This window comes from Watersipora subatra, chromosome 9 (assembly GCF_963576615.1).
Source record: "Watersipora subatra chromosome 9, tzWatSuba1.1, whole genome shotgun sequence".
Classification (NCBI taxonomy): Eukaryota; Metazoa; Bryozoa; class Gymnolaemata; order Cheilostomatida; family Watersiporidae; genus Watersipora; species Watersipora subatra.
Window position 1 is genome coordinate 42,675,671 of NC_088716.1, and position 288,358 is coordinate 42,964,028.

Consider the following 288,358-nt stretch of genomic DNA (forward strand, 5'->3'; position numbering starts at 1 on the left):
AAGTTGCTAAAATAGGAAACCACTGCGTAACGTTTTTTGTTTAAACTTTAGGTTATTTTATGCACAAGAACTTTATGTCAGGCTGAATTTGGATAGTTAGAATTTTTGGTTTCTGCTCTGGGAGAGTGTCCTGGTTAGATGAAGAATGAAAATTCGGTTTTAGGACCAGAGATAAAAAAAGCACCTAATAACTTGTATTAAAAGAAAACCTCCATATCATGAAAACTTACAATTAAAAAAAATAAGAGAGAAGTTCACAAAACCTGAGGAAGAAAGAGTTAAAATATACTGAGTAAACAAAAATGGTGATTAGAATGAGTGTTGCACAATCAATCGGTTAATATGGAGTTTGCTGTTCTATTATATACTGTATTAGTTGTGTAAAACTATTCAACTATGAGAGGATTAGAGCTAGCCCTTAATCATATGATTCATACAGACAATAACAGTATTATACTGGTATTAATTGAAATTGGCCATCCTGCATGCAAACTGCAAAACTGCATATTTGATTTAGTTAAACTATTTGGTCCCTTCAGGCTATAGTATGCGTGGGTGAACCACAGAGTTGTTGTGCATGGAAAAGTAAAAAAATAAAATTTTTAGGATTGACCTCATCGTGTTGTTTTGGTAATCTCTACCTGTCTACTTTCCATTAGCATGTCTGCGAATAATACCCGTGATGATTTATTATAGTAGTTCTTTGCCACCGTGGCTAGTTACTGAATAATGCATTTTATTTTTGTATCAACAGCTCATAATAAAAACTCTGCTGCATATTGAATTGAATGTGCAAAAGATTATGAATATTGCATATAAGCTAATTAGATAGATGTTTACCAGATTTAACAAGTAGGTAAACCCCTACTACAAATGCAAATTGAGCTTCTTGACTGAGTCATCAGGCTGAGTTGTGGACTTTTTCAAGCTCTCAAATAAAAACTTTGCCAAGATGGAATGTCGATTAACTGTAAAGTAACATGAAGGTTGTATCATCTTTCAATGCTTCTAATCTGTTTAGGATTGTACTGTAATCAAAACTTAGGCAAACCTTTTATATTTTTGTAATACAGCTGACTGTGACTAAATTTTTTGTCATAGGCATTGAATTAAGTAGAAGAATGTTTAAAAATCACAATTTTTCAACAAAAAAGCATATTAACAAAAACTTTGTATTTTGCTCTTTTTATGATAAAAGACAGCAAACATCTTTTGATAACGATCACTCATAAGACATGCACTAAGTGAGCTATTCATTTTTGATTAACAAAATAAAAGCATTGGAAAATTCTATAATGTCAAAAATTGAGCTCAACACAATTTACTACCCATCTAGACAGAAGGGCAAAAGTATTGAAAAGCTAGCATTTCCAAACAAGTTAATAAATTTCTTACGCAAGACATTTTGAAACACGTTCGTTATTTTGTGAATAATTCTTCATAGAACTCACTCCTAAAACAAAATATAGTCAGAGCAAAAGGCTAAGTTTTTAAAAATATTAGGAGGGCTACAGTAAAAGGGAGAGAGATGGAAAAAGAATGAAGGTGAAAAAAGGGAGAAAGAGAAGAAGAAAGAAAGAATGAGAATGAGAGAGAGGGGGAAGCAAGAGAGGGAGAAAGAGGGAACCCGTACGCTTTCAACAATATTTCAAGCTCATCAAATATACACTTCTAACACATTTTGGACAGTTTTACAGATAAATAAGGTCAATAAAAGGAGTAATTATCAGCAGTATAAACATAGTTAATGTAAAATACATTATTTATTAAGCAATCCTAAAATCAGAAAGATATCTCAGAACCAAATTTTGGTTCTATGAAAAAATTACCACAGCTACAGTGTTTAAGAATAGTATGGAATAAAAAAGGGTTACAGTGCCTTTCATCTTTTTAAGCAAGCAAACAAATGTAGTGAATATTCCTTGGATCAGTAGCAAAAGTTTTCAAACTAGACAGAAATATTGTGTACTGTAACAAATTATTTAAGTTCATAGATATATTATATATTGTATAGATATAATGAAAATAACAAGGAAGCATATCTTTTGCTTAGGTTATTATTTATCTAGTTTTATTGCGATGTAAGGGATGCCTCTACCAAATCCTACTTCGCTAGAATTATTTATTACACCAAAACTTGTCTATCAGTTATTGGTAGGAGCAAAGGCAAGAAATGTTTTTACCTTCAATCATTGAGTCATTAGGTATTGTAAATTGCTGTCTTAGCCTCCAACAGAAATGCCATTACTCTTTCATAGGCGAAACGAAGAAAGATTTACACTAATTTGATTTAGTCCCAACATGTATATGTGATATTCAAAATCAAAAAGCGCAAATGTCACCGTATAGAGCCGTGTATGTTCTTGTAAGGAACGGATGAATATTGTATACCTTTGATGGTTTATCAGCTGGGAAAGTTTGGTGGCTTGAAACTTGAAGTTTGGTTACCTGAGACAGTCTTGAAGCTATCAAATGCTATGCTGCATTTACAGACGTTATGGTATGCTATAATTTATTAGAAATTTCAAATATACATGTATATGTTATATATGCGTGTGCCTGTTGCGTGTTTGATTGCATTGCAGCAATTTGGGTTAAGATTGCCAGATCAAAATTGGGAGGTCATGCTTCAAAGTACGTAACATATAGGAGCTCGATGTCTGCATGAATTTAGACACCCTAATCATTTATGCTCACAGCAATGTACTGAGAAGCCTCCTATCTAACGGTGATTGTGGTGAATGCTTATATAACATGGCACAGTTGGCAAGATCACCACTGTGTGCTTGTTAACATGCTGTCTGCGACATTGTAATTTGTGTAATGAAATTATTATTCTTGCAGTGCTAATGTGATTAGTGAAATGTTATTGTGTAGTGTTATCATACATAGTGGAGTGCTACTTGTAAAGTTTCAGTAAATCTTTTGGATGTCGATACCTCGTAACAGGTGTTTTTCTTGTGTGTTGTGATTATATTTTCGTGGTGATGTTAATGCTTGCATGGGAACTCGTATGTGATTGTTTTGTGCCAAACATGGCATTTAATTTCAACAGGTTTTCTTTGTTATGGTTAGATAGCATATGCTACGAACCAGCTGCTAGCAAGTTATTAACCAGCTACTAGCAAGCTATTAACCTGCTGCAAGCAAGATACTAACCATCTACTACTAGCAAGCTACTACAAACTAGCCGCTAGCAAGCTTCTACTAACCAGTTGCTAGCAAGCTACTACTAACCAGCTGCTAGCAAGCACTACCCAGCTACTATAGCAAGCTTCTAACCAGCTACTACTAGTAAGCTGCTAATCAGCTTCTTCTAGCAAGATACTAACCAGCTGCTAGCAAGCTACTATTAACCAACTGCTAGCAAACTGCTGCTAACCAGCTGCTAGCAAGCTACTACTAATAAACTGCTAAAAAGCTACTACTAATCAGCTGCTAACAAGCTTCTAATCAGCTACTAGCAAGCTTCTAACTACTAGGAAGCTTCTAACCAGCAACTATCAAGCTTCTAACCAGCTACTAGCAAGCTTCTTTGAAACAGCAACTGCTGTACTAGTGCTACTAATGCAAGAATAAAACGCTACACTCACTTGTGAAATGATAAATCTTTAACCTTCTGTGTTTCAGGGTTGTCGTAGTGGTTGCAATAAATGGCAAAACACTGATTTCCAGCAGATAAGTGAGTTTTTTTCTTGGGATAACTATGGTCTGCCGTTTCTCTAATCACAGCCGGAAGCCCATGTAGCATTGTTCAAGATGGTACTCAAATTTTCACATGGAAGTTCATTGGTTTAGATAGGCCAATGCCATTCTAGGGTTAGTATAATTTAGTGGATCTACAGCTCTGATTAGCTGGTTCGACTGATTGCACACAATGTGAGAAAAATATCGTTTTTGTATTAGGGGTAACGGAGGCACTTTCGGCCGTTCTTGACATGCGTTGCTGCCGAGTCAGCCGTAAATCTCAGATAGCTTCCATATTTTACACTGTGGTAAATTAATGTGTTTGCTACATTCTATCAATGTTTGGTTAGTTTAGTTGCTCAATTCTTTTGTAAAAATGTATATCAAAACACTGTATGTGAGCGATCCAAAGTGCCCTGGGCTGGGGCAGTTTGGGCCAGGGCTCAGGGCACTTTGGCCACATTGTTATTTTTGATACTTTTCACATTTTTTTATTTAAACTGAAATGAAAACCAAAGCTTAAAGTTCAACAGCAATAGATTTCATATTATCTAAGATACAGTGCATATTAATTTGTGTTATTAGATGCTGTTGACCGATATCTAGTATACAAAAATAATGTTTAAAAATACTCCAATAGATCAATCGGAAAACTCAGTTTTTCCGCTGTTATTTTTGTTCCGCCAGTGACGGCAGGAGAAGGCAATAGTAATACAATGTCTTTGATGTCTACAATAGATTGATCTTTAGTATCAGGCTTTATAAACTGACTGCCCCACACATGAACAAAAACATCTACTGCAACATCATTTGCCGATTTAGCTGTGACCATTGAAACATAGTTTTTCTTTGATCTGGCTCCGTGCACAGCCACAAAAACATAATCAAAGTTATTTATGGCGCTACTGGTGATGGCACTAGAATCTGGCATTACTTCATCAAAATTATCCAACTCTTCAGTGTCACTGTCTAATTGCTTAGCCAGTTCAGCTTCTGTATTGTCATCTTCACTTGAGCTGTTTTTTTCAGGGATTGCCCTCTTCGCAATCTGAAGCAAAACATTGTGCAGCTATATAATGGTAGAAAATAGTAACGGTGGAGCTATTATGTATGTTGTTTTATTTTTCAACCGCTCATTTGAATTAAAATTCTCACCTTTCTGCTTTTCGTTTTATTTTTAGCTCGTTCTTCAGCTTCGAGAGTTAGGCGCTGCTCACTGGAGTATTGGTTAGAATAGATATTGACTTTCTTTTGCAACATCCAGAATTTTTTTGTGGCCCAGCTTTAGGATGGGGTCGGATATCCTCTGGAGTGATGATTTCCGGCACCACTTTTTTCAAATTATTAGGTATAAATGAAATTGTAGATGAACCTTTTGAATCAAAAGTTGAGGTAATAGGTTGATAATTTGGGGACTCAGATGGACCTGTTGATCCAGAAGTTGAGGGAACAGGTTGATCAGTTGGCGGCGGTATGAGAGCAGGAGCAGGTTGGTCCGTCACGTAAGAGCCAAGGAATTCATCATCAGAAAAGGCATATCTGTCAAAGGGAGAGACTTCTGGACTTCTGAATCCAGGCGTAATATTCTCTGTTGTAAATGCTTTAGGAAATGTCACACCCAACAGCTGAGCCATATGGTGAATATTCAAAGTATTTCCAGGATGTTCTAGATGCCAACCATTGCAAGCATCCTTACAGTATCGCTTCAGCGGCCCATAAATGGAAATAACTAAAGGTTGTAGCTTATGCGAGCAGTGAGGTGAAAAAGTGAATAATACCACACCGTTTTCTTTTGCCAGATCCAAAGCGAGTATAGACATATGACTCTCATGGTGGTCCATGAGTAGGACAGGTTTTTCGATCATGGCACACAAATTTTCAATAAAGTGCTTCAGCCACAGAACAAATAGTTCAGCACGTGTCCATCCCGAAGGATTTGTTGCACCGAGTCTACCAGGAGGTGTGCCAGCTATCATATATAATTTGTATTTAACCATAGGGAAAATCATCATTGGTGGAATAAAGCCGCCTTCTGCATTGACTGCTGCAATCATCGTTGCCAACATGCCACGCTCTGCAGACGTAATTTGCCCTACTTGTCTGGATTTTTTTCAGCGATTACTTTAGGTGGTTTGTGAACTGTTGTCAGCGCCATCTCGTCCATGTTCCAGATTTATTTTGCCTGGAATCCATATCTTCTCTGAACTTCTTTCAAAATGTCAAAGAAATCGTGACATTCTTTTTGTTGAAACATGTGCTACGACTTAGGCTAGTCGCTTTCGGCTTACGAATCGTAAGTTCAGTATGTTGTTTCATAAAACCGATTATTCAGTCTTCTCCTGCACATTGGTTTTTATTCCAAACAGCCGGATATTTGCTACTACTCACCAATTAATGGCCAATTACTCCTAGCTTATCAACTAAAATAGCGGTAGGAGACCGGATTAACAATGGCTACGTTAAAAAACACACCAAAAGTAATAAGCTACCCCAGACTACTTCTACTGTATGTATGTTCCACCAGTATTTACACTTCGTACTGTCGCCGTGCCCACTGACCCATCCAGTTAGCACGCGGTTCCCAACTAATTAGTAGTGATTTGATGCATAACGTGAAATATCGTCTGCAGGAACGAAATTGTTTTGTCATGTCTTGCAAGTCATTTAATCTAGATATAATAAAATAAAATGAGAATGCGTTTACTTCAAAGTCAATGAAATAAGAAACTTGTAATTGTTACATGACTGCCATATACATGTACATGTACGTCACCATTATTTTGTTTTTAGTGTTTTGATTGTAACAATAATTGCTGTTGTGAGTGGTTTCGGAAAATTATGTTATGAATAACTAATCCGAATTCACACACAACACCAGTGTTAAAATTGCTTTGTCATATTATTTTATTTTGACTATGTTCAGTTTGTGTACTTTTGCTTAGCTTGTGGGAACTAATTTGATTATTACTGGTTCAGGTACAAGTGAAGGTGTTAAGCTATTGTAAGCAATACTGATATTTACCAGTAAAAGTTACTCATTTATTCTATGTCAACCAATAAAATACACAACTAACAAATTTTTTAAACATTAATACTAATGAAAAAAGTTAGAAGAGGTAATAAAAGTTACACCCTTGCTCAAACGGTTGTCCATGCTTGTTTTCTCAGTCTCGTACGGCTGGGAGTCTCGACAGTCAAACAAGAGTGGTGACAGTCCATAGGTAGATATTTTTAGCAGTTGAGATAGTGGTGTAGGTGAGGCTCAAACTGATGAAGGAGATTAGGCTCTATAGGCAAAGAGAGAGAGGAGGAGGAGGAGGAGGAGGAGGAGGAGGAGGAGGAGGAGAGAGAGAGAGAGAGAGAGAGAGAGAGAGAGAGAGAGAGAGAGAGAGAGAGAGAGAGAGAGAGAGAGAGGAGGTTCCTCAGTGGCAGAGGGAAGAGCATCTGAGGAGGCCCTCAGGAAGAGAGAGAAGATCGATAGATGGTGATAGAGATGCTGAGTCATTGGAGCTGTTCTCTTTCATAGATGTCTGGCATGTGAGATGGTTAGCCTGTGGGAGTAGGTTGATTGTTAAGGTTCAGTGCTTTATGCCAGGAGTGTGAATATATCTTGCTTGCGTAAGTCTCCAGTTGGTGCATGTCGACATGTAAAATAGAGCTCATGACTTGCTTTTGGTATCTAGGTAATGTTTGACAGGAGTGGTGGATCTGTATATGACTCATTTGACTCGTCTCTAATGTTTCTCTCGTGGTTTTTGGTAATGGTGGCTGTTAGGTTTAGTTGATTTGACTTCCCACTGGCATGTTCTCCATCTGGTGTTGACGCAATTTTTATGAGTGATTCCTCCAATTTTGAAGCTTCTCATTTTCTGTTGATATTTTCTAATTATTGGATATTTTGATGCCTCTGGGCATCTTGCTGCTTGTACGTATTATATGATTATCTTATGGTCTGACTGCACTTTCTATTTGTATGTTGTTTTTGCAGTATTTCCATACAACGCTGCGATGCCAGGGGTTGTCATTTTTAGGTTTTTTTCTGTTCTTTGCCAAGCTTTTTTGTAATTGTTACCTTTCTTTAGTTTAGGTGACACTTTTTAAAGGTCTATTGAAAAGTAAAAGCTAGTTACCAACAGGAAAGTTGTGCGATATTATACAGTAGAAATATTTTTCTTTTTTGTAAGGAAAGTCTCTTTTCCGCTTTAACTCGCTGCAACCCGCGAACATACTTTTCTGATCTCTACCCTACAAGTACTCGATTGAGAAAACAATAAATAGCGGTCATTTATTTAGAATACATAGAACATCATCTTCATTAATGGGTTAATTTTCTATCTGAGATAAGGCCACATGTGCTGGAATATCTTAAAACCAAGTTCAAGGATGCCCTTCTTGACAGATCTAATAGAAGATGGCATATGCTCATTGCATTAGTACCGTATTATATCAGGTAGCCTCCTGAAGTGGATTTACAGTAAGTTAGTAGGCTAAAAGGAGTTGTCTGATCTCTGACCTTCTGTTTTAAAGAAATCACAACTTCCAACTTGTTGCGACTTCTGGTAAGAAAAAAATACCACTTCCTTTGGGTCCTGACAAGTGGAAATGATCAGAAAGCTGCAACTGTCCTGTTGATGCACTGTGATGCTGGTACAATCTGAGATGCCGATGCAATCTGAGACATTGTCGGCCTTGTTGCTGATTAGAGATGATGCTTGTTGGTGCACTGTGTCATTGGTTCAATCTGAGAGATTACCAGCCAAGCTGTTAATTGAAGATGTTTTGTGGTGCAATGTGCATGCTGGTGCAATGTGTGTGCTGGTGCAATGCAGGTGAAATCGAGGTGGTTGTAGAAAGATCCAATGAAGGTTGCAATATGTCTTGCATTGTGCGCACAAACGAATATATCCATACAATCAAGGTATTTATATCTTAGAGGACCAGCCTTAGCAAGTTCAACCAGGTTAAAGAGAATAGCTAGGTACATGAGAGTTTGTAATGAAAAACTGGGCCCCCCTCAACACATAATTAGGTAATAGCTACACATATAATGACTGCTCATACCAAAACAAGGAATAATTATGGACGGGTATAATTGGTTATTTGTATGAGTCCACATCATAATATAACTAATGCAGTACTATATTTCTAAGCTGATCTAAGTTAAAAAATTATTTTTTAGTTGATGCATAGAAATTATAGCACCAATTAATTTTAGGAAGATGAATTTAACACTTACCTGGGGAAAGCCAATGGCGCCTACGTTTTTTGTACTCCCCTTCAGGCGGAGGAACCTTAACCTGTTTGGATGCAAGAAATCTGCCAACTTAGCTTTAAATTGGCGTAGATTTGTAAATAAATATGATTTCGGAAGCTAATAAATAGCTTTATTAGTTGATATCTATTCTTTGCAATCAACTGCAATGATATTACATCCAGTGCCTGCTTTGCAATTCCTAGGAGCTTGGAATTTTTTATTTCATTCCACGTTTTAAAGTATATATTTATTTTACCTTTGTTGAAAAATTCTGCATAAAAGCTCATTGCACTCATTGATATGTTTGCTACAGTTTTCATTAAAACCTGGCTGTTTATGTGCAATACAAAAGGAGTTATGAGCGCCAGTCCTTTGCATTATGATAGGGAAATGTTTATATTTGCCTTCATTCTACCCAGTCGAGTACTTCCAGCATCATCTCTCAAGAAACATTTGGATACTACGCTGTTTTTAATAGTCCTACTGATGGCTTTTATTTGTAACCACCCACTAGCATGAAGAAAGATTACTGAGATGAGTCAAGGTTTTATCCATGATTTTCAGCGTTTGAGATGACAATATCACTAATGTTCTTATCCTAGAAAATAATACGAATCCCACTCTTGCATCGTGAATGTTTTTTCCACTGGAAGAGCAATTGTTTTTAAAGTGGAAATGAAATTATTAGCCTCTCCATGGCTTTTGTTTTAAATCTATTTTTGGCACAGCTCTGTTTTGTATTTTTGTGAGAACTTGTTGACAGCTTTTCTAGTTGACTTCACATTTTCTTTCATGCCGGTAAAGACTGCGTACTTTATAGAAAATACTCGCCAACCAGATTGTGCTTTTGTTGATAATGATCTTAACTAAGTAAGGTAGCGTTTGATAAGCCTGAACGTAGACCAATGTGATTCAAAGGCAACGCAGGTCATGGCACCCACAAATTAGGCAAGAACAAATCAAAAGGTAAATTTATGAATTTATGTCTGAAAACAAAATATTGGATAAACATTGAGTTGCTTCGTAAATAATATCACCGCTCACTGAGCATTGCAAAAAGCTGAAGGTCATTTATGCTTTGCTAAATTAGAAATATCCCTCTTACATTTACCTTAATGCATCGAAAAGCCGAAAACAGTGCAAACCTGATGCTGATATAATAGTACATTGGTTCACTAATAATTTAGATCATGGCTGTAACTTATATGCAACCACTGTTCTTGCCTTTGTCATGTAAACATACAACCCTTAGGAGCATGCGAGAATGCTGGAGTATGTTGCATCTGTTGAAGTTCAACGATAAAATATTTGCCTAGTGGTTTGTGTTACTTTGTTATGTACAGTGAGTGTAATACGAAGCTCATCGGGTATTGGACTTTAAGTAATGTGCCCTTTGGCCAGCATTTATTGCTAGCACATGTTTATGTTAAAAGCTTTAACAACTCCACCATTGAAGTGGTATTTTTTCCAGCTTATTCATGTAATTGACTCGTCAATCATACTTCATAGTAACAGTACAGGTGCTACACTTAGATGGTATTTAAATATTATTTTAACCAGTCTGGTTTTATAATTATAATTCTGAATGAGTATTTTGATTTGCAGATTTAGTAAGAGTCCAAATAAATTAATACTAATACATCAATTCATTTAGTGTCTTTATTAGGGTTTATCTGCGACCAGATCAATTTTCTATAACATTTCTTGAGCCAATACAAATGGTTTGAAAAATATGTAAAAGGCTCATTATTGAAATATTTTTAAAATAGTTTTTCTATTTCTTACTAGCAACTAATCTTTTTAGTCTAATGTTAAAAAGCACCAGGTTGTTCAATTTCATCAAAAACTAAGGCTGTATACATATCAATCTGTTGGCAATAATGTAATTTTAAACATAAATAGTTTTAAAAATATGCCAAAGAAGAATCATAAAACAAAAGAGACAAGGGTTAGTCAATAAAATCAAATAAGTAGTTTGACATACTCGTATAGCATTTACAACACCTCTCTCTGCTAAAAAATGAATTATATGTTAAACATTTTTAAAGAAGCTAGGAACAATATCTTTTTAAATGATTGTTAGAGGTTATATGCAATTTGTTCATATCATGTATGTTGAAACCAGTTCAAAATTTGTAATTGTCACGCAAAAAAGGATGAGAAAAACCATAAAAGACCTTGAAACCTACAATTGACATAAAATAAATATTTTTTATGGTCGGAGTAAGAAGATGCAAAGATTTGGAAAGATCATTCATTGTAGTAAGATATGCCGGAAAATGATGTCGAAGTGTAATAAGTGCTGTTTTTGCAACAAAAATAAACCATTGGTGACACATCTTGGAACAAAATTATAATAAGTCTGTATCCCATAAATAATATGGCAAAAGGTAAACTGATAATAAAACACAATGAAAGATTTTGAGTTAATGTATTGCCTGCAAAACTGGAGCAGAATCAATGAAAAGTTATGGTTTCAATGAAAACCAGAGTTTAATTAAAACCAGTGTTCTGAATTTTCTACTCGCTAAAGCAAAGTTGTTTTAGTATACAGGTAGACCTTAACATATAAGCCTAACGTCATGTGGCAAGCTCATATGCCAACTCTCTTGTATCTCAAAGCATAATGTATAAAGTAACTAAATTCAAAGTAATTCGTTTCTCACCCTCTGACAAAACCACCTAAAACAAAAGGTTACAATGGTAAAACATTGCTTTTCATTGTACTAATTCCCCACCAATGCTCACAAAGTAACAAATATGCATCTAGTGGTTATGATCTGGATCGAAAGTTATCATTATTATCTACAGAAATGGATGGAATTCTTACCTTCCAGACAGATGTAGCATAACATAAACATTGAATTTCACTTGCATGAATTTAGCTTACTAAGCACTCACTTGAAAATAAGTTTTAATCTCACACTAAACCTGATTTTACTTTTGTTTTCATTTTAATTAGTATTATTATCTTCTTCCAGTTTAGCATTTTTTGCCACAATTTTTGACTCGCTTTCACATTCACCTTTAGCTGGCCTTGTTAAAACTTTTTTCAAACTCATCCGATGGTAAAGATTGACCGAAACTATTCTCGTAAACGACCTCCTGCATACACGGCCTCCTAGCAGCCACATTGTATCTTGTATCTCACATTTCTCTTGCATTTCAAGACAAAAGTTTGGTCAGAGTTTTCCTCAAGTTTGAAAATTTTTCTATGTTGGGACACTTGTATGTAGAAGTATGGCTGTACACAGCAAAATTGTTTCCTAGTTCACCAAACTCTAGTACTTTTGTCATTTTATAACAAATGCATATCATCTACTTTAAGTTACTTGTCAGTGCATCAAATACAAGTCACAAAAGTCAAAAGCCTAACTGCAATATTTATTTGGTCTAAATGAGTTAACTACCTGGTCTTCTACTCACTTTCAGTCATTATATATTTAATCCTTGATATACATGACAAAGCTCATTGAAGTCTGTCAACAAGCTGCTATAAAAGAATTTCAGGTTTAATTTTCTTTTTGAGTCTGCCTTCTACTTGTGGCTCATTACTTCTAACCTGTTCCCCCGGCAAATTATTTCTACCCAATGGCTTACTATTTTATTACTTGTTTCACTCTTCCTTTTTATTTATTTACTGTTTATTATTATGGCACGTTTCTCTGTTAAGAAAACAGATCTTAAATGTAACATTGTTAAAGAAGCTAGGAATAATAGCTTTTAAATAATTGTTAGAGATTGTATGCAGTTAGCCCATACCATGAAATTGAAATTGCAAAGTAAGCCCAGCGATGCTTGAGAGTTCTTTCATGTTCAACCAGATAGCCTGTTGTTGAATATTTAAAAAGGCTGATTCTCTGGCACTAGATGGAGTTTTGAAACTGAATATTTTTGACCATCTGCATGACAAGAAGCGGGGAGCATATGCACATGAGCTTTGGATAAAATCAGCCAAAAAGTTAGGAAACACAGCATTTACGCTGACCAACCGATACAGATGCATACAATGACAAAATGGGATTTATTAATAAAGATGCAAAAACCATAAAAATGAGGCAACGCTATGACTCTCATCATCCACAAAGTTTGGTTATCCTCTCAATAGTCGATGTAAAACTAAAAGAACTTTGATGTCATGAACAGTCGAGCTGGACTAACAATAAGAGATATACCGAAGTTCAGTATTGATGAGTGCAAACAGATCTCTTTGTTAAAACAGCAGTTTCTCTTTGCGATATAATGTATTTTCAAAGTATTTCTTTTAAAATCAAACTGAAAAAGTAAAAAAACTTATAAAAGTGTCTGTAAATAAGGTCGTGATTATGAAAAATGTAGCTTGCTTAGTTGGTAGGAATCGACTTAAGCAAGGTCATAGAAGTTTGGAGTTGATCACCATAGTTAGATCAAGGAGTTTTGATACATTTTTTCAAGTCGCAGAAGTTGCTAATTTGTGTGCGGTATGCTTTAGTACAGGTTTCGAACATGACCAAACCTTTTGCTCAATTTTTTATCGATATAAACACTAACATCGGTCTATAACTTATTAGAGGTTATGAAACCAAATCATAACTTACATTTCTAAAACAATGCTAAAGCAGACAGATACTGTTAGACCATAGATGTAAACAGATTGTTTTACAATCTCTATAGTTTTATAGGCATACAACCAGACATTTATTGAATAGCATAAGGAATTAACTGCTTCATTAGTGTCAAGCGTTTGTGGATAGTCATAAATTGCCTATGCAGAAGTCTCTCAATAGCCATGTGTTAACAGGTCGTTGATTAATTTATTCAAACACATTTTAACTTTCCAATAGTTTATTGTGGCTGCCTATTAAACAAACCAAGTAAACATATGGATAGTTTTTATATGTAAGGGTTGCATACTCTTGATGCCCATTTGCTCCCCAAGAGCCGTGATCAGCATCATATTTCAAGAAACATTTGGATACTGTTTTTGATAGTCTTACTGATGGCTTTTATTTGTAACTAACTACTAGCATGAAAAAAGATTACTGAGATGAGTCAAGGTTTCATCCATGATTTTCAGCATTTGAGATGACAATATCACTAATGTTTCTATCCTAGAAAATAATAAGAATCCCACTCTTGCATAATGAATTTTTTTCTGCTTGAAGAGCAGTCGTTTCCAATATAGAAATAAAATTATTCGCCTCTCTATGACTTTTGTTGTAAATCTATTTTTGGGGTAGCTCTGTTTTGAATTTTTGTGAGAACTTGTTAACAGCTTTTCTAGCTGACTTCACATTTTCTTCCATGCCAGTAAAGACTGTGTACTTTATAGAAAATACTCACTAACCGGATTATGCTTTTGTTGATAATGATCTTAGCTAAGTAATGTAGCTTTTGTTAAGCCTGGACGTAGGCCAATGGGATTCAAAGGCAATGCAGGTCATGGCACCCACAAATTAAGCAAGAACAAATCAAAAGGTAAATTTATGAATCTATGTCTGAAAACAAAATATTGGATAAATATTGAGTTGCTTCGTAAATAATATCACTGCTCACTGAGCATTGAAAAAAGCTGAAGGTCATGTATGCTTTGCTAAAATAGAAATATCCTTCTTACATTTACCTTAATGCATCGAAAAGCCGAAAACAGTGCAAACCTGATGCTGATATAATAGTACATTGGTTCACTAATAATTTAGATCATGGCTGTAACTTATATGCAGCATCAGTTCTTGCGTTTGTCATATAAACATACAACCCTTAGGAGCATGCAAGAATGCTGGAGTATGTTACATCTGTTGAAGTCTAACAATAAAATATTTGCCGAGAGGTTTGTGTTACTTTGTTATGTACAGTGAGTGTAGTACAAAGCTCATCGCGTACTGGACTTTAAGTAATGTGCACTGTGGCCAACATTTATTGCTAGCACATGTTTATGTTAGAAACTTTAACAACTCTACCATTGAAGTGGTATTTTTTTCAGCTTATTCATGTAACTGACTTGTCAATCATACTTCATAGTAACAGCGCGGGTGCTACACTTAGATGGTATTTTAATTATTTTAACCAATCTGGCTTTATAATTATAATTCTAAATGAATATTTTGTTTAGTAGATTTAGTAAAAGTTCAAATAAATTAATACTAATAAATCAATTCATTAACATTTAGTGTGTTTATTAAGGTTTAGCTGTGACCAGATCAATTTTCTATAACACTTCTTCAGCCCATAGCATGGTTTGAAAAATATGTAAAATGCTCATTATAGAAGTATTTTTAAAATAGTTTTTCTATTTCTTATACTAGTAGCAACTAATCTTTTTAGTCTAATGTTAAAAAACACTAGCTTGTTTAATTGCAGCAAAAACTAAGGCTGTATACATATCAATCTGTTGGCAACAATGTAATTTTAAACATAAATGGTTTTAAAATTATGCCAAAGAAGAATCATAAAACAAAAGAGACAATAGTTTGTCAATAAAATCAAATAAATGGTTTGACGCATAGCATTTACAAACATTTCTTTGCTAAGAGAATAAATATTATGCAGTTCATTTTTAAAGAAGTTAGGAATAATATTTTTAAAGCAATTGTTAGAGGTTATATGGAGTTTGCTCATATCATGTATGTTGGAACAAGTTCACAATCTGTAATTGTCATGCAAAGAAAAACAAGACACACAATGAAAGGTCTTGAAACCTATAATTGACATAGAATAAACAAATTGCATAGGTAGAGTAAGAAGATGCAAATATTTAGAAAGATCATTCATTGTAGTAAGATCTGGCGGCAAATGATGTAGGTATGCAATAACTACTCTTTTTGAAACAAAAATAAATCATTAGTAACACATCTTGGAACTAAATTATGATAAATCTGTATGCCATAAGTAATCTGATCAAAGATAAACTGATAATAAAATGCAATAGCAGATTTTGAGTTAAGGTTGGGATATGGCAAGTTCATTTGCCAATTCTCTTGTGTCTGAAAGCTTAATATAACAAATAATTAATTACAAAGTAATCCATTTCCCACCTTCTGACAAAACCACCTAAAACGGGATTTTACAATGGTGAACCAAGCTTTTAATTGTACTAATTCACCATCTAATTTGCGACAAATGAGCATCTAGTGGTTATGATCTGCCTCAAAATGTAAAATTATTATCTACAAAACAACACAGAATTCTTACCTTCCAGACAGATGGTAGCTGCTAACGCGGTATGAGAAAGACTTGATGTCCGCTACATGACATCACTGACATGCTCTGTCCGCTACATGACAGCACTGACATGCTCTGTCCGCTAAATTGTTGGGATGCTAGCATAACGTAAACTTTAAATGTGACTTAAATGAATTTAACTTACCAAGCATGTACTTGAAACTAAGTTTAAGTATTACTCTAAACCTAACTTTGATTGTTTTTTTTTTAATTTTTTATTATTTTCTGGTTTGACACTTTTTACCACGCTCTTTGACTTGCTTTTACATAAACTTTTAGCTGGCCTTGTTAAAACAATTTCCAAACTCATCCGATGGTGAAAACTGACTGATGCTGTTCTCCTAACTGACTCTCGCATACATGGACCCCTAGCGGTCGCATCGTATGCTTGTATCTCAAATTTGTCTTGCATTTCAAGGCAAAAGTTTGCTCAGTTTACCTCGTGTCTCAAATTTTTTCTATGTTGGGCACACGTATGTCAAGGTATGACTATACTCAGCATGATTTTCTGATTTACCAAGTTCTAGTACTCTTGCCATTTTATAACAAACACATATCACCTACTTTAAGTTACTTGTAAGTTCATCAAATAAAGGTCACAAAATCAAAATCTTTGTTGTAGGCCTCATGTTTATTTGGCCTAGGTGAGTTAGCTATATCTGGTCTGTTACCCACCTTTAACCAATAACTATTTAATCCTTATAATATGTGGTAAAGCTCATTAATGCCTGTCAACAAGCTGCTATAGAAGGACTTCAGATGTAAATTTTCTTTAGTATAACTTGCTCCTCAAGAGCCGTGATCAGCACCATCTATCAATAAACATTTGGATACTATACTGTTTTGATAGTGCTACAGCTGATGGCTTTTATTCGTAACCAACCACTAGCATGAAGAAAGATTACTGAGATGAGTCAAGGTTTTATCCATGATTTTCAGCATTTGAGATGACAATACCACTCATGTTCTTATCCTAGAAAATAATACGAATCTCACTCTTGCATCGTGAATGTTTTTTTTCCACTGGAAGAGCAATTGTTTCCAAAGTGGAAATGAAATTATTAGCCTCTCCATGGCTTTTGTTTTAAATCTATTTTTGGCACAGCTCTGTTTTGTATTTCTGTGAGAACTCGTTGACAGCTTTTCTAGTTGACTTCACATTTTCTTTCATGCCGGTAAAGACTGCGTACTTTATAGAAAATACTCGCCAACCAGATTGTGCTTTTGTTGATAATGATCTTAACTAAGTAATGTAGCGTTTGATAAGCCTGAACGTAGACCAATGTGATTCAAAGGCAACGCAGGTCATGGCACCCACAAATTAGGCAAGAACAAATCAAAAGGTAAATTTATGAATTTATGTCTGAAAACAAAATATTGGATAAACATTGAGTTGCTTCGTAAATAATATCACCGCTCACTGAGCATTGCAAAAAGCTGAAGGTCATTTATGCTTTGCTAAATTAGAAATATCCCTCTTACATTTACCTTAATGCATCGAAAAGCCGAAAACAGTGCAAACCTGATGCTGATATAATAGTACATTGGTTCACTAATAATTTAGATCATGGCTGTAACTTATATGCAACCACTGTTCTTGCCTTTGTCATGTAAACATACAACCCTTAGGAGCATGCGAGAATGCTGGAGTATGTTGCATCTGTTGAAGTTCAACGATAAAATATTTGCCTAGTGGTTTGTGTTACTTCGTTATGTCCAGTGAGTGTAATACGAGGCTCATCGGGTGTTGGACTCTGAATAATGTAGACTGTGGCCAGAATTTATTGCTAGCACATGTTTATGTTAGAGACTTTAACAACTACATCATTGAAGGGGTTTTCTTTCCAGCTTATTCATGTAACTGACTTGTCAATCTTACTTCATATATTCTCTAGTTTTGTAGTTTGATAGTAGAAGTGCAAGGTGCCACACTGGGATGATTTAATTATTTTAATCAATTTGGTTTTATAAATATAATTTTGGATGAATAGTTTGTTTTATCGATTTAGTAAGAGTCCAAGTAAATTAATATTAATTCACGAACATTTAGTGTGTTTATTAGAGCTTAACTGTGAGCAGATCCATTTGTATAACAATTCTTGAGCCAATACAAATAATTTGAAAAATATGTAAAGTGTTCATTATAGAAGTAGGCCTATATTTAAATAGTTTTCTATTTTTCACAAATAGCAAGTAATCTTTTTATTATGATGTTAAAGAGCACCAGTTTGTTCAATTTCAGCAAAAACTAAAGCTATATACATGTACATATCAATCTGTAGGCAATAACTTAATTTTTATCAGATTTTAAAATTAAAATTATTTTAAAATTATGCCATAGAAGAATCATAAAACAAAAGAGACAACAGTTACTCAATCAAATTAAATAAATAGTTTGATATATAGCATTTACAGCACCTTTCTCTGCTAAGAAACTGAATATTATGTAGAACATTGTTAAATAAGCTAGGAATAATATCTTTAAAATAGTTGTTACAGGTTTTATGCAGTTTGCTCATACCATGTATGTTGAAACAAGTTCACAATCTGAATTTGTCACAAAAAAGGATGAGACAAACCATGAAAGGTCTTGAAACATGTAATGGACATAGAATAAACAAATTGCATAGGTAGAGTAAGAAGATGCAAATATTTTAAAAGATCATATGTCCGCCGTACGATCAGACCTTATGTCCGCTACTTGACAGTACTGACATGCTCGGTCCGCTAAACCTTTGTGATGCTAACATAAAACAAACTTTAAGGTTGACTTAATGAATTTAACTTACTAAGCACATACTTGGAAAAAAGTTTTAATCTTACTCTAAACTTAATTTTAAATGTTTTTGTTTTAATTTTTGACAATATCTACCGGTTTGGCACTTTTTGCCATGCCTTCAGACTCGCTTTCACATTCACTTTTAGCTCACCTGGTTAAAACTTTTTTCAAACTCATCCAATGGTAAAAACTGTTCTCGTAAAGATGCTGTTCTCGTAAATGACCTCCTGCATACATAACCCCCTAGCAGCAGCATCGCATGCTTGTATCTCAAATTTGTCTCGCATTTCAAGGCAAAATATTGGTTAGAGTTTTCCTCGTGTCTCAAATTTTTTCTATGTTCTATGACTATACTCAGCATGATTTCCTAATTTACCAAATTCTAGTACTATTGTGATTTTATAACAAATACATATCACCTACTTTAAGTTACTTGTAAGTGCATCAAATAAAAGTCTCAAAGGTCAAAAGCTTTGCTGTAATAGAGCGTATTTATTTGACCTAAATGAATTAACTACCTGGTATTCTACCTACCTTTTAGCCAGTAACTATTTAATCCTTATGATACGTGGCAAAGCTCCTTGAAGCATGTCAACAATTTACTATAGAAGGACTTCAGATGTAAATTTTCTTTAGCATACCTTTTACCTGTGACACATTACTTCTAACCTGTTGCACGGCAAACTATCTCTACAAAATGGCTTATTAATTTATTGCTTATTTTACTCTTCACTTTAGTTTCATTTATTTACTGTTTATTATTATGAAACCTTTCTTTGTTAAAAAAAAGAAATTAGATGTAACATTGTTACAAGAGGTGAGAATAATATTTTTAAAATCATCGTTAGAGATTGTATGCAAGTTGCTCATACCACGGAAATTAACATGAGTTGAAAATCTGTAACTGCTGTAACTGGAATTGTAAAGTAAGCCCAGAGGTGCTCGATGTATTTTATGTTCAGCAGAGAACCTGGAGTTGAATACCTAAGAAACTCATTTTCAGGCACCAGATGGAGTTTTGAAACTGAATATATTTAGCCACTTGGCAAAAGGGAGGAGCATATGCATGTGATCTTTGGATAATATTGGCCAAAAAATAAGGAAACCCAGCGTTTACGATGACTAACTGAGACACGTGCATACAATGACATAATGGGATTTATTTATTGAGATGTAACAGCCATAAAAAAGACAACGCTGTGACTCCCATCATCCACAATGTTTGGTTATGCTCTCAACAGTCAATGCATACATAAAATAACTTTGAACTCACGAACAGTTGAGCTGAATTAACAGCAGGAGACATACCGAAGTTTAGTAATGATGAATGCCATCAGATTCGCTTGTTAAAACAGAGCAGTTTCTTTTTGCAACATAATATATTTTCAAAGTACTTCTGGTAAAATCAAACAGCAAAAATGTGGGGACTTGTGAAAGTGTCTGTAAATAAGGTCCTGACCATGAAAACATAGCTTGCTTAGTTAGTAGGAATTGACTAAAACAAGGTCATAGAAGTTTGGAGTTGATCAACATAGTTATATCAAGGTGATTTTATTACATTTTTTCAAGTCGCAGAAATTGCCAACTGGTGTGCAGTATTTTTTACTACTATAAGAGGGTTCGAACATGGCCACAACGTTTTGCTCAATTTTTTATTGATATAAATATAGTCACGTCGGTCTATATTTCAATGGCGGTTATGAAACCAAATCATAACTTACATTTCTAAAAGCAATGCTGCACCAGACAGATACTGTTAAACTATAGATGTAAACAGATTGTTTTACAATCCCTATAGTTCTATAGGCCTACAACCAGACATTTATTGCATAGCATAAAGAATTAGCTGCTTCATTGGTGCCAAGCGTTTGTTGATAGTCATAAATTGCCTATGCATAAATCTCTCAATAGCCATGTGTTAGCAGGTCGTTGATTCATTTGTTTAGACACATTTTAACAATTCAATAGTTTATTGTGGCTGCTTGTTAAACAAACGAGTACCTCATATGGATAGTTTCTATATGTAAGGGTTGCATACGCTTGGTGCTCACTTGCTCACCAAGAGCCCCGATCGGCCAGAACAGCTATTTGAAAAGTGGATGCTTACGGTTTGCTTTATAATAGTTTTCATGTACTCTGTTCAGCATTTGGGTCTTTCTTAAATCATGAAGGCCTTGAAGTTGGCAGCACTCAGCGCTGCCTTGTATTTGCTGCTCATCACTGCACATGGTAAGAAATTTTTGTTTTTCATTCATATGTTTTATAAGTCTTATAAGTATATCTTTTGTGCAGTTGAGATTTGTTCAAATCACTCTATTCTTTTAAATTCACATCAAAATTCAGCAAAATTAATTTATCAATGTGTTAATCAATGTGTTATTCTATTTAATAATTCTCAGAAGGTGGGTTACCCATTTTCATTATAGTATTAAGAGTATTGCTCAAAATATGATTTTTTATTGTGGCTTTTTAAGAATTATTAATACATATATCATCAATCCAATTGATGCACAGCTTACTGAACATGACTTACTTAAATATGGGTGCATAGGTCATATGACTCGCTATTCGAAAAGCTATAAAACCGATTTTTCTTATCAGTAATATGTAGATGTTTGCTGCATATAAGGCTTAAGCACTTACTTGCTCATATTCTAGGAGGTAAAGGAATTTCTACATTGTTTACAAGTGCATTTCTATTTTTTATGTTTTTTTCATTTCCTTTTATCATGTTCTACTTTTGAAGCAATATCTTTGAACAGCTTGTCTTTGCTTCAACAAAAATCAGGGCAATGTACTTTGTCTAGCCATAAACATGTATGAAGTTTGGTTAGAAGTGAAAAAGGTGTGACAAAAGCTTTTTGCAAATATTGTTCACAAGCTGAATGATAAGCGTTGCCTGAGTAATAAAATGCTTTTGCACAGAAAATTTATTTTCAACATATACATCTGTCATTCTGATTTTTAGCTGACTGGTTTTGGTGCAGCTAAAATAAATTTACAGAAACAATAAAACAATTTCAAAAGTGTTTAAATGTGAAATAAATAAAAAGTAGTGGCTAAATAGTCTGCTTCGCTACAAATATTACAATGAAAAGTGATTTGATATTGATAGAATTAATTCGAACTGAGAAAACAAAACAAAAATCCCGAGTATTTTGAATTAATAGTAACAATAAGTACACACTAATTGTTATTATTAATAACAATTAGTGTGTAGTTATACCTTTTTATACACATAACTTTTATACAAGTGTGTGTACAAAAAAAATTTTCAATCACAGCAGAAGCCTGTTGTATTCCAAGTTTCGATGGATGATAGTGGTACTTCTCGATACCAAACGTACAAAAGTTTGTATTTTGTGCAAAAATTTTAGTATTTATTCTGTCTACTTAGAGAACTCTTGCTGAATTAGTTAGTAAAAAATTTAATGCAATAATTGAGCGCATTTTAGACTTTTTACCTTGGCAGCGCTTGAACCTATCCATTTGTTAAGAGTGATATCAAAGTAGCTATCACAGAACTTAATGATAGTTACAATTTGGTTTCAAAACTTAGATGACAGCAGATCATTATTTTAATTTTTTATATATTTTTTAAAAGAATAACTTTGGTATTTATCAACATCTAACAATACTTTAGACACCTCAAGATTCGAACTGTTACAATTAGTCTCCAAAGCTGTTTAAAATGCCACAATGTTATGGTAGTAAACAGATGAATAGGTAGCTCACTTTAGACATGTGAGTGTAAATAAGTCTGTGTTGATTATGGTTGAGTTTGCTTTTATTAGTTTCAGTTTCAATGTCAATGTGATCATATTGGGAATGACAGTTGAGATTGAGCAAAAAACAAAATATGCTTTTAGTGCAGTCCATTTATCGACACATTTTATGGTTTAGGCTAAACTGCGTGTGATGCTTTATAGCCTTTTCCCTCAATTTTTGTATAGGAACTCAATATAACTTGGTATAATACCTAGAATTCTATAACTTTAATATGATAAGATGACATGAAAGCCCATCTGGTTGGTTCACCATTCAAATTAGCATGTTATCATGTACACGGTTCACATTTCTTAGTTGCAATTTCAAAGCTCACACTAATAGTAACTGAAGCAGGTGCTCTTATAAAAAAACAATACAACGTTCAGTTTGCCTGGTTATTTATAATTTCCTTAACTTCTTTTAAAAATGTGCTTTTATGCCTTTGCATGTATTGATATTCCATTAGTTCTACTATACTCCTAGTGCAAGCTTATGATGTGTGGGTAAACAGTATTTCCCCTACATATGGAGGCAAGAATGGAGGAATGCGATTGACCATCTATGGAAACGGTTGGTGAATTACTAGACCTAAAGATATACACAAAACATCTCATGCAAGATGGCTAATTTTATTTGTTGAAGTTAGCCTGTTTAAGTTACAGCTTACTGTCTTTTAAATTTTTTTTAGCCATACATGAAATCATTGTACCGTGTAGAAGATTCAAAAAGTTAATAGCATATCTGAAGACATGTTTAGCGTATTATTATTAATATGATTTTTTTAAGCAAAAACTTTATCGAGCCTACCAGGTGGAAAAAAGTTTTTTTGAGTGAGCCGCTAGTTTGCGGCTGCTTTTTGTGGCAAAAAGTAGCTGCCGTTTTCATTTCGCAAAACGAATAGTGAAGCGTGCCTCCGCTTTTTAGTTTATGAAAAGTTTGTTGACAGTCACATGCTGTAATCGTTTGTAGTCGCCGATAAAAGACTGACTGAACTTCTGATTTAAAAAAAGCTATAAATAATGACAACAGCTGCTGCTACAATAGAAAGCAAGCTAAGACATCGATTTGCAATGTCTCACACTGGAAACGAGAATAGCACAAAAATTGTTTTAAATTAATTAATGATACACACCTCGTTGAAGTTTTCTAATTAGTGATTTGCTCAAGAATTCGCTAGTTGCCGTGCCACGTGTTATAAAACACTTATTTTAATTGCGTTATAATAAGGTGTTTAAGGGTGTACCCTTCTTGAGGCATGAAACAAAGACAATCACAGATTAGTAAAGATTTTATAACTTTCTTGCTAGCATGTGATAGTTCGTTTACATAAAATGCAATACATGAACTCTCACTTCAGTAATTTAACTTGTGGCTACAGTAGATGTTTTATGCCTTTTGTGACATCAAAAAGTTCATGCACCTTTTAGGGTTATTTTTAGCTTTATTTTCATGATGTAACTTAAATCTGCTACCATGAACTTTTAGGATTTGCTAAGAATCAGTTTAACTATGGAGCGGGGTCAGAGCATCTCGGCAACAGCGTGCTTATGGTATCTGACACAAGGTCGTATGAATGTGAGATACACAAAGAGGGCTGCAATGAAAAACAGATCGTCTGCTACACAAAGTAAAATTTATATGCAAATTGCCTAGCATTGAATACCTTTGGTCATAATTATCAGCAGCCGCATAGGTCAAATGGCTGTTCAGTTTCCAGTGATGGCTATCATTTGTTATTTAGCTATGGAATGTGTATATCAACAGAATTAAAAGAAAGTTTGTCCAAACTTGTCAGAAATTATTATTATCGGTCAAAAATAATAGTCATATAAAAGTTTTGTTTTTCAATCAGTAAATAGCAGTTCCACAATTTATTTAATGTATAGCAATGGGTTAGCAATGGTTGTTAAATTTTAGCAAGTTGTCCATTTTTCTACAACCCTCCCATTCCTAATGGTGTAATTTATTTTTAAAATTTATAGCAAGTATTGACCAACCATAAAAGCAAGTTACACTGTTTTATTGGCCTAAAATGTTTCTATCAATTATTTCAACAAATATTCAAAACCTGTTATCTACTATGTGTTGTGTCATGGTAACTACTCCTGGCCTGGCTCAAACTATATTAGGATAAATTAAGGGATCTTTTGAATATGAAATGATTTTTTTTGGCTCAAAAGTTCTGAGCTCGTCTAACTGACAATTGTTATGACAGTATAATGAAATCATTTGAACTCAGCATTATAAATAATCAATGTATAATTTTTAGAGCAATGGTCATTGATAGCTACAGAGTACAAGTGAAAGTAGATGGAGTTATGACTCCTGATAACTTGCACTGTGCCTCATCTTCTTACTGGTGCACTTTCAGGGTAAGCTTTATTGTTTTTGGTCAATAAATATAAAAAAGTGAAGTGTTAATTTTGACTTACATAAGTGAGTTTTGATTCACAATTTTCATTCACACTTGGCTCTACTTGAGTGTTTTGAAAAACTACCATATAAAGTCATATCGCTCAATCAGACCCACAGTACATGTTTGGATAGTCAGCCATTGTTCAAATGCAATTTTCAACATAGTGCGAGATATGCAGAAGCAATGCGCTAAGTTCCCTCATTATTGATAATTCTTGTAAATGCAGTGCTTGTAAAATGTAGAGGCCTCGCTTGCTATTATAGGAAGTCTAGCGAGCTCAGACTTGACACGGATGTGTCATCTATGACACATCTGTGATGACACGGATGTGTCATCACAGATGTTCTAGAATCTTTATAAACAGTTCACAAAGGCTTGCTAGCAAATTTGCTTACTTTTGGTGGAAACACATCCTTTTCAGTCTCAAAGCTGACTTCAACAAGAGCAGATTTTTGTAAATTTTTGTGTTTCTATAGCAAGTCACATCAAACTAGGCTTCTGTACCGACCTACATCTAGCTATAATGATCACAATCATCAGAAATAAAACAAAAGCCTTGATTATCAATTGCAAACTTTTTGGTATCTCTAATGGTGGTACCCAATGTTCCATAGTCATAATCGAGGTATTAGGTCTTGCTGCCATCTGTGATGATAATAGTGTGTTTTCATAGGATCATGTATTGTCTATTGCCTGCACGCACTAACATATCTCACTTATAATCAAATTTTCAGAGCCAGAAAAAGCCATTTCTTATCTTAACACTAAAAATATATTCCGTTTTTCGTTTTTTTATGTTTCAAGGTAATGTGTAAACATTGTATAAACACTGTTTATGCAACTTGATGCAGCTAATAATGTGCTTTTGAATACAGTCAACAAATGCGTATTCTAGAGCTTACAAAACTACATGTAGGCTTCCGTCTGCACTCACCACATGATGATACCTATAGTTCATTCATTGCCTTCTACATTTTCATAGGTATAACACTGCTAGTGAGAGTGGTTATTTGCGTGCATATACAATGTGTCAGAGATTGTAAGAAGTTGTTGAGTTGAGTGAATGCTTTCACAGCAACAGTCTATGAATGCTTTCATTGAGGACAAGCGTCCTGAAGGCCTATTAAGATGCATTTTTGCATTCCCAATCAGATGGGTGCTTAAGAGGCTGGTTCTAAGCAACCAGGTAAAGTTTTGAAGCAGAATATTGTTGGTGAAATATTTTTGGAATTACCTGGTAGAAAACATGGAGCATACTTTGTGTGAAGGTTAGATAAAAATTGGGAAAATTTAATAATAAAAATTTAACATAACAGATTATTTGTGTTCTAGTACACTGTTCTAGTATATTTTATAGTTTTGTGCTCAAGTTTTGCTTATGCAGGTGTATTTTGTAATACTATTGCATTTTGATCAAACATCTAGACAGCTAGATTTTTCATTTAAAGTTTTAAATGAAAGTTTTTAAGTTTTTACATTTTCACTTTTAAATGCAACAAAAATGTTTCGTAAGAGTTTGATATTTGAGACCTGCTTGTGGAGTTTTTTCAAATATATTTTTAAGGAATCATTTATTCCAATCATGCTAGTAAATCATATGTTGCATTGCATGTGAAATAAGTTAAATAGGTCAAACTTATTTTTTAATTTATTTTCTTTTAATGTATTTGCAAGTAACTCTTTTGGATGTTGCCAAAACAAAATGACATACATGGCAAGTTATTGAATCAAATGGACTAATGAATGCCTATAGCATATTGAAAGTTTAAGAGATTGGCAGGCTCAACCATAGGTTGCACTCTCACTGGTTGCTTTGATCCAATAATTTGCCATGTATACCAATGTGGTATGACAAAGCATAAAAGTTGCAATTGTAAATTGATGAACAAAAAAAACATAAGGCTATATCTATTTAGTTTTGTATGGTTTGATGCGGAGTTACTCAACTATTTTTGAGATAAAAACTGCTACAATCAGGTTGCAAGCATGAAACAAATTGTTTTGGTTGCAAGAAACAGTCTATACAAAAAATAACTTTGCCAAAAATTCTGACAAAATGCGCTGGAATTTGAGTATATGCATACAAAAATATAACTTGAATACAAAAGCCATATAACAATGCTTTGATTTGCCTTATTACCATTTCCTATCAGCTATTTGATTTGTGTCATGCTCTGCAGTAATTAGATAGGATTAAATTGAGGTGCTGCAAATACCCAGACTCTAGATAGTTTTTAGGCAAATTTTATGAACGTCTTGTAAACAATGATCCTGCATTGTTATGCTGCTCAGAAACGCTTAAAGCTTTCTTAGCAAATTCTTAGAAATTTTAGCAAATAAGCAAACACGGTTTTGTGAGTATATATCCTTGATGGCTCACCTTCAAAGTTAATGAACAAAAAAGGCAGCACAAAGAAGTGGCAAGAAAATGACCAAGAAAGCAATGAGAACAGCTTAGAGCAGATAAAAGACAAGCCCAATGTAATGGAAACATCAAACGAATGCAAAGAATGGGGAGTTAAATCAGCAATGAGGATAGAGCTATTAGGTAGTAGAAAACTAAGGCAGGCAAGAATAAATCAAATGAATGACAAAAAATGGAATTTCATAACACTCGAGCAATAGAACAGATGCGAGCAAGGAGATATGCAAAGGTTGAAGAAATAGAATTTCATAACATTCAAGAAAAAGAACGGATGCAAAAAAGGAGAGACGCAATTGATATAGAAAATCGCAACAAAGCACCAAAAAACAACAGATGAGGACCAAACGGAAGGACATAACTGAAAAAAAATGACTGATGAAATTTGAATACAGTCATACCTCTACACTTGGATGCACCAACATGCAGGAACTTGAGATATCAGCAGACTTTCGAGCAAGTTTATTTTTTGAGATACGAATAACCTTTGAGATACCAGCTATTTTTCGATAGCCATTATATGACCAAGTATGCTAGAGACCGCGTTTGAGAACAGCATAACTCAGAATTTTTTCTTGAATTAGGTTGAAAAAACTTTTAAAAGGTTGGCTAAAAGTTATAGAGTATGCAAGGCTAAAAGGGTCAAACCGGAAACTGATAATAAAATTAGGGCAAACAAATTAAATTAGGTTTAGTAAAAGACTAGCCGAATGCCCGACATTGCATGGGTATTAAAAACAGCCCATAAACAATGGCAGGTAATGTAGTTGCCATTAGCTAAGATGAGTAACCTAGTATACGTGTTGCTAAACTTACTAATAAGAGCCGTGAGAGCAAGCTTTAGTGACGTTAGATAACGACTATCAGCCAAATGAATCTTTTGCATTCCATGTAGCTTGATGGGTTAGCTTGTCGCCTTGTAAATGGGATGTTCCAAGAAAAATCCTTTGCCATATAGATTTTTCATTTGCTAGATTTTAATTACTATAACTGGACATAGGGTGCAAAAAAGTCAAAACGTGAAAAACACAAACTTTGAGACTCATATACACATATATATATATATATAGATTAAAATTTAGTTTCACATGTGTGTTTATTAAGCTGAATTCATTTAAATTAAATTCAAAGTTTCCGTTACGTAGGGTTACAAAAGTGTAGTGTACCAAACCCTTGCTGTCAAGTCTCTTTCTGACTGCCATTATTCACAACATTTATCTCAAAGGTAAAACCTCTATACAGTTTTGTAAATAGTAATTTTACACTTCATTGCAAATCATAACAACTAAATAAGTACATATTTGTTGAATTGTCGGCTTAGGTACTGAATTACAATAATTAAAAACACTTTTTTTACCGTAATATCCCGTTTTAAGTGGTTTTTTTCATGGCATGGTAGCGGATTAATTTGGACCTAATTATTTCATATAAGAAATTCTAATTGAGACACGAGTAAATTGACATAATCACTCAGTAACAGAGTGCATTAAGCTCGTTTATTGAGGCATGACCGTGTAGGATAGATTTAAATAACATTCGGAGAAATTATGCAGATTCTGTTCAACCTATTAATTTTGATTGAATTCATATTGGGCCAATGAATATTAATTGTGAACTCTGCCAGGCTCTCTAATTTCAGGAATTGCTTATGAATAGCTGCTTGAACAGGAAAGTTTTAATGGAGCCTCTCCAAGAATATCGGTTAATTCTAAGGGAATTGCTTTATCTCGATTGTTAACTGGGTCTTGATATCACATGTAAAAACATGAGGGAACTTCAACATTAGGGGAAGTAAAAGTGTAGAAAAGCAAGCATGTAGATAAGGTAAACATGGCTGCAAGATAAACATAGATAAGAGAAAGTACATGTAAAACTGAGAAAAATTAAAGGCAGCAGTGAAGTAAAAATCGCAGTGAAGTAAACATGATGGAAAATTAAGAATGGGGGAAAAGTCATCATGGGTGTCTTGCAGCATCATTAATGGTCAACCGAAAACTAACATGAGCTATTGACTGCCTGTGTTGAAGAAGAAGGACAAAAGCAACAAAGCATCAATGTACAGCAGGTGGAAGTTAGAAGAAATGACACGACTGAAGAAGAGTGAATAGATCATTAGACCTTATCACTCTCTATTCAAACATGCATAAGTTAGATACAAAATAGTTTGTGTTGAAATTATTATGTAGTAGAATTTGCAAGTGTAAATACATGAGGAAGTATAAACATGAAGGAAAATTAACATGGGAAAAGAAAGCATGGTGGAAAGATAAGCCTAAAGAAAAGTTAAACCGGGTAACTATATGGAAAAGCAAACATGGCGGTGACGTAAACATGGTGGAAAATTAAAAACGGGAGAAAAGTCAACACGGTTTTTTTCTGTTTTGTTAGTGATCAACCAAAGACTAAAGTGCGCTGTCAACTGCCTATGTTGAAAAGTTATAACTACACAAAGAATACACAGCCGTAAAATTTTCACTGGCTCATCTAGTAGTTAAAATAATACTTTTTAATCAATTTTAATAACATTACTAGCTGTCATTTATTTAAGTCTGCAGAACTTCATAAGGCAAATGAGTTTGCTTACTCTGTAAGATTACTTGTATGGATTGATCCTATTTTTAGCATTTTTATTGATTTTCGAATGACTTGATTTATTTAAACTAGTTGAGATATATTATATTACAAGTTAACTTTAGAAAACAGCCATGTAGTAAAACTTTTTCATGACATTTGAGCAAACAACTAATCTTTTCTTGGCTATATTCACCTATTGAGAAATTTGAAACCTGTCCATTATGACCAGAATACAGAAAGTATGATTGGGAGACGAAAATAGAACAATGTTAAGTTGTGTTTATATCTTATGGAAATTTTGCAGCCATCCGATTGGTACACTCCACACCTCACTTCCATTATCCCAAGACCTGCTACTGTAGCTACTGGCACTGTAAACCAGAGAACTACTCAACCAGGCGCCATTGTTACCATATCTGGCAAAATCATTACAGACTTGTTCAGCAGCAATGTAGCGGCGAGCAGCAACGGACGATCAGAGCAAATGCTGAGGTATAGGAAGGATGTGATTGGTTGATAAGAAGCACACAGTTACACAGTCACATAGTGAAGTAGTCAGTTTAGCATGAGACAAGTGGAAAATGGTTACCCCCTAGGACACTTATGTATTCGCGGCATCTAACTTTCGCGTTTTCGCGGTGTCATCCTCTCGCAAAAATTTAATGAGCGAAACTAAACTATCATAACGAACGAGCGAAAACGCGAAGTTAAATAGCTTTGTTCATTGATATCCACTATAAAATCGTCATATTAGAAATGCAGGCAATTTTCGTCTGTGGTTGAGATCAATGGGAAATTTCTGGTAAACTCATTATAGCTAATACACCGACTGAGCAGCATGGCAAAGCAAATTAAGATTATATCAGTTTAGTCACCGAATTTGTAACTGATGAGGATGAAAGTCTAGTAAATGAAGTCATAAAATTGCAGAATAATTATTGTAGTGATGAATTTTATTACCAACCAAAAACAATATCAACCCTCATCAGGTCTAACCACATTATCTCTTCCACTGCCAACCATGTACAAATTAGCTACCGGCCTAGTGCCAGCCATTTTACCGAAATTGCCGATATTGCTTCATGATATGTATACACTATTTTTTCAAGTTCTACTTTAATTATCTGTATAATCACGAAAATCTAAATTGGCTATTATGTCATCAACAACTAATTACCTGTTTTATGACTCGCGCGGGGTAGTTAATGAACTCACAGAAAAATGTTCGTTTTTAGATTAGCAATTCTCAAACAAAAGTTTAAAATTGCTTCGTTGTTTTAGGCTGATTTTATAGAGAACTCTTCGGACAACACAGTCAATTTCATAAAACACTTAAAGACCGTGGGTTATGTGGTCAACAAATAATAAAATCAGGTTACCAGACAATTGCTGAGAAAGTCCACAAATGCGTTTATGGCAGTGGCCCTAGAAAACGCATAAATGCGTTTATGGCAGCGTAAGGGTTATACAGTTTTGGTTGTGAAGTTGGTTGCTACCTATCTATTTTCTTTTTCTTGGGATTCGAGTGTGAAAGTCACAGCGGGAGGAACCTAGACGTCATTGATAGTCTAAAAACAAATGGCAGCAAGTGATCAAATTGAATTGCCTATCTCACCCACACATTTCAACCTGTGGTTTACAAAAACGAACTAGTCCCAAATTGAATTTTTTTCTTATTAGCAAACTGGACCTGAGGAATGTAATCTGTTTTTTCCACTGCATTTATTTTCACATCACTATATTTTCGCACTCATCAGAGCCACGAAATTAAGTTGCAGCGAAATTTTATTCTGTGTGCTACTCACGAAACTAAATACTAGCGAAATATAAGTCTCCTAGGGTAGATGGGGACTGGGTACAATTTGATTGGTTGGCACTAACTTAGGCTCTCTATGATTGGCTACTCACATATAAATATAAAACAATTTTGGTTACTATAGGTCATGAAGCCACACTTCACAACACTTTTTTACAGGTTACATTTATAACACAGGTTATTATTAAATACTTTCGTTTGTTAATTATAAATAGCAATGCTTACTGCTAGATAGGCTGTGCCTGTGACATACAAGTACATCTATCTTGTCCTACTTTCTAATTGCATTTACCATATATTTTAAAATTTTCAGCCCTTTTCAGGGTCTATGTTGGTGGACAAAAATGTGAATTATTTGAAGACTTTGACCTTTCTCTACCTTATGGCGCTGGTTTCAACTATGAAACATCTCTTAATGGCTGGATAAATTGTAAGATGGAAGGCAGCTATGTGAGCAATCTCAACGCATCATTTCTAGTAGATGTACCTTATGGCAGAAGTTTACCACAACTCCAAGTGCTGAAATTATTTGCTGACAACTCCATTGCCATGCTGCAGACCTATGCAAGTGAGTCTATATTACAAAGTTAGCTTCTAATGCATCTAAACACCAGCTTGTAGTATATTAATATACATGTGCTTTATAGAATGAAGAGCTAGTATAAACCCCTTAAGATCACTAGATGCCAAGTAAATAGCTCAATGCTATTGGCAGCTTTATGCATTTGTAAATACCTCTCAAGACAATAAAAATGATAATTTTGACTCTATTTCTGATTCAAGAAGCATGATAAATCTATAGTAGTTTTTAGCGATATTTAAAGGTTCCTACTCTGTATTCTCCAGCATTACGCAGTAATTATAGGTTTATTGCTTAAAAAATCTTCTACTCGACATTTTGGGTTTTTATCACGCCATTGCTTTATGACTTATCCTAAAATGTCACTACTGTATTCACAATCTAATTTGCTTGTTTTCTTATTTTTATAGATTTAATCTTCTTTGCAGTTCATAGCTGCCACACAGCATTGCTTGTTGACCTCGAGTATTTTTTCCTTCTCTTCTAACTGGGAACAGTTTTTTATCACATTATTTTGGGGTTCATTTTATCTATTACCAATAGAAGTCGAAAAGTAAACAACAAATGCTTCAAAATTTTAGACAAATTTTACGTTTTGTTCTTATTTTGTTGAATAATCTAACTTGTTTACTACAAGCTATCATATTCCGTGATCTTATGAACTTCTATCTCATAGGCTGCTGACAATCAACATGCCCATAGTTCTTATGTAACAGTCAACTGACAATTGAGAAGTTACTATAGTCTTCGATCAGTCTACAGGCGCCAATTTTGCTAATTTTGCAAATATTTTACTCGCTGGCGTAAAATATCTCACATGTTTATTGTTTCTTTAGATCATCAAACACATTGACAAACCTACAAGTTTTGATTAATATGTCATATTAGGCTATATAATCATGTGTAGGCATCATGTGCAGCTGACTGAATGGCCCAAAGGGAGCGTGGCTTATTGCTCTCATGGTAATCATGCTTCCTCTATTACTCGTACGTGAAGACTTCTTGTGAGCTTGTTAACTGAAATAATTCTTTCACTCCTTTTGAAAGTAGTTCTATTTTAATGCCTTTTTGTAGGCGCAAAAGGGCTGTGGTCATGTTATGTGTGTCAGTACGTCTAGCCATAGATCTATACCATTTCTATAGACTTATACCATTGGTAGCAAATTTGCATTTTAAATAGCATTATAAGCATCAACTGTTCACTATGAATAGAATTTATGAACTTCCAAATCATAAAAATCTTTTCTTAGAAGCAGAGAATAGTTTGCATATTCCTAGTTTTTTATTATACCAACTTATTTTCTTAAAGTATTATTACTTGCTTAGGAATAGATAGTGTGAGCCCTGCTTCAGGCTCAACTATGGGTGGAACTTTGCTCACAATTGATGGCAATAACTTTGATAACACAACCCAACCAGTTGAAGTAAAGATTGCAGGTAAGATTTAAATATTAGTCTAGCAAAGAAGGATGTGTGTGCTGAGGCCACCATGTTGTGTGTTTTATGTTAAATTTTCCCCTTTGTACTAAAATGCTTTATATATTATACTTTTAGCATGAATCATCAAAACATTAAGGTGTAATAATAGCTGCAATTTAACGTGTTCATTCACATTTATGGTGCCCTGTCCTGTGGTAAAATTGTGTGTTGCCATGCAAACAAAACACGGATCGCTGAGGTTTATTCTTGACACATCTTGTTACCTTAAACTTTTAAACTGTTAAAGCTCTGATCGAAACCTTTGAATTACATTTAATTAAATTAAATGTAATCAAATTAAATTATTTAATTAAATATGTATAGGTAAAATAAGAGTAAGGTAAGTTGATCTTGTGTAAGTTCTTGACCAGCAGCTGTGTATTGAAACTATAGCCTGCTTACCTCAATATTGTGCAAGAACAATTGACGGTCAGTTGGCTGTTATTATGACAGAAACTCATACTGCGTTTTCTTACCGACTACCTGATGAATGCTAAATGCTCACAATAAAAGGCTCAAGTCGGCGTCTGACTTACCATTTGCTCACAAAAAGAACTTTTTTATACTCCAACAACTAACATACAATTTTTCTGCATCAAATACAAAGCCCAACTCAGCATTCAATATTTTAGTTGATCATTATATGTGCCACAGTGGACTGAGACGACTAACATGCCACCGTCCATTATCAAATAAAAAGCAAAACTTAGTATCTAACTTATCATTCATTCACACCATGTATCAGATTAAGGCAACAAATATACCACTGTGTCATGCCAAATGTTACCATAACGAATGTATTGCGACAATTGATTGGACAGCTTAGCTACTAGCCAGCTCATTGGTTTAGTGGTAAAGTACTAGATTTCTGGAAACAACTAGTTCTAGCAATCAGCGTCTTTGGTTCTGACTGAAGATTTTTATAGCACTTTTTAAAAATAAATTTCATGCTAATGATAAATTCTCATATTTAAATGAAAGTAATTTAGTGTTTGTTACACCCTTAATGACTGCATTGAGTAATTGTCTCACTTATACCAACTAAACTCTTGAGTTATTTGTTGTATTTTATTTAAACTTTTATCTAATACACAGTGGCAACACCATTTTACAGTTAAATTGTCTTGTGGAGGCGTTTAGATGATTATATTTTAGTAAGAAACATTCTGAACAACTGCTGATTTGTGTTTTCTATAACACCAGTACCTTGGCAGTCTCACACGCTGTGAGAGATTGTCAGGTATGCCAATGAAGCATAGAGAATAATTACATGTACGTGTACATTTTTGTGAAATGACAGAAGGTGATTAAAGGATGCAAGGGTTAGAGTGCTGATCTGCTAAATTGAATGGTGTGACTTTAAATCCTATTTATAGACATTTTTTATCTCAACCTCTCTAACCTTAGCTTTAGAAAGATGAGAAGAAAGACAGACAGGACTTTTATTATAGTAAATATTTGACGATTCATATATGAGCCTGATGTGTGCATCATTGTGCAAGCAGATGCCATATGATAACCCTGAAGAACAGGAGTAAAAAGCTATGTAAATCATGTTTTTTAGATTCTAAGTGTGAGGTCCAGCTGCTGAGTAAGACCGAAATAGTCTGCAAAACATCTGGCAATCCTGGAGTTGTCCCACCATACAGAGGTAATTTTGTTCCTCTTTTCTGTGCACCTACATATATCTGAGCTTCTCTAAACTCCAGGGAGTAACTAGGCTTTAGTAACTTAAAGTGTGACTTAAAAGGTGACTATGAGAAAGCCATCTAACATGGAATTTCTCTCTGTGCCATAGTATTTTGACACGTTTTTGACATTTCCACACTATAGCAGGCAACTGCCTAACTAGCGTTTGATGAGAAAACCACTCCTCACCTAGTTGTTTGCAAGGGCAATGATAAACAGAAAGTGAAAGAAATTTAATTAGCTCATACATAAAAAACTTTCTTATGTCTGTTGTACAGTTGGATATGGCAGCGCACCGCACAGGAAATGCTCTTGAATGACTGAACATGAGTTCATTCTATATAGTCATAATTATAGGTTGCTATCTTTTGCCTGAGTGGCTCTCCGCTCCAATTCTAAAAATGCAATGAGTCACCTAGATTTTTTTTACTTCATGATAATGCTAGGAAAGACACAAGCTCTTGCGTAATAGCTTCAACAGATCTTTCATAGGTCTACATGATGCAACACAAATTAGACATGCAAATTGCCAAACACTCTACACATGTTTTCATCACATAAATAAATTGAATTGTGAAATAAATCACCCAAGTTTATAATTCACTAGATGAAGGCTCGCTGTTGCACCAATAATGAAAAAGTTTTGGCATAGAAAATTTATTTTTAATCAACGTAATTTATGCAGCATTTATCAATTTGAGTCAATGCAGAGTCATTCTAACTTTTAAATAAAAGTATTTGTTTATTTTTGTGTGTGTGTGTGTGTAGCCAATGCATAATTCAAATATTCAAAAGCTCAAGGTATAACGAAAACAAATTGTTGAAAAACATTTCTTATTTCTTACGCTAAAAATTCATCAAGATTTACAATAGCTTATAAACAGTGGGAGGAAACATAGTGGACATAGGCAATGTTTCTTTACCTAGGTAGTAACTTTAGCTAATATTTTAATTTTTGCTCTAATGAAAGCCGTGTCTGTCCAAAGGTAGTTAAGAAAGTTAAGAGAAACAATTACACCACACAGGAATTGAACCCTACCTTCGGATGCATGAATGGAAAACCAAGTGCACAGCCACTAAACCATGCATATAATCATTAGACACCATAATCGTTCACGCAGCCCTGAACTTCCAGCATGCATATTTTAACCCATTGGTATTAGCGGGACATATAAATGACTACAAACAAACACTTCATTTTTTATATATTATATATAATATTACATAATATTATTATATATATAGATTAAAATGCATTCTTTCTACCAAAACATGCTGGTTTTTGCCTCTAACGCTATTAACAATTTCCTTTGTTTTAGGAGGGAGAGGATTGACACACTCTGTAGTTTACATAGAAACGCGAGATCTAGACAACATTCCTGCTCTGGTCAGCCAGCCCGATGACACATCTGTCATAGACTCTCTCTACATCAGCTACAACAAGTCAGCCTCCTCTCAGACTGTTGGTTTCCTTGTTGTGCCTCAGACTGGAAACTACAGCTTTGAGGTGCTGGCAGCCAACTCTATTTTTCGTCTCTATTTCAGCACCACCAAACACCCACTGAATAAGGCAAGTACTTTAAGCCCGACTTGGTGTGTGATATGTAGCTTTTGCTGTGCTAATCAATGTGCATTAGCAAGTGACTAAATTGTGATAATGACTCACAGGTTGGCTAATCATTTCAAAGTTTTTAATTTGACAAAAAATGTGTCAACTAGACTAGTCAAAACATACATTTGTTTCTTAACAGTAGGCTGGCATACAGTACAGTCCATAGTGGTACAAGAAAAGATATAATGTACTATAACATAAAGATTTTACAATGCTTCATTCAAGAAGCTCCTAGTGCTTGATTGCACCCAATTTGTATTATGGTTTTTATGTTTAAATTGCATAAAATTTGAATATAGAAAATCTTTGAGGGTTCAATGATTTTCTATGCTCAAATTTTATACAACTACATCTCATTTTAGAAAGTAACTGGGTTTTTTGAGTAAAAATTTATTACTTTCCTTTTGAACAATGTTTCATTCACAACTTATACTTTTTGTTAAGTTTTTATGTTTCTGAAGTAAGAAAAACCAATGAAAACAGTTATACAATAAGTTCATTTCAATTGTGTCTCATTATCAGGGACTCAACGGCTTATTTCCATGCTTTTAGCTCTTGAAAATATAGTCGATGCAACAGTCGCTTGAAGAAACCAGAACTGAAAACGTTAAAAAAACATAGCATTTATTTGTGGGAATGGAGGCATGCTACCTATCAATAATAATACTGTAAAAGTAACTTTCAAAATCTTAGCAGTGGAGCCACTAAAAGTGCTTGAATGTGTTTTCTTTAATAAATTTGGTGATGTCATCATACTATGCCATAATAGACACAGATTGAGACGAGGACATCATCAGGGCTGAGTTCGATGCATTATGACCTCCGACATCATCTGGTTGCTGGTTTGGAGTATTACGTAGAGCTGGAGCATACCTCCTACTCAAATGCTGACAATTGGGTTTCTGTTGCACTTCGGATGTATCAAACAGAGTGAGTTATGCTAAACTCATAGCCTTATGATTACTAGTCTGCAGTCAAGTGGCGACTATACCAGTAGCCTAGTGATTCTTGCTGGAAGTAGTAGAACTGTTCATGCGTGGTTTCTCAGTCAAGGAATCTTTGGTTTCAGTTCTAGCTACAAATACTAAACCATTTTCAGTAAGATTTTTTTTCTCTCAATTACTGTGCCATTTTGGGTTGATACATGAAGCGCAAGAGGCTCAGCATACAAATCTTGCATGTAAAAGAGCAGCAGTTAACTAGTGGTAGAGAGTGGCTGTTCTGGGCACAGAAGGTTACGCCGTGATTACCAAACCTGCCACTAGTGGTTGCAAAAAAGGCATTGAAATGTTCTATCTGTTCAGCCAAGGAAAGCTAGATGGAGGAAACATCAAGTTCATTGTTGTCTAAAAAGAAACTGAATATTTTACAGAAACCTAAGAAGTGTTTGTTTCTGCTGTGGTTGGTGGCAAAGAAGTGTAAAAGTCCTACTTCAATGAGTTCTCAACTCTATTATGTATGAGTTGCAGGCCTCGTGCTACCAAAATATAATTTCAATTGTATTTCAACTTTATTTAGCTGTAATTTCTCATAAGCTAATGATCCTTAGCTAATGCTTGCAGCTGTTTGCTGCCATGATACGCATAGTGACATTAACTAGAATAGCAATATTAGTAGTAGCTCTGCATCATTAACGAAAGTCTGCAATGTATATATGCCATAATGTTAGGACAGCAAGATGTTTTGTTATCTGCAACATAAACTAAGAGATCACATTACTGAATTTTTTCATTTATTGAAAATTTCAGATCAACTCTTTTACTACAGAATTTTTTGCTCAAATCTAACAAAATTAGGTCATGCCAAAATTTTTTTGCTACTGTCTACTCAGTATTTTTGCTGTCAAAGCTAGAGTTTTTACAGCGTAAATTACATGTTTCCAAATCAATTCAGCTTAAGTGGTGTGATATGAACATAGTGCATACAAACTCTAATAATTATTTTGAAAACATAGCTAGCCTTTTTAACAATGTTCTACATAGTATTCAATTTTTTTAACAAAAAAAGGTATTTTAAACGCTATTTGTCATCCCCTTTTATTGACTTGATTGATTGTTGCCCTTTTTTGCCTCAGGATTCTTGTTTGGCACACTTTGAAAAAAAAATTTTTGTTTGAAATGAAATTACTGTTATTAATGTAATAAAAATCAACAGTAATTAAAACACTAGCAAGTGATAAATGGCATTTGAGGCAAGAAAAAACTTTTTAGCTGTTTGCTACATAAAGCTTAAACAAAAGCACTTTGTAAAAACAGACTCTAGTCATAGCGATAGTAATTTATGTACTCATTTTAGTTTGATAAAAAGTTTTGGGCTAAAAAATGAGCGGCGGGTTTGAAAACAGGATAAAAGATGTATTTTCTACTATCCTTGATGCTTTATTGTATGTATTTGTTAGGTTCTGTGTAGTGCCAATGTTTGTTATATGAAGCAGAAAACGTCTTATTTAAATATTTGACACCACTCACTTGGTTTACTTGTAGCAAAACATCTAGCCAAACAGGATCAGCCGTCAATGAAAGACAGAAGTTGACAATGACCTCTTCGGTTGTGCCTGAAACTCAACTCATTTCATTTGCTAGTTGGAATCCAAATTCGAACGCAGTTCATGCGGTGCAGACAATTGACGTTGTGCCTGTGACTAATGGCTATGTCTCAGAATATAGACTGAGCATGGACGGAGCTTTTTCAGGTAAAAATTCATGGAAGGTTTTTCATTTCAAATGATTATTTTCTTAATTTGATATAATTTTTGTAATTCAACCCAGTAACAAACTAAAATCATCAAAACTTTTATAATCTTTTTGGAGATGCAAAAGTTGTTTGGAACTGAAAAAAGAGAGCACTTGATCTTCACGTACTTTGTTGATTCAGCTAAGATTTATGTATTCTTGCTATCCTACTGCCCTTTATGCTGGATCTGTCATTTTCATAAAATTATCTTTTGGAATAGTTCATCTATTAATCCAGTATAATATAATGTTATTCAAAGCTTAACCACAAATTCAAATCTCGCTAAATGTATGTGGTAAAATATGTTTTCAAGAAAAAAAACTAATCAGCGTCATTTATTTACCGTTAAAATGAACAATTAAAAGTAACTTTAAACAAATCTTGTCTCTGCGCACTTCAATTCATGCTCTTCTATGGCTGTTAGGGAAGGTTACAACTGAAGCAACAGACATCACTGTAGCTGCTGCTATAAATAGCATGACAACAGTATCTCCAGACGTAGTTACTGTACAGAGATCAAGCATCTCCAGTGGAGGCTACAGATATACAGTGACATTTATGTCAGGTAGGACGATATCAATTCAAATACTCATTTGATTGCTTACCGTAAAATCTTTATTTGAGCACCATGACGCTCTGTTTTTAACTCTTTCCTTAGAGTGGCAGTTTATTAGAGGTGACGTTCAGATAAAGAGTGGCGTTGTATTTTTCAAACACCTCGTCAGAATGCTGGGAAGATAAATTCAACCCTTTCACTGGCAAATCGAATGTCGTCCATGTTTTGTACTCTCTTTCGGGAGTTTTGACCTTAACTCGTTTGGTTGCAAGACATCTGCTAACTTACCTCCAACTTTTAGAACATTAAATAATGTCCTCGAGGAAGCTGATACATGTCTCTATCAGTCGATATCCATTGCTTGCAATTAACCTACGATGATCTTATAGCCTGCATTGCAGCTTAATTTACCTGCATTGCAACTTAAATTGTTTTAGCTTTAAGGTTTTTTAATTCATCTTGAATTTGAAAGCATATTTTCATTTTAAAACTATATTTAACAAGGTTTCAAAAAAGAACATTGCACTCATTGACATTTTTTCTTCAGTTTGCATCCAAGAATAGCTTGTTATGTGTATACAACAGAAATTTCTAGCGTCGATCCATTGTAAGCTGTGTTCAGATTGCCGCAGTCATGCTATCCAATAACAGGCTATAAATCTGCAAATTTTATAATAATAATCTGACAAATATTACAAAAATATTTTCAAAAACAAGTTACATAAACAAACCATAATAATAATACATGCAGAAGAAAAAATTTACATTTTTGAAAGGAAAAGTATTTGCATCGTTTGCTTGAGAAGGTTGCGTGCTGATTGTGATTTCGTATGCAACCATTTCATCATTTTAGAGCTGTTCAAAACCTCCCACACTCTGCTGACCTGAACTCTTCTGCACTGCTGAACTATTCGAAATTGGTGCCAAGCAATTTTTTTAGCTGAGCAAAACTTTTACGGGTTGCTAGTTGAAAAACCGTTTGCGAAAATAATGATGAACTTTTAGACAGATGCATGCTTAGCAAAAGTCGTCAAAAGCATCATAGTTGCTAAAAAAAATTTCATATACATCGAAATATCAAAACTGGGTTAAACAAAGAACTACTACTAGCCTGATACATTTACTAATTTTTTCTATCGTGTTGCAATCAAAGTTTTGAACGATAAAGCCTAAAGACTTGAAGTTGGAAAACAGACTTCGATAGAAACAGAAACAACAAACGATTTAATTGTTGTTGATGTAATTGAATACTTATTAGCACGTTTTTGTGGACACTTTTTTACCAATTACTGATCACTTGCTGCTTTGGCTTTGTAAAAAGTAAGAATGTCAAATAATGGCCGGACAAATAGAAGCAACCTTAAAATAGAAGTGGTGTTTAAATAGAAGTGGCATTCAATTAAAGGGTGACACTCTATTTTTTGGCCCTTCCCCATAGTGACGTTTAATTAGAAATGGTGTTCGTTTGAAGGTGGTGTTTAAATACAGGTTTCATGGTGAATTGGCTGTTGCTAGAGGTATCTACACTAACATTTGAACTGAACAAGTAAGGGCTATGTGCAAAGTTAGTTTTAATGTGGAATAATATGGATTAAAATTTATGTAGGGCTTTAACTTTTTACTCTACAAAGAATTTTTATTTCTTTGCAGAATTAGACCCAAAGGGGTCTTCTTTACCGACACTAAAAGGGACATGAGAAAGTTTTTATGACAGGTGTTTTTATATGTAAACTCGTACAATCTTAGCTAATTTAGTAAAAACAAACTTTTTGTCAAATAAATTTGACTTAATAGCCAACTATCCTTGTAGGTTGACAATAGAATGAAGTAAATTCTTGTTGCTTGATCAGCTTGTTTTTAAAGTTTACTACAAAAATGATGGACACTCATAAAAGTTGTTTTGATTGTGCGGTCATTCGTAGAGTTTTCCTTAAAGCTAGAAATATAAGCAAGCGAGTGAATTTAAGTAAGATTTTTTTGCACATGAAGCAATGTAATGATCAAATTACATTAACATGGGCTGTGTTATTAAACAACCTGTCTCACAACCTAGAAACCACAGCTGACCTAAATCTGCTTCTTCAATATTTTTTGCTTGACAAATTTCCTGTACTGATTAATTTGTTTAGAGCCAATGCTTAGAACTAATACTGTATAATATACCTAGTGCTTCCAGTTTGTTAGGCATTATGTTTTTTAGGTAATAAATCTTTTGGTTTAGCATATCGGTATAGCCGAAATTTCTCATTTCTAATTAGTCCTTGTAGATTTGCAGTCTTTGAGTGTATCTCACTGATAAGATTCTTTCTTATGGAGTAGAGCAGTGCTGATCTTATGAAGTTTTGGTTTCCAATTAAAAAACATCGAACCTTCTATAGTTACTGAGTTAGGGACACAACTAGATATATATTAGTTCGATTAAACAGTGTTTGCTTCAGATTACATTAATTTTTGTTTTAAAATACTCTTAGATTTGACCATATTTTTAAAGTACCTTATTTATCAATCGTAAAAGATGAAGCTTCAACATTTAAACACAAGCTACATAGCCACATAGCTTCAGAGATTATTTAAGAAAAAAAAGAATAAAAAAGTGCAGGACAAAGTAGTGCAGACGATATCATTCAAGCAAATGAACTGGTAGACGACTTATAGCAAAGAAGAATAAGAAGAAGCTGCATGCATCTCCTCGGAATACCTTGACAGACTATAACCTTGATCCACAGCCTGACAATGAATCAGTAGCTTCTGCAAGACATCCACACTGCGTCTAGAGAAAGAATTCCTAGATAAAATGACAAGTATAAAGATTATATGTCATTCACACCCTTCTGCCAGCTTCAAGCTATGATCAGAATTTAGTTTTAAAACATATGATTTTAGCCATCGAAGGTTTTACACAAACTCGGCTACTAGATCATAAGGAGTTAGATAATTGAACAAACACCTTCAGAAATCGCCTATCAGTTAACATGCATGCCTTTATCAATGCCCATCATGCAGTTCTGGACAACTATAATATAGTATTGGAAATCACTTGATGTCGAATGAGCAAAGAGAATATAGCTAGAAAAGTAGTACAAGGCCTTTTTTGAGTAACCCGGACACCAAGAAACAAGAAACACTTGAGAGAATTTGAAGCTGGAATGCCATTGTCATAGCCTCCAAATAAACATAATGGCTGCTAACATTGCTGAACGTCTCATTGAAAGGCGACCCAAAATCATATAAGTGAAATAAATCAATAATGATTTTGTGCAAAAAAGTACAATCAGCATGTGAGCCAGTCATGAAACTGAGAAATGGCGATAGTTTTTAAGTAAACACAATGCATGAAATTCTATTAGCTGTACCACACTTGAATTTGCTCTAATGGACAAAGGTTCTTTGGTCCATTCTTTTGCTCAATGAAAATCAAGAAATATTAAGGATTTGGCTCTTGTTCACACAAATGAAGGGTAATCCAAGAAAGACAGAATGTGTTTAGTCTGCTCAAGTGGAGATTTATTCAATAAAATGTGTAAAAAGCCACTTTGGTTTGCAAAAATGTGAAAAATTTCTTCACTTAACTTTATAATCCTGAGATGGTAAGGTAATAAACAAAAGTCAAACATTTAGTAACTTTCAGTAGAAACTGTAACATCAAATAATACAACTGCTAGAAAAAGCACAGCCTGGATCAGGCATAGTTGAATCAACCAGCTCCTTGATCACAGGTGCTATTAGCTGGGTTGCTATGTTGCTCATAGTGCAAATTCGTTATATATTTTAGGTGAAGGAACACTTATATAGATAGTTTTTGTATGATCACAAGAGTATTATTTGCTCGGTTGATCATTTGTTGAATAATTGCTGCTTTTCTTTATTTGGTTTTTTTGTTCTTGCCTATGCTTAAGGTCCTTTTGCATTCACAAACTTAAGATAAAGAGTTGTGAACCTCTTCCTCATCGATATCTCATCATTCACATCAATGAAGCTAATGATTTGGTTTTTTTCTAACAGTTTAAGAAAAAAAATTGCTAGAAGCCACATATAAGATACATCTATAAGACGCATCTAAGCCATGGTTTATATTATTGGTTGTTTACCCTCATGATATCCAAACGGCAGGTTAGTCGTTTGAGCCCACGATGGTATGTCACTCAGAGTATCTGGTCTTGAATTGTTTCTACTCTAAAGAGACAACCCTGACAAAAAGCCTGAGGGAGGCAGCAGTAAACCACCTCAGTAGTCTCCCAAGACACTCTTGAAATATCTAATCCAAGCAATAAGAGAAGATCATAGTATCATGGACCTACCTACTGAAGAATATTCTTAAAGGTTGACTTGCAACAAAATTCACTTTACAGTTATTTGGTATCAAAAGATTCATCATGTCTTACTCTGTTGTGTTGTAGGTGCAAAATATGTGAAAATGTGATTACAAGCTCTTAAAAGCTAAAAACGAACAGTTAATCGCAGCCACACGAAACCGCCGTAGTTTGGATTCTCTTTCCAAAACGACTCAAATGTGACGTAGTTGTAGGAAATGGCTTCTGTTTACACTTATGAAGCAACCTCATTCGTCGAAATATTTTTACAAATATACTTCACGCATTCAATAAAACCATGTCTATTGTTCTTACGCGTCTGTTTTATCGTCATTGTAATGCTGTCACTTTTAGCACTGATATCCTATAACTTACCGTAAAAAATCGTTTAATATTTCAGCCTTTGCTCGAAGGAGTACATATCATTGTCTGATAAACATGACAAGCCTGTTAGTCACCTGTGATAATCGAAAAGTGCTCCAGAAATTAATTGCCAAGTATTTGGTCACATGATCAGATTATGACTCGACGATTAGATCAAGCCGAAACAAAACTGTAAAGTAGCGAGCATCTATATTTGATATGGGGTCTTAGGTAAAATCTGAAGTGTTTGTCATAAACTAGTGCTACGATAAGTTTTATATTGAGCCTTTTATTGGCCTTTCAATTCACATGAAAACATCCCGTGACAAGACAATAACCAAATGTAATGACTACGTCAGAGAAATAAACAGATTCCAGTCTACGGCGGGTTTTCGTTTTTGAGCTTTTAATAGCTTGTAATCACATTTCCACATATTTGGCACCTACAACACAACAGAGTAAGGGTGAATCTTTTGATACCAAATAACTGTAATGAGAATTTTTTTGCAAGTCAACCTTTAAATAACTAATAGTTTTATACTTTGGGCAGCTTTTTTTAATAACTATTAACAACTACATTATATCACATGTATTTGAAGCCCTCAGTCTCTTTGTCCATATCAATGTACGTTTTTTTTCTGTATTTACATAACTTTATAAAAAAGATTGTGGACCCATCTGTCTACTTTTTAAAGGTCGGTAACAACTTTTTGTGATGCTGGTTAAATGCATGTATGTGACCTTTTTGATAACTGTATATTTTTTTTGAAAATTCATGCATTCAGGTACTTTGAATGATATTGCAGAAAGAGGAAATTGGTCTGACCTCTCATATATAGCACTAGAGCCACTTGCTGTCAATATCACCGTCAATACAGTGACTGTTGGTGTGCCGAGCTATGAGCAGGCTGTACTTTCAATGGATGGCAGATACACTAAGGCAATCTCTACAACAGCAAGCATCACAAAGGTAGGCTGAATTATGCATTCACTTAACCTTCTACATATATGTGCAAAAAGTTTTTGCATTGAAAATTTTTGTTCCATCACACATTTTAAGGTATTTTGGAGTAGTCTTCAAATTATTTTTACTGTAACAACTGTTTTATTATATAATACTATTGTATAGTTTTTATAATAGAGTTTGCTATCATACCATTTTCATTATGAAGTTTTTATCATTTAGTTTTTAATTAAATATCTTTTATTATATAGCTTTTATTATTCAGTGTTTATTACATATTTTTTATTACATTTATATAGTTTATATTATATAGATTTTCATTGTGTAAGTTATATTCTACAGTGTTTATTAAATCTTTTTAGTTTTATATGTATTATAGTGTGTATTTTAAATATTTCATTATTTTATTTTATAGTTTTTATTATTAGTTTTTCTAAATAATATTAAATTATGGATTCTCATGACCTAGTAGTTTAAAGTGCCTAACTTGTAATCAACTGGCTCTAGCTTTACTCAAGAGAAAGTAAGTATGGCGATGATCATGAATAATGCCTGACCTTAATTTGTTTCTCTTCCACACAATCAATGCAGATCAGTCTCATTTGGTGGTTTTAAAAATGGATCTGTCGAAAAATAAGGAAATTTTGTGATAGTGGATACAATTTGCATATAGTTAGGCACTTGCTACATAGTTTAAAGTTACCAGTTTTAGGGGCATCCCTGATTTTTCTAAAGATTAATCATAAAATTTTATACTGCTGGTACCAGTGGTTGCAATCAATACTTCACATAGAGGTGTAGCTGGTTTTCATTTTCAGTGATCTGGAAAGATGAAAAAATGACCTGGAAGAATGCCAGCTTTTAACCTTTCTTAGATTACAAGTTCTGATCAAGGAAAATCACAAAATTGTTTGCCAATGAACTAATAAATATCATTTGCTAAATAATATTTTATTGCAAGCAGTAGGCAAACAGGAACCTTAATTTTTATACATTATCTACCAAAAAGATTTTCACAGACTATTCCATTGCTTTTTATTGTATTTTGGCATTGGATTAATTCTTACAGCAAACATGTTTTGCTTAAATTATTATGTGATTATTGTAGATGACAGAGGCAATAGAAGAATTATTTAGTGTTGGTTGTCCTGGCAGCGTTGTATCCCAAGGAGGTGCTGCCTTCCAAGAAGACTTTGAGTCACAGCGAGTTGGCTGGTTATATCCATATTGGGGCTATGTCACTATTAATCAGTATCCTCTCTGTGGACAAAAGTCTATGCAAAACCCATCCTATATCATGTACAAAGCTATCGTTGACGCCATATTCATATCACAAAACCATTACGTGAGTTATTTTATGTAAACGTATCTATGTTGTTGGATCCTAATATTAGCTCTAGCGGGCTCTACAAACTCTATTTAGCAGAGAGTTTGCACACAGGGGTAGGGCAGGTGTAGTGTAGTGGTCAGCGCTCTTGGTCAGTGGTGTAGGCAGTGATGTCAGGAAAGGCGTGCAGTCCTGACCTGCCCCTCTGTTAAAGGAGGCAACACTGACAAAATACCTGAGCCAGGTAGCGATAACCTATCTCAATACCCTCCCAAGATACCTGATGAAATGTATAATTTAAACAATTGGAAAAGATCATGACATAAAGGACCAACCTACAAATCATTTCAAAGAGCAACTTTTTGCATATTAAGCCATACAAAAATCATATGATAATAAAGCAAGAACAAACAATACATTGAATTGTTTGAACTCCTACTTTAATATCTGCATCAAAATTTTAGTCTTAAAAACCTGTAAAACCAATACTAGAATGGAATTCCAACCTTTTCACCATGTCAAATACTATTGTGTAAATTTAACTCATAATAATAGAAGTGCACAACTAGATCTGTTTATGTCTTTAAAGGTGTGCTTTGGATACCACGGTTTCCTCACAAACCGCATGAGTTTCAGCTTCGCTTTTGTACAAGACGGAGTACAGCAGACAAGATATCGAACATTTTACGTGGCATTTGAACCTTTTGATGGAAAGTAAGGGCTGTTAGTTGCTTTTACAAATGTAGTGTGTTCGAATCTGAGATTATAGGTATATCGTATAACTAATGCAAATACTGTGACACTATATTTCTAGCTAGAACAGTTAGATTTTTACTGCTGTGCACTCATAAACTAACATTCCAGCTCTACTGAGTGCTCATCAACTATTTGTGACACTTTCATAAACAAATGGTAATCTATAAATTACTCAGTGGATGCTTGGAACATGCACGTTTAGTAAATTTAGATAGTTACTAAGTAAAAATGTTGCTAATATATCTTAAACAAATACGTTTTATTATTTTTGTAATTAAAAAATGTTGCCCTTTTATTTTGACTAACCTCCATAATAGAAGAGCCATGTTGTAATGCTGTTTACCACATTTTTTCTTAGAATATTTGCTGAGTATGTTGCATGTTCTCCAATGTTTTCTGGCTTAGTACATGTAGAGCATTAATTATACCATGGCAATTAAATTGAGGCCAGCTCTCACTTATGGTGCTGTTATTTTGTGTTCGAGACATTACACTTTACTTGAAACACATTTGCAGATGGCACTACCAGTGTGTGGACGTATACACCATCCTGACAACTGCATATCCAACAGGAAACTATTTCCAAGTTTACAGGGTGCGAGTCGAACTTGATCACTCCCGGAAAACTCTGATTGATAACATATACTTTGGCAGCAAAACTATAGATGAACCAGGTATGGTGGACCTTAGTAGACATCATTGTACAAACTTTTAACTCAACCTAGCTTGCCCTATTCCTAAGCTTTTTTGTGAGTCATATAAAAACAGAAGAATAGTTGCTTGTTTAGCTTTGAGAGTCAAATACCCATAAAGGAAAACAAGACTGGGATGGAAAGTTAATATTAATACAAACTGAATGATACCACCATCATTCAACATTTTTCTGGTCAAAATTAAAATGAAAAGGGTTGTCCGTAATACTTTTTTAATTGTTATTGGTTATTTTAAATAACTACTGCGCTTTTCAGTCATAAGCCTTTGTAATTGACAAATGAAAACTAATTTGTGTCAATTCAATTTATTAAAAAGAGGGGTTTGCATTGGACAGTACAGTTTTTGTTGTAATTCCTTTTAGTCTGAAATCAAAATAAATTTTATCTGATATTTATTTAGAAGTCTCACCAGTTTCCAGTCAAAAAATTGAGACTTTTGGGTTGATTGAAAGTTTAATTAGTCATCTAGAACTACCAGATTCATGAGAAATTTTAATATAAAATTTATATTTACTAGCAGAGTGCAGTCAAAGTTGTACAATTTTCCAGATATACTTCAAAACATAAACCACTGCCTAAACAAGGCACAATAGGCTTTTAGTTGTTGATTACACATAGCATTAAAACGCATTCATTATGACTAGGTGAACAACACAAGATCAAAAGATTAAATTGTTGTTAAAACAAACTACCAAAACTATAATTGGTATAAAGAGATTATATCATTACTTTATCATAGAGACATGTGAACAGAAATGCACGGTCAGAAATCTGTAGGTTTAAAGATGGTAATAGAGATTTGCCAGGTTGTTCACTTTAACTTGCACCATAGAAAGGCTCTAACTAACTTAACTTTTACATGTCTTATTATTGTTGTATTCTATTTGCATTGCCATAGGTAGGGATATATGTAGCACCACGGGCAGGTACCAATGCAGTGGCATAGGTAAAAATATATGCTGTGACATAGGTATATCTGTAGTGACATAAGCAGGCATATATACAGTGACATAGGCAGGCATATATACAGTGTCAGAGGCAGGCATATATACTGTGGCATAGGCAGGTATATATTCCGCGACATAGGTAGCTATATATTTAGTGAATTAAAAATGTATATCTACAGTGACATAGGCTTATATGTAGTAGCATAAGTAGGTATATATACAGTAGCATAGGTATATGTACGGTAACATGAACAGATATATTTTCCGTGTCATAGGTAGGCATATATATGCAATGGCATAGGCAGACATATTTGTAGAAACATAGGTAGGTATATATGCACTAATACAGGCAGACATCAATGCAGTGGCGTAGGTAGGCATGTACGCGGATATTTCTATACCTTCAAAAATACGACCTACTGTACTTTAGTGTCAGTTAATGACTCACCTTTTTATTTGAAAGCTGCTTTCATTTTTTTAGCCATGTCTAATAAGCAATTGATATAATCATGTATTTCAGATATCCATGATTTGAGATTGATGCCACCGCGAGAGTACCTGATGAATGATGTCATTGTCACGTCTCCAGCAACAGGAGAATATCAGGTCAAATTGTTCCCTGTAAACTGTAGTTCTCCATTTTCCCTCATGACTGCTGTTAATGGACCAAACAACATTAGCAGAGTTGCGCCTGCCTCTCCTCCAATCACTGGATCTTTCAATATCAACTATAACAACCATTGGATTCGAGGTGTGTTGCTCTAGTTCCTTTTGTTTTTTATCCTTGAAGAATAGTCATGGTCCTTTGGAACAAATTAATAACAAGCTTATTTCTGCTGATTCAAGGTTAATTATGTAATAATCACCGATGTTTAGATACCTAAGTTAAACTCAACTCTGTAGAACTGTCAAGCTACTATTACCCTGGCAGTCTAGTGTACTGTGAGAGATCGTCAGGTGTGCTGGTTAAGCACTGAGCATGACTATCTGCACAATTATTTGAAACACCGGAAGTAGTCAAGTTCCCACTATTCATTTTTGTGTTATTTTTTTACAATGCAGGCAGGAAAATAAGGTTCAACGGGTCTTGTGTTTAACAGGTAGACCAGAGCATCTCTTGCCTCTTTACGCGCATCTACCAGTGATATAATTGTTGAGTGGCAAGTAGGCGTAGTAGAAATACAACAAAATTTCTTACGCCATGTATAATTATGCAACTCAACCAATTTGCTCTTTAGACCAAAATCTAGATATTTTTATTCTATCATATGTTTATTATATCAAATGTTTGGTTGCATCGATAGCGATTAGGTGCTTAGTCTGTTTCTGGTATCATTTGGTTAGCAACTGTCATTAATGTCAGTAGTAGCAGTGAAAATTTAATATCTCTGAAATTGATTCCCACAGCTAGGTATCATGGGTTGCATAATTTATTACAAACGAATGTCACATCTTAATAAGCGCTATAAGCTTCACTAGTGAATGAAGCTGATAATCGAAAGTTTTGGTGAGCTATTTAGCACTATCTACAAAAAAACCTGAGATGTTTATTGGAAAGCAAGTAAAGTCATCCTAACTGCACTGCTTGTCTCACGTAAATATGGAACTTATTGCTGGATGAGCTCAAGCTGCAAGGAATCTGAAATCCGCTGAAGAAGCTAAGGTGAGAAATTAGCAAACTCATTTACTTCATCCTTCAATAAGTAGTCAACTTGGTAATCAATCAAGAAGTAAATCTCTGATTCACTGAAAATTCTGCAATCTCTTCGCCTAACCACTCATCTGCTAAAACGATGCATTTTATTGTTAGAGTGTTGTTTGTAAGGATGTACTCGAATCAGCCAGATCGATGGTGTAGGTTGTTGTTCTATGTAAATCCTTGTCTTACATCTAGGGAATAAAATATACATCAAGCTATAGCATCTTCTGTTGGTTAAGTGTTGTTGCTGTACTCATATGATCTGCTTTTCTGCAACCACAGATACCAGCTAAACCTTCTTGTTGTCTCAACACCCGCCACGTTCCTTCAATCTGCTGGTCAGATCTCACAGCACACAGCTGTTAACCCTAAAACCTGCTTTGGGAAAACTCCTCCGAATCAAAAGTCTCAGAATGTTGTCTGAAATGCATCATCAATTGAAGTGTTCGAGAAGTTTTGAGCAGACTACGATACAATACACCCCGTAGTGTGATTGTTGTATAAATAAGCTGCACCATTCAAACATTCACGAACTATATGCTGAGAGTGTAGTAAGAGAGAACCACAACAAGAAAAGCAATTTGTCAATAAGTAAATCTCTGTGATTAAAAGACACAAGAGCACATCAACATATGTTAGATAGTGAATGGGAGTTTAAGGGTACACACAAATTAAGCTAGATGTATGATATTCTGATGAGTCTATGTAGATGCAGGCATGCCGACTCACTACATTTGCAACTTCCCATTGACTAATGGTTATAGTTGTCTGTGTAAGATAGAGCTTGTATGCTTATAATAACCGTGTATATTTTATCTTACTTCACTTGGCCAATTGTTTAAAACAATGAATCTTCCTGACAATCCGCTATTTGACAATATTTTGTATCTGAAACAAACTTTTGGCTCCTGTAATGTTGAACAAGGTGTGCCATACGAGATGAGCCGAAATGGCAAGCTATCCGTTCAACACGAAGGATGTATCCGGCTATGGCAGGGAGGGGAACAATCGCAAATGGAGGAAACTCCAGCTCAATCAGATACAAATGAAGACACCCAAGAAAGCCATGACATAAGCCGCCAGGTCGCAAGTGTCATTCAGAGACAGCAGGTGTGGAAGTCACCCCGAGGAAAGAGGAAGCCTCATCGACCCAGATACCTAGATGAGTTCCACTTGGACCTGTGTAAGGCTCAGGAGATGTTTCCGGTTGACAAAGAAGTAGCTATTCTGGGACAGAATTCAGTTCTTGTCGGGGGTGGTGAAGTAAACGCTCGTAGCCAGATGAACACTACTCTTGTACAAGGTGGTGGCCCTGAAAAGGGCTCTTTGGGAGAAAATCAACTCCGAACTATAGGCTATAGTCCGAGTCGAAGATCTCAAGAGGAGCTAGTTGCTGAACAGCCACAGAGGGTACTGCTGGCTTTGACTCAGGCTTCGAACGCTTTGCAGGTCGCCATTGGGGTTGCCTGTAAGGAGGCGAGTGCGTTCGAGGGCGTCTTGCGGAGCGTGGAAGAGACTGTCTTCGAGGGTGCCGAGTTTCAGGTCTCTGGTAAGGAGGGCGACGTCGCAGAGGAGATCGGCCCCGGCTGCAAGGTTGCTCAGTCTGACAGGCTACAGTTCTCGAGTGCTCCTGTAGCTTGTGATTCTTCAGTTGGTCTGACGATGTAAACTCGGCACTGCATGTTGGGCAGCTCACACGTCGATGATGTAAGCGCTCGTGTTTCTTCAGATCACGAAGACTACTCGCTTTGAAGGAACATTCTATGCAGTAGAGCACCATGATTGCAACTGATGTGTGTTAGAACTAGCTTACGGTATTTATGGGTAATAAGCGGGCGCATCGGGGAGAGGACTTGTAAAGCGGTGGTAATAGACACTTGTTTTGTTTGTTTTGCGCTGACTTTTGTGGTAAGATTTGACTGGATGCTTATTGAATCTTATCGTTTTGCTGTCTTATCCATGTGTGTAACCAATTACAGTCAGTGAAATTGACCTATATTATCTTAACCAATTATCTTAGTTTTGCCATTTTGTGTGTATATAAGAACATGCAATCGTGTTGTTAGAGCAGTCTGCTCGTGTTGTGCTTTGTGCTGATATTTGTGAATAAACTTTGACGCTTTCTCAAAGTGTTGTTAATTGATTCATAGCAGACTATCTAGTAGGGAGCACTAGCTTTATTTGTTTTGTCTTCTCCTCGTAAGCCGTGGCTTAAGACTGCATTTCATAGCTGCAGCCACACAAGGCTTCGAGGGACGACAGACAGATTTGGCAAGTCTGTAACTCTGAGCGTAGGCACGTGGTATTAGACAGTGAACCACAGCTGCATCCACGCTAGTGCACCACCTCAGCCAGACAAGTGTTCTGCCAACTAATAGGAACTAGACATTTAATGATAGTTGGATAATTTCATGCCTGAAGCCGGGTAACTCTAACTTCCAAGAGTTTTGTTCAGTGAGTTACAGTGTTGGAGTTTACCGGCGGCCAGGTTACGAGGCCAGTATTCGGTCTGATCCTACGAGGCCCGTATTCGGTCTGATCCTACGAGGCCAGCGTTTGGTCTGATCCTACGAGGCCAGTATTCGGTCTGGTCCTACGAGGCCAGTATTCGGTCTGATCCTAAGAGGCCAGTATTCGGTCTGATCCTACAAGGCCAGTCTTCGGTCTAATCCTACGAGGCCAGTATTCGGTCTGATTCTACGGGCCTGGGTTCAGTCCAAATTCGTCAGGGCTAGTCTTTGGTCCAGCTTAGTCAGACTTAGGGTAGCTCCCGTATAATCTTGACGGTCGGGTGTGGCATCATTAGCGAGGACTACTTTACATCGACTGCTCAAATTACTTTCGTAATGCTAGTAAATACAAGCATTACACAGCACTCTTGTTTCTCATCATTTTTCTGTTGTTCGTGATTGGCTGCAATAAATCATATCGCTGTAATTGAAAAATACCGCACTTTGTGATTACATCCTAACTAAAACCAAAAGATTCCTCAGCTGTGTGGATGTTTATTAGGTTATAGACATGAAATAGATTGTGTGACAGGCCTGGAATTCATTTGGTAAAAGTAAGGAACTTGCAGCTGATGATTTTTTTGTTAGTGTAGCAGGCTAAAATACGGTTTTCTGCTAAATAGTTGATCTGTAAAAAGTATCTGAAGTTTCCGATTTTTTAAGAAAAGATCATCCGATACTGATTCAGATACTTAACCCCCATATCGGCGCCGATACCGATTTCGATATTGAAATCGGGACAACTCTAATATTTTGCAAAGGGTACTATTCATATCCATTTGGTGTCCTTGTGTCTTGTAACCTAACCAAAAATAATTGCTAAGACTATTAACCTTATTTTAGGCCCTAGACAGTAACCTATTATTGTTGCATAACATTTTTGGGACTCTGTTTACTATATAGAATAGATTGAAAAACTGATTTTCTAAGCAAATTGTCTTCATGAAAAAGGTTATGGTTGAGAAAATTCCTCGTGTTCCTGCTTAAAATATATGGTTCATGAGACTCACTTGACTTTTCCTTGAAATGCCTACAAACATTGTGTAAATACATTCACACTTGCAAGTATATACAATCCATCAAAAATTTAATGGTTTACTTATAAAACTTATCTATCGCATCTGAATAAACATAATATAACATAATATATTTTTCTTCAATCAAGGACCAGACATTAGACTGCACTTATCATACTGAAAATGGTTCTTACAAAATTCAATTTTGTTCTATACAGCTCATACAATATCTCGAGTTCAACTAACTAATTTTCAACTGTGGCAGAAAGTTATTTCCACAGGAGCGGTAGTAGTGGATTTCTTTTGCTATACAGACCACTGGCACTAGCGTTATCATGGCTGAATCGTTTCTCAACTGAGCTGCTTCAATCAACTGAAATTTAGTGATTATATTCAAATATGACAGTTGACCACACTACACACCAAAAAACAAAACTCAAACAACCAGCTGTATTGTTTTAGCGGATGACTCAGTTGGTTAAGAGAAAGCAGAATTCTTAATGAAGCAATGCTTTCACTTCTACATTGACTAAGCATTTAATTTTTTATTGAAGGATAGACGAAACGAGTTTGCTATTTTTTACCTTAATTTGTTTGGGTGGTATTGAGAATCTTTGCAGCTTAAGAGGCTCTGGGATATTTTAGCTCACTGGCAAATTTCATTCAGCATTCAATGTCAAATTTATATGAGTCAAAAATGTGAGTTGTTATGATGACTGGAATTGGTTTGAAATGATCCTCTCAGGCACTTTGTAAATAATGCCCTACAGCTCACACAAATGTTTGAGATCGGCTTTTTTTCATTAGTAAAGCTTATTAGCTTGCTAAATGTGATGCTCGACTGCAATGAGTTAAGCAGTCCATGATACCTAGTTGGAAAAATTATTTTAAGTAGAGATATTAAATATTCACTGCTACTACCAGCGTTTGCGAAAGCGCTTAGCTGAGCGATACTGGCAACAAACTAATAGCCTAACTTCTATCGATGCTACGGGTACCCTCATACTAGAAATGCTCTATGTGTGTCTAAATATGTAATTGCCTGATTCGATAGATTGCTCATAGTGTAAGATAAACTTTATTGTTGTATTTCTACTTACATTTCATTGGCCAATTACTCACAACTTAGCACCTTGAAAGCCGGTATGCTACCATAGATTGCATTTTCTGCTACCTGTTGACACAATAATGGTGTGGCAACTATACTAAAAGGGGTTAATCGACGTTAATGGTTTATAGGGTGTTGGAGCATCGATTTATTAAGCCAATTGTTGTGAGTTTGAATCTCAACTTTGAACAATGGCCGCGGACAACTCAGCGTAATTTAAGTCCATGCTACCGACTAATGAGAAATAATAGCTCCTCTTACAGTTTCAATTTTAAAGTCAGTTTTACATACTGATGTTTGTTGAAACAAACAACGCTTTATTTTAATAGGTATACCTGCAGATGTTACACCTGATAACCTACAAGCTTTACTAGAGACCTTTCCCGGAACTGGAGGCCTTAGTGTAACCAGATCAGGCCTGTGTCACTCTTATGAGTGGACAGTCGAGTGGTTGCAGGTTGGGGGTGATAGGCCATCTCTGATTCTTGACACTTCTAACATTCAGGTAGAGAAGCTAAGCTTTTTGATATTTTGTTCAATCTGTTTTAATTTTTATGGCCTTTTATAAAGTTTGTGAGCCTGTAAAATCTATTCTAAACGTGTAGGTGATAAAAGAGAAGCAGTGCACAATTAAAAACCTTCAATGGTTTTCGACTTTTATGGCACTTTGTACTGGCAACAGCCCAGCCAAATATCTTTGTAATATAAATATCACATATAAGATTAATTTAATACAGAAATATATAGCTTTTAAAGGGCGTGTAGATTACCAATGTTATCTAAGTATTATATGTTTCACAGTAAAAAAGTAAAAAACTTTATTACCATAGATAACTTTATCAGTACCATTCTAAGCTAATGCACCCAATGTGAAAAAACTTATTTTCATGGATCTGTTGAATTTAACCATGATGAACAAAAACTTGTATCTTCATTTTACTTCCTGTTTGCATTTACTTTTCATTGACATTGATGTATTCTCTACGTTATCTTTTGCAGTTACGAAGTTAGAATCCCCTTTACTATTGATGTTGCCTCTGTCCCAAATTTGCATGATAGGTAGTGGTATATCTTGTAATGTAATAAAAGCACCTATGAATAGATAAGGAATTGTCTGATTTCCCACTCTGAAGTTTGACAAATGTTAGCAGTAGAATTTTCATTATCAGGGAGTGAACGCTAACATAATACAGAGCACTGAACAAGATGGCTATGCAGAATTTGATCCTATTATTGGTGACATGCTGTTCCAATCCCATGACATACCCCAAGTCACTGTGAATGTTAATGGCATTCCTAGCCTTTGCGCTGGCAGTTGTGAATTTGAATGGAGTGAAAGTGATACCCCTTCTATCACCTCTGTGACACCTTCATCTGGTGAGTAACACATCTTATCATCGTCATGATACTTGCATCAAATGAGTAACACCTACATCTAAGTACTTCAAATACCTCGAATGATATAAATGCCAACTAAATAACATTAACCCTAGCTTTTCCGGAGTCTGTTATGATCACACCCAACAAGTAAACCCATTCCAATATTTGCGCGCATGTTACAAACATTGTGTGTTGAAACAAACATTCTTATAAGGGTGCATAGTACTGTGTTTGAGCTGTCTAACCCAAAAACACAGCGATAAACATTTGGAGTAATGATGTATAGCATGAAAAATGATGTTATGTGAAACTATTTAAACAACTATATGTAAAAGCATGAATCTTACATAAAAAACTAAACTAATTACATAAAAACTATGTATTGTTGCACTATAGTAAAGACACACAAAGTGAACTGTAGACTCAGCAATGCACAGGTTTGTTGGTGTAGGGAGGGATACAAATATGCAATGCAACTTACTGTAACTAACGATGGAAATAGTTCAAATGAACCTAATTTACATATTTGCTTGCCATTTTTGCTTTCTACTTTTAATTTTTACCATTTTTATCAGTTTGAATTAGAACATTGTAGTGCTTTCAGAAATTTTTAGTGCCATGTGTTAGAAACTACTTCACATGTTAAGACAAATACTGCCACATATTTTAGGTGGTAAATTGAAAATCTCCAAGGTACAAGTGATGATAGCTTAAGGATTTACTGGAATTAATTACCATCTATAATTTTGGCAGTCACTCTCTATAGTATTACATTCATATCATATGCATGTACATCATCGTACATCAATATCTTTTTAGATTTTTTCATTCAGGTAAGTCAAAACTAGGCTCTATAACTTTTTGCCCGTACAAAAAGCACCCTCAGTGAAGGGTAACTGATTAATGGGACTGATGATTAACTAGAAGATGTCTGTATGCACACTTATCAAATGGTGGTATCACAGCAGATGAAGGAAGCTCTTCTCTAAGGATATTTTTGGCATTCTTATCAGATGGCTGTTGTTTTGGTAATGTTGAAAATAAGCGGACAAAACTCGCTGATGAATTCTCTTCTAATCTAGCTACTTTCAAAAAACTTCTTAGCCTGCCAGCTTCTATTTTATATGCAGGTGGTGCTGATGTAACACTGACTCTAACAGGGACAGGGTTGGCTGCCAGCGCAGAAATATTGGTTGGTAAAGATAGCTGCATTAATATAAACCTAGTAGGAAATGATCTAACATGTGACCTGACATCAATGAGGAGAGGCATTCATGAAATAAAAGTGTTAATTGTGGGCAAAGGAAGAGCTGACTGCAGTTTAACCTATGAGTTTGCCTCAGAAGTATCTCTTGTCAGTCCCACCTCTGGTCACTTGTCTGGTAAGTAGAAAAATCAAGAACAACACATGGAGTTGTTTGTTCATGTGTTTTCAGCACAGGTGTCCTTTAGCGGGGATATTGCCGAAGCCAAGACCGGGCCGTAATCTACACACAAAAAAAACAACAAAGGTCCACGAAGTTCTGAGCAAAAACAAAAGTATCCATCCAAATATCTCACCAATCCGATGAGCAGCACACACAAAAACTAAACCAATCGACAGTACCACCCGTCATGTCAAAATATTCAAAGTTTCAAGTCATGTCTTGCACAACTCACCTTATGGTTTGTCAAAACTTGTCTCAAAGTCCCTATTAATTTGAGACTGTCCAATATCCGTTTTAGAAATGGTCGCTGCTAGCCTAGCGTCCTGATTCAACATCTTAGTAACTATCAGGGCATTGCTGAGTGCTCCCGATCTTTTCGCATCCCTCTTAAGTTTTGTTTACATTAGTGTTAACCCGATTTTGATTGGTTCTTGCATGAAAGATTCAAAAAGATCAAGAGCGCTCAGCAATGCCCCGATAGTTACTAAGATGTTGAATCAGGACCGTTAGGCTAGACTAGCGGCGACCATTTCTAAAACGGATATTGGACAGTCTCAAATTAATAGGGACTTTGGGACAAGTTTTGACAAACCATAAGGCGAGTTGTGCAATACATGACTTGAAACTTGGAATATTTTGACATGATGGGTGGCGCTGTCGAATTGGTTTAGTTTTTGTGTGTGCCGCTCATCGGACTGGTGAGATATTTGGATGGATACTTTTGTTTTTGCTCAGAACTACGTGGACCTTTGTCGTTTTTTTGTGTGTGTAGACTATGGCCCGGTCTCGGCTTCGGCAATATCCCGCCAAAGGACACCTGTGGTTTTCAGTGTAAAGTTGATTGTTAGCGAGGAGGTAGTCCAGACATACTCAGTTTTCTTCTCCTGTCTTTGCAACATACTCCACGTTTTTTCTCTTGTCCTAACAGGATTGTTTTTCAAACAGACACTACTGGCATCCCAAATGAATTGAATTATACTGGCTCCCAAATCCCCTTTTGCTATTCCAACTTGGCAAGCTTGAGTGAGATATTACAGATAGCAAATGGTACTGATGTAGATAGGTAAATGGTACTGATGGTCTCTCTCTCTCTTGATCATGACGATATGATGTATAGTTTGTATCGCATAAAATAACCTCAGTAGCTTATCGGTGTTTAGCCTGTCCTCCATAGTCTATGGCAAGCGAGTTCTTCTTCAGTACGACTGGCTACATCGATAGTGATAGAAGATAAAGGCATCTCACTGAGATAATTGAATCACTAACGGTAATTAAAAGACGCATTTATTTGCTCTAGACTTGTACAGGCGCAGCAGTTCATTCAGCAGTAGAAGAGAGATTTCATTATCACAGAGCAAGCTGTACCACCAACAGTAATTACCATTATTAATGACATATTTCAAGAAACATGGACTGTTTTGTTATTAGTTGCACGGTATGTCAGTATGTGAATATATATACATGTATATCTTTTTTCATAAATACAAACAAATAAATACATGAATATTTATATTTTTTGCATTATATTTATATTTGCATAATACAATTACCAATAATCTATGCAACACAAAAGAATCTGAATCGGATTATTTTTCAATAAGAATCGGTATATCGAATCGGTATCTGAATCGGCTGGTGAAATTAGAATCGGGGCATATCTAGAAATATTCTTTTTACTATTCTTTGAACTAAATACACAAAAGCAAAGAGGTTGATTTAAAACTTGTTTTTGTGTTTTTGTCACAAAATACACAATAGTACTAATCAGTGCCTATATTCCTATAAATCTGTATATGAGACGTTTTTGTTTGATGATGATAATAATCAACATAGACAAGCCTGTCTATAGGTGGCTATCTGGTTACCCTTACTGGCTCGGGTCTTGCGGAGGAGGTTACGATAGAACATGCTGGAGGGACCTGTCATGTATTGATCGATCAGAGTAACAGTGACATAGTTGTGTGTCAGGTCCAGCCTTCTGTGAGTATTCTTGTATATTGTATTACTAGATGAATGTTCTGTGTTGTACGGGTAATAAAACGATTACCTAATGAATTAGGGTACTTCAAGCTACTAACTTTAGTCTAACTAGTCTAAATCTTTACTATAAGAAGTGCCATGTCTGGAGCCAGCCTAATAATCGTTACACTATGCTCAATGATCTCTATGCGCTCGTGATTTGAAAGCTTTCTAGTAAAATCCAACAGTATTTTTTCAAGTGTTTTAAGCAAGAGTATTTTAACCAATGTAATGATTAAGATTACAATTACTCTTTTGTAAAGCAATGTACCCGCTTAGTCTAAAAAGTTAGCTTGTCTGTCTGCACACCTGGATGCTCTCAGTTTAAATCTTGTGCTAAACAGATTTTTCATTCCTAAAACTTTATCACGATAACATGAATGACAAACAAACGCTGCTATTTATAGATAGATATTTTCTTTTAGTTAATTAGAAAGGTTTTTCTTATGTTGCTCTTTTATGCAAATAATAACACATATACAAAGATTGAAAATGTTAATACTAGCATCATTTTTTATAGCCACTGCCGAAGTAAAAATACCTGAGCCCTATCTTTTGTCCTTGAAATTCATGCGGGTCGATGTTAATTATAACGCTGCCAATATACATATGCTGTAGCCTGTATGGTTTTCAGTACATGTAAAAAGTACTTCATCTAAACTGGTTTTATTCTGAGTTGTGATGCATCATTTTGGGTAAACATAAGTTTTATTATGAAAAAGCCTTTGCTCTTACGGTCTGCTGTATAATTAACGCCAGTAAACCCGTGAACGAGTTTGCTAAGCTGTTTTAGGGTGCGTCAGCTCTTGCCATGTCACTAATACCATCAATACAAATACAGTGTGGAACCAAAAGTTTCAGGGCCTCAGGTCTCAAAGATCTTCAGCTCTATTATAAATATTTTAGCGTATAGATCACGTACTAACTTACCTTATTGTTATCCTAATGACTTTAATGCTAGACTTGAATGAAGAACATCGAAATATAAATTATTTTGCATAACCAATTACAGCAATAAAGGGATAATTCCAATCGTCTAACCTTAGTGTATTTTGTTTAAGAACTCTCACAACTCACTTGGTAAACGTAAGCAGAAAACTACAGTGCATCCCTGAGTTACGGAGTTAATGTAAGAGAGTTTTTTTCTCCTACGATGCAAAACACAATGTTTCCTTTTTATTTAGTATATGTATATAACCATATAACTACATGTATAACAGATTTGTTAGCCATGCATCTGACACTAAACGAGGTTAAAAGAAGACGTAAGAACATGATTACATTGCAACGAAGCTAGAGTTACTAGGTTACCTGTAAGTTAAATATAGCTAGAATGGTTGATATACTATTTTGTAACTAATTTTTAATAATTACAGTACGTACATTAATCTAAATTTTTATTTTTTCACCAAGGGTTGTTTGCATTAGATAATTGCTATAGGTTTTTTACCCCTCTATACAACATTTTTGCCTGACAATGCCAACACTAGAAAGGGGCATGGCGATGCACTCGCAAATCTTGCCTGACAATATGCTACAAATCTCTTTTATGCATCGCACAAAACGTATTTGTAACGTTTTTACTGAAGTTTTACTGTACTCCTAATATTATTTATATTATTCTATACTTCACTAATTATCTTTTAGGTTATTGGTGTAGAGTTCTGTTTCTATAATATGCTTTTTTACCTGCTTTTAGTTACTAAATACATGTATATATATATATATAATAAAATATTAGGAAGAAAGTAAATTTTCAGTATTTTAAATTTAAGTACTTTTTTTAATACTTCCCTTTTAATAGTTTTCCTATTATTTCAAACTCCACTAATTATTTTTTAAGTTTTTAGTGTAAAGTTCTCTTTTTATATGCTTTTGCCCTTTTAGTTACTGTATACATATATTATATACATATATATATTTTTACAGTAAACACTTTTATAACGTAAATTATAGATAACGTAAAATATTTATGGGAACCTTTTGCTTTCTACTACGCAAAAATTTCCATATAACGTACAACGGCAAATCGGGCAAGTTTTCAAAATTGATTTGATTGTTAGTTTACTTCGCCGCACTTGCGGAAGAAAAAATGGTATGGGTTTAGCGTTATCTCTATTATATATAACTTTCGCGACATTGTAGTTTGTTGTAATAGATTGTTAAATGTGTCGACAAAAAGTCGAATAGGATAGCTGCGCAATTGTTCAGAAATACAAAGGCAATCAGTGGGTGCAGGTGTTACAGCGTCGGTCTAACAGTCTCAATGTCACAAGTTGGAGTATCATCGAAAATCTTTTTTATCCTAACCTTGGCCCCTAGATAGTGATAGACAATGAAAAGGTAGAACTGCTTTTTACAGTGAAAATATTCTGTTGTTTTGCCTTATTGTAGTCGTACAAAATATTTGTTATTAGTTTTACTTTGCAGAATAGACTTTGCTCTTTAGAAAAATAGGTAAATCGTTGTAAATGAACGTCGAAAAATGTGCAGTCCCTATCAACTTGTTGTAAACTTACCGCAATCGTGGTCTATAAAACCAGTAAGATTGACCATAAAAAGGAGAAAGGTTGTGGATGCAAACCAATAATACTGCGGTTACGGTACAGCCCATAAATTAAAAGAGTTCAGTAAAGCTTTTTCTTTTTGCATGGCCAAAGGGGTGAGTTTGGATAGATCTTGGAATATATTAGGCAATTCAAGGTATTTTAGTGTTCTTATAACAAAAACTCCCTAAAACTCAAACGTTCCTGGACCGGATTATTTACGTTATAGGAACGTCTACTGTATATATTGTACACGAATAACACAAGTGAACCATGTGTCACAAGCTTGGCTAGCCTGACTCTATAGTGAAATAGTCCTCCTTTTGTACATGTAGGTGTCATTTTCTGATAGGCTTCCTCCTCGTTTTATTCGAAATGCTCCACTCTGTTAATTTGCTAGCTGTGAATGGCTTATCCGGCTAGTTTATTCTGCTCTCTTATCTGGTTGGCTTACCCGGCTGGCTTATCCAGCTGGCTGATCTAGCTGGCCTATCTGGCTGGCTTACCCATCTGGCCCGTTTGGCTGGGTTGTCCAGCTTGCTTCCTTCAAACTACCATTGATCACAAATAAACCACTGTGACGTATCACTGATCAGTAAGAAACAGACATGACCAATCACTGTAAGACATGTCTGTAACCTATCACTGATCAGTAAATAACTTTGACCTATCACTGATCAGCAAGAAATGTCTGCTACCTACCAAATATCAGCAAGAAATCGCTATGACTTATCACTGATCAGTGAGAAATCTCTATGAACTATTACTCATCAGTAAGAAATGTCTGTGACCTACCACTGATCGCCAATTTATTTTTATTAGTTTATCAAGCAAAGATATTTTTATGAGTTGTCCAGTTATGCAGAGTCAGCCTCCTTGCATGTAAAAGAAAAAGGCTGAGTCTGTTATGTTTTCGATTTAATCAGTTTTATTTTCATTTCTATTTGAATGGTTTCATAATTATATACATTACAACCAAATTTGTTCCTTATGTTTACAGGCTACCAGTGGTCCTGTGGACTTTTTTCTAGTCTTTAATGATGGAACCAACCTGACTGTGCCTGATGCTTTCACGTTTCTGGATACAACTAACAGCAGCGTTGTAAATTCTGTCAGCACTTCAGTTTCCTCAGTTTTAGGTGAGCACAGAGCAAATTCATTACTTATAAACTACTATTAAATGAACTAAATTATTGCTACACAGTTTCTCACTGATCGATGTTTAAATAGGATGAAAAGAACATTACTTTAGCCTGAAAATTGGCATTGGAGATGTGGGCCTGTTATGCATTCGAATGATAAGTTTTGAATTAGACAATCCTTCCTGTATTGTTTGACTGACGCGGACATTCACACTGTTAAACAGCTTCTGTGTGGGCAGATTTACATTAAACTTGGTATTTTAAAAGTAAATTTAAGCATTTTTAAATATTTGGATAAACTTTTAATCATATTAATCCTGTTATATGGTGTAACTCTTACTATGCTTGTGTCCTACTGCACACTATGTCAAGATAATCTTACATGTGGATGCTGCTGACAGGTGGAACTGAACTGATAATTTCGGGAACTGGATTTGGCAGTAGCATTTCAGATGTATCCATTGGCTATGGAAATGCTGCTGATGTCACTGAGTGGAGGGACACTGAAATTGTTGTTGTTTTGCCTTCTCTTGACCTGGGAAGTTATACCCTTCTCGTCAGCACCGATTCAGGATACGCTGACCTAAGGTAAACCAAATAGCTGTTTTCATGTCAATAAAACAGGCTATAAAAATTGACTAAGATTATGTGCTAGCATAGATTCTACGCTTGGATTTTAATTGGTCGAATATCCTGATGAAGAAGGCCTGAAATCGGGAGAAGATATTGAAGACCTGGCTTCCTTTTGGAAATTGAACCATAAAATGCCTTTATCACCAACTTGTCTAGCAAAACAGGTTAAATGCAAAAACATTGCTTCAAGTCAAATTTTTAGTGTATTTATCACGCTTCCTTTAGAGTTATCTTCTTCTACTAATCCAAACTGACTTTCATGTTACGATTTTTCAAGGCCCTTTTGGAAGTTTTTAGAAGGCGAATATGAGAGATTTTGGTTGCAGATTTTGCTTACTTTGCATACAGTAAATCAGTGCCCTTGAGATTAGGTGGACTACAAAACTGATTAGAATATGTACTGGGTTATTTTATATCTGTTAAATAGTCAATTGGTCTAACAAATGCGTTTATTTGTCAGTACAAACTCGATACCAAAGATTGTCTACCGGTTAGAAATTACAGACATTTCTCCAAGACTGACATCTAAATATGGAGGAAGCAAGCACACAATCACAGGTTTGTTTGGTTCCTTTACTTTGTTTGGAGCAATTCATAGGAAAACATATTTATGCGTGTACAAGTGTGGACGACTCTCTTTTGAAATATTCAGTTTCACAGCTGAAACATAATAATTTATTTGTGACAACTAACAATCACAAATCATAGTTAGCACATTACATTTTACAGCTTCCAGTAGGCAATTATATAAATTTTATATTTTGTTTATTATTTTTTTGCATTTGGCAAAATCAAAAAATTAAGTTATGCTACAAAAATAGGAGATGTATTAAGTTTGCTAATAATTCTGGTATTGCTTGTGTACACTGTTTGTGAGATAGAGCCAAAATAAATCCTTCAAAATGTAACACTTCACATGCTCAACTGGTGTTCTTTGACAAAACAGTCAGGAAAGCGCAACTAATACAACAATAGACCTACAGGATGATGGATACCCAGTCTCTCTTATGGCATCGTTATATAGGTTTATGACAATCACTGCTGCTATCAACTACTTTTCTTTGAAACTTGGAAATGCCTACAATTCTTTTGTCTTTTACCACACATGCAGGCTTTGGGTTTGGAGAGAATTGTACAGCTATCGATGTTAAGATAGGAGCTGTAGCTTGTGAAGTTGAAACCGTTACTAACATGATGATAGAATGTGTGACTGAGCCATCTGTCCAACACCATTCAGTTGATAATCTTGGAACACATACCCAATACGGCCAATACTACGCTTGGAATCCTTCTTCACTAGATATTCAGGTAGGAGCCTGAATGCCTTACTGATTCATCCAATTGTTTTTGCTTGTAGCAAGTTGATAGTTTTGTTTCTTAGGCTAAATATGATTTGCATTGCTTGACTATATATGTAGGTAGGAGATATTGTGGACTGGAGCTGGACCTCACCTACTGGAGTGTCAAATGTTAAGTACACAGTTCAGCAGACAGATGATATCAGTTCATTAGATCCAACCAGGTTTGGCTTTGGTTATTTTCAAGAATCAAGTGCAGCCGGTACTTACAGCTATGAGTTCACCCAGAAAGGCATTTTCTACTATTGGTCAGCTCCAGTTGACCCTACAGGTACTGATACTTAATTTAATTTGTTGCCATTAAACTTCATGCTTTTTGTATAGTAGTTCATCATTGGTCAGCGGCTAGGACACCAACATGTCATCAGCAGGTTGACGAGTCGAGACACAACAATCATTGGTGGTAGTTTAAAAGGCTTTTAATTACATCTAGTTTTGTGCTGCATCAGTCCAAATCTGGAGATTCACTTCAAAAAGCACCAGTTGAATTGCTCATAAGAGTATCAGGCTAAAACCAATCTGTAAACTGCTTCCTTTTTATAATTGCTTGTCATCTTTTATTAGTAACCCTTCTGTCATAATTTTCATGTAACAGTAATTGTTGGCAATAAATTGGACTAAAAATATTGTTGCACCAAAATCAGCATTGTAAACACAAACATAACTTTAGCTAGAATCTAGATCTTGTCTATCAAGTATTCTAGCCATTTTTACTCTGATTTAGATCTCTAAAAAAAGTATGATTTGCAGGCACCCACATAATGAGAGGCAAGGTGGAAGTGCTGCCCAAAGATCCCTGGTCTGGTGATGTGCATGTGATGTTGGGTGGTCATTTAGCAGAAATGAACATTGTTGCTCGAAAGAAGCGAAACACCAGAGTTAAACGTAAGTTTGATTGTATAGCTTCACCATTAATTACTTAAATTCAAATTATAGTAAATGACATCATACTAAAACTGAACACCGCTTTTTTAATCATAACTTTGCGAATCAAAACCTTTTTTCCACCCCGCGCTTTTCCATTAAATCATCAAAGTTTGCTTGATTTACATTGTATGTTATTTTGAAAGCTGAAGGTGAGCTAGTTGCTGCTGTCATGCAGTAAAAATATTTCTGTCATTAGTTACTGTGAGCCTGACAAGGCTAGCTTAATATAGATGTCATGATAACACTGCATTATCAAGTATTTTAAACACAACATGAGTAAATTAAAACTAAGAAATATGTATTAGGATAAAAAAAATGAAAATATAAAAGTGTATTCCTATAAAATATATAACTCAGCTACGATTACATTGCTTGCATCGGTAATAGTCCCAAGCTTATAGTATAACATTCTAATAATCTGGTCAATCCTTGTGATGTTTTTAGAAACTTGATGTTTTTCTGCTAGAGACATACTGTGTTATAACTATTTTAGTCGACCATCTATATACTGTTGCGTTTGTAATTGATAGAACTGGATTACCTTATCAATTACTCAGCAACATAGTGAAGAGGGCTCAGGCTTATTATCGAATGCAGGGAGATCTCTTTTTAAGTTGCTAATGCTAATGATAAGGTCTAATCTTGATTAATAACTGTTATAATCAATATATCTTGGTGATTGATATAACTTAGATTCTGCATTTGACCTTTCTGTGAGCAAGTAATGTTTACCACCGTTCCACAAAAGAATTTCAAAAAGTAAAGAATGTTATGGGGCTTCTTCATTCCTAATGTTTACTTTTCAAACAAGAAAATATAAACAATAGTTATATCTTTAAACTTTAATTAAACTATAAGAAAAGAACAGTACATGTCTGAGACTTAAAATATAATCACCCTCTTGTTCTCTTAAGAACCGACTTTTCGACTTATTCGGCTGAAACGTATGTCTACCATGATGAAGCTGTGTTTAAAGAATGAAAAGTATGAGTAAATATTTTTCCTTTTATACTGACTAAGTGTCAGCTTTAGTGTCAAAGCGTAAAAGTATGTCTCCCAAGATTTTAATAGTGAACCTTTTAGTTTTAGAGATTTTTTGGCTACTTCCTGGTGTTTTTCGCCAGTGGAGTTGTCATCCTGTATAATCTATAGTAATAGGTCACTGTCTGTTGTATGGCAGTACCAGATGCAGATCTTGCTAGGCCGCATAATGCGAGTTTTCATTGTCTGGCTGCTGTTGAGTGTTGCTGATCTTAAATCACCCTTTTTTGGAGTTAATCCATTATTTGGATTTGGGATTTACTTACAAGGTTTTGTGTGATTATTTAAATTTTTTTTTCTCAGGCTAAATATGTGACTGTTATAGTGATAGACTGGGTGGGTTAAGTTGTGTGAGTTGACTTGTAATGGTTATTATCCAATCTCCAGAGCTTGCGGATGTTGTACGCATGGTATTGTTTTTCTATTAAGTCCCCTGTGGGAGTTACAATGAATGCATGAATTCTATTATCTTGCTCTTTCCTTTATGTCTAACTGAGTATATACTGGTTCCAGATATAACAGTACAAAGTTAATTAGCTCTGATATCTTCTTGACATGTTAAAGTTGCTGTTTTTCAAACCAAATATTTCTATAGGATCAAATTTTAATTTGTATAATTTTTTCACAGCCCAAAAGTCTAGAGCACTTTAAAAAACAATTATGGAGTAAAATACATAAAAGCAAAATGTATCAAACTAGATTTTGTAAAAGGTCTTTATGTAAAAACTTAGGTTATATGTAAGCAACAAAATTAACAGGGTAATGATAAATGAAAATCAGCTTATTTTGTGCTTAATAAAAACCACATGAATGGAAGCGTAAGCTTGTTGACGAATAGGTTTGAGGGCAGATGTGATGATAGTAATATTTGATATACCTTACTCATAGACTAGCTATTGTTTAAACTGGCTTGACTTACATGTTTCCATAATTTTTATGTTTTATCTGTGATATTTATTTTTAGCCTCTTCACAAACGCTTATAAAACCTTAAACGCCAAGTGTTGAAAATCATTTTGGGTGTAAACCAAACACATGCTCAGTCTTTCCTATGTTATAAAAATTTTGTGTAGAAACAAGAATATAAGTAAGCCTTTAATGATCAACAGTAAGGGCTTACTTATATTCTTGTTTTCAGCTGCTTAGATTGAACAACACATTTTCACAAGTTTTCAATTTTTGCCTGGTGTGTTAGTGGTTTCTGTAGCATGATTAAAAATGGTGTACTTGTTAGTTAAAATAAATCTAACTTCAACGCTTCTAAATATTTATAATCAAAAATCTTTTTTAAATAATGAAATGCTTTGCTGTTATTTGTTTTTGAAGCTTTTAGTAATATGTTGCAATTTTTAAAAGCTGCTTGATTCAGTAAAAACAAACAAAAAAGATCAACTTGAAATGCTCTAATATTAGTATTTTTGCTTTAGGTGAAACATGCATTTCAGAGCAATCATCTTGCCCTGTATTTGGGCCAGGGATAGTTTCTACCTGCATCGAGGATGAAGTCATCATAAATAGCATTAGTCCCAACAATGGAACAAGTGAGGAAATCATCACACTAACTGGACGCGGCTTCAGCCTCTCCAACTGCAGCAACATTATCAAGTTTGGAGGTTCAGGCAATTATTATATTCTATATTTGTCATTTCAAGCTTTTAATCTACATTAGAAAGTAACAGTGTTGCATAATTATTTGGCTAAAATATGTAAAATGATGCAAAAAATAAAAACCAATTTTATTACTCCTTTGGTTATTAATCAAATTAATTAAAGTACACTGTGGCAGAGAATCATGTAGAGTTTTAAAGTTAAAACATTCATTCAAAGGAGTTATGTAAGAAATCTCGAAGCTGTACAAACATTCAACACCAGACCTGATACACTTTTATATTAAAAAATCTACCAGAATTTAGTGGTACAGCAAATCACTTCTCATAAATACTGTATTTTTAAAATACTTGTTGGCAGGAGTGTTAAAACTCCTGTAATACCAGACCTGCTACATGTTCATATTTAAAAGTCTCTCAGCCTGTTAGTACTACTGCTAATAATTTCTGATAAACACAGTATTCTCTTAAAAGAATTATTGACAGGACTGTTTGAGTTTTTGTAAACCGGATTAATACATGCGCATGTGAGCCTCATCATGCCTTAGTGTGTAGGAACTAAGCTTTCATTTATTATGCTTAACTTAATTAATATTATGACTATATCTTTGTTTTGCTTAACGTTATATTTCTATTAATCATTGAAATAAACACGCACACGCGCCCGTGCGCACACACATACTGGTTGACCCTAAGTCACTTTTTGCAGATGCCATCTGTACAATCCTGTCAAGCTCTGAAACCGATGTGCAGTGTAAGCTCTCATTGAATTCACTGGTTGAGCCCGGAGTCATTTTACCAGCGTCGATGATTGTGGACAACTTAGGCAGCGCCTTGCTCAATATCACTGGTGAATGGAACAAAGGCTACACGCTTCTCCCAAAAGTAACGGAGGTTTCCCATGACAGCGGCTCCCTTAAAGGAGGGCAGCTCATAACAATTAAAGGTCTGTTGTTGCTTGTTGTTAGAGTTGTTTTTTTCTGATCTCAATCAAATTGAAATCTTTTTGCTCAGTTTTGTTGACTTGCATAGTTGAGAAAAAAGTCCTGGCTCAATGCTATAAAAACATCCTGATAGCTGGACTGAAAGTGATGCATTCCGATATTTCATGCCAGTGTTTATAATGCTCAGTTATAGATTTGTCAAATAATTTTGCAAGCCAATATTGGTATGAGCTGTTTCTGTTAACCAACAGCAAAAACATTAATCTCTTTTTCTTTCATATCATACTAAACAGTAATACTTGTTAAGGTATATGTTCTATTTTTTATTAAGGTGACTATACTGAGGATATTATATTAAGGTGAAAATATTTTGGATACTTTTATGTTATATTAATATGGGGATACCTGAGAGACTTCTATGTTATATTGAGATGGGGATACCTGAGAGACTTCTATGTTATATTGAGATGGGGATACCTGAGAGACTTCTATGTTATATTGAGATGGGGATACCTGAGAGACTTCTATGTTATATTGAGATGGGGTACCTGAGAGACTTCTATGTTATATTGAGATGGGTATACCTGAGAGACTTCTATGTTATATTGAGATGGGGATACCTGAAATACTTCTATGTTATATTGAGATGGGGATACCTGAAATACTTCTATGTTATATTGAGATGGGGATACCTGAGAGACTTCTATGCTATATTGAGATGGGGATGCCTGAGAGACTTCTATGTTATATTGAGATGGGTATACCTGAGAGACTTCTATGTTATATTGAGATGGGGATACCTGAAATACTTCTATATTTCGTTAAGATGGGGATACCTGAGATACCTCTGTGTTATATTAAGATGAGAACACCTGAGATATTTCTATGTTATATTAATATGGAGAGACCTGAAATATTTCTATGTTATATTAAAATGGGGATACATAGATAATCAGATGTTTAATTAAGGTAGGAATCCTGCGATACCTTTTCGTAATATTAAGAATATAACTACCTTTTATCATGATTTAGGAGACGGATTTTTGATGGATGGCAGAACAAAGGTCTCAATTGCCAATGTGCCCTGTGAAATCCAGTCACTTGATTACACGGAGATCAGATGCACAACTGGGGAAGCAGGTGTTTGGTCAGGTGAAATCCGTGTCAGCGTACTATCTGCTAAGAATGAGGTCCTTGAAGCAGTGTGCGTTAGTTCCTGTGTTTTCAGTTACTCTTCGACAAAAACTCCTTCACTCCTCAGTGTTATTCCAACTGAGGTATGTACTGTATTCCTAATTATACTTATTGGTTTAGCTCATTGAACTACTTGCGCTATATTGATAAACAGTTTCTTGTGTGCATGTGAGTTTGAAAAAGGTAAGTGAGGTATTATCATGAGAGAAGGTCAAGGTCTATGGGGGTATAAATATAAGAAAAGATATGGTGAGGTAAGCTTGTAGGAAATAAGCAGTTGAGGTATGCTTGTAGGAAAGAACCGATTAAGGTGTGTTAGTAAGAAAGAACCCGTTTGTAGGAAAGAACCAGTTAAGGTATATTTGTATGAAATGTCTAATAGATGAGAGAATAACTATTCACTTTAAAAACTCAAATGAAAGTTTAGCAAAATTTGCGTCATTTATTTTGAGCAATTTGCTGCTGTTTGATTATCATTTGTTTCAGCTATACTTAAAGTGAATAATATAGATGTAGTAGAAAGTTAACGTTCAACATCGTGAATCAGTGTGGTTATGATGAGTTGATTGTTAAACAAATGCCTATGCTGTACCTGTGAAGAATGTAGGTGAGCCAGGCGAACCAGTCTTTGATGATCTCACTTTAATTGTTAAATGCAAATCATTTTTATGACAACTATATATATCGCTTGCAGGTAACAGGAGCTGCTGATATAATCCTAGCTGGTTCTCGTCTTGGAAATGATTCATTCAACTTAGTTGTCTATGCAGGCAGCATAGAATGTGTGATCACTTTGGTAACGGATTCAGAGATTCAATGCTCGCTTCCGCCTGCTTCGGCTGGCAACCACACCATTTCTGTTCTCAATAAAAATCTTGGTACGTATACAGTTTTAATATCTATCAACAAAGGGGTACCCCTATTGTCTCATTTAATAAACAGTTGTATCTGCATTTAAGGCTGGACTAGTTTGTTAAATACTGTTTTTTTTCAGGCTATGCAGCTTACAGTCAATCCTCTGCAGGTAATCATGCTGACAGCCAAGAATGGCAGTCACACTGTTTTCATTTAACTAGCTCTGTTTTGCTGCTCTTCTACTAATTGTTCATTCATTTAGTTCAAATTAATTCCCTTATCATACTATTTAAAACAATACATGCCATTCCTGCTCCCTGTTATCTGCTGGGTTAAAACAATACATGCCATTCCTGTTCCCTGTTATTTGCTGGGTTAAAACAGTACATGCCATTCCTGCTCCCTGTTATCTGCTGGGTTAAAACAATACATGCCATTCCTGCTCCCTGTTATCTGCTGGGTTAAAACAATACATGCCATTCCTGTTCCCTGTTATTTGCTGGGTTAAAACAATACATGCCATTCCTGTTCCCTGTTATCTTCTGGGTTAAAACAATACATGCCACTCCTGCTCCCTGTTATCTGCTGCTTCAAAACAATACATGCCATTCCTGCTCCCTGTTATCTGCTGCTTTAAAACAATACATGCCATTCCTGCTCCCTGTTATCTGCTGCTTTAAAACAATACATGCCATTCCTGTTCCCTGTTATCTGCTGGGTTAAAACAATACATGCCATTCGTGCTCCCTGTTATCTGCTGGGTTAAAACAGTACATGCCATTCCTGTTCCCTGTTATTTGCTTGGTTAAAAAAGTTGGTATAGGAATCAGATTCTTGCTTTGCTGCCTCATGCATTACTTGAACATAGTTGTTTCAATTTATGTTATAAAAAACAATGTAGTTGTTTTTGCTTACCATACAAAAACAAGGAAGTTGTATTACCTTACATATAAGAGCAATGTGTTTATTTTAACATATGATATAAAAATGTAATTGTTTTAACTTACGTTATAAAGCAACGAGGTTGCTTTACTTTACCTTTTAAAAACCATGTAGATAATTTAACATACCTTATAAAAAATTTAGCTATTTTAACTTGTAAAACAAAGTAGTTGTTTTAAGTTACTAAACACTGCTGCTCAGTGCACTATACATGTGACCCTTTTGAGTTTCCTTAGACCTAGTGCTGCGTATGTCCAAATTGATGTCAATATAGTCGTAAAACTGTATCTGTAGACGAGGCCACTCAGCGTAGTCTAAAGGCTTTAGTAATAACATAAACATTGATGATAATTCTTACCTTACATTCCGTAATTACTATATTTGAGCTCTATATGTGTTATGCTTGTAGTCATAATCATTTACAGATAAAAAATCATGTAAGATGTTGGCATGAAATAAATATAGTTAACTTTATTTATTCTGGAGATAAATTTACTAAAACAGGGGTATGCCTCCTCCCTCAATGTATTTGAATTAATTTTATTGTCTCTCATGCTTCATCATCTTTTCTTTTACGTTGAGTTAAATCAATGTTAAGCCTTACTTGCTGCTTCAGCTATCTAATAACTTGTTAATAGGACTTTCCTCGCTCTATGTGACTAGCCTGGGCACAGTTACCACAGTGACACCCTCTTCAGGATCAATACACGGAGGCACTCTTATCACAATCAATGGAACTGGTTTTTCCGATGAGACCCTTGTAGAATGTGATGGAGCTGTCTGTGAGGTTTGAACATGCTATTTTCAATATCACCACTTTCCTAATAAGCTGTCAGCAGTGTTACAAGTTTTTTTGGTCTCATTGGTAAGAATTTCTGTATGCATTTCCTGACATTTGAGCCATTGCTTCTGTAGCTTGTCTCCAATGTTGCAGCGGAGCTCACTCTAGCTAACTTTAATTCTTAGTACTCTTCTACCTTTACAATGTTTCTTCTATTGTTTTAAAATACTGTTTCCCTTCAGAACCTTTTTACAAATTGCTCTAGTTTTTATTTCCCATAATTTTGTCATCATTGGTTATGGACGAGAAGACAGTACTTTCACATTCATTTATTGGTCTATGAACTGCTTCATCCTTATAAAAACTCTTAGTTTTACAGTTCATTTGAATCAAACAATGGCCACTTAGGATATTTAGGCAAATTTAACATTAGCCCTATGCTACAACCAAGTATTCAGGTAAACAGACTATTGTAAAATGAATGGGTAACTAGGAAAACTGAAAATTTATTTTTGTGCTTACTGATTTTTGTTCATTCATATTGATATCTACAGATCATCAACACTGATATGAGCAAATTTTACATATATGATGTGTTTTCACATACAGATAAAAGAATACGATGCAACTTCTATACAATGTGAGACACCAGCTGCAGATACTTCAGACATGTGCAACTTGCAATTTCATGGAACTCCTGACAACTCTGCACCCGTTGACTTGCTCTATTCCTTTAATGTTGACGACACTCCCACCATAACTAGTGTGACACCAAACAGTGGCGTCACTGGAGAGGTGATCACGATTGCTGGTACGATTTTTTCATGTAATTGTTTGTACTGTAGAACACCATTGGTTAAAACTAACATGAAGTTTTCCATTACTCATCTAACTAGTATATCTTTTTTATTGTGTTATGTTAATTATTATAACAAGAACCTTTGCGGTTTAGTTCATCATGAAAGATTGTCAGGTGTGGTGATAAAGCACAGATAACACCTGTTTACGCAATTATTCTAAAACACGTGAAGATAATTGATTAGCACAGGTGTTACAGTGTTGGTCTACCGAGCTAAATGTTGCGAGTTTGAAATTCTGCTTTAGAATTTTTTACCAGAGAAATCTTATATCTGAACTGCTTCAGACAGATGCAAGAACAGAAACGACTCGTGGTATACACTGTGTTTCCATGACGCGCATGATTCACGAATTTGAGCCAATCCGCAAGTTATCTGCGTCATGTAAACGGCATAACTCTGCAAGCTAAGTGAGTTTTGCCATCCACAAAACTTTGTCGAATGAATCATGTTTGCGAATCATGGAAACAACACTTGCGAATCTTGGAAACGGCACTTGCGAATCATGGAAACGGCACTTGCGGTTAATGCGCATTAGATTATTGAATATCGATGGCTATTACATTAAAAACATGTTCACGCTTCAGTCGTTTATATTTCGATTTCAGCAGTCTCAATGCGCCAACGTTCCGAACGATCGCTGCTAAGTTAAGCGTGACAAGACTGCGTAGCTATTTAAAGAGTCATTAATTAGGCTAATACTTGACCTACAGGGTCAAGCACTGGTGTTTAATCAGCATCCCCAGGTGTTCATTGAAACGCTCGATTGCAAAGTAACTCAACTTGCGGATCATTCGGATTATGTGAGTCATGCGGATTATGCGAGTCATGGAAACATAGTGAGTGAATCATGCGAATTATGGATGTCATGGAAACAGTGATAGTGAAGATCTGCGGCCACACTCGGCATTTTATTGCCTTTAATAATAAAGACAAAAACGGTATTAAATTTAGGATAGCTTGTTTAACCAGAGCCTCCTTATTAAATGCATTTTTAATTTTGGGCACGATAGAATTGCTATAAAAACTTTTGTAAAGTATACATATATAATTTCCCAATCCTCCATTCTAAGTTCTCACAACTTTATGCCAGTGGTAATTGTTTTCTTTGTCATCTCTTGGTTAACTGCCAGGTACTCTGCTGAGTGATGCTAATGAAATTACCCTAGATGATTCCACCTGTGTGCTTGTGTCAGCGAACTCCTCAGCAGTCACCTGTACACTTGGTGAGCATGCTGCTGGGCGTACATATCTTGTCATAAATGTGGATGGAAAGGGAAAGTCTGCTGCTGTACTATTCACTTACGAGCTGCAAGCTGATTCAATTACACCAGCCAGAGGTACACTACTCACTATTAAGACGATATAGTTAGGTGAACATAATACTAAGGCTTGATCATGTCAGTCATTATTACTACTTTTATGTACATGTAGAAGGCTTAATTCCTAGTCTGGCTTCATCTCGTGAATGCATCACCCACTTGTGTGCAAGCGCTCGAAGTTCAATGTTTCTGAGTGATCACCCCATCAGCAACTGCCCATAACTCAAATTTAAGAAACATTGAGAATATTTTTTGTACTTTCTTACGTAAATAGTTGACTCGAGTTGTTTATAAGTAGCACTGATTCTTTCCTAAACATTCAAGCATGGCACTCGGTTAAAAAAATGCAATTGGTTTGATTCATGACACTCTTTTTGGTTTCATATTTAATGTTATCTGACAGGAACATTTGGAGGAGAACAAAGTGTTACCATAGCAGGTGCAGGAATGGATGACTCTATCACAGTAGCAATCTGTGGCGAGTTGTGTACAAATGTGGCTGTCACTTCATCTCAAGTTGTCTGTACTACTGCATCGTATGGTATGTTTTCTTGTGTATTCATACTATTATAGGCTATATTTAATGGTATTTTTATAATAGTAATGTTTTACTCAAAACAATACTACAAATAAAACTAAACTTTTATTTGATACAAATATTATTTTAATCAAGTGTATTTATGTGGTAGTAATCATAGCTGATAGGTTAAAGCTCTCTACGTAGAATCAATTCTAAATGTAACTCAATCCTGAATGGTCTAGTGATATGTTAGTAGCATACCTTGTTGTCAACATGACAAGTGTATCATCTCCTCTCATGGTACTAATATAGTGAGAAAACAGTGTTTTTATTTGTTCACTATTCTGGTGAGTAACAGTTCGGTCAAATACTAATGTCTTAGGTCAATTGATTATCAAACCCAATAAAGATTTTCAACTCTGAGTTATTTCTGTTGTTTAATTCTTTATCGATTTTATTTTGAGTGTAGAAACCTTCTAGTTTTTTCAACTAATGTTTGCATCACCATTTTTTCTAGTAAAGAGCAGCCCAGCTTCAAACTTTTATCATAGATGTTACAAATAGTATTTGGATTGCGAACAATATGCTCAAAAAAGTTGGTTTTACAAGTTCCCTACTTCAGTGGTTGAAGACCATTTAGAATGTTATGGCAGTTTGTAATTGGTATCCTCATGTCTTTTGAGCTGCTAGTAAATATTCCTATTACTAAACTGAAAGTAACTGTACTCATTTACAGCCATGGGTGGGTCCGATGTTATATGTGATGTCGTTGTGACCCTTTCTACTGAGAGTGTGACATTAACCTCAGCCTATACCTATGACACCACACTGGGAGGTCATGTGACTGGTATGACACCTAAGAGAGGAGGCACTGCAGGTGGCACAGACTTGACTATAACAGGCAGTTCTCTCAACCACACTAAGTGAGTGTCTGAAAAATATTTTCTGTACAACTTAGCACTAATTTTTCTAATATCCTAATGTTAGACCTAATTATCTGATTTTTGTTAAAAGAATTAATGTGAAAAGATACACATGGACACTAAAGCGGGCAACTTAATGATTACATAATTATGTACAAACAATAAAACACAACCAATAACAAAAAATGTGACTTCCTTGTTTCCATCTAAATTTTTGATGTGCTTGCCACTGTACATGAATCACTAAATAGCTTTCAGAGTTAACTCTCATGGCATAAAAAAAACACTAGATTGTAGGTGGTAGCAGTCTCACGCTTGAATTATCACTGAAACAAGAGATATTAACATGTTGGAAAGAATTGTAGGCTTTTTTCAGGATATGAACTACCGCAATGGCTGTGGCTGTGACTACATCTACCAAACAAATATGACACAAATAACAAAGCAGTGTATCCTATAAATGTTTAACGTAAGGCACCTCAAAGGCAACTCTCAAATGCTAGTGTTATGCGATTGGAATCCGAATGTCATATGTAAACCTCACTTGCATACCCCGTACGTGGACCAACTCTGCATACTTCCTATGCAGACTCCCTGAACAGATCCCACTATGCAGAGTTCCTAAGCATAAAAATATTAAAAAAAGCCTTAAAATTCGTCATGTGACTGACATTCTAAAACTAAGAACTTACTCTTGACATAATTAGTACAAGTCTCTCAAATACTTGCATATTTTTTGGGAATGGTGTTTTAGCGCTGCTGTCTTTATTGATGGAGTAGACTGCCCTATTCTTGACCACAATTCGTCTGTGATTGTGTGTAACACTGGTGCTCATGCTACTAGCGGCAAATTCGATGTGAAAGTTGTTTTAGGAACCGATGGACTCGCCACAACTCAGGTACTGTACATGAACTAGGTCAGTCTCACCGGAAGCCTTATCAATGTGACTAAGTTTGAAAAATCTTTTCCTTCAAGCAAAAAAGCACTATTGTCTATGTTATAATATGAGAACATCAAAAAAGCACTATTGTCTATGTTATAATATGAGAACATCAAAAAAGCATTATTGTCTATGTTATAATATGAGGACATCAAATAAGCTTTATTTACAAAAGGTCATAACGCAGGCTTCATATGTTCCTCAATGGTTGTCAGTTTTGAACTTGCAGCTGAATCCAATAAAGAGTGTTAAGATTGTTAGAATGCTGTCCTGTTTTTTTAATGGCACAGTAAGTACAGTCAAACATGGATAACTCGAACTTCACGGGACCGAGCAAGTGTTCGAATTATCAGAGCGTTCAAGTTATCAGAGCACTGTCACAAGTCCATGTATTTACTTATTTATTAGTAGATACATGTACATATACAAAACTATAATATAAATCAAAAGCACAAATGGCTTGTTTCGAATTAAATGCTTCTAATGTAAAGTTTAAAACGTTTTTATCAAAAAGTATAGAGATTTTTCTATCACTTGAGATTGGTTCATTGTTTGAGGTGATGTTATTGCCAGGACGTTTTTTAGATTGACATTGGCAAAACTTGATCGTTGTTGAAATGCTCAAAAGAAAAGACATTTTTTTCTTTTGGGGTTTACCCACGATCAATTTTGCCGTTTTTCTTGAAGTTTATGCAAAGATTACCTTACTTTACCTGGGATTCGTTAAGAGCAACACTCCGAGGCAGTTCAATTAGAAGTTTTACGAGGTTTTACGTACATTCTATATCACTCACGCTTTTTTAATAGATACTTATTGAATGTACACACATATTCTGTGTTTAGGTCAAACGATGAATAGTGTTTTGTAGCTAAGACAACGTATACGTTTAATTACAACAATTTTTAAGACGTTTTAAACATTCAATATTCCAACGTGGATTCAACGTCGGAAAACTATTCATCACGGGCTAGCTGGGTTACGCCACGCACTCAAGGATTTTTGCCACGCACATACAAAGCAAAAACAACATGCGATTTTTGTTTCGTATGTGCGTGGCGAAAATCCTTGCACGCGTGACCCGGCTAGCCCGTGCTATTCATCGTATAACAGTATAAATCAAATTTCACCAAACCTTTAGAAAAGTCGTTGACAAAAATATTTTGCCGATGGTGGTAATAACGACGATTATGAATTACGAAAAGATGAGCGTTTAGCTCTATGGCTTTGAATAAAGTGATTTTCTAAAGCGATAACAACCGATTCGGTAGCCGTTGGGCAAAAAAACAGTTCGAATTAACAGTGTTGAGTTCGAGTTATATATTGCAATTTATCATTACGTGGGAACGGACCAAAGAAACCGTTCGAATTAACCATGTGTTCGAGCTATCCGTGGGTGAGTTATCCATGTTTGGCTGTACTACCTAGTTAAAGCCGGATACAATTGAACCTCTACTTATGATTTTGTCAATATATACATTATCCAACATACAATGCAAATGTTGACCAAATCTTTAGTTTTATGCCTAAATAATTTTTAACACATAGTATTCACACTTTCACAAAACAATACAGTGTTGTGAGGGAATGTGAAGAAGCTTGGTAAAAGTTGGCAATGAAGCAGGAACATGCAAAAGTAATACAACGGTTTCTAATACTTGTAGAAAAATTTTGAGCTATTCTATGCATGAATGTAAACTAGTGCATACAATCAACTGTCATACATGAGCTTATATTAGCTAAATGTATGCTTTATTAGTTACATGAGCTTGTGATATTTGTCTGTGTCACACATCAGCTACATGAGTTTATGTTAGTGACCTGTGTGCTCCATCAGTTGAAGTGCTCCCCACAAAGTCTTAATAAATTTTATTGATTGGACTATTTAGGATCACTTTGAGTTTTACTATATTGATGTCTGGTCATCACGTTTCACTTGGGGCGGTTACCCTCTTCCTGCTAAGGGCGAGATAGTTGTTGTTCGATCTGGACAAACATTGTTGCTGGATATGGACACTCCAATTCTTAAAGTCCTTCTCATTCAGGGTTAGTGGTTCAACTGTTATCTTTTTTTCGAAGCAATCCATTCCGTAATAAAAATATTCAATAGCATAATTACTGTAGGAATAACTGCATTAATTTTCATAGTTATTATTAGAAGAAAATTGGAAAACTGAAATATTAATAATAATGATAACAGCAAAATAATCAAATCATATTAGTATACACCGTTGTAATAATGTTTAGCTGGCAGTTGAGGAAAAAAGACCACGGTTGACAAATCCGAAATTGACTTGAATTTAAATTAGCAAATCAAAAGGCAATCGCTTTCTAAAACTGCAGTCTTCTGCCAGACTTCTTCAGCTAGTAGCTTGAGCACACTTTTTGATACAATAACATTAGGATTTCACTCAGGAAATCCTTTTCCTTAAATCGAGTCAATATATTTGACACATGCTTTTAATAGCATGAACAATTAGTTCAACATAATAAGGTTAGTTTGAAACCTTTTTTTACTGCTCATATCAGACAATGTGTGTTTGTTAGGGCTGTACTTACTAAAACTTCCAAAATTATATTGCCATAAATATATTAACAGTTAATGTGAATAGACAGCAATCGTTGAGAATGTTCTTTGCTGTATTGTTTTGGTCTGTATAGCAAATATCATTTAAAAGATATCATTTATTTTAAATGGATAGTGAGGAAAACAATCTTATCTTGGATATCTGTTTATATACATAATCACTAGAAACCACTGTCCTAATATTTCCCTAATGAGCTTATAATTTGTTTTTAAAGGGGGTAAGCTGGTGTTTGATGAGAAAAATGTAGAGCTAAATGCAGAGAATATTCTTATTACTGATGGAGGTATTCTGGAGGTAAGAGGAATATGTTTTTCTTTTTTCAACTAGACATTGACTTTGATATGATGATCTTGCTAACACATAACCATAAAAGTAGAAGTTGCAGTTCTGTGCAAGATCAAACTGCTTGAAGAAATATGAATGTTAGTTACAGAAACTGATGTTGCATACTAGGATATATTAATATTACCTAAACTACATAGGTTGTGTGTTACATACCAAGATATATAATTATATATTTCGGTGTATGTCTGTTTAGTGATAGAGCTTTTTTGGAATGAAAAATCCGCAGCACACTGGATTTGAACTCGGAACCTTCAGTTCTGCAGACCTACCTGCTGCCATCCGATACACAACACTGTCTACCTGGCTATACTGTGGAATAAATTGTGCACATAAATATTACACTTTACATAGATTATTAAAGTTAACACTTCATCTAGCGTCATGCGTGAAGTCCTACAAAAAAATGTGTGCCCATTCGTCAATAAAGATGCTTAAAGTCACATGGCCAACAAGGTTATAAATGTATATACATATATATACATGTATATGTATATATATATATATATATATGAATTGTTTCCTCACCCCGGTTAACCCGTATGGGTGGTAGTTTCTGCTCTAACTCGGGTTTCCTACCAGAGACCTGGGAGTTTGAGCACTCGCCTCAAGATCTTAGTTGTTCCCAATAGCACACTTTTCTGCAACTCACCTGAGTTGATTGCTGTTGGTATCTGGGCAAGCCACGATTGATGTGCCGGTGTTATTGCACCCAGTGCCCCAATGACTACTGAGATTACAGTTGTTCTTACATCCCAGCATTTTTCAATCTCTTCTCCAAGAGGGAGATATTTCTCTACCTTTTCTTTTTCTTTGCTGGCTATATTGTAGTCATTGGGTACTGCTATATCTATTATAGTAGTTCTCTTGTTCTCCTTGTCCACCACCACTATATATGGTTGGTTTGCCAAGACATGCTTGTCAGTCTGGATGTAGAAGTCCCAGAGGGTCTTAGCGCGGTCATTTTCATTGACCTTACCAGGAGCTTCCCACCGGTGTTGTGGTTTAGTAAGGCCATACTCGTCACATAGCCTTCTATACACAACACCTGTGACGTGATTATGCCGCTCAGTGTATGCGTTTCCTGCTAGCTGCTTGCATCCACTGATGATGTGTTGGATGGTCTCACGTGCATCTTTGCACAGTCTGCATCTAGGATCGTCTCTAGTGTGATAGATTTCTGTCTGGAGTTGCCTTTTTGGGAGCACTTGCTGCTGGGCTGCCATGATTAGCGACTCTGTATTGGCCGTTAGGTTTCCTTTGTTCAGCCACATATATGTCTGGTGAAGATCGCCAACCTTAGATATTTGTCGGTGGTAAGCACCATGAAGAGGTTTCGTGTGCCAGCCAATTTCCTCATCATCAGGGCGAAGGTCCATTGTAAGAGCAGTCGATTGAAATTCAGCTAGCAACTTATCTGAAGTGGCCATGGAGGCTGCATAGGCTTTGATGCTTTGCTCTTCCACTTTCACTGTCTGCTGTACACTTTTGAGTCCCCTACCGCCATATACTCGATATATATATATATATATATATATATATATATATAGTGAAACTCGGATAACTTGCCCTCGGATAGCTTGAACACATGGTTAACTCAAATGGATTTGTTTGGTTCATTTCCACGCAATGATAAACTGCTTTAGATAACTCGACTTTAACTTTGTTAACTCGAACACTTTTTTGCCCAACAGCTACCGAGATGGTTGTTATTGCTTTAGAATATCACTTTATCCCAAGCCATAGAGATAAACATCAACTTTTAGTAGTTCTTAGGCGTCATTATTAAGACTATCGGCAAAATACTTTTGGTAAAGACTTTTCTAAAGGTTTGCAAAAAATCAAATATTACCAAACATCTGCATATGGGATAGCCCTTCAAAAGCAAGGGAAGCGAGGTAACCTTCGGATAAACTTAAAGAAAAATCGGCAAAATTGGTTTTTGTTAAAACACTCAAAAAAGTCTTTTTTCTGAGTGCTTCAACTGCAATCAAATTTTGCCTATTTTAATCTGAAAACGTCCTGGCAGTCACATCACCTAAAATGAACAAACAAATCCAAAGTAATAGGAAAATATTTATACTTTCTGATAAAAGGTGTTAAAACATTACATGAGAGGCTCCGTTAACTTGCAACAAGCATTCTATGCTTTTGATTTATATATATATATATACAATATACAAACTATAGTTTGTATATGTACTGATAAATACATGCACTTGTGACAGTGTTCTCATAACTTGAATGCTATGATAACTCGAACACTTTCTTTCGGTTCTGTGAAGTTCGAGTTAGCCGAGTTTTACTATATATATATCTTTCAAAGTTTGTGTATATGTGTGTATGTCCAGTTATAAATCTTGAAAATGATAATCCGCATTCTGATGGATTTGAATTGAGATTTGACTGCTGCCGCAGGTTTAAAAATCCAGTTGCTCTACCACTGAGCCATAGAATACATAATCGTCGAAGACCTTATCTTATACTCTAGTACTGTGCGCACACGGTAAATATATTAGCAATGCTCCCACACGTTACGATTCCCCTTGTCACGAAATATTTTTCGCAAAGCTCAATTACTATATATGGGGTCCAGGCCAATTCTTTTTATGCAGACAATTTTATTTTTACTCTGAGATGAGCCTCGACATTTTCTCTCCATTCGATCAGACACAGGCAGTACGATATCTCATTTTTACATTTGTACCGTTATCGAGAGGTACCAGTATCGTCGTATTCAAAGTTTTGATGAATAGCTTCGGGTAGAACAGTAACCTTTTTATATGCACACACTTCTATGCAAGAATTGTTATTATTGATTTAACATATTCAGAGTTTTTATTTTGCTTCCTCAGTTCGCATTAATTGTATCATTACCAAATCTTCTTTTATTGTAATCTTAGCAAAACTGACTAAATTGAGCTATTGCCTGCTAATTGTTTTACATTTACATCTAAACCCTTTTATGGTTGTTTTATCTTTTTAAGTTTGTTTGACCTGCACAAAACATTTTCCTCATGATATGAAGTTTGAAAGTTATGGTTGTTTGACAAAGTTTGGAAACCTCTACAGTTGTTTTTATTTTCTCTTAAATTATTTCAACTGCACAAAACACTTTTCTCATGATATCTAGTGTGAAAGGTACAATGGCAAATGTTGTTATATGTTACATTTAAATCAATTTTCTGGCCAAAGGCTTTTTTTTACCCGGGCAATGCCGAATAGCACAGCTAGTTATATATATAAATATATATTTATATATATACATGTACCTATATATGTTATATATTTACTGTATACATATGCATACTGTATACATATATATACTGTATACATATACATGTGTATATATACATTATATGCATATAAGGTATATATATGTATATAATATACATATTAATGTATATATATAACATTATACACATTATGCACATAACATATACATATACTGTATAACAATATACACATAGAAAATTGTGACGTCTTACCTACATTATTTTTTGTTGAGCATATACAAATGTATACAGTATATATATGTATACAGGTTCACTTGTATATGTTTATGTTCATGTTTGCGTATGTAGGTTCACTCTTTTACTCACAAAACACACCTGGTATAAGATTACCACAATTTGCAATCATTATTCATTGAAAGATCTTAACCACTTACTTTTAGGTAATAGCCATGGTATTCAGGCACTTGTAGAGAATTCGTAGAGAACTCGTAGAGAACTCGTAGGGAACTCGTAGGGAACTTGTAGAGAACTCGTAGAGAACTCGTAGAGAACTGAGACACAGTGTGAAATATTAGAGACAAACATTTGAGTCTTCTAGGTAGTTCATCTTCATAAACGATGTATGTTTTACTAATAACAGTAAAACGTGAAATAATAGTCGGACATGAGTGCGATAAACGATGTACATTTTACTAATAACAGTAAAACGTGAAATAATAGTCGGACATGAGTGCGATAAACGATGTACATTTTACTAATAACAGTAAAACATGAAATAATAGTCGGACATGAGTGCGATAAACGATGTACATTTCACTAATAACAGTAAAACATGAAATAATAGTCGGACATGAGTGCGATAAACGATGTACATTTCACTAATAACAGTAAAACGTGAAATAATCGTCGGACATGAGTGCGATAAACGATGTATGTTTTACTAATAACAGTAAAACGTGAAATAATTGTCGGACATGAGTGCGATAAACGATGTACATTTTACTAATAACAGTAAAACATGAAATAATAGTCGGACATGAGTGCGATAAACGATGTACATTTTACTAATAACAGTAAAACGTGAAATAATAGTCGGACATGAGTGCATGCACTCACCACACTTACACCTGAGGGAGTATGCAAGCCATTGCCATCATGGCTTTGTTCTAGTTTAAGCTGCTATTAAAGTATTTTCATAATCATAGATAGCAATTTACGAAGCTTGGAGTCTTATTTTTATCTTCCATGTAGTTTTTAGGCTCTCCAAAGTTGATGTTCATTAATATTGATGCTTTTGAATCATTTTTAGTTTTTTATAACCTACTTGAAACATCTTTTGTAGGTTGGAACAGAAGATGAGCCATTCCAGCATAAAGCTATCATCACTTTACACGGTCACCTCAGATCCTTGGAAATGCCCATATATGGAGCTAAAACTCTTGCACTTAGAAATGGCACTCTAGACTTACATGGTAAACATCTTTTCTCATTGCTTTCTTTTTGTTTTTGTAATATTAACGTGAAACAGACGGGTTGCCCATATTTGTACAATAAATTAAATTTATTATAAGTTTTGCCTTCACTTTTGCTATAAAATCACCGCTTACAGCATTATTTTCACAATCAATTCATATAGGCGTGTATATGGATAGATTGTTCAAATTTGAAAAGCATAGTAGATGTCATGCTACTAATGTTTTTAAATTGACCAGCTTTTATAACATTTTGGTTATTGTTTTATTTACTCGCAATCCAGCATGAAAATTGTTTTTCCCTTGTCTACAATGCTCTACAAAAATAAGCCCATTTGCCAAGTAATTATTTCACAGGTAGAACAATAAAATAGTGGTGAGTCGGTGAAAGGCTCCAGGCTCAGAGGCATCCCATCTTAGAAACAAACCATATCTCACCTTGTCTCACTCCCGTAACTGCATATTCTTGTCAAAACAATTAAATTTACATTCGTTTTACTGTTTTACTTTTAAATTTACACTGCTTTTTTGTGCAACTAGGAAGGAACATTGGCCAATTAAAACCACTAACAGCTACAAATTAGCATTTAAATACTTTGAAAATGTTCCTTTAATTAAAGTCTTTATCGTTGCTATTTTATTGTATTACATGAGCTTTAGCGTTTCAGGATTTTTTTGGGAAATTAAAAAGTTCCACGTTCCATTGCTTTTTTCAAGGCAGGTAGTTTCAAGCGCTGCCAAAATAATGCATTTATTATTATCATTGATACTGCAAAAGTGCTATGCAAACAGTTTTTGTGAATTTATCTACAACATTATACACATTGAAAATTACAACAATTACCTACGTTATTTTTTGTTGGGCTTATTATGATTTTGTGTAAATTACGCTTGCAGGCATTCCTAAGGTGTCATGGACAGTGCTTGGAAGCTCTGCTAATGCTGGTGATTTTGAGATCGTACTACAACAGCCAGTTGACTGGGAGGTTGGAGATGAAATTGCTATAGCCTCTACTGGCTACAGACACTCGCAGAAGGAAAATGAAAAGAGGCAAATTGCAGCAGTATGTAAACAGGATTGTCGCTTGCATATTTGTCAACATATCCTTAAAATTGTATGTAATACAGCCTCTTTATTGCAATAGGTGGAAAGACAGCCTGTTTTGTGGTCAGATGCTAGACTGTGGGACAGCTTTTTCACTCCCGTATTATTAACTGCAGAAATTGGTTAGCCTACCACATATTATAACAGGCAGTGTACGCAGCGATATTAGCCATATGAATTTGCTGTTCTGTCACCATTTATTAAAGGAGGTACAAGAGATTTTCTTTAGGATATAGCCTACTGATGGGTTATTAATTTTTAATTAATTTTTTGGAAATTTCATGTATCTTACAGGATGAATGTAAGTCTAGCCATGCCTAGGTGGAAGAATATCTTAATTAATGTACAATGTAATTGTGATGTAGGCAATTTGCTCGCAGATTTAAATTGTCGATATAACTGTCTATTTGTCGACAAAAAAATTACTAGTCACACAGTCTATTTAGAAGTACAAATAGGCGAGTTCACATCCCTTTTGTTGTAGGATGAGCTGTATTTGTATACAGAATAACATTTGATAGTTTTAACCAACTAGCGTTTGATTGCTAGGTACATTGTATCCTCTGATTGCTAGGTATCTTCTAGGTAAACCTCGGAGGGAGGTTTTCTACTGCAATTTTGTTTTATGCACACATACTTTTTGAGCTTTTGGTAAAGACAGTCTATTAAATAACTTCAAAAGTTTTATGATTTTATGAACCTAGTCCTCTGACTGGTCTCTGTGTATAAACCTGTATGCTGAGTAGGGAGGCTACACCTCTTTTTTACCGTTTTGATGAAAAGGTCCAAATCAGTCTTATTGCAGCCAAATTTATTATAAAGTGGAAATGTAGCGCTATCATAATTTGCTCTTACTAAGAAACAGGTTAACTTTTTAAAGAGACCTTGGGGTCACAACCGAAAACTTTTAGAGTGACTGAGCAAAAAGTTCATACAAGTTTTACCACACTTCTCTAGTCTATCTTAATTTGAGTGGTTGAACCAGATCCTTATTTAAAAACATTACCTTCGTCATCTATTTTGTTACTGTCCGTTGTATGGTGATATCGGCAATCTTTAGCCACAATCAGTAGATGCAGACAAAATGTTGTACAGTTGCATTTGGGCTTCTTGCAAGGTATCATCAGATGGACGCACTATAACTTTGAATGAAAGTCTCACGTATTCACACATCGGGGAAACACGAGACCTTGGTGGAGGTCACATGCTTGAGATGAGAGCAGAGGTCGGACTACTCTCTCACAATGTCCTAGTCAGAGGATCTATCAACCATCAGTGGGATGAAACAATAGAGGCGTGTGAAGCCGGATTTGACACAGGTATTATATGCGCAATAGCATGATATAGACAAGTGTTAAAAAGGACAATGACTCAGTTTCTGTGAGACCTTGCTTTTTAGTTAAGTAGATAATATATTGTATGTCGCTGACATGCTGTACTGTAGCTTGTAAGTCTCTTTGACTAAAACACCTGGCTTGCAAATGACAGGTTCGGATTCAATTTCCACAAAATTAAACGGTGATAATAAGAATGATACTGTACCATAAAGTGCTTTTTGCAACTTTGGACGTCATCGGTCATATAGGTTCCACTGCTAGTAAACTCAAACATGTCTAGCCAAGACCACAGAGCCATTGTTTTTGCAACGATTCTCCTAAAAACAAGCACAATCTCTGTTTGCAGTAAGCTACACAGATATCACACTTGATTTTCAAAACAATAGCAGTCTTCAAAAATAATAGCAAAACAAAATCTTCATAAACTTGAAAAGCATTGCAAAGCAGATTCAAAAGACTCTTCCAAACTTTTGTCATTACAAAGCAGCCTATCAACTATTATTCTACCATTCACGTTCACTATGTTTCCATGTTGCAGTTAATCACCGAGTTTATGTCATCTACAAAATGGACAGCAAAAACCTGCAAGCCACACGTGTTTTGTTTTTTTAAAATTTTCATTGAATATTTCACTCTTGCGATGAAGATAAAAATGACACTGGCGAATGATGTGCAAAAATACCGTGCGAGCTATTCCATTTTGAACATTTGAACATTTCAGTTGCTCCTAATTTGAAAGCGAGCTGCTAAGCGAGACAAGAGTGTGCCGCTATGACCTCTGATGTAGAAATCCTTATGTTTTTAACAAAGCACCCGCATTAATCCGCATCATACAAATGTCTATTAAAACACTTATCACACAGTAACTCAACATGTGCGTGATTCCAAATATGCTAAATAGAACGATAGTGATTAGGAAAGATAAAGGAAATTGATCCTTCACGTCTCGTTGCTGTTTAAGATTTTTTTGTCAGCCATCTTGTAACTCTTAAAGCTGCAGGTACACAAAGTGAATGCTTAATATGTTTTTATATGACTTTTTCAGGTCAGTTTGCAACCCAAACATGCTTCCAGGGAAGATTCGGAGAAGAAATGGGAAGTGATGAGTTTGGTGGAGCAATTATGATGCACTCTCCAGTGCTAGATGAAAACTGGGTCATCGGGCGTCTCTCCCATATTGAAGTCACACATGCCGGTTTGTTTTTGTTTTAACGAAGTAAATTTTATAAATTTTATTGTTGTTATGACTGGTAGCATTTTATCGTCTGCAGTCTTTTACATTAAGTCATTGGCTTCTTTTGGTCTATTGTTTGACTATTTTGCCTCGCTGGGATGTAAGATTCTGTTGAGCATAAGCAGAATTTACTGCACATGCTCCAGATATGTCTACTTGGAAGTAGTTTAAAGAGTTCATCTCACTATTATATAGTGTGGATTTTACATTTTTCCTGATTTTCACCAAAACTATTATTAACACAACATCCAATGTGTAACTGATGCTCAACTACTAGCTGTTGTTATTGGGGACAACTCTTTGTCATGACCAGTGATTTTGACCATGTATTCACAGTTGTAAATATATATGCGATAAAATTTATTATACAGGCCAGGCCTTTAGACTGGGTAGATACCCTATTCATTTCCACCTGAATGGTCACCAAAGCATCTCATATGTAAAAGGCTGCAGCATACACAGGACCTTCAACCGAGCTATCAATATACACAACACCCATGACGTCCTCATTGAGAACAATGTGATCTATCACATTAAGGGAGGTGCACTCTTTCTTGAAGACAGCATTGAAACAGGTGCGTAAAACTTGTAAAAATATTAATTCAACTTCCTTTTGCAAGCATTTACAAGAAATTGGTTTCAAGCATAAATTTAATATCATTTGCATGGTTCAATGGTTTTGACCGTACATATTGAAAATACATTTTTTAGCGAAATGGTGAAACAGCTTTTGTCAAATTTTATAAATCATCAGCAAAGTTGCTCAGGATACCTATTTGGAGGGGAATGTCTTTAAATTTATGAAGGAACAACCAAACTTTTCTTCAGCAGGCCTACGTATAATTCTAACTAAAAGTCAAGAAGAATAGGAATTAAATTGTCAATATTAACACAGCCAATAAATCAATAAATAAGTCTGGCTCTAGTTGGAATGCTAATTTAAATGGTTAATAAATTTAAATTTCATGGTCATGTTTTAATCAAATGTATAACCCATCAGCTGAGCCATGACAAGAATGACGTATTGTGGTAACCTATTTCTATGATTCTCAAATAAGTTCATCTTTTTTTCAACAATATTGGTGTAGGTTGTATATGTGTCAATAAATTTGTATGGTCAGTTATGCTTTCAAATAATCATTTGTTTCATTTTAAATGATAATAAATTTAGGCCAATAAAGGCAAGATAGCTTTTTCAGCTACTTTGAAAATTTGAGAAACCAAAACTAAATGAAAGCTGTTTGGAAACCAGATGATCATCTGGTATGTAGCTTAAGTGCCATCAAATGTGAATGCTAATATTAATTCTAATTTTGTTGGTTTCCAAAAAAGTATGGCGGTTTTTACCCAACTCCTTACCAGAGTTATGAGTTGTGCTCGACCACGCCACGCTTAGCGAGCTGTATTAAAATAGGTTCACTATAGAATGTAGAACTTGTTTGACTGAATTTATTTTTCCTATGCAGGAAACATCATACAGTACAACTTGGCTATCTTTGTAACACCCAGCTCAAGTCTCCTCAATGATGATGTAACACCGGCAGCATTTTGGGTTACACACCCTACAAACATCGTTAGGCACAACCATGCTGCTGGAGGCTCACACTTTGGTTTCTGGTAGGTATTGCATGACAGCTTTTTTAAACACGATCAGTTGATGTTGGCTCCAAACAAATGCACTACAACACCCCTTATGGAAAGTTTTTAGAATTTTCTTCAATAGTCTGTTATAGAACAAAATAGTCATTAACCCGGTTGAAGTATGTGAATTTGTTGTGTTAAAATGAAATCCACTTGCATGTAATTAGTTAGGTACCATGAAGTATCATACATATAGAATTCACATTCTACCTGTCAGAAGATGTCTTGATTCTTTCATTTTTTCATTCTGTGATCAGTCTGTAGAGTCTGCGTATGCTGAGTTATTTTAAAAAGATCTATCAATGACATCTTTAATTGTAGAAAAACTAAGTACATTTCACTTTTAGATCAAGGTCTATATGCACTTCTGCTCTTATTTTCATAACTTGATCCCATTTGCATGAGAACACAATTGAAGCTAAGCAGCTCTTCATACATGTAACATCTGAATAGGCTGACCTGATACTGTCAAAAAGCGCTTAACAACACTCACAGTCGTAGTTAGTAGTAGCTAGTAGTAGTTAGTGGTAGTTATTAGTAACTAATAATAGTTAGTAGTCGTTGGAAGTAGCTAGTAATAGCTAGTAGTACTTATTATTAACTATCAGTAGGTAATGGTAGTTCGTAGTAATTAATAGTAGTTAGCCATAGTAGTAGTAGATAGGCATAGTTAGTAGTAGTTAGCCATAGTAAGTAGTAGCTAGTATTAGTTAGTAGTAGTTACTAGTAACTAGTAGTAGTTAGTAGTAGTTTGAAGTAGTTAGTAATAGCTAGCAGTAGTTAATGGTAGTTCACATTAAATAGTAGAAATTATCTATAGTTAGTAGTTGTTAAACATATTAGTAGTAGTTAGGTATAGTTAGTAGTAGCTAACCATATTAGTAGTAGTTAGTCATAGTAAGTAGTAGTTAGCAATGGTTAGTAGTAGTTAGTCATATTTTTGAGTAGTTAGACATAGTAATAGTTTGAATTTATGTGGTTAGCAGTAGTTAACTGCAATTAATAATTTTACAAACTTTCTACAGGTACCGGATGCACACACACCCAACAGGTCCTTCTGTAGATTCTTCTCTTTGTCCTAAAAATGCTCCTCTCGGAGAGTTCAAGAACAACACCGCTCATTCCCTAGGCTGGTTTGGGCTCTGGACCTTTCCAGACTATTTCCCTATGGATGGTATGGTCCTTGACTTTTCTAATACAACCTATTTCCTTATTGGGTACATTGTGTAGCTAAGAAAGAGTGGATATTGAATGATCTTTGAACTTTGACAATGGTTTTTATAGGTGTTTTATACATTCCCATAATCTTTTTTGCTTATTTGGACAAAGTAAAATTAGGACAGCCATAGAAAAATTTCAACATATAATTTTTGAGACAAGAGTTTATATGGTTGTTTGAGTTACCTCTAAATGTCATACATCTATTTATGTTAATATGTCTGCACACTCACTCTCTCTATTTGCTCAGAAAATGCATTTTTAGAGCATCTACCGTGATTTCTTGGCATTTACATACAAGGCTTCTTTTTTAATTAAAATTTTTTATGTAGGTAATGGAGTGTGCTCATGGAGACGCAATAGCATCCCCGCGGTCTTTGAGACACTGACTGCATGGCATTGTGAAAAAGGTGCTGAGTGGGTAAATGGAGGAGACCTTCAGTTTGATGGATTTGTGATGGCAAACAATGAGAAGGCTGGTAAGCATCTTTATTAATAAATCCCCATTGTCATTGTGTGCGCGCGTACTTGTGCATGTGCGTATACTGTGCAATACTATACATACAATATACTATACTATACAATACTATACATATACATGTGCAATACTTGGGTATAATTAGCCTAGTTAATAATAACTACTAACATCACCAAGAATCCGCGCAAGAGAGGCTTTTAAACCAGTAGGAGCATCAGCATTGTTTATGAGTTTCAATTAATAGGCAATGTGCATAGTAGCGAGTAAATTTGTGGTACTTTACATATGAAAAAAAATCAGTTGTATATCAAGGTTATAATTGTATACTTAGTAATTGAGAGTGATCACACTCAAACTTTTGATAGTAAATGAGCTATAGTCAGATCTCAAATTACAATCATCTCAATAAGCAAATTTTTCAACAATTTGAACAAATATTTGTCTCATCATGAAAGTAATTTCCACTATACAGCTTTCAAAGCTTTTTTACTTGTAGCAGTTTTGTAACCCTGTACATGCATTCATGTACACAGTTTTTCTCCTCATGATTTTATAATATGTACCAGAGTTACAGGCTTTCCTTTTTAACTTACAAAATCATGAGTTTTAAGGAGACTAGTGTGGGTTGCATTAGTAGTGAAAAATAGAGATATGAATTTTGAGAATCAAATCAATAATGGAAGAATATCATCGGACATCTTTAAACCCGCTCCTTAAAAAGTCTCCAGAGCCATCAATTTGTTGTCTTAAGCAAGATAGCAAAATGATAAAAAAAAGCAAACATAGCTGAGTGAAAATGTTGAGCCTGGCTGTTAAATGTAAAGATAAAACTTAGCAAAATACTAAACAAAATAGAAATATATATATATACACATTGTATATACATACTTATATACATATATATATATATATATATGTATATATATATTTTTTTTTGTTTTTTTTGTTTCCTCACCCCGGATATCCCGTATGGGTGGTAAATTCTGCTCTAACTCGGGTCTCCTACCAGAGACCTGGGAGTTTGAGCACTCGCCTCAAGGTCTTAGCTGTTCCCAATAGCGCACTTTTCTGCAACTCACCTGAGTTGATTGTTGTTGGTATTTGGGCAAGCCACATTTATGCGCCGGTGTTATTGCGCCCAGTGCCCCAATGACTACTGGGATTACAGTTGTTCTTACATTCCAGCATTTTTCAATCTCTTCTCCAAGAGGGAGATATTTCTCTACCTTTTCTTTTTCTTTGCTGGCTATATTGTAGTCATTGGGTACTGCTATATCTATTATAGCCCTCTTGTTCTCCTTGTCTACCACCACTATATATATATATATATATATATATATATATATATATATATATATATATATATATATACATATACGTAAGTCATTTCATATTAAGCATTTTTAGTCAAAATTAGACCAGCTCCCTATCTCTACTGATACATTTACACAAGTGGTGCCTGTTGCCTCTGTGGCTATCGCTACACCTGCTGTGGTCTGTCTCTTGGAGTTGCCTATCTCCTGGAGTTGTCTGTCTCTTAGAGTTGTCTATCTTATTGAATTGTTTGTCTCCTGTGGTAGTCTGTATTTAATGTAAATGCAAAGTGACCATACAGCTCTTTTTATTGATCATGACTTCACACAGTTTCTTAATTTCAATTCAGGATTTTAGAGTTTTTTAATTGTATAAATTTAATTTGTTTTAGTGTTCAATTCAGTTCGATAAAGTAATTATTACTACTTTATGACCTGTTTAATGAATTAGATGAAACGAAATGTGTTCTTATATAAATATTTACTCCATCTTATGACCATTTTTGCATACAAAGCAGCTATACGAAAAAATTAGTTTGATATGTCATAGTTTTAGAAATGTCAAATTGGTTGGTTTATTATTAAACAATCATCAAATACCAACTTTCCAAATAGTTTGCATTTTTTCTGCTTTTGCCTAAACCAGTCAAAGTCAACCAGTCTTTTGCCCTATTAACCAGCCTAGTGCCTTCTTTATTAAGGATATGCATACACTCTATTCTACATCCCAATAATTTCCACGAAGTAACGTATCCATCTATCTGTATATTCATATATTATATGTGCCTTTCAAGTTTGGAAGTGTTTACCGGTGAATTGCCCCAATCAAAAACTTGCACCATTTTTGTTCTTACTATGAATATTAGTTGGTGTAGAAATCAATTAGAACTTTCTGCCAGTGACATGAACTCTTGTTCAAGTAAATTCTGTTTATTTTAGGAATTGAAGGCAAGTTGAACCTCCAACACACACAATACTCATTTGATGGACCACTAATAAAAAATTCCGTCATTGCTGCTCAAACAGGAGAAGCAGGTTGTACACACCGGGGAGTCATCCTTCCTTTTAGCTCAGGATTTATGATTCAGTACGTCATTTTCATTACCTAAAATTTACTATATATACATCATGGTTTGCAGTACCTGGAACGATTCAGTGTATTCAAGCAACTAATCCTCACAAATTCCATCTTCTATGTTTTTAAAACTTACTCCTTGTTAAGGATGGCACATCAAAGCTTGTTCTAAATTTATAGCAGAATTATTTGTGGGGGCCATTTAAGCCAAACAGCTTCTTCATATAAATAATAAAGTTCCCAAACACTTGATAATATGTTTTTGCCAACAACTTACCACTGTGTAATTCATGTTTAGTAAGATTTACTTGTCATAGATAGCAAAACAGTCCATCAAATTATATTTTCTGGATTTGATGTTGTTTTATCCTAGTGTTTGAATTACAATGTATATTTTTTATTGAATAATAAAACTTACATCTATTCATGTTGGTTAGCGTTTATCTTTTGCGGTGCATCTTTTTACATCAAATTTTACAAATTGATGCACACTTCGTATCGTTTCAGCAACACAGAGTTCATTGGCTTCAACACATCAAATTGTGCTGCCCTCGGTGTAACAAGCATTATTGGAAAATGCTTAATTGGCTGTGGCGGCTACACATATCAGTTTTCAGGTGCGTTTTACTTAATTTATTATTATGGTTATTATTTTCATTATTATCTTCTGGGCACCGCCAATGGTGGGATTTAATGGTATTAGATCCCACTGCCTTTTCCCAACTAGTAGCTTAGAGTTGCTGCACCTTGCAAATGATGCTACATTCTCCAAACAGTGGTCGTTTAAAACAGCTACACAATATCTTAATGTGCCATGGTCACGATTTCAAGCTCTCCCACCACTATCATTTTTTGTCTCTGTTACATCTCAATTTTTGACTATGAGGTCTTGATATTGATGATCTTTTCTTTTCTCCTTGCTGTTGACCTTTGTATTGTTAAAGATGGCTACATCAATAATAGTAACTTTTTTCTTCTGACTCTCAATAATTGTATCTGGCCTTTTTGTATAGATGTTCTTATATGTGTGATTGATAAAGTTGCAGTTAGCCATAGTTAGTAATAGTGCGGAGTTACAGTTAGCAGTAGTTAATTGCAATTGATACTTTTTAAAAACTTTTTACAGGTAAAAAGATAATATCATAATATATAAGAATATCTGAAAATGTTATATATATCTGAAAATATAAGAAACGAGTTACTATGTATATGATAAATATACGAAGTAACTTGATTCTTATATTTTCAGTGACAGTTTGCAGATTGAGTTTTTAAAACTACGTTGTTCATTCTAAATTGTGTTTTTTTTTATTCAATGCATATGCGTATATACGGGTATTTTATTCTTCGTTGAAAAGCACTTGACATCCTGGTACTAAGTGGTTTGTTGTTTCATCTTTCGGTTTGCGTAGACAACATGCTGAATTGTCAGTTGTCTTCGTTACACTGGCTTGATTAAATTCGGTATTCATAGTTTGGTCTTCCATATTTTCTTCTAGTTGCACAAATTATCCATGCATTAGTTTGTCTTTCCTTTTATATAAGGTTTTTTTATCTTTGCTATCTTGTATGTTTTTACCAATAGTCTATCCCTTTGTCGATAGCCTAGTATGTAATTTCTATTCAATATTGTCATCATCTCATTCATCATTTTCACCAAGTTTTAATGGTCTAGTGATGGTTATATCCTCTATTGATCTAATGCCTTGTCCTTCCTTTTCTCTTGGAATTTATAATCTATAATCTTTGTGTATTAACTCTAAGGTATGCCGGCTTGTTCATGTTCATTATCTTTCTTGATTTATTTTAACTATTATTGTTACTATTATTATTTTTAACATCATTGTTATTATTGCTACTATTATTGCTATTGTTATTATTATTTTTATTATTATTGTAAAAGTTTTTCTTCATAGTTGTGTGGTGGTGAGTGACTGGTTGTAGTCTGTGTTGAGTCCGGGTCTTAACAAAAGGCCGAAGGATCCAACATCTTCCTCAATTCCTCTAAGAGAGGACCTTCTTATTATTTTTATTATTGATATTACTGTTACTACTACTAATCTAATGTACAATATACAATAGTCAGTCATATGCTTTGACAGCATCTTAAGTAAATTCTATTGAACATATTGGTGTGAGAATCCTCTATAATGCTTTATTTAGTTTTGATATGCCTGAACATTAGTTTTTCTGATATTGTTTTAAATAAGAACTTGTTTAGAATATAGAGAGCTTTAGTGCATCCTTTGAAAACCTTCTAGGGTTTAGCATATCTCATTGCTTTATGGTGGCATTCAAGAGTAGCTAACCAAACCTAAGATAACGGCAGTTGCTAACCAAAACTTTAAAAGCTGTATATGATGCCATGATTGAGATGTGTACAATTTTTCACAGACCAGTCATTCTGAGTTTCCTAATTACTACCAGTTGCCTGAATCTACAACATTTTTATTGCTAAGTTGACAATGTAAAACAGAGCACTCTTTTTAAAATAGAGATCACAAAGACAAACAGTCCTCAGATGGGAGCGTATAGATGGGAGCATGAAGCAGCCTATCATGACCTTGATGGCACTCTAACTGGGACTTCTGATGCTAAGGTTGTTCCAACTAACCCATCACTTGATCCTAGCATCTGCACCGCCTCTCCAAACTTCAGCTTAGGTAGTCCAGGAGGAAGCGTGTGTGACACTCCCCATCCGTTTCACAGATACTCTTGGAACAACGTTAGTTAATTAAAGTGTACTCAGGCCCTCTATGCAGTTTTTATCATCATTTTCAAGTTATGTAGCTTACTGTCATTGTAGTGTGCCTAGGCTGCCATTTAAAAAATGAACAAAGTTTTTAGCACAATTTTTTATTGCGGAAATCCATATAATGTTGCATAGGTAAGGCATATGCCTCCTGTTTAAACACTAGATAGAACATTTCTGAGGGAATCATGATCCTCAACGTAAAACTTCAGTTACATCTACTCGTACCATAATTTTTATACGCAGTTTGTACAGTGTGATGCAACTTTTTTGTGTTTATGGTACAACATGTTATACCCCCATTCTTGTAATTTGTTTTTTATTTTCTGAATTCTTCTATGATTTAAGCGGACAATGATTTATGCAAAATTAGTGATATAGTAGTTCAGTACTGACTTATCATTGTCTAGTTATGCAAGTGCACTTGTCATAACTGGTAGAAAATTGGAAATTGTGGTAAAAGTCATCTGAAAATGAAAGTAACGAAATGTTGAGTTATTCTCGTAGAAGTTTTTTTTTTCAACAGTAACTTTCCAAAGACAATTTGCTATGTCACAGGCTGAACCTGATTCCCTTGACTTCAAGAATGCTCTCTTGACGACAGAACATGGAACCAGTTCTGCACCTTGGCTAAAGGAAAGGTTGACCCATACATTAGGTTGGATGGTGATGCTAATGGGTCACACAACATACAACCTCACATATGAAAACGCTGAACATTTTACCAACACATCATATTCTGGAGTCTTCTATATGTTCAATGTAGGTAGTCATGCTCAACATTAGAGAAATCACTCGAGTTTTTTAAGGTCTTCTTGGTCCAAAGTTAAGTTGTTGCTAGCATTTGAAACAGAATGTATAGGCACTGCTAGCAGTGAATCAAATTTTAGCTGTAAAATTGGTTATAGGTACGGAGTTTTTAATAAATACATTGAGTAAAATTTACGCATTTTTGTGCAGAGTAAAATGTTTAGCCGTGTCTTCATGCGTTGAAGCATGAAAACACGGCTAAACATTTACTGCATTTACAAAATACCTTTTTAATTTTTAAACCCATTTGAGGGTAAACTTATTAAAATATATGAACTTTGGCTAAAATATGACTGAAATATATAAGCTCAGGCTTTAGTAAGAGCTTTCTGAGTTATTGATGAAGAAGCATAAGTTTGACTAAACTGTTAAATGTTCAAAGAAATAAAGAATACCTACTTGTTTTGTTGTAAAAAATTATGAGCGTAACATTTTTGTAGCTACCAAACCGGCATTGCCATGTGATGGTGGTTGACCAACACCATACTATTAGTTGAAGTACTATGTGTACCTGCATATAAGCGTATTTTGGATATAGGTTGAACAAAGAAAAACAGCCTTGAAATTAAGGAATGTTTAAGAGTTTGCATGTAAACCGACCCTTTAACTCGTAATGCGCTGCACAAGCCTTTGAAAGCAAAATTTTGCGGTAATACAGCAGCTTTTGCAAGCTTAGTACACAATGTTTCAGGCTGGTGGGTAGTTGTATAATTAGCCTATCGTGTTTCTGCTTAATCAAAATAAAACAATCATCTGTTTACGTTGAGCCAATGAAAAACATGCTTGCATCTCATGCTTCTTATATTAGGTGTACTTTGAGAATGCAATGTGTTTCTCTGCAATGATCAGATGCATTACAGCTATGTAAGGTTCGCAAACTGTAGATCGATTACACAATAGTAGTGCTAACCGTGAGTATTTATTTTTAATACTAACAAAAGTGCTGGAAGCTATAGTAATAGTGGTAACTCGTCTGACTCAGAACATGCTTAACTTGTCAACCGTGATAGTATGAAGAGGGCAAAAAAAGTGTCCAAACTGACCTTCTACACATTCATGGCCTTTATATGACATCAGATGATGATCATCAAATGTTATGCTGATTAATTTGCTCAAAGGTTTTGACAACTTTATGAGCCTCTGTGCCTTTAATTGTCTCTGTAAGAAATTTATTTGATAGCGGAAGAGTTAATGGTAGTGGTAACCATTATTGTTATGTTTTAGTTTTATTAATAGCTAGCTGCGCTTTCCAGTGTTGCCCTGGTATTAAAAATCAGCTTATAAACAATAAGAAGTAATGAGAGTTGCCTGTCACTTGCTATTCGCCTGGCACATTGCCAATTAAACATTTGAGTGAGCTTAATATGGAGAGCTACCAGCTTCTCGTGACGTTATGCTATGACCCTGCATCGTACGCAAAGCCGTTGGGTATTTGCTCCCATATAGTGACATATACCAGCTAGCAAACAAATTAATCTCTGAGGCCAAATTAGTTCGGCACCGGACTTGCGGACGGGAGCATCCGAAATCAACTCTTCTTTGATGCGGGTTTTTTATTCCAAGATTTTAATAGCTATAGCTGGAATGCAGACAGACGACATACTTTGAAAACTATATATATATAGAAGTTGAAGTAATAAAAGTTTGAGGTGTATTTGTTGAAATTAAGTTAGCATAATGTCATAATCAGATTCACGCAGAGTATATATAGCTACTAATTAACAATGAGTATATACAATCGAAAATAATTTCACTTGTGGCTTTTGTAGGATGATGACTATGTAATCATGGGCCAGCAGTTCTACCAACGACCTGATAGGTTTCAAGTAATTGCCGGCCTTGAGTCTAATGGCAGTGAAAATGAGCTGACCTATGAAGACAATGTACATGGAGACTGGCACTTGAGTGATGAGCTCATCTTTACATATTTAGGTATAAACTCCGCTTACTTCTATCTCTCTATAGATTACTTTTTTAATCTACTGCTTTTGACCCTTCCATAACCTACATAAAACTTATGTCAGTTGATTGTTTTAAGATTTTAACTTCTCAAAGACTTCCTTATACATTTTTTACGATCATGTTTCTTTTGTATATAAATGCTCTGAAGTCTTTGCGTAATGTTCAACTTTGCTATCAAAAATAGTCCTCAACCAGCCATGACCGATCGTTAAATTGTGCTCAAATTTTTGATCCACTAAAACTTGTAAAAATCTTTCAAGGCTGAATTGCCCTGATATTATTTTTGACATATATTAATATTGTTATTTTTTTATTTTCAGGCCTGTTTTAGACTCACCTTTATGATTCCTTTGATTCTTCATAACTTTAATATTTTCCATCTTAAACTTTTTCATTTTGGTGAAAAGTTGATGGCTTGTTAAAAAATACACGAACTACAATGCTTATTAAAGCAACAAGTCATCAGTTTGACTCTAACCAATTTAAAATTTTTAAATCCTGAAAGGTTTTATGATAATTGCCAGCTTTATTGTTTATTCAACCTTGTTCTAATGATTTTGGCTCTTAAAATCCCGCTTATAGATATATTTGTCAGCAAGGCAATCTAAACACTAAATTTAACAACCAATATAGTTTAGTCTAGCTTGCAGATTTTGAGTTTACAATGCGTTTGTTCACACTAACACCAAATGTTAAATATAAATAGAGCATTTGGGTGAGTTAGTGCGCCAGGTTCGTGTCTTTGTCTCTTTGTTCTTTGTCAAATATCAGCAATATTTTCATGTTTGTTACAGTGTCTGGAAAGACTTCAGTGGCTAAGAGGTCATTAGGTTATGGCGCTGACAAATCGATCAACTTTAGAGTTTCCACTTGCTTCTTCAATGACTGCGTTCCACCACCAGATCCAAATCAGAAGCCTCCATCAACTAACCGACCTGATAATACTGTCTTCTGGTCACAGGTAACACTAGGTTTTATTTATTTTAATTACGTATATTTTACTGATTGATTGGGCCCTTGTGCATAATAATTGTTTTTGGTATATGAGCTTTTTTTACTTGACACAGGATAGTGCCTGGGAGAAGGCAGAGGATGGCTGGGGTGGCAACAATGGTGATGGTACATTCAGTCCTCCAGTGGATGACAAAGATGTCAAGATACTAACTGGTTTGGCCTACTCACTTTGTCATATGTAACTGCTATCACATCGTGGCACTCATACATACATTTAGTAATAGACAATGTCATTGTCATGCTTTATGGATTTTTCCACATTGCTTCTCCATTTTGTGCCTCAACTTTCAGTCCGATCGACTTCAATATAGCTTAATTGTTGCTGTCTTATTCACTTATTATTACATATACATCTTAGTTGGTTGAGTTTATGACTTACTTTATTTTGTTGTTTATAGAATGCTTGTGGTATCACAATTAATGTGCATTTTAGAGGACTGGGTAGTCCTAGACATGCAACCTGCACGCATCAATAAGCTCTACATCTATGGTGTTCTGGAGTTTGAAAATGAAAAGATCAACGGTAAACTATTTTCTTTCCGTTTTATACTCGATTAAACGAATTTTATAAACTCAGTACTGTACTGAGATGTTGAAACTCATATGTTGAAAATCATTGGCTGAAATCTACCGACATACATAACGGTTTCCTTATCACAAATTAAATTCTTTGTCAATGCCTTCAGTGTTTCTCAACTTATATTTTTTATGTAGATATGGATTTGGACCCGTGACTGTTTAGTTCTCTTAAGAGTTGCTAATAATCAAAATAGGATAACTGTATTGTATGATTCAAAGAAGTTTTCATATGAAGTACCTCCTACTAGTACGACAAATTCCTATGGTCAATTTCCTTAGATAATTTTAAGGCGACAACAATTGTCAACTAAAGACGCAGATAACAATCATTGAACTGCCTAATTATACACTAGTCAATAATCAGGTGGATTTTACCAAAATCTTAGTCGGTTAATACATTTTTAAAAGACTTTCATTGGAATGTTGTGCAGGATCATTTTTGGAACATTGTATATATGTTCTGTGTAAAAAATCTTACGCAACGTTGCTGGAATCTTAAAAAGTTGTCTGTCGACACATTATCTTGTGACAAAGTTGCAATAAAATTTTTCTAGATTTTTTCAGAACATTCCTGGCATTTTCTGAAAATATAAAACTGTTAGTTGGGTAGCTGTAATGCGTCTGATCATTGTAAAGAAGAAATAGTTGTAAAATATTGTTTTAGCATAGCAAATCTAAAGTCAGTTTCAGATCTAATGTGTTTTTCATTGGCTCAAAGCAAACAGATGTTTGTTTGCTTTTGATTAGGCAAAGACATGATAGGCTAATTATATAACTACTTACCAATCAGAAACATTTTGTACTAAGCCTATAAAATCTGCTCCACTTTCACTCAATATTGCATTAAAAGGAACGTATGACGTGTTACGATTTAAAGGGTCAGCTTACACGCTAGTTCCTATAAACTTTCTGGTTTCAAGGCTTTTTTCTATGGTCGGGTTATACGCGAGATTGGCTTGTACACGAGGACCTAAGGTAATTTAACTGTCATTTATAATTGTTTTAATTACATAACTTTATACTTGCGCTAGTGTAATATATTGTGAAGATTATTTTAAGAGAACTATTATTTGACAAGGAAATGTAAATTGAAGTTGTGAAAAGTGTAATAATTAGATACGAGATCTTTCATAGAGAAACTCTGTGATAAGCCAGTGAGCAAAAAACTGGTTTGCAAAAGAGACGGTCATGAACTTGTCTGACTTGAAATGTGATGTAATAATACACCAGATTGACCCATTTTAACTCAGATTACATATCTAGCAGGGAAATGGAACATCAAAACTAGAGGTGTAGAAAGTGAATGTTACTAAGAAAAGCAGGTGTGATGCCAATACTACATTTTAAGAAGTGGTGCTGAAAAATTATAATATGCTGCAATATGTGAAATTTACATATAAACTGTGTTTGAAAACAGTTGTACCTTTTATATGATTTTAGCATGATTCTCAATAAGCCTAATGAAACATATTTGATTGAAGTCCTTACGGTTTCTCATAGGTCCCAGTTGGTTGCTGAAAAATGGTGGCTCCTATTGTACTTTTAACGTCAAGCCAAGGTTTGGTGTAGTCTGTTTACTGCACAGTCTCTCTACTATTATTGCTTTAGGTGATTACCTGGACATCACTCTGAGCGCTACACACATACTAATTTTTGGAGGCAGACTTTTTGTTGGCTGGGAAGACAACCCTATTAGAGGAAATGTTGAAATTATTCTGCGAGGTGATTGGTCAACTGAAGAGCAGACGTTACCATTCGGAGGGCCAACTGTTGGTGCCAAAGCCATTGGTGAGTAACCTAGATTCAAAATTTATTTTTCATGAGGGTTTAAAAGCAAAAAATACTCTCAGTTCAAATTGATTGTGTGGATGTTAGAGGCGTGAGTTTGAAAATATCTTTTTAACCTGCTATGATGGTGTTTTTTGCACACGGATTGGGCTATGTATACTATGCATGATGAACCCAAAACAGAAAACCTGCAGTTTTTTATTAGTACAATAGGCCAATCTTTTACAGGAACTTATATAGGTTTTTGCATTTTATCAGGCATAACATTTTATATAACATAAAGCGTCAAGTTGTCACAATTCTCAAATTTTATTTGAATGATGAGAGTCCCACAAGTGGCCTTAAAAGTATCATTTTCTCACATGCCGCCCTTAAGAGAGAGAACAATGTACTGTGTAAAACCTTGGTATGCAGTTGCCCTGATATACCGATGTTTGGGTATACAACAGAAAAGTGGAAAAATATATATGCTTTGATGTACAATGAAATATTTGAAATACGACTTTGTGATATCTGGTAGATGTATTGGCGACCAATAAATGGCGTTCCTTAAATGTTTTGTTCACGCTGCATTGTTAATACGTCATTGTGTGACTCATTGTATATGCCTTATTTAATGACACATTCTTTGGCAATCTTTTACAAGGAGACCAAAACAGAGCTATTTTGATCGTTACTCTGTTAAGGCTTATGCATAAAAAGTCAATAACAAAGTGAAGACATAATGACTATACCTGAAAATAATAAAAGACAGGGAAGTGAGGCAAAAAAAGGCCATAGGTGACAATGCTGATGAGCAAGTTTTTTCTTAACTAAAAATTAAATTTAAATTAGTTCAGCCATATATATTATACACACACGCTGAACTGAGATAGAGAGCACCAAATATCTCTTTCAGAAGTTGTGGAAGGGATTTCAGTGTATAACATATCAACATTTTTGTTATTTTCTCATATTCAGTACACCGACTACCAAATTTTAATTTAGAGAAAATCTTTTGTTGATATCGTATGGCAGAAAAATTCGAAAGAATTCGTTCTCGTTTGGCAAGGACAAGAAAAAGCTGTGTTCCATATATTAGGTAAAACAAAAAATCTTGTAATAGGTCATTGCGTATTATGATCATAGCGGAAACGTAACCTCTTGTACTCATACCACAGTCATGATCAATGCATCGATGTCACAGTGAATCTTAATGACTCAGTAGTAGATTATAAACCTAGTTACCTTGATGAAGTAAATTGCTAGAATTATAAAATAACCATTTAAAAAAGCCACCGAGCTAAAAGGTTTCTTAAAAGATATTTGAAAAAAGGCAAAAAGTAATATTTGTGCAAAGTGCTGACACACAGACTTTGAGTCTCCTAATCAAACTAAATTGCTATCATCTTAGCGGCAAAGCTAAAATGTAAAGTAACTTTTGTGTATTTTTGTCTTTGTATATGTGTGAAACGCTAACTGTGCTTTTGTATTGGCCACAAATATTGAGCTCTAAAAGAGCTTTCAGCATTGCATAATTGTATACTCCACTTTCCATTTTCATGGATTTTTATCAAATAAATTTATTTTCAGCTGTAATGATGCAGTAGCTCAGTTCTTTGGTTGAGCTGCTTTAATTGTATTTTCTTAAACCTTTCGATGCCAAATGCAATTCTAGCAAATCTAAGCAACATTTGGATTTGTCCACCCATTCCCAGATGTGGTTGTAGTTGCACTTAGGCGATCCCTCTTAAATCCGTAAAACGTGCCAATCTTATTGCGCTGTAAAGCTTTATCATTGTGAATAATTACCTATGGCACAATTTTCACTTTCATTTAGACGTACGTGTAGCACTCTGCCAGTCTAGTTTGTTGTGAGAGATTGCCAAGTGTGCCAATAAAGCATAGAGAATAAGTTTCTGCATAAGTATTCCCAAATCTTTTAAGACATAAGTATTGAAGTTCCCTGTGGTGAGGCCAATTTTCATGATTTAAAATCTTATAGTTAGTAATATTTTATCCCAATCTCTAAACCCTCCTTTTGACAGCCAAATAGAAAGAGTAACAATATTATAAAACCACGTTCTTATCTTGTACGATGAAATCTTTTTCAAACCTCCAATCGTGGCTAGCAACAAACAAATTAGCAGCGCCTTTAGTATAGCAGAGATTAATTAATTATAACATTGATTATAACCATTAATATTATTAGAGTCAAAATTGACTATTTGATGATTCATACAACATTGGTCAACTAAAAAAATATCTTGTAAAAGTTTTACTGCAAGCGATTGATTGAAGCAATAGTATTTTTCATATAACATTTCCAGAGTATTAGCAGACAGATGAGGAGAAATTTATGATGGTGGTTTTTATTAATGTAGAATATAATTTTTTGACTAAACTAGCATCAAGCCTCATTTTACTTGGGACTTTTTTTCTCTTTGATTAGATGATCAGCTGCACGTGTCAGCATAGAGTCAGCGCAAGTTGCTTCACAACTTGTACGACAGCAGTCATCCTTAATTCATGCAAAGGCACATTGTTGTATTTTCAATCAGTTGAGTGTTTAAGAGGTTGGTTCTCAGAAACCAGACCAAGTTTTGAAACCAAATAATTTTGGTAGCCTGGTTGAAGGTATGAAGCACATGCATGTGAAGTTTTCACAAGATTGTTCAAAATTTGCGAATGCATAGCGTTTACACATGTTCACGCTGACAATATGACATACGCGGCCTTACTAATAGATGTAGTTTAGTACCAGCCTTTGTTAGTGAGAAAAAGGGTGCCTTAACTCTTGTTTTTATTTTGATAGAGTCAAAAGCCTACAATTTGTTCAGGTCCAATTTTTAGCAGTTTCATCAGCTAATTAAGTGATATGGCAAATTGCTGCTTGCTGATAAAGCCATTTAAATATTGATAGTTTTTTTGTCTGAGTGTAAATTTTGGTCATAGCTGAAGCAATCAGGAGCTGCATTTCAACAACTGATATATAGTTTATGATGACTTCTAATACCAAATTGGAGAATTATGAAAAGCGCATTTGTATTGCAATCATTTTAATACAGTATTTACCAAGTTGATCCGTTTTCCAACAACACCACTGGTTTGCTATTTGACCTCAATGTTGGAAAACTACAATTGTGTATGAATATGATCCATCAGAAATTTTAGAAAGCTAGAACAAATTTTAATAGGTTTGGTTAAATAGTAAAAATCATTAAATAGTTTGATTTTTTGGCAAATAAAAAGATGCTTCTGAAAGCCTAATTTAATCTGGAACTATCATTCATCACAACCAACTATTTAACAGCAAAACGGTTAAACATTTCACATGATAATAAATCAGTTCTCCAATAACAGGTAAACATGTGTTCCACTGCAACAGGAAGTAGATATACCCACCAGCCATATGAGAACATGGTTGATGATTCTGAATTTTAGGTGTTTTCGGGAGTCTTGACATTCATGGCATGAATAGGAGTGTTTATTGGACACGCTTGTCGCAGGAAGCTAGCGCCGGCTCTGCAGAGATCGCAGTGGTGGATTCTGTAGGTATTTCTAGCTATGGGATTAAAGGACACTAACATGAAATATTGTTCTCTAGAAAAGACATATATTCTCCGTATTATTATTCACGTAAATTGTAAATAAGGCATCTAACCACTTTGTTAACTGGAGGTTCTCTGGTAGAGTCGGTTCACCTTCCTATCTTGTGTAGCTCTTGTTATTACATAATATTTTAGCTATAATCAGAACTGGATGATATAGCTAAACGTGTAGAGAAATTTAGTAGTCACCATAAATGCCAGTCAAGTTGTCTAGCTAAATTTTTATGTAAACCATCATCTGTGTACCAGGTTGACTGGGTAGCCGGTGATGAGATTGTCATATCAACATCTGGTCTAAGCGCTTGGGAGTCGGAAGTGAGAAAGATCACAGCCGTCTCATCTGATGGGCAAACACTGACTCTCAACACCAGTTTGGATTATAAACACACTGGTAGGGTTGATTTTTACTTTGCTTTTCAATTTTTATATTTAGCTCTATTTATTTATTACATTAACTCTTTCACCTTAAAACCTGTGTGAACAGCGTCTAGAACTGAAGAGACTTTACTAGCCCATGTTACTAAGGGGTGAATTCCTTAACCTACATAAAGTATATATAAGCTGCTTGTTTTTCACTTACCTTTTCACAAAAAATTCTGAGCAAAACTCTTTCAAGCATGCTCCTTTCTGCTAATAAATATCTGATAGTATTTTTGAAAATGGCACAAATTGTAGTCTCTATAATTTCTTGTGCTTCTCCTATTTTGCACCTTCAACTGTTATTTGCTTTAGGTGAAAATTGATGACTTATTAAAGCTCTAGTGTTAAGTATTAGCTGCTTAACCTGTAGCTTAGCATTAAAGTTACATGCATTTTTTCACAGTTCATACTAGCTTTGTTGAATTGTATATAGTAAACTACTGTAGTTTTTTATTAATACAATTTCTCAGCTCCAACTTTGGAAAGGTTAAATCGATCGAAAACCTTGCTCTGTCTTCTTATATTCACACTGAGATGCTGGCTGGTGTATTAAAAGCAAGGAAGTAGTCCTTTGCTTATTATAATGATCATGTTGTTAACATTGTTACTTTTTCATTGGAAGCTCTTCAATAATTTCTTATATAATATTCTATCAAATGATATGACTCGGATTTTGATCTAATGTTTTAAAGCTACAATATATACTATTTAGAAAAGAAAGACAGGGAAGTGTATATGCCGTGATGTTGTAAGTATGGAGTGGTTTAGTTTGCCCTTCATAACCTTCTCTGATAAAGCCAAGTCCCACCACTTTCATGGCATCGCATGTTAAAATTATTGAATTTTTAATAGCCACTGTATAGCTGGTGTAAATCTTATTTTAAATTAAACAGCTTACAGAACCTTCCGATCTGCTTAAAGAAGAGAGAAAGCATAATATTATTATGCTTTATCAGTTATCTTGAGGTGTTGACTGATGTTCTAAAAATAAGAATCAAGGAGATTGACCCACCAGAAGCTGAGATATAGCTAGCCAAACACAGGTCTACCTAATAACGAATCAGAGGAAAACCCTTCGAAAATCCCAAGAATTGTGACGTATGAAATCGACTTATTGGACATGTGCCGGAGTTGCGCACCCTTACCACCATTACGTATAATGATTGTTTTAGGCTACGAGATGTGAAACGCTTCTCGCGATAGTAAAGAATTTACAGACTAGCTCTGGTTTCTCAGGAAAATCAAGCAAACATTGTGTGGTAAAGGCAGTTGCCCACAACTCCTCGCCATGATTTTTTCAAAACAGAAGAGCAGATTTTGACTATTGTGCTTGGAATTTTAACTCGATCTCTACGGATATGCTCCGAAGATCTTCTGTTCAACGAACGGCGCGTGTATAGTCTATATTATGCAATATCCACGATTTGCAGTTTGTTTAGAATAAGAAATGGGAATGTGAATTTTTGTTCATTCATCATCTTTCTACAGTGCACCTACTGCAGCATTCGGTTGATTTTCATGATTATCGTTGCTATTGACAGATTGTAAGTTCACTACAGCCATAATTTAAAAAAGAATAACTTGACCGTGCTGCTCTTGCTGTAAGAAAAGAAAATGATAACTTATGATTTGATTTTTCTATTTATCTATTATCTTATCTATAATTATTTTTTATGATTAATATAATAATTATAATGCATATTACACAAAATAATAATATAACTGCGTATAGAATAAATGATGTAACTAATATAATTTGTAGAAGATTCCGAATGATAACCGAGATTGATGATTGATTTAATTGATTCCATTTATTAGTTATAGTTGAAACAAGCTGAACAGCGCTAAAGATGAGTCTGGAAATTGAAGCTAAGTAGGAGAACAACAAAACTGAGCTGAACTAGCAAGATAACAAAATGTTGTGAAATAATAGATGCGTGTAATTATTTCATGCTAAAACTAATCTACACGTCAGAGGGACGGGTTCGGAATTCTCAGAGCAATGATTGTTCTATACTTCCAGGGATTAAGCCATTTAAAACGCCGTGATTGTTATAGGAGAGCGCATTAGTTGGCTTAATTGACCAAGGGCACACAAGTCGATTTCATACGTCATATATTGATGCTAATATGATGATTACCAAAACACTTATGTTTTTTGGTAGACCTGTGTTCGGCTGGCTGTATCTCAGCTTCTGGTCGGTCAATCTCCTTGATTCTTTTTTTAGAACATCAGTCAACACCTCAAGATAAATAATAAAACATAATAATATTATGCTTTCTCTATTCTTTAAGGCAAACTCAAAGTATGTTTTTGCCTCATTACCTATGCACAAACCTCTTTTGTTAGCACTGAAATACAGTTATGAACGCTACAACTTGGACATGAGTGCTGAAGTGGGCCTCCTTTCAAGAAACGTTAAAGTGAGAGGAGAAGCACATTCTGATCTCCAGAATCAGTCATTTGGAGGCCGCATTTTGGTCAGCGATTACTTTGATGGTACTCAGCAATGGACAGGTACAAGCTTTAGACAAGCCTAAAAAATAAACTTGAAAGAATAATTTTTGTATCATTTGATTTTTACTCGAGTTACGTTGCAAGCTTTACATGTACAGTAGAGCCTCCATGTACAAAAGTGAGTGCTTTCGGAGGTCATTTTGTGAATGGAAAATTTTGTGAGTAGTAATTTATTTAGTAATACTGTAAGTAGTCTTTACGTTATTTCACTTACAATATTTCACAAAATTGTATAGCATGCTTTTGGTGACATAAGTATTACAACTTGCTGCTATTTCTATTCAGGAAATGCTAAGATAAGCAACACAGAGTTCTACCACATGGGCCAGGAAGGCTATATTAACTATGAGGATCCAAGGTTTTCTCTTGCCTTCTTGAATACAGGACCTGTTTCTGATATTAAGCCCTCTTATATCAAACAAGTAAGTGTTTTTTGCCCTGCCAAATTGAACTAAAAATGTGGCTACACAACTATTTATCTACGCAACTCTTCTGATTGTACCATTTTTTAAATTTGTTGATTTTTTTTACAGTTCCATGGTTCGATGACGTTAGAAGAAGTTTTTGGATTGACTTCTTTTAAAATCATTTACCATGAATGCAATTATGTGATTATAATTTTTTGATTCAGGTATAACTTGATATCTGTTTAGACCAGCAAAAGCTAGTAAAGATTTTTATCAAATATACTCAAATCTTTTATAAATCAGCTGTAAAAAAATCTCTATAATATTTAAAGATAAAACAAGTGCCTTGATAGCCAATAGACATACTGCAATAGGTTACTTTTGTTGTTCGCGTACAAATGTGGTCACCTGTTGAACGTTCTATGGTCATAATTTGTTTTTGAATTCTCACATAAAAACTTTCCATAGCCCCAAATAGCTAGTGTCCTGATATGGATTGGTTGAACATTTAATCCCAGCCATTAAGCCAGTATATTTACAAACTCATTGCTCCTTATTTTTCTAGAATTCATTCAAAGACAGCTTCAACACAGCTATTGGTGTGATTGATGCTCATGGCATCATTGTTGAAGACAACATCATTCACGGCACAGTAGATGCAGGTATAAGAATAAAGTCTGCCAACTCTACTCTTCACCGAAACTTGGTGACATTTACTCAAGCTCGAGCATGCTACCAGGAGAGGCTGGAATCAGGCAGCTTTTTCTACCATGGTTCAATTGAGGTATTACCATGATTTTCCAGAATGCTGGCTTTTTATCCTGGAGACTAAAATACCTCTTTTTTGAATGCATTTTTGAAATCAACGAGCGGTAAAATTTTAAACTTCGCAACAAATTGCTTGATTTTAAAATATCATGAGTCTCAAATTTCAATGATTTCTGAGATATAAGTTAGAAAAAATCACACCTCTCATTCACATTTCAAAGAGGTAATCTCAATTTAAACCAACTTTCATAGAAACCAGTTAGAGTATCTCAGGTAATATGGTCTGAAGGAATGGCTCAAATACGGTAATAATAAAAAGATTTTGTAGAGCATGTTCAGTCAGGTAGATAAGAATCTTGATGGCATTAGAGCAGCTTTTAGTTTTTTTCCAGTCAGACTGTGAGTTAGCAATACTGTTTTTTTGAACATTTACATATTTATTCAAATTAGTATAAGAGTGGTAGGTTATCCGTACATAGCAAAAATTCCTGACCTCTTCTTTGAATCAACAAAGACTAAAACTGATTTGCAAAATCCAGATGCTTTGATTTGAACATACTGTAATAGTGTACAGCGTAAAGGAATGCATAAAGAACTGAAACAATATAAGCATTATAAATTTTTATGGTAGAATATTCAATTGTGAGTGCCTGGGACCTTTTTGAAATTGGCGCCTTTGGGTGGCCATTAGACATTTTTGATGATTAGAGTAGCATTAAGATTGAGCATTGGGTACTGTGAATTTCTACAAACACTGTATCTAATTCATATTAAAGATTAGATCACATTCACATATTCAATATGCTATTTGCAGCAACCCGAACTACAAATTTGAATAATACTGTTTTATAATTTCGATTAAATATTACTTTTAGCAATTCTTTTACATTGCTAAGAATATCCACCAAATTCAGTTTCAGCGCTGTAAATTTAAATCAAAATTCTTTGTTTTTGTAAATAAATGGTTTAAAATAGTCAGATCGGGTAATAGTCAATATGACTATATTTGTTTGACATGTGAATTTTGGACAAAGGGAGTTTTTGCAGACATATTTTAAACTTTAGTTTGTGTTAAAAGCTAATTTATTGACAGTGTGTTCTGAAAGCCAAAGACACACAAGTTAATTGGTATAACTTTATAGCAGTCACTCAGGAACTAACGCTTAACTTATAATCACTATACGAGCTTTGTTAGGTACTTATTCAGCTGTATTAGCCTTATGCGCTATGTTCGAATGGACTGAAAAAAATCATTTACTGTTTTTATGTATGGTATGTAAGCAAAGCTGAATATATATTTATATTCTTATTTTATTTTATATGTGTATATATAAAATGAGAGTATATGTAAGTATGTATACATATATGTATATATATATACATATATGTATACATACTCACATACACTCTCATTTTATATACAGTCAAACATGGATAACTCGTCCACGGATAGCTCGAACACATGGTTAATTCGAACTGTTTCTTTGGTCCGTTCCCACGTAATGATAAATTGCTATAGATAACTCGAACTCAACACTGTTAATTCGAACTGTTTTTTTGCCAAACGGCTACCGAAACGGTTGTTATCGCTTTAGAAAATCACTTTATTCAAAGCCATAGAGGTAAACTTCATCTTTTCGTAATTCATAAGCGTCGTTATTACCACCATCGGCAAAATATTTTTGTCAACGACTTTTCTAAAGGTTTGGTGAAATTTGATTTATACTGCTATACGATGAATAGCACGGGCTAGCCGGGTCACGCGCGCAAGGATTTTCGCCACGCACATACAAAACAAAAATCGCGTGTTGTTTTTGTTTTGTATGTGCGTGGCGAAAATCCTTGAGTGCGTGACCCGGCTAGCCCGTGATGAATAGTTTTCCGATGTTGATTCCGTGTTGAATCAACGTCGGAATGTTGAATGTTTAAAACGTCTTAAAAATTGTTGTAATTAAACGTATACGTTGTCTTAGCTACAAAAAAACTATTCATCGTTTGACCTAAACACAGAATATGTGTGTTCATTCAATAAGTATCTATTAAAAAAGCGTGAGTGATATAGAATGTACCGTAAAACCTCATGAAACTTCTAATTGAACTGCCTCGGAGTGTTGCTCTTAACGAATCCCAGGTAAAGTAAGGTAATCTTTGCATAAACTTTAAGAAAAAACGGCAAAATTGATCGTGGGTAAAACCCCAAAAGAAAAAAATGTCTTTTCTTTTGAGCATTTCAACAATGATCAAGTTTTGCCAATGTCAATCTGAAAAACGTCCTGGCAATAACATCACCTCAAACAACAAACCCATCTCAAGTGATAGAAAAATCTCTATACTTTTTCATAAAAATGTTTTAAACTTTACATTAGAAGCATTTAATTCGAAACAAGCCATTTGTGCTTTTGATTTCTATTATAGTTTGTATATGTACATGTATCTACTAATAAATAAGTAAATACATGGACTTGTGACAGTGCTCTGATAACTTGAACGCTCTGATAATTCGAACACTTTTGCTCGGTCCCGTGAAGTTCGAGTTATCCATGTTTGACTGTATATGTATGTATATATATGTATGTATATATGTATATATGTATATATGTATATATATATATATATATATATATATATATATATATATATATATATATATATATATATATATATATATATGCATATATATATATATATATGCATATATATATATATGCATATATATATACACTCATGCTACAGACAGTACTGTTTCGGCTATTAAGCCTTATTAGCGCAGCTCAGAGTGGGCAAGGGAGGTAACTCACATTGCCAGTAAGAATTGGTTTCCTGCCATAAAACAACTACATGTAGGTTGGCTCACAAACTTTATGTGGGTACTGGTTATCCGCTCATATAAGCATATATCCCATTATGAGCCGATCCTAGAAAAACAGCCCTGAATTCAAGAAATATATGAGAATTCGCATCCAAGTCGACCCTTTAAATCGTACAACTCCATACGTACCTATCAGAGCAAATCGTTGCAGACATGGAGTGGCTTTTGCAAGCTTACTACCAAAAAGTTTTTGATTGGTTAGTAGTTGCATAAATAGCCTATCATATCTCCTCTTAATCAGAAGGAAACAATCATCTGTTTACATTGACTCAATGAAAAGCATGTTTGCATCTTACACTAACCTTGGTTTTGCTTTGAAAAAGCATGTTTTTATAGCTATTTCTTGTTTACAGTAATCAGGCGCATTACAGCTACGTAGGTTTTACAAGTTGAAAAGCAATGAACTTCCAATGATGGTCTATTGGGCGATAGTGGTAGTGACAGCGAGTATTTATGTTTAACAGTAATAATAACGCCATAAGCTATAGCAATAGTGATAACTCTTCGGACTCGGAACACTCCTAACTTGTCCACCACGAAAGTATGAAGAGAACAAAATAGTGTCTAAACTGATTATGTAATGTTTTTGTGGCCTGTCTATGTGATCAGATTATGTAGAGTTTCATGCTAATTAGTTTGGTCAAATATTATGACAACTTATGTGAGCTAATTTAAAATATTTGGTTTTACCGAATATTCAATTTTCTTCATAAAAAATTTATTTGATAGCAAACCAGTAAATAATGATGGTAACTATTCTTGTTGTTTTATTTTTATTAATAAATTTGAGTTAATAAAGATTTGAATTGTAGTTGTTAAAATTAAGTTTTTATAATGCCGTTTTGTTTGCTTTCATTCAGAGTTACGCACGTATAAGCAGAACTCCTCAGTTTTGTAAAAAAGTTTGCGTTCTAGTATCGGCTTATATGCGAGGATATACGATATAAGTGTGTTGATGATGTGAGAATAGCCTGCATTGGACCGAAGGGTTGAGTTTGTCACTAGTATTTAAATTTGTTTACAGTTTTAAAGCGGATACCATTTATTGGCTACGGAAGGGAGGTGGGAGCTACGCATGTGGAGAATGTCTTACACTTAGCGAAATTGAATAAAACATGTCAAATGTTGTCCCATGTAATAATATTATTTGTGTTCCTAAACCATTGTAGGTCTATAGGATTTAGGATGGTTCGATACCATAAAGAACTATTAGAAAGCTACTTTGCTTACTGTTATGAAAGAGACATTTAGCAATTTTATTTATATAAACTAGAAAATGAAACAGGCTGTGGATCAGAACTAAGCAAAATTCTCTGAATCACCTGAAGATGCGTAGAGTGAAAAAATATAGATTTTGGTTGACAGAAAAAAGTAGTTTTTTATCCACTTAGATAAAGAAGAGTGAAGGCCTAGACTTTTATATTTACAAACCAGTTTTTAAAGCCCATTGTACATGTATTTAAAAATTTATCAAATCAAAGAATTTTGTACTATTTTGTCAATACTTATGTTGGAATCAAAATCTTCCACAATATTATCAATATTACTAAACAGCTGTGACATCCAGCTATGCTTAGCTAAAAAAATATTTTGTTGATTTGGTAGAACACAATGGGATTGTTCATAAAAGTAGTCTATTGTTGCACTGATGTCAAATAAATTGCTGCAAAACAAATGGGCACAATCGTGTTGCTACAACTGTTTGCAATTTTAGAATGCACGAAGGTAACCTTTGTATGTGAGATCTCACATGTGAGATCATACACTGTGTTGCATTCTTTGAATCATTTTAGCTAATCAAAAGACATGGTTCAGTGATTACAAATCATTTTCACCAGCATTACATTGCTGTTATCTATTATAAAGTTGTTTGTGCAAGTATTTTTTATGGCACTAAAATACAAAACATTTTATGTTGTAAGAATGTTTGCTACAAAAGACTTAACTACCCGCAAACATTTGCTGTTGAATTTTTGACATGGCAACGGTGGTTTTGTTACTTTAGATTTTTGATGCTACTGGATTAACACTCACAGACAACGCCGTGGCTGGCTCTGAGAGATCAGGATATTCTATTGCTGGTTATCCTTGTGAGTTCGAAGATCTCTGGTCTGGTAACGTGGCTCATGGAACCTTGTCTGGTAAGCAACTACTCTCAAAACATGTGTAGAATGTATCAGGTTGGTAACAAGTTGAGAAAAATGAAGCCTCAAACAGAATACTAGAATATGTTAGTCTGGTTATCTACATGTATTTCTTTGTCATGAACTGAACAACCTTATTGACTTGGAAGCTGTTACACCAACCAATATGTATCCATTTAGCCTACTCAAGTTTGTCTCAGATTGAGTTATTATACAGAAAATTCCAAAAGGCTTTTGGGTGGCCATTTTTGTTTAGGTTATGTTTACTAAAATAGTTGAAACATTGTTGGTCTGTTTGTGATTTGTCTTGCAATAGTAACTATATTGTAGAATGCTAATTTCAATAGACAGAAATCTGTTACATGAAACATCCAGCAATAACAAAAACTACTGTCGGTACTAACTTCTGTACAGAAACCGATTGAGTTCCTCTATGTGCTCTCCATGAACCCAAACCACTTAAGTGCAATACAATGAACATATATATCTCACAAATAAATGTACAAGCACAGTTAAAAATGCCATGAACATACAAGCTACTGTACTTTGTCAGGCTTCAAAGTGCTTTGCCTTCTGTTGCTTCTGTGGACTCCTTATGTACTCCTTTGGCTTGGTTAACCTCCAACCCTTGGTCGACGGGTCGACTTGGTAGCCAAAGTGTGGCTGCTCAGAAGTCCTAGCAAGGGCAATTTCATCTTCTTAGTTAAGGTTGAGCACGGCCCTGACGTCGGTTGCTTCAGCATCTTTTCTCGTGCTCTCCAACCTGATCCTGGCGATCGACCACCGCACTCAATTTAAAAAAAACGTATTATTATAGAAAAGAATCCTCGTGATAACATTTTGATTGATGAAGAATGGAACTTTGTGTTTGACCCATCTCATGTTGAGTAGGAATACTGGTGTCTTACCTATTTATAAATCCTCATATATCTTATCATGCAATTTTGACTTGCAACAGTTTTTTGAAATTGAATTTTACTAGAATTCATATGTTGAAAAAGGTGACCGCAGTTTAAGTAGATGATGGGTTTTAAAGCTGGAAATTTGGTGTCAAGTTTTCGACTTATACGCCAGATTTTTTACGGTAGTTCAATGCTATATGAACAACAAACATCTGCTATTTCCTTTCCTTGATTATTGGGTGAGTAAGTGTAGATACAACATATTCAAGTAAAAAAGCTAAAAGAGGCATGATGAGCTTTAACCAGTAATACCATATCATGCAACCAAAGTGTTTTCTAACAATGTATATAAACATACAGGATATAACACTGTTTTCAATAAAATTTTCAATAACTAGTGTTACATTTGTCCTTTTTGATTCTGACTAATATGCTAACAAAGCTAATAAAAAATTGTTACTCTGTATCAAAACCTGTTGCCAGTTAAAGTAGGAAATCATTTTGTTCATCTTTAACATTGAATAACAATATCACAATGTTTTAGGGGTAGTTATCTTGCCAGGATATCCTGCTCCTACACCATGTGTGAAGGTGTCTGGCTTCACAGTGTATCACACATTTGACTATGGGGTTTATACTCAGACAAGTGCCACCGTTCACCTGGAGGATCTTGTACTGGCAGATAACAAAGTGGGAGTCTTATCTTTGATCATGGGCCCTGGAGCTCTTTCTCATCAATTTTCCAACAAACAAGTACAACTCTCGAATTCTCTCATAGTAAGTAAGGTTTCACGACTATGTTATTCTCGTCAGACAACAGAATAAGTCTTTAAGTGAAATTTTATGGTAAAGCATTATCCTCATAGTTGCGGCAGCCTTTTGCCATTGTATGATAAAACTCATAGCCTCTTTCCAGTTGCACTTGCGTACCTCTTACTGTGTGAGCAATGTAATTATGCTACAAGCAAAATTAGGTGGGTTGAGGTTGTTATAGGTTTTTTCTCCACAAGGTCATTGTAGAATTATATTGTAGTGAACACATTACAAGCCCTTATTGTATGCAAGCCTCTGATGATATCATTAACAGAGCAGTTTGAGGACTTCTCTCAGAATTTTAGAGTCTTTCCTGCTTTTTATTCTAGAAGTAGATTTGGATCATCACTTGCTTAACTTCTTGCTGTACACTTGTTGGTATGTAAGGGGCTGGTGAGCTTTACATTTGGTTCATAGTCAATATGAATTAGCATGTGTTACATTGCCTCTGCGGTTGCTTATCTTTTAATTAATCTAACCTACACAACTGTTAAATGGTAATTAAATTTATTTGATAACTAAAATTGTCCAAGTAGAATTGTAGTCTGTTGACTAAAATTGTAATAGCAATTACTGCTCTTATCGTCAGCAGTGAAATGTCAGGATTAAGTGAGGAGCTTTGAGTAGCTGACCAAATTAGGAATATTAACTGTTCATTCCAATCTAAAGGCATTTTAATGTGTATGATTAATTCATCACTTCTCTGGTTAACATTACAGACAAGACCAACCAATGGCTTCAAAGAAAAATACTTTGTTTGGAAAATTTTGAATTAAGGTCTCCAGCTATTAGATTCCTGTACTAATCTAATATGATTTTGATAGTAAGATGTTATGTCCATGCTTGCTAATCACAATCCTAATCTGACAAATGATGGAAACAACCCTCATATATCTACAAATAAACAGTTCTTAAAGCAGCATTACTACTACTTGTTGACTTGTTCTTGAGAAAAGAGATATTTTTAATAGAAGTGCCAATTTACACTGATTTACTCATCTAATATGTCACCTTTATGTGTCTAAAAACATTCTGTTATAGCAGTAACTTTACTCCATTTGTTGTTGATTTAGGATTGATATGTTCATCATAGTTCTACATGTATCTTGAATTCTAGCTGCCCTACCTTGCACATACAAATATCTTTCGCAAAATCTTATCTGGTTACCCATTATTAAAAATGGTAGTTACAAACTCTGCTATAGCCATACTAAATTGTTTTTTTTTATTCGCTGATAGTATTGCTGACAGCATATTTTTTTTATAAAGGTTGGCAGCACTGATCAGCGAGACTGTAGCATGGCCTATGATGCTGATCCTGACAGCTGTAACCTAGACACAACTTCTACTGCTCGATCATGGACGAGCAACAGCGGAGGGTCAATTGCGATGACTTTTGGTCAATTCATGAGTGGCTCAAACATAGCTCCATCTAAACCATGGAACGGGTTAAAGTCTTACAATTCTAATGCAGGATTAACCCTTGTTAAAGGTCAGCGAAATATCTAAAAGTAGTATATGTGGGTGGTCTGTCATGCGTTATATTGCTAGTTAATTTAATTTGGTCAAATATGCCTTAGACCACAGCAACTGAATATGTTGTAGATTAACGGCTGGAATTGAAAAGTTAACTTTTTAAGTAACCGATGGCAATTTTTTATGCTATGGTTTCAAACGGTTATCTTTTTTTTTCCCTGAGAACCTTGTTGATCAGCCATGTTGCTACCTCCTAAATGTTTTACCAACTATAACCATTAAAACAGATTCTTTATTATCACCTTTAATCTGTTCAAGTTTTAGTGTTTAATGCGAACTTCTAAATGGGCAGGTCTATCAAAATAGTTTTACTGATTGGACTAAAAATAGTTTTATACGTAATAAAATTTATCATAACTAAAGAGTTAACTAGTTTACGCACGTGTTTTGAATTATTCTTCCACTTAATTTTTTCCCCGCAAATGACTCAAGCACTTTGAAAACTTCTCTTTCTGAACTTTTTTTAAAATTGATGTGTGAAAAAAAGAGTCTATATGCTGTTTACTGTTTGAATAATTGTAGATGTTGTGTTTGCTAAATTTGGTCTGGCATGCGGAAGCAATCAGCGAGACGTAATTTTCAGCACATCTCCAGGAAATGACGATCTTCAGCACCCTATGGAAGTCTCATCACTCACCCTCATTGACGTTGACGACGAGAGCAAAGCATTTTATCACCGACCTTCTGTCTCGTTAGTTGTTATGAAGAAGTTGTATTTCACATCTGAGATCTGAGGTGTATTGCTATTAAGCTTCTAGCTGAGTGGTGCAGACGTTGCTGTTACAGCTACATGTACAACTGGCTCAGAAGCAATTAACACTTATAGTTCATCATAAATAAGGCTTCATTGTGCTATACACTTGATGAAAATATCTAATCTTGCCCTTTTATCTTCAGCTGCCTGATGAATTGCTCTATGTCGTATAGATACACCATCGGTTGGTACTTTTCCTTCCAGTACAGCTCAAAGAAAATGCTTTAAGAACTTTTTTCAACTCAGCGCTATGAAAAAAAGTTAATGCATTCCTAAAAATATGCAAATGCTTCCATATGTGCCCTTTACTATAATAAGAGCCATGTCCGTCTGTTCAAATCTACAGTTAGAGGTTGCAAAAAAGATTGCTTAACTCGACTTTGTTCATCAATTCTTTTGTGAATTCAATACAGGTATATCTAGTTTGGAAGTTGACAAAACACTCAGATCTTTAGACATAATGCTATTATTATACAGGATGCTTTTAGCCACAAAAATTGCTCCATTTGATACATTTTTCAATATTCACCAACTTGTGCCTACTCAAAGTCTGATAGGGTTAACTTCTCACGAAACATAGATTTTCAGTGTTTATGGTCAGTAACTAATTATTGAGATAATCTTTCACTTTGATGAGTCATGACTGGATGGATTTTGATAGCACTCTCTGAGGTCTATTGTTCCAGTTCTTTGCTTGAAAAGTGTCATGTCTCTGAACTTTAGAAAGATCAACTCCGCTGAGTGTGTTGACATGGACTGTGATGCTAAAAAGAAATGCATGATCAAAGACTTGGATGGGTCTTTGCTTGGTGAAGTCGGTGCTGTGATTCCTCAATCAGAGGTTAGTTTTTAAACTTTTGCCATTTATTTATAACTATCTGTGCCACCCGGCATTGCCCAGGTAATAAAAAACTGTTTGGACAGAAAACTGATTTGTATGTAACATATAACAACATTTGCCATTCTAACTTTCAAACTATATATCATGAGAGAAGTGTTTTGTGTAGTTGAAATAAATTAAAAGAGAAAATAAAAACAAATGTAAAGGTTTTCAAACTTTGCCAAACAGCTGTCACTTTCAAATTTCATATCATGAGGGAAAGGTTTTGTGAGGGACAAATAGATTAAAAACAAATAAAACAATTTTAAATGTTTTCAAACCACCGTAAATTTAAAATTTCATAACTTTCAGCGACGTTTATTTTTTATAAAATACAGTAGAACCTCTGTTCCAAAACCGAGTTGTTCAAGATTGGCAACAATTTTTCCCATTAGAATGAATGTAAGTAAGTTTTAATCCATTCCAAGGTGAAAAATCAACTTCGGTAAAGTATTTTACATTTTACACAATAAACTGTACTGTATACTGCAAACTATAAATAAAAATGGGTAGATATAGATCGTGTTTAATTTTAACAAAAGGTTTTCTATTTATGATGATGGAAAAAGAAAACTAAAGTAAACATTCAAACATCATAAACATTAAAGGTTAAGATACAATGACGAAAAATGCAAAAATTGATAATGAAGCGACAAAAAAATGCAACAGATCAGTTGCATCAAAAATTGTAGGAAAAGGAAAATATAAACAGCAATGGCACGTTTACTTCACACCTTTGACGGATAATCCTCCTCCAAAACAATTCAGGGTAAGTCAACTGGAGGAGTTGTCTCTCTAACAAATCTATTCGGTAAATCTCTTCGTCCCAGATGGTTCCTCCCTTTTTGTAAAGAATTTATGAAGCGTAAATTTCTTCGTTCGTTAGCGAATGTTTACTTGCCATTGCCAGAGCTGTTCCGATTTCAATGCGCATGCTCTTGAATTTATGTTCAAGATCCGAGGCGAACAAATCTCAAAATCTTTGGTTGATAACCAAATTGGTCGAGAGCCAAAGCGTTCGAGAGTCAAATTTCCACTGTATATAATCAGTACACAAGTCGTCAAATTTTAAGTTCAAAATCAATTATTGTCCGTATCGGGAGGCAAATAAATTTTTCCTAACAAAAAAGACAAATAAGCATCGCATTTCAAATACTTAGGCCCCAAAATATTTCTGAATAGAAGAATTCTAACTCGTGGACGTAAGGCTAAAATAGTTAGCACGCGCATGGTGCATACGTTATATGAAAACATAAGATCACCATGCCGTTCTAGCTAAATAGTAGAGCGTCCCGGTTAGAAACTTGTTGATGCATTCATTGAGTTCAAATCCATCAGAATTCAGGATTTCAATATCAAGATTTTAAAATCTATAGCCAGAATGCTGACAGACGGCAGACAACAGAAGACAAACAAATTACTTTGAGAAATATATATATATATATAGATTGACTATATGAATGCCTAACTTGGCCCGTGTAATAAAGTCTTTGAAAAAAGATTTATTTTCATTTAACATAAACAACCTTTACCATTCTAACTATTAAACTTCATATCTTGAGAAAGGTTTTTTTGCGCAGTTCAAACGAATTGAGAGAAAAAATGAAACGACTAAAGGCTTTAAAACCTTTCCAAACAACTGTATAACTTTAAAATTTCACATCATGGAAAGAGTGTTTTGTTGAAATATATTAGGAAAAGAATTAAAACTGTAAAGGTGTTTAAATGTAAATGTGAAATCTTTAGCAACAAATGGCTAAATATAGTTGGTTTTGCTATGATTACAATTAAAAATTATTTGGAATACAACTAGATGATTTTAATTTGTTTCAGTGTTGGCATCTTAAGGCGAAAATACCGTATATACATATAGAGTGGTATAGAAACCCATAGTAATTATCTCATGCAATCACCTTCTAGCAAAAATTATTAAAATCATCATCATTAATAAAATAGTAACAAACCCATATGTTAACTTTAGTAACTATAGCTACGTCCTCTAATTTTTGTGCATTTTTTGGTTATGATTTGCACGAAAATGCAGCAGTATAACAATGTACTATGTGCATAGTTCTTACCTTTGAGACAGACGTGTATCATAAATGCTGGGTTTAATGTACATGAGTTAAGCTTACGAAACACATACTTGAATGAAGTTTGAGTATGTATTTTAGTAAACTTCCAACTTTTGACTAATATTCCGTCACATATTTGTTTGCGAATCTGTTTTTACCATAATGAATAACACTGAACTGAGAACTGAGCGGCAAAATAGCGTATCAATATTTTTGTTATTTCATGGTGATCAGTACAACAATCGTCTAATTTTAATTTTGCAAGAAATTATTGTTGATATCATATGACAGAAAACAAATTCACTCTAATATGGTGAAGAAAAAAAGCATTGTGTTTTATAGAGTTAAGCAAAAAATATTTTACAATAGGGGAATCGTAACACATGGGTGAAATGCATCAATTAAACATCATTAGCCTGTGCAATCAAGAAAAGGGTGTAGTACGATATATCATAAGAGTGATAGATTTCTAAGGACTGTGTAGCTCAGTGGTTAAATGTATGGTTAGAAACTTGTGGTTGCAATCTCTGTGAGTTCAAATCCAGCGCGCAGAGAGCTTTTCATTCTAAGATTTTAATACCTATTACTGCACAGGCAGACATCTGAACAGATACCGACAGTTAAAGACAAAATTTGAGATTCATATACATTATATAGAAAGGTTTAAAACTAATTCTCTGAGTAAATTTGTTGTATTTGCTTGCATGTATTTTTGCTGCAATTTACTTGTTTAAGATATTCAATCCTTTGCCTAACCTTTAGGTATTTTTGTTTTAGTTTGAATGGGGCGGTGACCCTAGAAGAGGGTTAGGTGACTACAGAATTCCTAAAACAATGCTAACGGATTTGGAAGGAAATAGGCAAGATGTTAATGAAGTGGCTCCCTACAAAGGTACATGTAGCGTCTGCTTTTCTCTTGTTTGATCTTTCATGCTAGGTTTTATTAGGATCTGTTCAATTTTTTCATTTTTGGTGTATGTGTGCCTGCCTCATCTAGCTTTTCTGTTGTGGCCTTTTTCTGAAAATTGAATTCTCATGTATTTCAACATTTATTAACATCTCAGAAAGCAAAATAGTTCAGAATACCTCAGACTATGCGAGGCTTGTTTTATGTTAATATAAGTTTGGTTTCTTGAGATATGCACTTGTAATATGGTCTCAATCATTGCTTGGTTGCTACAACAAATTATATCCTGATAGTTTTTGGATTTTAAAATGGTTATTTTTATTGGTGAAAGATTAATTGAATTAATGCAGGTATTACAGAATATTTCTCCTGAGTTGCCCACATCAGGTTTGGATTTCCCAAAAGGCATCATGCACACTAATGAAAATGTTCAGGCAGTTCTCCAATCTTCATTTCGACGAATACTGTTTAATGTTTTAGCTACACGCTTTGTAAAATCAGCCAAAAAGCTAGAAGTTTTGGGAATTCTCTATTATTCTAAAATTCACTATTATTGTCTAAAGGTCAATGGGTTGTTGACTCATAAGTATTTAACCTCATGTTGAAACTTCCAATTATCAGCTGATGTATTTTAGCATAAATAAACTATGTATTTGTACCCTCTAATAAATCCAAGTGAATACACTTGCTTACTATTTAGACATGTAACAGTGTCCGATTCTCCTGCAAGATTGCAAGTCTCTAATCTTCTAGTGTTTTAGCTTGGATGGTATCTACAGCATTTTAAAAACTATGCTTTCTTTTACTAGAAAACTTTATGACTTTCCATGAGGTAAATTCGCTTTAACAACTCTTTCAGAAAATTTTTAATCAAAAACTCTGTAATTATTGTTGAATGATTTGCAGGAATTGTTGGAAACAGAAATTGTGAGAACGTGTCTGAGTGGCAGGCGTACAAGTGCACTGGCGGTTATAATTATGAGATGCTCGTCATAGAGAGTATGGACGCTGACACGGAGACTCGTCGTCTCTCTCCAGTCGCTGTACTCGGTAAAAAGCTCAATCATCTTACTCGTTTATAACTGCTAGAGTTTCATCTTGTCTCATGAGGAGTCTTTATTTGTTATTGATTTTATCTTATACATTGTACTAGTTTGATCGCCTATTATTTTATGAAGAGTAGGTGCTCAAACAAACAAAAATACATTCATTCGCCATAATAGTAATCTATACATACAATAATTATATAAATCTTAATGTTTCTATTAACTATAATGTACAGCCATAGCAATTAGCATCTAGCACTAAAATCCCCCACCATAGTGGAATTGAACTTGCGATGGTTGCAATTCCAAGTATCCTAACAAGCGCAACTAACCTCAAGGCTAAGCCAATCTCATCTTATTTAGTTCAAATATGTATTCTTATCACAATTAAATCTAAATATGTACATTTTATTAAGAATTAATGTTACATTTTGCATTTTTTTTAAACTTTGTTAAAAGCCATTTCAAAGTCCACTTTTCATTTTTTTTATTTGTATTTTTTAATGGTGTCATTTTAATTTCAAATGTGCCACTACAGTACAACTGTAATGGCACAAGTTCAAACTTCAATATACGATTAATTGTTACTAATTGTTTTTATTAATTCAATATTTCAAGTGATTTTTATTTTGTTTAATCAGTTCATCTTGGTTGTATCAGTATTAATTTACATTTGATTGTAACCGCTATAACAACCCATACTTTATCTAGTCATTACTTGCTAATTATTTCACATATAAACATTTTGAAAGTGGTTTTAGTTTTTCTCTAAATTTATTAGAACTAGACAAAACCCTTTACTGCTGATATGAAGCTTAAACATTATAATGGTCAATGTTGTATATGTGAAATAAAAATGAAGTTTCAGTACAAATCCTTTTTTATTATTTTGAAAATACCAGACATTTAACTAGTCATTTAATATGTAAATAATCTTTCAGATATTTTCACCATTTTACAAAATTTTGTAAATTATGCATTCTACTTGGCTGTCAAGTGCCATAGCTTAATGATTACAGATGTTTTAGTAATAGTGTGGCACGAGGTAGTGACAGAAAAAAAACATTAATGTCACTTTAATAATATGTATATTTTAAATTCTCACCAGAAATACATGAACAGATAACTTCTGAAATGTTTGTAAATGTGTAATGAATGATATTGTAAGAATTTTACACTAGTTTTTTTCTAACACCAACCTCTAAAACACATCCCGGTTTCTGGCCGAGCTTCATTTATAGACAATCATATTAAGTTTTGTGATTTACTAATCCATACTATGTTGTTAGAGCAAATGGTAATTGAAGTCAAGGATTGTAAGAGCTACGACTCTTTAGCAAAAAAGTAATTCTAAACAAACTGACCATATGTTCTCTTCCAGTCCATGGTGCTTATTCATTGGGTTTGACATTTGCACCTTAACATTCAAAGTCATATTATATTAACTGTTGTTTTTATATGGCATATTTTATGGCTAGTATTGTTGCAATGTGTACAGAAAGCACTAGTTTGAAATAAGCTTGACATCAGATATGAATAGTCCATTTTGAAAACAAATTTTGGAGCAATTTTTACTAAGCGATCAATTTCTCCTGCAGGTGAGAAGTACATAGACCTTATAAATGGACCACAGGATCATGGTTGGTGTTCTGGATATACCTGCAGAAAAAGAGTGTCTACCTTCATGGCTCTTGTTGCCACTGGTAGGTTAATGCAGGCTTTAAGTATTGCAACAACTTAAGTATTCATAACTTTTCTTACTCTCCTGATCATAACATTTAACCATTAGTTTGAGTACCGATAATCTGAATCGGTATATTACCATTAGGTTCTGAGAACACTTTCAAGTCTCTCACTGTAATTAGATATAAAACTGAAAAACTTTTCATCAGATATCTAATGACTTGGGAGGAGGGATTAGATCTAAATAAGATTTTTTCTTTCAATACCAGCATATCTGATTTTCAACAGAGGCTTCATACTAATTTAGTAAGACAAGCACAAGGCTGTATAATTGGATGTTAAGTTTACTCAATCTTATATTTACTAGCTTCATTTTATGATGCTGACAAGCTTGAGTTTGACGCGCAGAATCTTACCACCGTTGTATGTATAACGTAATGAAAGTTCCACTTGTTATTGCAGATATTCACTATGCCCTCTATTTTACATCGACTGCTCCCCAGCATCTTCGACTAACGATGCTAAATTCTGGGCCAGATGAGATGATAACCCTTGAGATTTATAACTCCATCTCCAATAGGTAGCCCGTTATTAATATTCACAATACTTCTGTTATTGTTAGTATTATTACTATTGCTATTTGTAATAGTCACCCAACAGTGCGGTTAGCATTACCTACAAGATGATAACTTTTATGATCTATAATTCTACTTTTAAGTAACTTATTATTATGATTATTTTTGTTATTATTCTCATTATCGCTATTGCTGTTATTAGTAGTCATGCAACAGTGCCATTGAGCACGTGGATAAACTTAACATGCATTAAGACACACTTAAAGTCTCTGAGTTCTATTAGAGGGCTTGAAACTTATTAAAAAACTTACATTGTTACTACCGGATGATGCTAAAGACAATTTCATTTTATGGCCAGTTCTTATCATAGCTTCGTAAAATATTAGTCATTCAAAAACCTATAAAAATTTCTGGTAAATGTTCCATAGACAATGCCTTTTCTTGTTTAAACGAGGAGTGACTTTTGAAAAACCTTTTATTCCTACTTTGTGTTTCATAATAGTTTTATCTGGATAAGTTATGTGTAAATTGTTGTATATTTTAGTTGTACAACAGTATTGCACCTTATATTGTAGTTGCATGGCATTATTGTCTGTCATATAAAAACTATGATTGTATTTTTGTTATGTCATAGCTATATAGCGGTTTTGTATCGCAGCCCAGTTTTATAAAAAGCTTTTGTAATATATTGTAGTTGTGTGATATTATCAAGCTTAGCTTAGTTTTATAATTATACTGTACATTTAGTTTAATTATAAAACAGAAATTGTTATAGTCTCATTATGTAATAATATTGTTTGTTTTGTCATAGTTGCATAGGTAACAATGCTGTCACTTCGACATGGATTTTTCATGCGCATACAATAACTTTTTCAATTTAGAATTGATGTCTATGCTGATGGCGAGCTAATAAAGCCACTGAATGCTGAAGTGGTAGATGGAAAGCTTGTATACAAGTCTCCAGATTACTATTGTCAATACTGTCCTCAGAATCAGCCATCTGTCAATCACGGTGACAACTTTCAGGTCGGCTTTTGTTTTGTTACAGTGGAGCCAGCTGTTGCATGCCTGGTGTAACAGCGTTAATAACAGTTTGATTATTTATTTCCCTGTTTTTTTTTTCAAAACATTCTTTCTAACAGCTTTTTGATTTAATAAATTAGTTTGCTAAAATCCTAAGCTCCCAGGTTTAGAGTTGGTTTTGAGTCTGTTCAGCTTTAAAACTGGATGAAAATTGAAGTCATTGCTTAAACATTTTAAAAGTCCAGTATGACATACTAACTAAGTCCTTCTTTTTAACAATAATAATTAATGAAAACCACCATTTGCATCAATGAGTAAACAGTTTTTGCTATGCTACTAAAACATACAGGTCAACCCATTTTGCTAATTTCTATCGCTGCATATGTCTATACGTTCTTACAAATTGAGGAGTTGTCCACTCGCAGTCAATAGAACAGTAATCGATTATCCTTTGCACCTTTGGGTTACCTCATTTTTATGTTTTAGTTAATTTATTTAGAGTATGATAATTTTTTTTACTAGAAGTGTTATACTGTAATTACATTTTCCCAATAAGTTTTTTTTAAAAGAAAAGCAATGAGCAGTTCTATAAACAGAGGAAAATTATTCATTGACAAGCTTTGCTGTAATGATTATCAAAGATGTACGTAGACTTGCAGTAGAGGAAGCTCAAATTTTCTAATCATTCAATATAATCAAAAACTCTACTTTTAAGTAACTTGTTATGATTTTTCTTGTTATTAATCTTATTATTGCTTTTACTGTAATTAGTAGTCATGCAACAGTGCCGTTAGCTTGGATGGACTTAAGATACACTTAAAGTCTCTGAGTTCTATTAGAGGGTTTGAAACTTATTTTAAAAATTAGAACATTACTACCTGATGATGCTAAAACAATTTATTTTGTGGCCACTACCTATCGTAGCTTCATAAAATATAAATCATTCAAAGACCTAAAAACAATTTCTGGTAAATGTTCCATAGACAATGCTTTTTTTGTTTTAACTAGGACTGATTTTTGAGCAACCCTTTATTCCTATCATGTCATGGTAAATTTTAGTTGCTCCAATCAATCAACATTTATTTATTGCTGAACACAGAAAAAATGTGGTATTGCGATTATAATGGTAATTATTTATTGCTATTACAACATCATAAACTTTAGGTGATGTTGTTGTTTTGTAAAAAACTGATTTATGAAAGCTTAAAATTTTTATAGAATCAAAATATGCTTATAATTTCAACCAAATTTTCAGATCTAAATGGATATGAAACATTTCATTGTGATCTTCAAAATAATTCAAAGGCCATTCACATTGCTTGTCATGTGGAGGCTACGCTATTGAGTGCCACATGTTTTGAGTTCATTAGCAGTAACTAACTTTTCATTTCTTTATTTACAGAACCGTTGGGAGCAGCTGATTTATGTGGCTGTCAGTGGTGAGTCATCGGTTGATATCGTACTATCCAATATGATTATGCTGACATTTGACCTCGTCATGACCGAGGATGAATTTTTTGGAGAGGAACTTGTTAACAACCTGGCTATCTTCTTTGGAGTTGATCCAAGCAAGGTAAACATTTGGCTAGTTTAGCAAAACCAGTTAGTTTTATGATGAGCTCTTTGTACAAATATCGTGTTGACTATATCATAGAGAGTTTAGATAAAAAACATATGTAAGATTTTTAATAACTTAAGACTACGATTTAAATGTTATTAATAAGTTACTCGATTATGGCTCTGCCCCCCTGGCAAGTATACAGACTGGTGTTTAATCACTAATATGATATGGCTGTATTTCAATTATGCTGCTCTCATTTTGGGTGTATACTGGTTTATCTCATTTTGAGTATAAAACAATTTCTAATGATGCTTTTCTATTTTTATTAGTCACCCAACAAGTTAGGTTTTTGTAACATTGCAAAAAGCAAAAACTTTGCGCAACCAAAACCTTGCCTTAGAAATCCATGCCAAAAAGATTTAGGGTTATTGAGTAGGACCCTAGAATAAAGGGAGAAGCCAAAGGAGTTACTTCTATGACATGTCATGAATGCAACTAGCTGAAAACTCTGGAACATTATGTACACATTATAAAATTCAGATGTTCGCTAGACCAAACTGTGTTTTGATTTCCTGCATCTTAGCCAGTGCAAATCAGCAATGATTTAATCATGGTTTCCTCTATCTCAGGACCATATGGTTGCTTAAATGTATTGTTAAAAACTAAATGCAGAGGTTAACTTTAAGTTCTCGCATAATGGTAAGTCTGAGCAATGGCTCAATACATACTGTACCTCTCTCCATCAACCACCAGGTTTGTTCCTACACTTGAGTGGATATGTATAAAATTACAAGCACACCTTTAATTTTCATCTCACCGGTGAGCACGGTCCTCTATGTTACCCTTGCATTTAACTCTCAGAAAGGAGGCTGAGGCCGTGGCCACCCAGCAAACAATCCGAAGCTCATTTTATGATCAAATCTCAGTCTAAACAAAGTTTGTAGAAAGTGACCACATGGATCAGAACTGAACTCCAAAATCAACACTAAGCTTTTTTTATCTTATATTTGCACAATTCTGCTGTTGCATTCTGGATCAATATTGTATCAAACATACTAATAAAATAAAAAAACTTATTGCAATTGCTAATATCATCTTGCATTTATAATGTTGAATAGAAACTTTGATTGCAAATGGTTGAATTAATTAGAGGATGACTAAAACCATTCAGTTTTAAGCCTCAATTATATTTCAGTTTCTTATCGTTACTGAAACTTTTGATATTTGAAACCTTTTTTTTGGTTACCTAGCAGCCATTGCTTGAGTTACATTTGACTGTTTCACTACTCACTACAATGTTTCCATCTGTGCAGTAAACCCTTAGGGTGTTATCATGTTACAAGGTTTGTTGCAAGGCTTTGTTACGGAACTTTTAAGTATTGTTCAATTGAATGGTGTGTGGAATTTTAGATTACAGCATACCAAAAGTATGTGGTTCTTGAGGAATCACTTTTCATCTGCTATATAGTTTTTTCTCATCGATTTTTTGTGCCATAAATGACGGAATTCTCTCGGTTAAGAATTATCTAAATCTGAGTTTGCGATCCTTTTTATACATAGTTATGTTCTGCTAAAAATTACTACATATGCTGAGCTGTCATTTTGTCGTCTGAACATGCTTTGTGTTCTGCTTTATATTTATGAACCAGGCTGGGCGTTTGAGGAAAATTTTTGTATGACAAGCGGTCTCTTTACCTTTTAGGTACGGGTTGTGAATGTCATATCTGAGGATTCCCAGCTCTCTGACAAAAGGAGGAGAAAAAGAGCTCTCCCACTTGGTCAGATTACTGTTGATGTTGAGATTGGTGAGTGGATGTGTTGATAAAGCTTATAAGGTAATGGATTTTCTCTATCGCTTATTGAAAAACACATTTTGTTAATAAATGTGATTTTTTAAAAGTTAGAGCAGTACAACCTTAGCATAAAATAATTTTTTCACTCTTATTTTACTATTTTTAGTTACCAAAAGCAGCTTTTAATATTTAAATTTTCATTATTTTTTTTCCATGCCGGAAAATGTTTCTAAAGTTTATGTTTTAACTTTACTATTGGTTAATTGGTCAAAATGCATAATTTACCTGCAATCAATCCACTATCCTTATTATACAAAAAGCTAATGTATTTTTTCAAAATTGCAACAGAAAGCTTCTAAAATGTAACATTTTTTGGCAGCTAGTCTTGCGAATAAACTAACTAAAAACCTATTGACTTTTTGCCGCAAGTCTAAATCAGTATGCTGTGTATCCGAAAAATATGGTTGAATCGTGTTTTCAGAATTTAAAGTGGTATAAACTAAACGTGATCTACTTTCTAAACAAGTTGTATTAGCTTGTTTATGTATAGCCTCACACATACAGGCTTTTCTTTTAGGTGACGCCCCAGTTGATGGTATAAATGACACAGTTACCGATAGTCTCAGCACAGAACAACTGCAAGAGTTTAGAGATCAACTGATTGATAGTGTACAGACAGGAACCCTATCAGATGTAATCAAAGTTCCATTTAGTGAGGTACATAAAGTTACATGTTAGTTAACATCAAAACTTCAATATTCTAACTAGGGCTGATTCAAATATGCTAGAGAATGCTGCAGCAATAAAGCATATTATCAATAGTCTCAGTGATAAAAGAGATTTTGTATGATGTTTAACAGTTTTATTTTCGCTGCTTGCAATTCATGCAGGTAGAGGCGCGCACTGCTACCTTTTGTAACCACTTGCTGACAGAACTTAGGTCATAATTTGTGCTATACAGCCTCAAGATTTTTTCTTCTGTTTACTCAAGCATTGCTTTGTCAAGGTGAGTAGCAGGCAAATTTTTCCTTCAAAGTTTTTAAAATTTGGTACAGTGTTCATTAGTTCTATATAAATGTTGAGAATTGTGTTTCACAATTGCTAGCGCTTTATAAAATTGATTTGAGCAAAAAATGGTTTATATACAGTAACAATTCACAAGTCCAATTAGGAGTTATTAAAAACTGACAGAAACCATACAAGCAAAACTGTTATGAACAGGTTCAACGTGTAAGAACCATTGTTCTAACAGCTCTCGGCAAACCTTAACCTATGCCGTTATCATAAATAGTCGATCAAAAGGCGACTAGATTGACTGCATAAATTGTTCAAACATTTTCTCTACAGAAAGATATGACAGGCATGTTTTTTATCCAACAAAAACTGTGACTCAAGGATCAACACGAGTATCAGAACTTTGCTTTGCTTCTTTAGTAAATGCCGGTTAAAAGATAATCTAGTAAAAAAATCAAATTTTAAATTGAATAGAAACACATGTTTCAAATTTCAGGAAACTTTTCTAGGTCTTCGCATTGCTCTAGCAAATTTCTTTGCTTTTTAAATTCCATGAAGCAGCTTTTAGCAAAACCTTCGTAAAACTAGCCATTTACATTTATTTCGTGTGAACATTGATGTTACAATAAATTTCAAGCATATATCAAAGATCTATACAAAGTTTGAGCATTATGCTTAAAATTTAAAATGCAAAGCTAATATGATTTTCTTCTGCGCTCCGGCTTTGTGGGGGCCTGTGTACTTGGCGCCTATGTCATCAACTAATTGTTCCAGTTTTGAGTGTGTTGAAAACAGTGAGCTTATATTTTGCAAGATTTTGTAAAAAAGTACATCTGCTCTGTTATAGATGTCTATGACTGTATATCTGTATTTGGCCAGACCTCTACTCTGCTACAGGTGTCTCTGATGCTATAATTGTATTTGACAACAACTCTGTTTTGCTGAAGGGATTTAGGACTGTATATCCATATTTGCTGCACTTTTCTGCAGCTGTATATATGTTTTATTTTAGGTGCATGTGACAGTTCCTTTGCCTGACCCGAGTGATCCAGAGTGGGATGCGCTTGTAGATAATGGTGACGACAACACTGATGTAATCAATGTGCCTTCTAAACTTGTATTGCATGATCACCCTACTTCTTTCTTACAAGGTTCAATCTTTGAAGGGACTAACATCAAGCTTGTCAATAATGAGGTATGTACCATTTGATTCTCACTAAAATAGATGCACTACTTTGCAGTGTTCTGTCACAAGCTCTGACCCTTTTTAGATTTTAGTATCGCTTAGGTTATGCATTACCAGTTACATGTGATTAAGTTTGTTTTCCATTAAAAAGCATAATTTTAAAGGTCTGGCTGTGTTTTTAAGTTAATGGAGCAAGACAGGCGCTCTAGTTAGTATCTTTTTTATGTCAAGCAGTGTATGTGTAGAAGGTAGCTTGGTTTGTGTGGGTAATCAAAAAGTAATCAATCATTCAGAAACATGGTTACATGAGTAGGCAATTTTACTTTGCAAGTAATTGTAGCACACCTGCATCTGATCAGTAAATCAGTTCAGTGATAAACATATCATTTTACTGTTTTGGTTATGCAGCCACTACTTACTCTACTATCTAAAATATTCAATTATCTGTTCAACGAGTTTTTACTGCATTGCTTTTTGCCAACAGGCCCTTTTGAAGGACAATGTATAAAATATCCGTTGCGACTATTCACAGCGTCACAACAAACCAAACCATTTGGAGTATGAAATACAATGTATATGTATGTCTATATATTTGTGCGCTAATATCTAAATACATAAATTTAATATGTCTGCATCAAACACATGTAACTGCATATGATGAGACTTTACCATGCTCTGCCAAGCTCTGCTTGTTGTCCTACTTATATACCATTTTTGCTGACATACTCCGGCTCTTTTCCAAAAAGGCTGCTTCAATGGCAGGTCGGTCAATTCAATGCCCACTTGGTAGCCAGTCGATCTATTTAGTTGCTGGCTCGGCGACATATCGGTCTCTCAGGCTCTGCTGGCTCGGTGGGCGGCCTGGCTGTTTTTACCGGTTGGTTGTCGACTGGTTGTACTTCCGAACAAGTCAAGGGTCATTCTGATCTTCTCTGGCCTTGGTCTGGTAGGGACTGTTCAAGTCCCTGGTAGCTCAGAGAAGCAGACCATTTTTTTAGTCTCGACAAGGTCGGCTGGTCCTTGGCCCTGACATAACAATTGTTTTGTATAGCTTAATATTTCTTACAAAATCACTTCGAATTGCTAAGGCAATTAATGGGTGGGTCATCATTCTATCTAACTTTTTCGAAAAGTGTTGCTGAAGGATTTAGATCTATCGTTTGATCATAGATTGGTTTATGTGGATTACCAAAAAACTGTCAATAAAGAATCGATCATATTTCAAACGTGGCGACAGTGACATACAGCTTTAGTTTAATCAAGGGTAATTTCTTTGGCACCCCCTGTATCTCACCAGTAATGCAGGTTGATGACAAACACGCTTGTCTTTAGAATTATATAGCCGACTCTCTATTCTGCTATCTAAAAATTTGATTCTCTGTTCAATGCATTATCAATAATTTATAATAGGAATATGAATGCATTTTAGAAAGAGGTATTTCGCAGATTGAAGTTTTTGAAAAACTTTGTTTGAGGTAGCCTAATATTTCCTACATAAACATATTTAATTACCACCCTAATTATAGGTGTACTGGTATATTTACATGTGTTTTCCTATATCCCGGTATATACATGTACTAGCTGTGTTACCCAGAGTTGCCTGAATAATAACAAGTCTTTGGTTAGAAAATTGATTTTTATTTAACATACAACAACATTTGCCATTCTAACTGTCAAACTATATATCATGAGAAAGGTTTTGATGGATAGCTTCTGATGGAACAGTAACCCTTTTTATATATACACACACTTCTATGCAAAAATTGTCATTATTAATTCAACATATTCAAGATTTTTATTTTGTTTTTTCAGTTCGCAATAATTGTATCATTACCCAATAATCTTTTTTTGTATTCGCAGCAAAACTGACATAATTTAGCTACTACTTGCTAATTATTTCACACTTTTATTTAAACCCCTTTATATAGTTGTTTTAATTTTGTAATGCATTTGACCTGCTCAAAACATTTTTTTCATGATATGATGTTTAAAAGCTGCAGTTGTTTGACAAAGTTTGAAAACCTTAATAGTTATTTTTATTTTCTTTTAAGTTGTTTCAACTACACAAAACACTTCTCTCATAATATGTGGTTTCAAAGTTAGATAAAAAATGTTGCTATATGTTAAATACCCATCAATTTTCTGTGAAAAGACTTTTTTATTACCAGTATCATTGTATTCAAAGTTTTTATGGATAGCTTCTGGTCGAACAATAACCTATTTTATACATACACTTCTATGCCAAAAATTTTATATTAAATTAACAATATTCAGGATTTTTATTTTTGTTTTCTCAGTTCGTATTAATCGTATCATCACCGAATCACATTTCATTGTAATTGTAGCAAAACAGACTTATTTTAGCTATTACTTGCTATTTTACTTTTACATCTAAACCTTTTTATAGTTGTTTTATTTTTTTAATTGGCTTGACCTGCACAAAACATGTTCCTCATGATATGAAGCTTAAAAGTTACAGTTATTTGACAAAGTTTGAAAACCTTCACAATGTTGTTATTTTCTTTTAAATTATTTCAAAAACAACTACACAATCGATCCTGTTGCAAATGTAAAAATGAGATATCGAACTGTCATTGTCTGACTGAACAGAAAAAGAATGCCGAAGCTCTTTCCATAAATGTTTGCATGAGAAGAGTAGGCCTTGACCCTATATATAGTATTTGTACCTTAAAAAAAATTTCTTAACAAGGGCATTGTAACGTGTGGGTGCATTGCTGAAATAGTTAGCGAGCGGTAGTGGTATATCGAATATGATAACGGCATAGATCGAAATTTCTTAATAGGGGCATCGTAACGTGTAGACTTAATGGTAAAATAATAGCTATAGCTAGAAAATCAAAACAGCGAATACAAAAATACACATGTATACAACCAATTCTGAGAAATGTAGATATAAATATTCTGGGATATAGGAATATGAGTTAAACCATGCTGCTCTCTATCATATTGAATAATATTATGGTGCTAGCCGATTGTTTTGAAACATCAGCAATGTAATAATTGATACCACTTATTAGGTGCAACAAAACCACATACACTTACGGAAATCTAGCATTTCCGTTTGCAATGAAAGAATGGGAATTGGTAACCAAATAGAGAGAGAGAATGAAGAGGCTATTCATACTTGAGATAACACAATCGTTTGCATGAAAAGTATTAGACTTTACTGATTTAGCAGTTGAATCTTACAAAAAACTGGAAATAAAAGTTCATTAAAAAACGAAAAAGCATCGTGTTTCATAGAGTAAATAGAGTGCTCGAGTTCCAATTATTGTGTCATTTAGTGAGTGCATGCTGTATACAGTAGATGATAAGAGCAATAGAAAGCCAAGGATTGTATAGCTCATTGGTTAAACACGTGGTTAAAAACTTGTGACTGCAATCTCTGTGAGTTCAAATCTAGCATGTAGCAAGCTTTTAATTCTAAGATTTTAATAGCTACAGTATAATAACTGGACAGACAGACATCCAAAAAGAGGGCAACAAGCTATGAGATTTATATATATGTGACGGCTCGTATCATTTTCAATACAAACGCGGCATTTCATATAGCGCACAATAGGGCTCTCAAAGCGAAACTCGTCCATGCGGCTTAGACTTTTGTGTTTTGAGGTCATGATTTTTTTAGGGCGAATCAAATGTCAGGAATCACTTTCTGATGTGTTTGATCAGTTAGTATGCCTTATTAGACTGTTTTGCAGGCTTTAAAGTGGTTGCTAAGGTTGATAAAAATGGCGATATTTCATTTCTGGTTATTCGGTCTGCGTATCGTTTTTTTTAAGTCTTACCGCGATGTCGATGGAGGTGATTTTTGGAAAGAATTTGAGGAGGTAGATGTAGATTATTTAGATTTACAGTGTAGAGAAGAAAGTGATAGTGATTTTGGAAGCAGTGAGATCGATTTAAATCTTGAGAATGATGGGAATACTCAGCCAATTTTACTGATACCAGTCGTAGTTTAGAGACACTTTCTAAAAAGAATGCAGCTGCTCAGCCCTGCTCAGATGATACAGGTACAGCTCTGCCAACAGATGTAGAGTTTCATCTCAGTGATGATGAATACTTACTGCAAGCAGGTAGGTGTAGTCTAAGAAAAGTATTACATACATGTATTATTATGAGTATTATTTTATTAGGTATTATTTTACTAGAATTCTCTTGTAGTATTATTATCTTCTTCCACAGTTTGGTTTAAATGATTAGCTAGCACTTTCCATTACCAATCTAACCCAATCTAGGTAAGTCAAAAAAATTTAAAACATTTGTTGCTCGTTACAAAACGTAAATGTTATTTTAGTAAAAAACAAACACATACAGCCCGAAATATAATAATAATTACTTGACTATTACAAGGGTCTAAGGCTATAAATGTAGCGTTTTAAGTTTGAACATTGCTGAGTTTTAATCATTAGCAATTGCCAATTGCAAATGCTAATTAAGAATTATAAAAACAATCAAATTTATAAATAAAAATGTAAAATTAAAAATTAAAATAGTAAATGTACAATGTACTTGCAAGCCTATAAAAAACAACAAATGTTCTTTTTGTTTAATTTTTAGGTCCACTACTCTGCCAACCCACAGCAACCTGGGCCACTCTTTTTCAAAACCCTCGGAGGTATGCGCTATTTGGAGTAGTCTGTGACACCTTCCCTGCACAAGTAAATTATCTGATTGATGAGACTGCTTGTACAACAAAAGGAGTCAACGGCGTCGTATCCAATTTTCAGCACTATCTAAAGACCTATGGCCTTGGTGAAGAGAAAGCTTTGTTCCACGCTGACAACTGTTGGTATGCAAGCAGCCACCAATTTTTTGAAGTTTCATGTTTGTATTGAAAATATAGTGATAAAATTATGTACACATATCAAACCCTTTTTTGTGGCCAGAATAAAAACAACGCAGTAATACAGTACATGGCTTGGTGCGTTGCAAACGAGCTGCACAAGGAGATTGAACTGAATTTTCTCGTCGCAGGTCACACGAAGTTCAGCTGTGATTACTGCTTTGGCCTGCTAAAAAGGAATTACAGAACTAACCGAGTTCCTCTCTTTCTGATATAGCTGAGGTATGTTTCTCATTTTGTCAATTAGTGAAATAAGAATTTGCAATTATTGCATGCGCTATCTATACACAAACTATCTGAAGGTTCTTGGTTACTTAATCTGAGTTGAAAGTACAACATAGAGAAATTCGATAATGTTGTACAATAAATGTAATACTAATAGACAGTGTGTGCAGTAATCGTTGTTTTGCTGCAGGCAGTGTCCAAGTGAAAAGCATGCCAATAGCGTGGAGGGTGAAGATATACATCTTATGTCTGCAGAGTCAGCCAGGTCAGGGCAGCCTGAAATCATTCCGCCACCTTGTCTGAGTGTTCAACGTCAGCAATATCTTTTCAAAAAAATCAGAGAGTTATGTGATGAGAGCAAAAGAAATCTTGTGTGCCCAGCGCCCATTCAACAGCTATCACAGCTCAATACGTCTGCTGCAACGACTGCAGAATCCAAAAAGACTACTAAAAAGTCTACTAAGGCTAGCTGTATCTCCCTGATACGAAAATGTAAACGTCAATCATGGACAGGAGCAGCAGTGCTATTAATTTATTTTTTTACTTATATTATATTATTATATTATAATCATGTTATTTTAATAATGTTTTAATCAATTTTAACCTGCTTTAACTTAAACCTAATTTATCTACTAAACAGGTAACATTAATCTCAAATTGTCTCGCCGGGCTCAGAAGCCTTGGATCGTCTACCCAAAAGACGCTAACTCATTCATCTCAGTAAAAGTTCTGTGAGTGCATTGAGTATATATTCTAACACTGATACATTTGCATCAATTTTATGCTCAAAATAATCAATTCAATGTGCAACACATTTTGGTAGTAACTCCTTTACTGTGTAATAATGTGTTCCTTTACAACGACACAATATGTGACCTTGACCTCACTGTTTTATGTATTCGAGTTGATGTGACATCATCGGGACCCATTTCATGTCGTTCGCCATGTTCTCTTCCCTATAGATCTCAATATTCATGAAAATATAATGTCTGTAGCGTGCGGTTGCTATGACATTCCAAAACGTCAACAAATAATACTCTTTAAAATTCAATCCATCAACATTAAAGACGAATTTCTCAGTTTGTGGTGACGACCATATTGACCAACACCTTCTTCGATAAAAACCTGTATCTCAGGTTAGGTTGCTTCGATTTCAATTCCGAAAACAGTTTTGAAAAGCTGAGAAATTTATCTATTACATTGGGCTAAAAAACAATTTTGTGACCTGACCTCGTTTGTATTGAAAATGACACGACCTGTCACATATAAACTATGCATTTGCATCAAAATTATATAATCATATAGTCATTTTAGTAATCCATCGACAAACTTGCAGAACAAAAGAAACAAGTCTACATCTGGTCTTGGTATCAATCCAAGCATGAATATGTTGTTATTGGATAAATTTGTGAAAATTATTATGCAAAAGCTCCTTTAACAGACCACTAATAAGATTACAGATTTTTTTGTGGTTGAAAGTCAACCCATTTATAAAGTGTTTGTATTGTTTTATTCTACATCTAGTGTTCATACTTTCTTATGCTGCACCATGAGTTTTATATCTTAACTTCAACTGAAATTGTGTGCAACACCAAGTCATGTATTAAAGATCATTTAATGTATGTATCATTTAATGATCTTAATGTACTTACATGTACATGTAGTTGCAAAATCATACTTGTGAACTGCTAGTATTGAATACAGATGCATATCCTACCTTTTACTATTTAGCATGCTGTAATACCTGTTTTCACATATCACAACACATCATACAATATCGCAGGGTGAAGTTGTAACTGACTTTGGACAAATTGATTGGAGAGTTGGTGTAAGACTTACTTCACCTGGAAATGGCGAAGTGGTGCTGAAAGGAACTCAAGATGTGCCGCTCATTAAAGGCTGGGCAAACTTTACAGATCTGAGCATAAGTCATTATGGATCAGGTTAGTTGTTCAAATACAATTTAAACTTCACATGCTTTGTGTATCATATGATGACTTTTACCGTAAAACCTTTAACTGAGCATCACCTCTATTAGAACGCCAACTGTATTTAACCACCACTAAGTGAGAAGGGTTGAAAAACAGAGCGCCACCCTTTTTTTGAACGCCGCTTCCATTTGACCGCCACTTTGACATTCTTTGATCTTTATGAACCCATAATAGCAAGAGATCAGTAGAAAATTGTAAATAAAATTGTACTTAAATGAATCATTTACATTAATAACAGCTAGCTATCTCATCGTCCAACTCTAAGGCTTTTAGATTTGTTTTGTTAAAACTTTGAAGCAACATAATATAAATTAATAATAACTCAAACAGACAATAGTAGTTCTTATTTAATGCAGTTTTGGTACTTCGAAGTATGTATGCAAAAACGATTTATATTTATGATGGTATATCAACGGCAGTTTTAGGTTAAATTTGTGCTTAACGCACATCCGGCTAAAAATTTATCATTTCATGAATTTGTGCGAAACGCAAAGCATGAAAGTTTTTCTTTGCTAAAAAAATTGTTTCGATGCTAAGAGCGACTTGCTCAGCAGCGCAGAAGAAGAGCTGAAGTTAGAAGGCATTGTGGAAAGTACTTTTTTGTTTATTGATGCATATTCATTAAGAGATCTTTAACAAGGTGGTGATAAGTTAGCTGATTTATTGCATCCAGAAGGGTTACTGTTACTCCACTAAAAGAGGAATACAAAATATATATGCGACATTCGCTTCACTCGAACTAGGGCTAAATTTATCTTTCCAAAAAATTGACGAGCCATTTGAAAAATACAACGCCAGCCTCTATTTGAATGCTACTTCTATTTGACAGCCACTATTAATATAGAGGAAGGGTTAGAAAATTTAGAAAATGAAATTCAATTTGAGGTTTTATGGTAGTTCCTATAAACTCTGCAATATGTTTTGTTCTATGAGCAATGTTCAACATTGTTAAATAGACCTGTTCACCGCTACGGCAGCTGGGGGAGTCAGCCAGGGACTGACCAAAGTCACCCTGGAACTCTGCTGTATGGCACGATTAAAGATTTGGGAAACCACTGAAAAGGAGCTGGTTCAAATGCATAGTACTGACCGGACCGGTTATCACCATGACCAATACCAGAAAATAGATTTGTATTTAACATATAACAACATTTGCCATTCTAACTTTTAAACTACATATCATGAGAAAAGTGCTTTGTTTAGTTGAAATAAATTAAGCGAGAAAATAAAAACAGCTGTGAAGGTTTTAAAACTTTGTCAAACAACTGTAACTTGCAAACCTCATGTCATAATAAAAATGTTTTGTGCAGGTCAAAAGAATACAAAAAATTAAAACAACTTTAAGAGGGTCTAAATGCAAATGTGAAACAATTAGCAAGTAATAGCTAAATTATGTCTGTTTTGCTATGATTACAATAATAGATGATTCGGTAATGATACAATAAATACGAACTGAAAAAAAAAACAAAATAAAAATCCTGAATATGTTGAATTAATAATAACAATCCTTGCATAGAGGTGTGTGTGTGTATTAAAAAGGTGACTGCTCGACCAGAAGCTATCCATCAAATCTTTGAATAAGATGACACTGGTACCTCTCGATAGCAGTACAAATGTAAACATGAGATATCGTACTGTCTTTGTCTGACAGAACAAGAGAAAATGTCGAGGCTCTTCCTTGGGAGATAATACAATTGTTTGCGTGAAAAGAATTGGCCTTTATAGCGGATATAGCAATTGTACCTTACAAAAAACAAAAATAGAGGTTCAAGAAAACCTGAAAAAGCATTGCGTTTCATAGAGTTAGTAGAATTCATAGAGTTTCAAATGATATGTCTTTTAGCCTGTGTATATGGTATACGGTATATATGTCTTTTAGCCTGTGTATATGGTATACGGGCTATATGTCTTTTAGCGTGTGTATATGGTATACGGGCTATATGACTTTTAGCCTGTGTATATGGTATACGGGCTATATGTCTTTTAGCCTGTGTATATGGTATACGGGCTATATGTCTTTTAGCGTGTGTATATGGTATACGGGCTATATGTCTTTTAGCGTGTGTATATGGTATACGGGCTATATGTCTTTTAGCCTGTGCATATGGTATACGGTATATGATAGCGTCTTTGATCAATACACCTTGTATAGCTCTGTGGTAGAGCGCGTTGGCTTAACAATTGGCGGTCGCAGTCCCCGTGAGTTGAAATCTATCATAATGTGGAATTTTAAATTTCCAGATTTTAATAGCTATAGCTAAACATACAAAGACAGACAAACTTTGAGAAATACATGTATATATTTAGACAAATAGATAGGTAGACAGATAGATAGACACATAGATAGATATACAGGCAGGCAGATAGATAGATAGATAGATAGATAGACACATAGATAGATATACAGGCAGGCAAACAGATAGATAGATAGACAGGCAGGCAAATAGATAGATTAATATCTAGATAGATGGATAGATAGATAGATAGATGGATAAATAGATAGACAGATTAAGATCAATTGACTGCATTTCCCTTTGCTACATAAAAGTATTTTAATGCTATCTTGTAATCTTAAGGTATACTATGGGATCCTATAATATAAAGGTATACTATGTGATCCTATAATATTAAGGTGTGTTATGGGATTCTATAATGTTAAGGTATTGTAAAGGATTCTGTAATATCAGGATACTGTATATTGACATGTTCATATGTGAAGATTTAAATGTAATCTATAGTACCTTATCATATTAAGATATTATTTGTTACCTCATCATGTAATTGTGCTATCTGGTTACTTTTAGATTCAAGTGATCATATGCAATTTAGTCATATCAGTCCACAGAATAATACATCATATTTACATGTTGTCAGCATATCATCCAGCAGAAATCCAAAGCTTTAACAAATGTTTTCTAACCATAAGTTTACTCAATCACAACTTTTAGACAGGTATTGTATTATTCAAGAATCTGTTGGCAAGACTTACTCTGGCAGACCATCAAATATATTCACACACACTTGAAAACTCACTTTAGAATTGGCCAATCAACTCCTATGGCAGGATTGTAAGACAAATGCTAACTTCAAACCACAATCATCTTGTTGTGTCAGTTATGAATGGCAGGCAGTAAGCTAAGATAAGCAGCTATATCTGTGGTTGAAAGTTTTAATTGTTGATATTTACGGTTAATACAACTTTTGGAACGCTAAAGCAGCAAATGCCGTTGGGTCCGATCTTTTGCTGTTAGGGGATTTTAAGGTCAATATTTAGTTATTAAAGGTACCTGTGCAGATTAATTGGACAAAGGTTCTGCGGCATTAGTGTAAAATATCTTCTAAGGACTTCAGCTGAAGGTCAGAAGAAGTTCAAAAATTTATAAAGCTTAAAGATATTTTGAAAGACCCATATGTGTGTAGAAATTTGTAATAGTTTGACTTTGCTTGTCTCTGTACACTTCAAGTATTTTTTGCCATTAATTAGTGTGTTCAGAAAACCAAGTTTTTATCATTGTTTGTATAGAGAAGAGATACATGTAAGCTCATTTAGGCTACTGTTCAGATTTTAACAAAAATCTTGTAGAACAACAATATTCTGAAAATGCAAATGTTGTGTGTGAGAATTTGCTTATAAAATATTTTGCATTTGCAGACTTCGAGCTAGAATATTTCATCAGTTTGCCAGTTGATGCCAGTTATGTGGACGCTGTCAGAGCCTCTTTTGAATTAGTCAAGAAAGAATTCGATGTTTTAATAGAGGTCGAAAGTTTAGTCACTACCAATGAGACAACGGATATTCTGCTCACCTTAGTTGATCAAGGCACGACAACTCCTGTTGGTTTATGGGACGTAAGTTTCTGCTCTATACACAAGTTTGAGAAGTGTGATACCCGTTTCTATTTACTGTGCATTATAAATGTAATTTTCATTAACTTTTGTTAGGGGTCTGAAAGATTACTCATGTATCCGACAATTTAGCAGTGACACCAATTGTAATTACTGAATTTTAGATTTTGCATAGCCACTACCACAATTTTTAAATTGCTTCCTTTCATCTGCCTTGAAATTTCAGTTTTTATATGTGTTTAAAAATACCAATGAACCATTTTGAACAATTATTTTTATCTCAAAGCGGTAGCTGCTATGTTAAGAATTATCTGCAATCACTACAAGCGCATCAAATAAAACACAGCAACCATTTTGCAATAATAGTTATAAAAGATGGAAAAATCATAAAATGTTTGATTGAAACTAACTTCTGGCATGATAACTGCAAATGGCTATCCTGTTCAGAAATATCTCCAGGCAAATAATATGCCACAAAATATTTTACAAAGCTACTCAGCAAGAAAATTATATTAGTAATTATTTCGTTCAACCGAAACTGGTATCTGTTGGTGGTTTGTTGTGAGTGTTTTACAGTAACAGCTGTTAATCTTATGAATATCCTCCATTGTAAAATGGCTAATATGAGTACATTTGTATATGAGCTACATGTTGTTGTTCACTGCAGTGTGGTTCAACAAATTTTCCCAGTTTTGTGAATTTTTACAGGGTTTAGGATTCAGCGCATTTCTCAGTCTCAATCGGAAACTAGACTACAAAGAGGGAGGAGAGCTGACATCACCTTCTTCCATTATATTTAACACATCCAGTGGTGACGTCTCTATACCGATTAGCTTCTCCCAGACAAATGCTTATGTTGTTGATGTAAAAGTTGTTTCATATCCGGATGAGAGTTACGGAACAACTGCCACATCAGACATCATCATAGCCTACCCAGTGAGAACTTTAAACCAAACAATTTAAAATCATATTACCACTAATTTGTCCGCCTTTAGTTTTTGATTATTGAAAAGCTGGTGCTGTAACCTTGCCAACTGTGGCATGGAAATATCAGCAGACAATAGGTTGAGTCTTTCTAATAGTCTGGCAAATGTGCCAGTTGTCAATTTACTTGCTGTCCCAAACCTTTGTTAATATTTAACTGTACTATTCAATTTTCTACGATTAGTCATTTGCATTAAGTTAATTTATCTTAGTTGGTGGTGTCAGATCGTATCTGTAACTGCTATAAAACATTTTGTTATTATTTCCTACAGAACGGTTATGTAGTTCCATATCCTGTCATGGCCAAGAACGTAACTCTAACATTTGCCGGAACTGAGACTGAAGATAATCTAATTTACTTTGAAGTAGCGCTTTACAACGAGCTGCTGCACAACTATGATGCTGTGACCTTTGAATTCTTGAACTGTAGCAACTGTAAGTTTTTCACTATAATGAAGAAGTTTTGCTAAAAACAGCTCTGCTTTTTTCTGAAGCATAAATGCTTTTAGAAATATTTTTATTAAAACAGGGTGTTGTACTATAAAAGCAGCATAACATAAACAACTTAACATATATAAACATGAAGGTAATTAATATAAAACCGACTACCAAATATGACTGAGAAGAAACATAATAGAAATCCGGCTCATTTAAATACCAACATTGGCAGATATTTCTTTAATCTAATGAAACATCACATAGTTATTGTTTGCATAGTTTCATAGTTTTATGTTGGGTGTTGATTATGCAATATTTCATTTCTCTTCAAGACGCTTTCCTTGATGGTTCACATCTACTAGATTGTTAGCCATTTTTAGCAGCTGCCAATGATAAACTATACAATAGTTTTTGTCTAGTTAATTGTAAGAATTGTTTAAACATAGCTACCTTCTAGCTAGTTTGTGAATGAAAAGACTCAGATTTAAGAAAGCTTTAAATTTCTTCTGATTTGTTGCTTTTAGAATTGCTTGGATATTTCATTACATATGTGTACTAGATGAATGCCCAGTGGTGCTTAAGTAATATAAAAGTATTTGCACAGAAAATTTATTTTATCTAACACATACAAAATGTACCATTCTAACTTTTAAATTTCATTTCTTGAGTAAATGTTCAGTTGAAATAAATTAAAAGCAAAAATAAATTAAAAGAAAAAAGACAACTGTAAAGTTGTTTGAAGGTCAAATAATTAGGAAGTAATGACAAGATATTCTGTTTTGCTACAATGATTACAATGAAAAAAGAAGTAAAACAACATAAAAATTGTGAATATGTTGAATTAGTAATAAATAATTAGTATTATTACAAAGAAATATGTGTGTAAAAAATCTTACTGTTGCAGGAACAGTTATTCATTAAAACTTTAAATACGACGATACTGGTTCTTCCCGATACAGGTATTAATACAGGTATTTACGTAAAATTAACATATCAAAATTAAAAACATTGGTGAAGCGCACAAAGCTACTTTGTTGGAATGCAGAGGCAAATCATACTTAGAGTTAACATGTTTACAGTTTTTAGTTTTGCAATTTCTAACGAATGCCCTTTAGATAAACCGGAAATTGATGTTTGAAGTTGCACCATTATAGTCACACATTTGAAATTGAAATGGCACATTTGAAAATTATGAATTAGAAAAGGTAATGATTATAACTTGAAGAAAACTTTTAAACAAAAACGAATGCAACTGGTAATCCATATAAAAAAAAACGTTTTTTTTTTCGTACTCAACAATTTGTGAATGCAAGGTAAGTGGCGAGAAATCTCCATAAGTTAATGTGCTGTGATCATAATCAAGGAAAATGTAGTGTATCTGAAAAAAGTTCTTCTACGCAAATTAAATAAAATAGGAGAGTAAATAAATGTAAATGTGATATAAATAGCAAGTAAGTAAACTACAAAACATGATTTGATAATGATACAATTAATACAGTCTGCGAAAATCAAATAAAAATTGTTTATATTTTTAACATGAGTATCGTAACCTGTAGGCGCAATGTATCAATTAATACGGCATTTTGCATGCACAATCAAGAAAAAGGTATACGATATATGATCAGGGCAATAGAATTCTAAGGGCTGTGTAGCTCAGTGGTTCACTGTCTGGTTAGTAACTCACTGTTGTAACCTCCATGAGTGTAAATTTGGCACGAAGCGTGCTCTTCAATCCAGCATTTTAGTAGCTATAGCTAGACACACCAATTTACAGAATCAAAAAATAACAGACACACAAACTTTGAGATTTATATATTTATAGATGAAATATGAAAAAAATATTGACGATGGTTTTAACATGATATTAGTCGGAATATACTTGTTTAAAAATAATTCCAGAAGAAATTTCAGCCACAAAACAGCTGCAATCTCAAAGTAGGCTTGACTATCAGCAGTGTTAAGTTGCATATTTAAGCTGTCAATTAATGTAAATAATATATTATAATTTAAGTAAGCAGTATATTATAACAAGCAATGTAATGGCAATAGTGTTTGTGTGATTATTTGCACTATTGTGAATTTGCACAAAGGAAAAAATGCCACTTTCTCGCCATAACAATCAACCAGCTTCACAAAACAATTTGTGTTTATGAAAAGAATCAAGTGAAAAAAACTTAGTTTTGATTCAAAATTTATCAGCCGCAAAATTATTGTAAGATATTTTGTGAGCAGTTTTAGGTGAGACTGATCACCTTCACACTTCGATTACAAGTGGAATTTTCATTAACCCTATTTACTGTAAATATAGTTACTTGCATTAGGCACTATTTTTCGTTTTAAAGGTTAAAAATCCAATCTCACATAGAACAAAAATGATGTTTTATCAAAGATGTCCACAAAAATATGCCAACCAGTAAAAAGTCAATACAAATAATGTAGTTATAAAATGTGTCAGTGAATATATTTTCCTGTAGAGTTTAATAGACGCATGACTGTAGTATACAGCATATGAAGCACTCTTGGCAAGCCTGACAGTTGGCTCATTAACTCATCCTTTTGTACCATTTCATGCGCACCCACATACCCTCAGCAAAGTAACATGCAAGTGGTAAGCTCATATGTGTGCAAATGTTGTATCAGTGGTGGGAGCCTTCTAAGAAAAATTTATAATGATAAAACAACAAGTCCTCAATAAAAATATTGATGTATAAAATCAGTTTGTACTGGAGTTGACTAAAATAGGATAGGGATTTGTTTCTTTGAAAATTAGTTCTTTTAACCAACCACAAATGCCTCAAACTATTAGAGCATTGATCTTCATATTTTTTACTAACTTTGCTTTTTCATTCTCTTTATTTTCTATTGTTGTATAGAGTGTCAAGCAAGCTGGCAAGTGTCTGGCTAGTCATTGTACTTTATTTACCAAAGCGTTGACTGTTCGTTATAGCTCTAACCTGCGAGTTCCAGATATCAGGTGACTCTGATGTTGTTGATGAGAGACTTCTGGCCATGTGGGAAGCAGTGAAGGGGCCAATGGAGGTAGTTGTAGATGGCATGAGCTATACTTCACAGCAGGAAATGAGAGTAAATGGAGAGAATTATTATGGAAATGATGGATATCCAGTGGTGAGTAAAATAGTACCTGTCCACATGTGTGTTAATGAGTATAGCAGGAACCAGACGTTCAGTAGTGAATAGTGTAGTAGGTATCAGACTTCCTATTGTGAATAGTGTAGCATGTGATAGTCTTCCAATAATGACTAGCAGTAATAGCTGATGTAGCAGATGCCAGAATTTTAATGGAGAATAGAGGGTCAGATGCCAGTCTTTCATTGACAGTCAAAGCAGCCATTTTTTTCATTCGTGATTATGGCAGCAGATGTCAGCTTTGAGTTGTAAGCAGAGATGGTCACTCAAGTTTACACACTTGCTCAAGCAAGTCTTCTGGTTCAATTCACAAATGAATCGAATCCATTCATAATTTTACTCAGTATTTTACTTACTGCATAATCAAGTTGAGTTGGTACATCCTAGCAGTAAAATTGAATTGAAGCGGCTCTTTATTGTAATCATGGATGAATTGATTTGGTTCTCAATTTGCAATAAGCAAAATAACTTGAGTCAAAGTGCATCAATGCTTCTCTTTATTATCACTATATTCATAGTTATTACTGGGTTGATAAAAAACCCATCATGGCCAGTGATATACTAAGTAAACCAAATTATTTGATTTCAGATGAATCAAAGATGTAAGTGCAGTTCAGCGTTGCCATCCACACACGTTTCCACAAAATCTCCATATGACTGTGTATATTTACTAGCCGATAAAATGTCACCAATTAATACTGTTCTATGGTTTTTCTGGGCAGCGGCGATAAGCTTAGCTACGCTGTTTTGATTGTCATGCAATAAATGTAACATCATCTCATTTAAACATTCGATCTTGTCCTACGCAGTTGACTCTATTTTATTATTCAGTAGTTGTTGGTTAGTTCACTAGTCAAGTTGTTCACAGTTAGGTGGCTTGTGAGTCAGATTTATTCTTTGCTTGATAAGTAGTTTGGTGACTCAAGTAATTTATTCAATATTTATTTATTACCAAAAAACCGACAGTGTCCATTCTAATTCTTTATTATTGTTTTTTAGATGATACACACTACTGCTAGTAGCAGTGTGGCTAGTAGTAGTGCAGCTAGCAGTGATGCCACCTCTTCTTCAAGCACAACAGTGACAGTGGTAAGTAGTTAATCATTTTTTTATATATATAATTCTTATATTCTATGAAAGATGAGTGACTTTAAATGAATGAGAGAGGGCATCATGATTATTAGTATTCTTTCCCAATTTTTTCAATTTTTTGTATCTTCCACTATCTAAACTATTGATTTTTGAAACTATTATCTATGTGTATTCACTTATTATTCTTGAGATTAATTTGCACTGCTCTACTAGTAGTGGTTAATAAATACATAAGTAATAATTATTATAATATCAAAGAATTGTAAAAATATTTTTACGAACGAACAGTTGAACAAATTAATTAAGAAGTTTTTATACAAAAAATGTTAGAATAATGGTTTATATTTTTGTTTAGAACAAAAGCTGAAGACCGGCTAGCTAGTAGAAATTTGCTGCATTGATCGAGAATTATTTTCTATTTGATGTAATTGAACTGAGCCGATTCATTGAAGCTAGGATGACTAAAGAAATGTGGATTGGATTGTAGTGTTGCACTGAAGTGACAAATTGAATTGATTCTTACACTATTTAGGATGCAAAAGAATTATTAATTGAATCGTTAATTTCTTGATGGGAAATTAACTGAATTGATTTATTTTAACACCTTATAGTGTCTCTAGAGTCAAGTAGTGGTATCTAACCTTAAGTGTGGAGTCAGGTACTATATTCTAAATCTTATTTCATGGTTTATGACGAATTCATGAATAATTAACGGATACAGTATATTCTATTTTTACATTATTAAGAAAGTTTAAACCTACTTTTATTTTATTATATGCATTAATTATTTTTGAAAGAGATAGTAAATTCTTAAACTTCTTGTGCTTATTAACAATGGTTTCTTTTGGTTTTGCTTCCTACAATCTATCAAATAGTTGGCGATTTGCCTTGTGGCACTTTGATAGTTTATTTGCATTCAAAGTCACTCTTAAAGCATATATTTAATGATAATATTGGCTTTATATGTTTAGATAGATTAAGTTCTATAATTTTAAGTTAAATTTGTTTAGTTTTTGATTTTTTTAATAATTTTTTATTAATATTTATTACATTTATCTAGCTGTAAAAACATTTGTTGTTTAACTCAAATATAGGGGGTTGTAAAGCTTTCCTATTGATGTGATTATTATTGGTAGAATCCTCATCAAATGAGATTTTTTTAGGAACTGTCAGATCAAAGATTGAAACAACCAACAAGGCAGATGCACATTTTTTCTAGTACCACTGCTAATATTACATTCATAATGAATTCATATTCATCAGCATGAGAAATAATTTTTTACACTGTTGGCTAAGAATTTACTGTTCATTGTTTATTAGATTACATGTACCTTAACTTTTTTATTGAATATTGTAGGAGGCTGCTGATGATGTCATCATTATATACATAATCGTTGGGGTTACTGGTGGTGTTCTTCTTACCATCATTGTCATTACAACTGTCCTCATCCGCCAGAAGAAACGTAAGTCACTAGCATACTTATAAATAATCTCAATTCTTTGCTGGTACGCTAACAGTTTCTTTATGTTTACACATGAATAATCCATGAGCCTCTGTCTTTTCTCTTTCCATTATTTCAATCGGTTGTTTTGTGTTCTTATCAGATATGTCCTACCTTTAAGCACATTGTTGCATTTTTAGAAATACAGAAACTTTTGATAAGATATGTTAAATGGAAGTCTACATTGATTAAAAAATGGATATTAATTGCGGGATACCATTAAAACTCATTGATTTTGAGGCCAGTCCGGCTTCCAGATCAATCATAAAATTTCCGTCTTGCTGCATTATGAGTTTACTTCACTTACTATTTCCATGTTCATCGTTTTCCACGCTGATCTGTAGATATCTGGTGCATAGCCTACATGCAAGCAGATGTTTCCATTAACTTTATATTGGATAGTGTGTGTCTAGAACTCTGGCATGTATGGCTTTAAAGACTTAGCACTTTGTGCTCTTCAGCATGTAAACCTGCTGTCGCATATAAGTACGCACAGCTTGTACAGCTTCCTCGCATTGCTGATAGCATATGCAGTATATGATTTTACTTATTGAAAGGTCCGATACTTGGTATTGAAAACCTATTCCTAACTTTCATTTATTTAATTACATGACTAAATGTCTTTTCTTTTGAGTACTATAGTTTTAAAGCACAATAAATTGATGGGTTTTGGCACTTTTCCGTGGGTTACATGCAAATTTCCACAAATATTTATCTAATGGATGAGTTTTCAGCCTTTCAAGCTGAGCCTGGCCTAAAATATATTACATCCTCTGCTGATATACCGTTCTATAAAATTGGTAGATTGATAAATTAGTAAAACAAAATAGTAAGTTTATAGCTTGATGAATTATCTTTTGATAAGTTATTTAATGATCTGTTGTTAAATTTACGCTTCCATGCTCACTTCTGAAATTGATTTTATGTTTCAACTGCTTTGTGTCCAGATTGTCAGTAAATTTTGAACTTGGCATTACATGAATATTATAAGAAATGAGTTATGTTTTTTAATAAATACATGGATTTTTTGTCTGATTTATTCAACATTTTAAACCAACTTTGTGGTACACTTCTGTGCTACACACAAATTTACATTCCTTTAGAATTTCAAGTCTAGTTTAAAATTCAAAGTTAATTTGAATGTTGGACAAGTCTTCTAAATAAAAACATTTGGTTTATAGCCAAATTAATAAACTTTGGTAAAATTTTCACTTTCTATTGGTTTGCATACATTTTTTTCTATGACCCTGCAACTGGCTAAAATTTTAATATTTTTGTAGTAATTGTGACTATGAAACTTATGTCAGTTGATTTGAGGTGTTTTAAAATATGAATTTCTAGATTTTTGGCACAAAGAAAATGTTTTTTTTGCTAAATTTGTATAGGAAAATAAATTTAATTGCAATTAATTTTTCATCTTACTACTTTTTGCCTAAGTTTACCTTTCAAGCAATGTAACTACAAAGTTTGTAATTTGGTGTTTTTTAAAAATTTTCAAAATAAGGTCGGGCAAAGGTGGGCGATTCTACGAAGTCACCAGAGCTTGAACCAGAGGAGGATTTTGTGACCTACATTGGAGCACCACCAATATCTAGCAAGATGCCAACCATAAGCTCAAAGGAAGAGGAGCTTCTGAGAGCAAATGATAGGCTTAGTGAAGAGCCAGGTAAAAGTTTTTTTGATTTGCTGACATACCAAGATTTCGAACTCGGCACTTCACTGGTTTGATGATGAGAATACAATGAAAAATTTATGTTGTAAACTTCTGGCGTTATGAAGATCGTTTGGCTATGACCAGTTCCAAGTTTTGGAAAAAGACAGCTTTAATAACTTAATCTCAATGTAATTTTCCTTTTAAATGAATAACAAAAACTTGTCTGCCGAAAGTGGTGAACAATTTAGGCCGAGCTTGTTCTTAATCTGGTAAAATGTTAAATTTTTAAGAACCAAAATTCCGGAAACCTGGCTAACACTAGCATAGTGTAGTTTAATATTACGAATTAATCAATTTCTGTTTGCTTATGTTCATACTTTGATTCTTGCCAGAAATTAAATTTTGACCCAAATGTGCTATGAATATTTTGTAGTCAAATGCTGACCTCTTCTCATTTTACCGTTGCCTATGTTCACATGATAGTATTTGTAAGCAAAACTTTGAAAGCTCAGCTGTTTCCAATTTTTAGGCAATTAAACATGTTTTGTTGTTTATTTTTCAAAACATCTTAAACATTTACTAAATACATTTTCAATTGTGAAAAATAGAAATATCGATATAATATCACCTATATCTATAAACTGTAGCATATTATAATTTTAAATGCCTTGTTAGTAATCAAGTTTGTTTTCTTCAATAATCCTAAATAATAATTTTTAAAAGTATCAGGCACACATTTAGCCCGCTAGTCATACATTTTCAGTACCAGAAGGATTTTGGCTAGTCTGACAGGTTGGTTAATAATTTGATTACATAGCAATAAACATATTTTTCTGCAATTAAACTGCATGTCTATATGTGTGCTAATTTATGAAATGTTTAAAAATCATATTATACAAAAACAAAACTGTAATAAAAAAGTTTGTCTGTCTTATAGCAATATTTGAAACCCTTCCTCCAGCCAAGCATCACTACACGCGTCCATGAAAAACTTGATTAAATTATCGCTTGAGTGGTTTGAAAATAAAAGCGTTTTATGGCCATGATCTGAACTAAATCATGTACTAGTTGTAAAATGGAACAAATAGCATGACAACATGGCAAATGAGATGCATAGCCTTTGATAGTGAACACTTTTATAGATGAGTTGTGCTTTACTGCTGCTACTATTTATTTTTGGAATAAACAATATTAAAAGTGTTTAAAAAGCGAGTATGATTGTGTCTTCTTTCTCGGAAAAGAACTATCAGGTTCATGAGCCAAACTACGCATGGTCAGCATCGAACGTGTCACAACTCCAATAATACATAAACAGTTTTAATATTGAACTGGTAAAAGTTACCTAGCATTCTATTTGGTTAGTTTCATGACTAACTTTTATAACCTATATGTGTATTTTATTGGTAGAGGCTTCTACTCCGTCAGTCATTCCAACTGTAATTGTGGTACAGCCTAATCCTAATAATGAACCACTGACAACTCTTCCACGATGGAGATACTAAAAGTTGCCAATTTTGATTTAACTTAATACTATGGACTCCTCAGAGTGAGTTGGAAGTTCCCAGTTTTAACCAATTTGACATATCGATGTGATTCTTGCTCATTGCCGTGGGTGAAAATGATATTGCAGTACATCTAATTTTATCCAATGTGCTTTAATTTTGCGATTACATTTTATACATTCCACGATGTTTTGTTTTTGCAGTGTTTGGTTGTGTCTTGTATTTTTTATTTGCAAAAAGCTTTATTTGCTAAACCCGTTTAAATAAGTTTAAAATCTTTTTTTATTATATTCTTATATTCTGTGTTCTGTTTCATCATATCTTGTTTTACAACCAATACAGCGGTTTGCACCATTTCATTGTATTTTCTATTTCCTTTGAAACTAACATGGCTTGCTAAACAGATCCATGAAGCCAGTTTAACTTAGTAATTTTTTATACTTTACTTGATTGTATAATGTCTCACACTCAAAATAGTGGCTTGCAGAATTTCAACTTTTGTTTCAGAACTGGCAAAGATTTAGCTACTACTAGCTGCAACTAGCTGATCAAGTAAAAAGTCAATAGCCATCCACTGTATGATGCTGCAATTCATTTTTTCCTTGATCAATTTTGTACTATGGTTAGCTCATTAACAGGACAGCTCGTAATAATAACTTTGTTACATAGCGAATTAAATGTGCACAAGATAATGAATTCTGAATATAAGTCAATTAAATAGATACTTGCCAGATTTACCAGGTAGGTATTACATATGGAAATTGAGCCGTTAGATTAGGTCAACATACTAATTTGTGAGCTTTTTCAGGTTATTGAATAGCGATTTTGCTGAGATGCTAATGTTTGTTAGATGTCAAATAAAATAAAGCTTTTAGGATCTTTTAAGGCATCCAGTCTGTTCAGCAAAATTTAACCAAAGCTTTTCGCAACATATAAATGGCTGCTTCTGCATCTTTCTGTCATAAATGTTGAATTCAAAAGGAGGATGTTTGAAAATGACACAACTGATTTATTAAAATCATAAAAACTGTAAACATGGGAACATAAACTTTATTTTTGCATTTATAATACAGAGCTAAGAAATCTTTTGATGATTGTGATCACTGAAAGGACAACATAAGAATTAATATCGTTTAACAGTGTGAACTATTCATTTTTGTTGAAACAAATAATTTTATTTGAAAATTCTATTGTCAGAAGTTGAGCTCAACATGACTCAATATCTATCTAGCACATAGGGTCAAACAGATAAAAAGCCTAGCTTTCCCAAATGATTTACGACTGTCTTACTCTAAACCTTTTGAAACTTGTTAATTATTTGGGCTGACATCACTGCAAAAATTTATGAGCTCACTCTTAAAACGATGTATAGAGAACTAGCATGAAGCCCAGCAATGCTCAGGGTTTCTTGTGTTTTTAACACAAATTGTTCTACAACAAAATTCCATGAACGTGCTTGTTGATGGCAATTGTTTTTAATAAGTGCAAAGAAGGAGTTTTGAGTTTCCATCAGATAAATCCTAGCACATTCATACTCTGAAATCATGCAAGAATTTTAAGCGTCAAAAACAGGGCTCTTATTATAGTAATGATTATTATGCAAACCTAAAAGAAAGTTAGTTTAGTGCGGCTAGTAGGATGCTGGCATAAAAAGTCAAATATTATGCGTTTCAGATCCACAGAAAGTTTTTTTTATAGCACTTTAACGACTGCCTGTATGATTTCCTGTCTGTGATAGTTTCAAGCAAGATCACAAAATCTGACTTTCATAATATGGTAGTCTAGTCACAGCATGGAGGTAGTTTTCTAAAAACAGGATCATCTCAAGTATTGAAGTGGAACCTCTCACACTTGCAAAAATACTTGTATGTAAAACTAGTCTTGATATAAAGCATTCTAGACCGTTTTACATGCATATGAGTTTCAGAAAAGCAGTCAATGCCATTAATATAAATGCAAGTTCTGTAAAAGAAATTATTAAAGTGAGCAGCTCTAACGTTTTAAAAGATGTCTTTGAACCAAATGATGGGTCTGCAGAAAAATTATCACCACATCATTTAGTAGTAGTAAAAAATTTTTTCTTTTAATGTCAAGGAGGCCCTCTAAGCATTTCTATTTTTCTACCTCTAAGGGACCCAAATGGCTCAACATATTTTCAAAAAAGTTGCTAGTCCTACTTTGCTTATATGAAATTGACAGGTTTGTAGGAAATAAAACACCTGGCTGTGGAGTATCGATAAAAGTATTGGGTAGTGCTTGCACTTTGTCGCTTCAGAGTGCAAATTTTGTTTTTCTGATCTTTGTTTGGGTTTGTCACCTATTTGGAATCTTGATATGTCTCAGTTGGGATGGCCCAGGACTAGCTGCTGTCAAAAATAGGCAGGCCAATTCTCTATATTGGTCAGGTTGCCAAGTAGTTCGAGCCAGTCAAGAGTTGTGTTAAACGACCCTTGGGGCAAGCTTTTCTGGCTGGTTGTCCCTAAATGTCAAGACGCTCTTTGTTTAATTTTTCTTGGAGCTTTTTTAACCAAAATTTTTGTCTCTGAGTTCTATAGAGCCTTTAATCGTTGGCAGGGTGGCTTCCATCCTGTATTTGACTCGGTTTTTATCTAATCTTTCTTGCTCTGACCCTTTTTATGTCAGGCCCTCTGCGGGTTTTTATGATAGCTAGGGCTTTTCCTAACTTTTCCGGGCGGCATGATCCAGCTTCACTTGACTATCTTTTTGTATGCAGGATTGCTCCTGTCATTCTATCAGATACATATAGTTAGGCCAGCCTTTACGACTTAGTATGGCCCCAAAAATTTAGCAGTTTTGGAGTGATCTCCTCTTTTCCGCCGCTTCTCCACCATCCACGCTTAGTTCTCCAAAGTGTAGAGGTATGGTTCTTCCTAATCTTTTTGCCTCATCTCTATCTGCTCCTTTATGAGGGTGGCATTCACTTTTCTAATTGCTCGAGAGCTTCCACTACAAATTCAAAGATTGTTTGAGTTTCTGTGGGTAGGGATAGTATCTCTGCTGGTCGGGTAGTCGTAACTCTTGTCTGAGCATTAACACAATAGCTGTTTATCTTATTGCCAAATGAAGTGTGCCCTAGTAAGCCTTCAACAGCTAGTGGGGCAACGTTTCTTACTCCTTTTAGCTTGTGGTGAGCAATTGCACTTGGAGCAAATCGCCTAGTTGTAGCCTTCTAGGACTCCGTTAGCTTAAGGATGATAGAGGTGATGTGTGACTTCTCCACACGCCAGAGCTAGCATTGGTCATTGGTTGACTCTCAAACTGTGCTCTTTGATATTGTAGCTAGAACTCTTTCATCTAATGCGCTGGCCCCCACCCTCGCCTTGGCTTCTGGGAAAGTCAAAATATCTTGCCAATGAGTGAAGTGACTAATTGACATAAATATCCTCTTAAAACCCTTTGGTGTTATTGGCAGTGGCCCTATCAAGTCTCTTGGTATCATCTGTTAAGGGCGTCCAACATACAATCTATGTTTGCTTCCAGCTGCCTTTGTTCCACACTGTTTTGCAGCTTGCCGTATGTCATGGCTCTTAACCAGTTTTTCACTGCCAATCCCGGCCAGTACCATGGGAGACAGGTAAATGTTCTTCGCACTCCAGAGTAGTAGGTCAAAACATCTTTTTGCCTTATGGGGGTTTCTCTCACGATTAGCGGGCAGACTGCACACCATTGCGGCTTGTTGTGGGTTTATGTCAGGGCTCTCAACACTCCGTCCAGTCATATTTAAAAATAAAAGGCTAAATCGTGCGTAGGGACTGCTGGAGCTCCTTTCCTTCCACTCCAACTTGTCCCTGGTTGTCTCTTCTCTCTAAGAGAGCACTTGGTAAATGGTGGCCAAAGGTCTCCGGTCTGTGGCCTACACTCGATTCTTGTTGAAGTTACCTAATGTTTTCACTCGACATGGGTATGTTTATTTCTATGGTGTTGCTTTCAAAGTTTAAACGACAAAAAAGTGAAAAGCTTTGAAGTTGGGCAACGAAAGAATTGATTGTTATTGATATATACGATTAATTATCATCATTAATACAATTTTGTGGACACTTTTCTATTGATCAGTCAACATTATGAGCTCGTAAAGATTAAATAATGTCAAAGCGGCAGTCAAATAGAGGTGGCGTTCAATTAGAGAGTGGTGGTCTATTTTTAAACTCTTCTCTCAGGGTGGCGGTAAATTGGAGGTGGCGTTCAAATAGAGGTAGCGTTCAATTATAGGTTTTACAGTATATACCATCAAACCTCTAATTGAATGTCACCTCTATTTGCACGCCACTTCTATTTGACTGCCACTTTGACTATCTTCAATCTTCATGAACCCATAATATCAAGTAGTCAGTAGAAAGTGTCCACAAAAAAGTATTATTAATGAATCGTTTACATTAAAAACAATCAATTATCTCATTGTCCAACTCTAGAGCTTTTCACTTGTTTTGTTAAAACTTTGAAAGCAACACCATAGACATAATTAAAATATGTCTTACACTAATTATAGTAGTTCCTTAATTAACATATTCTTAACACTTCGAAGAACATGCATATAAAAAGGTTTGCAAGTTTCGGATCAGAGGTTACGCTTGGCGAGCAAACTTTTACGCATTGCATTTGTGTTAAATGCAATGCTTAAAATTTTTGCTCTTCCTAAAAAATGATTGGATGCTATTAGTCACTAATTCAGCAGGGTGAAATAAGAATTGAAGTCAGAAGGTATTGCGGAAAGCATTGGAAAACTAAAATATGTTCGAAAACAACAATCAGAACGCAGCTTTCCGTGCAAACAATGGAAATATTTTTGTTTTAATGTATAGATCAGGATGTTTACCCAATTTATCAATAAAATTACATGTGGACTTGACTATTTTTCAGTGTTGAATTCACATTTCTATTAATTCAGCGTTACACTCACTTGTAGAAGTTTCAACAGCACCGTCCTCAATATTTTGTCATGTGCAGTCTGTTCAGCTCATACACTAATATCATTTTCCATCAACATTACTCAAAATCTTTTGCATCTCTTGCTGAAATATTTCAGTTGTGGAGCTGATATCAAATGACAATCTTTTCAGTATGTATCTTCCAAAGGGTGCAATAACGCAGAACAGTTTCTGCACCTCCTCATGTTGTTTTATCTGCCAGTAGACACAGTTTACATCTATTTTACTGAATATTTCACAGTTTCTCAATTTGCACAATGTTTCCTGTACATCAGGAAACAGGAGAAAGTGTCATTTTACTCTTTTATTTAGTCTTATCAAGTCAATACACAAATGCAATTCCATATTCATTTTTGGCACCACAATAATTGGAGCACTCCAGATACTGGCTGTTGGCTCTTCTATCTTTTTGATCACTCCTAGTTATTTCATTCTTTGTGACTTCGTCGGGTGAAGTTGTCTCCTTGCTGCAGCTATTTTTGAGACACGCACTGAACAAAGGAGGGTACTGAATTATGCAAGACAATACTTTTTTGTGATTGTTCAACCTTAAAATTATAACCCAATTAGCATCTATTCAATAATTCTAATCACTAATTCTGATGCTAAATGTGTTATGTTTTTTTCAAGTTGATCCTTGCTCACGGACTGTCACAAATAAAGCAAATAGTACTCTTTCGCGTAATTGATCTGCTCTAATCTGATCTGATCTAATTGATCATTTAGAGATCTGCTCTTTTTGATCTCAACTTATAATTTACCATGATATATACTGTATAAAAAGTGAAAGCAAATCTGAAAATTTAACCTGAATTAGTTACACACTGTTTAAATACATACTTCTACGCTTTTTTTGTTTTCAAGTTGTAACAAATTTTTGATGTAGGGAGGTGGTATACACTTGCTGTTTACTATTGACCTATCTAAAGCTTGATCGAAAAGTTATATTTTTTACAGTTGTATTCGATTATGTTTAAGCTGTTTACTTTTTGAATAGCAAGTCAGTTTGAGACTTTGGGTTACATGTAATTCTAGCAGAAAAGATTTTCAAGTCTCAAAAAAACGGATATTTGAAGGTCTTCTGTTAAGCCCCATATATCCACAAAAGCTGAGTGCCTAGTACAATATCCGATAAAAAAATATTTTATTACAACTCATCGTAACTATTGCGTTAATATTCTCTTCTTTATATATTTACAATGAAACTTCCCATAAAATGCTTTTTATGAACTTGACCAAATAGTATCTTTAGCTAAACTGCTATATACAATCAAGGCTCATATATTATCTTTCTATTTCTTGGTTGCTCTTTAATTATCTAATCTTAATTTATCCTTTTGCTTGTCCAAAAATAAACATTTTAATAAGACTCAAAAACAATGTAAAAGGAAAAGTATTTGAGCATGTCTGCCATGTAAATGTATCAAAATGTGATATATATTTTAATTTTATAAAGTATTTATCTATAAAAACTGGAATTTAGGTGTTTCATTCTCATTTTTCATTAAACAGAAAATGAGAGGCAACAGTTTAATCCTAAAAAAGTTTACTGTTATCTTCAACCCAAATAGGCCTGTTTTAGGTGTACATGAATGTATCTTGACATCAAACTATTACATCAATATTTTTGTTTTTTAGGCTTATAGTAAACAGGTTTTACTATAAAATCTATTTGGAAGTTCAGTTTGTTACAAAAGTTTGTTTAAAAATGACTCTCCATATGCTGCTATAGTATGAGCTTTAAAAATGACTCTCCATATGCTGCCATAGTATGAACTTTAAAAATGATTTGAAGTAAGACTAAAATGTGTTACCCTTATCTAACAGCAGAAATATATTCATTAGCACAATTTATGAGAACTTATATAAAGATATATTTGCCTGAATCAAATGTAAGTTGAACTTCAAGACAGCCAAAAATAATAAAAAAATTTACAATCATACACCTTATCATTTTTTATATCATTTTTGAACAAATGGCTTAAAAGAAAGTAAAAAAAACAGTCATCATTTGAGACTCCTATATTGGAGGTGTCTATCAACACTGATCTGCTTCTTTAGGTTACACCTTCTTAATTTAATTCCTAAGTGCAGATATCGTGAAGTACATTCTTAAAAGTACAATAGGTTCCTTACAGAGCTCTGTGTGTAAATATAGTTGTGACACTAAAAATTGGTGCATCAGGCTAAGCAGTGCCGATTGCTCAGCAAGAATTAAGAAGCCATGCTTGTCTTTCACATGTGTATAGCTGATTACTATTAGATGGCAGTAATAGTCGTTTTGAATATTCTTACTACTCAAGTAGTTGGTTGAGTCTAACAGTAAAACTAAGGTTGATTTTAATAATATTAAATACATTTTAGGAAATAAAGCTAATCAATGTTTATGACTGAATTGGATTATATAAGCAAAACAATTTTTCAACCATAATTATTATGCTGCTGAGATTTGTGAATCAAAGAATTACATAAATTGAGTAGATGCAATAGCTGCTACACCTGCTGGGTTATAGATTCAGTGCATGCTTCAAAAATGTTTTTATTATCAAACAGCAGCCTTTTAGCCTAACCAGAACAGTTGTTTAAAAGACAGCATATCTAAATTTTAGCTCCATATTTATGGAATAACGTTGATATTCAAGTTTTAAATTTGTGAAAAAATACAAAACTTTCTTTACTTTCTTTACAAATATTGATGTGTATTCATAATCATTAAAGTTGGTCATATCATTGGTCTACAAAATACAACTGAAATTTCAATTTTACCTTTACCGAAGTAAATTTTTTTTTACTATTTCTTTCATGATCATAATTTGCTTTATTCATTGCTAAAGCTTCAACTAGCCTTAGCTCTCTATAGAGTTAACGTTTTTGCCCTTAACGTAAATGCAATGCATTAGCAGTTTATCCAGAGTAATTTGCTAAATTTATAATTTTAGTAAGTTTACATTAAGTCGATAAAAATTGCCGTGGACCAAAGACACTTTTACAATTAAAAGATGTTAATTAAACAGGATAAACAATGTATTGTTATGTTGATTTTAATGTAGTGTCACATATATTGTTAGGCTTACAAAAAATACAGTAAATACCAAAATTGCTACAGACAGCTTTGCAAGAACATAATAATAAGAAATCTATATCTATGTTTAATTATATAGGTATATATCCTAAATTACCAAAGCTGGCTAGCAGTACTGACTCATACTAGGCATACAGTGAACAATGTTTGCAATTTTGTTAATGTTAAACTAATGAAGTTGTGTTAAACACAAACACTAAAATGATATTAAACAATAAAGGTGTGAAGCCATAGTAACAGGAAAAATGTGTTGGTGTATCAGATTGTCCATTTCTACAGCCAATGTTTTAGTTCTGAGCCGTTTAGGCTAACAGGAAAGCTTGATGACCTCTGAGTGTTTTACTGGCCTGTATAAATCTATGCAGTAATAAATTGTATTCATTTGTTGTTAAGCTATTCAAAATTTTTGTTGACATTTTTATAATTTTACAAATAATATTGAGTCTTGCCTATTGGTATTTAACAATGAACTAGTTTTGATAGAGCAAAAAGCAAGCTAATTTGTCATCTTATCAAACATGAGGCTGGAGTTGATGGTAACTATAACTACTCGTTAAATTCATCATAAGGCTATTAATAGATCAGTTATTTGGTTGTATATGGAACAGAACCAAATATTTGAATAATCTAGGAATTTATTTGTCCATTAAGTGCCTACTTCATAACACTAGAAAAACTGTCAAAAGTTATGTTTATTTTTAACTCAGCAGAAGCTCCGCAATTACTTTTAATCATATTAAAGTTAGTGCAAGATCCATCAGACTTTTCCAGAGCTCTTTTTTATTCAATAGTTTGAAATAGCTTAGTAAGCTTTACAGTAATTTTTAAACCTTATATAATATATGCTTAAGAGCTTTAACAAAGACCATATAGAAAATGGCAAAAAAAAACATTGTTGATTTTGATGGGTATTTATTAAAAAGATGTCCCATAAACTGATCATAAGTTTATTTCATCAGTTCAGGTATAATTTAGTGTCAACTCATTAAATCTGAATGTTAGAGTTTAAACGTTTTAATAAATACACAGCTAAGATTAGTTGACTGAAGCAGCAGCCTGTTTTTAATTATTATACTTTGCACGGCTGACTGTCTCACTGTTAGACTCCGCATACCGAGCTGTACATAATCTGTTGTCAGTAAGCTAAAAAATTGGGAAAACTATGATTTGTATTAATTTATTGGAGATTGTCTGGAAGTTTAAATGACTTTAATTGATTTACTTTTATGCAATATCTTTATCTGTTGACTATAAAATTCACAAACTAAAAGATGAAGTATAACTGGTGTTATGGATAATGAATTTGTATTATCTTCTGTATGCATCCAATGTGAATTGGTTTTCATATGATGATAATTAATACAGCTGCAGTGCCTTTTAAACATTACAACCTAAATTTTTAACTATTTCTGTATAGAAGTGCGCATGCGTGTTCTCGCAGAGCAAGCAGTAACTGTGCTTGCAAAAAGTTCCTCAAATATTGATTGTGTATGCTTAGCCTTCAACAACGAGAGGCAGCACGTGTTTTTGAAAACGTTGTTGCACAAGCATTGACCTTCCTAACCTTGTTTGAGCATTTCTGAGCCAAGTGGTGCGGAAACCTCGGTGACTGGAGACATGGCCGGTTACAAAAAAATGCATGGCTTAATGCCATTCAAGTTACTGCTAGTGGCCTTATTAAAAATTGAACCCAAATCGGTTGTTTGCAAGTCAGCCATTATATATTCTTCTAATCATTGAACAATAATATAAAGACTCTAATCGTGAAACAGTGTTTACACTCTACCATTTATTCATCCTCTAAGGTGATGAACTTCCAAAGATTACCTTGTCAATCAGTCATAATGAAACTTCCACTAGCAAACGAGTATCATGAAAGTTGAGCAATACGCTTTATTTTGTATGAACTTGGATTTTGTAGCAATACAATATTTGTAGCAGACGCGAATAATGAGAACAAGTTATAGCCAAGTTCTTGTCAAACATTCAGTTTAGGCCAAAACTTTGAGTAAAGCCAAAAAGTAAAAATGTAACAAAACTGTTCCGAGCAAACGACTAAAGTCCTTCCTGGCATTTACACCCTATAGGATGAATTTATTCGCGGAGTTATATGTCGCGAAAGTTGCTATTTCATGCATATTCGCGGATTAATTTATCCGCGGCTGAAAACTGTCACTCTCTATGAAAAATTAACTCTATTACGTTAGCAATAGAGTTAATCCTACGCATGCGCACATTGCGTGTTTCGTTGTTTATTTAGCTTACAACTACACATACGGGTCGATCGTGCTAAGCTATAAATTTTGCTGTGTTCAGGGGTTTTCACGAATATTCATAGATATGGAGGCCTTTGATGAACCAACAATTTGTGGTAAGTAATGAGTTTTTCACATTTACTAAATAAGTTGAATTTTACTTTGGTTCTTCTGCAAAACGCAATATTTATTTTTTCCATCCCTACCGCTTTATTATTTGTTTTAGTGTGAGAGAGAGAGATTTTTCATCATACACGGAAGCACAAAGATTGCAAGGGTAGTAGATGTCATTCTTAGAAGATCACCAATCATTCAGGGAGGTCTTTAAATTAAGGTAGAAATGACCGCAGCTGCTAACGAGGAGAATATATCTGTTTTAAATAAGGAACAAAAACGCCTTTACGAGCACAAATCTTTGGCCAACCGGCATAACTTTGTAATAGTACGCCACGAGGAGAGTTCTGATGATAACTTCCTTACCAGTCATGTAGTAGTGAGAGAATCGCCTTTAACATCTACCCAAGACAGTGACAGCGCTGCTATTACCAAAATAACTAGTCAGAGAGCACCATTGCACGCTAGTATTCATTTATCAAGAGTATCAGTTTAATTTTATTGCTCTAGACAACCGCCATATAGACTAAACTGTTTATATTTACTCCGTTCATTGTTTGTAAAATTTTATTTGTATTTGAAATATTTTATTTGTACACTCAGGTTTGTAATAAACTATAATATATCTATACATGAAATAAAATATATAATTTAAACATGTTTGCTACAGCGATATCAAGGAGTTGTTGTTGATGAAGGGGGTCTAGGTTGACTGGTTGCTTCTCTGGCAATATTCCTCCCTTGATGAATATTACTACTTGCCTCTAGTTTTCATCATCGGAGTAGGTTGTTTCTTTCTCAATCTGCACTAAACACAAAAAAGAAAAAATATTAATAAGTGTTAAAGGTTGACTTGCAACAAAATTCACATTAAAGTTATTTGGTATCTAAAGATTCACCATGTTTTACTCTGAAATGTGATTACCAGCTCTTAAAAGCTCAAAAACGAAAAGCCGCCGTAGATTGAAATCTGTTTATTTATCTGACGTAGTCATTCCAGTTTGGTTATCGTCTTGTCACGTATGTCTAACGTGAATTGAAAGGCCAATCAAAAGCTTAATGTAAAACTTATCGTAGCACTAGTTTATGACAAACACTTAGACCCCGTATCAAATATAGATGCTCGCTACTCTGCAGTTTTATTTCGGCATTAATCAATCGCCAAGTCGTAATCTGATAACGTAACCCAATACTTCGCAAATAATTTTTGCAGCTCTTTTCGATTATCACCAGTAACCAACAGGCTTGTCATGATTATCAGACAATGACATGTACTCCTTCAAGCTAAGGTTAAAAAGTTTAACGATTTTTTACTGTAAGTTATAAGATATCAGGGCTAAAAGTAACAGCATTACAATGACGATAAAACAGACGCGTAAAAACAGTAAACATGGTTTTATTGAATGCGTGAAGTATATTTGTGAAAATGTTTCGATGATTGAGGTTGCATGAAAGTGTAAACAGAAATCATCCTGTAACAACTACGTCCCATTTGAGCCGTTTTGGAAAGCGATTCCAAACTACGGCAGTCTCGTGTGGCTGCGATTAACTGTTCGTTTTTGAGCTTTTAAGAGCTTGTAATCCCATTTCCATATATTTTGCACCTACAACACAACAGAGTAAGACATGGTGAATCTTTTGATACCAAATAACTGTAATGTGAATTTTGTTGCAAGTCAACCTTTAAGGAAGTAAAAAAACAATAGCTGAAGTATTTAATGAAAGCGATCAGTTTTTAAACAAAAGAATTAACTAATGCAGTTAATTATAGAAAAACGTATCTGCACTGCAAATCAAATACATACCATAATGTCCAGATCAGAATCATGATCGTCCTCAACTTGGGTATTAGATATTGATGGAGTTTATTTCAATGTAAAAAGACTAGGAGGGATTTTTTGCGATGACGATGCCATGCCGAATAACTTGTGAAAACCCTAAATAATTTTGTAAAGTTTGATGCAATGGCAATAAAACTCGAAGCCCGGCGATGATTTTAAAGAAGTTTTAGAACTCGGCTACGTTTAGTACTTCTGCCTAGCGGCTATTTTTGCGATGACGCCAATTTGCATATCTTGTGACAACCTTGAATAATTTTGTAAATAAATGTGATGCATTGGTAATGGTGTTAGCTCAAAGCTCAAGCAATGATTTTTAAAATGTTTTGGAACTCAACTACGTTTAGTATTTACATTAAAAACTAGCCTAACGACTAGTTTTTAATTTGATGCAGTAGTTATTCTTTCTTGTGATTAAAAAAAGAACTAATTATTCACGGAATTTAGTAGTTCGCAGAATTGACTGTTAGCAAAATCACGAATTTTTATAACCAACAAATATTTTCATCCTGTAGGGTATAAGCTCATATAGTAGTGAGGTAAGTTAATGACCGCTGAAATTTATTTAAATGTTGCCAACGATTTTGTGGAAACCAAATATTTTCAACACAGCTGCAACCAGAATACTGCTACTGTCTAAAAAAGGAACGTATGGTTTAAAAAGGTTTTTAATTAATTAAAATTCAAAGGGTTATGAAAGGTAAGTAGCACTTTTGAATTATTGTTAATTTTGCAAGTTGATTCAAGGATGAAACCAATTATTTAAGCAAGTTATCGAACTGTTATTTTACTTATGTGATTCTAACTTAAAATTGTATAGTTTTTATAAATATGTTAGATAGTTTTGACCAACTGTTTATTACGCAAACTTTTGTTTGGATGCCTTGCGCGTTGTGCGACAAAAGTTGTTTGATCTATACCAAACGCATTTTTGTTGACTTCAACAGGTTTTTAGGTGGACCCTTTGCCCATTGCAATATATTTGTTAAACTATGATTTAAATGAGTTAATATTTCCTTTTATTTAGTGCTGAAACTATGCTTGGAATATATTGACAAAGTCTTGCAAAAGCTTGAACAAAAGAAGGATATAATCAAGCAATGGAATTTCTTGTAGAATTGTAAAATTTTCTCTGAAACCTAAGATAGTTTTTTTGCAGTTTGTGTGCAACTCTGATAAAACTGAACAAAAGTAGTGCCTTATGGTATGTGAATGAAGCAGTTGAGTCTGACAGCAATGAGTACACTGTTTCCGCTTTATTGGCAAGTAGTACTAGCAGGGGTGCTCATGATGTGGCTTGACCCAAGGCTGAAGATCTATCTATATGATGTCAAACCTGTATGCCATTTAGAAATGTTAGAAACTCACATACATGTACAGTGGTGTGCAAAATAATGTAAATAGCCAATTGCTAATTATAGTGATGTCCAACTCATTAGAACCCTGTTCTGTTACATTTCAAAGCATACACAATCACACTAAACACACTGTGAAAAAAATGCTACTTGGAGATGATAGTGCATTGGTGGCACATAGTGCTAAGAGAATGCAGGTGTATTTCAATGAACTCTCACACGCAAATACAAATTTTAAAATACCTACATAAGCGTACCCTTCCTTGGGTAGCATGAGGTCCTCCAGAATAATCAGATGAAAATCTGGCAAAAAGATAAAGAACAATCACCCTTGGATGCATTTGGCAGTAAAGTGTGGCTCACCAACATACGTACATTGAAGAAGATGAATAAAGATCTATCTTCAGATTTAGAATGAAATAAAATTTGAAATTCCTTCACATTTCAAAGAAACAGGCTATAATATCATCGCAGGTCAATTGCAAGCAATAAATATCAACTGGTAACGATATTCTTAAGTTTATCGATGCACATTTATTAAGAGATCATTGGGAAGTTAGAGGTAAGTTAGCAGATTTATTGCATTCAAAATGTTTAATATTGATCCACCGGAAAAAGAAGGCAAAACATTGGCAACATTCACTTCGCCCGTAATAGGGCTAAAATTATCTTCCAAAAATTCGGATGAGCCATTTGAAAAATAGACCGCCAACCTTTATTTGAACGCTGCCTTCAATTGACTGCCCCTATAAAGGAAAAGTTTAAAAAGAAAGCGCCATGGCATTCAGTTAGAGGTTTTACGGTAATGACAAAACATCATGGAGGACAGTGAAGCCAAAACCGAAGTACCGTGTCATAGTTGGCTCAACTGAGCGTCATGAAAAAAGACTATCATTAGCTTTAAAACTCCATTTATGTCCTACTGTTCTACATGTCTACTGTATACATGTACTTTGCATAACTGCCAAAGTCATGTTCTTCATTTGTCTACCGCATTATTAAGATGAGTACTAAAGTCATAGTGTTTGCCTCTCTACGGTATCCTTAGGATGTGCAGCACAACCATGTTATTATTATGTCTACTGTATCATTAAATATACCATCACCGCCAATCTGTTTTTATATTTTCTGTAGGTAAGTCTGGGATTTCTGGTGACTTCAAGCCCACATTTTCAGCAATTTACAGAGGAAATCAATGGGTAAGAATTTCAATGAATTTTTTTTGTCTAAACATTTATGCACAACAAGCAATTTACAGTGTATATCAATAGGTAAGATTTACAATGAATTCATTTTTTTTAAATATTGAGGCGGCATATAGTAGAAAGAATAATTTTCTAAGTTTGTGACGTTACATGCAATTGTGACTCACATACGTGTGACTGAATGTCACAATAAGAACTCACATACATGTACAGTGGTGTGCAAAATAATGTAAATAACCAATGAATAGAATTTTCAATAAAACACCCTCATACATTACTTTTCTTAAATGCTTTGAAACTGTTTTATACAACTACTAGTTGCATTACCCGTCTAGCGGAACATATTCACGTGCAGCATAAGATTTATTGAGAGTTGTCTTTCATACTGTAAAACAACTCCAAATATGCAGTCTACTGAAACTGTTGTCCTGATCAGAGAATGCATGCACATATACATGTAAATGTCAATGTTGGGGAGAACAATGGAAATCTGCAATGTGTCTTATGGCTAGATGCGTATAAAATCTAGTAAATATTCTAGATTCATGGGTCTAGATTCATGCACCCGTTCACCTTCGTCTATATTTGCAGTTGACGATCGCTCACTTCTGCCGCTGAGCCCCCGCCTCAGCTGACCAGTCTTTACTCGCCGAGCAGTAGACAATCGCGTTCTTGCACTCGCCTCGCAATCAATCGCTTTGCACTCGCACTCAATTGCCTTGCAATCAATCGGCCTGCACCCGCCTTGCAATCAATTGCCGTGCACTCTCCTCGCAATCAAACGCCTCGCAATCAATTGCCTCGCAATCACCTCGCACTTGCAATCAATCGCCTCGCACTCGCAATCAATTGCCTCGCAATCACCTCGCACTTGCAATCAATTGCCTCGCACTCGCCTTGCAATCAATCACCTTGCACTCTCCTTGCAATCAATCACCTTGCACTCGCAACCAATCGTCCTGCAACCAATCGCCTAACACTCAATCGCTTTGCAATCAATCGCCTCGCACTCGCCAACTCTTTCATCCGGAAAGCCGCGCCTGGAGACTCTCGCTGTACTCGGGGCAAAAAAGGTCTCCCATACATCCCCGAGTGACGCCATGGCCCCAAGCCTAGCTGTGCTACCCGGCATTGCCCGGGTAGTAAAAAAGGTTTTTGCACAGAAAATTGAATTGTATTTAACATATAACAACATTTGACATTCTAACTTTCAAACTACGTATCATGAAAGAAGTGCTTTGTGTAATTGAAATAAATTAGGAGAGAAAATAAAACGACTGCAAAGGTTTTCAAACCAATGTAAATTTAAAATTTCATAACTTTCAGTAACTATATCTTTTGATAATGTATAGCGGAACCTCAGCTCTCAAACACAATCAGTTCCAGAAGGTAGTTTGAAAACCCAGTTGTTCGAGATCCGAAACAATTTTTCCCATTAAAATAAAATAATATAAACTTTAATCCGCTCCAAGGCAAGAAAACAACTTCGGTAAAGTATTTTTTTAACATTTTACACCATAAGCTGTACTTGTACCTGAGTAATAAAAAAGTCTTTGCACCGAAAATCTATTTGTATTTAATAAAATATATAACAACATTTGTCATTCTAAAATTCAAATTACATAGGTAACATGAGAAAACATGGTAGGTGACATATCATGAGAAAAGTGTTTTGTGTAGTTGAAATAAAGAGAAAATAAAAACAATTGTAAAGTTTATCAAACTTTGTCAAAGAACTGTAACTTTCAAACTTCATATCATGAGGAAAATGTTTCGTGCAGGTCAAATAAAATTTAAAAATAAAATGACTATAAAAAGGTTTAGATGTAACTGTGAAATAATTAGCAAGTAATAGCTAAATTGAGTGCTTTGCTACAACTACAATATGAGATGATTCGGTAATGATATAATTAATACGAACTGAAAAAACAAAATAAAATTCTTCAATATGTTGAAATAATAAAAACATTTCTTGCATAGAAGTGTTTGTATTAAAAGTTACTGTTTCACCAACAGCCATCCATCAAAACTCTGAATATGACGATACCGGTACGACGATATGTTATGTAAAAATAAAATATTGTAGTGTCTTTGTCTGGTTGGAGGTGAGAGAATCTAGATGCTATTTCCACTTGAGATAATACAATTGTCCACGTGAAAAGTCGTGACTTTAGCAAAGCAGCGATTTAGCAATTAAGAAATAGCCAGAAATAGAGGTTCACAAAAATGGCATCGTGTTTTATAAAGTTAATAAAATTTGATCGCCAAATTCCAATATCGAGAGAGTCTATGGTCGATATCGTTTTGCCAAAAACAAATTAGCCCTAATACGTCGGGAACAAAAAACGCATCGCGTGTCAAGAAGCTAAAAGAAAGCCATCGAGTTGAAATTATTACGTCATTTTTGTGTGAAAATGGCAAACGATGAATAGGTTATGTATAGAGGCGTGTACTAACCGGAGATTCCCGTTAATGCGCCCTAGATACCTAGTAGCGGGTAATAGTCCAAAAAGTACGGAACTATATAAGGCGGAAAACAGACAGACAGCGATTGCCGTTTATATAGTGGATAAGTGATTACACTCCAAGCCAAAAACACCAAATGGAATAAAGAAGACTTACAAAAGTAATTAAAAACTGAGCTTCTGTAGAGATTACGAAATCTTCATTAGAGTTGCACAATACTGTAGGCAGCGAATTGTAACTTCACATGTACAAATATGAATAATTCACTAAATAGGGACTATACATGTCATGGTTGCAATTGTTATTGTTGGCTAATGGACTAAATAAATCTCAAACTTGGTTTATTTATTTGTCATTGCTAAGTCCAGATGTAGTGGTTGAATTCTACAAACAGAAAATAGTTTGATACCAACTTTAAACTTGTAGAATTCAAATTTTAAATCTACTAATGAGCCTCCTTAACCACTTGACTAAACCATTTTTATCATTCTGAAACATTTTATCTATTGCTATGGCAATAACATCTGCCTGCCTAATTATGTACTTTTTATTATTAATTAATATTACGTTTTACAACTGTTTTTCAGCTTTCTAAAAGCCATTTTTTCAAAACCCAGTAATTATTTTGTAATTGTAATTAATTTTGCCGTTTCACTTTTAAATGCTATGGTTTACGGTATTTGCTAAGGTATCTCCCCGTTAGGTCAAACAAACGATTAAATGGAAACAGTCTAGTATTCCACTTTTACATTTGTCCCCGTATTGAGAGGCGCCAGTATCAAGATATTCAAAGTTTTGATAGGTATCTTATGCTGCAACAGTAACATTTTTTATACACAAATTTTTATGTACACATTGCTATCATTGGTTTAACACATTCATGATTTTTCTTGTGTATTCTCAGTTTGTATTAATTGTATCATTATCAAACTGTTCTGCACTGGAATCATAGCACTTTATTAAGCCATCAATTGCTAATTGTTTCACATTTAAACACTTTTAAAGTTGAAACTACCTAAACTTAGTAAAATAAATACCTGACAACACTCAAACTGTATAAACTTAGTATGATAGATCCCTGATATAACTGAAATTGTATAAACATGGTGTAATAGATACCTGACAATGCTGAAACTGTATAAACTTAATATAATATATACCTGACAGCCCTGAAATGGTATGAACTTAGTATAATGGATGCCTGACAACACTGAAATTGTCTAAACTTAGTATAATAAACACCTGACAACACTGAAACAGTATAAACTTTGTATAATAAATACCTGACAACACTGAGGCTGTATAAACTTAGTATGATAGATCCCTGATATAACTGAAATTGTATAAACTTGGTGTAATAAATACCTGCCAATGCTGAAACTGTTCAAACTTAATATAATATATACCTGACAGCACTGAAATGGTATAAACTTAGTATAATGGATACCTGACAAAACTGAAATTGTCCAAACTTAGTATAATATATATTTGAAAAAAACTGAAACAGTATAAACTTAGTATAATACAAACATACACCACTGAAACTGTATAACCTAGTATAATAGATACCTGACAACACTGAAACTGTATAAACTTAATATAATATATACCTGACAGCACTGAAACGGTATAAACTTAGTATAATGGATACCTGACAACACTAAAACTGTATAAACTTAGTATAATAAATACCTGACAACACTGAAACAGTATAAACTTAGTATAATAAATACCTGACAACACTGAAACAGTATAAACTTAGTATAATAAATACCTGACAACACTGAGACTGCTTAAACTTAGTATAATAAATAACTTACAACACTGAAACTGTATAAACTTAGTATAATAATTACCTGACAACGCTGAAACAGTATAAACTTAGTATAATAAATACCTGACAACACTGAGATTGCTTAAACTTAGTATAATAAATACCTGACAACACTGAAACTGTATGAACTTAGTATAATATATCCCTTACAACACTGAAGATGTATAAACTCACTATTGTAAAGGTTTTGTGCCACCCGTACTTACTCCACCAGTATACGACTCGATGCATAAGTTTATATGTGTATTTCTGCGTCGTTTATAAAATTACAAGAGTAATCAAGCGCTTGCAATGAACCGACCCAGAACAGCTCTGCTCTCTCTCACAAACATTCAAGCTTATATAGCGGGTAGCCCCTCTCTTGCTGCACTTGGCTGCACTTGACTGGACTGGGCTCCCCTCTGCTTGGCTTGGCTCTGACCGGCTTAACTCTCTCCACCTGGTCATTCAACATGACTGAGCACAGCCCATCTCGGCTTAGCTCAGCCCTAGGCTCAGCTCTCTGTGGATCATATTCCACAACACACTCCCTTCCATTGGTGATCACGGTCTCTAATCTAAACATGGGAGAGAGCTTATGGTAGCCACCTGGTAGACCTCCTCCTTTTCTGTCAGGGTTCTATCCAGGTCTTTGTCATTCACCTCTGAGACGGGTGCCCCGGGGCAGCTCGTGTGGGCCTCGGCAGTCATTTTCTCCTATTCCTGATATCCCTTGGGTGCTGCTACACCTACTGGCTTCGGTGAAGCTAATGCTTCCTCAGCTTCTTTCAAGCTCCTGGTGACCAAATCCAATAGTTCCTGTAAAAAATGCATTACACGCGTTATCCAGGTTCTTCAGCAAACTGAGGTTGTCCAGAGTAAATGAGTGCTGTAAAAGGAAAGCTTTGGTAGCCGCTGGGAGAGCCATTTTTCTACTTTCCCTTTCGTGCTCCGAACCATTTTTCGGTGGTTCCATGGAGTAGCATACTCTGTTTCCGTATCGTTTCAGACTCTTAGTAGTCCGGGCCAATCTTGGGTTGTGTCAGACCAAGTCTGAAGGGATTTTTTGCGTCGCCGTTTATCCGGCCTCCTCCGGATTTTATTCCGGTTCTCCTAGAACTTCTTGGAGTTGGACCGGATCAATCACTACCGAGCTCAGTCTTTGCTGATTCCTCCCTTCTTGTTCGGCCAGGTTTCCTATAGAAGTTGCCTCCTGCCCTTTGGTTTTTGTGGCCTCCATTCACAGTTTTTCCAGCTGGAGGCAGCATTACTGGTAATAGGTGGTTTCTGATTTCCTCCGGCTGTTTTTGCGGCCTTGATAGGGCTTGTCCCAGCTTCTCTAAACCGCCATGGTATGGCTTCTGTCTCGATTTGCTCTGAATTGAGAGCTGGCCCAGCTTTTTTAGCCAATAAGTGTAGTTGCCCTATGCTTTTGAAACTTGGTACGGTCCCACAAACTTTGCCTGCAGTTTGGGGGTTTCTCCCCGTATCCGGTGCTTGTTCGTGAGCCATACCCAGTTACCTTGGTCGTACAGCAGTGGCTCCTTTTGGTCCTCTTGTCTCACCTCTATCTGGTTCTGCCATAGTGTCTCTTGCACTGTTTGCAGCCTTTGCTGCACTTTGAGGCATGCTCGTGGGCAGGAAAGAACTCGGTGGGTGGGTGGTGGCTTTCCAACTGGTCTGGCAACCTCAGGTCCCGGCCCAGCATCAGCATGTTGGCTGTTTCTCTGGTTGCGGAGGGGGGTGCCTCGGTAAGCCCTCATCACCTGGAGAAGCAAAAGATCCTACTTGTCTTGTCCCTGGGCTAGGATTAGTGTCTTAAGGAATCCCCGAGTCCCGAGTTGTTTTGTTTCACGACTCCATCGGCCTGTGAGTGGCAAGGAGTGGTGTGTCTTCCTCACTTTCCAGAGTTACCACAGTTCGACATCAGTTGGCTCTCAAACTGCACTTCCTGGTTGGTTAAGATCTGATCTAGCACCCCCAGGTAGCAGAGCACCCACTCATCCAGCGCGCTTGCGACCACTGGTGCCATAGCGTCAGGCAGTGGTAGAGTTTCCTGCCATTGGTTGAAGTGGTTGGTGAGGATCAGCACCCACTTATTTCCTCCTGGAGTGGCCCAAAATGGCCTGACCAGATTTACGGCTAACTTCTGCAAAGGTCTTCCGGCGTAAAGCCTCCGTTTCCCTCTAGCCACTTTGGTCCCTCCATGCTTTGTGGCTGGGCATGCCTCGCAACTCTTGATGAGCTGTTTGACTGTAGGCGTCAGTTCGAGCCAGTACCACCTCAGCTGGAGGCCTTGGACACCTCAGAGTGAGCCAGGGTGTGTGTTCGCCACACCGTGTTTTCCTGCATAGCTGGCAGGCAGATGGCGCACTATTTAGCGCAGCCCTGCCAGGCCACGCATGCCTCCAGCACTCCGTCCTGTCGTATGCGCAAAGAGCCCTGCGTGTGATGCAGTATATCCAGATCTCTGGATATACCCGCTCTACTATTCCGCTCGACTTCTAGGTGCTCCGCTGATACCTCCTCTCCTGTGGCAATGGCATGGTACATGATTGCCACTGGTCGCTGTCCTGTGACCTGTAGCCTTGCCAGCTCATCTTTTGGTCCTGGCTTCCCGGGTGGGGCTGATAGACCCACGGGTGCACCACCGGCCCTCAAGTTCAATCCCACCACGATGAGCAGATTCCGTGGTTCAATCCCACCACAGAATCCGCTTGCTGGAATCATATGCGAGCTGCCGGTCAGCGCCCCAGGGTATGCGACGTTGCCTAGGGTCAATATTGCCCTGTCAAGAGCGAGATTCCCATTCAGACAACTGATCGGTATCAACACGACCAATAGCCCCTGTTTCCAAGTCAGCTCCTTTCGTGAGGGGCATTCATCCCTTTATTCAATGTTCGAAAATTGTCGGTAGTCCTCGCAGGTTTGCCTACTCAGTTTGTCTGTGTCTCCGTGTCGGGCTCCTGACTGGCGTTCCAGGGTATATCGGAACTCCTCCAGATTCTCGAGTCACTTGGCCACCTGATTCAAAGGTTCCCTTTTTCTGCACAACCATCAGAGTTTCTGTCCATACAAATAGGGCCTAAAGTACTTCACTGCCTTGACCACCACGAGCAATTCTCGTCGAGTGACACAATAATTGTGCTCCGCGTGGGTGAGGGTTTTGCTGTGATAGTCAATGACCCTTTTGCAGCCTTCTTGTATTTGAGACAGTATTGGCCCTACTCCACATCCACTAACATGTGTATCCAAAATATATTGCCGCTGAGGGTCTGGTTAGCCCAAGATTGGGGCGGTGCTGATGCTGTTTTTAAGTTTGTTGAAGGTGATCTGCTCCTCCTTTGTCCACCCCCAGGACTTTCCCTTTGCCATCAACCGGTGCAAGGGATGCGCTATTGGGACAAACTTTAGAATGTATTGTCGGTAGTAGCTGACTGTCCCGAGCAACTCTTGGAGTTCTTTAATTCTATGTGGGTTTGGCCATTCTGTGACCGCCTTGACTTTATCTGGGTCAATAGAAACTCCATCCTGGCTCACAATATGACCCAGATAGTGGACCTATAGCTGCAATAACTCCCATTTGGATGGCCTTAGTTTCAGTCAGGCCCTGTCTAGTTTCTGGAAGACCCCCTCCAGTCAGTGCAGGTGTGTGTCAAAATCCGGTGCGATGACTATGATGTCGTCGTGGTATAACAACAATGTCTTAGTCTAGTGGAGGCCGTGTAAAACGCGTTCCATGAGTCTTTGGAAGGTGGCTGGAGCAGAAGTCAGTCTGAAGGGTAGTACTTTCCACTTCAACAACCCAGATTGGGTCAAGAGGCCGATTTTTCCTGGGCTTGTGAATCGAGGGGCACTTGCCAGAACCCGCTCACCAGGTCCAGCGTGCTGAAGTAGCGACTGTCAGACAACGCGTCCAGGCTGTCGTCAATCCTGGGTAGGCGCTTCCTGCTTGGTGACGATGTTCAGACGCTGGTAATATATGCAGAAGCCCCACTTCACGTCCTTTTTCATGACCAGCACTACAGGGAGCTCTAAGCTCCTCCAGCTGGTTTGACAGGTACTCTTTTGAGTAGGTACTTGACCTGCCTTTTGGCCTCCGCCTCTTTCTCCAGCCTGAGCCTGTGGGGGGGGGGAAGGGTGCTTGCCAGATTGGCTGATTGCCCTCCTTGAGTCGAAAAGAATGTTCCACTTTGAAGGTCCTCTCTACGTCAGGATTGCCCGTGCTGAAAACGGTAGCATATTGACTCGGCAGGGAGGCAAACCTTGCCGTCTGGCCCATCTCCTCACAGTTCAGTCGAGCAGCCTGGAACAACTCCTCAAGGTGAGCCAGCACTTCATTGGTTGAAGTCGGACCGACTTCATACAATAAAGTTTTGTCCTCTTCAACCTGCAAGGCGTCTACCCCATGTAAGTGCCGATAATGGCTCCAGACTGGAAGGTCAATGACCCGTCTGTTGTATTCATGCATTGCGTGATGACATGTCCCTTGGGTCCCGGCTGATTTAGGCTACTTGTCATTTGGAGTTTGTCTGGGAACTCTTCGATCAGCCCGATGGGGCAGTGATTCCTTGCAGTAATGCAACAATGCATCGCCATCTCTGTCCGAGCTCGCACCACTACTCCCCTGCCAATCATCTGCACTTTGCTCTGTAGTAGTCATCTATGCCAGTCTGTGCAGACTAGCTGCCTGCCATCCACTCGTACCACCGGCCATTCAAACTCGAGGAAACATTGATGGGCAACAAAGAATGGCATCTTCACTCAAGCGACTGACTTTGAAAATTTTCTTCGTCTTCACGTCACTCAGACGAATTGGCAACCAGATTATTCCATAGAAAGGGAGCCGTGTCCCGTCAGCCAGTAAACCGTGGTTGTCGCTCTCCTCGAGCTGGTCTCATATAGGTTCAGGTAGCTTGTCAAAGACCTGCTTATTTAGCTGGTTCGTTGTGCATTCCGTGTTCAGGAAGAACTGGATAGGCCGCCCCTCCACTCTTTATTGAAGGAAATAGGTGGTGGAGTGAGGTCGGTTGAGAGCTTGGGCCATAATGGCTTCCTCTGAGTTGTCTTCTAGAGTACCCAGTCCTTGTGCCGGGTTGCAGTCAGTCCTTAGATTTTTTACAACCAAGGTCGACCTGTTGCTCCTGAGGTAGCCACTCCTGAAGTAATAAAGGTGCTGGCCCTGCCGCTTTTAATGCAGGCTTCCCGCTGTCTTGATCTGTGGGGAGGGTCTTCAGTGTCTTGGAGGGACAAGATTTGGTAGCCACACACATACGTTTATGGTTATGTCCTTGTCACTCACACGGAAGGGTGTAAATGGCATCCAGGATTGGAAAAGCGTTGTAGCTGGCCTCACTCAAAGACTGAAAATAACTTTGTGTTTCTGCAGGCTCTCCTTGTGCATGAAATTCCCTTGGTCTAGCCGTTGCTGGTTGAGACCATTCATCAATGTTCATCGAATCCCGTGTGGCTTTGGTACATCGGTGTAGCTTTAGTTGTTTGGTCTTGACACAGTCAGTTGCTGGAGCTACTGCTGTAGCCTCATCTCGTTTCCCGAAGCCGGTTTTGAGTAGCAGAGGCAGTTCTTCCAAACGTGCCCTGGCTGGCCACAACTCCAGCAGAGGGTAGCTGGCTAACTTCTTTTCTTGGTCTGTATGTGGACTCGTTCCTGGAGTTTTTCCAAATTCTCTGAGAGAGATTGGACTAGCCAGGCCAATTGGCCAATGGCGTCAGTTTTTGCCGAGTTTACCTGACCAAGAGTTTCCCCTTCCAGGGCTCGCACTGACGATCTATTGAGTTTGCGTTTACCTCCTTGAATCTGGAAGTAGTCATTCCCGGTCTGTACAGTGTCAACTAGTGTGGATGTATGCACAACCAACAGGTGGCGCTGCAGGGCAAAGTCCCCAAGTGAACTGAAAGACGTCTTCATGGCCATGTTGTTCCGGTGAAGGTTTGGGAGGTCTCTGTATGCGATGCGTACCAGCCTCTCCACCTCCATGGCATGCTTCTGGAGCGACATATTTTTGTCCCGTTTGAGGGCATTGAGCCAGCTTAGTGCTTGTCTGGCGGACAGCCTGAATCTTGCCCGAAGGCCACTGAATACGGCCTCAAGGTGCTCGGGTCATCCGCAGTCTTTGGCATGTTTTTCCAATGCCTCTCGGAGGTGCAACAACGCTGCCCTTTTTGCCAATTAATTAGCATGGACCACTTTCAGGAAGCTGGCAATGAAGTATTGCATGCTTGCTTTTCCTATGTACTGGGTAGTTTTAAATCTCAGTGCCAGTTCCTGAGCTCTAGACATCAATAGTACCCGTTCTAGTGCTTCCATTAGCCGTTGGGGTTTTTAGATGGTGCTCCGTGCCCTTCTATTGGCTATGTCTCGGCACTTCCAGTAGGCTTCTGTTCATGTCCTAGAGCAGTTCATCTACTGAGTCCGATGCCGTAGGGTTTTACACAACTCTCTCTGAGTTTCTTCCTGTTGCCAGGAAATCTTTCCAGTAGGAGCAGTGCCGCCGTTTTCAGGCAGGTCCAGTCAGAGCTTTCAGTAGGTTTCTGCTTCTAAAGCAGTTCATCTACTGAGTCCGTTGCTGCAGGGTTGTACACAGCTTTCTGTGGGTTTCTTCCTGTTGCCAAAAATATTTACCAGTAGGAGCAGCGCTGCCGTTTTTCAGCCAGGCCCTATTCCGTGTAGTCTGGGTTTCTTCTTACCGCCACTTTTAAGGCAGCAGAAAGTTCATCCAGAAATCCAGTGGTCCAGTAAGAGTCTTTTGGTAGATTATTTTGGGATCATCTTATCCCACCACTGCCACCAGTGTAAAGGTTTTGTGCCATCTATACTTACTCCACAAGTATAAGAATCGATGCATAGGTTTATATGTGAATTTCTGCTTCGTTTATAAGACTACTAGAGTAATCAAGCACTTGCGATGAACAAGCCCAGAACAGCTCTGCTCTCTATCACAAACATTCAAGCTTAAATAGCCAGTAACCCCTCTCTTCTTGCACTTAGCTGGACTAGACTGGACCAGATTGGATTCGGCTCGACTTGGCTTGACTTGGCTCTGCTCAGCTTGGCTTGGCTTTGCTTGGCTTGGCTCTGACCGGATTAACTCTTTCCACCTCGTTATTCCGAGTGACTGAGCACAGCCCAGATTGGCATAGCTCAGCCCTAGGCTCAGATTCTGGTGGATTACATTCCACAGCTGTGTAATATATAGCATACAACCCTGAAACTGTATAACCTTAGTTTAATGAATACCTGACAACACTGAAACTGTAAAAACTTAGTATAATAGATACCTTACAACAATGAAACTGTAAAAACTTAGTATAATAGATACCTTACAACACTGAAATTGTATAAACTTAGTATAATAGATACCATACAACACTGAAACTGTATAAACCAGTGGTTCGTAACCAGGGGGGGGGAATGCTCCCCAGGAGGGAATTTTGGTATTTTAGGGGGGAAATTTGGCAGTTTGCCAAATGGGATTTCTGTGGCACCAATTTTTCTTATATAAAGGGCAGCGAGGAGTGAATGAATTTCAGTAGTTTCAGCAAAGCCAAGATCTAAAACTGTGGAAAAGGTAAGGATTGTCACACTACATGCATATACCTACCTGCAATATTAATTGTTCAGTTACCGATTTGATTTGCATAAACATATAAAATTTTGACATATTGCTCTGTAGCCTAAGATATGTAAGATGTTTAGCCCATGTAGATATTGAGCGTATTCAAATGTTTTGAATGCATTTCCCATATTGTAGGCATTAGAAATTTCAAAGACAAAAAGACGAACATATGATGATTCTTACCTTAACTATGGATTCACTTGTATGATTAAAAGCGACATCGAAGTACTACAATGTGTTTTGTGCATGAACTTGCTTACAAACGACTCCATGAAACCACATCAACTTAAGCAACATTTAAGAAATAAACATGCAGAACACATAGATAAATCGAAGCCGTTCTCTGAAGCTAAAGATAGAGAGCTCAAGCGGGCAAAACTAGTTCCACTGGCAGCTTTCATATCCAGGCACTGGCCATTACCGAAGCATCCTATGGTCTGTCTTACCGTATTGCCAGAAATAAGAAGCCACACACCATTGGTGAAACATTAGTTAAAGCTTGTCTGCTGGAGTGTACTAAGATTATTCTCGGAGACACAACCGCTCAAAAGATAGCTGATTTATCTGTCTCAGACAGCACAGTTAAATCGAGGATCAATGATATGTCTGCGGACATAAAGAGGCAAGTAATTGAAAAGATCAAGTCATCTCACATATTCGATATTCAACTTGATGAGTTTACTGATGTTGCTAGCATTTCACAGCTGATGGTGTTCGCACGCTATGTACACATAGAGACAATTGAAGGAAAATTTCTGTTCTGCAGTCTTCTAACAGAGACCACCACAGTTGCTGATGATATGAACCTGGTTTCCAACTTCTTCAGCAAATAACATATGGACTAGGTCAAACTAATCGGAGTTTGCACTGATGGTGCTCCAACCATGTTTGGTTGTCGTGCTGGATTTGCAAAGTTGGTGAAAGAAAAGAATCCTTTAGTGGTGAGTGCCCATTGCTTCATTCAAAGACCAGCGCTAGCAGCAAAAACTCTTCCCAAAGGATTGCAGGAACACCTTTCTTTAGTGATTAAAGTAGTAAACTTCATCAAAGGCTCTGCCTTGCAAACACGTCTCTTCCACAAGTGATGCAAAAATATAGATGCTGTGCACTCATCACTATTGTTCCACCCCAAAGTTTGATAGTTATCAAAGGGTAACATGCTTCTGCGTTTCTTCAATCTACAAGCATAAGTCAATGAGTTCTTGAAAACTCATAACAAACTCAAACTACTGGCTTCAATGCAGGTGGAAGGCTTCCATCAGTGTCTTGCTGACCTGGTTGACATATTTGGTTCAATCAATATAGTGAACACAAATATGCAAGGTAGAGACAGAAATGTGTTGAATGTAACTGATAGTATCAATGCATTCAAGGACAAGCTTAAACTCTGGGTGGAAAGACTGGCTACTGGAAATGTAAAAGTTTCATTTCCAGTTCTGCATTCATTAGTTGACAAGAAAGCTCCTTCCACTTCTTTGCTAACCGACATAAAGCATCACTTGAACAGCTTGATAGCAGAGTTTGAGATATATTTTCCAAAGTTAGATACTAGGGCAGAGCAATACATAAGCCTGACCCGAGACGGTTTCAGGCGCAATGTCCACGCAATTCCAGAACAGCTTCAGGAAAATTTTTTGGAGCTGACAAACTACTCTGCATTAAAAGATGACTTCAAAGAGCTATCATGAGAGCACTTTTCGGGTCAGCCCCAAAGATTGTATCCCAACATAAGCCTGGCAGCTTTCAAGATGCTAATACCATTTGCTTCCACATGTCTTTGCGAGTCAGCACTTTCAGCAATGCTAACCATGAAGAGCAAATCTAGAAACCGTCTGGAAGTCGAAGCTGACCTACGGTGTGACCTATCTACAACAACTACTAACATCAAAATTCTGGTCAGCTCCAAACAAACACAGAAATTGCACAAGACTACTAAGTGTCTTACAATGATAGACATACTGAGTTTCAACATACATTCATTTTTAATATTCCATGTAAATATGACTGTAATAAATGCATATATGCATATATATGTATATAAGTTATATATGTAAATAAAGTTTAGTACGTAGTTGCAGTGCAATAGTTGAAGGAGTTGGGAGGAGGTAATTTCTGCCTTTAGGTTTGGAAATGGGGGAATGGGGCAGAAAAGGTTAAGAACCACTGGTATAAACTAAGTATAATAGATACCTTACAACACTGAAACCGTAAAAACTTAGTATAATAGATACCTGACAAAACTGAAACTGTATAAACCTAGTATAATAGATACCTTACAACTTCCAAACTGTATAAACTTAGTATAATAGATACCATACAAAACTGAAACTGTATAACCTTAGTATAATAGATACCTGACAAAACTGAAACCGTATAAACCTAGTATAATAGATACCATACAAAACTGAAACTGTATAAACCTAGTATAATAGATACCATACAACAATCAAACTGTATAACTTTAGTATAATAAATACCATACAAAACTGAAACTGTATAACCTTAATATAACAGATACCTGACAAAACTGAAACCGTATAAACCTAGTATAATAGATACCATACAAAACTGAAACTGTATAAACCTAGTAGAATAGATACCATACAACAATCAAACAGTATAAAATTAGTATAATAGATATCTGACAAAACTGAAACTGTATAATTTAGTATAATAAGTATCTGACAAAACTGAACCTGTATAAACCTAGTATAATAGATATCTGACAAAACTGAAACTGTAAAAACCTAATATAATAGATACCGTACAACACTGAAACTGTATACACCTAGTATAATAGATACCACACAAAACTGAAACTGTATAAACCTAATATAATAGATACCGTACCACGCTGAAACTGTATAAATCTAGTATAATAGATACCGTACAAAACTGAAACTGTATAAACCTAATATAATAGATACCGTACAACACTGAAACCGTATAAACCTAGTATAATAAATACCGTACAAAACTGAAATTGTATAAACCTGATATAATAGATACCGTACAACACTGAAATTGTATAAACCTACTATAATAAATACCGTACAAAACTGAAACTGTATAAACTTAATATAATAGATACCGTACAACACTGAAACTGTATAATATACAGTTTCATTATATCTGTATCTATTATATCGGTATCTATTATATTATGTAGGTATATTATACCTACATAATATAATAGATACCGTACAAAACTGAAACTGTATAAACCTAATATAATAGATACCGTACAACACTAAAACTGTATAACCTTAGTATAATAGATACCTGACAAAACTGAAACTGTATAAACCTAATATAATAAATACCTGACAAAACTGAAACTGTATAAACCTAATATAATAGATACCGTACAACACTGAAACTATATATACCTTCATAATATAATAGATACCGTACAAAACTGAAACTGTGTAAACCTAATATAATAGATACCTGACAACACTGAAACTGTATAAACCTAGTATAATAGATACCGTACAACACTGAAACTGTATAAACCTAATATAATAGATACCGTACAAAACTGAAACTTTATGAACCCAGTATAATAGATACCGTACAAAACTGAAACTGTATAAACCTAGTATAATAGATACCTGACAAAACTGAAACTGTATAAACCTAGTATAATAGATACCATACAACAACCAAACTGTATAAACTTAGTATAATAAATACAATACATCTCTAAAACTGTGTAAACTTAGTATGATAAATACCGTACAAAACTGAAACTATATAAACTTAGTATAATAGATACCTGACAAAACTGAAACTGTATAAACCTAGTATAATAAATACCATACAAAACTGAAACTGTATAAACCTAATATAATAGATACCGTACAATACTGAAACTGTATAAACTTAGTATAATAAATACCGTACAAAACTGAAACTGTATAAGCCTAATATAATAGATACCGTACAACACTGAAACTGTATAAACCTAGTATAATAAATACCGTACAAAACTGAAACTGTATAAACCTAATATAATAGATACCGTACAACACTGAAACTGTATAACCTTAGTATAATAGATACCTGACAAAACTGAAACTGTATTAACCTAATATAATAAATACCGTACAACACTGAAACTGTATAAACTTAATATAATAAATACCGTACAAAACTGAAACTGTATAAACCTGATGTAATAAATACCGTACAAAACTGAAACTATATAAACTTAGTATAATAGATACCTGATAAAACTGAAACTGTATAAACCTAGTATAATAGATACCATACAACACTCAAACTGTATAAACTTGTATAATAAATACTGTACAACACTGAAACCGTATAAACCTAGTATAATAGATATCTGACAAAACTGAAACTGTATAAACCTAATATAATAAATACCGTACAACACTGAAACTGTATAAACCTAGTATAATAGATACCATACAAAACTGAAACTGTATAAACCTAATATAATAGATACCGTACAACACTGAAACTGTATAAACCTAGTATAATAAATACCGTACAAAACTGAAACTGTATAAACCTAATATAATAGATACCGTACAACACTAAAACTGTATAACCTTAGTATAATAGATACCTGACAAAACTGAAACTGTATTAACCTAATATAATAAATACCGTACAATGCTGAAACTGTATAAACCTAATATATTAAATACCGTACAAAACTGAAACTGTATAAACCTAATATAATAAAGACCGTACAAAACTGAAACTGTATAAACCTAATGTAATACATACCGTACAACACGGGAACTGTATAAACCTAGTATAATAGATACCTGACAAAACTGAAACTGTATAAACCTAATATAATAAATACCGTACAACACTGAAACTGTATAATATACAGTTTCATTATATTTGTATCTATTATATCGGTATCTATTATATTATGTAGGTATATTATACCTACATAATATAATAGATACCGTACAAAACTGAAACTGTATAAACCTAGTATAATAGATACCTGACAACACTGAAACTGTATAAACCTAGTATAATAGATACCGTACAATACTGAAACTGTATAAACCTAATATAATAGATACCGTACAAAACTGAAACTGTATGAACCCAGTATAATAGATACCGTACAAAACTGAAACTGTATAAACCTAGTATAATAGATACCGTATAATGCTGAAACTGTATAAACCTAGTATAATAGATACCATACAAAACTGAAACTGTATAACCCTAATATAATAGATACCGTACAACACTGAAACTGTATATACCTTCATAATATAATAGATACCGTACAAAACTGAAACTGTATAAACCTAATATAATAGATACCTGACAACACTGAAACTGTATAAACCTAGTATAATAGATACCGTACAACACTGAAACTGTATAAACCTAATATAATAGATACCGTACAAAACTGAAACTGTATGAACCCAGTATAATAGATACCGTACAAAACTGAAACTGTATAAACCTAGTATAATAGATACCTGACAAAACTGAAACTGTATAAACCTAGTATAATAGATACCATACAACAACCAAACTGTATAAACTTAGTATAATAAATACCATACATCTCTAAAACTGTGTAAACTTAGTATGATAAATACCGTACAAAACTGAAACTATATAAACTTAGTATAATAGATACCTGACAAAACTGAAACTGTATAAACCTAGTATAATAAATACCATACAAAACTGAAACTGTATAAACCTAATATAATAGATACCGTACAACACTGAAACTGTATAAACCTAGTATAATAAATATCGTACAAAACTGAAACTGTATAAACCTAATATAATAGATACCGTACAACACTGAAACTGTATAAACCTAGTATAATAAATACCGTACAAAACTGAAACTGTATAAACCTAATATAATAGATTCCGTACAACACTGAAACTGTATAACCTTAGTATAATAGATACCTGACAAAACTGAAACTGTATTAACCTAATATAATAAATACCGTACAACACTGAAACTGTATAAACCTAATATAATAAATACCGTACAAAACTGAAACTGTATAAACCTGATATAATAAATACCGTACAAAACTGAAACTGTATAAATCTAATGTAATACATACCGTACAACACGGAAATTGTATAAACCTAGTATAATAGATACCTGACAAAACTGAAACTGTATAAACCTAATATAATAAATTCCGTACAACACTGAAACTGTATATACCTACATAATATAATAGATACCGTACAAAACTGAAACTGTATAAACCTAATATAATAGATACCGTACAAAACTGAAACTGTATGAACCCAGTATAATAGATACCGTACAAAACTGAAACTGTATAAACCTAGTATAATAGATACCTGACAACACTGAAACTGTATGAACCTAGTATAATAGATACCGTACAACATGTTCCCACAATAGACAAAAGCAATTGATACCAGTAGTTGCAAGTTTAGCAATAGACTAGAACCCTTTCTAGCTGATTTACTCGTCTTTACTTTTTTTAAAGCAGCAAAAGGCTGGAAAGGAAGCGTTTAGTTTTTTTTTCAACTAGATTTGTTGATATAGTTCTACTGAATCAATCCAACTCATCTACTCACCTCTCTGTGTTTATAAAACTTACAAAGATGAGATATAGCCCGAGACTCGAATTTGAATCAGTTAATTAAAACTGAGAAATGTGCGTTAGCAGAGGAAACAAGACACTTGGCCGTTTTCAATATCTGTACAGACGCTAACTAATACTCAGATGATTTGTGATTGCCTATAAAATCTTTCATAGTATATCCTAGTCAGAATAAGTAAGAACGTCTTTTAATTAACCTTAAATTTTACTTTTTCACTTGTTAGTTTAAAAATATTGTTATATTATTTTATGTTTGTACGAATTGCAAATAAGACACTTTTATTGTATGATATACTTATGATCGATCTACAGATTTACTTTAATACTAACTACCTACTACTTCCTGTACAATAAATTTTAAATAATAGCCATTTTTGCTTTTGTCTGCCCGAAGGTGGAACACATCGTTTCTTTGCTTCTATCAAAAGGAAATTCCATACTTACTGCCTCACAAAGCATTGTCATTTTCTAAAGTTGCAAAACAGAAACAGCACTTTTTAAAACTATTTAAAGCTTATGTTATATTAACTTAACATATTGTTAACTATATGAAACTCTATTTCACTATTATAAAAGCCAAATAGCTCAAAAATGGTAGTATTTTATATATATTTCATCAGCGCAATTAATTTATAAATATAACACTTTTAATCTGAAAAACTTCAGTTTCAAAATACATGTTTTAATAAAAATAAAATGACATTTCAAGTTTTGAGAGCTTGCTTAATTAACCTTTTAGTTTTAAAATTACAGCGTCTTAAACTTAATAAAAATTGTATTTATCGTATTTTAATTGACAGAGTATTGTTAGCATAGTTGCTTAAAAGCTTATATGCATAATATGATGGACTATTAGGATGCCTACCAAGACTTATTATAAATTGTAGCAACACTTATGCAGTAAATAGAGTCAATAATAAAACTTGGATATTTAAGGTATTTAAATTTTAAACATTGATGCTGACTTGTGATGCAGAGAAAATTAGGCTGGAGCCTGTGATGGCTGACAACACTTCCATCAGTTTAAACTAGCTAAAAATCCTACCTCTGTTTAGTACCAGCTCCAATTCGATCCCAAGTGTTTAAATACATTTTGGTTTTGCTGCTTTTGTTCATTGTTCATATGCTAGTCTCTCAATGATGAAATTATCAGACATGCTTTCTTGATGCATCTCTTTTTTGGTTTATTGGCCTTTTGCCACAATCATCCGTATTGAAGTATGGTGATGAATGTGTTCAGAAAACCTTTACCATGTTCTTTTTTTATGATGCAAATGCTGATCTACATGTACATGTTAGATATGAATATTGGCAGTCTGTAGATAAGATTTGGTCTCAAGTTCAAAGAAACTTTTAAAAAATGTTTTCATAATTTTAATCATTCTAAATAATAGGGAGAAACCATTAAATCAGAATGTTTTGTTTATATGCATCAGGTATAGGTTTACAGGAGTGAACTCTATTAATATATCTGTGCGCAAATCTCGATATCGAGAGCTACTTTGGATTGAAGCAGATCTTTATAACCCTGGAGCCTATTTACTTGGGTTTGAACGCGGAGTTGGAATTTTAAGCTCTGACCATCAGTTTCATGAACTTACGTGTAAGTAGTACTAACTGTTCAAAGAAATCAACCCTAATGCATTTTAAAAAAACAAGTCACTATAATCTTGTGTATATTAGTACATCAAAGTTTAACTAAATTTTTAATTGCATATATTTGTATTCTTTAGTTGTGCTAAGTACATGTACATAAGGTCAATTTTCTAAATGACAGACTTTGCCAAAATTTTCACTGACGATTGCAGCCTTCTGTATACAAATTTAACCGAAGCAAGTGAATCTATTGATTTAAATAAAGATCAACCAACTTCGCCTACCATACAAATGGCTAAAAATATTTTGAAATATTTGAAGCATCACATAATTTTAAAAATTGTAACAATTCACTTGCAGTCTGAATGAAATTTTGAACTTGAACCTGTTTCACAGTTAACTTTTATTCACAAAACTGCTTTGTGGTTATCTTTATTTGCAAGCTTTTTTAACAGTGGCAATTTATTGTTTGTTTGACCAAAAATCTTTCAAAAATGATGCTCTTTTCACTACACCAGCAACACTCAAACAATCACACTTGCAAGTTCAAGATACTCAAATTGCTCCAGGATCAGTCCCATTCTAGGAAGTAAGAGGCGTGCCCTTAGGTCACTCTTTGATGGGAGTGTGACGGCCTGAGGCACATCCGCAAGAGCTGCTTCCCAATAGGAAGAAGGCTTCAAAAAGCAACAGAGGGCCACAGCAGTACGCTTCTTCTCTGCTCCTCAAAAAACTGGCAAGGTCATCCGAGGATCAAGGAAGATTGAAAAATTGATTTAAACTGCAAAGACAAGAAGAAGGGCGTTTTGTGGACGGGATATCACCGTAAAGATGCGAAACTAAATGCATTGCCAGTCTTTGGGTAGAGCTAGGCTTGACCTAGCTCTACCCAACTCTAAATTATTTTACTCAAAATGTGATCCAGCACTACCATTTTATAATACTCGTCATCAATTACTTTCTCTTCCCGTACCTAATCATCTAACTTTAGCCGGTCAACGATCCTCAAACTTTGCAACACCTGCGCTGTGGAATCGACTACCTAATTCAATAAGATCAATAAAATGTCTCGGTAAATATAAGGTGGAACTGAGGCACCATCTCCAGTCTGGAGAGTGGGTGTTACGGTCTGGTTTTTGTGCTGCTGACTCGGGCTCGCGTACCACTGGCTTTGCCATTTCGCAATGGGCCCCATCATCATTTCTTACTTATTGTTATTTTTTCACGCATTGGTTAATTATATTTTGTCTCGAGTATTAATTCAATTGTGTAATCTTTAAAGGTGAAATAAAACACACACACACACACACACACACACACCTTGCCCTGAAAACTATTCTAGTCTACATTCCTACATAAGAGCAAAAAGGGTGTAGCCAAAAATGCAAGGTAAAGAAAGGCCTCTACATTCTCTCCCACCAAAACCCTGACAAGGGTCCAGACGACCCTTGCCAAGCGGAGCAGCTGAAAGCTTGCGGTGAAATGGCAGATCAGGCTCTCCATATTGTCTGAAAAGTCTTTCCAACAAATCAGCTGGACTATCTCAAACCTCGAGTGACCCAACAGACAAACTTTGCTCTTCTTCAAAGCAGAAACACTATGGATCCTTGGCTGAGTTCAGAAGAAAACACAGTCACTGTACAGGCTCTGAGCCAACCCTACTCTACCAATCATGTTCTTTCAAGAATGTTAGGAGGTTGGCCTGTTGAACACAGGTTGTACTACAAAGGGGTTGAGCAAATCAGTTTTCAACCAATGGCCCAAAACTGCATGGGACAGGCTTGATCAAAGCAACATCCTTGGGCTCTTAGCAGATGAGACAAAGTTACTGTTCTACAAAACCATGCAACTTTCTTTCTGGTTAAGATACATACAGACTGAAAAGGTCTTTGTTGCCAGCCACTAAACGAAAATGCTGTATCGGTAATGCATTTTTTAGTGGCTCATCATATCTCCTTATAATTTGAGCAGCCTAAGACCTAAATGAATGGCAAGCCACTGATCTGTACAAACTGACAAAGATGATTTCCGGAAAGCAAGGTATACATAGGTGCTATCAAATGTAGTGGTGCCAGTTCAAGCAGATATTACCATTATAAAGGGTAATTACCATTTGACTTATACAGTAGAAGGGTTCCTTATACGTAGAACGGTTCCTCAGCAGACTTCTTGTGGCAAGTAACCTGAACAAAGCTGGGCTCAAAAAAACTAGGTTTTAGCTAGGTGTCTTAACTTGACAGGACATCATCTGACCTTCAAATTCTGTGCCACCAATGGCACATACAAAACAAAATGAAGACTCCACAGGTTGATGGAGAGAAACATCTGTTATGTGCTCCAGATCTGGTCCTACCAGAACCCACAGCACCAATGGTGGCAAATTAAACTTGATGAAAGAGTGCTGTGCTACTTGGAATTACCAGAGTAGATCTGCACAGAACAATAATATAGGCGTCATTGGAAAACCAGCTGGTGGCTGATCTGTGCCAACTCTATAACCTCAAACTAGCCACAGATAAATGAGGGATGGTAAAGCAAAACATCCGCAAACTAGAAGACTCGTTGCAAGCTCTGGTGAGGTGGAACTAGTAAAAGTGGTAAAATACATTCCTTTACAGTATTAATGTTTTTACAACCTGACAATCGGAAAGCCTGTCGTAAGTTTTCGAGCTAATGGTCTACTTCTTCTTGCAGTATATAAAAGTTAAATGTTTAATTATCAGTGATTCAGCAATCCTAAAAGAACCCATAGTTTAGTGAGAAATATTTGACAGAAAAAGTGTTTAAAATTATGAAACAGATGAATTTAACCAAACAAAGGTTTGATTGTCTATTTTCATCATTGCAAGTGTACATAAAATAGACTCTTTTTGATCTAAAAAATAAAATTTGATGTATTATAAACTATTAGATATAATGGTTCTCAAAAAAATATTAGCAAACTTACAGCTTCATTACTCAATGATCAAAATCATAATTTATTATATGAGAAAGATGAAGAGTGAGTGCTCATTATTTCAAAAAAACCAAAATCAAAGTACCTGAGAAGCAGCATTGCGAAAATTGGCAAATTATTAACATAACACAGTTATGGCTGATTTTTTAACAAAAAAATGTTTTGCTACAATCAAAGCTGCATATATTCCTTTGTGAGTTCATCTGTTTGATTGTCTGCCTGTCCATCTGTCTGTCTGTCTAAAACCACTACTAGAGCGTTATGAAAAATTTATCATTTGGGACTAGAATAATGCAGTTTGCTTTGCAACTAAGTGCACTACCAACTGCGTGACCGGACCACCTTACAGCCTCACATAATAATTGCAAACATGCTGAGCACACATGATGATCTCTCACTTTGCATAAGGCTGCCAGCATTTAAAGGTTTGCAGACCACTGAAAATTTCAAATTTCATATTTCTCAGCGCTGTACGTACAGTATATCTTGAATAAAATACAGTAAAGCCTCGGTTTTTGAACATAATCCGTTCCAAAAGGTTGTTCAAAAACCAAGTCGATTTAGATCAGAAACCATGATTTGCATTAAATTAAATTTATGTAAATTTAAATCCGCTCCAAAGCAAAAAGCAAATTTGCTGTAGTGTTTTTTCAACATTTTACACCATAAACTGTACTGCATACTATAAATAAAAATTGGTAGATATAGATCGAGCCTGATTGAAAATTTTTTTTCTATTTATGATGATGGAAAAAGAGATCAAAAGTAAACATTTTATATATTAAAGATTAAAATACAGTACTGAAACCCTCAGACTGGATAATCGTACAGCAAAAATGCAACAGATCAGTTAGATCAAAACTTGTAAAAAAAAGAATATATAAACAGCAATGGCACATTTACTTCACATCTTTAAAGGATACTCCTGCTTCAAAACAATTTAGGAACTCGACTGAAGAGGTTATCTCCGTAGCAAAATTTTTTGGCAGAAGAGACGTCATCCCAGATGGTTCCTCCTTTTTTGTAAAGAATTTAATGCAGCGTAAATTGCTTCTCTGTTTGTTAACAAATGTTTTCAGGCTGTTTCCAGAGCTGTCCCAATTCCAATTTGCATGCTCTGGTTTAGTCGAGAACTGAGTTTAGGTTCGAAGTCTGAGACAAACAAATTTCAAAATCTTTGGTCAAAAAACTGAGTTGGTCGAGAACTGAAGCGTTTGAAAACTGAGGTTCCCCTGTATATAATCAGTACACAAATCACCAATTTTTAAGTTCGAGATAAACTATTGTTGCTATTATTTTGCCAAATAAATTAGCCCTAAAAAAAGATGAATAAGCATCATGTTGCATTTACTTAGGTCCCAAAAATATTTCTCAAGAGGAGCCATTGTAACTTGTGAAATAAGGCTAAAATAATGAGCATGCGCACGCTGTATTCGTTATTTGACAACATTCTTGATAACAATGGCATTCTAGGTCAGTGGTACAACGTCTGCATAAGAAATTTGTTGATGCATTATTTGTGAGTTCAAATCTGTCGCTTCGCGGAATTTTAATACAAACATTTTAAGATCTATAGCTGGAATGACACACATATTCACAGACATACTTTGAGAAATAGATATATATATATCTTTCCTATAGTATGTTAGGCATACTTTCCTATGATGCTGGAAAGATTGATATATGTACCTTTATATATTCTTCAAAGTTGGTTAGATGTGTGTAGGTAGACATGGGTGTGCGTCCAGCAATAGCCAATGAAATCTTGGAATTAAATTTTCACGCTCCGATTGCTACCGCAATTTTAAAATTCAAGGCATTCTACCACTGAGTTATACAGGGTGTAAAAATTTAAACGTAATCATATACCGTTTAGCGTATACACACGCTAATTACTTTAGCATTGCGCTCACGCGTTTCAATGCCCCTGTTAAGAACTATTTTGCGTAAGGTTCAATTACTAAATCTTCAGTCCAGGCCAACTGTTTCCCAGCAGACAATCATATTATGTTTGTAGAAAGAGCCTGTACATCTTTTTTCCATTCAATCAGACAAAAACAGTACGATACCATATTTTTACATTTGTGCCAGTATCGAAAGATAACACTATTGTTGTATTCAAAGTTTTGATTGATAGCTTTTTGTGGAACAGTAACCTATTTTTATACACACTTCTACTCAAGAATTGTTATTGTTTCATTTTGTTTGCACACTTTACATCATTGTATCATTAGAAAATCATATTTTTACTTTAATCATAGCAAAACAGACTTAACTTACCATTACTTGCTATTACTTGCTAATTATTTCACATTTACCTGTAAACCCTTTCACACTTGTTAATTATATATATATGTAGTAAGTTTTCACTTCAGATTTGTCTCCACCACACCAATGGAATTGTTTTGCTCAATTGTCAGGTGCCCAATTTGTTAAGTTTTGAACATGGTGTGCTGAAGAGCAAATCTGGGGTCTAGGTATAATGTCTAGACTTAAAATGCCAGCAAACTGAATTCAAGTCATGCAGGTTAGTTTGTGAGGCAACGCTGAGCCCTGTGATATTTTTCATATAGAACTAGTCAATCATTTTTAGCTAAGCTGGTTAAGCTTGGGTTTTGAACCGTTCACTATGCCAAATAACAACGCCAGATGAGGTTGGTGGCATGTGCCCACCTATCAAATTTTATCTATTAAAACAGAGAACAAAATGTACAAGATATACTAAAATTGTTGCAAGGTATAGCATAAAAAATGTAAAAGAATATTCCCACCACTCTAAAAAAACAACCCTACCTCTAGGCTATGTCAAACAAAGAGTTACTTGCCTGAACAGTGAATAGCTCTGGTAGAAAGTCTGAGAGTGCGCAAGTGAAAATATAGATATAAGTGTATGTGTGCCAGCGAGTGTGCTTCTAAAGTTACTGAATACTGGATCGCTATGATCTGATAGAAAAATGATAAACTTCTCGCTTTTATAATAACGGTAAATATTCTGTATATATAGCTGGTTAAAAATATTTTGCAATTCTATTGGCTAGCATCAGACTGGCGCAAAAGGGTTTTCCCACGAGCTAACGAGCGGAGCGAAGTGTGGGAGTTTTTATGATAAATGCACGTGCACACAACTTACGAAAATTATTCATCAACAATGAGACGAACCCTTGGCTAGAAAGTTCATCAACAAATTTAAGCATCGGAATGTAAAGTCGTTAAAGTATAATAACGAAACAAAATACATTTAAACCTATTTGAATACGTTACCAAGTCTTTGTAAACTTTCGGTATTATCTTTAAACTTACCCATCTGATCGGATTATACACTAATAGACAGATTAATTTGAACGAAAATTGCCACAAAAAGCTTGAAAAGCTCGGTTTAATAAAAGTTAAGACCAAAAATTGAAACGCCAATAAAGCCGTGCGACAGATAGTAGAACTATTTAGCAGTGCGCATTTCACGAGAAACCGTGCTCATTTCATCAGTCTATGGCATTTTTTACTTGTAATTGAATTTATTCGAAGGTTTCTGTAATAAACGTAGACCGTTTGAGGCGTAGACCGATTTACAGGTACGAAATTGTGGTACACAGTTTATCAGCCTGTGTTTTTTGTCCAATCATCGAAGGTTTCATTATTTGAAACGTTAGCCGAAATTCTTTACAACTTATGTACAAGCTAGGGCCGAACTACAACGCCCCTTCATGACGAAAACACTTTTTATTTTGCTACAGTTTTATACGCGTGAATGCTCCTACTGCTTTCTATTAAAGATCGCTTATCAAAACCATTCTACATTCAACGCAACAAACTTTCAAACTGTGTATAGCTTGCCATTTTACTTCTAATTTTGCATTTCAGAGTTATAATAAACATATTTCTTTATTGTTGTTGAATTACATACATTACAGTAAATTAGGCCTACAGCTTTATAACACTTTTGTAACAGCTTTTATTTCGCTGCAGTTTGCAGAAATCTTCGAGATGCGTGAACGCTCATAGGTTTTCTATTATTGCTGTATTACTATATTAACAATATTAGTTATTTTAATAATATCAGTGCATTCTACTTATAATATTGGCCAACATTGCATTTCTCCTATTGCAAGGGAGAGACATAAACGTGTAACATTTTCCTTTCATTGTTGTTGTTTGTCATGACCAAACACTTTTTAAATAAATTTTCTAAAAACCTATATAAATACCACAACTTCTCGATATTGCTACCTATGACGTTTTGAAATGTAAACAAAATTGTGTATTGGTTTTCTATTATTACTATAATAATAAAATTGATTATTCTAAGAATATCAGTGCATTTTACTTCTAATATTGGCCAATATTGCATTTCTCCTATTGCAGGGGAAAAATATAAACATCTTTTCCATTCATTATTGCTTATTGTGGTATATAATAACACCCACACCCAGTACATTACAGCTACCATTGCAGTTATCCTATTGCACTGCAGAGCCATTTGATTGCTAATATTGCATTTCTCAACCATCAGTACCCTTTATTTTTTTGCCAATATCTCTGGCCATCTCTTTGATCGTGGGCTGTATGACAGTGGAATTTCTAGTAAAATAAGAATATTGAAATGTGGTTGCAAAATCTGTTCGACATCTGTTTGTCATGTTTGTCGTGACTCCAAAAGCGGAGATTGACCGTGAGAGCGGAGATGGACCGCGAGAGGTGCGGTTCCTGTTATGTGAATTTAGCAGAGGTCTTTAGTTCGCTTAGTCCTGGGTCCTGATGTGAGTTTGGGTTTGAGTATAAGGTAATGTCTGTGAAGATTTTATCACGTGTAGGCTTGGGAAATTGTCCCTGTAAACATCTTTGTTGACCTTCTACTATCATCTGGTGTAAGTCTGATTGATGACAGATTGACTAGCATTTATTGCGGGTATCTCCGGAGATTGACATGCTCTCTTTCTCAAAAGCTGTCTGCAACAAGATTAAATGATTTTTAATGCCAACTTCATCTGCCACACTGATTCAAGTATATGGAAAACATATCTCTATCAAAGTCAAACAACATTACAACAACATGTGTTTAAGTAAGGTTGCTTATATATATACATATATATGTACATATGTGTGTATATATATATATATATATATATATATATACATATACATATATATATATATATATATATATATATATATATATATATATATATATATATATATAACCGTATAGTAAACCTAACAACACAACCACATATGTACACAAAGACTCAAATCATCCACCATCAATAATAAGAAACATACCTGAATCCATCAACAATAGACTCACCAACATATATGAATATATATATATATATATATATATACATATATATATATATATATATATTTATGTGTATATATATGAATGTAAATGACAGCCTGAAGATTGAAATAAGAAGACATGAAACTGTCAGTAGGTGAAAGACCAGTGTAACTGTTTTCTATATTAGGTATATACATGTATATATATATGCCTATTATAAAAAACAGTTACCCTTTTCTTCCACCTACTGACAGTTTTATGTCTTCTTATTTTAATCTTCAGGCTGTCTAAAGATGTTTTGATGTAAATATTTTAATGCCATGCCTTAGCTAGTAATAACAGCAAAAATAAGTAAATAGCCACAACTAACAACAGGTAACCGATAAACCAGTCCCGAAAAAATGGCAATTTAATTCATATTGATTCTATATATTTTTTAGCTCTAACAATTAAAAATTTGAGATCAGCCTGTCAACCGAAACCAGATTTGTTGGTTATCGTAGAAGCCTTATGTCTTCAACAGCTGCAACGACAAACCAACAGTACAAAACTGTTGATTGGAAACTGTACAGAGGAAAATGACTTATTCAGTTATGGTTCATTTGCTGACACAGCTTTGATGGATTTATACGCGTGCTATCTTCTGAATCGGACTCACCTATTGGTCACATCATTCAAGCATGACAGTGTAGTGGTTGACTTATTCACTGCAACAGTACAGCCAGTCGTCGGCATTGAAGCTTCATTCCAATCTATGGTGAAAATAAATGATGTTACTTATGCCTTCACTCCGGGTAGAAACGCTCTTGTAATGGTTACTAAATCAGGAACCATTCAAGAATTGATACAAATTTCGCCGACTGCTCGAGATGGACCTTTTAACAATGCATCTTTGAATGCTAAGTTGCTAGTACACAAGCTCTCACAAAATATTATGATTGTTCCGGAGCCAACACTGAACTTCTTTCATGTCATTGACCTTGAAAATCACCGCGTCTCATCTATATGTGTAGCATTGGGTTCCAATCCCTCAGCTATTGTCGTAGGGCAAATAAACCATTGTAGAGTTAGCAATGTACATTCGATATACCCAGAACTAGGACAAGGTGTGGTGTTGGCTACTGAATCACATTCAATCCTCAAAATAGAAGTGTCATATCCTGTGCAAGGTGAGTCGATATAGTAAATCATGGTGTGTCAAACTTGATCATGTTATTGTACACTATACCAAAGAAATGTCACTCCAAGACCTTGACTGTGTAACTCATCTTTTGGTGAGTGTAAAACTAGAAATTGCTACAATTTTATTGCTGCAGTTTTTTTTGGTTGTAACAGTCTGCAGTAATTACAGACCTTTTTTAATCTCAGATAAATCTACTGTAACATTCATTAGGATCATGTGGGACTATGCAATCTGTCAGTATCAAGCTATTCAGCAGAGTTTTATGAGAAATCGCTAAATTTCAGGTCAATTGAGGTATTAGTTTTGCCATGACATAGATCGCTACTGCAGTCTTGACTAGTCATTAAATGAAGTATGCTAACAGCCCAAGCTTTAAATTTTTTCCAAACATTCAAATACAATTTGAAATAATGTTTTCAGCTAACATCTGCATATAGTTTCTGTGATGCATTTTTGACAAAACTATTAGCATTCAATTCAAAATTTTATATTTTAAATTTAAAGTCAATCATTATACTCTGGTCTCAGTCTTTATTAACTACATTTACATTTTAAACGATTAATTCATCATTATCATTTTTTACCATCATCAAATTATTAAATGGTGCCGACAATAATTATATAAGTTGAACATACCGGTGTGTCATATTAACATCTGTTTTCGTTTCTCATTTTTTAATTGATTGCTTTACAGTATATTTTTACAGAATATATTTCATTGTTACAATTTAGTGATAAATACATTTTCTAAAGAAAACTTTGTTCATGCATGTAAAGTAATTAAATGAATTTCACTTAGCCACTTCTATATTTTCGTTTTCTTTACCATTAGACACATGATTTAAATTATCATTTGGTCGATGATTATCAGTGTAATGTATTATTAATGTCAATCAAGAGCTATACATACATACCTGCTGCTGCATAAGCTCTTTCAGTATTTGAACATTTTTTTAGTTTTATTTGTTACTCTGTTATTTATAATTGCATGGCACTGTATGACTATCTTAGTCAGGTGGTCAATAAATATAATATATATATATATATAGCATGAAATCTCTAATAATATGCCATGGCGCTCTATTTTTCAACCTTTCCTCTATAGTGACAGTCAATTAAAGGTGGCCTTTAAATAGAGGCTAGCGTAGTCAAAATTAAAAAAAAAAATTTTGCCCTTTTACAGGCAAAGCAAGTGTCGCCTATATTTTCACCTCTTTTTTTGGTGGAGCAATATTAAACCTTTCGAATGCAAGAAATCTGATAATTTACCTCAAAGTTGTCAAAGATCTTTAAAAATATATTTTCATTGAGAAACCGAGAAATATCTTTAGCAGAGTTAAATTTACTTAAGATTAAGGATGAAATCCTAAAAGGATTTAATTCTCAATCATCTTAAGAAATACTAAACCGATTAGTAGCTCTTAGTTGATAAAAATATGATCAGATGTAAAGATCGGTGTCTCCTATGGTCTCCAAATTGCCTTTATTATTTTAGTACTTTTTTTTGATTCAGTATTAATTTATAATAGCAGAAAGACTTACATGTACATTCTCCCTGCCTCCGATCAGCTTCAATAGTTCAAATAAGTTTCTGTGACAACCATTCTTACAGACCAAGCTTTCAGCAAAATATCAGGTTGATTAATGTGCTTTCAGAAAAAAACCATTTGCAACATTGCTAGATGTATTGCCTTTCTCCATCTTGTTTTATACCAGATGATATTCACAAGCCTCAGCATATCAAAAAAATCTTCAGACTTTACGTATACAGGGTTGATATTAGGCATTCAGCAAGGTGCACCAGGAAAGATACCATAGAAGGGAGAAATCTGGAGAACAACAAAAAATTAATCTATGAAGTTGAGAAAGCTCACTTTCCAAAACTAAAGACATGATTTCTGTAGGATAAGCTTAGGCAACTTGGAAAATATCTGTCAACTTTGTTTAGTACTTCAAAAATATACTATTTTAAAAAACGACATTGTAAATGTCATCTTGTAAACATAAGCCATTTCTTCGTAACAAGCCTAACTTGAGGAGAAATTGGATGTATAAAGCTGACTCATCTACCTCCCTTCAAATATACTGATCAACTTTAAAATTAAATGTGCGATTAAACAAAAGGATGGAGATGAATATGTATTTTTAAAAAGCAAAATAGAAACTACTCTAATTCTGGCTAGCGACAGAGATAAAGAAAGTTGCAAAGTTCAAATAGAAAAACAATAGCTGAAGAAAAATGGGTTTTAAATCCACGAAGTTGTATCTCAAAGAAACAAAGCTAAAAGTCATTATTAAAAAAAAAATTATATGAAGAAAAGATGACATAACAAAGCAATGTTGCTAATCCTTGATGGATGTCTATAAATGTCAAAATAAAGCTGGTTAGCAGTTTGTATTTGTATACCAGGGTAATCGTATTCTGAGGGTGCACTGTATAGTAATCTAGACCTGCTTAATTGTAAGCTTACAAAGTTATACTGATGGAGTTATCAACTGATAAATTTATTAAATTATAGAGTTATTAAGCACAAAATAGGTTTACTAATAAAGTTTTCAAGCGCAAATGCAATATTTTAGTTTCAAGTATACACTTGATAATGCAGCTGTATAATGTACAACTTGATAAAACTTTTTGATAAGTATCATGTGCGCTGCAACTATTTGAATCTTTAACCTGTTTGCTACTTTTATTTATTAAAACAATAACAAAACACTTGATATGCAAAGGTTTTGGTTAATCTATACAAAAAGATGAAATGATCAACTCAATCTGTAAAAAACGCAGTCAGTATTTCTGGCAACTCACATCACTTACGTATAAGTAATTGGCCGAAAATCATCTCGTTTTGGCATATCTTCTTTTGTTTGATCCTGAATAAGAGACAAAAAGAATTCTATCAGAAAAAGTGTCACGTGAACTGACTGCCTACTGTCACTATCTTGATTTCCAAATTTATCTGAACATTTAGTAATTTAGACAGTATCTGATAGTATTTTGCTTAATTTTGCCAAACCGTTGTTACAGACAAAGAATTTTATGTAATTGAGTTTATGATGACTTTAGCTTTCAGCTTGACAAAATCTGTCACCCTCTAAAATATAAAACCATAATTAAATAGGAAATTGATCATCATAATTGCAACATCTTACTGAGACAACACTTAACGACTGACTTTATTATATAGTGTTGTTGCCATTCACTTTGGTTAAAACCAGTTATTTTTGGCGCCTTTCATAGACTGCCATTTCATTTTGACTTGCTTTTATATAATAATCGCTTTTGTAGTACTTTATTACTGATGCTGTATGTTATAGGTTACATCAATTCAGTTGGTGTTTTGTAAGTCACATAAACTCATGTTAGGATGCAGGTATTTCTGAAGCTATTGCAATTCACTGACCTTTTTTCTTTAAGTCAATAATGTAGATGAGAGTCGCTTCTGCATGCGCTTAACATGCAATTTTAATGGCTTTCAAATTTATTTATGATCCAAGTAAATCTCACTTATCATCTCAAAAGATATTTATGTAGATAGACACGTCAGCTAATTTTACAGGAGCACTTACGTTTCTACAATATAGCATAATAATACGTGTAGTCTGTTCATAGAATGCTCCGATGATATGGATTGCCCGCAACACTGTCCGGATAGCATACTGCCTGAAGACTGTCACTTGGTATCTCATTGGATATGTGACTTTGTTCTTAAACAGTGTGCAGCAAGGTTTGTGCAATTTGCTAAACTCCAAAAATATTGGTATTTTTATAAAACTTTCGTATATGTAAGATGAAAATATTTTCTACAATTACATTTTACATGTACAGTTAGTTTAACTTCTTTTCCATTAACAAAAAATTCACTCACAAAGCAAACCTGTACAAGAATATTTTCAATAACATTTAAATTTCATTTCATTTGCTTCTACAGTGTATTAAACCCTATGACGGCTTGTTCACTGTTTGCATATTGCCTAAAATGTTCAAGTTTCTGCGATATTTGCCAATTTACATGCAGCACAAATTAGTGGTATTTTATTCAGGGTATAGTCATCAGCAAAAGTTGAACATTAGGTTACCAAAATAGTTGTAACCTATTTTACTAGACAGCTCAATTAAGCATCCTTGATTTTAAAAAAGAAAGTGGCAAAGAAACTAACATATTTTGTATATTAAATATATAGGACCTAGTCTCACTTCAAAAAATTTAAGCGATAACAGAATTCGTACAGAAATCGCATAAAAAATATTTTTAACTGCAATTATATAAAAATACCATATTTATTGCTTAACTCCGTTACATCCAAAATAAGAGCAATGATTCTCCTTCGTATTTCATACTTGTCGATGGGAGGGTACGCAGCGGGTCATAAAATGAAATACAGTAATCAATAGTTCATTGTTTTGTTGTGGAAACTCTGAACTGTTTAATCAAATATTTTATCCTGAGGCAACTTTTTCGAGTTTTATTATTTTACACTTTGTTGTATGTTTAACTTAAAATACAGTTTATCCAAATACTATAGATCAATTTTGGAGTGAGAACAAACAAAAATTTGCATATTTTCTACTTATTTCACATGCTCATTTGTTTACAATATGTCTACTAGCTACTAAAACTGCATGTATTAACTTTTTAATGTGTTTTACACGTAATTTTGAAAAACGGCAGTAACCGTTATGTCACACTTCATTAAAATTTATATTTAACACACAGAATAAAGCACAGATTAAAAACTACTTATCTTGTCTATTTATTTTTATTGTGTTTTTGAACCAGCCCTCTGATCACTTTTATGTCTTGCTCTTAATAACTTGCAGACACTACTAAGTTACTGTGAAAAATTGTGAAACAGCTTTTCTACTAAAATCATATTTTTAAAAATAAAAATCCAGAGTTACTCGTATAGCAGAATGTAATAAAGCCTTTGACACATATTCCTTACACAAGCTTTTCATCCTTTTATAATTAAGATTAAAAATATTCCGCTTTGGTCACCATTTATTATTCACCTCTACATCCACTTTGACTTGAACCGCTTTAAGTTGAGAAAACCTTTGATTGCTTTATGGCTACACTTTTTGTAGATTAGCAATTGTTAACTGTTAAAAGATTTTGGTACTTCAAAACTTGGCTAATGTGTTGGAGCGTAATTTAATCAAAACTATACTCACTAAATGTTTTACTGTGTAGTTCAGCATATTACTCAGTTGTATGTCAGTGAATCAATGCGCAAAAGTATGTGTGTTGCTGTAGATAAAAAACTATTTTTATAAATAAAGTGTAGATCTAGATGTTACAAAAACCAAACCTCATAAAATAACAATTTTCTAAAACACAGAGTTTTCGAGCACTTGATTTCGTCTTAATCGTTCATACGTGACTTTTAGATGTGCTGTTGACTCTACTTGTTTGTCAAGGGACTATGAGTGTATTAGCAGAAGTGGGAGAGATGTGTGTCTTATGAGATGTCAAATAGATGATGATTGTCCATCTACCCAAGATTGCTATCAGTGTAATAACTTTCATCTAAATTTTATTCATTCGGCTGTTTAGCTTTTCTTACACTGGTTGCACCAGCAATTACACATAGCCAGTATCAAATAGTAGATATAAATATTGACTTTGAAAACTTTTAGCAGCATTTTTTAAAGTCGGCATGATGTCAGACGCTTCCTGTTTTATTTATTCATTCGAGCATTTAACAGAGCACACATAGATGATCAATCAGATGCGATATCATTTGGTAATGTTGTTGCTGCACTACTATGGTATTTTAAACACTTTTTTGGTAACACGAAAACTATTTATAAACTAGTATTCATGTAATAGTTCAATTTTCTATTGTTTGCTGAAACAAAATTATGTGGAAATATTTTTGTAATTTTTCAAAATGCGTTTGTATAGCACATGTAGTTATTTTTACCTTTGCAACATTTTTTGTAGCATACTGTTCTTACCAAAAACCAAATCCAACAGAAACATTTCAAGGTACTGTCTAACTTACGTGTAGTATAATAAATCTAAAAACAAGCCATAATAATGAAGCATGTTTGAGTAGGTGGCAATACTAGATAATTAAATTTGTTTCTCAGTCCGAAAAAGGCAATTTATTTAGCATTTTCATACTTACACTGTTATTTCTGCAGTTTGTATAGAAGGCTGCTTGTGCATCTTTGGGATAAGAAACTCTTTTGGTACAAAATCTCAGAATGAGGCAAGAGAAGAGTGTAAAGCAGTTGTACCAGAAAGTGACCTGATTTCAGTGACCACTAACAGGATACAAGAGTTGTTAGTTAATCTACTTGCAGATGCTGTGACATCAATTCGTACTAGTGCAGGTCAGAATTTAAGATCAGACCTTGTTACAAGTCATATTGTAAGTTATCTTAACAATATATTTCATTGTGCGCAGCTAGTGTATATCATGGCGTTGAAATAGCCACTGTTAAGCTATGATGGCTGCGCATTCATGTATGTAACTAAATTTCTAGAAGCTAGCGAACTAAACTTGGATAAAAGTGAGTTATTGAACATAAGATGATTATATTAGTCATATATAGTATATTTATAGCAACTTGATTTAAAAGTTAAATTTAAAGGTATAATCAATTGTAACTTTAACCAAATACAAAGTGCTTGTTTCCTTGATTTCTGTTAACGCACCACATATGTAATTGTATTTTATTCTTTATTTTGTCAGCAGCTTAGTTTGGCCATAAGGTAAAACAAAATACAAATTTTTTTATTTTTTTGCAGGTGAGTTTTTGAGCCTATTTCTGATCGCTAAGGGTGAATTAATTAAAAAAAAATAAAAATTTTGAAGTTTTATTGAAATGATATTTTTGCTACACCATGGTTGTATGATAGGTTTGTATCATATAACAAGGCATTTTACAAACAGTTTTACACCCTTTGTGCCTGTTTGAGCTATTTAAACTACCCTTACACTTGTAAATTTGAAAAAAAAATTGAAAAAATTGTTTGTTGTTGCTATAATGTTATATTGTTGAATAAAACAAATTCTGTATTAATGTTACAAATAAAGCATTTTACAAGTAGAAACACACTTTGTAACGCATATTAGCCACCATTTACACTTAGTCCATAGCACATATACATAGTCCATACAGTCTATTTGTCGTCTATAGTCCATACTGTCTATTTGTGATAAGAGTTGAAGCAAGCACCTTTGCACAATCCGACTCCACAATCTTTGTCCCATGTACCAATTTTAGAACCTTTGTAGCCTTGACCTATTGGTTTAGCACATACAGTACATTTCTTTCTTTTACCATTTGGAATGACTTCAAAGAAATGCCTCACAATTTTCCTTGCAGCTAGAAGGAAACTAGGTCGTCCTATTCGTTTTCTAGGCTCACGGTAATCTCCAATCAACCCTTCGACTAACTGAATAAGAAAGCGGTGATGGTCCATCTTCTTTTTTACAATGTAGGGATTAGCCTTGTTGCAGGTATAAGCATTGGTAACAGTTCTGTCAATGAGGTGTAGGAGTAGTTTCTTCCACAGCTTTACTGTGGGAAACTCCCCAGAATATTGATCTGTCATCTGATCAGATTGATCTACCCCCCCCATTCTAGAATTGTAGTCCACTACTATCTGTGGAACTTCTCTGGTTGCATTGTATACCTCTTTCTCTACCATGTTTGCTATTGAGCAAGTGGATAACAATCTGACCTGCTTTCTGTTCCCCCAACTGACTGCAAGAAGGTTGCCTTTTCTACTAGCCAATATCTCTCCGTGGTTCTCCATTTTCACTTTCATCTCGTTGGGAAATTTCACACGGTCTGCTCTTACAGTTCCTATGACATATGTGCCATTGATCAGAAACTTCTCACAAAGGTCTACACCTGTGTAGTAGTTATCTACTATGAGATGGTAGTTATTGCTTATATGAGGCTCCATGAGTGCTTTACATACAGAAAATGGCTGACCAAAGACCCCTTTTGTCATTTTTTTGGTATGATACATAGTCTGTGAACAGTAGCCGGTTGCAGAGTCACACAAGTTGTACTCCTTCGGCCTCCATTGATGGTGTTTCTTGATGCGTATGTTATTCACCAAAAGATGCCTCCTCTTAAAACCCACTATAGATTCGTCAATTGAGAGAACGTGCCCCAGATTAAACTCGTTTTGCCAAGCTTTGTTTAGATGCTCTAGTACTGGTCTGAACTTGTAGAGCTGATCATATTCCGATGATCCTTTCTCTGGCTCTTGGTCACTGTCACTGACATGAAATAAATGCAAGATTAGTTTGAAAGTATCTTGTGTGAATGTTTCTTTGAATGGTGGGGCATTCTGACTCCAGTTTGTGCTGTCCCAGCAGGATTCAATAGTCTTCTTTCTATTTATACCCATGTTCAAGATAGTTCCAATGAATGCTTTCATTTGTTCTACTGTTACATCTTTCCACTTGTGTACTTTGGAGTGCTGCTTTAGAACCTGGTTTTTTCTTGTGCAGTACTTTTTATACTTGTTGGTTTCAATGACTAGATGTTATCACAAAGAAACACCCCCCTGCTCAGTTGGAGCAAAGAAATCTTTCAAAGTAATCCACTGCAGTTGCCTCTGGTGGAGCAAATACTGGCCCATTAGGACTGGTAAAATCATTGAAATTGGGGCATTTGTCATTGCTAAGGTTTTTAATTACAGTCCAAGCACCATCATTACTGATTGCATCTTCTCCACCATCTCTTCGCCCAACAACAGAAGCATCGTCATCACTAGACTCATCACATATCAAAGTCTATTAGATTGACATCAGAAAAAATTGAGTCATTGTCTGAGTCATCAGCTATAGAATCTGCCAAAACAAACTGGGCCCTTCGAGTTGATCTAGCAGGTTGTTGGCAAGATGAAGCCTTGATTATAATTTTTTTTTGTGTTCGCAAAAAATCAATGATCGGATCTTACTAAGTAAAAAAGCACATAGAAAGGGCATCGACAACAATTGCTCAAAATAAGTTGAAATACAAATATACATGTCTAAAATGTAGTTATTCAAGCTCACACATTTGTTCTTTTACTTTAGAAAGTATTTAATTGGATAGAAAAGCGAACAAAAGCCAATAGCAAATCTTTTGTTCACATAAAAGCATAAAAATCAATTCGGTGGAAAAAGGCTTAGTATCTTACTGGGTAAAAAAACATAGAAAGGGCATCGACAACGATCACCCAAAATAAGTTGAAATACAAATATACATGTCTAAAATGTGGTTATTCAAGTTCACACATTTGTTCTTTTACTTTAGAAAGTATTTAATTGGATAGAAAAACGAATAAAAGCCAATAGCAAGTTCTTTTGTTCACATAAAAGCATAAAATCTATTCGGGGGTTAGGAAAAGGCTTAGTATCTTACTGAATAAAAGAAAACATAGAAATTAAATTTGATAACAATCGCCCAAAACAAGTGGAAATAAAAAGATCCATGTCTAAAATGTAGTTATTCAAGTCCTCACATGTGTTCTTCTACTTTAGAAAGTATCTAATTGAATAGAAAAATGAACACAGACCAATAGTAAGTCTTAATACATAGTGCGTATGATAGTGACATTAATGTCGCACTACCCACTAGAATCACTATCGCAAAAAGACATTAATGTTGTATCACCTGCAAAAGGGTTAATCTCTCCTGTTAATCAGCTCCATAAAACATTCTTACTTTAGAAAATCAGTCATTTAATTAATGTATTTTTTACATTACATGTGTGGAATAAAATCTCACTTTTACAGATTACGAACTATCAAATATTTCCTACCTGAAATTACTTTGCATTTTAAACCATCCCTTTAAGATTTTTCAAATAAAATTTTTTGGAAATATATCTTGATAAAGCTATAAAAGTAAGTGCAGTTTCAGCAGCTGGTAAGTGAGATTTTCTTTGATATATTTTTTGTAAGTAATGCCTTGCCCCATCATTTGAAAAATCTCAATGTTTATCAAACTAGATAAACTAGGTTATAAATTGTTTAAACTATATTGATATGTGCTCGGCTTAAAGATAAGAGATAGTTACAACACTTTATTGTTGTTAATAGAAAACATTAGTTCAAGTAAAGGGTTACGTTCTTATGAACTGAATAACTCTCTGATATGATATCTGTTATAGATTTTAATTCAATTTGGGATGAGAATGTTCAAAGATTTTCAAAATTGGTGGTTTATCTATTTATTGTGATGTTTGATGCAGATTTAGTAAACATGTGACACTGATTTAAACAATTCCAGTCATTTGTAAGTTTGCTAATAAATATGTGTTTTAAAATGCCTTAAAAAGTAGGGTTTCAATTGAATGTGATGGCTAAATAGATTCACTTGACAAATTCGATTAACTGTCACACCATAATTTTTTTAAATTTTATCTATACATACATGTATAAACTAAGTACTGATCAAGTATAGATACGTGCTATTAAATACTTACTGTACTTCTAGTGCTGAGAGCACCATGGTTGGTAAAAGTTATAAAAATACATCAAGATAATCTATCGACATTTACCAATAAAAATGGTTAGTCACCTGTCTACAAGCTATTCAAACATCTGATGTAACATTTGTCTAATTCTGTATGATTAACATTTATTTGTCAGTTCTGGTGCAGGGACAGCTATCCTGGTCTATGAATGGTGAATTTAAAGTAAGTCCCCTCTTGCTTACAGACGTTGCTAACTCTGTTTTGCTCTGATTACAAATTCAACATTAATGCTTCTAAAACGGTCAGTTGGAGTCACAGTCCTAGGTATTCAAGCTACCATCGACCATAACTAGTGTGCTTGTGTAAAGTGAGCTACTGCTATACTGTAAACAGGAACTGTTTACGAAACCTTTCAGATACTTCTTTAGATAATTAATTCTGTTGAAACGAATGTTTTCCTTTAGTTTTGTTTATGTCATGAACCTATTATAGTATTTTGTACTTAGATGTTTTATCGTGAACCAATAGGAGTTTATTCTAGAGCAGAATTAGCAAAAAACTGGATACACAAATATTTATATATAAACTTATCAATGATACATATCAAATTATAGTACTGCCTATACTTAGATTGCCATAGTAAAAAATCCAAAAATGATAATATGGATTTCAAATAGCTGAGGCCAATTCTCATGTAATATTCTAATTGTCAATGCTGCATGTCATTTTGCAGTATTTGTGTGTAGTTACTGCCAAAAATTTATAATGAAAGGTAGAAAATCACATTGCAGTTGTGTGTAAAGAGGCCTTAATAGGAGAGTGACATTGGCAAAGACTGTGAATTTTGCTAACATGGTAATGGAGCAGAAAACACTACACAAATTAGTATTAACTTTTATATGAAACATTATGTAAGCATTTAGAATGCTTGCACGCTGCCAGTAACTCTTATCAATCAGAAACAAGAAGTTGTGATGGTAAATATATGTAGCCAACTATCTACTCAATTTAGTAAAAAATTAAATGCTCTGTAAAATTTTGCATTAACCAAATCTTCAGAAGAAGTTTGTTTAAAACATTTAATATTCATGATTAAACCATGTTTCAATTATGGATAAGTTACAATACCACCTAATTTTTTTTGTTACGTATTAATAAAGAAATTTGGTTTATTGCTTAACTCAACTTATTGGTACAAGAAATGCTGAATTGCTATCTAAATAACAGAAACATCAGCATAATTTATTATAATCTGAACTTTTGTTGCTAATGAACTTTTTTAAACATTGCAACAAAAAGTGCATGCGCAGCCATTAATGTTCAACTGGATTAAAACTAAGAAACAACCAATTTAAAAAAATACGTTGAAATATATAAAATATGTGTAAAATTAAGTGTTGCATACTTAGCAAGTGAAATGCTTAAGCACCAACAATTTATCAGCCTTTCAAATGTAAACCAATTCAAAAAAATAACTAACTAGTTAAAGCGTAAATCAAAGCATGAACAAGTCATAACTGTAAAAAATGAATTGAAGTTTGGGTTTCAGACCTTCTTTGGGGCTAACACCCCCTACCGCCCTGTGAGACCATTAAATGTAATACTGTGGCTTAGGTAACCAGGTAATATCAATAGCTGTAGCTCGTCAGGCCCAGTCAAAACCAACAGCTCAAGCTGTCTTAAGAAGTCAGTTGAAAGCCTATGACTGACAGATAATAAAAAAGCTCCAATTGTGGCCTTGTTACATCTACTGCAGGTAAATAGTAATGCTGCAATCAAAGATTTTTCAAATAGCTTAATTTTTTTACACCAACTAAAACAATGTCATAACTCTGTGATATTATGAACAGCTTATTGTTTTTTTCGTGATAACTGGCACTATGGAAAACTCCAGGACCAGCTATTAACATAAAATGTAGCAAGGCAATGTTTAAGAACAGGATTTGTGACCTTCTGTTTAAAATATCAGCAGTACGGGATATATGAAAAACCAGCTTTAAAGATTTTTACAATTTTCTTCTGAATAAATATACTGTATCTTTCAAGTTAAAACTATACTTTAGTTTTATACATATTCATAATAATTGGTTCTCCAGCATTTGCTTTTGTTTATGATTTACACTCTAAAATCATTTTCAGTAAAATATATTTGTAATATTCTACTGCTTTTTTCCCTTAGGCTGTAAACACCAACACTGCTCTACATGAAGCTTTTAATCGGTTGATGGCAACAGTAGACTCAGCCTTCTATCTGAACCTAGTTACCAATGAGTGGCAAGCTGCTTCTCCACAACAATTGGATGCCTATACAATTTGTCAATTTTACAAGCCAACTGATGAAATGGAAGTTGCCAATAAAGGTAGGAATAACAATGATGCTAATTAATACTTTGATTAATTAATACAGTAGATCAGCAGATCATAAACCATTAAAACTGATGAGCAAAACCATACATAAAACTGCAGTCTGCTCTTAATGTTGAGGTTGCTTATTCTGCCCTATAGTTACTACGTTTCAGTTGGACACACTTATTACTTATAATCTAGGACTATAACATTAGTATGTGTAGTTGTAATTGATATTTGACACAGCATTATGCTAAGCTAATGAGAGTATTTTGAAACTTGGGTCAGAAAAACTAACCTGGGAGATCCAAAATCGTCATTAGTATTCTAGCCAATCTTAGCAGTGCAGCAAATTACACTTTTGGAATTTCCTCTTTGTTAGAAGTTATGTAGTTGAATCAGTTCTCCTTGCAGTGTATTGACTGCATCCAATTTCTAAACCACCATAAGATGAACTATCACGGGTGTCTTCCAGACTTTCCTACACTCTTGCCAAATTTTGATACTTTTCCACCATTTCCTGTTCTTTGTCTTTCGCTCTATCATCTCTTGGTACAGCTGAATCTATTAGCTTGATTGGCTAATATATGTTAATGTTATGATCATAATTATATAATGGTAAATTCCTATTGCTATTAGTTGGTTTTTCTCAGCTTTTGTCTGGTAGTATATCGGCAACCAATAAGGTTCCCTTTTTCCAGATATCCCGTACTTTATGCAATATGTTGCAGATCCATAAAGAATAAGAAACTGTGCTCTGCCTTTGTATGTTCTTACCCTGCCCAACTTACCTAATTCCTCTCTTAGATTCACCACAGCTCTCTAGTGCTCCAATTACATCAGGTATCACACTCACCAACGGTTTCCACAGTTCCCCTATCTCTCTAACCGTTTCCTGGTACTTTTCTCTATTCTTGTTCTTTCTCTTCTACTTTCTGATCACTTGGCACAGAAATTATTACCAACTACACATGCCCTAGTTTTTTATTTATCAACATTATATTTAGTCTCCTTGCTTGTATTGTATAGTCTGTTTGTATGGTGAAATCCAATAGTACTTTTGCCTTGTTGCTCTTTCCAACCTTTTCTGTTACATGGTCATACCAGCTCTGGTATGGGATAGTTCATACTTACAATGTAGGTTCCAATGTACAAGCTGTGCAACCTTATTATGCTACTTGTTATATTTGCATTGAGCAAGTTCTCCACATTCACTCAGTATGTCAAATATAGTGTCATTTTTTTGTTACAAATTTTGCATTTTGGTGATCCTTTTTCCTTTTCTATAACTGTTTCCTTACCATTTCATTGGTAACGCTTGGTCTTCTGCTGCAGTTATTAGTCCCTCACTTTCTTTTTCGGAAACTTATTATTTATCCACTTGCAACAGTTCTCTCTTTTTAATTTTTTTATCGGTTATGGGTATTGTCCATGCAGAACTTTTCAGACCAATCATCCTTGTTCTTCTCCTTGATTTTATTGCTTTACTATTTTTGCTTCGGTTCTTTGTTAGCGTTTTCAACAGGATGTTGTATTCTCTGCGTTTGAATTTGATACAATCTGACAATTCTTACTACTCATTTTATATCATCACTTTTTCTGATTGCACTCAGACTTCTTGCTGCTTACTATCCTGTAACACTCGCTTTTGGATATAATGCTCTGTTCATAGTTCTGAGCTTTCTTGTCTTACTGCCCTTTTCTTTAAGTTCTTCTGTTAAACTTAGATCCAACCATTGTATCTAAGGACAGTTACTGCACATCTGTTAATCGTTTTGATTGTATTCACTTTTTTGTATTAGTTTAGAATTATGTGTCAGTTTTGTTCTTTTTCTGTTTTCTTGTTATTTTTGTCTTCATTTCTTTTACATTCGTGTCATCTCCTTCTAAGCTTACTGACTATTGGCCCTCGTTTAGTCCTCGGCCTTTCATCATCACTCCATCAGGCAACCAACTACCATTTTCTTTTCCTTCATTTCTCTTTTCCATAACTAACATAGCACACTTCCCTACTTCGACATGCGTTCTGATGTATTTTGTATGAATCAATATCATCCGCACTAGATTCTCAATTCTTCCTTGTTTTGCCAAATTGTTTTATGCCGTCTACATGTATGTATAGCAAGTGATTAATTATTATCAAATTGAGATCTGCTAAGGCTATAATATATCTGCTTAGTTTCTCTAAGTAGCACAGTCAGTAGATATAAGAAAACAAAAACAGAAGAGGTGACAGTGAGTCTCCCTGGAAACTCCTCTCTATTGCTCACTATTGGCATTAAGCAAATTTTTCATTACTGTCAGCCCCATTAGTATATCGACCTCAAACGAGATCTAATAACATCAGCTTGGTGCCCAATGCTTCACTGGACCATAAACCTTGTTGCTTCACAGGTTAGGGTGCTGTTAAAACCGCCAGCTAACGAACGAATTCTTGATAGACGACACACCACACTTTTTGGTGAAGCATAGACAAAACTAGTATAAAATTTAATGTCCCTAATTGGAAAGAAGGCTGAGTAGAATATAATTTGCCTGGCAGGTAATCTGGGGTAACCAGGCAGAGACAGGTCATTATCATACGGGTCCAAAAGCACAGAGCGACGACAAATGTAATTTACAAAACAAGCAAAGATCTATTATTATAATTGCTTTTATCAAAGCTTGAGCTGGTACTATTTTCTGTCATCAACCTAATTGCACTAGACCGGGGTAGACATGACTATCCAAATAATGTTTGTTGTTCTTCACAGAGCTGTTTATTGTACTGATGTGTATTTCTTCGGGTCAACTTTTAGTAGGGCTATCCAATCAGTCAACCAATGTTTGGCACCGATGGCTCCTACTCAAAATGAGTAAACTGTGCTGTTGTTTTCCGCACACAGGTTAGCTCTGATGCTAGGTCTTGGTATTTCTCAATCTTTTCTGACTCCTTTTCTTACTCAGAAATCATCAGAGACGACAAGATCTAAGATCAGTGTTTCTGGTCTCAGCTTATCTACTGTTACGATATCAAGCCTTTTGGTTTCTATGGCCATGCCAGCATGTATATTGAAATTCCTAAAGATCTTTGCATTTTCATTTCTTACACTGATTCAGCCCGGTGATATAATTATTGTTATTATTGTTATTATTGCTAGTTAGCACAGCGTGATGTTAAGCTAGTTTTGTTATCTTACGACTTAGATCAGAAGAATTAACCTGGGAAGTTCAAAAACTTTCTGAATATTCTAGTCAAAACCAGCAATGCAGTAAATTGCCCTTTGAGATTTCCTTATAGATAACATTCAGTTTTATCAGCTTCTTTTCCAGATTCTTGACTGCACGTAATGCCTCAACCACAACATTAACTTTTTTAGAAATATCTCCCAGACCTTTTTCAACTCATGGGCGTGATACGTCTCTACATTTTCTAGTTCTTTGCCTTTAGTTTTCATTTTCCTGGTGCAGCCAAATCCATCAGCCAGGCGTGGTCTAGCTCCTTGTCCCTCAATACCATATATGGTTGTCTAGCTGATATTTCATGATCTGCTTGAATGCTCATATCCTAGAACATCTTTGCTTTCTTATGCTCTATTCATGCTTTTTTTGGTATTCATACCATTTCAAAGATGTTATGAATCCACACTGTTTAAAAAGACAGCGCATATTATTATTATGGTTATTATGATTGTTATGATAATAACTATTATTATTTTAAAAAAATGCCTGCAAAACTTTGTGGATGCTTAGGCGTTAGCTTAAATCTAAAGGGTCGTCACTTTAATGATTCCTTCTACTGAAGAAAATAGTATTTCTTAAATTTTGGGCAGTTTCTTATAGTGATGTTTTCTAAATTGTTTCGAAAAATAGTTCAGCGCGGATATCAGTGATATATGTTTGAGATAAGCTGGCTAGATATTGTTCAAAACACTACAATCACTATAGGTATCAATCTTGGTTGGATATTCCACAGCCTTTAAAACTCGAATCTCTACTTTTTATACTTTTTTCTTTTCATCTTCCTTTCTCGCAACCCTGGCTTTTTCTGAGATTGATATATCAATAAGCTGAAACTTTGTTGTTTCATTGTTAATTGGTACTTAATCTGGTCTCCTAGACTCTATTAGCTTATCAGTCTGAACAATGAAGTTCCATAACAATTTTACTTTGCCATTCTCAGACACTGGCTTTACCCTATGATCATATCATTTTTGTGTTTTGAAGGTTATACTTTTTTGGATACTCCATTGAACTGCTGTGGCCACTTTATGATGTCAATTTGTGCATTATGTTTGCGCGATCTCTGAGCAGCGGTTTACAATATTGCAACAAACACTGTTGGTTCTCTTTAATCTCTGCAATAATAAACACACTACGCCTCTCATAAAAACCAATATATATTTGAGCAATCTATAAGTATAAATACATGAAGGTAATGTTTGTGCATACAAGTAACAACGCCTCCAGAGGGTGTCGCATTTTTCGCTCTCTCTGTCTTGCTTTTTCTTGCTCTCTCTCTCGCTCTCTCTCTCGCGCTCTCTCGCTCTATCTCGCTCTCTCTCTTTTGCTCTTTTGCTCTCTCTCTCGCTCTCTTGCTCCCTCGCTTTCTTGCTCTCTCTCTCTCGCTCTCGCGCTCTCTCAGCTGCTGTGGCTTTTAGTTGTGCTGCGGTTTTTAACTGTGCCTAAGCTTTTTTCATGAAACTGTATTTGTACCTCAATGGTTCTGCTGCTTTGTAACAATGTTCCTAGATATTACCAATAACTGTCCTTACCTCTTCTTATTTTCTTTGCAGACGTATTGTTCAGCCTTTCTCACTGTTAATGTTGTTTCTAGTTGTTTGTTTAGCACAACATGAGCTCTAGCAAGGACAACACTCTTGCTTCCATCAATGAACACTGCTGCTATGAACCTCATCTCTTTGTTAATCTCCGTCGTTTCTTTACATGGCTTTTCTGTTGGTACTTGTTCGAACTTGGAGGTAGTTCTTTTTTTAAATTAGCCATCATCTCATCAAGTTAGCTGATAATTAATTTCTTTCTTCTGTTTTAATTTTTTCCACATCTTGGTTTGCAGTAGCCTATTCTTTGATCCCCTTAACTTGATCTATGGTCCTCTGATCAGTAATGCTTCACGGGTTTCTACTCTTCCACAGCTGATACATTCGTTGTATATACCCTCTTCTCTTATACTCACCCAGGTAGTAACACTCTGTTGCATTCATTGATTTTATCTTTTTTATTTCATTCACCTCTAGTGTTTCCAAATGTAGCATCAATTTCAGTAGCAGATTAACAGCTGTTCTGTGTCTGGTCTCCCACATGAGAAGTACTGGCCAAGAGCTGAGCTGTGTTACGGGTTCGCTTTTCGCCGTCAAGGATTCAGTTTGTTCGTGGATTTATTATGAAGCATGAGTGTAGTTTTCTCTCAGAATTTGCTCCTCTAATTCTTTGATTTCTCATTAGGTAGGAGGGTTTATTGTTGAAGTTTTCTTCCATGGCCTCAAACGAGTATATCCCACAAGGCAGTAGAGATCCAGGGAAGACCCTGTCACTGTTTTGGTATAAGTTATGCTTATCCCTGCTGCCACATTAAAATTATTACCGCTACCAATGATTTTAATATTATTATTATTATTACTAATAGCCTCACCTGAATTGAATTCGTGGTCTGGTGAAGATTTAACTTACTGCAACCAGGTGGTACAAAAGTATAATTCTTGTGCACCGAGGCCGCACCCTGGATGCTCATACAAAACTTCCTGCTCTCCAGTTACAGGTACCAACTGTAAAACAAGCAGTAGTTTATTTTTCAAAAACATGAGTAAACATCAACCACTAAACATGTCGTTACATTGTTCTGATAATTATGCAGTGTTATCCATATTAAAAAAACTCTAGCAAAGTCAGTTTTTGCATATGTCATATCTATTCTGCAGATTACAGAGTTTTTATGCAACACCTGAAATGTGTGTAATTAAATGCATTACATTGAAAATATGGAACTTTATGTTAGTACATGAGTAAAAGACATTGCCAAAAAGAACTGGCTAAACCTCTTCGCCAAACTAGTCATTTACCTTTTAACATGCAGCGATATTTTCTATCATTGGACATTATTGTAACACAAAACTAAAACTTGCCAATAGAAACTACTGATGTTGAAAAAAAACTACTTTGTCACTGCCAACATCTTTCTATATGTATTTCCATTATAATTATTGTTTGTGGATTACTTTCATTTGTAATACCTTGCAGAAATATTTAGCCCAATAGTGTGCTGTAACACAAGTGATATACCAGAAAGTTACCACGCACAGTATTCATTGCATTTTGCAGCATTCGACCAAGGTAAGTTTCTACAGAAGAATGTTTTGGCTATAAACAATTAAATATTATATCTATCACAACATAACATAAACAAGAAAGATTAAAAACTTTTGAATGGTAATTTTTGACATTTTCAAATTTAAAATATTTTTTCCGGTGCAGTTTTTTATTTAAATAGATAGTCAACAACAACTAAACTACTCAAAATTGCTATATAAAGAAATGAAACTTTAAGCTGACCATTTTTTAAATTTTATTATTAGGTATGTTATTGAAACTTCCAATGATAAATACCTATGATGTTTTACTTTATTATAAAAAAATTGGTTACCGTATGATAAAAAAATAGGCGAATAATTAATAATAAAACAATAATTATGATACATAAATATCTAAAATATTTGTATCTCTGCATTTACCTGAGTATCTTGTGACTTCATCTTCAACTCTCAGATACACGGAGTGATAAAGAGACTTACAACAGCCTGAAAGTTCGATGGTAGGTTCATGAAAAATGATATTTTGTGCCTTCGCAGCATTGAATTATATTTGCAAAAAATAACTACTGGTGCAAGCCGATTACGCCATGTTGATGTAGTTTATTGAATCAAGGTAAACCCAACATTATGTACATTGTACTACGCTTTAAAAAATCCACTTTAATTAGGTATTGAACTTTTTTAATGGTTTCACTTTCATGATGTTGTTACTCATAGCGCTCTGGTGATTCTGAAATACAATCAATAGATTTAAATGATTAGAAACAAAATAAATTAAATGTGGTTTGTAAATTTTGTGATAAAAATCAAATGAATTGTTGCATACAATTTATTGCCTATCATTAGCAAACCACTTGAAAATTACTGTATAAACTGATAAACTTTCAAGTTCTGATTAGTTTTGTATAACGCTAGAAAACTTCTCTTGATTAAGCTAATTTCAATGTACTGTATTAGTATTCAGTTGATCAATGTGATACAATCTCATTGAGTTTTCTGTGTTTTTAGATTCTACAAGATTAACTTGTAACCAAGGTTACCAAGATTTACCACGACTTACAACTAGCCAAGAGTTAGGCACAAGCATCACAGTGGGTCAGTGCCTGAATGGCCAGTGGTACAACATTCAGGCATGCACACCTTATAGTGAGTAATGTTGGTACAGTGCACCCTCAGAATACGATTACCCTGATATACGATTTCTTCACCTTAAAAAGTGGGACATGATGATTTTTTTCACCTCACCATACAAATTATTTTCACCATTAGGCAGTCGGTGTGTTTATTCTGTGCATAAAAATAACAAAGAAACTGAGACCTGCTTGCCAAAAATACTTTTACAAGACCTGAAAGAAACACGATGACTGATTTCTCTCAGTCCAGCACTTTTCGCGTGTAAAATGGCCATATTTTCTTTTCGAAACCAGTAGTAAAGTTAGAGTTGCGATCCCTTCAAACCAAAAGTTTAGTGGTCAGACAACTTCTCTTAAACTGCTAACAAAAATCTACTTCATTACCCTAAAAGCATTGTTGGGTTTTCTTGCCGAATTAAATTGAAAAAATTGTTTAAACAGGCCCCCTAAAAGTAATAGTAAAAGCGACTACCAAAACTGATAGGTGATGAAATTGTAGGGATAAAAGGTTAAAATTCAGTAAAACAGTTAAAAATACAGACTAAAGTTTGGTAAAGTAAACTTATTTGAAGTGAATACAAAGTTTTTGTTACGTGTAGTATGTCTATCTTATGGTAAACAATTTCTATGTTACGTAGTACTGCTCATATCGTAGTACTGCTGACATTGTAACATTACATTTTAATACAGATCATAACCAACAAATTCACTAAACATAAAAAAGGTACTGTAGGTAATTACATTTGCAAAGGTTAACATACTATTTTGTCTTTACTTTTTAATATGTACAGCAATTATATAAAACTTTGAAATTTTCACCAGGGGACGTCTGCATTATATAATTACTGTGGTTTATATACTCCTACACACAATTTTTTCATCATACGATGCCAACCCTAGAACAGATCAGTGTTTGGCATCGTATGGTGAAAAACATTGTATCCTGAAGCCGCACTGTATACTATTGAACATGTGCAAAAGTCTGTAAGTAACAAAACAACATTGTTAACTAAATAGTCTGATCACTAATAAAACTACAATGTCAAATGAAGTCATCTTTCAGCAGCATGTCATAATAATTCAAATAATGTGGTACATCTGTTCTCAACCATAAATAGTTCTATAGAATATTCTTCAACAACCAAATTATTTTAATACCGAATTTATTTCTGCCATGAAAAAAAATTTAATATTGTGTTCCTAACAGAATACAAAGCATATAGTTGTTAAAAAATAATGAATTATTATATAAATTAAAAATAGTATAATGTACTATCAGTAAACTAAAAATAAAGATAAGATATGTCCGTTTTTTTAAACATTATTAGCTTTTCCTTTTTCACCTCAGTCATTGTCCTGATAAGCTCTTTTTGAGTTTTCATTGATGTGCATTTTCTTACTGATCATGATTAAGAATAAGTGGTCCGAAAATAGGAGAAAAAAATTTTGCGCATGGCGTAACCAGGCCTGTATTCACCGGTTACAAGTTGGGGCGGCTAATGTTAGGCAGTTAGTTATGAGCACCTGGGAGTGTGGAGGGGCGGTGTAAGCCCCGTAACAGGTTTCTCTCATGTAGGGCCTCAGCCGGGCCTCTCATGTGAAGTTTTAAAAATTTTATCGGACAGTATCAACATTTTTCTATTTTTGGAGACTCGTTTTGTTTTAGGGGATGTTTTAAATCAAAAAACGTTCTGCAGGGATGTTTTTAGATTTAAATAGGCAAAACTTGACTGAAGTTAAAATGATAAAAAAAAGACTTCCTTTTCTTTTGAGCATTTTAACAAAGATCAATTTTGCCGATTCTATTTTAAGTTCATCCGGAGGTTTCCACACTTTCGATGGGACATGGCCAAGCAGATGTTTGGTAAAACTTGACCTTTTGGCAAACCTTTTTAAAAGTTGTTAACAAGAATATTTTGCCGCTGATGATAATTATAATGATGACTAAGAACTACTCAAAGTAGATGGTTGTCTCTATGGCTTGGAATATAGTGATATTCTACAGCGATAAAAACCATTTCCATAGCCGTTGATCAAATAACTGTTTGAGTAAATGATGTTGAGGTTGACTTATCTGAAGCAATTTACCATTGCCGGGAACGAACCAAACAATTCCGTTTGAGTTAACTTCGTGTTTGAGATAAAATGCTATCATTTTATCCCAATGCAAGTTTGACTATACTTAACCGCGGAAAATTCCTGAAAAGTTGGGGCGGCTCAGCCGGCCAGTCGCCCCAGGGAGTACGGGCCTGGGTGTAACTTTATTCTCATTTGCAGGCTGACTCAAACTGATACTGCCAAGTTGACGCATGCTTGCCTGTTTGAATTCTAAATGTATGCAAAAACTCTAATGCTAAATAGCTTCAAAATTCTCATTTAAGTTAAAATTGTTACTAATGCTACTATTAAAATTGTTACAAGTACTGAGGTTCTGGTATATCGATCTAGATTAATCAGTCAGTCATCAGTAAATAATAGTGGCTTTACTATACTCTGTGAATAAATACGTTTCTTGGAGATTATTTAATTTTTATGTTTTTTGTAGCTTTTAAAGAAATAGAATTTCTGAAAGCATTTATTATGCCAGAGTTTTATAAAACTACATTTTTATATTCTAGCAAGCTGTTCAGCTCCTTCCAACTTGCCAAGATTTGCCTATGTAATGCAAGATAGCCGCCAAGCCACAAATGAATCCTTTAAAGAAGGAGACATCGTTGTCATCTCCTGTTTAACAAGACCAAACAGAACATTTGAGATACACCAATTTACCTGTGTCAATAAAACATGGCATCCAGCTATTTCTACAAGTCTACCTAGTCCAGAATGTATTGCAGTAGGTTTGAGTTTTCAAAGTTTTCAGCAGTATAAAAACTTGATTGATTGCTTGATAGGTTAATCTAAGAGTTTAAAATGGTTTTATAGGTTCAGAATAGGCAATACAAGTTGCTTTTATTTTAAATGCTAAATTTTAAATACTACATCTAATTTTTCTAAAAAGAATTATTAAATGAAAATGAGGATTAGAACAGAAAAGAGCTGTAGCAAGTTAAAATAAACATAAATGTTTACAACAAGTTTCTCTTGCTGAAATTTATTGTTCACACTGAAATAAAAATAAAATTTGCAAGTTTATAATAGTCATAAGCAATGTAACACATGTTCGACACAAAAAACTTAGGTGACAAAGTAAGACAACAAAATTATTATAACAAAGAAGCATAGGAAGTTCTTAACATTTTTCTTTGCAAATGTCGAAGTCTAAATACAGGTGATTATACTTAGTTTTTTTAGAATTATTCACTACTTCATGCTGAAAAAGTATTCTATTGGATTACATGTAAAAATTTCGACTAAAGTATAATGAAAAAACTAAGGTTGGGCCACAAAATATATTCCACCAATGACGGTTTTTATTAAACTCAACACAGGAAAAGCAATTCTACTGGCTGAGCATAACTTGATGCAAGCAGCGAGTCTATTCATTTGGGACCTCCTGATACCATGAAAGTCATGTCTAGTACAATTAATGCTTTTATCTAACCAAGAGTCTACATTTAGTAGAAACTCAGCAAGATTTTATCGCAAGACCTATGGGCTCAGCCAACAAGCTGCAAGGACTGCCACCGATGCGCCAGCATAGCCCACACAGATCATTGTATGGAAGATGTAAATAAACTAAAAACTCCTTCTCACATACCAGACACAACACTGCTGCAGCTATGCCAGATGAACTTGTACCTCAAACATTGTAAAGAGCCTACATAATACACCGGACCTCAGGAAATCATTGTGCAAAACACCAAAGTACTTTGGTCCCAGCTTGGAATAACACAGTATCCAAGTTTGAGCGCTCCAAAGGTCAAAACCTCAAACAGCAACAACTATAGGATCCTAATCAGAGGCCAATCATACAGGTCATTAAAAAAAGAAAACAACCAAACACCAAAGTGGCGAGACAAAAAACTGCCTGACTTCGGTGACTGAGATCGCATTTTACTCTCAACACCCTTGGGGAACTGTAGATCACAGGAACTCACAGAAAAAGACAATCTTCAAAATTGGTCAGTGAAAGTCATTGATAAAGCTTATTCATTTTACTGGAGACCCATTTTGAAGACAACGATAATATTGCCCCCATTTTACAAAACAGGTTCTGACCAGGAATGATAAGCCTGGTTAAATATCTGGTGTCAGTATGCAGAGATTGCCAGTTCAGTACGAAAACCAATCAGATACGGGGCAGAATAGAGAACCTTTTTATACAGGTCATCCCTAGAAAGTTATCACCAGTGCTAGCTGCTGTTTACAACTGATAATAAAAACTTTCTATTTTTGAAGCTAACTGACAATTTTATTTGGTGGAGCAATGGAACCCTAATACCTAACAATAAAGCTACAACAACTTCCCATCAACTGGACTAATGCGTTTTTGAGTATTTCGGCATACCTGAAGCCATACCTGCCAACTAAGCTGAGCAGCTCTAGTCAACACAGTTCCAAGCATGCTGTGAGCTCTGGTGGGACGGTAAAAAGACATGTCTCTATCACTGAAAGAGGTCATCGTTCACCTCAGGAAACTTAGGAGAACCTTTCACTCCTACTCCTATCCCTTCAAGGAAACTCGATTGCAGAAAGACTAAACAAGACTGTGACAAATTCTCTGCAAACCTTAGCAGACCAAGAGATGAGTAAATGGATCGATGTAATCTTACAAATCGTAATGACTGCTCGGTCAACCCCGCATTAGTTGGCAGAGAAATCAGCCAATTTCATGATGTTTGCAGATGAAAGTGGCTACCTCTGAATGTATTACACCTTGCTGAGTTTAATGAGAATGATTGCGTCATTGCTCTGCAAGAGTGAATGCAAAAGGCAGAATAATTACTAAAACCACAACAAACGGAGGCAAACACAAAAAACGGGGTTGTACAGCTGTTGAAGGTTGAGGACTAAGTTTGGTTGAAATGTTTCTTTAAAAGAGAAGGCGGAGGCGGAGAACTACAACTGAAATTTATTTGGCCATACCAGATCATGAAAGCCTTCCCATACCAAGTGTACAACATAGAAAAGAGAAGAAGAAAGTTGATTCTACAAAAATACAAAATTAATTGCTCGAACCCTGATGGCTGGTATTCTGGCTTTGCGTAACATGTGTCAGAAACTCAGATGTCTGATATACTAACACTCACATACCTCTGTTTACAAAGGCTGTTTTTAAATAACAGCGCAAAACAAAAGAAAGAATTTTTTCACAAATTGTTAGACCACAAATTTTACTTCCATTTTTAACAGTTTCCAAATATGTTCCTCACCTTTTCCCATTATAATAACAATTTGACAGGGATAAGGTAACAAAAAAATTGATGTGACCTGTTTGTTGATAAGTTGATAGGTTTTCAAGGTAGAGTCCATCTGTTGAGTGTCAAATTTTTCTTGCCCTATATCTTCCCACTTGAAGAGGTTAAGCCGCTGTTGTTCTTGGCTATTTGAAAATTAAAAATTTTGATTGGATGGCAATACTGGTGTAGCTGGCGCAGTGGACCAGCTACACCAGCAATGATTGATGATTGTGATGCAGATGAACAATTATGTGATACCAACTATAATTTTGCTAGTTGTTTTGAGTTGAAAAACAATAATGAACAATTGCTCAATGAATATGATGCTAAATCAAAGAAATTTTGAATTTAGTAAAACTGTATGAGTTTATATGGTTATAGGATGAGGACCTGAAAAACAGTTTTTTTATATTTTGTGATGTTTGCTGTGTGTTGTTAGAGTGTTTATTACTGATTCACCAAATATTGCTGAATTATAAGCCTAGTTGGATATGAGGGTATTTAATATATACACGTATATTTAATAAAGATTTCAAAGTTTTCGATCTTTTAACAACTTGCTCAGGGAGACTTACATACATTGAAAAAGATGATCAGGATTCAAATAGTTAAGTTTTACATTAAAAATATAAGCCTATGTTGGAGGCTGACCTACAACCCTAGATTTTAAAAACATCCTCTCCCTCAAACCGACCATATCAGAATAGATGAAATCTTCCAACTTCCTAGTGATGCCTATGCAACCGAGCAAGATCCTGTTTTCGCAGATGTACCAGATACACACCTTCTGGCTCAAATAATATAAAATATCACCTTAATTATGGCCCATGGGTAAAAGTTGAGCTCATGTCGAACCCGAACAACATTCAAACAGTTTTCAAAACCGAAGAGAAGTTACCCTATGCCACTGGGAGAGAAATAAAAGATCACCATGAAGATGTGAAGATTATGTAACCCTTAACGTCAGATACTTACCCAGACTTGGTTGTGATCTAGAAGGAGAAAAATAGAACGTAACTCACAAAGTATGAGTAGCCTGAGAAAGGGTAAAGTGGCTTGACTAGTGTTGGTCTACCAGTCTCTGAGCTTGTTTGCGAATGAAGAAGCAAAAGAGGCAATCGCTAAGAAGACTGCAACAACAAACATTAGAAGAAGGCGCTTTTTTGATGTATTCATCAAACAACAACAAATGCATGGATGCTAGAAATAGCTCTACAATTCTTTTTAAGATTATGTTGAACTATTTTGGATTGTATCTTGTGATTTCTACTATTCAGCATAATTTTAATTATAACAGGACTAAAATTTAAGTTCACTGTACCAGCTACACCAGCATTACCATCCAATCAAAGCTCTAGATTTTTAAATGACACTCAGTAGATGGACTCTACCATGCAAACTGACATCACACTCTCATCCTCGAGCCTTGCAAAACAGTCGCTAGTCTGGCTCTAGTGCGGTAGTTGTAAACCCTGAGTTCTGAACATGGTTATGTCTAAAGAATCAACATTCTCTCCAGCCTCAATTGGTGTGCTAGCAGTACATAAAAAATTGGAAATAAATGAGCACATGCACAATCACACAAGTGTTGACTTGTGCTATATGCATTTTCCATTGTATATATTTTTAGAATGGCCCTCGTTATTAGTACTCACATTATTTTTCTTAATCCTAGACATGCTCGTATTTTCACTAATGCAAATATTTAATCAAAATTGAGTACCATATTCATGTTAATGTTATTTGTCACTTTTTATTGTTCATTGACAATTTTAATCACTAATAATCATGAACCATCACCATTGTTGTTATTGCTGACCGACAACATCATCAGAGCTCATTGAATTCCCACAATGACAGTAAACAAAAGAAAAAAACAGTCTCTTGATAACTTATACATTTTCATTATATTTTCTTATAGTTGTTGGTTCTTGTTAATTTTGGTTAAAATAGAAATATTTATGATTTTATTATTTAAAATATTTATTAAATCATAGCTGTTCTTCATTAAAGTAATTTTTTGTATTTTTGTATTTTTTTATATGGTGAGCTAAGATTAAGCTATCTTGTTGTCTAGTGTAACAATTAGATAAAACTCGTTAATACTTTGAAGTGTTCAGATTGTAAATTAATGCTGAATGTGATAACAATATTAAAGTAGTATTTTTAGTGCTTGAAAGCTCTTGATTATTAGATATCAAAGTGGTGCATTTTACAGCCACTTGCATTGAAAGACAGTATCTGGATTCAACTCACAGGAAGTGATATGTGCTACAGCCAGTCATACCATGAGCTTACATACAATGAGGCTGTAATAACCTGCTTACAATCTGGGAGGCTGGCTAGAATTGAAGATTTAGCAACCAGCCAACAAATGAGCACTATTTTCCATTCGATTGACTCATCAAATGTCACAAGATGGATATCTGGTAAATGTATGTATTTTTATGATGTAGTAAACATAGTAAGATACATCTGAGAAATTGTTGTACAACAACCAAAGTTGTTAAATAATGGCTAAAAGATGCTATGACGACCCAAACGCAAAGGGTACAAATATAATCTGCCATTGCATTGTGAAATGCCAAGCTGTAATATTTGTTTGTATTATTTGTTATTTAGCTTATTGAGAAGATAAGCCGAATGGAAAACTTAGCGAGATATATATATATGTATATATATATATATGTATATATATATATATATATATATACATGTACAGTGAAACTCGGATAAATCGTCCTCGGATATATTGAACACATGGTTAACTCGAATGGATTTGCTTGGTCCGTTCTCACGCAATGATAAATGGCTTTAGATAACTCGAACGAAACTTTGTTAACTCGAACAGTTTTTTTCCAAACGGCTACCGAGACGGTTGTTACAATTGCTTTAGAATATCACTTTATTCCAAGCCATAGAGATAAACATCGACTTTTAGTAGTTCTTAGGCCTTGTTATTACCAACATTGGCAAATATTTTCATTAACGACTTTTCTAAAGGTTTGCAAAAATCAAATTTTACCAAACATCCGCTTAGCGATTAGCCCTCAGAAAGCAATAAAAGCGAGGTAAAATTTGGAAAACTTTAAAGTAATATCGGCAAAATTGATAATGGGTTTTTAATAGTAAAGCAGTTTTGTAATAACTGACTTACTGCAAAACTGATCTTGGTTAAAACGTTTGGTAGAAAAATATGTATGTATTTTTTCTGAGCGTTTTAACCGCCATCAAGTTTTGCCAATTTTAATCTGAGAACGTCCTGGCAGTCACATCACCTAAAGCAACATACAAATCTCAAGTGATAGAAAAATATCTATACTTTCTGATTAAAAATATTTAAAACTTCACACGAGAGACCCTTTAACTTGCAACAAGCAATCTATGCTTTTGATTGATATATAGTTTGTACATGTACATGTATCTACTGATAAATACGTGCACTTATGACTGTCCTGGTAGCTTGAACGCTCTAATAACTCGAACACTTTTGCTCGGTCCCTTGAAGTTTGAGTTATCCGTGTTTCATTGTATATATATATATATATATATATATATATATATTTCAAAGTAGTGTGTTAAAGCTGCCAAATAGTGCTCAATGAGTGATCAGAGCTTAAATATAAAATTTATTCATGTAAAACCTTAGATAAAAAACAACTTCATTACTATTAGTTTCATGCCTGTTACGCAGACAATCATCAGATAAAATTGTTTTGGTCCAACTGAGTTATATATGTAAGAGAGGTGTAATTACTATAACGACTGATAGCTATGTAATTGCATTTCGTAGTGTGTATTTAGCAGAATGTCGGCATGTGGAAGCTAGCTCGTTACGCTTGTTGAGTGAGCTCATTTCTGGTTTTTTGAGGATGATGTACTTTTCTGATATGCACAGGTTACAACGCTTGGTGGCTGGGTCGTATGGCTTTGCGTGTTGAACGGTTTTCCATTTAATTGTATACGGTGTGTTCAGGTCTTTTAGCTGCCAGATGTAGTTACTAAGCTCTGTGGCGGATTGCTTGTCTGGTGCCTGAAAGATGATATGTGGCCGCTGAATCTTGTCTTAAAGGTATTTTCTGTGAGGCCAATATAACTTTCTGTAGGTTTCTGACGGTAGCAAACCTACAGAAAGTTATATTGGCCTCACAGAAAATACCTTTAAGACAAGATTCAGCGGCCACATATTATCTTTCAGGCACCAGGACAAGCAATCCGCCACAGAGCTTAGTAACTATATCTGGCAGCTAAAAGACCTGAACACACCGTATACAATTAAATGGAAAACCGTTCAACACGCAAGGCCATACGACCCAGCCACCAAGCGTTGTAACCTGTGCATATCAGAAAAGTACATCATCCTCACAAAACCAGAAATGAGCTCACTCAACAAGCGTAACGAGCTACAGCTGTAGCTTCCACATGCCGACATTCTGCTAAATACACACTACAAAATGCAAATACATAGCTATCAGTCGTTATAGTAATTACACCTCTCTTACATATATAACTCAGTTGGACCAAAACAATTTTATCTGATGATTGTCTGCATAACAGACATGAAACTAATAGTGATGAAGTTGTTTTTTATCTAAGGTTTTACATGAATAAATTTTATATATATATACATATATATATATATATATATATATAATAGTACTTTATTGGCACTAATTTCATTTCACAAATAGAAATGTTTTTTAAACTAGGCCATACAACAACATTAAAATAAAAAAGGGGACAAAGGGAAACAGTTAGCCATTAAAATTGAATAAATAGTTTGACAAATAGTGTTTAAAATGTCTTACTCTGCTAAGAGAACGGATATTTGGTGGAAGATTGTTAAAGCAGCTCGCAATGACAGTTTCAAAATCATTGTTAGTGATTGTATGCAATTTGTTCACATCACGCAAGTTGAAATGAGTTGAGAACCTGTAGTTGTCGAGTAAAAACGAAGACAAAAACCATGAAAAATCTTGAAACATTGAATTGAAGTAAAATAAATACTTAGCATACGCAGAGTAAGAAGACGCAGATATTTGGAAAGACCATTCGTTGGAATAATATATGCAGAAATGTGATGTAGATTTGCAATGATTCGAAATGCTCGTTTTGGCAACAAAAATAAATCTTTAGTGACAATCGTGGATCTAGATTACAATAAATGTAGATACCATAAATAATACGACAAAATATAAACTGATAATCAAATGAAATAGCAGATTTTGAGTTCATGTATGGCCTGCAAAACTGGAGCAGAGTAAATGACTTTGTGACCTTACTACAAATACGAGTGTTGAAATGGTTATTCCAAGAGTGTTGATCTGTTAAAACAAAAATCACATTTTATGTCAAAAACATTTGTTCAAAGTTTTTGTAACCAAATTTTTTTTGTTCTAAACACATTTAAATTTTTTTTCACTACAGTAAGCTTAACATTGACCAAGTTTAAGGAAACATTGATAGGATTATTATGTAATTGACGTTGTTCAGAGTTGTATGCAATTTGGATTATAAACAAAATAAAAGGCTTAGGGATGGTTAGACTTTTTAAAGAAAAAAAGGCTGTTGAGGTAGGTAACCTTAATCCTAGCTAGAGTGTTATGTATGAATTGGAAAAAAAACCTGAACTTTGAGTGAGCGAAAGAGTGACTTTAAAACAGTTGAACAGTAAAGGTTACATCTTAAAATGCCTATTCGACTTCTTTGTGATGAAATAATATAAGTTTGTCAATCTGAAGGTAAGATAAGTTGTCTCACCTTTATTTTTCTGCAGCAAAACTTCCTTCGTCGGACAGTATTTTCATTTTGGATACATTTGCTCACAGGACACATGTTGTTTCTATCTCTAGTTGATATGAGTTCATTTTCCTTCCACCACCCTGACAACTCTTCACTAATGTTTGTAAGCCTGAGCAATAATAGAACTCCTGCAGATTCCTGCATCCAGCACCCAGGATGGATTACTAGACCGTGTGCCTCACATGCGTTATTCATTTGTCAGCGCAGATTTATCTCTATCTTAGGTAAACACTGTTCTAAAGTTTCATTTCTTGTCGATTGGGTTCTTAGAATTTGGTATCAAGTTTTATACATTGCGGCAATTTGTGTTGGTGATATCTAGGCTGAAATTTTTTAGCTTTAGTAATTGAGAACTGTCATTGCTGTTATGTGTACTTTTAGAAAGTTAAAACTTCCATGCAATTAAAATCATAATTACAAGTTAAATGTTTTTGTTTTTAGATGGCTGGTCTACTTGGAGCAGCTGGTCAATATGCAGTACTACCTTTACAAGCAAAAGAACTAGAAGTTGTAATAAACAGTTAGGAGAGTGTGTCAGATGCGATGGAGCAGCAGACGAAATCAAAACATGTTGCCCCGATCCAGGTGAGCAAATAGTTTTAATAATTTTTGCTGTAGCAATGCTTTGAGTGTTTTGTCTGTGAAGCAAGATATAGTGAGAGCTCGGTTGTTGAATGCTTCGGTTTTCAACCAACTCAGTTTTGAATAAAAAAATTGAGATTTGTTTGTGTCAATATAATATGCATCAGACTTCTGACTTTGTACATGCATGTTGCACAATTGTTGAATAGCTGGTGTTGCATTGTGCAATAGTTAAATGGCTGATGTAGTATTGCGCAATCCATGGTTGAGTCATGCTATTTCTTTATTAACATGGTTAACTTACTCAGTTATTACACAATATTCTATTTTTAGCAACTGACTAATAATGCTGTTTTTCTGAAAATTACTAAAATAATGTTGTTAGTATATGAGGGGCTGACATGCTGCTGGCTTGAGACATTTGTTAATCATTTGCAATAAATACATCTAGTAAAAAGTTTGAATCTTATCTAGATAGAAAAAAGGGGTCGTATATAAGAAGTCGGGGTGTCACTACATCTACTGTGGGACATATTTGGAGGCTTGACCGGGATCATCTACCTTAGCCAGAATTAATCTGAGGACCAGGGGTTTAGTAGGTGATCTCATCTCATTACTACATCCAATAATCAACGAATCATTACAATTGGAATTGTTCTACTTTTGCCAGAGCTATTCGGAAGAAAGTAGAAATTACTACAACTGAGCTGAACTCAAGATGGCGAGCGTATCGGAACTCATCAAACTTGGAAAGGAAGTGGGATATGAAACAGAGCCACTGCAAAACTTCATTAAAGAAAAGCAAGAGCTCCAACAAATAGAGCGGGAAAAATAGAGAGCTTGACAAACTGAAGATAGAAGAAGAAAGAGAGAAACGGCGAGAAGCAGAAAAAATAGAGAAACATCAATAAGCAGAGGAAAGAGAGAAACAGCGAGAAGCAGAAGAAAGAGAGAAACAGCGAGAAGCAGGAAGAGAGAAGCAGCGAGAAGCAAAAGAAAAAGAGAAACAGTGAGAAGCAGAAAAAAGAGAGAAAAATAGACAAGTTGAGCTACAGAAAATCGAGTTCGATCACAAACTTGAGTTAAAAAAAACCGAGTTTAACGAACAATTACATTCACACTCACCAGTTCTCAATTCACCCACATCGACATAATCTACCAGAAGGCTCCCAAAGCATCTAGTGATTGTAGACGGAAAAGACCCTATTGATAGCTACTGACAGCGGTTAGAGAGATTTGCAACAAATCAAGCCTGAGATAAAAAAGACTGGGCAACGTATCTCAGTGCTTTGCTATCTAGAACTGCACTGGAAGTATGCTCACGGTTGAATGAAAGACTCAATGATGAATGATGAATTGATGAAGGCTCAAGACTATGGCATTTTGAAAAAAACAACTAATGAAGAGATATGACCTAATAGAATCTGGATACAAAATAAAATTTTGCACAGGTCGACCTCTACAAGATGAAAGTCCTAGCCAACTATTGGTACGGATCACAACTTATTGTGACAAGTGATTAGAAATGACAGAAAAAGCAAAATATTGGAAAAGAGCTAGCTTGTCACCTCATTGAGCAGGAAAATGACCTCAATTATGATTTCGCTAGGCCAGCAGAAACAGCAGAGTGTTTTTTACATGCACATAAAATAAAATTCTATCAGGAGAAATGCGAAAGAAAACACTGACAACAGAGAAGATATGTTTCTGCTGCAAATCAACTACACATTTAGCTAGCAATTTCCCAAACCTGAAGAACCATGACTGAACATGGTATAATTTTCGTAACATAAGAGGGCATAATTTAGAAGAGTGTAAAAGAAAACCCTTCGAGCCAAAATATAAGCAGCGGGCAGCAGCAATCCAGGAGGAAGACGACCAGCAAGAAAAATATAATGTTATCACCTTAGATGGAAAGAGGTATGCACCCGTGGCATGCTGTTCTAATCAGGGCTTCACAGAACAAGGAGGCGTTCGACCCGTCAAAGAGATAGTCAATGGGAAGCTAGTAAAAGTACTGCGAGACACGGGAGGCTCAACAATATTTAGCAAGAAAGCATTGATGGAGAAAAACCAGCAAACTGGGTGACATCAATGGATAGAGATGGCAGACAGAAGTGTTATAAAAACACCTGAAGTAGTGATCAAAATCAATTCTCCTTATTACAGTGGAAAAACTAAAGCACTCGCACTTAAAAATCCACTCTACTCACTTCTAATTGGTAACATTCCGGAAGCTTGATGTTACAACAATCCTGATAAAGACTGGTCAGAACAAGCAGCTGTCACCACTAGATCACAGAAAAAGGTGATTAGAAAACCGTTGTCACTGCTAAACGTTCGTAAACCTATCAAGGTGGTTGGCATAACTCGCCAATAGCTTATTAAAATGCAAAAGGAAGATGCAGAAATGAACAAATACTGGACAATGGATCCTATCAACAAAGGTGGCTAGATCGTTTCATTTGCTACCAGGTGTGGTAGCACATTTATACCGAATCTATCAGCACCCGAGTTACAACAACGGGAAGAGGTAGCTCAAATAATGGCACCACAATGTTTGAGGAGAAAAGTTTTACAGTTGGAATAACAATGAAGTACAATGAAGGACCATTAGCCAGACATCTTTGATTAAAGAAAACAATTAACAGAATACAGACACAGTTTTACTGGCCACGAATGCATGGCGACATGACGCGATTTTGCAAGTCTTGTGATATTTGCCAATGAACTATCAAGAAAGGAAACGTTTCTCAATCTAAGCTAGTCCCGATGCTGCTCATTGATACACCCTTTAACAGAGTTGCTGTTGATTTGGTCGAACCCATCATTCCAGCAAGTGAATTCGGACACCGATATATACTAACCTTAGTCGATTATGCGACCCGATACCCAGAGGCTATATCATTGAAAAACATTTCAACAGAAGCAGTTGCTGAAGCACTCCTTGACATGTTCAGCAGACTGGGAATACTCGAAGAAATCCTAAGTGACATGGGCACACATTTTACCTCAGATATCGTAAAAGAAGTATCTCGTCTTCTTCAAGTTCAGCAGCTAACGACAACACCCTTTCATCCAACGTGTAATGGACTCGTATAATGGTTTAATGAAACTTTAAAGACTATGCTGAAGGGGCTGTGTGCCCACAATTTTAAACAATAGAACAATTTTGCATTTGTTTGCATATAGAGAGGTTCCTCAATAAGCAACAGGCTTTTCACCGTTTGAACTGCTAAATGGACAAACGGTTAAAGGACCCATGTCAATCCTAAAACAGCTACGGTCGGGAGAGAATCAAGACAAAGAACCTATGACTACATACAAATATGTGCTGAAACTAAGACAAACGCTAGATGACATGATGAATTTAGCACAATGCTCGTTAAACAAGTCTCAGCAACGAAATAAGTTACACTTTGACACAAATGCAAAAGATCGAAAATTCCAAAATGGATATAAAGTCCTCGTTCTGTTACCTACTCATTCTAATAAGCTGTCAATGCAATGGAAAGGATCCTATTCCATCATTAAATTTAATCACAGTTCTAACAACTATTTGATCCGTATTATAGAGGGAAAAGAGAAAATATTTCACGCTGGCCTGCTAAAAAAATACTATGATCGAGCTGAAGATAAGGCAAATTATGTGTTGTGCACCCGGATTACAAGTCTTGACTTTTCTAGCAAGAATACCTCGTCAGACGAATGTGAAGATGTCATTCCTATTTTAAATCACAAATGCGCAAACACAGTCAATAATGGGGATCAACTCAGCACATGTGAGAAAGAAGAACTATATAAAACTGCGAGCCAATTCAAAGAAGTCTTCAATGATATACCCGGTAGGACAAGTATAATAGAGCATGAAATAAATCCTACGAGTGAGGAACCAATTAAACGGAAACCATATCTGGTACCGCATTTCTTAAGGGAGCAGGTAAAAATACTTTGATGAAATTGAAACTTTAGGCATCATCCAGAAGTCACAGTCTTCTTATTTCGCGCCAATCGTACTCGTTCCTAAGCCTGATGGATCTAAATTCATTTGTTTTGATTATCAAAATTTAAATAAAGTAACAGTGTTGGTTCCTGAGCTGATGGCAACTGCACAGGGTCTATTTCAAAAACTCAAGAAAGCAAAATATTTTAGCAAAATCGATCTTTTAAAAGGTTATTGGCAGATTCTTGTGCGAAAACAAGATGTGTCAAAAACCGCATTCACTACACAATCAGGAATGTACGAGTTTCTCAAAACGCCCTTCGGAATGATGAATTCAAGGGGAACATTGGTAAGGGCAATGAGAAAGCTGTTATACAGGCTCAAGAATGTAGAGAATTAAATTGACAATATTTTAGTTTACACTGAAAAATGGGAAAAGCATAAGCTTGCCTTGATACAATTATTTTCAAAATTGAAAGAGGAGACAATCACAGTAAAGCCGTCTGAATTCGTCATTGCTTCTTTATAGTTGGACTTCATAGGTCATTACATATCCTCTGGGGAACTAACTCCCACTCAGCAGTACGTGAAAAAACCGCAAGGCAGCATTGACCTGAGACAAAAAAGCAATATCGTTCGTTTCTCGGATTGACCGGCTATTATAGATCTTTCATTTCTAATTACTCGACGATAACAGCTCCTCTTACTGACTTGCAAAGGAATGCCAAACAATGTATTTTGGAAAATGCCACAAGAATAATTTTTCAACACTCTCATGAATGCCATTCTGACTGCACCAGTATTAAAACTGCCAGAACCGGATAAGATATTTATTTTGAGAACAGATGCATCAGAGCTAGGCCTCGGTGCTGACCTTATGCAGAAGTATGAGAGAGTTTGTCACCCTGTTAGCTACGCCAGTAAAAAGCTTTTACAACGGGAAACTCGATACGCCACTATTGTGAAAGAATGTATGGCAATTTTTTGGGCTATCAAAAAGTTTGAACTTTATCTGAGCAAACGTGAGTTTGTCCTACAGACTGATCATCACCCTCTAGCCTACATCTCTGTATCGCCGCATCTCTGCCCTTTCATTATTTCTCATCAGGATCAGCATTCCGTGGCCATAACCACTGACATCCGCAAATCCATAGTTTCTCTCTCGAAATAGTTGTAGGACAATGTCGATGCTTGCTTGATTGTGTATCGTATTTGGTTCAAAACCGTTGCTGGTCCTGACCCCATTTTTTGAGAGTCAAAACAGGCAAATTTTGTCTGGTTTAAAATTTAATAAGATTAGTTGATGAAATTTTTAGTAAGACTCAAAAATAATCATGATTGACTAAAATAGTCTGTCTTGTCTCAATTTTAGTTTTTGTTAGTGAAATCTTCTCAATTCTGTTAAGCTTGGTAAATCCAGCTAAAGAAAAATGTTGATGGTATTATAATTTATACAAAAATAAAACTTGGCGCTATAAAACTGCAACCGCGTACCGACCAAGGTTTCAGTAACACAGTGCTACAATTAAAAAACATCTCAGCTGTGAAATGTGTGCCACTATTATTCACTTTCAAATATCTGATTATTCTGTCAGAAAAAATTGCTAGAAAGCTTCGCATACTAAAGTCAATTGTCGAAAATAGTACTCAAAACTAGAAGAAAATGGGTGCAAGCAATGAGAGAATTAGTAGACAAAAAAGCAAAACCTCAGCAAAAAAGCTGGTAGAATTTTGGTTAGAGCTTCTCTCAAACACAGAAAACTAACCATTGTAAAAACGAGTAAGAAATTAAAATAATCTACCAATACAGTATTAGCAGCATCAACCATCCGGAAAATATCATTTGAAAAGGAACTTCATGGCTGAAAAACAAAACAAAAACCTTCCTTGACAGAGCTCTAAAAATAAGCAAGACTGCTTTGGGCAAAAAATCAAAAGTTTTGAACTAAAACGCATTGGGCAAGAATACCATTTTTACAATACAAACCACAGTTATTGTAGAAGACCGAATGAGGGATTTAAACCCGACTACATTATCCTAACCATAAAACACCCAACCTCTGATATTATATGCGGCTGTTTTGCTGCTGGTGGTTCAGGATGTTTGAATTTGGTTTAGAGAACCATGAATGAAAAAAAGTATGCTGAATTGCTGAAAAAGAAAATATTCTATCTATAAAAGATTTGTTCCAAGACGGCTGGTTCTTTCAACAAGATAACTCACCTTGCCACTTTGTAAAAGTTGTTGATAGTTTGTTCAAATATCAGAACATCCAAGTGTTACAATGGCTGGTGCAATCACCAGATTTAAGTCCAAAGAGAATCTAAATCAGATGAATGGATACGCAATATCCAAAAAAGAGGCCAACCACCAGTTTGATTGAATGTGTCGTCAAGGCATGACGCAAAGTAATGACAAAAGAATATTTGTCAGAATATTTGGCATACTTTGGTAGAAAGTATGCCAAAATGCTGTAGAGCAATCATTAAAAAGAAAGGATGTCTAACAATCAAATATTTTCCAAAGCTTGTTCTATAGTGGTTTAATCTTTATTCAAACACTATAGAATCGGAAATGGTAAGATATATGTAATGGTATGGATGTAATGGTCGTGTAGCGATCTTTTATTCTTCAGAAGGAAAAATAAAACATCAGTTCATTTTCTAGAGCAGATTAAAACATAATTTGAATACGCTAAAAGTCTTAGGAGTTAATCAATCTAGTCTAATTGACTTGTAATAATGATTAACTCGAACTGCAAGTAATATTGTGAATGAAAAAAACCCAATAACAACCAGAAAAAAAACTGACCAGCAAGCGTCATTATTTCATCAGTTTCTGTACTTGATAAACTTGTTATTTAAATGCAAAGTGTAGAAATATATATAGACAACACAATGAGTTTGGGAAAAGTTTAAAAATTTATTCCAAGTTAAAAATCTCAGACAAAAACCATTTAAAATTTAAAGACGTAAAGCTAATTTTTCATAATGCTCATGGAGGTAAAGTATTTTTCAATTTTTATGCTCTAAATTTTGTTATTCCTTCAAAATGCTTTGGTATGCAATGCAGGTCATGGGCAACACACTTTCAGAAAATTGAACAGTACACTTGTCGGCTCCAAAGTGTCTTATAGATGCCAGTTTGGTTATCACATAAGACCTCAAGTGAATCTTTCTTTAACATACGAGTGCTTGGAAAACGGTCAATGGAGTGGAGTCGCTCCCATCTGTCATCGTAAGTTGTACACCTCAAAGTTTCATCTATATGTCACCATCTGGGAAGAATTATAATGAGTGTAAAACAGAAATGAGAGAGTTAAAAGCAGCAAAACAAGAGAATATTCAGCTATAAATATCTTGAACAATTTTCAGACGAAGAAAATAAGAGGTGTCGCCAAATATTGTGATATGATTTCTAATATTTAATGTTTGAAGAGTAAATACCATGATAACTGGCAATTTGTTACAAATGTTTTATTTATTAATGATAACAAAAGCTTTGTAAAAACCTTCTGCTTGGTTTTTTAGTAGTTTACCCTTTTTGATGCCGTAATCGCATTTGGTATTTTTCTATGGTCGAGTGCTGTTGAGGCATTTTTGCAACTTTCCAATCAATTGCACAGTAACTTAATTTTATTATTCGTCGACAACATAGCCCACGGTTTTTAGGACTTTTATGATATTGACGGTGTTGTCCAAAGATTCATCTACAAAATTAGCCTAAAATAACAAAGCAATTTAAGATTTTTGTTTGAGAATTTCCAAGGTAAAATTGGACATTTTTTGTGAAGGTTTTGTTAGGTACTGAGCGAGTCAGAAAACAGGTAATCACTTATGTTGATGACATTATAGTCAAATCAGATTTTCATGACTATACAGAAACTTAAAGTAGCAGCGCTGACTCTGATAGTGGTGTAAGTAATAGTTTTGTAAAGATAAGGAACATTGTGGAGGATCCTTTTAGCTCCGAAGCAACCATAGCTTTACATAGCTTTATCATTGCATGAAGTATAGATTGGTACATTGATTGGTACAGGTACATTGGATGTTTTGCATCACAGTGTTGGTAAAGATGTTGAAAAAATAAAATATGTCACAAGAATGTTCTAAATAGAGTTTGAACTTGAAAAAAATATTGTATACATATTATGAAGCAGTATAAGCAATTTTCGGTAAAATGTCTGGAACTAGCCCAATAGCTAAATTTGTACATAGGCGGCAGTGAAAGGGTTAAATAAGTTTGTCTTAAAGCATACATAATTTTGCGAATTTTTTCAGGTTTCCATCTTTATTATTGACTCATATTTCAGCATGGACTTGCGATATTACCGAAATTGTTACTCCTGATGGATCCAATACAATAGTACGAGGAATATCAGGAGAGCGCAACTACTACTATGGAAGCCATGTATATAGAGATTGCATTGATCAAGGGCATGTGTTAGAGAACATTGGTTTATCAAGATGGAGAATAATTTGTAGAGAGAATGCTACATGGACTGAAGATAATGTTTACAGATGTTTGTGTAAGTTTAGCCATACAGGCTGCATTCTAACCGTTGATGGTTCTTTCTAGAAAGCAAGTCTGATTAAGGTTTCAGGAAAGTTTGGCTACACATGGGATATTTTCTAAAAACATATAGACTAAATAGGCAATCTTTTTTTTTACTTTTTACATGTTTTTAACATTACAGTGCTACCAGGAAATGGTTACATTTGACAGACTAATTTAGAGTGGCTGCTAGTTGTGTTTAACTCTGTCAATATATCTTTTTGACTGCAACTCACATATTGCAAAACCTGTATTTGAAAGTCACCTTTGTTTGAAAACAGTCTGTGTTTGAACACCAATATTGGAGAAAGGTTGGAAAATAGAATGCTACCCTTTATTTGAAAGCCACCTTTATTAGAAGGCCACCTATGTTTGACCATCACTGATTTTGATTCATCATGCTATATCACAACCAAAAGTACCTTACTAGGCACATTGTACTAGAATACCAGACCAGTGCGATTTTAATAAACTTTGAGTTTTGTTGGCCAATATTAAATGTGTTGATCACACATCAAACAAGCGGAGAAACACACTGGGTCATGGTACCTAGACATTGAGTCTACCACATCAAGTCATGGGCATTCGACTAAAACGCTCCTTCCACAGAGTGATCAGTTAAACATCTTCAGAGCACTATGAGAACTTACCTACAAACATTTGCAGATATGTTTAGCAGGAATGAATCCGAAGATGGTAATTTTCAAGTCGTTCAAGGATGTGGGCTGACCAATGTTCCAGGTGGCTCCGAAACTAACAAGAGTCATCATTGTAGTTCAGACAACATTATTAAGACTGGACTGGAATGTCTCCAGCAAACGTGAGCCAACTCTGGTGTTACAAATCAAATTGACATTCAACTGTTTGACACTTATCAGCAATTTGTAAAGGATGGCAAGGAGTTTTGCAAAAGTGATGCATCATTTGATTTTTAATAGTAAACATTTTAATACTTACCACTAATCACCATGTTATTTTGTATTATATTTCTTGTATCATATTTCTTTTATTATAATTTTATGTTGGTTTTTAATTTATTGCTCTTTATCCAATAGATTATTTTGTGTTAGAGTTTTATGTTGCATGTTATTGTTCGTGGTCCGTTAAATCATTTTATATTACTAGAAATTTCACTGTCATACAGCCCACAACCAAAGTGATAATGCAAAAAAGAAAGAGTACTGTTGGTAGTTGAAAAAGTAGTTCTCAGCAGGAATTGATAGAGTATAATGTAAATGAGACTTGTTTGAGATGATATAAAATAAGTTTGAGGGAGCACGGCTCTAAAAAGGCGGCGACGTAATGTTCTGGGAGGTTGTATGTCCATGGTAGTTGTCAAATAGTTTTGAAATGAAATTTAAAAGGTCAATTATGCAAAACAAAAGGTTGTATAAAAATCAGTCCTAATCTACTACTATCTCAAACTTATGTTTTACAGCAATAAAATAAATATTAATTCAAGTTGTAGACCTAAACTACTGTACGTAATTTAAATAACAGCAGCAATAATGAAACATGTTTATTATTTCTCTGAAATACAATATTAAAAGTAAAATATATTGTAATATACAGTTTGAAAGTTAGTTGTGTTGAATGCAGAACGGTTTTGACAGCAATACGTAACAGAAATAAATATAAATAAAATAAATATTTAACTATCTCAAACTTATGTTTTACAATAATGAAATAAATATTAATTAAAGCTGTAGACCTAACCTACTGTATGTAATTTTAACTAACAACAACAATAAAGAAATATGTTTATTATATCTCTGAGATGCAATATTAAAAGTTAAATGGCAAGCTGATGTGTAATATACAGTTTGAAAGTTGGCTGTGTTGTGATGAATGTAGAATGGTTTTGATAGCGATATGTAACAGAAAGCAAGCGTTGGTATTTACGCAGCTAGAAGTTTTATGCAAACTGGAGTGAAATAAAGAAATATTCTTGTCATAAAAGGGCGTTGTAGTAACGCCCTATATTGTAAATATGATGTAAAGAAATCTGGCTGATGTTCGAGATAATTTGAAAAACCTTCAGTAATTGGACAAAAACGTGGACTGATAAACTGTGTACCACATATTCGTACCTGTAAATCGGTCTACGCCTCTAACAGTACACAAACCTTCTTGGCAATTAAACAATGCCATAGACTGGTAAAATGAGCACGTTTTTCTCATGCTGAATTGCGCACTGCTAAATAGTTCTACTAGCTGTCGCACGGCTTTATTGGTGCTTCGTAGGTCGGCCGAAACTATTAATAAACCATGCTGTTCAAGCGTTTTGTGGCGATTTTTGGCAGAATTAATTTGTCTATTTATGTATAATCCGATCAGATGGATTTGTTTTAGGAATTTGCGGTAACCTTTCAAAGGCTTGGTAACATATTTAAAAAGGTTTATGTGCATTTTGCATCATTTGTATACTTAAAAGAGTTTACTGAAAAATAGTTAAATTTGTTGATAGGATTTCGTTACAAGGGTTTGGTGACGGCCGTTAACGGATAATTTTTCGGGAGTTGTGTGCACATGTGCATTTATCATAAATCTCCCAATCAATCGCTTTGCTCTTGTTTGGTCGTGGGAAAATTTGATGTTAGATGTTATGTTATCGTTTGTAATTCGTTAAATAAAATTTAACTTCCCAAAATCCTGAGCAGCTGTTGAAAAATTGAGAAACACTCAACTTTAATTAAACCTCGCTTTTAATAAAACACCATTAAGAAAGAAGGGTTGAAAATTAGAACACCATAGCGGTCAAATAATGGTTTTACGGTAAGAGTCGTTCCGCTGCTTGTGAAGTTATGAATAAATTCATTGTATGAGGACTTGCTATTTGGTGACAGCTTGCTTGCTGCAATGCTATAAGCAGTCCTTTTTGTCACCGCTGGATTAGCAACTGCTGCTTAATTAAGGCTCCACAATACTTCCTAAAAATGTAACATTACAATGTTTTGTGTACAGTATGAACCGTGGGGAATTTTTGCCTTAGAGACATAAATTGTTGTTTATGTTGTATGGCAAAAATATAATGTATGGCAGGGGTGGAAAAAACATCTTGTTTCACACGGCAAGATGAAAACATCATATAACAGTACCATCGTCACCCGAGTATGCACCGTGTAATAAAAAGTATGCATTTAGCATTTTCAATCAGAAAATCATATACGAGACTTCATAAAATTGATGGGGATGAAATGATCGGCTTGGCCCTGTGGTTATACGTGCTTGTTAGTAGATTTGCGATTTGAACGTTGGAAGTTTAAATCCACAGATAAATGGATTTTTTCTTACTGAAACTTAATAAGTTGACAGACAAACAAGGACAGACAAACTTTGAAATATATATGCATGTAAATAAAATTTTCAAGCTATTGAAAGCAATACTTTTACATAAATTATTTATGTTATGTATAATTTACGTTATAGTAGGTATACAGTTAAAGAGTGTCAACTGTATGTAGTTTATAATTTGATGTTTTTTATGAAGATATAGCTTCTATATATCTATTAAAGTATGATAAGCCTTAAATTGCCAACATATTTTACAGTGAGACCTTGTGGAAGCAGGCCGGACCCGCCCAACTCACGGTTCATAGCTAGTGAAAAACCAATTCTATTTCCAGAGAGAGACCCTGACTTGTATTATTTCTCAGATAAAGTGACATTTAAATGTGATGACCGCTACCAATATAAGAGGTCCACTACTCTGACTCTCATCTGCAGAGAAAATGGAATGTTTAGTGAAGGAACATCAGGTTGTTCCTGTGAGTTTGTAAACATTTTAGTTGTTTTGACAATTTGTTGGTTCAATGTCGTAAATTAAGGTGTTTACTTCATGAAATTTCACAAGTGAACAAAGCAGCAAGTTTGGCATAAACGATTTACAACTATTACATGTAATACATAAAATATTTTAGTGAAAGTGTGTGATAAAAAGCCAGCAAACCTGCCAATTCATACCTATATAGTTGAGGATCTACCTGCGTACACAAATGAAATAAGGAATCTGTCATGCAAGACTTCCTATGCTATAAATGGAATACCTGGCAAAACTTTCCAAGAAATCCGTTGCAAGGAATTAACTTCATGGAAGGTCATCAATTATCAGCCATGTCAAAGTAGGTATGAAGCTTGAGATCTAGGCTTATAAGCTTCTTTTCTGGTTCTTCAATCTGCATGGCTTATTGTTGAACGTACTTTAGTTGGAGCAGATGCATATAGTATGCCTTGTCTGTAAAGCAAAGGGATGTGTTATGCTTTTCAATGTAGTTTAATACAGAATACTGCCACTATGTTCAACATGATTGTTTTGTATGATGCTCTAAACCCGTCTCAATATAAGCTTAAAACCTGAATGTATGTGATTACTTCAATATGAGTCAACTAGAAATACTATGGATTACTGAAATCGAGAGCAAAATTATATGTAAATGCCACATTACAGGGTCATGTGACTTAATTTGGCTAACTGAAGCTAGTAGTGACACTATCAAATGCAAACACTTTATAAAACATCTTTCATAATAAATTAAAATTTAAAAGCAAGCTCATAAGACAATCAATATTTAATTTGATTGGTAACTAAGCTATAATTGCCAAGATAAACTATTTCATAACTTTTAAAATGTAAAAAGACAAAAAGAACCTGTACTACAACAAATCTATTTGAATCATTTGCAATTGAACTTAACTTATATCCACTTCTATATATAAACTTTCTGACATAAGATAAAATGTTTGTGCAGATATTGTCTCAGAACAAATGCATTTTTACCCTACTGCATTTGAAGTTTGCCGACAAATTGTTGCTTTTGCAAATTATCACCTTACAAAGCACCTTACCAGCACTTGACATGTAAAAATTAAAAAAAAAAATCACTTATACATTGATGAAATAATAATAATAAACAGCATTTTCTCCAATCACTTCTCCTAATAAGATAGCTTGTTCAAATATGACTAATGCTTTTGTGCTTGAGTACCAACTACATGTACTTTCGAAATATTTCACAAAAAGTTTCCTTGAGTTCACTGATATTTGAAAATATTAATTTTTGTAACAAATCTTAAAGTTCTTATCGATTAAATCAGAGTGACCAATTAATGATAACTTGTAGTAATAAGGTTTTCACATTTTTTACCAAATCTCGAATGCACAATTTTAAAAAATCTCGGTTTAAGATACAAAGAGATTTAATATTTGAAATTTTTTGGTTCTTTATTTTAAAGCACTCTATTATAAGTATAATATTATTGAACTAGATGTTAAGGTTTTTTATTATTTGTTGGTAGTAATAAGATGTGTGGCACCTCCTCCTGCTGTTGGAATTGTCAATCAAGATGGAGGAACAGAATTTAATGTGGGAGAACGTATTAGCTATCTGTGTTTGCCTAATAAATTTGACAGTCACTCTAAAAAGCAAGTTGTGACAATTGAATGTCTACCAAACCTAACCTGGTCAAGAACTCCAGCTGATTGTATTGGTAAGACTTGGTCAGCATCTTTGGCAATATTCAAAACTAATAGCTCAATGAAACGAGGTCAGCTGATGATTATTGGTAGAGGTTTTCTGTCGGATTCTAACCGACAAAATATTCCTAACCCCAAGTACAATACAACTAATACTTGACATAGATAGTATCTTACCACTGTTGCACCTAAATCTTGGGTACAAATGTTGTTTTCTATAATTGGACATAAATCAAACAACTCCTGTTTTCTTTGACAGTCCATCTTATTACCTGTAGAAAACAACTCCCCAGCTGCATACGCATTCTGTAACTAAACATTGAGCAAAAGTAGTTGTTTTGACAGTTTCATCTACCTTTATTTTGCATTAGCAAAAACTGGCATCGGATAACCACGATAATAATCCTTCAGTGTAAACCAGTTTTTGTCAACGCAACTTTGCACTACAGTGTAATGCTCTATGAAACCTTCTGTTTTGACTGAATGAGCTAATAGAGGTGTTTTACAAGACAATATAACCTAAATAAATGTATCTCATTGTATCCACTAAAGAAAGTTAATGTTGATGGTATAGTAATTAATATACTTCTAATGACAAAGTAAACTGTCCCAAAAAAATTGAAATGAGTCCCAATTGTGAATCATGTAATTTTGGTTCTAATGCTCTATTTAATGTTTTGCATGGCTTTTATGAGTAACATTTGCATCTGATAGTGCTAGCTGGTAAAACAGCTTTTGTTGGCATTGATCAAACACTTTTGGCAGATATCTTTTGCGAAGACCCTGGGCTGCCGAATTATGCGACAAAAGAAGTGGAAGGATTCGGATATCGGCAGACGGTAGGTAAATTTTCCTCATATAATAAAAATTCATTATTAAGGAACCTGATAATTGTAATGAAATCTTATGACAGAAAGTATTTTGAAGTTCTAAAACACTGTTTGGTCATGTTAGGTAAAAAACATGCTAACATAATGCTGTTAAACAGAGCCTTGTATGTAGACCCAGTTTTTCTTGTAACTGACTAAAATGTATATGCATATTAGGTCATTGTGGCAAAACCACTGCAGTCTCAACCAGTCAAATGACAACATGTAAAAGCATAGAATATTGTTGCTTAGAGAAGCTGAATAATAGATGAATAGCATTTCAAACAGACATAACCGACGGTCAAACTACTCGGTCATTGTAATAAATAAAACTAAATTGTTGCCAAAACCCCTCAAAGACTACCTTCACTTGCAACTCTTTAAAGGTTGACTTGCAACAAACTTCACCTTACAGTTATTAGATATTAAAAGATTCACCATGTCTTACTCGACTGTGTTGTAGATGCAAAATATGTTCAAATGTGATTACAAGCTCTTAAAAGCTTAAAAATGAACAGTTCATTGCAGCCATCATGAAAACGCCGTAGATTAGAGTCCTTTTTCCAAAACGGCTCAAATGGGGCGTAGCTGAGCCAGATTGCTTTCGTTTACACCTTCATGCAACCTCATCCGTCAAAATAATTTTACCAATAGACTTCTCGCATTCAATAAAACCATGTCTTGTGCCCGTACGCGTATATTTCATCATCATCGTAATGCTGTAAATTTGACCATTGATATCTCAAAACCTAGCCTAAAAATCAGTTTAATTTTTTAACAATAGCTCAAAGGAGTGCACATCATCTTTTGATAAACATGATGAGCCTGTTGGCCACCTGTGATATTTGAAAAATGCAGCAGAAATTGTCACAAGATCAGATTACAACTAGATGATTAGACCAAACTGAAACGAAGCTGTAAAGTGGCGAGCATCTACGTTGGATAAGGGCTTTGTGGTTGAAACCAAAGTGTTGGTCATGAACTAATGCTACGAGAAGTTCTATATTGAACCTTTAATTGGCTTTTCAATCCACGTGGTAGCATCACTTGTCAAAACAATAACCAAACTGCTTGAGTACGTCAAACAATAAACTGATTCTAGCCTATAGCGTTTTTAGAATGGTGGCGATTAACTGTTCGTTTTTGAACTTTTAAAAGCTTGTCTTCACATTTCTACATATTCTGCACTTACAAAACATCAAAGTAGGACATGGTAAAGTTTTTGATACCAAATAACGGCAATATAAATTTTGTTGCAAGTCAACCTTTAGTCATTTTGGATACAATAACACGCTTAATGAGTTTGCCAAGTTTAGAAAAACACGTAAAATTTCGTTGGATTTTGTTATTTAATTTTTTATTTTTCAATAACTCTGTTAATTGCTATCAGAGTTCAACTTAATATAGTCTTAAAATGGTTTGCACTCGATGCTTACAAAACAATTTACTCTAAATAGATAGAGATTGGCTGAAGCGTTTACAGCTCAACGTAATATAGAGGGGTCACCTTGTTTCGTGAGCTCAGCTTGACATTGAGAAAGGAAATGAGCCAACCAGCAACTCAGCCTATCCAAACTAAAAGTCCAACGATTTGACCTAACTGAACCGAAAGACCAACAGCTCAGGTCAGCCCTACAGAGAAAATGACTACATGAACCAGCCTGGCTAGTGGACCGGCTGCAGCCAAAATTAGGTGGCTAGTAACTATTTGACAAAAGGATAAGACAGTCTCGAGCCAGAGGGTTGCACCCCTCCCAATATAAAAGAACTCGCAAGCACGAAGTCAATTCACTCATCACTAGAGCTTCAATGTGACAGTGGCTTACATTGTAAACACTACTAAATCAATATTATTATATTTCAAACATACCTTTTATTCACAAACTCGAAATGACCAGCTCTTACTAATAGAGGAGAAGTACAGGATCGTTGCTGAAATGTTACAGTATATTATAAACAATAACTCACATACCTTTATAAAAGTCAACAAACAACTGGTCGGTGTTTTAGCTGTTCTTAGAGCAGAGACTAAGTTTGTATGTAAACTATAGCCAGTTACAGGAATGCCTATGTTTGAAATGACCTGAAATAGCGAGTGATTATCAAATTTTGCGAAAAACCATCAATTTCTTCTGTAAAATGTTGATCAACTAATCGAGCTGTTTAAAACTGGCAAATAGCGTCTAACGAGTTTTTGAAGGCAGCAAAACTTTAAGGTTGAAATTTAAAAAAACTGTTGAATGATGTAAAAAGTTAATATATTAGTTCATTCATTTGTTAGTTACGCAATGATTTCACTTTTATAGTCCTTTACATGTGACTTTAAACTGTACTTACAGGTAAAGTATGAGTGTTTCACAGGCTATAAAGCCTTAGGTTCAGAGAACGAGTCCAACTTGACAATAGAATGCTTGATAACCGGGGATTGGAGTCAGAGTCCTTTTTCCTGTGTGAGGGCAGATCCATACGTAAGACAATTAGTTCAACCCGTAGTAAAACATCCATGTAATTACATTTATATTAATAGGGAATTAGAATAAACCATTAGTTTGAATTATGATTAAACTAAGATTATTATTCAAAACATGAATAATACTATAAAATATTTGTATAAGTTGCATATGCTTAGCGTTGTGTTTTTAAAAACACTTTAAAATGTTTGAAGCAAGACAATCAAGGAATTTAATTTAGCTTATGTACTATTATGATTAACGATGTTCATAAAATTTGATGTCTGCAATTCAACCATAATAACTGAAACCGCCCCATCAGTGAATTGCTATTAATTCCTTATCAACTGTGTGTGTTCATCTATTATGAGCTGTATGGAGAATACAAATTTATTGCTATCATGTTTTGGAATAAGCTAAAATATGGGGATGAAATTAGTTTAAATTATGTTTAAAAATACTGACAACATGGCAGACAACTAAAATTTAATTTTGTATTATCTCTTATTATTTTATGTACAACTGCGAGCACAAGTTTAACGTGACAGTGAAGAAAACTTATAACAAACTTGTATGCACTCATATCTCAATACAGATAGATTGTTAACAAGCAATACAATGTGTCCTCGAGTTATGATGACCCTGTTATACAATTTTTGCCTTACAATGTGGAACACAATGTTTTCTTGGCCTCGACATATGCCATTTTTTGCCGCACAATGTCAACAAACATTTTAATTGAAATTCAAATTAGTCAGTCAGTGTGTCAAACACGTCGAGATAACAAATATGCTGATATGTTATTTGCCAAAATCCCTTCCACAACACATGAAAAACAGGAAAAACCTCTTATTGAATGCCGTGGTGCTGTAATTTTCAACCCTTGTTCTATAATGAAGGTCAATTAAAGGCAGCGTTTAAGTAGAGGCTGGCAATGTATTTTTCAAATTGCTTATCAAAAGTTTAGAAAGATTAAATTTAGCCCTTTTACAGGTAAAGTGAACGTCACCTATACATGTATATTGCACTATTTTCCGATGGAGGAATATTAAGCTTTTTGGATGCAATATATCTGCTAACTAACCTCTAACTTTTCAAATATCTCATAACAAATACACAATTAGAAACTAAGAAATGTCTCCATCAGCTCATATCTATTGCTTTCAATTAACCATCGATGATATTATAGCCTATGTCCAGCTCTGCAATTTGTTAGTGCCTTCAATTTTTGCTCCATTCTAAATTGGAAAACATTTTTGGTTTTTATCTTTATTTACCAATGCTGCATAAAAGCTCATTTCTTTCATTTAAATGTTTGCTTCAATTTGCAGCTGGAATTAACTTTTTATGTGCTTGAGAAAAAAAGTGACACATGTCGATTAGTTATCAGATCAGATGATAACAATGATGCTATCAAATAATTTGTTAAAAACCTGGAAATAATTAATTATATAATGATAATCTATTAAATTCTACACATGAATTTTATGAAGAAGTTACATAAATGAAACATACTTATATTAAATGTAGTAACAAAAATTAATGTTTTTAAAAGAACAATGTTTGCACCATTTGCTCTGATAGCTGTATTCTGAAAGTTGCTTTTGGTGGAGCCAACATCTTCTGATTGTCAATACTATCTGCAATTTCATATGATTTCCATTTTTTTATGCACTGCTGAACTAGTAAATATTGTCGGCCAGACATTTTTCTGGCAGAGCAAAACCTTTACTCGTTGCATTTAGCACAAATGCAATGTGTAGAAGTTTTGCTGGCTAAATGTAATCTTGGGCCCAAAACTTGAAAACCGTTTTTAGTATATGTATATCGAAGTATCAATATCGCATTAAACAATGAATTACTATTAGTCTGAGATAGCTATTAATTATTTTTATGGTGTGGCTTTCAAAGTTTCAAACAAAAACAAAGCAAAAAGCTTAGAAGTTGGACAATGAAATAATTTATTGTTATTAATGTAAACAATTAATTACTAATATAATGTTGTGGATACTTTTCAACTGATCGCTTAATATGACGGGTTCATAAAGATCAGAGATAGTCAAAGTGGCGAGCAAATGGAGGCGGCAAACAAATAGAGAGTTGCATGCTATTTTTCAAACTTCTCTCATAAGGGCGGTCAAATAAAGGTGTTGTTCAAATAGAGAGGGGGTTCAACTAAAGGTTTTATGGTAGATACGATTTTCACCATTTCTCAGTTCATCGTTATTAGTTATAGTAAAAACAAGACAGAAAGCATAAAGGGAATAAATTTGTAGCTGATGATAAAGTTGAAGTTTAGTAAAATACATAAGAAAACTTAGATTTAAGTGTGTGTTTAATAAGCTAAATTCATCATAATCAGACATCATTCTGGCCATAACTAATAAACACACTAAAAAAACAAAAGTTACTATAGAGAACTAATTACTCAGGCTAACATATTACTTCGTTATGAGTTTTTACTAGGTACAGTCACCTATGTATAAAGAATTTTGATGATCTTTAACTTGTGGTGTTTGGATTAGATATTTACAATGATTTTCGAAACCCCTTAATACACCATTTCTGCCTTATGTTGCCAACGCTTGAGCAAGTTGAAATTATATGGCAAAAGTCCACTGCACTGGCAAAGCAAATGAAGCAATACTAACAAAGTCAATACCAAACTGTTATGGAAAAACATGCACTCATTACAGTATTATTTTGTTCTCTGTTGATTAAATATATTTATGATATCTGTCTGCATGCCTACTTACCATGTTATTTCTCTTATAGTATGCTCTTAAGTTGGAACATCTGAGAGACAACACAGTCACTCTATCATTCATACAGACTGCTGTATATAACAAGGTGAACGTGACTTACAATTTTACATTTTATGGTGAGTTCTGGTGATCTGGTAGGCTATTATGAGTTATATAGATAGGAGATCATATTAGATTCATGACATTCTACATAGAGCAGAAAACCTATATGTTAATATTGGGCAAGATGGGCTAGAACCATTTGTTTTGTTGTTGCCCTACTGGCCCTCTGTGATTTTTCTTTGGATCTGAGTTCACTGCGAGATGATGATCATACGGGGGTCGCCCCATCACCTGGAAGGTAGGTTTGCTGTACAGATGGTCTGACGCCTGCCCAGCCAACCGCGATGGGTTTGGGTAACGAGCAACTAGGGTGGTATTTTTATGGCAAACAGTTAAACTTAGCAAGCCAAACAAACATGGCATACAAGATACAGATACATGGAATCAAAATATAAATGGGATTATCAAAGAACAGGTTAGCTTCTCTTTTATACAATATTATTGTTTTACACCTTAAAAATATTACGGTATTGCTAAATAGTAATTTGATACGTAATTTCAAGCTTATCATGCCTTGCCTATATTTATGTCTTGTTTTATCCTGTATTTTTAATCTTACAGGTTTCACCGTTTTACAAAGTAGAGAACAAAATCAATGAAACCAATCCTCACATGTAATCTTACTAAAATAAGTTTTTGAGTTTGACAAAAACTCCACAGGGAAACCTCGTCCTGCACACCGAAGAGGGGAAATTTGAAGAAACAACAGCTTTTCCAGCAGGCCTAAAGAGCTAAAGACGAGATAAACCAATTATCTAACCAGCCACAGCGTATAGAAAAAATTCACAAGAGCTAAACACGAGATAAACCAACTGTCTAACCAGCCACAGTGTATAAGAAAAACAGAGCTAAACAGCCAAGATGCTAAGGAAAAGTTCAACTAACCTGAATGTAAAATAAAAGGACACAGTTAAGCTAAGCAAAACCAATCTGCCATGGTGTACAAAACATATACAAGAGCGACAAACAAGAAACCCTCAAGATAGTCAACCAGCCACAGCGTGCAAGAAAAGGACACAAGAGCCAACATACAGAAATCAGTGACAGGGTATGAGGGATTTACAAAAGAGCTAAATAGTTGCAGTAAATAAGATAGACTGTAAATAGCACCTGAAACTCTCAAGATAGCCAACCAACCACAGTGTCTAAAAAGCGCCTACACAAGAGCTAAGCAGACAATCACGGCGAGTAACAGCAAACTGTATCCAGTACAGCTATTTAAACTACATTACTACTATTACAACTACACCAATACCAACGCCAAATGCTATAATACCTCTAACAGTGACAATTTTATTACCAGGTTAAATAGCAAAGGTAAACTGACCGCCAGTCTAACAGCAGCCCTTGGAGGATTAAAAAATTTGGTCAAGTCTACAGTATTTGATGGAAATGCATTGGAATACAATGATTGGAAAGTTGACTTGGATATTTACCTACGCGTCGAATGAGTAGAGAGAAGTCACAGACTTTGACATCTAAAAAAGTTTTTTAGGACAAGCCAAAACATTTGTAGATGGCCATTTTTCCACAAACATTACCGAAGCATACCTGGCTGCTAGGGCAACCTTGAAAGAGTGTCATTGAAATTAAAATGACATCGCTCAATCGTTCTACGTAAAACTAACAAACTGGCCAATAATTTTTTCTGAGAGATGTACAAGGACGCGTTTTAGAAGGCAAAATACAGTATAAAAGAAAATTGTTTCATTATTTTTAACGCTAGAGAATAGGTTTGTAAGATAATTTACATACTTTACTTATATTATTCGTTACATAGTATTCAAAATAATAAAATAATTTTGCTGAATATTTGTGTTAAGAAAAAAATTATTCTGCAAAGTTTTACATGTATATTTAGAGTACTATATAAAGCAACATATGAAATATTGTGTAAAATTATATATGGAGAATAATCAAATGGTATATGAAAAATAATTAAATGATATATGAAGAATGTTCCATGCAGGTTTATATTACATATTAAATGAAAAATGTCATGTTAAGATTACTTTGGGCAGTATGTAAAGTATAATATAAGTAAACTGTATAAATCTTTATATACACTTACTTCTCTACTTCTTGTAGCGAGAGCAATTTTATTCGCTGCTTGCTTATCAACACTTTGATGGATAAATGTTTTTTTACCATTATAACTGATTTTGAAAAACTCTACATATACTGAAACTCCTCTGCACTGGGTTATTTTTTGACTGTATAATTTTGAACAATAAAAATATGGTCTTAACGAATGTTTAGATCTTTCATACTGTATCGTGTCTTCTAAAACACGTCGCTGCTTTCTAGCAAGTTGTCACGTTCTTAAGATGCTAATATGTAAATAAACACTGCTTTTTGTGAGCTGTCCAAATTTATAAATAGATGAAAAGAGATAATATTTGTTTAGTGAACTCTAAAATTTTGTCTGTTGACTTTACTAAATTTCATAAATAGTTTCAGCAGCAGGCAGTGCATGAATCAGATTCCTTCGACTGCGCATACAACTAATTAACAGCTGATAAGTAGTTTTATCTGCAGAATGCTCAAAATCTGTTTAAGGAAACTGTGGATAAAACTACTCACAACAGATTAACCAGGAATTAATAATCCTTTATTGATGAACTTAATATACATAACGTGTGAAAAATTATGTAATAGAATTTTGCTCAATCTAATTAATCAGAGCAAAATTGACCAGCTGCATAGCGAAAAACTATTTTTAAGGTAGATAAGTGGTTTTAGCAGCAGAGGGCAGTATGCTTGTCTCGACAAAATGTCAGATGCATGCTACACAGCAAAGGATATTCTGAAAATTTTAAGAGCTAAGGCTAGTGACACAGAAAGGAACACGACTATTCACACCATCAACGGACCCGTCACAGAAAACAGAGCAGTGCGACGCCATAATATTACACTGGTGTTCAACCAACAGCTACGCACACATCATTGCTTACAAACGTGACAGAAAATATTGCAATAAAAATCAACTACCGCCAAATGAACAGGCTAAAAAACTCGATCACCTAAAATAAATTGCCAAGCAAATACCTTCATTTCTGGATATCCCAGTTGGGCTTCTGATAGGGATGGACTCCACTGAAGTGATTCAACCGCTGGAAACCAGAGCAGCAAGATGTTGCAAGGCAGGAAAGTTCTACGGTGTGAAAGCTCTGTTTGAGTGGACCATGTGCAGTGGGTCCATAAAATCATCAAAAAATACCAAGGGCAGAACGGCCTACAAAGCAATTATATCCAAAAAATACAGTTACTCACTATATTAGAATGGAACTTTCAAGAAACTAATAAAGAGTCGTACGTCTCACAAAATGACATAAAACTCATAAAAAAAACTTGAAACCTCAACCATCAAAAACAAAGCTGGCAATTACTTAATGCCACTGCCATTTAAATCAGAACTGCCCAAACCACCTAATAACAAAAAAAGCAAGCACTGAGTCGCTTAGATATTCTACTCCGCCAATTTTTTACCAACTCTGAGTATCAAGCAAAGTAGACGAAATTCATAAAAAGTCCACTAGAGGCAGGGCATGCCAAACAAGCACTGCCCAAAACAGCAAACAAACAGGTGTGGTACATACCCAATTTTGGGGTAAAACACAAACAGAAGCAAAAAATATAAGTTGTGTTCAACGCCAGTGTCAAGGTTGGCAGAGTTTTACTAAATGATATGCTTTTGTCTGGACCAGACCACATTAATTCTCTACTCAGAATCGTCCTCAGATTTTAGAAAGAACTCATAGCAGTAACGTGTGACATCCAACAGACGTTTCACAACTTTCTAGGAGCACCATACCACAGAGACTACTTTAGATTCCTGTGGGTCGATAAGGACTTGAAGACAATAAATGACTACAGAATGAAGGTTCATTCGTTCCACACAACATCCCCTCCAGGCACGGCTACTTTTGCCCTGCGCAAGCTATCTGATGACATCAGGGCACTCCCATTAACCGCCTCAACTTTTCTAAAAGACGCCTTTTAGGTCGACAATGGGGTTACAAGCATGACAACTTCAGCTGAGGACATAGTCCTAATTCATGAGGCAAGACAAATATGCGCGCGGGCAGCATAAGACTTCACGAGTTCCTCTCAAACAACAAGGAGGTCTTAGAATCAGTTCCTGTCTCCGAGCGCGGCAAATCAAGAAAACTACAAACTTGATCTCAGATCAACTGCTGAATCAAAAAACTCTGGGAATGGGATTGTGTTTGAAAACCATTACATTTTGTTTTGATATCCAAGAATCTGCAAGTAAACTGTCAACAAAAAGAGGTTTGCTCTCAACCATCGTGCAGATCTATGGTCTGCTAGGTCTAATATTTTTTCCTTTATCCTAAAGAAAAGTGTGTACTGCAGGAAGTAGTGTCCTCAGAGCTGTCCTGAGATCAGCTAATATATCCAGAGGACAAACAAAAATGGGATCAATGGAAAAACCGACCTTACTGAGCTTACTATGTTAAGAATTCCGTGAAGTCACAAATTAGCTGGTAATGTGATTATCACAGGTATGATCACTTTAGTGACACCAGCCTTACTGGGCATGAAACTTGCTTTTACATCAGGCAAATGAGTGATGGCGGCACAATCAGCTCCGACTTGATTTTTGCCAAATCTCGAGTAGCCCCCTCAGAAAAAGCACAGCAATTCCTAGGCTTGAGCTGAAAGCAGCTGTGCTAGCTACAAGGCTGACAAACATCCTGTGCAAGGAATCAAATGTGAAAATTGACAGAGAGATTTCCTGGAACAACTCTAGAGTCATTCTAGAATACATATACAATGGCATTAGGAAGTTCCATTTGTATTTTGCAAACAGAGTGCGTGAGATCAGGAGTTCAACTGAACTTCTACAGTGGAACTACGTCCCCACGTAAATGAAACCAGGTGATGTAGCATTTTGTAAAACATCTGCAAAAAAGATCATGGAGGATAATAGACATTGCAAGGGACTGCATATTTTTTAGCAAGTCTAACATACCAAACTTCATCAAAGGGAATCAGGTAAAAGAGGTAATTGATGAGATGGACCCAGAAGTACGAGCCAAGCTGCTAGCTACGATGGCAAAAACTAACACTAGCAGCGTCGTCAACATATTCAAATGATACAGCAGTTGGAAGAAACTGGTGCATAGTGTAGCAATATCAAAGAGCTGTGGCAAACCAAGAAAACTGAAACTCAAAAAATTGAGCACCAGCGATTTGGAGGAAACTGAAGAATTCATAACAGCAGCTGTACAAACAGTTCATTACCCTTTGAAGGAAAATGAGGCATCTTTACAAAAGCTCAACTTGAAGACTGTCAACAAGGGTATTGCATATATTGGTGGGAGAGCCTCAGCTTCTACAACACATACCTACCAACAAAAAGATCTCATCATCATTTCCAAAACGTTTCCATCTAGCCTACCTGCTGAAAAAACAATACAATGAAAGAATATATCATCTTGGACAAAGAAACACCCTGTGTGCATTTAGGGATGCCGGAATATGGATCGTACATGGACCCGGACAGGTTGAGAGCTTAGTAGCCATTTTTTTCAGCTGTGATCGACTGAAGACAGCCTGAAACCAAACTGATGTGTGAGCTCTCCAAAGAAGGGCTGGAACCTAAACCACTATTCACAAACATAGCAATGTATGTATTTGGACCCTACTATGTTAAAGAGAGAGGTACTGAACTCAAAAGGTGGAAACTCCTAATAACATGCCTCTATTCAAGAGCCATACACATAGAGATCTTACAGAATATGAGCTCAGACTTGATTATACAAGCTTTGAGATGCTTCATGGCGCTAAGAAGACTAGTACAGGCAATCCATTTCAACTATGGAACAAATTGTGTTTGAGCAAATAACTAAATGGAAATGGAATTAGAAACGGTTAGCATGGAAATAAGGCATTATCTACTACAGAATCGAATCTATTTCAAATTCAACACACCAAGCCTAAGCCACCAAGGAGGTGCTACAGGGCAAATGATTTGCTTGGTAAGAGCAGTATTAAACTCCATTGCCATGAAATTAAAGAACAGACTGGACACCAAAACGCTGGGAACCATCTTTTACAAAGCCAGAAATATTATCAGCAATAAGCCTTTGGCAACAACCTCAACTGACAACCCTGAAGACAACGTAATCACACCAAATCATATCTTAACCATGAAAAAAAGCTACTGCTAGCAACTTCTCTTGAGCACTTCTCAGACAATGACTTTTACAGTTATAGTCGATGGAAAGCAGCTCAACTAACAGCAGAGGATTCCTGGAAGACCTGGAAAACCGAGTATTTACACAGCATTACAATCAGACAAAAGTGGAAAAATGCCAAGTAGAATGTCCAAGAGTGAGATGTAGTATTGGTCAAAGATGAGCAGGCCGCAAAAATGTCCGGAAAATAGGAAGAGTGACAGAAGTGGCCCCAGAAGCAGATGGCTTAGTTTGAAACATTACAACAACTTAAGGAAACCGATTTCTTGACAAAAATGATTACCAATGGAATCACCTACAGTTCTAAAACAAACTTAGAAAAATATTGTTGTACTATTGTGTGAATAATCATATTACCTTACTTTACATATTCACAGTATTGTGTCAAAATTCATGTTAACCCTTTAGTGCTATTGCGGAAATAAGTATATTATCACTTTACATTACATCCTGCAATAATGTTGTCAAGATTTATATTAAACTTTTACGTTATTTCTACTATGTTAAATTTTGTATATATATAAAAAAAATGAACAAATAAATGAGCGTTTAAGATTAAGATTGAGCAAGGTTTGCTAGAGCCATTTGTTTTGTTGTTGCTCTACTGACCCTTTTTGGTTTTGCCTTGAATTTAAGGTCGTTGGGGGGGCACCACACTACCTGGAAGTTAGATGTGCTGCGCTGATGGTCTGAGGCCAGCTCGGCCAATCATGAAGGGTTTGGGTCACAAGCATCTAGGGTGGTATTTTTATGGCAAACATTTGAACGTAGCAAGCCAAACAAACAGATAGCATACAAGATACAATTACACAGATTCAAAATCTAAACAGAATTATCAGCGAACAGGCTAGCTTCTCTTTTATACATTATTATTGTTTTACACATTAACAGTATTATGCGCTTGTTAACTAGTAATTTGATACATAATTTCAAGTTTATTATGCCACATCTATATTTATATCTTGTACTATCCTGTTATTTTAACCTTACAGGTTACACGGTTTTAAAAAATAAAGAGGAAAATCAATCAAATCAATCCTCACACGTAATCCCTCTAAACAAAGTTTTTGAGTTTGATGAAAACTCTACAATATATATATACAAATATATATTTTTTTTTCTAAAAGTTTGTTTGTCTGTTTGGATATTGGTCTGTTCAGCTATAGCTATTAATATTTCTAATGATTAAAATTTTAGAATTTGCAGGACTCGAACTCGCGAAGATTGCATCCACAGGTTTGCGGTCCATACCTCAATCCACAGAAGTACTTGAGATTCATAGTTTTTACTATATACTTTATACACCCTTTCACCACTTGCACGCGCTAAATGACATAATAATCAGCACTCTTTTAACTCTATAAAACACGATACAATTTTATAAAGTTATTAATTTAAACTCCGTGAAACACTATAATTTTTGTTTTTTTTTAAACTTCTATTGAACTTCTTATACTTCGGTGAAGGCCAATACTTTTTACGCAAACAATTGTATTATCTCGATTAGGAACAATCTCTACACTCTCTCTCTCTCTCTCTCTGTTTAGTCAGACAAAGACAGTTTGTTATCTCATTTTTACATTTGTCTCAGTATCGAAAGCTACCAGTATTGTCATATTCAAAGTTTTGATGGATATGTTCTGCTGGAACCGTAACCTTTTTTTATACACCCTTTTTATATACATACTTCTACATAACAAATTGTTATTATTGTTTTAACCTTTTCAAAATTTTTGTTTTGTTTTCTTAGTTTGTTTTAATAATATTATTACCAAATCATTTTTTATTTTAATCGTAGCAAGCGAGACTTAATTTAGCTACAACTTGCCAATTGTTCCACATTTACTTTTAAATAATTGTATAGCTGTTTTATTTTATTTCTTAAATTATTTGCCTGCACAAAAAATTTTCCCCATTATATAGAGTTTGACAGTTACAGTTGTTTGATAAAGTTTAGAAAACTATTTAGTTGTTCTATTTTTTCTCCCCATTTCAATTGCACAAAACACTTTTCTCATGTTTTAAATGAGTGTTCAATGATTTTCTTTTAGAGGGAACAGAGTAGTAGGATGTTTTTTTCAATTGGTCAGTAACACTCGATACCCATGCTGTTCAAAGAAATTAGTAACACTCGATACCCGTGCTGTTCCAAGTAGTCAGTAACACACGATACCGGTGCTGTTCAAAGTGACTAGTAACAATAGATACCCGTGCTGTTCAAAGCAGATAGTCATCAATTTGGTAATGATTTTACTCTAATTTTACAATAATTAAAACTGATGTCATTACTTGTTCAGCTCTAATAGTGGACCCCTCAGTCTGTAAGTTTCAGTGATGAATGTTTGTGTCATCTATTAGCAGTGATTCATCTTGAGCAAATATTCTTTGCAATTTAGTAATTTTTTTATTTTGTCATTTATAATTTTAGTAATTTTGAAGCATATTAGTTTAATGAGAATAAACCACTTTAATCTATGATGTAAGTTTTATCGAAATATTATTTCAAGTATAGTAAATACTAGTGTTGATTTTAGTACAATACTTAATTTTACTGCATTGTAGGTGTCAATAGATTTAATGAGGTTCTGCGACTAACTAAAACCATCTACAACGAAGATGCCAAAAGAATTCTTGTCTCCTTTTCTCTTACCTATGGATTTGATTACAACTTGACAGTAAGCAAATGTCAGCATTTTTATGGAAAAAAATTAAATAATTTTTATGTGCATGGCTAACAGTTAGATTGTGTTATTGTGTTTAAAGGTGGCATACACATATGAACACACGCTCTCAGATGTTCTTGATATAGAGTCAAACATCGGAGTCATTCGTATACCCACTAAAGAACCAGCTCTATTATTTGGCATGAGAACTAGTGATATCAAACCTGAGGCACTAGTTGAACCAAACGCAGCCACTGGAGGGTGAATTCAAATTGTCTCAATTCAATCAACCTTAGCCTAGCATTTAGTCTAATGAAATCTAGTCTGGCATCTAATATTGATTGTGAAGTATCATGATCTTTAACAATTTAGGCCATTCGACGTTTTGTTTCCATTGCCATTTGATGACAGCAACGGCACTGTGAGAGGATTAGCTGTTGTGGTGTGTGAAGTAATCTCCTACCTTGATAAATCATTTTATGACAGAAAACTACAAAAACAACTTCCAACATTTCAACAGGCAAGTTTTTTGTAACTATTGTTGTTATGTTAGTGAAATAAATTGTTATTCTGCTTGCACGTTTCTAGAAGTAAATTATTTTATTAGCAAAAAAACTAAATTTCAATAATACAGTACAATTGCATTGTTTTAGTATTTTAACTGTGACCGAACAAGATTCTAAAAAAAGTATTTTTCATAATTTTGATGATTAGTTAAATTAACTTTTAAAAAGATTTGCAACCCATTTGCAATCAAGCAGCTCCTTATATTCGTGTAGGATGGAGTAAAATTATTCTTGAGTAATTAGCTGGGTTGAAGTTAGAACACAGAATCAGCTTGTTCCTGCCATGGCTAACAATTGCCACTATAGTACTTGCACTTTCAACATTATTTGCTAACATTTGTAAACATGTAATTTATACAACATACTATTAATTGTAAGCTATATTTTTTGTATCCTAAATTTACATACACGCATATTTTGTTGATAAAACCCTTTCAATATTATTGTACAGGTACAAAGAAAGAATGCTAGGGAGGTCTGGGAATGTTATCAAGCTAGTCAGACTTGTAACTACTCAAATATGTCACAGTGTCTCATCACTGTAATTGAAAGTAACCAAGATGACAAATCACAGATACTCAAGGCCAGGTTTACTGTTGGAAATGCTGTGTAAGTAAGTCTTTTTATAAAACAATGTTTTGAGGCTAGCCTTCAACTTACATACATATTGGTTGCCAATCATGTTTTTTTTCTAACAAAATTACTTAAAAAATTACTCATAAACTCAATGTCTGGTAAATTTTGTTGCCAAAATTCAATCCACTAAATAATTTGGGACTTTAACTTACGCGGTCAAGATATTTGGTTTGAAAATGTGCTAAGATTTCAAATTTAAATTGCCATTATCATTAGCTGTGCAAAGTGCCAAAATGCTATGCAATGGCACTAAATAAAGTAAATTTGACTGACAACTAAGCAACTGACTGACTGACAATGAGTCTAATCCAAAAAGTTCTAAGGATAGAGTTATAACTCAAAATGCATTGCTTCAATACACCTATCTAGCTGTCTCCTTCAAAGTACTTCCCTTGGCTGTAAATAAAATTGTTCCACTTTTTGTCATAGCACAATGCAAGACTGAAAGCAAACGGCATTGATGCTGCCTACCTCTTTTGTTGTTGCACATTGAATTATTTCTATAGTACCAAATGTGGTATCTTCCCTATCAAGTTTTACCTAATGAATTAGCCAGAAGTCAGCCATGTTGTTTTAGTGCAATACTGCTTCACAGAAACTCCAGTGTGGGTGGGTACGTTGCCATTATTCAGCACACATAAACTTGTGTGCCACATTTCAGGTCTTTTCTGCCTAACTCTTTTTTAATTTTTCTCAAAATAGCAATATGTACATGCATTATAGACTGACTCATAGTAGTACCCGTAGTAGGTACTCTTGATGTCTGAATCAATAAATTTAGAAGAACAAAATCAACATCACCTTTACGCCCCTCCAATACACTATATTCTTGCTTTTTTGGTGTCCTGTTACTTCTACTGGCTACTTTAGAATTCAGTATTTAGGTTGTAACCGAGCACACTTGACTTATCTCCAGTTGTTACAGTAGAAACAAGCTTTCAATCATTGCTTCAAACCTTCTTAAAATTATTGCGACATGCACTCTGACATGTTTCTTTTCATCAGTTAGCAATGATGAAATGCCTCAATGAAATGTTAATCTACATACATTATTTCACTGGGTTACAAACTGCTGAGACTATTTTCATGTTCATATCATCAGTTAAACCCTTTTGAACAGTCCAAAAACTAAACTCAGTCTTTTCAGATATTTATCTAATACGTAAATGACAATCTATCAGGACTAGTGATGTCTTACTGTCAAATGATGAGAAAGTTTTTGCTGAGACTAGTCTGCCAGATATTATATCATCTTCATTTCTGCGTCTACTTTCATGAAAACATTTATGCAACTCAAGCAACTGTGTTTTTAGAGCAAGATTTTCCAAAATAACTTTTAGCATTTTATGTGTTTGAGTACTGGTTTTCCTTAAAAGTGAACAAAATTTGATGCAAATACACTGTTCTGATAAAATAGACATTTTTACTTCGTTAACAACTCACTGTAAACCTACTAGTAAATGTTGAGTAAGAGTTCCTTGTCATATCAACTGGAAATCTTGTGACAAAAATTATAAGATTTTAATCAGCAAAGGCTGTAATAAAATTTAAGTTTTTTATTGTGCAAACATGCAGCGAATAGGCATCCATTCTTATATCTGTTTGCTAATCATTCTTATCAGATTTTATGTGTTACTTGCTTTGACTTGAACAGTATTTAAAACAAATTATTTAATTTTTTACAATTTTTATTTAAAATTTCAGGTTTTTGATTACATTTAATGCATCCAATCTGACTAGTAAGATTTTATAGGCAAACACAAGTATAAACAAAACAACTACAACTCTGCCACTCGCTAAAGTTTTTGCCATATTTGTATCAACTTTCTAAGAAATGTGTAATAAATTAAACATTTCATTGTTTTTTTGCTTATTTTTTTTCCATTCCTTTTTTATTTTGTTCATAGTTTAGTAAACTGTAAAAGTTTGTAACCTAATTATTTTTCATTTAATGTCTACTTTTACAGTTGTTCTGATATTCCACATGATGAATTTTGCAATGGACCTCTGAAAGGACTAACTCAGTTTTGTGTAAAATTTAGAGTTTACACAGCTGATGACTATCTAGACTCTCCATGCTCCAACATCATTAAAACAAGTAAGAATGCTTGTAACATTTTCTGATTATACAATTAAATTTGATAAAAAATTACTATTGTAAGGTCATTTTACTTGACATTTTTCAGACCCTTGATAACATTTACTTGTGCGCGATTCATTAGCAAGCACTAGGGCTACACTACCCTAAACTATTCATTTACCTGTGCTTTTATGTTTAAAAATCTTAAATACTGCAATGCATTAGTCAACAATTATTATGTAGTGTATGTCAGCATTGTATGTATTTTTCCACATTTGCTTGTTATCATATATTAGTGTGATTCGATTGAGAGTTCATAGTACTGTCTCAATGACTAGTTTTCATTAACATTCAGAACAAGATATTGGTAAAAGTAATAGTGAGTGTAGAATGCCAGCAAAACTAACAGTTCTGACAGCTAAAATGGTAATAATAAAAGTAAGTAATTGTAAACATGAAGAAGAAAGTAGAAATGAGCAGAAATTCACAAGATTTGACTGCGATAAAGCTGCTTGGACTAGTTTTGGGATAGACTAGTTTTTTACTATATAAACATATATCGGTGCAAATGAAGGGCAATTACCTACAACTAATAAATTGGTTAGGAAATGCATTTACAATTGATTACCAAATGATGATGCAATGGTGGGCATTCAGGTACTTACAAAACTTAGTTAATCCCAAAGACAGATTTATTCTATATTGACAGTTTAAGATTTTATTCACAAGTGGTTTGCCAACAAAAGCTATCTGGAGTAGTAGACGATATGCATTGTTGCTGCTGCTAAAACAAGTTTTTCCTCAAATTTTCACTGAAATATAGAACCTGCAGTTCTGCCACTTGAAAGCAAAAATTATGAACGAAATATTTCACTGTAATTTGTGAGCTAGTATAGCCAACACTGGTAAAATGTTCTGCTGAAATTTTTTTATGAGCATTAATTATCTAATATTCAATTTATTGCTATTTGTTAACTTCATGGGTCATATTGGCAGACATCATCAAAGCAAAAAAAGGAAAGTGAAACTTGGTAATCATATGAGTAGAACACTTGCAACCCAGCTGCCTCACTTCTGTCACCTTCTTTATAAGAGAGGTGGAGAATTTAATACCAACGCAACACATAAAGACTTTATTTCTAACATTACTTCTTGGCATAAATGATGAACAGTTTAAAAAAAGTTACTCAAAGTGGAGAATCTCACTTGAATCTCACAAAAGCTGCAGTTCTAAATTTTGTACAGTATTGCTTCTACATATGAATTAACTTGTTCTGAAACTGTCTATGAGAGAAAAATCTTTGAAATAGGAAATCCTCTAGATTACAGCCTTGAGCAGCTTGAAAATTAGGCATAATGTTGGTGTAAACATATGCATACATATATGCATGAAAACCTGTAGAAAAAATATCTTTGAGTTAAATTAATTTACGTGACATTTAACATTCAAATTAGAGTTTTACCAAAAAAGCTTGTGTTCATCAAATTATTGCATGTTTTTTAGTGCTTTTCTAGTATTTGGTCCTTAGTTTGTACGAACAAAATAACTCTTTTTTTTACCTCTCATTCAATTACTTCATTGCGGTTAATGGGGCCTAGTAACTAAAATTTATACACATTAATAAAACTGAAGTAGCAAATTTTACAAAGAATTCTTCAAAAAATTTCTTGATTTACTATACTTGGCTAGCATACATTAAAATTTCCACCTTTTATCCTAAAATTTGTTTTGTAACATCAGACAATATTTTGTTGTGTAAATGTCTGTAATCTGAAAATTAAGAATGTACATGTAGTCTTTTGAAAAAAAGGGTACCATTGTATTTTGTTTTTACATCAGCTCACTAAAGCAACAGTCATCCATGTTCTAAGTATCCAGTGGTAACTAACTCAATTTATTATTTTACAGTTGAGTTCTGGAGTGCACGATTATCAAGTACACTTATCGTATCTGTCACTCCGTATCTACTCATCATTGCTACCGGTCTAATAATTGAGAGAGCTATGAGAACTGTTGAATATAGCTTTAGAAAGTCAGTTCAGTTCACCAAAGTCAACACATATCTGGTGAGGTTTAAATTATTACACTTTAGAATACATTGGTGTTTACGATGAACTATTTTAAAATACTCAAAAAACAATTTAATATGTCTTTAGTTCAATGGTTACCAACAAAAATCATCTATTGACAAAATATGTTAATATCTTATAATTTGATGTAGTATATTATAATTTTGTACTTTATACAATTCTGGCTTGACAAAATATAGTATGAGATAATACATGTATGATGCCATACATTGTAGCATTTGTGAAACCTAAAAGTACAAACTGTCTCATGCATAAATTGATTTAACAAAAAAAAGTTGTAACTTTCTTTGTAAGTTTTTGTAAATTTCAGCATTCATTTATTGTATATGGTTTGTGCTTTGAGTTATGGAGATTAAAATCTAGGAACATAAAATCTAATTTGCACTCGAATTAAACTTTGAGCTACCGACTCGGCAGACAGGCAAACTAACGACTATGATACATTGATTTTGCCATATTATAGAACAAGTTTGCACATACTGAACCCGTGTTGAAAATACTATATGTTACTACTGGCATGCTTAAACATCATGAATGCATGAGAAATTATAATGCAAAGCATTTGTAAACACAAATATAGGCATGGCTCGTATCATAATAAAAGTTTAGACTAGCCTAAGTTACTAGCCTGATTCGCTGAAATTTTTTCTGAAAGAAACTTAGCAAACGGCAAATACATTATCTGCCACTGCTTATAGGCTGTTCCTTTTTTACCCATGATACTGCCGGCATACTAGTAGTAGTTTGATATAGATGATGTAATGTACAGTAATTTAAAACAAGATAATGTAGAACCAAATGGTATACTAAAATATGTAATATTATGCTATACGATATGACACAATGAAATACTACACATTGATGGAGACCTTCTTATGATCTCCACTGCATCATAATACAATACATTATGCCATGATGCAGCATCACTTAATATACAATAATATAACTAGATAAAATATACTCTAAAACAATTTAATATAGTACGGTGTAATATAATATAATGACTTGCAATATAATTTATAGAAATGCTAAAAATTGCAATAGGTTGTAACTCAATGCAAGAAAGTGTTGTATCATAAAATACTTGGGGTTGTTAACTTGTTATGGAATTTTGGTGGCAGCAATACTTTCTTATTTTAAACTGCTGAGACATACAAAACTGCCGCTCACTTTCTATTGATGGTTTATTGTAAAGGATTTTGCCGGCCTTTACTTAGACACATTCTAAAATGTCACGTAAAAAAGAGAGAATAACTAAAGTTTTCGTTCGCTTTATTTATGAACAAAAATTCATCAGTTGAGGAGCTTACGACTACTGCTATGACTCTTTTACCCAGCTCGCTCCTTTTATATACACTCATGTCACCCGTTCTGAATAATAGAACCAAATAAGAAAAATCGTATAACAATAAATATAAATGGAATCACTAATGCATTAACATTGACGTGGCTACAACACATTACAACAGCGATGAAACATAAACGAAGGCAAACTGCGATAGCAATATAGTATAACGAACAAGCTGTTAACAATATCATAAAAGAGTAAACACAACACGCAAGATATATACGTACAGAAATAATTACAAGAATTAGAAAGTAATGGCCCGGTGTCCCCCACACTGTTCCCAAAACACTTTTTTTAGTAACAAATGATGAAGAGTTGGTGGAGGACATTAAAAATCAGCATTCATATTCACTATTAAGTTAATAGAATACAGGAAAGACTGAAATGAAAAATACAAAGAAAAATTTGGCTATTGATCAACTCTATTGGTATTCCTTTAAAAGATCAATAAAATTAATCATTGGGTATTCAAACTCATTACTTAAGATTTGGCTTTGATGTAACCTTTGGTGTACTTGCTTAGCACATATGGAATGTACAGACAAAGCCAACAGCCTAATCCACACGTACCTAGTTTATTTTGTCACTCTGGTTATCCTATAGCCATTAAAGTTTTATTATATCTTGTTTCAGAGAATCCGATTTGAATCAGTATTCCTTCTCAATTTGCATGTAGCATTTGTTGTTTTAGATTGACCAGTATATAGCTGATGGAATAGTAAAGAATAGAGACACTCTGACACCAGAGATTACCCAAAGACTTACCTATACATATATGGTAGATGATGATGCTGAAAACCTTGTTGATCCAAACTTCAAGTCGCTTTCTTCAATGGTTAATCTCGCTCCCAACCGTGCTTCTATAGGTTACATTGAAAGAGTGAAAACTGTTCCCTCCTTAGTAGGTCTACAAACTGACATAAAAACAGATAGCTTTCAACATTATCCAAAACGTAGCATGCTTCACACGAATACTGGTAGGGCTAAAGAACATGCAGAAATATCTCAAAGGCATTTGTCTAAGCCTTCAGTTGGTACTATTAAAGATACAGAACCAAGTATCAACTCTAAGGCCTCTTTGAGACCAAATGCATCATAGAAACGATATTAGTTAAAACTTTTGTCTAAATTTTAAGATTTTAGTATTTAAAATCAGAATATTTTGTTAAATGTATAAACTTCAATGAGTCTGATAATACTTACTGCATTTATATACCAGAACTCATGTTTTCGTCTTTTTTTCTCATAATTATGTTTGGATTGATGCATTAGCAAATTTCAAAAACTATTAGTGTTAGTAAAGCTTGGCTGTTCACCCTGCAACAACAACTAGGTCTGGTGAGTAGACCAAAATTCCTATTGATGTCACCTTCTCCGCAGGAGATTTGCACTTTTAATCTTATCTCTCACAACAAGCAAGGTTAACCGCAGTTACTTCCCAGTAAGCAAGGAAAATATTGTGAACCCAGTCATTGAGTACCCAATCATACACTGGCAGGACTAGATGGATACCATCTTACAATTAAGCAGGTGGATCCAAACACAGGTAATAAAGTACAAAGGAAGACAGTCTGTATATGCCATGAATTTGTATGCTTTTGGGATAATGATACAAAACACAGTATCAAACCATTTACACAGATTTAGACACCTGCTCCATCAATTTCTGACAGACATGTATACAAAAATTAAAACTGAAAGATTGGTTTATATCAGACACAACCAAAGAAAACTTAGAGCTGACAGTTACTTTCACCTAAGAGACGCTATGCTAAATAATGCACAGAACATTGGCCAATTAGTCATTAATTTTTCTTCCTTTACTGGTAGCCTTCAATACATGGATGAGTATGTTCAGAATGCTATGACCTATGTCAGACAACATGGAAGGCCAGATCTCTTCATAACATTAATATGTTATCCAAACTTGATGGATATCAAAGAAGCTCTCATAGATGGACAAGCAGCTCATGACAGACATGACATTGTGTGTGTGGGCGTGCGTGCTGATGTGTGTGCGTGCTGGTGTGTGTGCGTGCGAGACAAAATATGCTGTTTAAGGTGCAGTAACTCAATTTGTTATTATTTGGACATCACCTAGTCTGTATTAGTCTGAATAAATGAGGGTTGTCTGTACAACTCTTTCCATGAAGCTACTGATGTGTTTTGCTTGTAATAGCCTTTCTTTACTCATTACATAGTTGGAGTTGTTGCCATTAGATGTATTTTGTACTGGATGTGGCACGACACATGGCGGCTAGTAGGAACACATGAGTAATCGTGTTTGGATGATTTGAATCAATAACCAACTGAGCATAAACCGTTGTTGCAACCGCTGAGCCATAGGTCATAATTATTGATAGAGTGTTGATGGTTTTTGAGTACACAACAAAGTTGTAAACTCAACGGTTTTAAACAAAGTTGGCTGAATGATGAGCGTAGTTTGAGAGACTGAGGGTCAGTGATGTTTTACAAGTTTGCCACTCGAATCTTGTCAATAATTCTTTTTGTAGATTAATCATAGATAGCAAATGGAAAAACTTCCGATCTCCATACCAAATACATAGTTAACTAAAACATAATCTTCAGATATGCAAGACATAATGCGCTTGGATTATTGTTAGCAACCAACCATGAGGAGATTTTAGCCCTTAACATAGGTTGAGGAAAAAACTGGCAACTCAATAATTGCTATAATTAATTATAATTTATAATTATATTAACTATAGCAATTCATTATTATAGTTTATAATTTCTATTACTTATTAATTGCAATTAATAAGTAATAAAAATGTTCTTTTTCAAGGAGATTCATTGCACAATGGTAAAACAAGTGTGTCACACAAAATCAGTCATTTAAATAATAGCGTTTTTCCATTAGGGAAAATTTAAAAGTTCATTTGGAACCCATATACATGTACATGTATATAATGATAGATGTGAAACATTTTGGAAGATCTGAATAGTCAGTGAACAGCAAATTCATTTTCAATGCTTCTAGCAATCACGTTAAAAAATTCAACACTGTTTCTTTACTTCTTGACACTCGTAACAACTGTAAGTATGATTGATTATTGATTTATTTAGTTTTTATCAAAGAGTAAGTCTTATTTCCAAACTCTGCTCTTGTAAAATTATTTTTATAGTATGATTCCTTAACTGATTATAAAGGGAAAAACTAGTCAAATGTGGTATAAATAAACTTTTTTATTACCTGAAGGGAATTATGCTGTACGTATATAATCAATAATCAGCCCAACAGTTAGTTTGTTAATAACAAAACACATCAGTATAGTGTGGCTTAAAATAAAAAGTCAAATAATAATTTCAAGTAATTTATGCTTACTTAGTAGGGTTGTGAAGTGTAGATAGATTGAGTGAAACACGCTTCGGATTTTTCACAAAAATGCTTCAGTATAAAACTATACTTAAATTTTACACGCTCCAGACTCTAAAATATCTTACAATTAACAAACTTCTAGTTTTTAAAGATCATGGAAAACTTTGTAAAGCTGTACATGTATTATTAAATGTTAAGTTTTGTTTTAAAGTTTTTTAAATATTCTTCTAAAAAAAGATAGTAGAACAGTTCTCTACTGGTAATTTGTAAAACTATTCATTATTCATTGTATTTGCACTCTGCATATAATTTTAAGAAATATCTGACAATCAAGTTGGGCCAGATCCTAATTGAGTAAACATAAATCTTTTGTAGATTTTTAGCCAAAATGCAGAGCCAATTAGATCAATAAAAATTAATTATTGAAGTTGAAGTGTGTAAACATGTTCTAAAAGTTGCAAACTTGCAAACAGGCTATATCTTGTTTGATTATTAACTCTGTAGGTTGCCCTGGCTAATCCCATTAAAGACATGTGTTACCAACTGGAGTCATTTATAGGAATTGTCTCTATAACTACAGATGGAACTATAACTGTGGAAGAGTCACCAACTAATAACACTTTCTGTATGTAGTGGTATGGTTAAAGGTTGACTTGCAACAAAATTCACATTACAGTTATTTGATTACAAAAGATTCACCATGTCTTACTCTGTTGTGTTGCAGGTGCAAAATATGTGGAAATGTGATTACAAGCTCTTGAAAGCTAAAAGTGCAAACAGTTAATCGCAGCCACACGAGACCGCCGTAGTTTGGATTCTCTTTCCAAAATGGCTCAAATGTGGCGTAGTTGTGAGAAATGGTTCCTGATTACCCTTTCATACAACCTTATTCGTCGAAGTATTTTCACAAATATACTTCACGCATTCTATCACACCCTGTCTATTGTTCTAACGCGTCTGTTTTATCGTCATTGTAAATGCTTTCACTTTTGGCAGGGATATCTTATAACTTGCCGTAATAATTCATTTAATTTTTTAGCCTTACCTCGAAGGAGTAGATATCATTGTCTGATAATCATGATAATCATGATGAGCCTGTTGGTCACCTGTGGTAATTAAAAAGTGCTGCAAAAATTATTTGCGAAGTATTGGGTCACATGATCAGATTACGACTTGCTAATTAGACCAGGCCAAAACAAAACTGTAAAGTAGCGAGCATCTATATTTGATACGGGTCTTCCGTAAAACCCAAAGTGTTTGTCATAAACTAGTGCTACAATAAGTTTTAAAATGAGCTTTTTATTGGCCTTTCAATTCACGTGAGAACATTTAGTGACAAGACAGTAACCAAATTTCATGGCTACATCATCGAAATAAAGAAATTCCAATCTACGCCGGCTTTTAGTTTTTGAGTTTTTAAGAGCTTGTAATCACTTTTCTACACATTTGGCACCTACAACCCAACCAGAGTAAGACATGGTGAATCTTTTGATACCAAATAACTGTAATGTGAATTTTGTTGCCAGTCAACCTATAAGCAGTTCGATACTTGTGATTTCCACAATCAAATTATCTAAAACTCTAGTTAATAAGAAAAGGCAGATAGAACTACGTCTCTATTTTTTATTGGACAAATATAATAGCATTTAGGATTCCACGTATGAAGTTTTGACAATTCCTCATTTTGTTGGCTACAATTTGAAAAACCTCATAGCCACGACATTAATTTGATATTTGCAATACTTTTCCTTTTTATGATTTGACAACTCCTGAAATCATCGGTCTAATAACAATGATTAGAGTTGAATTAACTTTTTTATCTTTAAATATTAAGCTGCGCAGCTGCACCAGAATGTCAGAAATGAGTGAAATCTGTACTTCTCGGCATATAATACCAGATATAGTCTCACCTGAGTGCAAAGCTCATATACAACATCCTGAGAGTCCATGGCTGCCTTTGTCTGCAAAATGCAACAAAAACAACAGGTTATTGAAAATCAAGACTTATCCAAAGGTTGGTTAGTTTATTTTAATTTGACAATTCAAAGTGATGCCATTTTCTCTCTTGCAAAACCATATTTCGTATAATTAAAGTAAAAAATATTATTAGGTTTCAGTTTAGCGTTTGATGTCCACAATTTTTCAAATAGTTTCTTTTGATGGTGTTTATTAATTTATTTTTTGTCATAAATGTAAGAAAATAACAGCTGAGTTGTTCTCACACAACTTCTTGTTCTATTATACATTTATTCTACTTTAAGTGATGTTATAGTCTATATTCTATAAACCGATTACTGTTTTTTAGTATATTTGTCTCATGGTTGAATTTGCTTTGAGTGCCGTTATTCGGTGATAAAAAAAATTCTTATTTACTTTTTCTTTTAGATTGCAAACAATAGGAACATTGAATTAGACAGTCATTTCTTACGCCAAAAAATGCATGGAGGAGTCGAGTTTCGGTAAGACAATATGTTCCAAATTTTTCTATTCTATAGTTAAATTTTATGCATTAGTAAATGTCTTTAAAATTACTATACAATGACTGAAACAACCGGCAAACACAAATTGGTATTAACAATATATAATTATTTTATATACTGCTAAAGATGCAGGTAAATGTATGGCATCTTAACCTTATTTCATTATTTCTCATTCAAGTTTTTTGTTTTCAGCTGAAAAACTAACCTAAATGTTTTTTATAGATTCCAAAGAGTTCTAGTGTTTGATCCAATGGTACCCTCAAAACCCTGCTACATTTTTGTTGAACAAGATCTGATCCTTGCAGCAGAGCCAAAACAATTCCTACCTCCTTCTACGGACCTAAATGGAAATCCCGTAATCAACTCTATATATGATTTTGAGCAAGTGGTGAGCGGATATTAGATTGCACTCAACCGCTCTGCAATAGTCTTGGCTTTCCAAAATAATAGATACAATAGTAAATCAGTTAAAGTCATTTCCAATAATTATTGGATGACATAATCATTTACAGTAAGCTGTTTCAATCATTCCGTGTGTTTTAAAAGCTGGCTTAAGAGTGATGAAAAACCATATTGCTTTCACCTAATTTGAACAAGACTAAAGTTGTTAACTTTTGCATTGTCTGAAGTGGATCATTTTTATGCGTATGATACATGTACATAATACTAATTGAGTGTTTCTTAAAATTATTCATGTCAAAGTCCACAGATACATAGTAAGTTTTTGGCTAAAGTTAAGGTGAATATTGCATAGTGCACGTAAAACAAGTTGACAACTAGTACTACAGCCACATTTTTCACAAAAGTTTTTAAATCTTGTGTTGCAGATTGTGCTTTGTCGATGTTCTGCTAGAGTCATCTTTTCAGAAATAAATAAATACACATTAACTAATTATTTAAATTCTTCACATTAAAAGTATCTATTTATAAATATATTATACTTTGTGCATGTTTTAATGTGATATCCTTGAAGTTTGTGTGTACATATATCCTTACAAATCAAAATCAAAATCTCTCCAAACATTGCTAACCAACTAATATTGTGTTGTGCAAGTGAATGGAAAGTTACTATTTCAAGTTTTTGTATTTCATGAAATAAATAGAGTTTAAACTCTAAATGTAGTGTTCTTTTGAAGACTAATTGGTCAATGTAACATGTTTAGTGGCAAGAAAGAGAGAGATAGAGAGAGAGAAAGAGAGAGAGAAAGAGAGAGAGAGAGAGAGAGAGAGAGAGAGAGAGAGAGAAGGTCTGCAGCTTGTACATGCTTATAGTATAATGATTCCTGGCTTATTGAAGATAATAGCCTAAAATAAATGATCGTGGTATAATAAATTAGTTGAAAATAGCAGAAGGCTATTGAATCTTCAGTGTTGCAAGTGTTTAGTTGAATAAAAATTTGTGTTAGGTGGTTTCCACTGAACTATATACAGCATCTCTGGAAACGACAAAAACTTTCAAATAACAGGAAGTTACGAAGACTCCATATTTGACAGTATTATCATTATGGAAGCCATTTTAGTGTGAGCATAGCATTAGGCTCACTGGAAACAAAAATCATTATGCATATCAATTGACTCATACTGCCTAAATTCACATGCGCTTACAGTACACAGGTTTTTGTGTGTTTCTGATTGCTTTGTAAGTTATGAGCTTAAAAATATTTTTAACATGAGTAAAGTATTTCAGTTTAATTTTACCGTTAGCTATAACAAAAGGTGTAAAACGGATTTGATATCAAAAAGGTCTTAGTCCTTACTGATTACAGGGTGCAGTGTACCACCAGTATGCCTAGATTTCCTCTCATCAGATTGCTCACAGTAAAGTGTATTATATTATAGCAAAGTATTATAGCGACCTGACAGAAGGCATAGATCATGTGCATGCAAAACTTTGTTTAACAATGCCAAAAATGTAGAAACGCGAAACAATTACGCATATAACAGACACCCACGTGCAAGCACACACAAACACATGCAAGCCCACACCCGCACTCCATCTACTTACTTGTACACGTGAACAATGACAAAGTAGGACTTATTAAAATGGATGCTTGCATTTGAATGAGACATTGTGCGTATGTATGGACTCATCATTGTTAAAAAAAACTTGATCAAATAAAAACAAAGATTATTAAGTAAAGACCACCTGAAGAACAAATTTATAAAACCAATATAAATGTGTATCCTATATAAATTTAAAAAAACATTATCACCCCATTTTACTTCAGTTACCATATAGTTGGCAACATATGTACATGGCTAGATGCCCTTCTAAAAAAGGGCTAACACGAATGCAGCAATATACCTTGTTATTATAATAATATCCATGGCCGTTCAACTGTTTGAAGTCATGGTTTGAGATTGAAAACGTTGCTCTTTGTGGGATTCAAGCTAGCAAAATTGATCTTCTTCAGTTAATACTCTATCACGTTCACCAATTAATCAATTTTCTGTATTTGTGAAAAGTTTTACAGATTTCTATTACGTCTGACTATACACTAGCAGGCTTTTATTGTTAATGGTTGCTAATTTTTTTCTGAAACAAAAATGTTTATAAAAAAAGCCTCATTTTAAGAAGAGTACATTGTTTACAGCAAAAACTTAATGGAAATTCTGAACACTTTGCAACTCACATTATACATGAAGAGTTTTGCCTTTTTGTACCCTACCAAAAACACAATTATATGAATATGTATATACATATATATATATACTACTTAAATTACATGTATATACTTATATATGTTATGTATATTTTATATATAAACCTTGGTTTTTGACTTTTTGTCAAACCGTGTGTTTAGATATCGCAATTAAAGTGTAGCAATAAAAGACCCACACACTGTGGATTTGATTTAAAGGATCCGCAAGTCCTTTCAGATTTAAAGGCAGCAAACTTAACCATTAGGATTCACGGAGTACCAAGGATTTATTATTCAAATAGTCTTTTTATTGGTTAAGATTCTCACACTTAAAATGTCTGCTTAGGGTTAACAACCAGAACTGCTGACCAATACATGTAATGATCGTTAGGCTGGCTCTAAACGTGGGGTTTGTTTTAGTACGTATTTTAGTAGGATCTAGCTTTTCAGGTAAGTCACTCATACTCATTGGGTATTTATTTTATCCTCCGTGCAATGAGGACATTCAACTAGTAAATTATATTCCGTTCCATATGTTATTTACCAACCCCTAAAGATAAATTTTTGTGACGTAGCTATGTTAGTACGGTACTGCACTTTAGAACATATTTGCTGCAGCACTCAATGTTTGTTATGGTTAAAATTCAACTCTAATCTAATTAGTTTTGTGAATCATTTTACTTTTAAAGGTTGGTCGCTCAAATCTGGCTTCAAAATTTTCAGAATACTTCATGTTTTTTGGTAACTTTATCTCGACGAATGTGTTAGATATAGGATTGGTAATACAAGTTACATTTACATAGGTTTTATTTTATGAAAAAATATAAAAATAGCAATATTGAAATAATAAAAATTCTTCGGAAGGTTTCTCAATGATGTTATGAAAATAACAGGCACATTTTATCCGTCCATCCATTCGGCTGTTTAAACCAACGCTTGAAGTTTAGGAAAACAATTGCCCTCAATGAGGTTTAAGCTCTTAGCTTTTTGGCTTCATGCACTAAGACTTGAGCTCCTGCATCAATCAATTACATTCTGCCAAACTGCATAATAATTGTACAGTTTGTTATAGTACGGGATGGTCTGGCATGGTGCACTGGGCTGCCAGGTTATTAACAAGAAATAACCTATGCTTAACTCTCTGCTTGTAGAACATATCTTATTCAAATACTTTTCTTATTACCCAAAGCTTAGGAATCGCTCGTTTAAACGAGCGATCATTTTGGCCGTTTAAAAAAAAGTTGCTGCAACCATGAGATTGATAACCTCTTTGCTTGTTACAAGGAATTCAATGTATTCTATAAGATATGTATATCCTTTAAGATAAAACCACTAGGACAAGTTACCCAGACAGTGGGAAAATTAATTTCTACTCCATAGTATTGCCTATTGTCTTAGGGAAGCTTGGTAAATGATGTCATCCCAATAAAAACTTTAAAGTGTTTACCTGTAACCAGGATTTTCTCCAATTTTTCAATTCTGACACGCAAGACATAAGCATAATGCTCTGCAAAAACAGGTGATTTGTCAACTATTAAATGCCAAAGCATTGTGTGAGTGTCAACTGAAGATGTATGACGGCGATGCTGTGTGATGAAAAGACACAAACCATTCATATTGAAATTATGTTTGACATGTCTGGTTTAACTAACCGTATTTGCAAAAAGTATTCAACAAAATAAACCACACTAACCAACCAATCAACCAACATAAAAATGGATCACTACAAACAAAAGTTTCTTTAATAAAAGTCAAGCAAAACCAATACATATCAAAAGTTATTATCATTATTAGGAGATCCTATTTTGCAATTGTGTGTGCATCCGTGTGTCGGTTAGTCTGCGTAAACGCTCTGTGTTTCAAGGTTTTTGTACACATTTTACATGCATATGTTCCGGTGAGACAAGTCTCACCATAATAAGAATCTTTGTCACTACTTTGGTCAAAGCCCTGCGAAAAGCATTAAAAATTTTCCCCTGAGACTGATATCAAACTTTTGGCATCAGATTTGACACCAACCACCCTACCACTGCAACACTCAGCTACCTTACCTCTCAGAGGGATAACTATACATATACTGATTACTCATGATGATCTCTCACATTGCACAGGACTAGTAAGCAAACTGGTGTACTTTGATGTCTGTATTTGGTTTCTAGCAATTCATTCCTTTCAAGGCAGTTTGGTAAAGTGTCCTTGAGATGAATCTTATGTTATTCTAAACAATACTTTGCAGTCTTGAGTCAACAGATATTGCCTAGTTATAAACCTTTGCTCACATCAAGTTACGCTAGTCATTAGAACAGAAAAACAGACAGTAACACATCCAAAGCTATAACTATTGGCACTTGACACTTAATCAGAGATGAACTTGCACAAGATCTTTGTAGATTTTACCAAAAAGTATTGGTTGGTACTTTTCAAAAATTGGCGGTGTTTTTAATGTTTTTTTGTGTGATCTGACTGTCAGGATGTTTAAGATTATAATCAGCAGAACTTGATTGGGGTTAACATGTTTAGAGCAAGTGAAAGCGTGATTGTGAAGCCTTTTGTTGCAAAGAGACCAACAGATCAGGAACTCTTACCACTGAGACTTGAAGGCAAGAGGTGGTATCAACTATAGTGACAATAGCAACTAGTCACCTCCTTTTGCATGTATTTCTCTTCTAAGCTTGTAACCAGGATCAATTTTTGTTAATTTAAATTAACAGTCAAATCAACTCAAACAACCAAAACAATTGCAAATGATAGAAACAAACTGATTATTTCTGACTAGATTTACAAAAATCTTGTCCAAGCTACTCCCTAAGCTGCAGTACTTGGGGGATCGTGTCAAAAAACAATAAAAAAAAATTACACCAGTTATAAATAAATTATTTGCTTTGTCATGAGTTTGCGACATAAAACAATTTCTAACTGCCATGCCTCCATCAAATAGGTAGGTTTTTTAAAGCACAAGTTTTAATTCTTGCAAAAATATTTATGAGTCATCACTGCTGCTGTATAGTAGATAGTTAGTTCAAACTATCAGTTTGGGATTTTGTCAGTAGTTTTAAGCCTAATAAAGCAAATCAATCAGTGCTTTAAGCAATATCATCAGAAGTACTGAAAAAAATAGTTTGCGCCATTTTACGGGAATAAAGGTTATTGATAATTCCATAATTAATTGCTTTTATGTAACACGTTTCATAAGTATGGCGACACCATATTTTGTTGTATCTCTCAAAGAATATATTTATAGACATTGTGAAAAGACGGAAAAAAGGAGAAAATATTTCATGCATTTTCTATGAATTAAACTAGCAATTAATCAAGTGTCTGTCTTTAAACTGTCATCAACCATGAAATATTTGAGTGAGCGGGAACATTGATTTTTGCTGATATGTTTTGCCGGCTTGTTTAACTTGAGACAAAACAATTTTGCAAAAAGAACTGATCAAATGCTGTATTTTGGTATAAAACAGCTATTCCTTCCTATTTAAGGAATTTGCTATGCCCTTTTCACGCTTATAAATATTCCTTACAACAGCCAATTATAGATAACTTTTCAAATGTTTTTTTATTTATTTTTTTTTCAATGAACACAAAAGTTCAGTCTATTACTTAATTCAGGTTTTTTGATCAGAATTTAAAAAGACAATATTTTATAATTAAAATGAACTTGTGCACAATATTAACAGATTTTATAAGATATTTTTATGATATTTCCATTATTTGAGGTTGTTTTTGATGTTTGAAATAATCTGAAAGTCAGGGGGTTTTAATTTTGAAAGTGACAAAGCTCGATTACAAAGTTCAGATCCAGTAAAAATGTGATTATGGCGACTAGAGTTGTATAGATACTGATAGAATAGAAAGCTGATATCAACTGTAGCAATGATAGCAACTAGTGATGTCATTTCAAACATAACCTTTCGAAATGTTTTATCCAAAATAAAATTTTGTCAAGCTTAATATTGAAACATTTTAAAAGCCAGATTGTTTCAAACATCAAAAACTATTGCAAACAATAGAAAAATTCTAATACTTTCTGATAAAATCTACTAAAATTTTGTGCCAGTTCATCTCTACACTATTGGTCTGGTAGACTAGTTTGCCGTTTCAGATCGGCAGCTTTGCTGATCGAGTACAAAGAGTAACTAGGTGTCTAATTATTTTAAAGTGCTAGATTGCCGCTAAATAGCACAGGCGCTGGAGTGCTGGGTTGCTAAGGGATATGCTTAAATAGCAAATGTGCACAGTTTTCCATGTATTGGGTAACACTGAGAATTTCCAAGATGAATTTACAACTTGCTTTCCCTTGAAGCTGTAAAAAAGATCCTGTATTTTTCATCACAGTAATCAATTCCAAAATTCAGGTATAAAAAGGCTGCAAATGTAGTAGATAATTCAGTTAACAAGTGATACACAGAAGAGCTCACTAGCTAAACAACAGTTGAAGACAAAACAACTAGCGACCAATCATGTTTTGGTGGATTTTAGTCTACCATCTTTTGTCTCTTTCAACTATCGTAAGTAACTCTCTAATCAATGTAGTCTTACGCTAAATGTTAAAAGTGAGAGTTTACTAAATACAGCCAATCTCTTCTGCGTTGCATTTTTAAAATAGTGATTTTAGACATTCTTGCACGTAAGTTTAGGAGATTTCATCAGAAAGTATAAGTACTTTCTATCACTCGCAATTGTGTATGATGTTTAAGGTGATCTGGCTACTAGGATGTTTTAAGATTAAAATTGACAAAACTTGATCATGCAAACACGCAAATAGTGTAATTATGACGTCTATAGCTACGAAGAGTTGGACAGAGTAAAGACTTGTAACTCAGTAACTTGAACGCAATAGCCAATACCGACTATCGCAATCATAACAGCTAGTGACTTTTAACTCATGATTTTAACTGTGATCAAGTTTTATCAGTTTATATCTTAAAAAATCTTCGGATTCTAATCACCTTTAAACATCGAAAACAATAGCAACTGGTACAAAAATAATAAAATGCTGAGACAAAATCTAGTAAAATATTTGCAAGTTCATTTCTATCAATCACTTGACTTTGTAACTTTTTGGATTTTTGAGAGCTGGCTCTGCATCATCTGCAATAAATCTTAAAAGTTTTTTATTTTTATGTTAACACCTGCAACATAGTGTCATGTGAAATATTTTAGCTGACAGTATTTAATAATATGATATAGGAAAATCCTTAGCGAAGACATATAGAGCTGGCAAAAATCTTTACAATAATTAAAAGAGTTCATCCAACAGTTCGAACCTATGAATAGATAATAGCAAGAACTGCATGCATCCTACGCACTCATCTATTATCAGAGCCAATCTGCTTTTTAGGTTACTTACGGTAATCCATTAGGAGAAACCTGCTACCAACTCAAATCTCTTTCTCGGCTTGCTTCTATCAATTCAGAGGGTACCATTACACTGACAACAGCAACGAGCAACAACACATTACGTAAGTTTATGTTTTTAATAGCAAAGTATATCCTCAAATGCAAGTTTTTAAACATGAATATGAAACAGTATATTAGTTCGGCTTTAAGCAAATAGTTAGAGCGTTATGCTGCAAAAATTTTTTTTTTTATGACACTTATCTTTTCATCTGCTTCTGTTTGATACAAAAACATGAATGGACCTTGTTAAATACTCTAGCTGGTTCTCATTCTGTTACAGACTTTGTAGTAATTCTACCTTCTTGCTCAAGTATGTCAGAGATGGCGGAAGTCTGTACAAATAGATTGATAATCCCAGAAATAGTTTCACTTGAGTATGCAGAGCACATCGGGCTGCTTAGTGACCAAAGATTGCTTCGGTCAGCAAACTGCAAAGGAAATGATAGACAAGTTGAAGCCAAATCATATCCTAAAGTTAGTGCTATTTTTAGTCATAACATTATAATAGAACATCTTATTTTACCCTTTTGAATGTTTGATGGAATTTGATGCAGAACTGTAAAAGCAAACACAGTTTTACTAATCTTGTTGTAGAATGTAGATGATAGCAGTCTAAAAAGCCTGTGTTGTCTTTTTACTATATGTGTGTGTCAGTGTAGTTGTATTCTTATTGAAAACACTTATTGTAAATAGTTAACTCGTTTCCTGCAAATATAAAAGCTATACTTCATCACCAGTGAAGAGACCTTCATAATTGCATGTCGGTGGTTTGTTTTTCAAAAAATATAAACATTTTTTAGATTAACTTAGAAAGATTTTAGACAAAGCTAACTATTATGAAAGAGAAATAAAAAGAACACTTAATATTTTTCATTTTGAAGCTTTTGAAAGCTTAATAACTGATTTTATCTTTTTTATATAGCTGAGAGACGATAAAAACATTGGAATAACCAGCCATTTCTTACGACATAACTTTCTTGGATCTGAGTTCAGGTTAGTAATTATTTTAAACATTAACAATAAGTCATACAGAGGGCTACCAATAAACTTTTTTGATTAAATGCTATATTTGATCTTGTTCATATTTTATTATTGAAAACACCAAAAAGGGATAAAGAGCGTATATGGTTGCAATCCGTAGTGCTGATCTAGAAAGTGCATCAACCAGTAAATGTTGAAAATTACTGAGGGATTCACCAAACTTTTAGTACTCAGTCTAGAATAAATAAACAATTATTACAAGAATAAGTGTATTGCCAAATCAGAAGTCTAAATGCAGACCATCATGATAACTCATGAATGACTAGGAATGCAAGAGTTATCTTCTCACCTTGTGTTACTCGCTAGTAACGTATTTTATATGTGATTCATTTTAAAGGTGAAAAAACTAGCGTTAATTGGGCTTGCATAGTTTTTTGTAGGAACAGGAAGTTTTTATAAATAACACATTAGAATTCACTTGGTGAATGAATTTGAAATTCCAAAACATAAATTGGTTTTGAAAATGAACTCGTGCAAAGTTTCAGTATATTCTTTTTAGAAAATGTTGGTTTTTTATTGTTTGCGATTGTTTTTGATGTTTGAAGTAATGGTAGTGTTAGCATAATTCAAGATTCAAATCTGTACAATTTGATTGCAATTAGAATGCTCAATTAAACTAGCACGTGAATATGACCTCTATAGTTGCAACAGAAACCAACATAATAGAAACCATTGTAACACTGCAACCTGAACACACTAGCCGATATTACCTATTATAGCAAGAATAGCAAATGGTAATGTCATTTTACAAATATTTTTATTCTGAGCGTTTCAAACACAAAAAAGTTTTGTCGATTTTAATATTGAAACATTTGACTCTCAGATTACTTTAAACATAAAAAACAATTAAAAACGATAGAAAACTGCCGATACCTTTTGATGAAATCTACAAAAATTTGGTGTAAGTTCATTTTTAGATTTAAATACGAAGAATAACACTAATAACACGCTGGTTGGCAGTTCTTTTGGATTTACAAGGAAAAACTTTCCAAGTGTCACTCGGGACAGAAAAGTACATAATATTCTCTTTTCACTTCTTACAGATTACAAAGGTTCCAGGAATATGATACACAGTTATCATCACCTGAGCACGGCTGTTATGTCTCAGTGCAAGAAGACAACACTCTGGGCACCGAAACATTAGACAGCCTCCCACCATCTACTGATGTGAATGGAAACCCTGTCAAAAACTCGTTGTATGACTCTCAGCTTGACATAAGTATTGATATATAGAAATCTCAACATACATATAAATGCTGCTGTAGGTATTGTATATTGAAATGAATTACACAATGTCCTAATTCAGTGGGAAATAATTTCAAAATAATCCTTTCATTCTGAATTTGCTATTACCCTCGCAGCCTGGTATTGAAAAGAGGCTGAGAAATGTCATTGTTAACTGTGCCATAATTCAAAAATATGGTAAGGCGTCTGATTACCACACGTGGTTGTTTAGTCATAGGAGTAGTGAAATTGGGTCACGAGTTCGAATCCCAATGAAAGCAAAAAGGTTTTCCTGACCGGCAAGTGTTCTGGACAGATAGACAAACACGGCTGTCATTGCGGTTAAGATTTGGTTATGAAACTGAATTATGATAGAAAACTGGACCATGACCGATAGAAATAGAAAGATCACTTGCCATTGCGCTTGTCATTATTGATTGGCAGCCGTGTGTTTTCTCTCTCCTAACTATTTAAGCTACTATCATAATCTCTCCCCAGTCTAAACAAATATTTAATTGAAGCAACACAAATTTTGCCTTAAGGCTTGCATGCATTGTTCAATCAGTACAAATGTTGATTTTGGTTGCAGATTGTTTGCTGCCCAGAACTATAGAGACTAATTGGAGTTACCTGCTCCTTAGCTGAAAGCTGCTGTCATCGAAAAGTCAAATTTAGTTCTAGTGTTACTTCTGAAGGCAACTTTTGGTCTGCTTCGCAAAGTACACTAAAAATTCCACTGTCATATAGCCCACGACCAAAGTAATAATAGAAAAAAGAAAGGGTACTGTTGGTTGTTGAAAAAATAGTTCTCAGCAGGAATTGACAGAGTATAATGTAAATGAGACTTGTTTGAGATGATATAAAATAAATTTGAGGGAGCACGACTCTAAAAAGGCGCGACAGAAATAACAGAAATGTAACAGAAATAAATATTAATAAAATAAATAACTATCTCAAACTTATGTTTTACAATAATAAAATAAATATTAATTCAAGCTGTAGACCTAAACTACTGTACGTGATTTAAATAACAACAGCAATAATGAAATATGTTTATTATATCTCTTATTATATTGAAATGCAATATTAAAAGTAAATGGCAAGCTGCCATGTAATATACAATTTGAAAGTTGGTTGTTGGTTAAAATAAATATTAATTCAAGCTGTAGACCTAAACTACTGTACGTAATTTAACTAACAACAGCAATAATGAAATATGTTTATTATAGCTCTGAAATGCAATATTACAAGTAAAATATATTGTAATATACAGTTTGAAAGTTGGTTGTGTTGAATGCAGAACAGTTTTGACAACAACATGTAACAGAAATAAATATTAATAAAATAAATATTCAACTATCTCAAACATATGTTTTACAATAATAAAATAAATATTAATTTAAGCTGTAGACCTAACCTACTTTACGTAATTTAACTAACAACAACAATGCCAACAATAAAGAAATATGTTTATTATATCTCTGAAATGCAATATTAAAAGTTAAACAGCAAACTGATGTGTAATATACAGTTTGAAAGTTGGTTGTGTTGTGATGAATGTAGAATGGTTTTGACAGCGATATGTAACAGAGAGCAAGCGTTGGCATTTACGCGTCTGGAAGTTTTATGCAAACTGGAGTGAAATAAAGAAATATTCTTGTCATAAAAGGGCATTGTAGTAACGCCCTACCTTGTAGATAAGATGTAAAGAAATCTGGCTGATGTTCTAAATAATTTGAAAAACCTTCAGTAATTGGACAAAAGCGTAGGCTGATAAACTGTGTACCACATTTTCGTACCTGTAAATCGGTCTACGCCTCAAACAGTACACAGTAAACAGTTCTACTATCTGTTGCACGGCTTTATTGGCGTTTCGTAGGTCGGTCGAAACTATTAATAAACCAAGCTGTTCAAGTGTTTTGTGGCGATTTGTGGCAAGACTTTATCGTTCTATTCTCTGTCGCATGGCATTTCAATTTCCGGTCCTAACTTTTATTAAACGAAGCTTTTCAAGCGTTTTGTGACGATTTTCATCCTAATAAATCTGTCTATTTATGTATAATCCGATGAGATGGGTTAGCTTTAGGAATTTGCGGTAACCTTTCAAAGGCTTGGTAACATATTTAAATAGGTTTATATGCGTTTTGTATTATTATTATACTTAAATTTGTTGATAGGATTTCGTTGCAAGGGTTTGGTGACGGCCGTTAACGGATAATTTTTTGGGAGTTGTGTGCACATGTGCATTTATCATAATTCTCCCAATCAATCGTTTCACACTTGTTTGGTCGTGGGATTATATTTTAAGCGATGCACAAATATTAAAAAGTTTGAATATTTTTGCAAATTGTGCAACTTTTATATATTTATTTGGCTGATCTAAATTATAGCACTATCAAAATACTTCTATATCCAAACTCTTCACCACTGCTGTATGACATTGCCAATTTTGCTCATTGTGCAATGTTTATTATATTCTTGTTATTCATACTATCCATATACAATTTTTACTCAAAAGCCGGCCAACCAACACAATGTTTGTTTTTATAATATATTACTACTCTTTGAATCATGTCAACATTTCATATGTAAATTAGTCAGCAACGAAGATGTTGCGTTAGATAATTTTACTTTCATTCATTTGCAGTATTTCATGTTGCTTGCGATCAAGTTTTTGATTTTTCTTTATACTTGAAAAATATACTATTAGCTCAATGGAGGCTAGCTCAGAATTAGTGATCTAATGATATATTCATGGCATATTGCTTTAAAAGTACTGCTGATTACATTAAATTAAACAAAACGCTGCATATAAATATTTTTAGCAGTAACTCCTAGTTCTCCAACAAAAGCCAGCACACCTTACTTGACCATATACAT

At 34.5% G+C, this 288,358-nt stretch overlaps 4 protein-coding genes across 4 annotated transcripts; 3 read left to right on the plus strand and 1 right to left on the minus strand.

Annotated features, from left to right (window-relative positions):
* The first annotated feature begins 21,085 nt into the window (after nucleotides 1-21,085).
* LOC137405090 (fibrocystin-L-like) lies at nucleotides 21,086-160,667 on the plus strand. The gene is made up of 96 exons (XM_068091316.1): nucleotides 21,086-21,149; nucleotides 21,579-21,581; nucleotides 23,172-23,258; nucleotides 24,174-24,315; nucleotides 24,958-25,060; nucleotides 26,180-26,290; nucleotides 27,493-27,672; nucleotides 30,405-30,592; nucleotides 32,240-32,484; nucleotides 33,823-33,933; nucleotides 35,540-35,626; nucleotides 36,984-37,171; nucleotides 38,046-38,206; nucleotides 39,760-39,968; nucleotides 40,434-40,574; nucleotides 46,045-46,208; nucleotides 47,311-47,547; nucleotides 48,119-48,243; nucleotides 48,802-48,959; nucleotides 50,466-50,696; nucleotides 52,570-53,298; nucleotides 56,608-56,783; nucleotides 57,448-57,655; nucleotides 58,789-59,040; nucleotides 60,935-61,065; nucleotides 64,651-64,789; nucleotides 65,194-65,380; nucleotides 65,886-65,983; nucleotides 66,537-66,733; nucleotides 66,844-67,054; nucleotides 67,534-67,668; nucleotides 70,178-70,369; nucleotides 71,067-71,303; nucleotides 72,334-72,578; nucleotides 73,190-73,373; nucleotides 73,490-73,519; nucleotides 74,931-75,079; nucleotides 75,683-75,884; nucleotides 77,064-77,270; nucleotides 77,656-77,793; nucleotides 78,509-78,695; nucleotides 79,450-79,594; nucleotides 81,524-81,680; nucleotides 82,437-82,516; nucleotides 87,143-87,272; nucleotides 88,170-88,336; nucleotides 89,495-89,696; nucleotides 90,760-90,909; nucleotides 91,320-91,523; nucleotides 92,415-92,565; nucleotides 93,615-93,763; nucleotides 94,140-94,286; nucleotides 96,538-96,685; nucleotides 97,181-97,290; nucleotides 99,169-99,398; nucleotides 99,984-100,187; nucleotides 102,005-102,167; nucleotides 102,992-103,188; nucleotides 103,265-103,364; nucleotides 103,645-103,734; nucleotides 105,399-105,578; nucleotides 109,002-109,108; nucleotides 109,418-109,559; nucleotides 111,939-112,106; nucleotides 112,392-112,528; nucleotides 113,079-113,308; nucleotides 118,164-118,291; nucleotides 119,741-119,973; nucleotides 121,279-121,501; nucleotides 122,068-122,236; nucleotides 123,023-123,140; nucleotides 126,032-126,146; nucleotides 127,068-127,211; nucleotides 128,806-128,910; nucleotides 129,353-129,470; nucleotides 130,347-130,491; nucleotides 131,891-132,061; nucleotides 133,752-133,854; nucleotides 134,420-134,559; nucleotides 135,869-136,051; nucleotides 136,850-137,010; nucleotides 140,015-140,139; nucleotides 140,624-140,855; nucleotides 141,325-141,605; nucleotides 141,775-141,854; nucleotides 142,918-143,077; nucleotides 144,082-144,256; nucleotides 145,221-145,324; nucleotides 146,778-146,974; nucleotides 147,680-147,907; nucleotides 148,228-148,390; nucleotides 151,341-151,519; nucleotides 152,540-152,629; nucleotides 153,990-154,095; nucleotides 155,639-155,800; nucleotides 160,591-160,667. The coding sequence occupies exons 1-96, from the start codon at nucleotides 21,086-21,088 to the stop codon at nucleotides 160,665-160,667; spliced, it is 15,672 nt and encodes a 5,223-aa protein (XP_067947417.1).
* Nucleotides 160,668-182,360: 21,693 nt separating this feature from the next.
* Nucleotides 182,361-184,834, plus strand: LOC137405091 (protein FAM200C-like). Its single transcript, XM_068091317.1, has 2 exons — nucleotides 182,361-182,476; nucleotides 184,459-184,834. The coding sequence occupies exons 1-2, from the start codon at nucleotides 182,361-182,363 to the stop codon at nucleotides 184,832-184,834; spliced, it is 492 nt and encodes a 163-aa protein (XP_067947418.1).
* Nucleotides 184,835-185,239: 405 nt separating this feature from the next.
* On the plus strand, nucleotides 185,240-185,689 carry LOC137405093 (protein FAM200A-like). Its single transcript, XM_068091318.1, has one exon. The coding sequence runs from the start codon at nucleotides 185,240-185,242 to the stop codon at nucleotides 185,687-185,689; it is 450 nt and encodes a 149-aa protein (XP_067947419.1).
* A 23,108-nt stretch (nucleotides 185,690-208,797) lies between these two features.
* Nucleotides 208,798-210,015, minus strand: LOC137405094 (piggyBac transposable element-derived protein 4-like). Its single transcript, XM_068091319.1, has one exon. The coding sequence runs from the start codon at nucleotides 210,013-210,015 to the stop codon at nucleotides 208,798-208,800; it is 1,218 nt and encodes a 405-aa protein (XP_067947420.1).
* Between the last annotated feature and the right edge of the window lie 78,343 nt (nucleotides 210,016-288,358).

Bases quoted from the DNA above. Each gene is read 5' to 3' on its own strand.
- LOC137405090 (XM_068091316.1), top strand. From the start codon at position 21,086: ATGAAGGCCTTGAAGTTGGCAGCACTCAGCGCTGCCTTGTATTTGCTG. The intron at 92,566-93,614 runs GTAGGTATTGCA...AACTTTCTACAG, and splicing joins GGCTCACACTTTGGTTTCTG to GTACCGGATGCACACACACC. The intron at 118,292-119,740 runs GTAAGCAACTAC...ACAATGTTTTAG, and splicing joins GGCTCATGGAACCTTGTCTG to GGGTAGTTATCTTGCCAGGA.
- LOC137405091 (XM_068091317.1), top strand. From the start codon at position 182,361: ATGGCATGCTTCTGGAGCGACATATTTTTGTCCCGTTTGAGGGCATTG. The intron at 182,477-184,458 runs GTGCTCGGGTCA...CCGTATTGCCAG, and splicing joins CCACTGAATACGGCCTCAAG to AAATAAGAAGCCACACACCA.
- LOC137405093 (XM_068091318.1), top strand. From the start codon at position 185,240: ATGCAGGTGGAAGGCTTCCATCAGTGTCTTGCTGACCTGGTTGACATA.
- LOC137405094 (XM_068091319.1), bottom strand. From the start codon at position 210,015: ATGGGTATAAATAGAAAGAAGACTATTGAATCCTGCTGGGACAGCACA.